This window comes from Pogona vitticeps, chromosome 12 (assembly GCF_051106095.1).
Source record: "Pogona vitticeps strain Pit_001003342236 chromosome 12, PviZW2.1, whole genome shotgun sequence".
Classification (NCBI taxonomy): Eukaryota; Metazoa; Chordata; class Lepidosauria; order Squamata; family Agamidae; genus Pogona; species Pogona vitticeps.
Genome location: NC_135794.1, coordinates 25,964,716 through 26,205,824, shown reverse-complemented (window position 1 = coordinate 26,205,824; position 241,109 = coordinate 25,964,716). Strand labels below are relative to the sequence as shown.

The 241,109-nt window shown below is 56.9% G+C and overlaps 13 protein-coding genes across 29 annotated transcripts; 8 read left to right on the top strand and 5 right to left on the bottom strand.

Annotated features, from left to right (window-relative positions):
- Window positions 1–2,470: 2,470 nt before the first annotated feature.
- Window positions 2,471–28,087, top strand: MAP1A (microtubule associated protein 1A). Of its 2 annotated transcripts, XM_072981560.2 has the most exons (7): window positions 2,471–2,701; window positions 6,048–6,149; window positions 16,334–16,416; window positions 16,652–16,792; window positions 17,366–25,760; window positions 26,391–26,629; window positions 27,491–28,087. In XM_072981560.2, exons 1-7 carry the CDS (start codon window positions 2,524–2,526, stop codon window positions 27,644–27,646), a joined length of 9,294 nt encoding a protein of 3,097 aa, XP_072837661.2. In that variant the 5' UTR covers window positions 2,471–2,523; the 3' UTR covers window positions 27,647–28,087. The 2 variants fall into 2 exon arrangements, with proteins under 2 accessions (XP_072837661.2, XP_020645848.3); XM_020790189.3 differs by lacking the exons at window positions 2,471–2,701; window positions 6,048–6,149 and adding an exon at window positions 11,913–12,222.
- Window positions 28,088–32,186: 4,099 nt separating this feature from the next.
- Window positions 32,187–57,829, bottom strand: PPIP5K1 (diphosphoinositol pentakisphosphate kinase 1). The gene is given in 31 exon segments (XM_078381039.1): window positions 32,187–33,467; window positions 33,854–33,964; window positions 34,498–34,635; window positions 38,983–39,045; window positions 40,448–40,570; window positions 43,635–43,695; window positions 43,981–44,160; window positions 44,667–44,783; window positions 44,892–44,999; window positions 45,355–45,469; window positions 46,298–46,425; window positions 46,598–46,821; window positions 47,098–47,239; window positions 48,231–48,413; window positions 48,597–48,632; window positions 48,634–48,719; window positions 49,175–49,303; window positions 50,105–50,190; window positions 50,454–50,566; window positions 50,929–51,004; window positions 51,237–51,323; window positions 51,812–51,913; window positions 52,066–52,187; window positions 52,531–52,692; window positions 52,828–52,929; window positions 53,474–53,628; window positions 54,175–54,260; window positions 56,086–56,176; window positions 56,277–56,472; window positions 56,873–57,050; window positions 57,734–57,829. Coding segments are annotated over 30 exon segments (3,993 nt in total). The 5' UTR covers window positions 57,023–57,050; window positions 57,734–57,829; the 3' UTR covers window positions 32,187–32,946.
- A 2,606-nt stretch (window positions 57,830–60,435) lies between these two features.
- Window positions 60,436–66,263, top strand: CKMT1A (creatine kinase, mitochondrial 1A). The gene is made up of 9 exons (XM_072982278.2): window positions 60,436–60,998; window positions 63,002–63,200; window positions 63,287–63,382; window positions 64,049–64,270; window positions 64,603–64,688; window positions 65,033–65,156; window positions 65,419–65,553; window positions 65,738–65,863; window positions 66,036–66,263. The coding sequence occupies exons 1-9, from the start codon at window positions 60,847–60,849 to the stop codon at window positions 66,150–66,152; spliced, it is 1,257 nt and encodes a 418-aa protein (XP_072838379.1). The 5' UTR covers window positions 60,436–60,846; the 3' UTR covers window positions 66,153–66,263.
- Window positions 66,264–71,015: 4,752 nt separating this feature from the next.
- On the top strand, window positions 71,016–73,156 carry LOC110077302 (zinc transporter ZIP1). Its single transcript, XM_072981544.2, has 3 exons — window positions 71,016–71,246; window positions 71,353–71,483; window positions 72,345–73,156. Exons 1-3 carry the CDS (start codon window positions 71,132–71,134, stop codon window positions 72,969–72,971), a joined length of 873 nt encoding a protein of 290 aa, XP_072837645.2. The 5' UTR covers window positions 71,016–71,131; the 3' UTR covers window positions 72,972–73,156.
- A 933-nt stretch (window positions 73,157–74,089) lies between these two features.
- Window positions 74,090–81,631, top strand: PDIA3 (protein disulfide isomerase family A member 3). Its single transcript, XM_020790109.3, has 13 exons — window positions 74,090–75,073; window positions 76,023–76,101; window positions 76,376–76,493; window positions 77,158–77,262; window positions 77,580–77,709; window positions 78,348–78,464; window positions 78,567–78,692; window positions 79,413–79,595; window positions 79,910–80,018; window positions 80,340–80,468; window positions 80,678–80,757; window positions 81,002–81,059; window positions 81,226–81,631. Exons 1-13 carry the CDS (start codon window positions 74,307–74,309, stop codon window positions 81,346–81,348), a joined length of 2,124 nt encoding a protein of 707 aa, XP_020645768.3. The 5' UTR covers window positions 74,090–74,306; the 3' UTR covers window positions 81,349–81,631.
- A 2,512-nt stretch (window positions 81,632–84,143) lies between these two features.
- On the top strand, window positions 84,144–89,591 carry LOC110077300 (peptidyl-prolyl cis-trans isomerase FKBP8). The gene is made up of 8 exons (XM_072981545.2): window positions 84,144–85,044; window positions 85,932–86,101; window positions 86,617–86,705; window positions 86,856–87,073; window positions 87,174–87,349; window positions 87,567–87,644; window positions 87,922–88,041; window positions 88,253–89,591. Exons 1-8 carry the CDS (start codon window positions 84,729–84,731, stop codon window positions 88,280–88,282), a joined length of 1,197 nt encoding a protein of 398 aa, XP_072837646.1. The 5' UTR covers window positions 84,144–84,728; the 3' UTR covers window positions 88,283–89,591.
- A 1,471-nt stretch (window positions 89,592–91,062) lies between these two features.
- Window positions 91,063–100,069, bottom strand: SERINC4 (serine incorporator 4). The gene is made up of 12 exons (XM_020790164.3): window positions 98,986–100,069; window positions 96,693–96,860; window positions 95,466–95,644; window positions 95,194–95,273; window positions 94,226–94,319; window positions 93,889–94,100; window positions 93,650–93,745; window positions 93,415–93,541; window positions 92,841–92,913; window positions 92,393–92,444; window positions 91,991–92,141; window positions 91,063–91,764 (listed from the first exon to the last, which is right to left on the bottom strand). The coding sequence occupies exons 1-12, from the start codon at window positions 99,085–99,087 to the stop codon at window positions 91,548–91,550; spliced, it is 1,551 nt and encodes a 516-aa protein (XP_020645823.2). The 5' UTR covers window positions 99,088–100,069; the 3' UTR covers window positions 91,063–91,547.
- A 275-nt stretch (window positions 100,070–100,344) lies between these two features.
- On the top strand, window positions 100,345–102,399 carry HYPK (huntingtin interacting protein K). The gene is made up of 4 exons (XM_020790115.3): window positions 100,345–100,579; window positions 101,297–101,352; window positions 102,024–102,075; window positions 102,178–102,399. The coding sequence occupies exons 1-4, from the start codon at window positions 100,394–100,396 to the stop codon at window positions 102,271–102,273; spliced, it is 390 nt and encodes a 129-aa protein (XP_020645774.1). The 5' UTR covers window positions 100,345–100,393; the 3' UTR covers window positions 102,274–102,399.
- A 750-nt stretch (window positions 102,400–103,149) lies between these two features.
- MFAP1 (microfibril associated protein 1) lies at window positions 103,150–106,553 on the bottom strand. Its single transcript, XM_072981852.2, has 9 exons — window positions 106,395–106,553; window positions 105,979–106,198; window positions 105,673–105,802; window positions 105,103–105,294; window positions 104,729–104,833; window positions 104,480–104,640; window positions 104,069–104,228; window positions 103,780–103,869; window positions 103,150–103,599 (listed from the first exon to the last, which is right to left on the bottom strand). The coding sequence occupies exons 1-9, from the start codon at window positions 106,474–106,476 to the stop codon at window positions 103,417–103,419; spliced, it is 1,323 nt and encodes a 440-aa protein (XP_072837953.1). The 5' UTR covers window positions 106,477–106,553; the 3' UTR covers window positions 103,150–103,416.
- Window positions 106,554–116,335: 9,782 nt separating this feature from the next.
- On the top strand, window positions 116,336–124,111 carry NR2E3 (nuclear receptor subfamily 2 group E member 3). Of its 2 annotated transcripts, XM_072981993.2 has the most exons (8): window positions 116,336–116,588; window positions 118,215–118,365; window positions 118,633–118,736; window positions 119,409–119,678; window positions 120,758–120,939; window positions 121,121–121,361; window positions 122,034–122,139; window positions 122,549–124,111. In XM_072981993.2, the coding sequence occupies exons 1-8, from the start codon at window positions 116,558–116,560 to the stop codon at window positions 122,679–122,681; spliced, it is 1,218 nt and encodes a 405-aa protein (XP_072838094.2). In that variant the 5' UTR covers window positions 116,336–116,557; the 3' UTR covers window positions 122,682–124,111. The 2 variants fall into 2 exon arrangements, with proteins under 2 accessions (XP_072838094.2, XP_078237164.1); XM_078381038.1 differs by lacking the exon at window positions 116,336–116,588 and having other exon boundaries at window positions 117,564–118,365.
- Window positions 123,712–208,792, bottom strand: MYO9A (myosin IXA). Of its 10 annotated transcripts, none has more exons than XM_072981843.2 (44): window positions 208,364–208,791; window positions 182,894–183,807; window positions 178,196–178,290; window positions 177,198–177,260; window positions 176,622–176,721; window positions 175,261–175,317; window positions 172,478–172,575; window positions 171,530–171,656; window positions 170,638–170,727; window positions 168,278–168,394; window positions 165,679–165,813; window positions 165,007–165,128; window positions 163,713–163,854; window positions 162,344–162,539; window positions 157,372–157,479; window positions 153,397–153,475; window positions 153,104–153,247; window positions 152,127–152,166; window positions 151,652–151,774; window positions 151,069–151,149; window positions 150,151–150,261; window positions 148,897–149,019; window positions 148,067–148,216; window positions 147,283–147,587; window positions 145,199–146,821; window positions 144,822–144,903; window positions 144,129–144,344; window positions 141,210–141,322; window positions 139,737–139,894; window positions 138,993–139,201; window positions 137,955–138,071; window positions 136,670–136,858; window positions 136,067–136,114; window positions 135,215–135,326; window positions 134,386–134,447; window positions 133,616–133,808; window positions 133,179–133,307; window positions 132,339–132,444; window positions 131,460–131,591; window positions 130,861–130,984; window positions 129,866–129,919; window positions 128,288–128,490; window positions 127,817–127,959; window positions 123,712–127,212 (listed from the first exon to the last, which is right to left on the bottom strand). In XM_072981843.2, exons 2-44 carry the CDS (start codon window positions 183,734–183,736, stop codon window positions 126,716–126,718), a joined length of 7,959 nt encoding a protein of 2,652 aa, XP_072837944.2. In that variant the 5' UTR covers window positions 183,737–183,807; window positions 208,364–208,791; the 3' UTR covers window positions 123,712–126,715. The 10 variants fall into 10 exon arrangements, with proteins under 10 accessions (XP_072837944.2, XP_072837946.2, XP_072837945.2 ...); XM_072981845.2 differs by having other exon boundaries at window positions 139,737–139,891; XM_072981844.2 differs by having other exon boundaries at window positions 144,129–144,341.
- Window positions 208,793–208,932: 140 nt separating this feature from the next.
- Window positions 208,933–215,068, top strand: SENP8 (SUMO peptidase family member, NEDD8 specific). Of its 5 annotated transcripts, none has more exons than XM_020790175.3 (2): window positions 208,933–209,123; window positions 213,390–215,068. In XM_020790175.3, exon 2 carries the CDS (start codon window positions 213,417–213,419, stop codon window positions 214,053–214,055), a length of 639 nt encoding a protein of 212 aa, XP_020645834.2. In that variant the 5' UTR covers window positions 208,933–209,123; window positions 213,390–213,416; the 3' UTR covers window positions 214,056–215,068. The 5 variants fall into 5 exon arrangements, with proteins under 5 accessions (XP_020645834.2, XP_020645835.2, XP_072837955.2 ...); XM_020790176.3 differs by lacking the exon at window positions 208,933–209,123 and adding an exon at window positions 209,144–209,348; XM_072981854.2 differs by lacking the exon at window positions 208,933–209,123 and adding an exon at window positions 209,405–209,427.
- A 6,116-nt stretch (window positions 215,069–221,184) lies between these two features.
- Window positions 221,185–232,988, bottom strand: GRAMD2A (GRAM domain containing 2A). Of its 2 annotated transcripts, none has more exons than XM_078381034.1 (11): window positions 232,830–232,988; window positions 227,288–227,383; window positions 226,769–226,829; window positions 226,109–226,181; window positions 225,570–225,673; window positions 224,524–224,622; window positions 222,940–223,011; window positions 222,547–222,609; window positions 221,841–222,003; window positions 221,488–221,620; window positions 221,185–221,319 (listed from the first exon to the last, which is right to left on the bottom strand). In XM_078381034.1, the coding sequence occupies exons 1-11, from the start codon at window positions 232,859–232,861 to the stop codon at window positions 221,208–221,210; spliced, it is 1,008 nt and encodes a 335-aa protein (XP_078237160.1). In that variant the 5' UTR covers window positions 232,862–232,988; the 3' UTR covers window positions 221,185–221,207. The 2 variants fall into 2 exon arrangements, with proteins under 2 accessions (XP_078237160.1, XP_078237161.1); XM_078381035.1 differs by lacking the exon at window positions 232,830–232,988 and adding an exon at window positions 227,715–227,804 and having other exon boundaries at window positions 221,186–221,319.
- Between the last annotated feature and the right edge of the window lie 8,121 nt (window positions 232,989–241,109).

The following is a 241,109-nucleotide window of genomic DNA, read 5'->3' as shown; positions in this document are numbered from 1 at the left end:
GACGCACGCGGGTCGCCGGGGGCGGGGCTTCGCCTGGCCCAGGGACCCCCCCCTTTCACCCTTCCCGGCGCTGTCCTCCTCCCGGGGGCGCCGCCTCTCGGCCGAGCGCAAGGCTGCCCGCCGCCCCTGAGGGCCTGGAGGGCCAGGGCTCGGCCCGTGGAGGCCGGAGGGCGGGGACTGTGGAGGGACACCGTGGCCCGCGGTCCCCCCCCCCCCGCGTAGATACTGTTACCGAAGAAGAGCCTCAGTCCTGGTGGGCCTCACGCCCGGGGTCGCTGCCAGGGTCGACTGCGCCCACTCGTTGCCCCCCCCCCCGAGGAGTGACCCCTGGCGCCGCAAGATGCGCCCCTCCCGCAGCCTCCGATTCCCCCCCCCTTCTCCGTGTCTAGGATTTCTGTTCCTCATACTTCTATCTATCTATCTCTCTATCTCTCTCTCTATCTATCTATCTATCTGTCTGTCTGTCTGTCTGTCTGTCTATCTATCTATCTATCTATCTATCTATCTATCTATCTATCTATCGTACTGTCATTTGAGTATGTTGTGCGTCAAATTATGGCAACGATTGGATAACCACAAACAATCCATATTGGGCGGTATACAATAAAACCTCTTCTCATTATATTACGGATTCGCTTTGCTCAAAGTATAAACTGGTGAAAGATTTCTGATGTTCCATTATTGGGGGGTTGTGGTGTCTTTTCTATGCATGCTGGTGTTTATTGTTCACGTTAGTCTGAAAACATTGCCTGCAAAGTCAATGATACCTTAAATAAAGAATGAATGGAGACATACACGAACATGTACAAAAGTAAACTTCATCCAGAGTTCCTCTGGTTTTTCATTCACAAAAGAGCAATTTCTGTTAATTCAATTAGAGAAGAGGGTATGTAGGTCATGGCATTTTAAAAAAATACATCAGGCACAAGCTGCCTCCAGTCCATGTGACCGTTAGGCACCCTGCATTCCTCCCGGGCTTTTCCGCATCCAGCTTGGGGAGGAAAATGGATACCTCGTACCCATTGGGAGAGAGACAGCTGACTTGCGACCACCAAGGATGGCTGAACTGATCAGCAGCGCTCCCTTCCCTCTCCAAAGATCTCTGAAGAACCTTTTCTCTCCTGCCAGATTGGTGGTGGGGGGGGGGGGGGAGAGAGCAGTTTATGCCTCCGGTGGGCCGCCCTGTGGCCAAGCACTTGCCTCAGAAACCTGGGCCAGAGGCCCTTGCCATGTCTCCAGCTTCCTGGAAGCGTCAGTCTAGCACAGAGTCAAAAGAAAGGATGATGGGGAGGGTTCTCTGTGCTTCTGCCTACAGAGGAATGTGTGTCAGCCACCATGGGTCCTTTCTAAGGAGAAAGGTGAGGTGAAATGTTTTAAATAAATACTAAATAATCTTTGATTGTCGGTGGGGTGGGTGTTACAGGCTGCCCGGGCTTGCTATCTTGTGGCCCACCTCGCCCAGAACCCTGACATCGGACCGGTTGGGAAAGTGCTGAATAACTCAGGAAGCTCCGGGAGTGGAGAAAGAGCTTCCCTAGACAAACGGGGGGGGGGGGGGGGGGGCGGGGCGGGTCGGGGGAAGAGGACATCTGGAAAGTGGCTGGTGGCCAAGAGAGCCGTGGGGTGCCAGGGCAGCTGTTCAGGGTCCTTGCAGGTCCTCCGGCAGCTGCTCCCTTTCTGCTCTTCCTTCAAAGACCAAGTGGGGGGGGGGGGACGACGGCGACTTTAGCCTGGAGTCCACACCCTTCCACCAGTGCCAATGCCCCTTGTCTCCTTTTGCACCCAGACCCACGTGCCCCACGTGGTCCCCATATTTCTCCCTCTCCCAAAGTGCGGTGGAGCTAATGGCGGGGGGGGGGGGGTTAAGAGTACAGAGAAAGCCACCTGGACCTCACTGAGTGGGACCTTGGGCCTGCCTCCGTCTCTCATCCTGACCAAATGCAAATATAAGCCATGCTTTGCAAGCAGCGAAAGCCTTTATTCCTGTTTTTATTTAAAACCTTTAGACTGGTGTTTATAAATGATCAAAGGAGGTTGCATAAAAGTCTTTCAGTCAAACTAGAACATGGTGTCCGGCTGGAAGCAGAGCCCGGCTACCTCTCCTCCGGGTGTGTGTGGAGGGTGCGGGGGGGGGTGCGGGTGGCGCCAGGTACAGCAGCAGCAGCAGCGACACACACACACACACACACGCACGCACGCACGCACGCCCTTCCCGGCCCGAGATCCTCGGGGCCTTCCTGACTCGTTGCACAGCGGCGGATGCTCTTCCCCCCCTTCGCGTCCGCCCCCCCCCGCCAAAGGCACGACCAGCCCCTGCCGCCGGCAGCCTGTCGGAAGGCGGGGGGGGGGCAAGCAAGGAGAGCTGCGCTAGGCGGGTGGGGGCGTGGCCGCTGGAGCTTGCGCGGGGCCCTCCCGAGGTCACGTGGGCCGCCCGGAGCCAATGCGCGCCGGCCCACCATCCCCTTAAGAGGCGCGCGCTCGTGGGCTTCCGCAGCAGGCTCCGCAGAGCGGCCCCCGGTTGCCATGGAGACGCCGGCCGGGACCGTCACCGTGGAGACGCCGGCGGCGCGGGTGCGGCGGCAGCAGCAGCAGGAGGAGGAGCGGGAGCGGCGGCTGCGTCGAGGCCACGCGTTGCTGGCGGTGATCGGCGAGGTCGGGACGGAACCGGAGCGGGAGGCGCTGCGCCGGAGCCTCGAGCGCGGTAGGAAGGCAGCCCCCCCCGCCCGCCCGCCTGCCCGCCCCGGCCGGCCCTTCTCAGGGGTCCCCGCCAGCCAGCCAGCCAGCGAGGGAGGGACGGAGGGAGGCCCCGTTGCCGCCGCCGCCCGCGCGGTCCCTTCAGCACCTTGGACAGCGGCGCCGGCCTCGCTGGGCCTCCGCAGCCGGAAGCCGCCGGAGCGGCAGGGAGGGCCCCGCAGGCGGCGGCGGCGGCGGCAGCAGCGGCTGGTCCTTCCTTCCTTCCTGCCCGCCGGCCCGCCCGCCCGCTCGCTTCATCCGTTCCCGGTGGGCCCGGCGAGGGCCGGTGCTGAGGGGCGCCCCTGCCGGCGGCCCCCGGGGCGTTGGGGGAGGCCCTCCTGCGGGCACTGCGGAGGCGGGAGGCGGGCGGCGGGGCTCGAGCGGGCGGAGGGCGGCGGGGAGGAGCCCGCAAAAAGAGGCCCCGCGGCTGGCTCAGCCTCCGGCCGGCCTCCCCGGCCCCTCGGGGACTGGGCTGGCTGGCGGAACCTGCCGCTGCGGCTGCTTCTCTTCCCCCCCCGCCCGGAGAGGAGAGGCCTGGGATCGGGGGCTCTCCCGCCTTCCTCCTAGAGGCGGCCTTCTTCTTCCACCCTCCCTGCAAATACCTTCCCCCCTCCCCCACGAGGCCGGTGCACGGAGAGCCTTGTGTTCCGGATGCCTGCACACGCCCTGTTTTTCAGCTAAATTTCTGAAACAAGACTGACCAGAACAAGCAACGTTGAACTGATGAATCCCTGATGCAGCGCGCGGGGGGGGGGGGGGGGACGACGACACATTCTGGCCGGTCAGCACTTCATTGCGATGCAGGGAATGTACAACATTGCAGGCACTCTTTGTCTGTGTTGCAGTAAACAATATGCACATGTTTCTTTTATGAACAGAAAACAATCAGGACTAAAATAATGAATTGCTTTTTCAATCATAGCCAAGCTAATGTGGGTGCACAAAAAATGTCCCATGACATTTTTGGTAAACCAGTGAGGCAGTGAAACAGGAGCGGAATATTCTGGTTGACATGGGTTGAGAGCCATGAAGTTCTTACTGGGATCATGAAATACATTGTGTTTATTGAATGCTAATACTAACTACTGTACATTCCTAAATTAAAACTGCCTATATAAGACTTCATAGCAGATAAAGCTGAAATTGCTGCTCATGAACAGCCTGAAATGACCCGAAACTCTAGCAAAGCTAGCACCACACAGAGGTCTCTGGGGAGGCCATCCGCTGGATGGGTTGCCATCTCCAAACATAGCCCTGCTCTGTCTGCTACCTGTCTCATCTGGGAACACAGGCATGCCAGAACATGGCTTCTGATAATGCCCTGTGCCTGGGCCACTGCATGGAAAAACAGCTGCTCCTTCAGATAGGTGACCCCAAGGCATTATGGCCTGGAAGGATAAAATCATTGTCCCAAATCATAGGAGTAAACAATTGGCAAGTAATTAGTGCAGTGTAAATGGTCATGTATTCCCTATAGCTAGAGCCAGCTAATAAGCTAGCTGTTGTATTTTGCTGTAATAGTACCTTCTGTGTAATATTTCTGAGACAGACCCATATATAGGACATTGCAGTGGGGTGTTTGAGATATTTCCAGGGCCCGGAGAAGAACAGGCAGTCTCCCACTTTCTAGGAGAAAACACAGCTGGTGCATCAAGCTCGGCTGGTGCCACTGGCACCCTGAGGCACCCAAGGAATAGAGTGGTCTCACATCACTCCCAAAGTAGGGGGCTTTGTCCTGGAGGAGAAGCGCTCTCCCCTCCAGGACTGAAATCCCCTAAATGTCGCTCGGCTCATTGTACAGGACCTCACCAGATCCATGAGCATCAGGGCTTGTTCCAGCCTGCCTTATGGCCTCCTGGTTCATTGGCCTACCTGCAATTGCTGTGCAAAAAACAGAGGGGATTGCTTTACTTTAGCAATATATTCTGATGGAGCCTGAGCACCTCCCTCGGCAGAGAGAGACAGCAGTATCAAGCTCTCTCCAGCCCAACCAGGTTATCACACAGGAAAAATCATTCAAGTCAGGATTTTCTCTAGTATATAATCCGGACTAGCTGAAAGTTTTCACCCGGAGTGCCCAGCCCAGTTCTCTTATTCATGTCTACCTATTTTGGCTACCAATGGCATGAACCGAAGCACTTGATGCTTCCCTGCTGTCTTGGGTGTATGATTCCCAATGACCTGAAATTTGTTGATCATGTGAGCTAGAAAGAAAATTGGGGTGGGTGGGTTTGAGGCTTGTCTGTAACAGAATAATAAATCAAAACAGCCATTTTAGGATAGGTGAAATCTAACCTCACAGCTGCTAGTGAACCATGTCAGGAAGCCACAAGAGTGACAAACTTCTCAGTGGCAGGCCCCCGGGTGTGGGGCTCCTTTCCCACAGAAGTTCTTTTTTCCCTCTAGAAACAAGGAGAAGGCAACTTCGTTGCAGACTTTTCACCTGTATTTGGCCTTGTGCAATATTTGTCTTATGTCGTTTTCAGCCTCGGCTTTGGTGTGCACAGCTTTCTTAGGTAGCATGGCCTTGTAACCTGCTCTGGAAAAACTGCTGTAGAGGAAAGTGAAATGGATGTAAACAAGGGGTGTGGGCCCATCCACCTGATTTCTAGCTTGCAGGTGGCAAAGGCAGAGGGAGCCAGTTAGGAAGGGCTGCTCCCCCATGGCCTGTGCTGCCGACTCTCTTGGACGAGAAGCAAATGGCTTCCATGGTGCCATTGGGACAGGCAGCTGGATGAGCTGAAGAGCCGATGCATTTTGCTTGGAAGAGAGCTTTCCCCCCTGCAGGGAGAGGAAGGTGATTAGATTATCTGGATTAGAGCACAAACTCCAAAGCTTTGAGGAAGCCAGGAGCTTTGGGATAGGATTAAGGGATGAACCGGCTGAAGAGGGACAGAGGCAAGGAGCAAAGGAAGAAAGGGACAGATCAGAGTTGGGGCACAATTTGGTGGTAAAACCCACACCCTGCTGGTGGCACACTAATGGCACACTGCCTGAGAGCTACTTTTTTGGACTGTCCCCCACTGGCTGTGAGAACTGTAGCCAAAATATTACTGGTTGCAAGCTGTGCCCACCCCAAGAGAAGAGTGCATCCGAGGTGTCTCCGAAGCACAAGGAAGGCATGTGGTTTTGGTGTCTCTGTTGTCCATTGTGTGAAAAAAAACCCCACAACATCACCTCTATTTATTTATTTATTTATTTATTTTATTTCTATCCCGCCTATCTGATCATATTAGACCACTCTAGGCGGCTTACAATAAAAACAACAATGTAATTTTAAGACCTCTCTTTGTTCTCCCCTCTCCATCACACAGGCCTTCGTTCCTGGGACATCGATCTGCAGTCCTGTGATCTGAATCAGCAGCTGAAACTCTTTGTCACACGCCATCTTGCACACTTCTCGTCAGAGGTCAAAGGTCAGTCTCCACCTTCCCCTCCTCCATTTGCAGATTTAAGAAACCAGCTGGAAGTTTGGGAAAGCAATAGTGCAGGGATGCGCACAGCCTCTCACCCTCTGTAGTGTCACAGGGAGGCCGAGATTCAGACCCTTTTCTTGAGGATGGGTGAGAAGAGCGGCCCTTCCGCTGGACACCCCCCCCCGCATGTCCCTCTCTGTCTGCCGTCAACCAGACCCTGCGCTGTGTATGTCAGACCTTCCTCTTCTCCCCACCTCTTGTCTGTCACCTTCCTAGTTATGAGCATTTTTTCCTGCCCTCTAGTTTCAGTGCAACATTCAGTGTGGAAAGGAAGGCTCATGTGGATTTGATGGGCTATTTAATTTGCTAACATGTTTACAGAAGTAGAGCCTTTAGTTGGGGCATTGTTAAGCTGCTTTAATACTCTCCAGGCCTTTTGACTGTTTCCTGACATGTTTTATCCAATTACCTCTTTTTGTTTCTGGGAGTGAAGAAATGAATCACAGCCCAGGCAAAATGATATCTTTGCTCAGGGGATCTTGTTTAAATAGTGAAAAATATTTATTTATTTATTTATTTATTTATTTATTTATTTATTTATTTATTTATTTATTTATTTATTTATTTATTTATTCTATTTATATCCCGCCTATCTAGTCAATTAAGACCACTCTAGGCGGCTTACAACAAGGGGTACAACAATGAATAAAAGCAGTTTTACATAAAAGAAAACTTTCAACAATTGGGTTAGGAAAGAAAAGAAAAGGGGAATCAGGAATTAACTAGGGGGGAAGGCCTGCCAAAACATTTATCCATTTGGTTGACTATCTCCAACATGAGGCCTTAGAGATAGTTGGTTCATGATCTACTAAAGACAAACCCCCCCCCCACACACACACAGTCTTCTTGGATTTGCATCTTCCCCATGGATTCATGTGGCCACACTTCCTGAAAGAGCAGGTCGGTATCACTTTAACTTCTGTCCTTCTGCGACCTTGGCTTGAATCAGTCTCCTGGAGCTTGTCCCAACCTTGAGAGCTTTTTCTGTGAAAAATTTTGGCAATTGCTATAAATAGAACTTTGTAACTTTTTTGTTTTTAAGAGTACATGTCTGCAATTGTGCTAAAGCACATTGTTTGTCTTGTGGGATTTGTGCAGTATGACTTCTGCCATGATTTTCAGTGGACACATTTTCTTCACACCTTGTAGAATGTTCTTCACAGGGCAGGGAAGTCCACAGCTAAAAAGTCGTTATGCCTTGCTTAGGTCTCTTGATTGCAAACCACCTCTCACCCTCCTCTCACTTCGACCAGGCCCTTACTTTGGGGGCTAGTAGTCAGGGTTTCTGGGACACAGGGCAGTGCTGGGGGGGGAGGGGGAGGACAGGAGGTTTCACCTGTGGGACGCCAGCACTGTATGATTGGGTTGGCTGCAATGCACTCAGTTTTTAGAAGAGGTGTCACGACACGTATTTTCAACTGGCCCTTTAGGGCTTTAGGGTTTATTTTCTGGTGGTTTTTTTTTTAAACTGCAGTTTTCATGTTTTAAAATGTTTCTCCTGGTGTTTTTTAAGGTTTTTTGATTGTTTTGATTTGTTGGACACAACAAAGAAGCAGAGCATAAATAAGAGGGAAATGGCAATGTGATTGTCTGGCACTTTGCAGTGAGAGAGTGGATGGGCAGAGGGGGCAAAGCCTGTGGGATCAGACCTTGAAGTGCTTGCGGCAGGGAAGCGACTTATTGCTCCCTTCAACACCAGCTCTACATTGCTATTGCTCTATGGATAGGATTGGGAGGAACTAAGGATGCCAATTTCCCCTCTGGAATGCTTTCTGCACTTGGCTCTTACACACGAGTCCAGGAGGACTTTCCACATGAGAGCTCCAGTGTGCATCTATCGCTCCAGTATCTCAGAGCTAGCGGGGGGCTCCTCTGTGGGACATGAGAATTAGCACAGTTGCCTCCAGTGCTCTCTTCCTTGGAGTCTGTCCCCAAAGGAAATGGGGAATGAACCTAGAGGATTTGTTTGCTCCAACAGCTTCTGGAGCTGAGCTGTTCTCACATGCACCAGCACTGTAAGCACCAGGAAGGGGCTTTTCAAGAGGAAGACGGTAATCCCACTCCTCTGGGTACTGGCCAGGCTTGGATCCAGACATGGATAGGCCATTACCTTAGGCAGATAAGCATCCACTGGACCTTGAATCCACTGAATGAAACCCTGTCCCCAGGGGCTGGAGCCAGCCAAATTGGACAAGAGGCAAGAGGGTGAAGCGCCTCCCCCACAGGTAGTTATAAGAACCTTGTCCCTCTCTCCGATCTCTAAATGCTGCACCCTTGGTCAGATCAACAGTGGCATGGGCATCAAAGCCACTGTGGGGACAAGCAGCATCACCCGCAACGTATTCCACAAACTGGCCATAGCAGGATCCTGAGGAGTCAGTGTCCCCTCCACCAGGGTAAACATTTGAGTAAGCTTTGCCCCACAGAGAACCACAGGTGAGTTCTCAGATTGTTGGCTGGCTGTTCTGAGATGTCCTTGAGGCAGCAAAGTCAAGCCCCCCTTTATTCCTTTTCCTTCACTTCTGCATCTCTGTTGCTTTTGTTCTAGGCCACGTTTGCCCCCCCCCCTCTCCAGCTTCAGCTTCATGAAATGTCTGTCAAGCATTAAGAGCTCCTCCTGTTCCATACCTTTCTGTGGTCGACTATTTTAGTAGGCCTTCCACTCTTCCAAGGGGAAACCACCACAGTGAGGCAAAACCTTGCCAAGGAACTGTGTTTATGACAATAAAGTGACAGGAACTTCTATTACACTTGCTTCCTCTGGCATACAACTCATATCCATCGGAGATCACTCGTGACATTACTAAAAAAGTAGACTACAGCAAAAAGCTGTATTTTCAGAACAACCAGGCTTTGGTCTAAATGAGTGAATTGTACAAGAAGAGGTGTCTGGGAGGAACAAAGGGAGCACATTGTCTCATCTTGTCACAGTAGCAACAGAACGTGTCAATTCCATGGCTGGCAGGGGTCTGGCCCGTATGCTAGATAGGACTTGGGGAAGGCAGTCAGGCAGTCAGGCAGGCTTTCCAGCTCTTTTGAGTAGAGTGAGCAGGCAGGTGAGGGCCACCAGGTGAGGGGCCAAGTGGCTACCAGGCCAGGCCAGTGTAAAGCGACTTCCTGCTGCCGCCTCATGACGTGGGTGCTCTTGCTCCCCAGCTTCCTTTCTGGGTCATTCTTCCAGTTCAGCATTCAGACACCATGGTGGAGGCCATTCCCTGGATTCACTCTCAGCCATAGGTCAGGATTGGCTCCCTTCCCTCTCCAAAGTGCCACCATCTATCCCTTTGTGATCATCAGCCTGGCAAAGGCTGGCACTCTGTTGGATCTGTCCAGGTAGCAGCAACAGTTCCTAGAAGACCCTTTCATCCATTTCAGATTTTTTAATTGTTGTTTTCTGGCTTACACCTGGACCCAAGATCACCACCAAGTGCCCTCTGTTTGATGGGAGCAGAACACATAGCAGGGTATTCACAGTAGCTCTCTAGCTCACAGTCGGACTAAAAGCTGTGATTTTAATTTCAGCACAATCACTTTTGAATTTGACCTATATATGTGATCAGACTATGTTTGATCTACGGTTGAGTGAGCAGCTTGGAACACCCCAAATATTTTTGGATTGCAACTCCCATCATCCCTAACTATTGGAGAGACTGGCTGGCACCAACTGGAATGGCACTCCAAAACATCCAGTGTTCATGGTTGTCTTCTTAGGATCTCTATTAAAACACATAAGGTGAAGGGGCTTAATGTAAGACATATTCTGCAGAACCACCACCACCCCCACACACAGCTCATTCTAATCCCTTTAAAAAGCAGGATTGGGTGAAAGGTGGGGCATTTTCTGACCTCTCGGGGGGGGGGAATTCCAATAGAGCTGAGGCTACCGAAATGAAAGGACTGCTTGTGTACCTGCAACGGAGTGTTTGCCACTCAAATACCCAGAGCCAGAAAACAAGGTGGAATATAATTCAGATAAAATGAAACAAAACTCCCAGCTCTTGTCATGTGGGGGATATTCTGACTCTCCATTCCTTCCACAGTCTCTCTGGAGAAAAGTCTGATTTCCCCCATGTAGGACTAACCTACTGATAAACAAAATATGTCATTTCTACTTTACTGCCTTGTGGCTTTGCCTAAAAGCAATGTGAGGCATTTTTCTGTCAACTGGTGGCAGGGCTGGGAAGGGCCACCTGTCATATTGGACAGGACAAAAGGGGGGGGGGAGAGGGAGACCAGCAGGCCTTTTTCACTGCTTATTCCCCTAGATATTTTTGCTAGTAGGAAAAAAAAAAGAGAGAGAGATTGTATTGGGAGGGCACCTGAAATTTGTGGTGGCAGGGAGCCTTTGCAACACTTTCACCGACCAAGTCACCTCTCCTGTAGATATAATGGAGTTGAACCTCAATGAAGGTGCAGGAGTGTTTTCCACGATCTGTAGGGAGCCTCCCTTCTTTGGATGTGATCCTGCTGGGTTCTGGTCTTAGGGAAGGCCATGAGCTGGAGTGTGAGGAGGTCTGTGGGAGGCAACTGCCTCAGGCAGCATCTTTGGGCTGTCATGATAGAGGAGTGGGTCATTCATTACATAATTCATTATTACCGCATGTTCATAACCAGGCAGGAGAAGCAGCCATTGTTAATTGTTCCCCCCACCCCCCCCAATGCCAAAATAACCTGGTTGCTTGACAGATGTAGCTTCACCTAGACTATTGAGTGAGGGCATCCTTTGACCATCTTCTTTCAGCCGTAAAATGTCTTGCTTCTGACCTGCACCTTTTCCACACCGCAGATAACCTACCACACACGGAAGCTGTCACGCAGGTGTGCCTACCCATCCATCTCTCCCATAGCCCAGCTTCAGGAGGCGTCTGCCTCTGAAACCTGGCTTCAATGCCATCATAGGGACACTGGGGGGGAGGGAGGGGGGATATTATTTCGTTTCTAGAACTGGCTGATAAAAAACAGAGAAGGGAAAGCTGGGGGGGGGGGCTCAGAGGCCTCCCTCGACTACACCAAGAGCCTCCAGAACGGGTGGCTGGCAGGGCAGGGCTGGGCCTTTCTCTACACAGGACCTCTAGGTGTGTTATTTGCTTCTGCAAAGCTCCAACTCGTCAAACAGCACAAAATACGGGGGACAGGGAGAGAGAGAGAGAGAGAGAGAGAGAGAGAGAGAGAGAATTCCTGCTGCCTGGTGGATAGAGGCAGGAGACTGAGGGCAGGGAAAGGGAGAAAGAATGAAGGGGAACCACAGACCTCAGAGAGGGAAAGAGATGTATTTTAAATGCAGGCGTAGCTGATAACGTCTGGGCCTCCCATGTTCCCCTCCCTCCACCCCCTCGGATAAAGAAGGCCAACCACAGGAGTTCCTCCGACAGGTCTGGGATCCTTTCCAGATCTCCACTAATAACGCTCTTTTCCGGTCAAAGCGCAGAACTGCAGAGCCCTGCGGAAGGAGCTGGGGGGGAGAGGGTGTGTGGAGGGGGCGGAGGGCCCCCCCCACAAGCGATTGTGGGTGTAGCGGCTGGTTTTCGGTTACAGGTGCTTCTCTGATCCTCCTCAGCCGGGCCTTTGCCTTTTTTTTCCCCCTCCCGCTGGGGCCGAGGGTGGGTGTGGCAGCTCAGCCCGAGAGTCCCGGGCGGCAGGGGCAGCCGAGGGTTCCAGCTCCGGGACGCCCTCCTTCCAGAGCCGGCCTGCCACCTTCCCCGCTGATACACGGCGGGGATGGGGCTCCTCTTCTTCCGACCCGCTGGCGTGCTAAGCAGGAAGCAGGCGCCCCCCCCTCCCCGCCGCCCGGTTCTCTTTCTCGGGGCGGGGGCAAAGGAGGGCCTTCCAGGCGCCGGCTGCCGGCTCCTGACTCCGGAAGGGTTAAGCCGCCTGGCGGGAGGGGGGAGCAGCTCCTCCCCTCCCCTCCCCTCCCCTCCCCTCCGCGGCGTTGCACTGACAGCAGCTGTCGCCGGTGCAGCCCAGGCCCGGCCAGCATCATCCGAGCAGTGCGGACGGACCGCCAACCCGCCTGGTACGTAGTCCCGGGCCCGGGGGCGCAGGTGGGTGCGAGTGGGTTGGGGCGCCGGGATTGGGGGGGGGGGGGCGTCTCTCCAAAGGGACCCGGGCGGCGGCGGCGGCGGCGACCCTCGTACAGGGGGAAGCGCGCCCACGCCGGGACCCGCCGTCCCCTCCGGCCAGCCGTTCCCCTTGGGCCTCGCTCTAGAGTCCGGCCGGCCAACGGGAGCCCTCCCTCCGCATCTCGCGCCGCCGCCGCGGCCGCCGCTGTCCCTTTTCTGCCCGGGGCCGGCCGGAGGGCCGCCGGGCAGTGCTGGGAGGGAGGCGGCGGCGGCTAGCTGCGCATCCACCGGGTCCTCCGGACCTTCCCTGCGGTGGGGCGGCGCAGGGCGGAGGCGACGGCTTGTGCCCGCCTGGAAGGAGGGGGGAGCTGGCCCTGAGCCCCCCCTCCCACTGGGTCGAGGTGGTTCCCCACCCCCCACCCCCGCGGGCCGAGAAGGGGCTCGGCCAACGCCCCGTCCTTCTGCGTTGGGAGGGGGGAGGGGAAAGCGGGCGATGCGCGCGCACGCTCTCTGCAAGCGCGCACACTGCGGCAAATTTTGCAGCGGGCGCCTCTTCACCCCCGGTGGGCGCCCGGCCGGGGGGGGGGAGCGAGCCACTGCGCCAGCCCCGCTGCTGCCCGCCCCCTCCCGGCCGGAGTGGCGGGCCCGTGTGTCCGTCGGCCCCCCAGCAGAGGGGGGAGGGCTGGGTGGGGAGGAAAGCGTTGCCGCCCGAGGCGGGGGGGGGGGAAGGGAGGGAGGGAGGGAAGGCCCTGCTCCGGGGCTCCGCAGCCCGGTCGCGCACCCAGCCCTGCCGGGCTCCTCTCCCCCCGTCCCGCCCCCTCGGAGTCCTGGCCGCCAGCAGGCGCCGGTCGTCTGCGGCCAAAAGGCCCGAGCATCCCTCCTGCCCGGGGCGGCGGGCCTCGCCTAGCCCGAGCCCAGCGGGGCTGAGCGGCCAGCCGCCTCTTCCTCCTGCTGGCCCGGGGAAGGCGCCTCCTCTCGCTCGCCGCCCGGCCGCCTTTCGACCGGGACGCAGCTCAGGGACCAAGCCGGGCGACGTGAGCTCTGGGCTGCTCGTCGGAAGATGGCAGGGGGGGGGAGGACCCGGCGGTGGGCGGGCAGCCCGGGCTATGGGCGCCCTCGGGCCCCGACCCCTGGGCACCTCGGGCGGGGGGGCAAGAACTGCTTGGAAGCCGTCCGGGGTGGCGTCCGCCCGGCCTCCCGTCTCTCCGGCCGCCCAGCAGGCGTTGGCCTCTGGCGGGCGGCGGGTTCCCCGACAGCGCGCGGGGGGGGGGGGGGGCGTCAACAAGGGCCGTCTGTGGAGCCACGGGGAGGGGCGCTTTGAAAGGGGTGTGTGTGTGGCCACCCTGAACATTTTTGTGAATAAAAAGGGGGCAGGCAGATCGGCTTCACCTAAACAGGGAAGAGATGGATCGAGTGGTTCTCCTACAAATCAATGACGTCCTTCCCAGGCAGGCCTCCTCTGCTTTGGCCTTTGGTTTCTTGCTGCCTCATGGCGCGGGGGTGGGTGGGGGTGCCTGCCCTGCCCGGCCGGCCCTGCCCGACTTTTCTGCTCCCATTAAAAGTCTGCTAGATGGCCTTGTTGCCTGTTGCTGTTGATAGGGAATACCTGCTGTGAATGATTTGCTTTCCCTCCCTAAAGAGGCTTAAGATGACGCTGAGAACCTAAGCAGGGCTGTGCTGGAGGAGACCAAACACCCGCCTAGCCCACATCCCACAATGGTCAGCCCGATCAGGGTCCATTTTGCTTTGGGTGCATGCAACACACCCTCTCCCAAAGTGGGACCCTGGGGCACTCCCCGCCTTGTTTCCCAAGAGTGGGTTTGCAGGAACATCTACCGGTGACGTGACCCTGGACAGCCACCTGTGGGTTTCCTGCTTTGCAATGGGTTTGAACTCCAGGGCTTTTGAGGGTCTGCAGGTCAGTGGTTCCTTGGGAGACCACCACATCCAAACATGGCCCTCCCTGGGAACCAGGAGCCCAAAGATCCTTCGCACAATTTGTCTGGATCTTCACAGCCCAGAAGAAGAAGAGGAGGAGGAGGAGGAGAAAACCATTGCACTGGATCAGTGCCCTGTTACCTGCCCTTTACTTCTCTTTGCTCTGTAGGCCTCACAGTCGTCTAAGCAAGGCACAAGGGAACAGGCCCCAGGCAGGGGTACAGAAGCTTCTTCCTTGCACTAATACACAGGGAAAAGAAATGAATGAATGATGTTTACTACTTCCAAGAATAGTTTTCATTCTATGAGTATATATATAGCAGGATTCAGTGAAAGTGCAGCTGTGGGTTCAAAAAAGAAGTGACCAGACCTTTGGAGAAAGAGGGAGGGAGTCAGCTGCCTAGACAGGGAGGGTCCCCAAACCTCTCGGCCCGCGGGGGTGGTGATGGAGGAATAAACAGTGGGGTGAGATGGGTGGCATGCCCGCGCCAGTCCTGGCCTTGGTTTCTTGGACAGGGAGAAGCTGGCAGCTGTCACCGAAAGCAGCATCCGGGCAGCTCCCAAAACAGACTTTAGCGAGCCTGGTGCCAAGAACAGGGTGCTCCTTTGTGCTTTGTCTGGCCCTCTGGATCCCTTGCACTGGCCTGTGCTGCGCTGGAGGCCAGGAGCATCCATTGAGGCTGAGAGAGAGAGAGCGCGCGCGCGGGGCTCCTTTTGCCCTCAAGGCAGGAAGCCGGTCTCAATGGGCTCCTTCCAAAGGCTGAGGGCCTCTAGCCTGGAACGCTGGGCTTGTTCTGTTTGGCAAGGGCTGTTTTACACCATGCAGCACTTCACCAGCCCTTCATTCTTTCCCTGTATTCGTGCAAGGAGATAAAGGGGTGGGGTGGGGGGTGCGTTCATGGGAGAGGACAAGAGGTGGCACGGCGGAGTGGGTGGTGGGTGGGGAGGCTGTTTGGTGTTTGGGGAACAGCTTGAGCTGTTGGCTACTTTCCATTCCCCTTTTGCCCTGACTGGCTCCGTGTGGGCTTCTGTGGCTGCTTTGTGAGGAGAAGCTCGAGGCTCGTCCAAGGCAGGCAGGCCAGTCGCCAAGTGGCTCTGTCAGGCCTGCTCTTGTTGTGCCTCATCCCAGTACATAAAGTAGCTTTTGAAGAGCAACAAACACAATAAGCAAAAGCAGCCATGAGAGGAGAAAATAAAATAAAATGCAGCCTTTTCTCCATCACACACGTAGTATGGCCGCAAGCACACGACTGGCAGTTTGCAGCCCCAGGGCGAGCCCTTGAATAGGAGCCCACAGCCCGCAATGTCATTTTCCTAAAAGGTTACCTCCAAAGAGACCCAAAGGAATGCGCTCGGCCCTCCTGCAAGCCCCCCCCCCCATGTGATGCCCTCTGGAATCCACAGCACCTGAAGGAGAGTGGCAAAGGGTTAGGGTTGGAAAGAGGGCAGACCATGGCCATCAGCCGCATCTGGAGGAACTCCTGTGCCAGGAAAGGTGGCGCCGAGCGGTGTGTGTGGGGGACATGGGACACGTGCCCTTTCAGATGTTCTTGGGTGGCCGCTCCCAGCGGCCTTAACCAGCACCACTGCCGCGATGGCTGGAGTCCAGGAATGGTAGTCCGTTCTGGTCTGTAATAAAAACCAAAATGCTCCATGTTTGGGGTGTCAGCGTTAAATTGGCAGCATCTGCAATGGTGTATTGGCACTGAGGTAAACAAAGGTCATTATCCCCCAAGGAAATCCAGAGTCAGCCTTAAGGAAACCCCTTTTGCAAAGGGTGCAGATCAGGGCAGTCTGTGTGTGAAATCCACCTCTTGCTATTTGAGGTGGTCTAATTAAGAAAACAAACAAAAGGAGTCAGCCTCAGGCAGTTACCCTGGGGTGCCCCGGGGGAAGGGGTTTGTAGGGGTTCCAGATACGAGGAGGAAGCCATTCTGAGCCACCGCCTTCAAAGCTGCCCTTCAGTAGGAATGGGGTCCCAGCGTGGTTACCTCTTCCTCTGAGTAGTCTCACGAGGCTGGCATGAGAGTCATCCACTTGCCTGGCTGTTCTGCAACATGGAGGCTGAGGAGGAGGAGGCGCAACTGGGCGTGGTGTTGGACAAAACTGTTTCCACTCTCTTTGCAGGTCTGCGGACTCTCCATCATCAAAGCAATGAGCTGGATACCGTCATCCTAGTAAACCCAGATGAGGCGAGCGCTGTGGCAGAGGTAACGCTCATGGGCAAGATTTCCCATGCGGGGCTCTTTTGCCTGCACATGGCCGTGCTGCCCTGCTCGCAGGGCAAGGGGTGGGTTCGGATGGGAAGCATGGCTGGCATTCCATGCTAGCATTGCTCTAGACTCAGGTTCAAGGTCTGGCACGGCAGGGAGGTTTCGGCCGTGACACTTGTGTAAGATGGTAACATTTAGACCAGCAACTTAAGGTGGTCTCTTTTGTGAACAGGTCCGTTCCTTGATATGTGACCCTTCTGTTCACAAACTGCTCCTTCTGTGTGGGCAGAGCTCTGACCAGGAAGGAGACTTGATCCTGCAGTCTGGGACCTTCACCTACCAGAAGTTTGCCGAGATATTTGCACACCCGGAGGTAAAGGGAGCGGGCAGGTGATCTTGGACTTGAGCAGATGGTAATTGGGTGCATTCATGCTGTGTTAGAGGCCTTCTGCAGGGAGTTCCAGGGCCTGTGCTTGGTTTATGACTTTTGCTGTGAAATCTTTGTTTGTGCTTTCTCCAGCATTTGCCAAGTTTGGGGTCATCTTTGGTGGGGATTGTGGCCAGCACATTTTCACAAATTTTCACGGACACTCAGACTATCACCAGGGCTTTGTAAGACAAGTGCTTTTCAGAGCTCCAGGGTGCCTTTAGGGGTCCTGCAGTTTGAGGCAGGGCACACCCTATTTCCTTGAGGGGCTCATGTCAGACTACCCAGCCTTACTACATACAGAGCATGGCTGCCTCTGTATGGAACAAACATTTTGGCTCACAAAATCAGGTTTTGGCCAGCCAGGTAGAACAGTGGCATGCATTTCTGACAGGCATGTTTAAAGTTCAAGATAGTAGTTGGACTGTTGCAGATAATATTTTGTTTGCTTTATTTTGCCAGTGACATTTTGCAAAAAAATTGTGTCAAGTAAATACAGCCTGTTTTTTACCCTTTTAGGTCGCTCAGCTTCTCAGCAATACAGACCCAGCTTCCAAGACTTCCCTCACAGTGTCGTGTGTAGGAGAAGGAGAGTGGAGTAATCTTGGACACCCTCGCTTCCAAGATCTTCTCAATCTGAGATTGAACCCTGACCCTGTCCTGCCAGAGATGGACGGGGTCTCTGAATTTGCAGAGTATGTCTCTGAGACCGTGGATGTTCCCTCACCCTTTGACCTTCTGGAGCCCCCAACCTCAGGGGGCTTCCTCAAGCTCTCCAAGCCTTGTTGCTACATATTCCCAGGAGGGAGGGGAGATTCCGCTCTCTTTGCTGTCAACGGCTTCAACATCCTGGTAGATGGTGGCTCAGAGAGGAAGTCCTGCTTCTGGAAACTGGTCCGACATCTGGACCGGATTGACTCCATCCTCCTGACCCACATTGGAGCAGACAACCTTCCAGGGATCAACGGGCTTCTGCAACGGAAGGTGGCAGAGCAGGACGAAGAGCAGTCCCAGGGCTCCACCAATTACAGTGACTGGATGAAGAACCTCATTTCCCCTGAACTGGGTGTTGTGTTCTTCAATGTTCCCGAGAAGCTCCGCATGCCGGAGTCCTCCATGAAGGTCAAGAGGAGCATTGAGGAGGCTAGCCTGGCACTGCAGTACCTCAACAAGCTGGGCATCAAGCCAGAGCCCCTCTATCGAGTGGTCAGCAACACCACTGACCCAATCACCCTCTTCCACAAAATGGGGGTCGGGAAGTTGGACATGTATATTTTGAACCCAGTCAAGGAAAGCAAGGAAATGCAGTTTCTCATGCAGAAATGGGCCGGGAACAGCAAAGCAAAGACGGGCATTATCTTGGCCAATGGAAAAGAAGGAGAGATTTCTGTCCCCTACCTAACATCCATCACAGCCTTGGTGGTCTGGCTCCCTGCAAGTCCCACAGAAAAGATAGTAAGGGTTTTGTTTCCAGGAAATGCACCACAGAACAAAATCCTAGAAGGTCTTGAGAAGCTCAAGCACTTGGATTTCTTGAAGTACCCTGTAGCCACCCAGAGAGAAATGGTTTCTGGCCTGCCCTCACCTGCCCTGAAGCAAACCAAGATCAAGCAAAGAACAGACAGTAAGGAGAGCCTCAAGTCTTCCCCAAAGCCGTTGGCCGCCAAGGTGGCGGCCTCCGAGGAAACCAAAGCAGAGGCAGCCAAAGAGTCAAAAGGCGAGAAGAGGGTGAAGGAGCATTCCGAAAAGCCACCCGAGAAGCCTGTGAAAGCTGAAAAGATAAAAACGGACTCTAGCGATGCCCTGAGAGCGGAGAAAAGGAAACTCGCTAAAGACAAGGCTGGCAAGAAACACCTCAAGGAGAAAGTGTCTAAGCTGGAGGAGAAGAGGGACAAGGAGAAGAAAGAGCTCAAAAAGGAGAGGAAGGAGATTAAAAAAGACATCGAGGGGAAGAAAGAAGAGAGGAAGGATTCCAAAAAGGAAGAAAAAAAGAAGGAAGCCAAGCCAGAGCTGAAAAAAATACCCAAAACAGACTTGAAACCTTTCACTCCTGAAGTGAGGAAGACCTTGTACAAGGCCAAGGTTCCGGGCAGGATCAAAACGGAGAAAGTCCGCAGCAAGGCTGACAAGGAGAACAGCCTCGCAGATCAGAAGGTGTCGCCCATGCCGAAGAAGGCTGGCCAGGCCCAGGGGTCCCAGGAGGCCGCCGGGGAGCAGAGAGTCGTCCTCTCCTCCCCTGAGGACCTCACCAAGGATTTTGAGGAGCTCAAGCGGGCAGGAGCCAGGCCTCCGGAAGTGCCTGCTTTGGAGAAGGCTGGAGAAGAAAAGGGCCCGAGGCACCCGGCTGCCCAGGAGACCGGGCCCATGTTGACATCCTCTGGGGGAACGGCCAGCCCAGCAGCTGCCCTGGAGGAGGAACCCACTCCCTCCAGAACTGGAGCAGCAGGAACAGGAGAGGCACCGGGTGGCTCCGATGAGGGAGCAGTCAGGGTGGGACCTCCTGAGGGGGAAGAATTTGGGGAACACCCCGGAAGAAAGAGGGGAGAGTTTCCTGGACTGGAAATGGGAGAAAAGGAAGGCGGGCGGCGGCTGCCAGCCAGGGTCTCCCTCGATCTGGGGAGGGACCAAGAGACGAAGTGGACCGACTCCCACCAGGACAGGCAGGCTGAAAAGAGAGAAGGTGTGCTGGAGAAGGCAGAGCAGGAAGGGGCAGAAGAGCCCTCTGGGAAGGCAAAGGGCCGGGAGGGCGAGAGGGGAGCCTCGGCTCTCCCCGCCGAAGAGAACAGGAAGGAGCTGAAGGAAGAAAGGGCCGCCCGAAGCAAAGCACCTGGGAAAGGGGGGCCCCCCTTGAAGGAGGAAGAGGAATCCTGCCTGGGAGGCAGCGCCCCCGCCCCCCCAGGAGAACACGTCTCCTACATCCAAGACGAAACCATACCCGGCTACTCAGAGACAGAGCAGACGCTCTCAGATGAGGAGATCCATGACGAGCAGGAGGAGCGGCTGCCCCCGCTTAAGCCAGACGCTGCACCAGGTGACCTCGCCCTGCCTGACCCAGCCAGGTCCATGGCCACCCTCCACGGGATCCAGGCCGCAATGGTGGCCGAGGCCGGTCAAGGCGATGCGGGCCATGAGCCAGAGACCCTGGCCTACCCCACCCACCTGGTGGCGGCCCCGCTGGCAGAGGAGGAGCACGTCTCCTCGGCCACCTCCATCACCGAGTGCGACAAGCTGTCCTCCTTCGCCACCTCTGTGGCGGAAGACCAGTCGGTGGCCTCCATGACGGCTCCACAGACAGAGGAGACCGGGAAAAGCTCCTTGGTGCTGGACACCGTGAACAGTATCCCCTCCTCGCGAACTGAGGCCACCCAAGGCTTGGACTACGTGCCGTCCGCTGGGACAATTTCTCCCACATCCTCCCTGGAGGAAGACAAAGGCTTTAAGTCTCCACCTCCAGAAGACTTCCAGGCCCAAATAGAAGCTGAGAGGAAACTGGAGGCCTGCAGGAAAGGCATGCAGCAGCAGCAGGAGGAGGAGGAGGAAGACGAGGAGGAGGAGGAGGAGGAGGAGGAGGAAGAGACCCCAAACCTTGAGAGACCTTGGAGAGGCCAAGGCCATTATGAGGCCCCGGTGTTTTCTCAGCAGGGCCCCCCTCTTGGGGACAGCTCCCCCGGAGACGCGAGGGTGGCCATGGGAGCAGCCCAAGAAGCCCTGCTGCTGCTGGAGGAGGGAGCAGCCCAGCGGTCGCAGGGGGAACCCATCTCCGGTGGCGAGGCGGAGGAGCGGTGCCTGAGTCCTGACGACAGCACGGTCAAGATGGCCTCCCCGACTCCCTCGGGTCCCACCAGTGCTGGGCACACCCCTTTCCACCAGTCCCCTGTAGAGGAGACGTCAGACCCTGTGGAGGCAGACCTGTTTGAAAAGGCCGCCGAGGCTCCAGCAGGAGGGAATGGAAAAGAAAGCCCCAGCCTAGCAGAGAGGGCGGTGGCGGTGGCGGCGGAGGAGGAGGAGGAAGAAGCATTCATTCCCAGGGAGGAGAAAGAGCTTTCTGTTCTCCTTCCGGATCAGCCCAGCCCAGGTAGCACGGCTGAGTCTGTGCCTCCCCAGGAGGAAAGCTGGAGCCAGCCTCTGATAGAAGAAGAGCGAGGAAGAAGCGTCTACCACACCCAAGAAACACTGGACATCTCTGACCTGTCCCCTCCCTCCCCCACCGAGACCCCGCAAGAGCCCCGTGGGGGCTTCCTGTCTGAGATCTCCCAAGAGTGTGCCAAGAAGGGTGCCGGGTACGAACTGTTTTCTGTTTCCGAAATCCCTCCTCCGAAAGGGTGGGAGGCATTCCCAGACAGCCCCGAAGAGGAGAAACCATCGCAAATACCCACAGAAAGCATTTCATCAAGGGATGAAAAAGTATCTCCTTTTACAGAGGAAATTTCTGGGACGGCAAAATCGTCATATGATCACGCGAAAGAACGGTTCTCAGAAGATGCCCAGACTCTGCCTTTCGTGGAACATGACCGAGGCCACGAGAGGACACCTTCGGTCGCCGACAGAGATCTCTCTCCAGAAGACAGCAAGACACCTCCGAGCGTCAGGAAAGAACCCTCTTCACCCTTGTTCACAGAAGAGATCTCACAGAGAGATGCCAGGGGTGAATTTACAACAGAGAGTCCTGCTGTGAAACTTTCACCAGATGTGTCCACAGACGTCTCTCCTGATGTGATGCCAGGCAGAGAGAACAAACCGGCCACTTTTCTGGCAGAGGATTTGCCTGCTTCCCCTTTGGCCCCCGAACAGGGTCCCTTTCAAGACTGCCACACACCTTGGGTGGCGTCAGCGTCAGAGGCCGACACCTTGCCAGAAAATGGCAGGTCTGTTCCCTTAATGGGAAAAGGCCCTGTCAAGGAATTATCTCCGGGACCGTCTTGCAAAGAAAGCTGCACCAGCAAGGAGCCCGCCAGCTCCCCTGAACTGAGCCCAGTTTTGGATGGGGAGTCCTTCCATGCCTCCTCTGCTGGAGAGACAGAGCTGAGTGCATTTCTGGAAGAGGAACGAAAGAAAGAAGAAAAAGAGGAGGAGGAGGAGGAGGAGGAGGAGGAAGAATCCCCTGAAATGGAAGACATTTATCTCAAAGCCACGGACGATGATAAGAAAGTTTGGTTTTCGGAGGAGATGAAGAAAATACCACAAGAGGAACAGCGACAGAAGTATGACAAGGAAAGGGGAGAATGTACGTTTTTGGATGACGAGATGGAGGAATATGAAAAGAAGTCACTGCTTTCCGTGGCTCAAGAAGAGGACGTTTCCCACTCTGTGGCATCTCGAGATCACAGTTCAGGACTGTCAGAGAAGGAGATTTGGGAGACTGAGTCTAGGCTCCAGCCGGTGGCTGCGGCGGCGGCGGCTGCTCCTCAGAAGCAGGAGGCACCTCCTGAGCATAGCTCTCCCCTTCTGGTGGGGGACAGACCACAGCAGGTGCCCTCTGTCCAAACCCGGACATTTTCCCAAACAGATGCAGAGCAAACGGTGTGGGAGGCAAAGGAATTCCAAGCCTCCGGGGCTTTAAGGCCCCTCTCTCCAGAGCCTGAATGGGAGCTGCGGCCTGGCCTGGGGCAGGCTGCTTTATCCGCCCCCCACCAAGGGAGAGAAGAGCCTTTGCCGCTCCCTGCAGACATCAAGGAGCTGCTCTCTGGCTCTGGCAGCGAGGAGGCGGCAGCCACTTCTTCCATGGCCCCCTCTTTGGAGGAGGAAAGAGAAGCATCCTTCCAAGACCAGGGAGAGGCTCCAGGCTCAGCCCCAGGTGCACCCAAACTCCTACCAGGAGCCACACGGAGGAGCTCAGACGCTGATGGTGCTCGTGAAGGAAAGCTGGACCTCAAAGAGACACTTGGCAGGGAGCAGGATGGTGAAGGGACCCTTCACAGCCTGTCTCTCAGTTGCTGCTCAGAGAGGAGTCAGAAGAAGGAAGGGGTGAGTCCATCTGCCGAATCCGATGGCAGAAGCCCTGCTCACCCGGGGCAAGAACTCAGAGGAAGCGGAGACCGTGGGAGCCCTCCGCTGGATGCCAGCTCTTTCAGCCGCACCGAGAACATCTTGTGGCCCAGCTCCATGTTCTCCTCTGGTTATCCTGAGTTCTGTGAACCAACCAAAGATGAGGAGGAGAGAGGGCAAGAGAGAGAAGAGAGAGAGCCAACCCCCTACCCTCATGACAAGTCCTTCCAGTATGCAGATGTCTATGGAGATGTTCTAACGTCTGGAAGGAGTGCATCGCTCAAGACAGGGAGGGCGCCGAGGCTCCAGGTGGAGTCTCTGTACCCGATCTCCTCAAAGGAAGAGGAATCGTGCCTCTACACGCCAACCGAGAAGGAGCATTCCTCTCCATCTTCTCCCAAAGACCAGGCGGAGGCCTCTTTTCAGTACACGGACATTCATAAACAATGCCCTCTCCAGCCAGAAAAGCACAGCGGGCGACAGGATGAGACGCCCAAGGGTGCAGAGCGTGAGGGGATGGTCTTGAGCCCTTCACCTCTCTTGCAAGACGAGCTGGGGAGCCCTTTGCCAGCCTCCTCTCAGGGAGACAAGGGCCTCGGCTATCTCACAGGCCTCACCGATCCATTCCGCCAGGCGGAAGCAGTTGGCTATATTGAGCACACACCCCCTTCTGAAGCCAACGTCACCTTTGAGCGGAGGAGTCCTTCTCCAAAGCACTCCTGGGCCAAGGAGATTTATTATGAGAAAGGGGAAGGGGTGGAAGAGGGTGCCAGTGACTCAGAGCTGGAGAAAGGAGCCAAGGAGACGTCGGAGAAAGAAGTCAAGCCTTCAGAGCTTTCGGCAGCCAGGAAGTTGGACAACAAGAAAGAAACTGACCGCTATACAGACCTTTCACCACCGGAGACGGACCACGAGCGAGCGAGCCAACGGTCCCAAGGCTACGGTGCTTGGCAAGGAGAGGTCTGCCCGGCAGAGAAAACAGCCCTGAAGGCAGCAGACGTCACAGCCTATGGCAGCCTGGCTGAGTCAGGCCAACTGGGCTGGGCCCTGGGCCTGGCCCCCCACATCTCTGGGGGTGCCGAGGGGCCCTGTTCCAAAGAGGAAAGTTCCCTTGGAAAAGATGCAGGAGGCACGGGCTCCCGAGGGCTTGGCTCCCCAGCAGCTGTTAAAGAGAAGGACTACCTGAAGGGCTCCCCGCTTCTAGCCAAAGGGTTGGATTGTTCCTCTTCAGGCTTTGAACTGTCTTCACTGGAAAAGCACGAACCCTCCATTCTGTTCCGGCACGAAGCCCGTTTCTCTTCCCAGCTGCAGCAGCAGCAGCAGGAGAAATCTCTTCCTCCAGCCCTGGCAGAGACAGTTTCACTGCAAAGGGATGAAGGCCAGGGCTACCTAGAGGTGTCCACTGGGGCCTCGAGCCAGGCCTCCTCTCTTGCAGGGTTCTCCCTCCCAGATCCATATGAAGAAGGGGACGCACCCTCTGGGGCGCCCTGGGAACACTCTCGCCCCTCTGAGGAGGCTTTGGCAAAGACCTCCATCTTGGGTGAGAGCATCTGCCCGAGCCTTTTCTCCACCTCCTTGAGAGGAGCAGCTCCTGCAGGGCCTGAGACCCAGAGCAGTTCCTCCGCCAAGAGGCTTTCGGAAGAATCCAGGGAGTCCACTGCCAGCAGTGTCGGGGACAGCAGCCTGCGGCTCCTGCCTTCCCCACCCGCAGCTCGGCACCCGGCACCCAGCTGCACCGTTAGCTGCAAGCCCCAGCCATTGAGTCCTGAAGAGTGGCTGGGAAGCCCTCCTCCGCCTGACGTCCTGGCTGCTTCTCCCCATCGCCCCCAGGAAGCACCTGCTACCGCTAATGGGCCCACAGAGGTGAGCACCAGCCCGGGGGCTTTTCACAGTGTGCCACAAATCACAGAGAAAGCTACTAGGAGACAGGAGGAGGAAGAGGAGGAGGAGGAGGAGGAGGAGGAGGAGGAGGAGGAGGAAGAACAGGAAGAAAAAGAAGAGGAGGAGGAGGAGGACGCCCATGGCAGACAAGGTCGCCCCTCTTCCCTCCTGACGGCTGAGCCCACCTTCCAGCCCTTCTTCCCCAATGCTGGTCAAGGCAGCCGAGCCGAGGATCATGGCGATGCTTCCCATGAGCTGGAATCTAGTGGGGGAGCTCCCTCCGACTATGGGCAGAAGTTCTTGTGTGACCGTCAGCAGCGAAAGGGCGAATTGTCTCCCTCCTTCATCAACCCAAGTCCTCACGATTCCTCCGAAGACAGTGAGCTCTCACAGGCCGAAGGGCGCTCTTCCGTGAAAGGAAGGCCACCTCCCCTTCTGGGCAGCCACAGGCCAGCGACAGCAGGGGGAGAAGAGTCTCCTCCCACCTCGGCCAGTGACTCCGGAACCTCCCAGTCAGACTCCGACGTTCCCCCAGAAACCGAGGAATGCCCTTCCATCACTGCAGATGCAGCCATGGACTCGGATGAAGATGCGGATTTCCTTCCCGTGGACAAAGCGGTGGGTGGCTCCCACCACAGTGGCAGCAACAGCGGTGGCAGCACAAGGTCCAGCCATGACCCACAGCCCCTCTCCCAGGTAGACCCTCATCCCCACCCTCCCCACCCAGACGTCTGCATGATGGACCCTGAGGTGATGCTCAACGAACAGGACTTGAACAGGCTGGATAAGGTGCCCAGGAAGGAGCCAAGGGAGAAGAGCAAAGGGGCCAGGAAGCCACTGGGCAAGCCCAAGACCTCTTCCCCTGCCCAGAAGCTGGACAAAAGTTTGCCCGGCCCAATGAAGCAGCCGTCGGAGAAGTCTCCAAAACCAGCCCCAGCCAAGAGAGAGAAACTCCTCAAGCCCCATGTGGAGGAGAAAGAGGAAGGCTTCCGGAGCGTCCATGCTTACCCTGGCAAGCTCCTGGTCAATGGCACAAAAGCCAGTCTGGGTAAGTTCAGGTGGATGTCTGGTCTGGTCTGGCTGGGGTGGGGGTGGGGGTGGGGGTGAGGGTGAGGGTGGGGTGTTGCGAGCTGCTGCTGGGGCTTTGGTCTCAGAACAGCGAGGAATTGGCCGGAGGAAGCCACGTGAGCAGAACCACCCATGTCTCCCGTGCCATCAAGGATGACTCTGAGGATCGGGCTCCTTACGAAGTCCTCTCTTCCATGTTGACTCAGCAAGGGCTTCAGGCTGCCAAGGTGGGCAGGCTCTCCACCCGACACTGGAGGCTCGTAGTCTCCACTGGGCAATTGGCCGGCATCTCTTGGAGCCAAACTCCTCCCAGCCTGTGGAGGGAGGGAGAGGCGGGCCAGCACTTCTGTCCTCAGGGGGAACGCAAACTTATCGGGCATCTTGTCCTTGTCCCTTTGCTACGACCCAACACCAGCCATCAAGTCGAGAGTGAGCCTTAATCACACCTGGCAGCCTCCCTCACCTGAGCCTTAGCCCTAATCCCTCCCACTTTGGGCACCCAAAGTCCTTTCATAGGTAACAGTGGAGAGGGGCCTTTCCACCTCTGTTGAGGGAGGACTCCAGACAAGCCAAAAGCTTCAGGGTCAACCGCCTCCTCCTCTCTCCCCAGGTCCCGCCAACCTCAACCCCAAAAGTTCCTCCACGGTGCCTCCCGGACCCCCTGTCTACGTGGACCTGGCTTACATCCCCAACCACTGCAGCGGCAAGAACACGGACCAAGAGTTCTTCAAGAGGGTCCGGGCTGCCTACTATGTCGTGAGCGGGAACGATCCTGGCAGCGGGGAGCCCAGCCGGGCTGTCCTGGATGCCCTGTTGGAAGGGAAAGCCCAGTGGGGAGAGAACCTCCAGGTGAGTGCCCGCCAAGCAACCCTTGGGTGCCCCACTGCCTGCTGCCTGCCTGCGGTCAGGGAAGGAGGGAGCGAGGGAGGGCAGCCTGCGAGAGGTAGCCTGGTTCTGACCCCTTCCTTTGGAGAGGGCAGCTTCCCTGAGAAGAAAATAGAGGGAGCCCCACTGTGTTCCCTTGGCCCCTTGGGAGAGCCCTGGGGTGTGCACAGGGCACACGTGTACATGCGTGCGTTGGGTCCCTTCTCTCACTTGGCCCGTGTGAGTCAAAACTGGCCCTGCCACATGGAGGACATCTCAGGAAATGGATGACACTGTGGCAGCCTTTGCCTCCTTCATGCGCTCCCCCCCTCCACGATTTACTTTCCAGCAGAGTCCCGAAGGGAAGCCCCCTTCTGCCTTTCCGGAGTCAGGCTGCATGCTGAACTTTGCAAGGAGAAAGGGTCTGCTCCTGCCTGATTTCCAGCTGCTGTTAGGACCTGAAACCTGCAATACCAGCACCCCCGCCTGCCCTACGCTTCCAGTTTGACTCCCTTTGTGCCACCTGCCAGCCAGATGAACTAGAAGGCCCGGGGAGGTGTACGCGCATGTGAAAATAGAGAAAAAAGAATCAAATATTAACTGGAGGGGAAGGCCTGCCTAAACATCCATGTTTTTAATTGGTTTTTAAAAATACCCAGCGAAGGGGCCGCGCGAATCTCTGGTAGCAGATTATTCCAGAGGCGAGGAGCCACTGCCGAGAAGGCCCGGTCTCTTTTTTTCCTTCTGGGCCTCCCTCGGTGTCAAGCTCCTCAGCTTCACCTCCTGACTCTCTCAAGTGATATGGCTAGAATGTATCCTGCGTCCTTCCCCATCCTGTCTTTCTAGGTGACTTTGATCCCCACCCATGACACCGAGGTGACTCGGGAATGGTACCAACAGACACATGAGAAGCAGCAGGAGCTGAGCATCATGGTCTTGGCCAGCAGCAGCACCGTGGTGATGCAGGATGAGTCCTTCCCGGCCTGCAAGATTGAATTTTGAGCCCCAGCTTCTCACCAGCGCGCTTCTCCATCCACTTCCTCTGACTGTCATGCCACCCTTGAGGTGCCTCCCGCTCACTGCTCCCTTCTTCTGTTCTGCTGAAGGCGATCCAGACTTTCCGATGCCACTCCATCTGCCTACAGTTCTTGCTTTCTGGGATGCCCAGCGCCCGACCAGGATGTCTGCACGGGTGCAGAGTGTGTGTGTGGGGGAACCTCCTGGGGCTGGTATGCTTCCCAAGGCTTCTTCTGCTGCCGCCTCTGTTCTTGCTGTTGGGTCATTTGGCTGCCTTGATGTTGCTTGCGTGGCTCCCTCCCTCTCCTCCCTGCCACCCGGATGGCTGCTGTGCCGGATCAAGGCCACAGAACTTTGTCTGACCTCAGGTGGAAACAAGGCTCAAGACAAAATTAGAAAGCGGGCCGAGAAGGCGAGGCGAGAGCAGCCCCACGGCCATTTCTCACCGCATGTAGTACGTAGGGGTTGGGCCAGGAGGGCCGTGCTGGCTACTTGCACAGCAGCAGCATGGCTACCAGGCAGCTTGGTCCAGGCCCTGTGCAGGAACAGCCCCCGGGGTGGAAGAGGGAAGGGGCAGCCTGTGAGCCAAAGAGCGAATGACTGGGCATCCCTGGAAGGGCACAACGCTGAGCCCTGGGACAGACAGGCTGACACCCTCCCCAAGAACCGTTTCCTAGGAGCCCTTTGAAGGCCAGCCCAGGTGGTGGGCAGGGGAACCTCCTTCCCATTGGGGATGGGGGGGGGGCTCCCATGCCTGCCAGGGAATCTGCTCCTTGGGCATCTGGGGGTCCCAAGAATTACAAGCAGGGAACGGCCCCCCCAGGCCCCCCCGCCTGCCGCGCTCGGTGTGCTTACTTCTAAGCCCGGGGCTGGGGAGTGTTTTGCTGCTTGGCCAGCAGCCCACTCTCCCGTGTGGTCAGATTTAAGCAGGCTTTGAAAAAGTTCACCCCATCCCATGGGGTCACGTGGCCGCTCTCTGCCCCCCTAGCTGGCCATGATTCGCAACTGCCTAATACATGCAGGGCTGGGGGGGGGGGCAAGAGGGGTGGGAGAAATGCTACGGAACCTCCACGATTCTTCTCAGCGTTGTCTCTAATTTATATCCTTATTTATTTTAGGTCTATTTTTATTTGGTGTAACTGATATTTCTGTGTTTATTGTTATTGTTGGTATTAAGTGTGCATGTTTTTAAAACATGTGGTCTGTGTGTGCCCTAAGAGCAGCTGGCAGATGCCCTCTGGGGGGGGTCTCCATCCTGCAAAGGGTCAAAGCAAAGAATCCCCTTCCTGATCTCCACCCAGCATTTGGGCGTGGTTGGGGGGGGTGGAACAGGGGCTCAATTTTCTGCCTCTCGATCACACAGAAAGAGGCCAGAAACCCCCCACCCCACCCCCACCCCGTTCCCTCTTGGTGGATCAGCTGCCCTGTCTCCAGACCTGCACAAGGGGCAGAGAGTGCCCCAGTCTGGGCAAGCCGGCAAACCAGTGCACTAAACCCACCTATGAATGTGTCTGTCTTAAAACTTGAAGCTCGGAGCAGACTAGATGGAGCCCCATTGCTCGCTCCTGGCCGACTCTGGCGGAGAGTCTGCTCCCTTCCATGCAACCCCCTTTCTGAACCACGGGGTTTCCCCGGCTGCACACTAGCCAGAGTTTTCCCCAAGTCAGCCTGATGGTCACGCCAATCTTTTTTGTAGTTTCAAGGCTGGCTTTAGCATCCCTTTTACATTTTCTGGCAAACCCTGTCATGATGACCCTTTCGAATGTCAGCCCATGCGGGGCAGGGCAGGGCAGGGCAGGGGGGATACCGCTGGTGCCCGACTGTTTGCTGGGATGAACAGACAGACATTTAAACACTACTTTCGCTTATTCCTGCATGAGACCACGGACGTGTGATTAGGCCTGTATATAGGAGCCCTTTGGAGCAACAGCAAAGATGCCCCCCTCACCCCCCTTGTCCCAAAACAGCTTTCTCCTCTGCTGAATCTTGTATAAACAGAGCCCCGTTCTCTCCCCTTTTCCCCATCATGTATAATTCAGCCCTGGATGCCCCCGTCCTGCCCTCCTTTCTGTGTGCAACGCTCTGTAATTCTAATGACTGTAAAGAGAGGGACCTGCACTAACCGCCAATAAAGCCGTCGCTGCCACCCTGACTGTGCCAGACTGAGCCACCCACCGAGACAGCTGCTAGGGAGGGTGCTGGGGGGGGGCTCTTGCACCCTGGGGAGGGTCAGGGAGGGTTGGGCTAGTGGGCGGGTCCGGAGGGCAGGGGTCCTGCCCGCCCCACATTCCTGCCCCTAGACTTCGCGGGCTAGGCACCCTTGCCCTGGCAGGAAAAGGACTCCAATGGCTGAGGGTTCGAGACCTTTGCCAGAGAACCGCTGAGATGGGAAGTAAAAGAGATGCCACGGTTGGGCCAACCTGGGAGCGCGGGTGGAGGCAGCCGGGGAGCAAGCGCAGCGCAGCTTCACCTTCCCTTTAGCTCCGAGGGGGCACCTCTTCCTCAGGCTTCACTTTGCCCTAAAGGGGAAGGGGCTTGGAGGGGAGGGGAACTCCTGCGGACCAAGAGCCACACAGCATCCGTCTGTCCCTCCCTCCGTCTGTGGCACTTGGCAGCCGGCGGCACCATCCGTTTTGCCAAGGTAGCCATGCAACAGACAGGGCCAGCCCCAGAGGGAAAGGGAAGAAAGGTGCCTTTGCCACCCCTGCCTCCTGCAACTGGTGCCGCTGGGCGGGGGGTGGAGGGCGCACACACATCCATGTCCGATTCTAAGCTTCTCCCAACAACGTCTCTTGCTCTGGATCAGCTGCTCTCGCTGGGTGGCCTTGACCTTCGGCAGAATGTCCACTAGCGTCCCCTTCAGCCCACGCACCCACGAAGTGGCTCGTCCACCTGTTAGTAAAACCTGCGACCGCAGGACAGAGCGTTGGAGGGGGGGAAGCGGCTGCACGAGGGGCCGAGCCCTCCCGCAAAGACCTGCCAGGCCAGCAGCCCTGCTGGGCAATAAAGAAGCGGTGATGGGGCACAGAGCGCACCCTCACACATCAACAACAAGAAGCGGCTTCCTGCTCCTCCCTTTAAACACGGGCATTCCCAAAGAACATTTTGAAAGAAACAGACCATAGTGCAGACTTTTAAAGGGCAGCACTTATGGCCGCTGGATTAACCAAATGAAGAAAACCTTTAGTCTTAGAAATTGCAGTTATCCAGGGGAGGCTAAGATCCAAGAACTGCCCTCGCCAGGCAATAACGATGCTGAGGTGTCAGTCCTTGGAAACAACTGCTGGTTACCGCTGGCAGGTCACCAAGTCTGCTAAGAAGTGCTGTGAAGACATGGCTCTCATGCTGAGGACGCAAGGCGTGACGGGCTTGGTGCTGGGGGCCCGTCCTGTAGCATCACTCGGAGCCACCGTGTAGGAGAGGCCCTGTCTCGGGATCCCTCCAGGACGAAGAAAGAGCCCCTTCTCTGCCCCCTCCTCCACCCCAGGGTGGCCCCCCACCTCCCACCCGTCTAGGCAGAGGTCCCTTCCCAAAGGAGCTTCAGATCATCTTGGTTCCTCCACCTTCCCCTTCCGTTCCCTGTGAGAGACCCACTGGGCTCCGTGCCCGAGGCAGCGGCTGCCCAGCCTTCACCTGCACGCACAGGGCCGTCGCTCCACTCCTCACCCTGACCCCACCGCAGCCCACCTGTCTTTTTCATGACTCGCGTCCCGCAGGCAGCTTTGCAATCCCCCTGCTGCCAACGAGGCGTTTTTGGGGAAGGGACCTGGGGCTCCCTGAACCCTTCTTCCACCGAGGAAAGGAAGGCCTAGGAACTGCCCCCTGACTTCTCTGACCAGCAGTGCCCGGAGGAGGCCTCTGGGAGGCGCCTGTGCAGAGCCGAAGAATGCCAGCACCGGGATGCGAAGGGCCCTTCACTTCTACAGCCTTGCCAATTCTGCTGAAATGATGGGCCTCTGCCAGTTTAGTCAAAACTCATTGGCCAGTAGTGCCCCCCTCCATTAGGCCCTTTTGAAAAAAATCAGCGCCTACTAAGCCTCACTGAGAGACCGGGGTGGGTGTGGGTGGGGGATTACATGACCCTGAGGCTTTGGCCTTCCACCCTTTGGAAAGCAGGCCAAGCAACAGGGCCCCCTCCCACCTGCCCTCTGCCCCAAGGAGCTTCTCTCCCTCCCTCCCTCCCACAGCCCTCCAGGGCTCCTCCTTGCTTGTCTCCCAAGTGCTGCCAGAAAGAGTTCCCATCTCCAAAGGCGCAAACCACACCCCACACTCTTGGCAAGGGATTTTCATGCGGGTGACGGTGGTCCAGGAGCTAATTCTTGCCGATGTGAGAAGGATGCCTGACAGGGATCTGCTCTGCCACCCAAATATTCAGGGAAAAGGTGGTCTTCTCAGCACCCGCCTCAGGCAACACCCCAAAGAGAAAGGCGCTCTCCCTCCCTCCCTCCCTCCCTCCCTCCCTCCCCGACCATCCCACGCACAGCTGGACTGAATGCTGGACCCAGAGAAAAACGGTCAGCCTGGCTCCCTGTGTGGCAGCTTTTACTACACCAAGAATACGCAGCACAAGAAAATCGCCTGCACGCACACATGCAGAGGGAATAGTTTCACAGGTCATGATCGACAAAGCTTCAGACACACCCCTGCCATGAAGGGAGGGGCGAAGAGGTACACCTGGACACACAGCCCCCCCTCTGCTGGTGATATATATTAACAATATATATATAATAAATATATTATATATATTTGCTCTGTACTGTACACCATTTGGCATCTCTTCCATGTGTTCCTAAGAAAACCTGATTTCTCTAAGCAGCATTTCCATCTTGACCACTGCTAGCAGAGCGAAGATTGAGAAGGAGCCTCTAGCCAGGAAGCTCTTCTCTCTTTCTCTCTCTCTCTCTCTTCCTCTCACTCTTTCTGACACACGCACGCATGCACGCATGCACGCACGCACGCACATGGGGGAGGAGTGCTTTCCCACCACAACCTGAGCCTGTGACTGGAGAGTCACTTTGCGCACCCATAGCTCCGCAGCCACAGCTGCAGGAAGAAGCTTTGGAGAACACGGACCGACCAGGCGGCCACTGGGCGTTTGGCAGATCCCGGGGGGGTGGGGGGGTGGGGGGGTAGGTGCTTCCTCCGGCCGCCTTGGGCCATGCTGCTGGGACAGGCCACATCTCTGTGGCAGAAAGAGCCCTTGGCCTCCAAGTGGGCCCCCACAGGTGCCTCCTCCTCCACCGCAAGGCGACCCCTGGCAGCCCTCCCTCCCATTGCACCGCTTGCTAGACAGGGGCCTCCAACCCCACGCGCTCTCCTTCAGCAGTCAAGAGGGGCTGGGCGGCCCCTTGTCCCTGGAGGGGATCCCCCCAGCCCGAGGGCTTCTCTAGCTCTTGCTCAGGCAGCCCTGCCATCGCCAGCTCTCCCGCCTCTCCCTCCCTGCTGATGGTCAGCAACGACAGCGTCCCGGGCAGTCCCACATCCCCCTCTTCCTCCTCCTCCTCCTCCTCCTCCTCCTGCTCTTTCCGCTCTTGTTCCAGCAGCAAAGGGGGCACCCCATCCCCACGGGCCGTGAGCAAAGGCGGCCACGGTGGGGTCCCTCGGGGCTCTGCCTCCAGCCGGTCTGGGGGGGGCGGGCTCTCGTGGTCGCCGTCCACGCCGAGGGGCACCTGAGGGCCGGGCTTCTCCTTGCTGGTTTGGGGGCTGAGGGGAGGCCTCTCGGGGAAGCTGAAGCGAGGGCAGCTCTCCGCGGACGTTGGGGAGGAGGGGCCCGCACTGGAGACTGTGCTGGAGGGGCCACTGCTGTCTGCAAGGGAAGGGCGCAAGGGTCATCAAGGGTCACTCTCTCGCCACCAACGACAAAAAACCCAAGGGCACCCCCTCCCCTGCCCCCTCCCCCCCTTCGGCTCAGGAGGCTCCTCAGAGCCTGAGCACCCTCCTCCTCTACAGGCCTCCCTCCCAACCACCCACAAAGAACACCAGACTGGATCCGGCCCCCTCCCCACCTTGTCTCTCACGCCCTCACGCCAGGAATGGCGATGCCTCGATCTGGCCCAGTTTCCATCCCCAGAGCCTGAGGCAACTCCCATGCCCACCCTAACCCTCCCCCCAGCCCCCCAAAGCAGCCCATCAGGGTTTCTTCTGCCTCCCAAATCCACCCCGAATCCTCTGGACACCAGGTCGGCCACTTACACCAGGGGGGCTTGTCCGACCGAGGCCGCAGGGGCAGAGAGGACAGAACTTGCTGTGGCCCCAAGGCGCCGTCTCCTGACCCCCGGCTGTCCATCAGGGGGCCAAAGAGTTCTGCAGAACCGAAGCGGAGAAACAACCTCAGGCAGGCGCGTAAGGGAGACCACCGCTGTTTCCCCCAGACCTTGTTGCTGCTTTGATGAAGGGTCTGGAGGGACACGAGACCCAGAAGGTCGCAGGTCCCTGAACAAGAAACAGGCCGGGCCGGACCGGGCCGGGGGGGCGGGAGCACCACTGCTAGCTGTTGAGACCATGGCTCCTGCCCTCACTCCCCCATGGGCTCACAGCCCCACAGAAGCTGGACCACATCGAGAGAGAAACGCTCCTCTGAAGAAAGAGGTGTGTTCTGCCACCCCGATTCAAACAGCCACCCAGGCTGCTGGCGGCAGGCAGGGGGCTGGCCTGTAGCGTGCGCCCCTCTGCGGGGATCAGGACCCTCTCATGGCAACAACTCTGGACACAAGGGTTTTATCAACCAGGGAGGGAGGGAGGGAGGGAGGGAGGGAGGAGCCCTGTCGGTCCCGGTCCGGGAAAGGCCATCCTGGCCATGGGGTGACCCAGGACCCTAACCCACACCCCCTGGCTACCTGTGGGAGCTCCTGGGTGTGCGTGGGTGCAGCTCCCGGCCACCGCCGTCAGGAAGTCGTTCACCTGGCGCAAGGAGAGCGAGTTGTGCAGGGTCTCCAGTGGGTAGATGCTGGGCACCATGGAGCAGCCTTCGAAACCTGCAAGCAAAAGGCAGACATGCCCCCCCCCCGCTCTCAGTGTTCAGTCCATCCACGGCAGCCTCCCCTGGGGGGGCCCTCCAGAGAAGCCACCCCACTTAATCCACACCGTGCATTACAGACACGGAGGTGCCCCTGCTGCCTGCCCCCCCCAAAACACACACATCAGCCTTCCCAAAAAAGCCAGCCCCAGCCCAGGATCTTCGGAGCAGGTGTACTGGGGGCACAGGTCTTTCGAGGCCCCCACCCTTTTGGAACCCACGTCGTCCCCTGGGGCTCCTCGGTGCCACTACTGAAGGCTGACGCCTTCCTTTTCTGGAAAGACCGGCTCAAAGGGATCTGTCGGTTGACAGTGGACCCAGGCTGTGTTTCCATGGGAATCTGGGTCAAAGGAGGACCCATGGCCTCAGGTGGCTCCCCCACCCCAGCCTCCAGGCACCGGACTTGCTCCTGAGTAGGGAGGGGGAGGTGAAGTAGTCCTGCTGGGGCAGCCGATGGAGGAGCCGTCTGGAAAGGAGATGCGCCCCTCTGCCCCCCCCCCCCGTTCACTGTTCCGTTCAAGAAAGCAGCAAGCAGCCCAGCCTCGCAGCAGAAACCGGGCCAACCCCAGACCCAGCAGGCCACAGAAAGGGGGGCCCCTCCCTGCGCCACCTGCCATGTCCGATGCCAATGGGGGGGGGGGGGGAAGAGGCACCTCAGCCAGCCATTGCTCAGGGCCTCCCTCATCTCTGTCCCACCTCCACCCCTGGGGTGGAGGGAAACCCCTGAAGAACAGCCCTCTTCCTGGGGCATCCAGCAACTCCCCCTCCTCACGAGAAGACACCAGGCCTGGGGGGCAGCAGCAGGGAAACACCCCCAAGGCAGCCTTGCCCCTTCTGGCCTCTAGCCCTCTTTGGACTGCCGTGCCCCCCCCCAGCAGGCAGAGAGGGGCCGCCTCGCTCTTAGGCCAGGGAAGGGGAGCAGAGGCTCCGTCCTGGTCTTTCCGAAAACCCTCGGCTGTGGTCTTTGACTGTCTGGATAAAAACTCAGCCCCCCCCCTACACACACTGCAACACACACACAAGAAGGTGCAGGGTGGACAAGGACCCTCTCCCACCCTCCCACGAGGTGCTTCTCCCACAGAAGGCGGGAAAATCATCTGCAGGGACGGCACCACAGCCGAAAAGTGGAACGCCGTGCCAAGCCAGGCAGGGGAACCACATTGAGTGGGCGGGTGAGGGAGGGAGGGAGCGCCGTGGCTGCTTTTGGTGCCCCCCCCGGGCCCTGGGTCCAGCCCCCGCGGTGTTTCTCGAGAGCAAGGGCCCAAGCAGAGCACAGGCGGGAAAGCTCTCTCTCTCTCTCTCTCTCTCTCTCTCGGCTTCCCGGGGATGCAGAAAGCAAGCAGCGGCAGCTGCACCAGCTGGAGAGAAACAAAAGCCGGGCAGGCCAGCCTGGGGCCCCCAAGGCCTCCGGGACCGGCCCCTGTCCAGGCAGAGGAAAGAGGCCGACGAGCCCTTTGGCCAGTGGGGAGCGGGAGAGGAAGCCAGGCCTGATCGGGCGGCAGCATTCCTGCGGGGCCTCAGGGGACAGAAGGGAAGGGAAGGCCGTGGCACTCAAGACAGGGCCCCCAAGTAAGGTGAGGACGGCGGTTTCTGCCTGAAGCAGCCCAGCCCACGGCCGGGAGGGCCAGGCCCCCCAGCGCCCTGAGCAGCCCAGGCAAGTCCATGGTTTAACCACAGGTGGCATCGAATCCCTCGGGCCCCCTGTCCACGCCTCTCTTTGGCGGCCCTCGTGTCTCTCTCTCCCTGAAGTTCCTGTACGGGCAAGCGCCCCCCCCGGCCACGATAGCACAGGCTGCCAAAAAAAAAAAAAGACTGCCCAGGCGCCATGCTGGTACAGCTGTGCCCGCCATGCCGTGCCGTGCCGTGCCGTGCCGTGCCGTGCCATACCGTCGAGGCTCTGCAGCTCAGCTCCCCCCAGCCAGAGACCAGCCAGTTCCGGAGGAGGTGCAGAGGTGGGAGGAGCCCTGGGCGAGGCCAGAGGGAGGCCCCTTCTCGCAGGGGGGGGGGTCAGAGGGCAGGCGGCACAGGTCACCTGAGAGGGAGGGGCCACAACGGAGAGGTGAGGGGGCTGGGTGGGTGGGTGGGTGTCTGCCACTGGGGTTCCCAAGCAGTGAGCCCACCTTCTCCTGGGAGCCGTCTCCGATGCCCTCCAAACAAGCCAACCCCCACCCCCACCCCCCCGGAGAAAACTCAGGCCCAAGGAGGGAAGGCTCAGAAAGGGGAGACCCCTCCCTCCCCCTGCCCCCCCCCCCTCAGTCTACCTGAGCCTGGCTCTTCTCAGGGGCTTCCCTCCCACACCAGCCCCCCTCAAGGGCATCCCCAGCAGGATCCAACCGAGGGAGCCCGGACTCCAGCCGCTGCCCAGTGTGCCCTGAAGGGAGAAATGTGTGGGGCACAGGCTCCCCAGAAGAACCGCCCCCCTCAAAAGGGGAGACAAACTTAATGGTGGAAACCTGACTAATGGGATAAAAATGAACTTGAAGGAATACCCTTTTCCTTTTATGATGGGGACCCAGCACAAAATCTCAGGGCAGGCTGGCCACCCCTTGAACAGGGTGCTCCTTCAAGTTCATTTTTATTCCGTTTCTCAGGTTTCCACCATTAAGTTTGTCTCACCTTTTTGTGAGTGTGTAACTGACTTTGTTTCTAAAAAGTCAGGAAAACGGTATTTTTAATGCTTCTCTCTTTTGACACATACATTTTTGTGCACCATTTTTCCAAAACACCCTCCCACCTTGCACTCCCAAATTCCCCCAACATTACGTGTCTTTGCCTGCATTTCCTCAAAACGGAACCTGACTGCAAAGGGCAGAGGGGAAGCACTGCTATGTTCTCCCCCAGGACTTCCATGTGCAAAGCAAAGCAAAGCAAAGCAAAGCAAAGCAAAGCAAAGCAAAGCAAAGCAAAGCAAAGCAAAGCAGGCTCTCCCCTCTTCCTTCCTTCCTTCCATGGAGGTCACCGGTCAATTTCAGAAGGCAAATCAGCAGAGAGCCCTCTCACCCCACGCCCACCCAAGAACTCCTCCCCGTCCCCCTCCCTTTATCCTGAGCCTGGCTCGAACTACCCCCCCCAAGACACCCAGGAACTGCGCCTGGAAATCAGAAGGTGCCACCCTTCCAAGATGCAGGAGGAGGCTGGCGTTTGGGCCGAGGGGGGGGGGAGACTCCCAGCAGGTCCCACTGCTCGCTCCCTGGTTGTGTTCCTGAAGCCAAGAGACCCGTCAGACCTCAGAGCCTGCCAGATTCCCTGGGGGGTCCCAAGAGGGGCACCTGACCCCCTGGGAACAAAAAGGAGGGCCCCCCGATCCTTGGAGGCATCCTCTGAGCAGCACTTGAGCAGCCGCAGAGGCACAGCTCAAGGGGCTGGGAAAGAGCCCTCCGAGGGCAGGGGTGGGGGGGCGGGGACATCCCCTTTTTTGCCAGGCAGCCCCCCTTCCACACGTTCCCCCTTCCTCTGAGCCAAAGGCAACACCCAGGCCGCGTTGGGCACATCATGTGGCTGAGACAGACCTTCGAAAGTCGACCCAGCATGAAGTGGGCAGGCAAGGAGGGGCAGGAACCCAGCGCCAGAGGCCACCCCACAAGCCAGCAGCCTCCACATGGGCACAGAAGACACAGGCAAAGAAAGAAGGGTTGTGGGAAGCAGCCAAAGGCAGCACGTAGGAAGAGGAGACCCACCCAGGGATTCTCCTCCAGGTAAAGGAGGCTCAGAAACACTGGACACGGAACGCTTGGGGAGAGGAAGCCTCTCATCCGAAGAGGACACCCTCGGTCCTCCTCACAACCCTCATTCGGCCTTGCTTGGAAAAGGGGGGGACGCGCCTCGCCCGGCCCCTTGCCCACTTCTGCAGGGATGGCCTAGGCCACCAGCAGACCAGAACAGGCTGCAAGCACAGCGGGCCGGAAGCTGGCCCTCCTGGCCCAGCGGGCGCAGAAGCAAAGGCCTTCCCGCCCTGGCAACAGCCCCTTCCCACAGCCAGCCAGCCAGCCAGCCAGTCGGGCAGGCAGGCAACCCTCTCGCAGCCTCAAGAGGCAGCCCGCCAGAGGGTGCCCCCCCCGGCACCACACCCTCCTCAGCCTCACAGGCAGGGCACCTCTCTAACCCTGAAGGTGGGCCCGGAAGCAGGCCGGCTCCCTCTTCCAGGGCAAAGACCGAAGGGAAGAGGACCACCCCCCCCCGCCAGGGTCAGTGGCAAGCACGCTTGTGCCTGGGAAGGGAGGAGGCAACAACACAGAAAGGGACGGGTGGGGGGGGGGGAAGGACGACAACAACGACAGGAGAGCGTCCAATTAAGAAGCGAACGTACCGTTAGTTGGGTGTTTTGCAAATGACACAGAAAATCGCTTTATGGCTGGCTTGGAGAAGAGCTCTGAGGATACAAGAAGACAGCAGGGCTTCCGTTAGGCCCCCCCGCCCCCCTGCTGTCGCTGCGGCTGTGCCGGCCCCCACCCGCCCAACACAGACTCCCCAAGTGCTGCCAAGAGGGTGGGGGGGGGGGCAACCAGGACCTGCCAGATGGCCAAGAGAGGAGGCAGAGGCCCACTTCCCTCCCTGCACAAGGATTTCTGAGCTCCCCTTTCTCGACTTTCTCCTCCCAAGCCGGAATCACCGAGCAAGCCCCTAAAAGTGCTGAATGGCCACAAATCCACTCACCACCCCCACCCCCCATCATGGAAAGAGGAGAGAAAAGGCAGGAAAGAGAGGCCTGCAAGCTCGCCCCTCCTGCATGGCTCACCCGCGGCTCTGCCTGGCCACCGAGCCCCCAGAGATACCAGGCGGCCCCCATGTGACGGGAAGGACCGTGGACTCTGTTCAGAGCCCCCCCCCCCCGTCCCATGAGCAGCAGCTCCTCAGGAACCAGATACACTAGAGGAAGCAAGAGGGCCCCCCTTAGCCTCGGCAGCCCCCGAAAGCGTCAGCTGAGGAAGAAGGCAGGCCACTGGGCCTCTTGCAGGCCCCCCCTCCAGCCCCAGAGCTGTCTTCAGCACCCCTCCTCTCCTCCCCACAAGGGAAAGGAAGGGAAAGGCCCTGACTGGAGGGGGAGGGAGGATCTTGGTGGGTTTCAGGTAACGGGGGCTCCCCCTCCCTCCTGCCTGAGGTCTGGCCCCAAGTGCAGTCTGCAAAGGAGCTGGGGGGGGCGGGGGGCACACGGGGTGTGATCAACAAGAGGTCTGAACACACACGCACTCTTTGGCCTGGTCTTAGTGAAACTCTGCCTTGGTCACAACCTTCTCTATGCCTGTCACGTGAAGGACGAGGAGAGGGAGCCGAGCCCTCAAGTCCAAACTCCCAAGCCCCCCCCCCCCGAGGCCCCAAATCACCCAGGACAGCAGGCCAGGACGCGCTGCCACAGCCCTCCTGAGCTCAGCCCCCCCCCCAGAAACCCCTCACAGGTGGCGGCTTTGGAAGCTCCTTCTTCGCCCGCCCCCCCCAAGTCACCCTTGAGGGTGGGCAAAGGGGAGGAGGCCCGGCGTCCCTCGCTCGGTCTCCTCCCGCACGGCCCAGGCAGACACGCAGAGCCTTTCCCGGCCTGACCGATCTCCTTCGGCCGCCACGGACCCCGAGGGCAGAGAGGCGGCCCCGGCCATTGTGGGGCGAGAGAGCCCGAGATGTTTGGGGGGGGGAAGAGCAGCAGCAGCATCCCTGCCCAAAACCATGTCAAGCCCTCCCCCCCTCGGAGAGGACAAGAGCCCCTTCTGGGGCTGCCCTGCCAAGGGCCCCTCTGGCCACCCTCAGCCCCGCCATGGCCGCAGGGAGCAGCAGCCACCTACCCTCTTTGTAGAGGACGCTCGAGGCGAACTTCTTCCCGTGGCTGCGGGCATAGTCCTGGAGGTTGGGGGCGCTGGAGGAGCCCCCCAGGACTGTGGTGCTGAAGAGGCCTGAGCACTGGGACCCTGGAAAAGGCAGGCGGGCCATGAGGATCCCCCACAGAAGACAGAGCGGCTGCTCCTCAGGCCGCCAGGGGAGAGAGGAAGCAACCAAGGCAGGGAGATCCAGGGAGCAAAAAGCCCCACGATCGCCCCACACAAACACGCACACACCCCATGCCGCTCTACCCTCTCTTCCCCACACCCCGCCCCGACCCCGTCTCTGACAACTGGAGCAATGGAAGAATCAGAAGGGCTCCTTTGCTTGCATCCCCTAGAACTGCTTGGAAGGGAGGGAGAGGAGGAGGAGATCAGCAGCAGCAGCAGCAGCAGAGGGAGGAAAGGAGGAAGGGGAGGAAAGCATGAAGGGAGGGAGGGAGGGAGGGAGGGAGGAAGGAAGGAAGGAAGGAAGGAAGGAAGGAAGGAAGGGAGGAAGGGAGGAAGGGAGGGAGGGAGGGAGGGAGGGAGGGAGGGAGGGAGGAAGGAAGGAAGGGAGGGAGGGAGGGAGGAAGGAAGGAAGGAAGGAAGGAAGGAAGGAAGGAAGGAAGGAAGGAGGGAGGGAGGGAGGGAGGGAGGGAGGGAGGGAGGAAGGAAGGAAGGAAGGAAGGAAGGAAGGAAGGAAGGAAGGAAGGAAGGAAGGAAGGAGGGAGGGAGGGAGGGAGGGAGGGAGGGAGGGAGGGAGGGAGGGAGGGAGGGAGGAAGGAAGGAAGGAAGGAAGGAAGGAAGGAAGGAAGGAAGGAAGGAAGGAAGGAAGGAAGGAGGGAGGGAGGGAGGGAGGGAGGGAGGAAGGAAGGAAGGAAGAAGGAAGGAAGGAAGGGGGGAGGGAGGGAGGGAGGGAGGGAGGGAGGGAGGAAGGGAGGGAGGGAGGAAGGAAGGAAGGAAGGAAGGAAGGAAGGAAGGAAGGAAGGAGGGAGGGAGGGAGGGAGGGAGGGAGGGAGGGAGGAAGGAAGGAAGGAAGGAAGGAAGGAAGGAAGGAAGGAAGGAAGGAAGGAAGGAAGGAAGGAAGGAAGGAAGGACGGGAGGGAGGGAGGGAGGAGGGAGGAAGGAAGGAAGGAAGGAAGGAAGGAAGGAAGAAGGAGGGAGGGAGGGAGGGAGGAAGGAAGGAAGGGACGGGAGGAGGGAGGGAGGAAGGAAGGAAGGAAGAAGGAAGGAGGAAGGAGGGAGGGAGGAGGGAGGGAGGGAGGGAGGGAGGAGGGAGGGAGGAAGGAAGGAAGGAAGGAAGGAAGGAAGGAAGGAAGGAAGGAAGGAAGGAGGGAGGGAGGGAGGGAGGGAGGGAGGGAGGGAGGGGAGGGAGGAAGGAAGGAAGGAAGGAAGGAAGGAAGGAAGGAAGGAAGGAGGGAGGGAGGGAGGGAGGGAGGGAGGGAGGGAGGGAGGGAGGAAGGAAGGAAGGAAGGAAGGGAAGGAAGGAAGGAGGGAGGGGAGGGAGGAGGAGGGAGGGAGGGAGGGAGGAAGGAGGAAGGAAGGAAGGAAGGAAGGAAGGAGGGAGGGAGGGAGGGAGGGAGGGAGGGAGGGAGGGAGGGAGGAAGGAAGGAAGGAAGGAAGGAAGGAAGGAAGGAGGGAGGGAGGGAGGGTGGGAGGGAGGGAGGGAGGAAGGGGAGGGAGGGAGGAAGGAAGGAAGGAAGGAAGGAAGGAAGGAAGGAAGGAAGGAGGGAGGGAGGGAGGGAGGGAGGGAGGGAGGGTGGAAGGAAGGGAAGGAAGGAAGGAGGAAGGAAGGAAGGAAGGAAGGAAGGAAGGAAGGAAGGACGGGAGGGTGGGAGGGAGGGAGGGTGGAAGGAAGGAAGGAAGGAAGGAAGGAAGGAAGGAAGGAGGGAGGGAGGGAGGGATGGAAGGAAGGAGGGAGGGAGGGAGGGAGGGAGGAAGGAAGGAAGGAAGGTAGGAAGGAAGGAGGGAGGGAGGGAGGGAGGGAGGGAGGGAGGGAGGGAGGAAGGAAGAAGGAAGGAAGGAAGGAAGGAAGGAAGGAAGGAAGGAAGGAAGGAGGGAGGGAGGGAGGGAGGGAGGGAGGGAGGAAGGAAGGAAGGAAGGAAGGAAGGAAGGAAGGAAGGAAGGAGGGAGGGAGGGGAGGAGGGAGGAGGGTGGGAGGGATGGAAGGAAGGAAGGAAGGAAGGAAGGAAGGAAGGAGGGAGGGAGGGAGGGAGGGAGGGAGGGAGGAAGGAAGGAAGGAAGGAAGGAAGGAAGGAAGGAAGGAAGGAAGGAGGGAGGGAGGGAGGGAGGGAGGGAGGGAGGGAGGGAGGGAGGAAGGAAGGAAGGAAGGAAGGAAGGAAGGAAGGAGGGAGGGAGGGAGGGAGGAAGGAAGGACGGGAGGGTGGGAGGGTGGAAGGAAGGAAGGAAGGAAGGAAGGAGGGAGGAGGGAGGGAGGGAGGGAGGGAGGGTGGAAGGAAGGAAGGAAGGAAGGAAGGAAGGAAGGAGGAGGGAGGGAGGGAGGGAGGGAGGGAGGGAGGGAGGAAGGAAGGAAGGAAGGAAGGAAGGACGGAAGGAAGGAGGGAGGGAGGGAGGGAGGGAGGGAGGGAGGGAGGAAGGAAGGAAGGAAGGAAGGAAGGAAGGAAGGAAGGAAGGGAGGGAGGGTGGGAGGGAGGGAGGGAGGGAGGGAGGGAGGGAGGGAGGGAGGAAGGAAGGAAGGAAGGAAGGAAGGAAGGAGGGAGGGAGGGAGGGAGGGAGGGAGGGAGGAAGGAAGGAAGGAAGGAAGGAAGGAAGGAAGGAGGGAGGGAGGGAGGGAGGGAGGGAGGGAGGAAGGAAGGAAGGAAGGAAGGAAGGAAGGAAGGAAGGAAGGAAGGAAGGAAGGAGGGAGGGAGTGGAGGGAGGGAGGGAGGGAGGGAGGAAGGAAGGACGGACCGGAAGGAAGGAAGGAGGAAGGAGGAGGAGGGAGGGAGGGAGGGAGGGAGGGAGGGAGGAAGGAAGGAAGGAAGGAAGGAAGGAGGAAGGAAGGAAGGAAGGAAGGAAGGAAGGAAGGAAGGAAGGAAGGAGGGAGGGAGGGAGGGAGGGAGGGAGGAAGGGAGGGAGGGAGGGAGGAAGGAAGGAAGGAAGGAAGGAAGGAAGGAAGGAGGGAGGGAGGGAGGGAGGACTTGTAACAGCAACAAGGAGAGGAGGCTCCTACCTAAACCGCTCTGCTTCACCTCGGAGGAATGCCTGGAGTAAGAGAAGAGACGATACCCGCCCTGACTTAGGGGAGGACTCAGACAGCACCTGCCAGGAACAAACACTGCAGTTTGCCAGCCACACGTGGCAATTATGGGGGGTGGGGTGGGGGGAGGGAGAAGGCAAGGGAGAGGGAGGGAGGGAGGGGACACACAGGCAGGAGGCCAGCCGGAGTGGGGGCCCAAGTTCCCCCCAGCTTCCACCCTGGGGGAAGGGCCTCCCAACATCTGGAAGACAAATCTCTGGTTGGGGACACCCCAGGGGAGAGAAGCCCAGAGGCTCTGGCGACCCCCCCCCCCCCCTGCATCCTCACCCCCCCCCACGGCACTACCCTCCATGGAGCCAGTCTTGCGATTCCGGATCAAGGGTGAGCGTCGCTGAAGGAGGACCGGCTCCACCCCAGGAGAGGAGAGGGGCCGGGCTTGGTCGGTCTCATCCTGGCCGGCCTCTTCCGGGCCGCCCGGCTCGGGCTTCTTGGCTTCCTTCTGCCAAGGAAGGAGAAACGAGAAAAGCCTTCAGAGGGGCCTCCAGGAGGAGGTCCAGGGACAGATACGGGGGTGGGGGGGTGGGGGGGTGGGAATTAGGAGGCGGGTGAGGAGAGGAGGGGAAGGGAGGGAGGGGAAATGGGAAAGAGGTGCCCACTTCGCGGCCGCCTCTTTCCCAACCTCCCCCACAACCTCCAATCCACAGTTTGAGGCGAAACGGTGACTCGGGTGTTTTGGGGCAGGATGGGGGGGGGTTCAGCCTGGCCCCCTTCTCTGTCTGCTGCCCCCCACCTCTGCCCCCAGGCACCTCCTCCACCCCCACGCCACCCCACCCAGGGGGAAGCCGGCCAGGCTCACTTCTGCCCCGGCCAGCCTGAAGAGAGCGGGAGAGAAAGGCAGCGCAGCAAGTGGTTGCACCAAGAGAGGAGAAGCCCCCGGCCCGGGGGGGGGGAGCTGCCGGTGGGTCAGGCGGGGGATGTGGGTCCCTCCCCAGGGAAGAGACTCACCTCTGCCGAGGCGGGACGAAAGCCGCCGCCCGCCGGAGCGTTGCCGTCCTCCTCGCAGCCCTTGACGCCCGGGCTGAAGTGAAGCTCCACGTGGAACCTCTCCTCGGAGGACGCCTCCTGCCGAGAGAGAAAGAGAGAGAGAGCATCAGAGCTGGGCTAGAGGAAAGGTGGGGGGCACAGGGGGGTGTCTCTCCACACTGGCCCTTCTCCCCCCCCTCCACTCACCTTGTTGTTGTCTTCGTACAGCATGATGACAATCTGGGTCATGTAGTTCAGCTCGGAAATGGCGCCGAGGTAGTCCATGGCCCTCTTCCATTGGGGGTCCTTCGACTCCTGGCAGGCCGAACCGCAGGTGAGCCCGTCAACAGAGCCCAGGGAAGGGGGAGTGGGGGGGGGAGAGCCTTTTAAAGCAGGGGGGAAGAATGGAAGAGGCAGGGGGGAGGCCGCCCTCCCTCCCCCCCCATGGAGGGAACCCACCGCCGTGCAGCCAGGCCAGGCAGGAGAGAGCCCGGCCGCCTCTCTCCCAGTCCAAGCCCGGCTCTTTCTCCAGCCTCCACAGCGCCAAGAAGAAGCAGGAAGAGCTGCCGGCCCCGGCCTCTCCTTCCCCCCAGGGGAGCTGCCGGGCGCCCAGCACGCCACCGCAGGGCCCCGCCACCCTCAGCTAGACCCCCACCCCCACCCCACATACATCCAGGAGGCCTCCGTAGCGGAAGATGCTCAGCAAGGAGTGGACGTGGCTCTCGCTGGTGAAGTACAAGCGTGTCCGGACGTGGCGCCCGGGAGACAGGACCCCTCTGGAATACCTGCAGTCGGAGCAGGAAACAAGGGCTGAGCGTGCCAGATCCTCTGGGGTGGGAGGGCACCCCACGGGTGCAGGCAGGGGAGGGGAGAGGAAGAGGGGAAGAAGCCGGCGGGGGGGGGCACAGCAGCCGCCTCTCTGCCGCCTGGCCCTTTCTGGGCAGGGCGACACCCCTTAGGCTCTGCCGCTTATGAGCATCCACCGCTTGGGGCCTCGGGGGGGGGGGGGGTTGGAGGCTGCCCCGAACCTGAGCGCGAACCTGTGATCCCTGGCAGAGAAACAGGTGGCCTGATCGAAAGGCAAGGGAGCCAGGACTGGCCCACAAGGGGCACCCAGGGTCCCTTCGGCACAAGCCGGCAGGGGCAGCCCATGAGCCACAGGGGCCGGAAAGGGAGTCCTCTCACCACAGAAGCCGAGAAAAAGGCCGCCTCGCTCTGGGAAGCCGGCTGTGGCTGCCGTCCAGGGCGGGCCGTGAACCCCAGCGGGTGGAGGGGTAGAGGGAGCCTCCAGGAGCGAGCAGGCCTTGAGGGAGAAAGGGCCGGGCCAGGCCGGGCCAGGTGGGGGGAAGCCTGGGCGAGGGAGGTGGCAGGGGGTGGAGAGGGAGCCCAGCTCAGCCCCTGAAAAGCAACGCTGGCAGGTAGAGCGAGCCACAGGGCCGCCAAACCCCCTTCTGCCTTGGGAGGGAGAAGTGCCCCACGGCTGCCCTCCCCCTCCGCACATGCAGGGGGGGGGATCGATCCAAGTGGGGGTGGCGGGGATGGACCAAAAGGAAGGCAAAAGCTTTGTCGACGACGCGCCCCCCCACCCGCCACCCTCCTGCGGCCGTTCTTACAGGGGGTGCAGCTTGTTGACCGCTTCGTCCTCGTGGGTCCTCTGCAGGTCCAGCTGGATCTTGCGCACGAGAGGCAGGCAGAAGCCGACGGCAATCTCCAGCTTCTCCGGCTTGCTGATGCCGTACTCCTGCAAGCAGGGAGGAGGAGGAGGAGGAGGAGGAGGAGGAGGAAGAGGAGGAGCACGCTGGAATGCTTGCCTGGGAAGGCCTCTCGCCAAGACCACGGCCTGCCACCACTCCAGGCAGGGGCCTGTGGGGGGGGCTGCCACTGCCACCTCCGTTACCCCGCTCTGGACACACCTGTGGGATGATGACGTCCGCCAGGGCCTTGGAGAGGCGGAAGAGCTCAGAGGTGCCCTGCAGCTGCAGGGACGGGTTGTGCTGCACGTCGTACTTGACACAGTCATAGATGTCGGGGATCTTGCTGATGTCGTAGCGCCGGTTCTTCAGGCGGAAGTCCTTCTCCAGCTTCCTCCAACGCTGCAGCATTAGCTCCAGGGTCTCGCTGTGGTACAGCTGCAGGTCTGCAGAGGCAGTGCCCAGGGTGAAACATCTCCCGTAAAGGGGGGTGGGGGTGGCACCAGAGAGCCTCCCCAGGCAGCTCTGGCCGGAGCGGAGAGCGGGCACTGCCCGGGGATGGTCTGGGCGATTTGCCGTGGAGGGACTAGCGGGGGGAGCTCTGGCTCTATGGGACTCTTTGAGAAGCCTGACCCGGGGGGCGGGGTGGGGGTGGGGCGCCCTCCAGGGTCTGTAGGAACAGCAGGAACCCCACATCCAATGGCTGACCCCGTGACCCCTACCTGCAGACTTTGGGTCTTCCAGGCGCTTCTGGATTTGGGAAGTGAGGCTCTCAATCAGCTCAAAGACCCGGTCACAGATCTCCACAGGATTCTGGATGATGCCCATGGACTTGATGAGGGAGATGCTGCCTGTCGGAGCCAGCTGGAAGCAAATCAAGGTGAGGGTGAGGTGAGGAATGAGTGTCTGACTGCAAGTAATTCCACTTTTACGGGGTGTATGTGTGAGGGCTTGCCGCTTTCCCCCCTTCAAAAGCTTCCACCCGTCTCCTAACTGCCAACCGTCACCACCTGCCCTGCAAAAGGTCTCCGGGTGTGAAGAGCCGAGAGTCGAGGGGCTCTGCCAGGCTGCTCTAGTCAAGGGCTCAATCCACCCCCCTTCCTGCTCACAGGACCCCCAGACCATTCTGGGTTCGTGGAACACTTGCTTCTGAAGTATGGCTCCTCCAACCGCTGGAACAGAACGCAGCCCCCCCGGCCAGCTCCCCTCCCCTCCAACAAAACAGGAGGTTCTAGCTGTGCCTCCCTCGGGGGGGAAGGAGGAGACACACACACACACATACACACAACCCCCACGGAAGGGAGAGGGGAGGCGGCGCTCCTGCTGCCAGGTCACCCCTTCCCCCGAAGCACCTTCTCTCTCACCAGGCAGGAGCCGGGAGGGAGGGCCGGATTTGACCACAGGCTGGCTCTGCTCAGGGCAGGCTCTTGCAACACAGCCCGGCCAGGCAGGAACACAGCACAGAGGCCTTGTACCTTGCCCCCCACCCCTGGCGCCAGGCTCTGGGGCTTTCCCCTCTTGCCCAGGGCTAGCCTATTCCTGCTGTTCCAGCTGGTGGGAGGTTTCTGGGCCCCAGGTAAAATCCCAGCAGTGATCCTCAAAAGGCACAAGGCCTGCGGTGGGCGGGGGTTGGCCATTCTGCCCGAAGGGATGGCCGGGTCGGGTCGCTCTAAGCCTGCCTGCGCCTCCCTTCTCAGCCGCAGAGGCCCTGCAGACCTGGGGGCCTCACTCAAGTCTTCCACCAACATGGATGCTGAGCCGGCTCCAGTCACCACCTGGAGACGGCATTGGCCCCACAGGGCCAGAGAGGGGAGCCCTTCCACCCGAGGGGAGGGGGGGAGTACTGGCGCCTTGCCTTCTCGTAGTCCCCCTCCTCAAAGGCAGCATCCTTCTGCAGGATCTCCCGCAGGCGGGCCTTCACCCGGTGCTGGCAGGTGCTGAGGGAGTCCCTGTCGCTATCCAGGAGGCCGTTCATGTTGGCGCTCTTCACCATTTGCACCAGGATGGGCGTCAGCTCCCCCTCCAGAGCAAGGAGGCCCTGCGGAAAAAGGCTGGGCATAAGACCCGGTCCTCCAGCCGCCCCCCTCTCAAAACCCAAGGCCTCCCAAGCCACCCAAGACCACAGCCACCCTGGTCGGGCGCCTCTAGCATGCGCCTGTTCCCCCCCCCCCCCCAACACACACACACAGAAGGATGACCCTGGACAAAGAGAGAGAAGCACCTTGGCAAAGGCCGCCGCTGTCATCTGGACCCGGCCCCTCATCGGAGGCGTAGATCTTCAGGTCGTGGCGGTAGGTGCTGTGGAGGCGGAGCAGGCCGCAGCCAGGGAAGCCCGCGTAGTCCCCTGGGCAGAGGAGAGCCGCTCACTGCCAGCCAACGGGCAGCCAGAACAGAGGGCCCCTGCCGGCTGGCCCTCCCCTCTGGGGATGCTTGGGACGCTGGAGAAGCCAGGGGGGTGTAGGGGGTCGGGAGGAAGGGAAGGAGGGCCAAACTCTGCTGCTGAGCAGCTCTTGGGGGGGGGGGGGGAGTAGAGCAGCAAGTGGCCACCCTCCAGGTCTAGAGGCTTCTCCTCCTCCTCCTCTTTTACCACCTTGCAAAGCTTACATCCTCCCTTTCTGGAGCACAGCAAAGTACCCATGAGTCTTGGCGAGCTAGGCTTGCATGCGAGTGTGTTGCCGGGGGGGGGGGGGAGACAGGACACTTCAGGTTTCTCCCCACTCTGGCCAAGGGGTCTCCAGCCTCAACCCCTCCACCTCCCACTACCAGCCCCCCACCCCTGTCCATTGCTCAGGCTCTCACCTTGACCCCCAGGGTACATGCAGCGAAAAGCCCGGCCCAGCTCTTCTGCCTGGACTCGACCAGCGGGCGTCAGCTCCCCACCCCACTTCAGCACCAGCAGCAGAGATGGCGAGGCCTCCTTCCGGACATCTGAGTTCAGCACAGAAGCAGAGCTATCACCACACAAACACAGGCTGGGGCAGGGGGTGCTGGGGACCCTTGCACACAAGTATATATGATCTGCTAGACTGAGAGAAGAGATCCCAGGCCTTCCAATGGCTGAAGAAACCAGGCCTTCTGGCGCTTCCCCTGCACCATCTCCATCACCCTTGGGTCAGTTTCCTCTCCAAGGCAGAGAAGGGCAGAGTGAGTGGGGCAGAGGAAAAGAGGCTACCTACGGCTTCCCAGGAAATTCTCTGGAAGCTAGGAACAGCAAGAAGAGGCAGTAGGCCAAGCAAGGCAGAGAGGGACGACCTTTGCACAGGAGAGACCCTTTACAGTTGCTCCCCAAAGCCAAATAAAGGCTTCCGTTAGTAAACACATTCCACAGTCAGACATGTCGTTGTACAGTGACCTTGCTCAGCTGGGGAGTTGGCTGGTTGTTTTGCAGTCACTTTCAGTAAACTGCAGTTCAAGCCTCGTTTTTTTAAAGCACAGTGTACATTTTCAGGCTTCCTTCTTCTATACCTCCCCTTTTTTTCACGATTTTAACACTCAACATTTTACATCTTGACACTGGGGGTGAGAGAGGAAGGCCTTCTCCCTTGGGAAAAGGGGAGCCACAGAGGACAGAAGAACCGCTCTTCAGCTGGGATGTTGGGGTGGCAGGGGCCAGCTGGGCCAAACTATCCTGCTGCCCATTCCCATCACGGCCAGGCCAGGCATCTGGCTTCTTGTCCAGCAATGGCCTCGCGCCCACCAGCCCAGCCTTTCCAGGCACCAGATACCTGCCTTCCTCTTCGCTGGAGGCTTTGGGGCGCCCGTGTGGCAAATAGGTCAGCTGCACTTTGCGGTTGATACCCGAGAAATGTCCATACCTGCCAGGGAAGGGGGAAGAGACGGAGAGGGGCTATCTCTGCATGGATGCTCCCCAAAGAGAGGGAAAGAGTAGGGACGGATTGGGAGGGCTTGGCAAGGGCTGGGGGGGGGGCCTGAGTGAGAACCAGTGCCTCAGGGCCAATAGAACCCCCCCCCCCCCGGGCTGGTGCCACAACACATCAGGATGCTGGTCAGTCTGTGGCACGGCTTTCACAAGGAAAGGACTGTTCAGCCCTCGGGCCTCCCGCCAACCCTTCCTCACATCTCTAGAACAGTCTTCAGCTGGTCCAGCTTGGACTTCTGCTCCTCCGTCTCAGAGTCGCTGGGAGAGGCTCCTTGCTCCAGCAATAGCAGACGGGCGATGTCAAGCACCTCCTGTCGGGGACAAGGGGGTGCTGCTCTGGGCTGGGTGCATTGGTGAGCGTTTGCCAGGCACTGGGTGAACGTCCTTCAGACATGGAAGGGTTGCCCAGCTGCTGGGTAAGCCCCCCTCCCTGTTTATGCCTTGTGACAGCAGGAGGGAGCCCCACGCCTCCCCCTCATACACACAACACACACCTCCCTCAAAACGCCCTCATTCCTCACTCACTCTAGAGCAGCGCTGAGCCCCACCTCACCCCCTCAGGCATGCCCGTCAGGCAGCCCACGCTCCTGGGCCCAGCCCTGTCCAGCCCAGGCCAAGGAGGCAGGAACAGGCCTTGGCCAGCCCGGCCCTCCTTCAGCAGAGCCCTCCTCACCTGGAGCTGCTCCGGCTTCTTCAGCTTCAGCTTCCCGGTCTTGTAGCCGTCATATTTTTCAAACAACTCAAAAAACCTGAAGGCAGCAGCCAAAGCAGAGTGAGTGGTGAGGAGCCATCCCACGGCAGAACTCGGCAGAGACTGCAGCCCTGAGGCCCCAGGAGGGAAGGGTCCTGCTCCTGGAACCACGAGGGAGCGGCCTCCGTCCGAGGGGTGGAAGAGGCTGTGAGGAAGGAGCAGGAAGGCAAGCCGACAACGAAGACCACCCCGCCATACCCCGCCTCCGGCCCCCAGCCACCCAGAGGTACCTTGGATGCTTCACTTCCATCTTCATCTTTTGCTTGGGGGTGCGATCCCCGTGGCGTATGACGGCAATCACGCAACGCAACTCCATCCTGTGAGAAATAACTCTGGCTCAGAAGGAAGCACCGGGACCCTGGCCGCGTGCTCACAAAGCCCTCGGCGGCCTGACCCCACCCTCTCCAAAGGCCACCTCACTCCCCCAAATAAACCACCCGCTATTCTCTGGTTTTGTAAGCTAAGCAGAGCAGGCGGGGTCGGCAGCAGTGGGGTCTCCAGCGAGAGCAGGAGAGACTACCAGCCGGCTACCACAGCCACTGCCAACAGGCCTGGGTGGACGGTCGTGGCGTATGTAGGAGCTGGTCTCACTCAGCTGAGGGTGGCTTTGGGGCCTCCTCCAGAGACAGAAAAGAGCTTCCATACAGGAACACACAAACACAGACCCCCGTGCACTGCCTTCTCCACACACACCCAACCCCACCCCAGACAAGGCTGGGCTCTGCCCCCCCCAGCCCTTCTCTCCTCCTGCCCCAAAGCAGCGGACGCCCCCCAGCACCCTGCCCCTCTTGCGGGGGTCACTCACATGGTCCCGGAGGTGGTGGGGACGATGGGGATGTCTTCGGCCTCTGTGGGGATGGACCACGGGATCTGTAACTGGGGGGCCAGTTCACGCATGATGATATTCCTGCGGACAGAGGGGGCAGCCACATCAGATGCCTTGGCCCCTGCCCCCACTTCCTGCAAGGATCAGCCACGGCGTGGACCCTGCCGCTGTGTTTGTGGCTGCTGCCGTGGACCGCAAGCTGGCCGGCCATGACCAACGCCGATGCCACCCACCCCAAGATCTTCGCACAGTCGTCGTAATATTTCATAGAATTCTTCACAAAACTGAAGCCGTTGACGTCACAAACAAAGGAGTGCCCGTTGGCCCGCAGGAGGTCAAAGCCGCACACGGTCTGCTGCAGGGGGCACAGAAGGCCACAAGGGGGTCAAGGGGACATCCTACTCCCAGGAAAGCCCCCACCCACAGCCTCCTCCCCAGGCCCCATGGCGGCTCCCTCAGCATCAGCCCAGTCAACAAGAGTGGACCCAAATGGCCACAACAACTGGGGACTTACCCTGGGGGAGAGGGGAACCCCATGCTGTGGCTGAGGATTCCACGTTAGGGGAGAGAAGCCCCCCCTGTTCCATCAGGCCCCCGAAGGCCTTTGGGCAAAACTCTGCTCCAGGAGGCCCAGGCCACAAGGTGTAGGAGAGAGGGGGGCACCCCGGGGGAAGAAGGCGCTGCCCAGCGCTGCCCACCTTGAAGGCCACGCAGACCTTCCGGGCCACTAGCTTCTCGATGGCCGTCAGCATCACCGGGTAGCGGATCTCCTTCCCTTCGCTGTCTCGCTCCACCTTCCCATCCAGAGCCGGGGACTTGCGGGCCTCGGCGTGTGCATAGTCAGGGCCCACGGTGTACACCTGTGCCAGAGAAACCAAGGGCTCGGTTCTCTCTGCAGGGCCCTCGCTCGAGGGAGCTCCAACTCATGGCCTCTCTGGGCAGAGAGGAGCCCTCTGGCCTTCTTCCCCCCCCCCAACGCTCACCCCCCCACCCACCTTGACATCGGTGCCATCTGTTGGCATGAATTCCTCATAGATGTAGGACCCGGTTTTCCGGACGCTGCTCTCTGGGGAGTAAACGCTGCTCCGGCTGCCAATCTGAAAGAGGCCAGGAAGGGTCTCTGTGAGGGAGGGGGCCAGTGGCCGCAGCATCCGCCCTCTGGAAGGCTGCCTTCCTGGACCAAAAAGGGCCGCCACGTCCACTCCACCCAGGCAGCCCAATCGGGCAAGTCTGATTGTCTGTTTGTTCGTTAGGGCAGCTCTTTGTCTCCTGCCTCTGGAGCCCCACCCTGGGAACCGCCTGGAAGGGACCTGCCAGGAAGACGCCGGCCAACGCGCAAGACCCATTTCCATGGGTTACTGTGAGCTGCTTGGGCAGTCGTGTGGGAGAAAGCAGCACCTGGCCAAGCCCCCGAGGGGATCTGCCGCCACGAGGCCAGGCTCAGCAGTGGCCTTACTAAGGGTCAGCCAGAGCCGAGCGGGGGCCCCAGAGGGAGTCTCCAGCTCCTGCCACCCGCTCCCTCCGCCTCCCTCCTAGAATGAGAGCTGCTCCGGAGTCCCCTCTGAGGCCCCTGGGCCCTTTGCAGACCAGCGCCGCGCCTGCCCATCACCAGGGGGAAGCCAACACTGACTCCCTCCTGACCTTGCGGAAAAGGCGCTGGCTGCCCCCTCCTGCTGAGGTGGGGTAGTAGATGTAGACGTTGTGGTCTTCGGCGCTGACGGGCTTCTCCACAAAGGGCTTGGGAAAGACCGCCCCGTTCACCTCCACGTGGTCCTCTCCCTCCACAAGGTTGCACTCTGTGGCAAAGGCACAGCGGTCTCAGGGATGTGGCCCCCCCCCAGGAACCCCCCTCAACCCTCTCCTTCCCTTCCCCACAGATCCAACCACCCCCTCTGTTCTCCCCAAGTATGTCAAACCTGGGCTCAAGACCCCACTCAGGCAGGAAACTCACAAGCTGACCTAAAGGGCTGGATGAGGGGCAATCCTGCTAGAGGGCCCTTGAGGAATAAGCAGGCTAAAGCCCAAATAGGATTTGGTTGGCTGGCTGGCTGGCTGGTTGGCCAAAAGGAGCGGGCCTGGGGGGAAGAGTCCCGTGTGTGGCACAGACACTCGTAGCCCCACTAACCAGGGAATTGCGCCCCCTCCCCAAATCCCTGTGGGCCATGATCCAGCAGTCCCAAAGCAGGGGCAACAGGCGCTGGGTGGTCCCATCACAAAGTTGAGCCCTGAAATTGTTTGTTTTGTTTTGTTTTGCTGTGATCAGAGATGTCCAGGAAGGCCTCGGGATGCGCCTTACCCAGGGATTCAGGAAGCAGCTCCCTCCCTGCTCCCAGGTGACTCACCGTCCGGCTTGTCAGGGTCTCGGTTAAGCACAGCATAACGGGGCAGGTCTATCCCCTCCTCCTGCAGAATGCGGTACACTTCGCGCCTGGAACAGGGAGGGAGCAAAGTCAGGGCTTGAGCACAAGGGCCCCGCCTTGCGTGTGTCGCTGCCTGGCGCCCTCTTCCTCCTGGAACTTACACAGCCATGGGGTCAGGCTTGCCACACAGCACAAGAGTGGTGTCCCCCTACCCTCAGCTGCAGGATGGCACAAAAAGACCACCAGGAAGACACATACCTTCCCCTTTGACACACCAGGCTAATGAGATAAACGTTCTGGAAATTTTGAAGCCACAGGAAAAAGCAATGTTTTTCCTGGGAAGCTTCCCAAGGAAAATAGAAGTCTAAAGTTGGAATAGTTACTTTTTCATCTCACTTTACTTTACTATGTTACTTAAATAACAGACAATGCTTTACCCATTTTTGGTTCACATGGAAAACCATAAAAGCCTAGCTTACTAAGAATATTAAGGCTATTAAAACTTCAGTTATCTCCAAATCAAGTTACATACACTCTCTGTACAGCAAACGAGAACCAAATTCCCCGAAAGAAGACAGTCCGTGAGCAGTGAACCCCCGCCTCCACTTCCCATCCACAAAGTGTTTTTCCACAAAAAGCAGCAGGACTTGTGAAGCACAAAAAGACTCCTCAGCCTTTGCTGCTACGTAGAACAGGGCAGGAGCTGGCACTTCCTAATTCTGTGCACTGTCACACATGCGCGTCTCCCCACTGCACAGCTTCTATACTCAACATAAACAGAACTTTCTCTCGAAAAGCATCTCGCTCATCCCAAAATATGTAGTATTGTGCAGAATTATTTATCCTACTGTATACTTCCCAAAGTCTTGAGTTAATCCCCTGGGGGAAAAAATCCTTCACAAAAAAATCTTCTTTTTTCTAGTTTTTATCACTTCTTTTTCTGCTTAATATTTTCCTCTAAATCTTGAATTCTTTTCTTTTCTTGTGACCTAATTGTGTATACCGCTTTTTTAGCATATCCTCTGGCCACAGACTTCAAGGCATCCCAGATTATTTTAGCCTTTCCCCCTCCTTTTGTATTTAATTCCCAGGTGTCTTCTAATTTTTTTTTGAAACTCTTCTGCAATATTTTGTGTCTGTAAATGTCTGTATCAATCTTTCATCTGTTTGCTTCTTTATAATCACTACTTGCTTAGCTTCATATTTTCCCTGACATGATCTGAGATTTGATTAACATCTATACTGGCATTATTTACTTTTGACAACATATCTTTCACTATTGTTATATAATCTATTCCTGTGTACGGTAAGTTTTCTGCACTGATGAGCAATAGGAGTATCTTCTTTCTTTCTCTCTTAATTCTCTCCACACATCTTTAAAATCTGTATTTCTAATTAATTTATATAGTATAGTACTTTTGTTTATCCATGTTTCTATTTTTGATTTATCTTTTAAAATATTCGTAGTCATACTGGCACCAGAACAGGCTCGCGGAGCAACGCACACCATACCCCTGCCGTTGTCAGCATGAGCAACTCAGTCTCTGAACTATGCCTCTCCCCCCCCACCCCCGCCCCAGATATGTCATCTTCAGCTACCTGCTGGCTTCCAACAAGTTACCAGGCATTAACCAAAGGCTAGCTCCCTTGGGAGCCCGCTAGCTTTGCAGTCCTTTGCTTTATCATCACTCAAGGCCTATCAAACTTACTTGGTGGTGTTTTTTAAAACATGCTAACTCTTGGGTTCCTGAATCGTGCACCTGGCTATTTCCAGCATACACCCCAGCCTGGCGAAGGGCCTGCTCCCCTTCCCTTCTACATAGACCGTACCACTCAGCAAAAGGCCCACCAACCTCCCACCCCCCACCCCTCCAGTGCCTGCTCTTCTCCTACCTGTCCTGGATGTAATACTGCATGTCCAGGTCATTGATCAAGAAAGGGCTGCGCAGCTTGGCGTAGGCCACAGCCTTGTCCAGGGGAAAGCCTGCAAGATAGCCAGGGGGGAGCGGCGCTCAGCGCAGGCCTCCTGCCACAGCCACCACCGTCTCCCCATGTTAGGAGCCTGCAGGGGGGGCCCTCTGTACCTTTGGAGTGGAAAGAGATGAGGCAGTCGCAGGGGGGCCAGTTCTCCACCGGCTCATTCAGGATGACATCCTCCCCCATGATCACCACGGTGATGTATTCAAACCTACAGAGGCGCTCCAGGATTTGCGTCATGGGCTTCGATTTCGATTTTTTGGTCATGGCACAAATGCCTACCACGATCTGCCGCTCTGGCGACTGAGGAAAATAACCGGGGGGGGGGGGGTTAGCAGCACACAGCCAGGAAGCCTCTGCCATGGGGGAGAGGGACCACTCACATGAAAGCCCCCCCAAGTCCCCTGTGGCACGCTGGCCACAAAACCTGGGTGGCAGGAAGGGGCAGCCGGGGCAAACAGCTCCAGTCGGAGTGGGCCTCCCCACCAGCTGCACAGAAACAGCCATTACCCCCCCCCCTTTGGAGAACCCCGCCCGGCAGAAGGAGGCCTTTCCTCCCAGAGCCCCCGCCAGCCCCGGGGCCCCCTCAGGAGGCTCTCCTGCCCTCTTCACGGGGGTGGGGGGGCTGCCACCAGCTTGCCCACGTCTGTGTCACGCCCCCCCCAAGTCCCAGCCCCAGGAGGAGACTTCCTGCCTTCCCTACCAGCTCTTCCTCCTCTTCATCATCCTCAAAGAAGTCGATCTCCTCCATCTTCATGTCTGATCCCAGGAAATCCGCCTCATCCTCTTGAGAGCCCACAAAGAACTTCGGGGTGTCTTCGTCGCCTTCAAGGGTGGTCGTCCAGGACGACATGCCAGACCGGGCGGCCAACCATCCCGCTCTGCAAAGGGGAGCCCAGGCTCAGGAGGGGGAAGGCCGGGGTGGGGGGGTGGGGGGGCAGGGGGGGGCCGAGAGGAGCCTCCGGGCCATGCGGGGGGGGGCAGCGGGGGAGAAGGAGCCCCGGGGGGGCCCCCCGACACGGCCGGCTCAGTGGAGGAGCAGAGTTTGGGGGGGGGTGGGGCGGGCAGAGGGGGGGAGGAAAAGGGAGGGAGGGGGAGGGGCGGTTGGAGGAGTCCCGGGGACACCGCCCCCCCGGGAGGAGAGCAGCACCCCCAGGGGCCGGCCGAGCCCTGCCTGCCTGGCGCCAAGGAAGGGACCCCCCCCTTCCCCTCCCCTTCCCCTCCCCCCCCAGGCGCCCATCCCGAGAAACGCCTCCGCCCGGAAGGCGGGACGAGGGAAGAAGGGGCTGCCTCGGAAGGGAGGGAGGGCGGCAGGTGGGGGGGCTCCTCCGCGGGAGGAAATGGGACTCAGCGGTGCCTCCAACTGGGGGGGGGCAGGAGCTCCCTGGGGGAGGGGGGGTCTTCCCGGCAGGTCCTTCCGGCACCCCAGGCGCCGAGCCCTCCCCCCTCCCCCCTCCCCCCTCCCCCCTCCCCGCCGGTGCGGCCTTGCCTGGGAGGGAAGGAGGGGGCGGGCAAGAGGGCCCCCCCGGCTCCTGACGGCCACGCGCACCTGCCCGCGCCTCACCCCCTTCCGGCTTCTTCCCTCCTGCTCTTGCCGCCGCCGCCGCCGCTCTCCCCGCTCGCTCTCCTTCCCTCCCTCCCTCCCTCCCGCCTTCCTGCGGGCGCAGCCTAACCAGCGCCGCGGCGGCAAAGGAGCCGAGCAATCGCCGGCTGTTTACTGCCAGGGTTGCCCAATCAGAACGCGGCAGGGGCGGGACAAACCGAGGTCAGGCCGGCTGCTGCACTAGGGCGGGCCCTGGTGGCCGAGGCGGGAAATGCGCCCGGCGATGCGTCCAAGCCCCGCCCCCCGGGCCAGAAGGGGCGGGGCCAGGAGCCCGGGAGAGGCGGAGAGGCTGGCTTCGCTCCCGGTCGGTCCCGGGGAGTCCCTGTTCCCCCCCCTCCGTCGGGCCCGCTCGCCCTCCTCTCGCGGCGGGACCCTGGCGGGGCTGCGCGGGGCCGCCGGATCCCCCTGCCTGCCCGCCTGCCCGCTGGGACGGGCGGGGGGGGGTCTGGCCTCCGGCTTCTCTGCCGACCCTCCTGCTGCCGCCTCGCCCGATGAGACCTCCCGGGGAAGTGGAAGCCTCGCCCACTTCGGGGGTGCTGAGTCCCCCCTTCTTGCCCCGGCCCGGTGCGGGTGGGTGCGTGGTGGTGGGGGGACACGTGCGGGTCCCTTTGCGGGCGCTTCCGTGGCGCAAAGGAGGGCGCGCTCCCGTCTCTTTGCCGTCCGGGCTGTCTGAGCGAGGGGGAGCCCCGGCCCGGCCTGGCCCGAGGCGGCAACCCGGAGGCACGCCTGCCCAGCGGGTGGCCAGGAGCCCCGAGGGCGCCTCCAGGCGGCGGGCAACTCCGGGGGCCTGGCCGAGCGGGACTCGCCGGATGAGGCCCTCGGTGGCCGTGGATCACCCGCAGGGGAGAGCTTCCCGGTGCCTTCTGGGCCTGCAACCCGGGAGAGACGGGAGGGCGGAAGCGCCCCGTTGGAGCGGCCGGCGGAGGAGGCGCTAAACGCCGGGCCTGAGCCGCCTTCTGCTCGAGGGCTTTTCAAAACCGGGCGGGCGGGCGGGCGGGCGGGCGGGCGGAGCAGCCTCTTTCCCGGCCCCCGCCATCCAGCTCTTCTTCAGCCCGGATGCCGCCGCTGATCCCGGGAAAGAAGGAGGGGGGCGGCCCCGTTTCAGGGAGGCCGCCTCGCCGCGCGGCTCCTCCGCCCCGGCCTTGGCCTGCTTCCAGCCTTTCCCTGGCCCGAGCCGTCGCGGGTCCAGGCCCCACTAGCGCCCAGCCGAGCCGGGGGCGCGGCCCCTCCCACTGCGGCAGAACCCGCTCGCTCTCCCCGCTGGCCAGCCAGGGCGCCAGGCCTGCGGATCCGCCTCGGACCCCCCTCCCCTCCCTCCCTCCCTCCCTCCCTCCCCTACCCCTGAGCTGCAGGCTGGCCAACTATTCCGAGGCGCAGCTTCCTTGGAGAGCAACGGGGGAGACATTGGGAGGCATCTTGCAAGGGAAGGGAGGGGAGAGAGAAGGACCCCCCTCCATCGGCCAGGAGAGAACTCAAATCGGGGAGGGAAACCCCCCCCCCGAACCCCTCCCCGTCCCTACACTTCCCTGGTGCTTAGGAGGCCACCGAGGTGTCTCGGAGGCCACAGGCCTCGGGCTCTCTTCCCGCAGGGCCGCCTGTTGCCCCGGTGGGAAGCCTGCCGGCAGGCAGGCGGAGATGCCACGGGGGCCCGTCTAGAGGGGCCTCTCTAAAAGGAATGGTACATAGAATTATGTGATATGACAATTAATAATAAACTGACATGTGATATGAAAATAAGAGGCTAATCAAAATATGATTTCATGAAAACATGGAGTATATTCTTGGAAAGTGTATTTCGGAGAGGGGAGGGATATAAACCGAGGGAAGAAACAATGAATTTTTTGAGAGAAAATTGATTGAATGAAGTTTAATGCTAGCCCTGAAGGTGATGGTGACACTATGTGATATGTATTTGTATTTTATTGAGGGTTTCTTTTTTGTGTGTGGTAGTAGGTTTATGTTGTGTAATTTAATTTAGAAAATAAGGCTAGAAGGGCCTCTCCCTGGCCGTCCGGGCTTGGCGGCCTCTCGCCCACCACGAACCTGCCCAGGTCGCCCGCCGGCGGCCCCCACCCGCCCCCTTCAGCCTTTCGCGAGTGCGGCCGGCAGGCAGGACGTTTCTTTGCGAAAGTGACCTGCCCTTTCCTCCTTCCCGCAAAGGGGCTGCCGGTCCTTTGGCTGTTTGGCTCCAGTTCGGGACCAAGCGGGGCTTCTCCTCTGAACCGCCCATTGACGCTTGGTCTGCTGTTGTGAAGGCTAAAGGAGGAGGAATGGGGTCCTGAGCTAGGAGTTCACACGCCCGTCGCCTGCCTGCCTGCCTGCCTGCCTGCCTGCCTGCCTGCCTGCCTGCCTGCCTGCCTGCCTGCCTGCCTGCCTTCCTTCCTTCCTTCCTTCCTTCCTTCCTTCCTTCCTTCCCAAGGCAGCTGCAGGGAAGGGCCCAGCTTCCACATTCTTGTGGAGCCCGAACAGGCGGGGACGCGTGGGGAAAGGCGCGGGTGGTGGGGCCAGCCTGGAGCTGAGCGTCCTCGGAGGAGCACCTGGCTGGGCGAGGCTTCCCAGGGAAGCCGGGGTGTGCCCCGCCGCCGGAGGAGGACTTTGCCCTTCGGCGCCCAGCCCTGCTACCGCCTGCCTCCAGGAGGGAAGGGTTCCGCCTGGCCTTGGTCTCCCGCCAGGCCGGCCCGTGGGCAAGGGCGAAAGGGGGGAGCCAGCCCCTGAGAATGTGCAGAGACCTCCCCTTGCCATCACTCCCGACTGCAGTCCGGGCGCCCCTCCTGTTTCTTTTGCGAGCGCTGTCCGCGGTGCTGGTGCTGAAACTCGTCGGGAGCCTCGCAGCCGCCGGGCCCGACAGGCACCCACCTGGCCAGGGGCCAAACTAAGCTGGGCTGGGCTGAGCTGGGCGGGCGGGCAGCGTAATCTGCGCGCTCCCCTCCCCCGCCAGCCCTCGCCTTTGTCGCGCCTCCCCGCCCGCCTCGCTGTGCCGACTCGCTGCGTGCCAGGCTCGTTCATCGCTGCAGCGCCCGATCTCTCCCCTGCTCGCTCGGCTTCTCCGCAGCCCGTTCAGCCGCAATAGCACCATGGCCAGCAGTTTCACCCGCGCCCTCTCTGCCCGGAGATCCGCCGGCCTTCTGGCACTGGCCGGGGCCGCCGGCTCGCTGGCAACTGGATTCCTCCTCTCCCGGGATGCGGTGGGCGCCGCCGAGGCCAAACGCCGCCTCTACCCACCCAGGTAGGACGGGAGCCGCAGCGGCCGGGCGGGGAATGCCCTTGGCAGGGTAGCCCCGGGCTCCGAGAGACCGGCCGCAGCCACGGGCAGCGAGGCAAGCCGAGCCGAGGCGGGGGAAGTGAAGGAGGGGGACGCCTTGCATTCCGCAGAGCCGGCGCTTGCGAGGAGGCGAGGGCTCCTTGGCTCAAAGGCGGAGGACCGTCTCCCCCGCTCCCCCTCCCCCGGCCACTGGGATGCTCCTGGAGTGGCCGCTGCCGCAGCCCGCACCCCTCCCGCCCCTCCCCCAGCCGTTCCCTCCCTTCCGCCTTGCAGGGCGAACAGGGGAGGCAGGCCACGGCTTCAAAGACCGACTCTGGGGCCCGGAGGAGCGGAGGCCTTCGGCAGTGTCCTCCTGGGCCAAGAGCCACTCTGCGCCTGAGGGTGAGGCTCAGGTGTGGCTCGAAGGGAGAGGGGGAGTAATCCACTCCTCAGTTCGCGCACCCGAGCTGAGGCAAAGCTGAGCCCTGGGAGGTCCTCCGCTTGCGCCCGGGGCCAGAGGGGCACCGTGGCGATGCCAAAGGCCGGATCCGGACACTGCGGCACCGAGAGGGTCAGGGGATGGCTAAGCACGGCCTTGATGGAACTGCAAGCTGCTCGTTCTCTGAGGCTCTTTTCCCTTCCACTTCGGCCAATCTCGAGAAGCCCTAAGGTCCGAGAAAAGAAATCCGTCTTTTCTTTTTTCTTCTTTTTGAATCGTCTCCAGCGCCCCCACTCCCTGACCCGACAGCACTAGGCCAGCCATCACTTGGGGAACCTGCCTCCTTTGAGGGCATGGTCCTTCCCAGGGAGCCACTTAAGGCAAGAATCCTGCAACATCCCCGTCAATGGTCGGGAAACAGCCCTCTCTACTAAAGAAATCAGGCAGAAAAGCCACCGGGGCAAAGGCGGCCCTGCCCTTCAGCCGGCAAAGCTCTGTCTCTGGGGCTGGCGAAGAGTGACGCTCGGGGGCCACACGAGATCCACCGTGGCTGGTCCCTCGGAGGGTCAGGGACTCCGATAGCCGCGGCCGGGAGAGGCGGGCGCTGGTTCTCCTTCCGGCCTCGAGGGCCCTTGTCCCTTCGCTGGCGCGCGCGCGCGCACACACACAGCCGCCCAGCTCCAAGCAGAGGAGGTCTGAGGGCCTGGTTCCACCCAAAGGCATCCTTTCCCCCCCCCCCCGCGCGCGCCATGCAATCTCTCCCGAAGGTCAGGCAAAGCTCAAAGCCCTCTAAACTGGGAACGAGGTCAGGAGACAGCGGCTTCTTAAGCCGATTAAGGAAAGCGCCTCCTTAATGCCCTCGACTCTTGGAGAGCCGCGCAGGTCCTTCCGTTCCTCTTCCGCGTGGCTGTTGCTCAAGTGACGGGGGGGGGGGAGGGAGAAAAACTTCCTTGACCCATAAGCAGTCCCGGAAAGGGACCAGGGGTGGGCTGATGGGCCCTCTCCGGCCATCGAGGGTCCAAGCACCTCGAGGTCAACCAACCCAGACGGTGCTCCGCACAGCCTCAGTGCTGTGAAATGTGCAAAGTTAAGGCAGGCCCTTGCCAGAAGTGAAGATCGATAACGAACGGGAGGCCGCCTTGCACTCTGAGACCTCGGGAGATGCCCGCCCGCCAGCCCAGAAACTCCCCAGCAGAGAAAGCTGCTCCTCTCCTTTGTCGGTTGTCCTTACCAAGGGCGGGGGGGGGCGTTGGGGGGAGAGGCTGAAGGAAAGAGCGAGCCCGGCAGGGCCTGAAGGCTTCCCCGCGCGGAGCCGGGCCGGGGCCGGGCTGAAGGCGGAGGCCCCTTCCCGAGGAGGCTCTCGGGCGCCTGCGGGGGGGGGGGGAAGGGAGAGGTCTCTAAAGAAAGGGGCCGGAGGAAAGGGGATCTCCTGCCGGCGAGGCCTGGGTGCTCAGGAGACTGAAAGGCCTGTCTCCTAGCAGGCTCGGGTTGTGTTTGCAATGCCAGAGGGAACTCGCCCCCCCTCTCCCTTCACTCGCCCTCCCCGCAGCGCCGAGTACCCGGACCTGCGCAAGCACAACAACTGCATGGCCAGCCACCTGACGCCCAGCCTCTACGCCCAGCTGTGCGACAAGGCCACGCCCAACGGCTGGACCCTGGACCAGTGCATCCAGACGGGAGTGGACAACCCCGGCCACCCCTTCATCAAGACCGTCGGCATGGTCGCGGGGGACGAGGAATCCTACGAGGTGAGCGCACCCCCCGTCCCGCGGCTCCCCCCCCCTCACCTCACCCGGCCCGGCCCTGGCTGAGCGGCCCTCTTTTGCGGCTCCAGGTGTTCGCAGGCCTGTTTGACCCGGTGATCGAAGAGCGGCACAACGGCTACAACCCCCGCACCATGAAGCACCCCACGGACCTGGACGCCAGCAAGGTGGGCGCGCGCGACCCATATATTCCAGGTCATCAAGGGAGGGAGGGAGGGAGGGAATAGGCCAGGTCCAGACAAGAGAGTGCCTACTACGTCCATAGGAGGTGGCTTCAAGACGCTGTTGAGAAGGAAACCATTAGCTAAGCAGGGACGTTCCTGAATATGAAATGCACAGACAGGCCAGCCGGGCTGAGTTGGGGGGCAGGTATTATGTATTAGTTATTTATTTACAATATTTTTAGCCGCACCATTACCAGTGGCTTCTGGTCTTCCCTCCCATAGGTGAGAGGATGCTGTGGGGCCCTTAAATCGGCGCCCAGAAAAGGGGCATTCTCCCCCTCCCTTTTCGGGAATCGCCCTGTGTGTGGGGGGGGGGGAGGCGCCTGTCCTGCTCCATGGCTCCTCGCAGGCAAGAAGGGCCAGACCCCAGAGAGAAGAGGGCTGGGGCCAGAGAATCCCGCTTGGGTTGGCGCAGGGGCCAGGCTCTTGCACCACCAGCCCCTCCCCCTCCTCCCCTCGCCTGTTCCAAAGGGAGCCCGTCCTGCCGACAGAACGAGGCCCTTCCACGCTAGACCAGAGCATTCCCCCACGGCGACGGCGACGCCCTCCCAGTGGCCTCGCGGTTAACACGGCGGCGCTCACCCGCTCGCCCGCCTTCTTCGCCCGCAGATCAAGGCGGGCCACTTCGACGAGCGCTACGTGCTCTCCTCGCGGGTCCGGACCGGGCGCAGCATCCGAGGCCTCAGCCTGCCCCCCGCTTGCTCTCGGGCCGAGCGTCGGGAGGTGGAGAAGGTCACCGCAGAAGCCCTGAGCGGCCTGACCGGGGACCTGGCCGGCAAGTACTACCGCCTCAGCGAAATGACCGAGAAGGAGCAGCAGCAGCTCATCGACGTGAGTGTCCCGGCGGGCAGGGAGAAGGGCCGAGCCGCGCCGACTTGCCCGGCAGAAGCGCGGAGGATCCAGCACCTGTGCCAGGCTGGAGGGGCGGCCAGATGGACGGCGGGCGGAGGAAGGCGGCGGGGGAGCAGCCCATCTCGGGAGCAGGACGGCGCGCCCGCTCCGCCTCGCTGGGGGTTGGCGCTGGGCTGGCCCGTGGCTGCCCTCCTGGCCTCGCTCCGCTCACTAGCGGTCTTCTGCAAGACCCTCGCCCAGCGCAGGGTCAAGGTTACGGTCATCCCTCCCTGACGCTCCCTCCCTCCCTCCCTCCCTCCTCTCGGTTTCAGGACCACTTTCTCTTCGACAAGCCGGTCTCCCCGCTGCTGACGGCCGCAGGCATGGCCCGGGACTGGCCCGACGCCCGAGGGATCTGGTAGGGCGTTGAGGGAGGAACGGGAGGGCGCAGGCGGCTCTCGCCCAGGCGGGGAGCCCGGGACACTCCGCAAGCGGGCAGCCGCATCCCGATCGCAGGACAGGCGCGGAGAGGCTGGACTCCCCGACCCGCCGCCACATAGGCAGGCAGGCAGGCAGGCAGGCAGGCTCCCCCGGGGGGGGGGCAGGAGAGGGCAGGTTGTGGGGAGCTCCCTCTCAAGGGGGCAGCGGAGGAAGGGAGGGAGCGGGCGGGGGGGGCTTTGGGACAGTCCTGGAGCCGGGCAAATGCCCCCAGCCGGTCAGGGCCTTAATCGCTCGCTCCTCCCCGCCCCCCCCCCCCCGCAGGCACAACCACGAGAAGACCTTCCTCCTCTGGATCAACGAGGAGGACCATACCCGCGTCATCTCCATGGAGAAGGGGGGCAACATGAAGCGAGTCTTCGAGCGGTTCTGCCGCGGCCTGAAGGAGGCGAGTGCAGCACCACCAGCCGCCCCCCCCCGCTGCTGCCGCCCCCCCTGCCCGCCCCCCCTCTCTCCCGGTCTGGGAGGTCACCGGCCCGCTTCCCTCCAGGAGCGGTCTGTGGCCGAGGGACCAGGCGAACAGGGCGCCGGGGAGAGGGAGGCTCTGCGCGGGGGGGGGGCGAGCGCGCGGGGGCGGGGGCGGTGGGAGGACTGGCCGGGCGAAGGAGCCCTGGTCCTCAGCGCCGCGCTCTCCTCACCTCGTTCTGCAGGTGGAGCGCCTGATCCAGGAGCGGGGCTGGGAGTTCATGTGGAACGAGCGCCTGGGTTACATCCTGACCTGCCCCTCCAACCTGGGGACCGGGCTTCGCGCCGGGGTGCACATCAAGCTCCCGCTCCTGAGCAAAGTGAGGGCGGGCGAAGGGAGGGGAGCTGCACCGCAGCCCTTCCCGGATACGGGTGGCGGCGGCGGGGGAGGGCACGGGCGCGCAGACGGGTTTTCCGCGGCAGAAGAGCGCCCAGCCCGGCGCCTCTCCACTCGGGCCCTTCACGGAACCGACCTCGGTCTCCCTCCCGCTTGGGCCTCTGCAGGACAGCCGCTTCGCTAAGATCCTGGAGAACCTGAGGCTGCAGAAACGGGGCACGGGCGGCGTGGACACGGCGGCCACCGGCGGCATCTTCGACATTTCCAACCTGGACCGCCTGGGCAAATCGGAGGTAAAGGCGGGCCTGGCGGGGGGGGGCGACCCGCGGGCGGGGAGGGAGAGGGGGAGGAAGGGGCCTGCCCGCTCACACACACACAAACACAAACACACACACACACACACACACACTCACACACACACACTCTCACACTCACACCCCGCCGCCTCTGCTCTCCGCCCCGCAGGTGGAGCTGGTGCAGCTGGTGATCGACGGCGTCAACTACCTGATCGACTGCGAGCGGCGCCTGGAGCGGGGCCAGGACATCCGCATCCCCTCGCCGGTGGCCCAGTTCCGGAACTGAGGGCCGAGCCGCGTCCTGCCCGGGCCTTTGCCCCCCCTCCCTCCCTCCCCGCGGAGCCCTGCGCTGCGCCGCGCCGGCGGCCCCCATAAACGACCAGCTGCGGTGACCTCCTCGTTGCCTCTGCCTCGTTTTGTCCCCGGCGGGCGGGCGGGAGGGCGGGGGGGGCGGCGGGGAGGAGGAGGAGGGGGGGAATGGCCGGGGCGAAGGAGACGCGCAGGAAGGGCCGGTGCAGGGCCCTCCTCTGCCCCGCTCCTCTCCGCGGCGGGGGTGGGGCGGCGGATCTTGACACAGGATCCTTCAGGCAAAGCCGGGTGGGGGTGAGGGGTGGGGATGGGCAGCAACCGCTTTATCGCAGGCGAGTCAAGGCCACGCCCAGCCTAGCAGGAGGCAGGAGGGAAGCCAGAGGGTTGCGCGGTCTGGCTCCGGCCGGTGAAGGGAGAGATGCCCGGTGCAGCTGCCCCAGGCCTTCCTCCGACCTGCTGCCCTCTTGGCCAGACCTGCCAAGGCGGCAGCGGCGGGGGTGTGTGTGTGTCTCGGGCAGAAACTGACCCCCCCCAGACGCCTCAAGGGGCCTCAAGGTCCCTCCCCCTCTTCGCCAGGACCTTTCTGGATCTGCTGCCTCCCTGGTGGTGGCCTCCTCCTCCTCCTCCTCCTCCTCCTCCTCCTCCTCCTCCTCCTCCTCTTCCTGCTGGTCCCCAAGGAGGTGGGAAACCCACAGCTGCCCAAACTCCCTCTCCTCCTGGGTCCTCTGGCTCTGCAGGAGCTGCTCCACAACATCCTTGCTCAGCACCCCCGGGGGGGGGGGGAGGAGGAGGCCAGAGCAACAGGAACTTGGTGGGGCAGGAAGAGAGCAGCATCCTCCCATCCTTTCCAGCCCCTCCTGTGCCCTGGGCCCATCATGGCCCCTAAGCAACTTTCTCTCTATAGAATTCCTGACGGGCCCCCACCATGGGCAGGAAAAAAAAAGATGGGTGGGGGTGAGAAGCCTCTGCCTTTACTAGGGAGAAAAACAACAACTTGTCGACCCCACCCCAAACACACCTTTCCTTATCTCTAGGGCAGGGGATTTGCTGGACATACAACAGAGGAGGCGGTGGACCTTGGGCCCAACGTGGCACCCTCCCCTACTAACATAACCTGAGCGCGAACCAGGGAGGGGAGGGGAGACACATGCCTACAGGTACAGATGCAGACACGCACACCCTCCGCCTCCTCCCTCTCAGCCTTAAGACGGCCCTTCCCCAGGATTTTGTCACCCCGGGGATCCACCGAGCCCTCCCTAGTGCTCCAGCAGGCAGGGTTACTGCATCAGCAAGAGGGTTTGGGTGGGAGAACACCAGAGCCAGGCCCCTTGTTGAGAAGAGGCCGGTGCCATGGCCTGGCCTTCTTGTCCACCACAAGGACCCTCCGGACCTCCAGGGAGAAATTCTTCCTTGGGTCCCCCTTTGCTGTGACCTAAGAACATGAGCATTCCAGAGACATGATTCAGGACGGCCTTTGTGAAATGGCCAATTTTGCTTCTCAAGACAGCTTGACAGATTGGCCCCCAAAGGCCAATCAAAGAACAAACGACACTGATATGCAGATGAGGCAAGGAGGGGAAAACTCCCAGGGTGGCAAGCAGTTACCCCTTCTTCAGTCCTGGAGCATTCCCTCCTCTGGGCCAGACAGTTCTTACGTATGCCTCTTCCCCCCACCCCCAATCACTTGCCCCAGCACACTGTCTGCTATCAGCTGCTGGCCAAGCACATCTCCCCCCCTCCTCCTCCTCCTGCAGGCAGGCTTCACGCGGGCCACCCATGTGCTGCAGCAGACTTGTGGGGTGGAGGCCAGCCCCCCCCTCAGGCTCCAAGAAGCCCACCAAGGGGCCCAGCCAGTGCAGGACTTCCACAGAGATGGCTGCCTCCCCTCAGGCTCTCGGCTGAAATGGAGGAAGATGGGAGGCTGTGGGTGGCAGGGCTGGGATTCCTCCCCCTTTGGAACCGAAAGGGAAAAGGACCACCCCACTTCCACATGTGCAGCATGTGCGCGGTGGCCATTGGCACGAGAAGCTACCTAGGAGAGACAAGAGCTTGCCAGGAACGACCCTTGAGAACCGGGCACAGGGCCCCCCACATCTACCTCCTCGGTCCTCTTGGAGACATCATTGCAGGAGGGCAACGTCATAGCCTCAGGCGATCTTGCACCAATGCCTGCCTTCACAGCCTGGCACTCAGACCAAGCCAATGCCAGCACACGGGTTGTGGGCATGCCTGTGATCTGCCCGTTCCCTCGCTGTCCATTCCATGTCATGCTGGGCACCACTGTGGGTACTCCACCATCCCATCTGATGGCTCATCTGATGCCCTCTGACTCCAGAAGCTAAGCAGGATGAGGGCTGGTGGGTCTTCAGGCAGGAGGCCACCAGGGAGCCCCTGAGATGTCCAGGAGGGGCTGGGAAAAAGAGCTGCCAGAAGCCCTGGAGAACCACGGCTCTCGTACAAGTTCTGCCTCTGCAGGGGAGGCCCTCCTCCAAAATGCTCCACCTCGACCCACCCTGAACCCCCGTGCCCCAAATGGCACACTCCTTCATTACTCGGTCTGCTCCTCACAGGGACCAAAACAGGTGAGCCCATCCAATGGAAGCAACCCCTGCCAGCTGGAGACAGGGGTGTGTGTGTGTGTGTGTGTGTGTGTGTGTGTGTGTGTGTGTGTGTGTGTGTGTGTGTTGGGGGGGAAGAAGGGCTGTGTGCACGAGCTCCACAAAAGCCGCTGGTTCTTCTCTTTGCTCTCGGCACATCATGCCCGTGGGGAAGGTGCACCGGGAAAGCACCTTTCGAACAAGTTCACACCTTAAGTCAAGAATGGCAGGCAAAAGGGGGGGGGGTGTCCAGAAGGTGCCTGGCAGAGCTCCCCCCAGAGGGGGCCTTCCTTGCAGAGCAATGGAAGGCTGATGTCCCCACCCTGGGCCACAACAGGCAGCTACTTGATGAAATGCCAGCAGGACTTACAGTGAGATGGACAGGGCTGGGAGGATGGAGGGAACCGGCTGGTCTCTCCACAGAGAGTGATGGCGGGGTGGGGGGCGGCACAGCTGAGAGCAGGAGGGGGGCTTCCAGGGGGCCTGGGCAGGATTACAGAGAAGGTCAGGGGGACAATATCCTGGCTCCATTGAAACCACAAGGCCACCCAGGGAAGAAAGGCAATGCCTGAGCAAAGGGCAACCTTATCTCAGGCCAGGGCGAGGCACCCTCGGAAGGCAGGGATGACGCAAGGAGCCGCCAGGATGGCGAAGAACTGAAGCAGCAGCGGGGACTTTTATGGAGCCTCGGGGCTATTTGACTCAAGGCCACTGCAGTGCAGACAAGCTCCACGCAGGGTGGGCTGCTCTATTGACAGACACGGAAAGAAGCCTTTGAGGAACTTTGGTGCCCTTGGGTGGGCAGCGGGCTGGCTGAGGCCCTGTAAAAAAAACAAAAAAAACAAAAACAGAGTAAACGTGGGCAGAAGAAACAGAGAGCCCCTTCCCGGAGCTGGTCTTTTCTCAACCACCATTTATAAGCCAAAGAAATCTCAAACAACATTGCAGGATTTACAGCATCTAAACTGGGGTAAATTGTTAGCAAATTAGCCTCAGTGCGCTTTGCAGGATTCTAGCTTTTGAACACCTGAACCATAATTTGGATTAGCAATGTTTCTGGGCTTTATGCAAAAAGGAACATTTCCAAGCTTTCAGCTGAATGGCACAGAGCGGGTGCAAACCAACACAGCTTTACCACGATGTGTTTGTGTGTATTTGTGTGTGTGTGCGTGCGTGCGCAGAATACGGATCCTACAGGGAGCATTGGTCATATCCTTGTTCCTAGCCGGGTTGACTGGCTACCTCAGTCATTTCTAGTACTGTTCTGTATAAGGTCCTCATTAAAGAGCTGATGGTATGCCCTGAGGAAATCTCATTTTAGAAAACAATTAATTAAGGCTAAAGGGCAGCCGATAAGGGGGAAAGACTTCAAATGCACCCCACGGACTTGCTCTGCTCTCTCTCCTTCCTCCTCAGACTTTCTGTGATAAAAGAAAGGCCAAGAAACGGGGAGGCTGAGACCGGGCCACGGACGATGCCTGTGCTTTCCTGAGAACGGTGTGCCACCTTCTTCTCCTCATACCCCATATCATGCACCACATGGGATATACAGTAGGTCATTTTTATCACCCAGAGAACCGCGAAACAGACCAGGGCTCGCATGCTCCGGGAGGGGGAAGCCAAGCCTTCTACCCCTTCCTCCGGGAGGACTGTCGGTCCACCTCTTCCAGAGAGCCCTCCCCCTTCCCCAACACATCTGGCAGCCCCCCCCCCCGGTGTGCCTCCTTTCTGCCGGATCCCTGGCGGCGACAAGCGCTCAGCTGTGCTGCCTCCGGAAAAAGAGGAAGGAAAAGGTCGCACCGGGCCTCATCCCCACCGGCCACCCCCCCACGCGCGCCCCCCCCCGCCCCCGCGCGCACACACACACACATACAGGGCTGATTCTGATTCAGAGTCACCTCATCCCCAGCACCTCACTTTTCCCCTGGGGAATCCCCCTCCCAAGGCGACTTGGAAAGTCCCGGCCTCCCGTGAGCCGCCGCCGGCTGGTCTTGCACCGCCCAGGGGGCCCCGATCCCCCTTCGCCTTCCTTCACAGGCAGGCCTGCAGGAAAGCTGCGTCCACGGGCTTGAACCCCAGCCGGGGCGCTCGCCCTCGCCCTCGCCCTCGCCCTCGCCCTGCGCCGCCGCCCTCGCCGCTGCCGAGCGGGAGGAGCCTCCGGGGGCACCGCCTCCTCTCCGCCGCCCGGGAGCCCCTCCCCCCCCGCAGCCGCCCAATCGGAGACTGGCAGGGGCGGGGCCCGTCACGTGGAGCGAAGGTTTAAATACCCGGCGCGGGTGGGGCGGGGGCGGCGGACGACGACGAGGAAGACTGGACCCCCCCCCGCCTGCCCCGACCCCTCCCCGCCTCCGCCTCCGCCATGGGGTCGCTGCTGGGGGTGAAGCTGGGCTGCCTGGTGGCGCTGGCGCTGCTGCCCCTCCTGGGCGGCCTCCTCCCGGCCACGATCCTCCGCCTCCGCGGCTCCCTCCGGACAGGTGGGTGGGTGAGAGGGAGCGGGCGGGCCAGGGGGGCCGGAGCCGCGGGGCTGTCGGGCCGAACCCTGACCCCTTCCTCCTTCCCTCCCCTCCCCTCCCCCGGCAGGCCTCTCCGAGAGCGGCCAGAGCATCGTGACCTGCGCGGCCGGCGGGGTCTTCCTGGGCGCCTGCCTGCTGGACGTGATACCCGACTCGCTGGCCGACCTGCGCGACGAGATGAGCCGGCGGAGCCTTTTGGTACCGAGCGGACGGGCGGTTGGCCCCGGAGGGAGGGAGGGAGGGAGGGAGGGAAAGAAAGGAGGAAGGAAGGACGTTCCAGGGGGCAACGGCCCCGGGTCGGTGGGCGGGCGGGCGGGCGGCCCCGGGAGACAGGCGGAGGCAGGCCGGACCACCGACCTGCCCAGGCGGGGCGGGGGCGGGGGGGGAAAGCTCACCGTTTCCCCAGTGGGGCAGACCCGAGTCTCGGGGCCGGCTTCCCGCGGGACGTAACGCGGGGCAGGCCGGCGAAGGTTGCGGCTGGCTGAGCTGTTGGGAAGGGGAGAAGCCTGAGCCGGAGCGCCCGGGCTGCGCGGGGGCGGGGGCGGGTTGGGACCCCTCTGACCCTAGAGGAGGGGGCAGGGGCGGCGGCGGCGGCGGCCGAGGTCGGCCAGCCTGGGCCCTCCTCCTCCTAAGGGAACAAGCTGGGCTGGGCTTTTGCCGCTGCTCCCTGCCGGGATCCTGTGTGCAAACGAAGGAAAGGAAGGGGGGGCCCTGAACGAAGACCTGCCCCCCCCCAGCTGCTATCCCTGCTTCCCCATTTTAGCTAAACCATCTCTCCCTTGCAACCTAAATGGGGTCAGGAGGAGCTTCCTGAAAGGCGATCAGGGTGAGGCCATATGGAAGCCCCTACAGTTTCCCTCCGGAAGCCTTCACCCCTTTTGCCCAGGAAACAAGGGGCAGAGGGAACCGGGGCCTGTGGGTGGGTCCTGCTGCCTCCCACAACTCAGTTGGGTTTTCTCCTGGAACACAGTAGCTGCAACTGCTGGGGCTCGGCCAAAGGAGGGGAGTGGGGCGGGGGAGCAGCTGCCACTCTCTTCCCCTTCTCTGCCTTCCTTCCAGTCCGACTTCCCCATGCCTGAACTCATCCTGGCCCTTGGCTTCCTCCTGGTTCTGGTCATGGAGCACGTGATCTTGGACTGCACCGAGCAACACGGGGACGAGGCCTCCTTCCCACTCTTGCCCCGTGCGAGCCACCCAGAAGCCAACACCTCTCAGTGCGATCTGGACACGGAAGCTCCTTCGCCCTTCCGCTCCCTGGTGTTGACCGTCTCCCTCTCGTTGCATTCCGTGTTTGAGGGCCTGGCCATCGGCCTGCAGGACACGGAGGCCAAGGTGCTGCAGCTGGCGGTGGCCATCCTGCTTCACAAGACCGTGATAGCCCTCAGCCTGGCCCTGCTGCTGCTTCAGAGCCGCCTCCTCTTCCGGTGGGTGGCCGCCTGCCTCGTCACCTTTGCGCTCATGTGCCCGCTGGGCATGAGTGTGGGCATGGTGATGACACACAGCCCCGAGGCGGGCAGCAGCGCGGCCCGGAGTGTGCTGGAAGGAATAGCCGCTGGGACCTTCATGTACATCACCTTCCTGGAAATCCTGCCCCAGGAGCTGCACACTCCTGCCAGCCGCTTGCCCAAGGTCTTGGCTGTGCTTTTGGGCTTCTCGGGGATGGCTGCGCTGCGCTTCCTGGGCTAAGGCGGCCGAGGACTTGGAATAACCTGCTGGGGCGGGGTTTCCACCTGGACAGTTTCCCAGGTTGCAGCATCTTGAGACTGAAGGGACAGAGCCATCCTCCTCCACTCTGGGAAGTGGGTCCTGATGACTATGCCTTTCTTTGTTTTTATTAAAAATCTCATTTCTATAGGATTGTTTGGAACAAAGTTGTTTCTGGCTCTTGCTTTCCCGCTCCATCACCTTAGACGGGCAAATGGAAGCGCTGTGCATTTTTGTACTTTAGCCAGGTGATAAGAAACTTGAATCTTCCCTCTCCCCCAGGTTCCCAACCCTGCAGTCAGCTGAGTGTGCAGGGGTGGGAACTGGAGGGGTATGTGAAGATGGCTGTTGGAAGAGACACCCAGCGCTGGTTGGGACTCCAGTGTCCTCTGCTGGTAGGAACTGCTGATTGGCGGCTAGGCTGACACTGGAAGCCCCACCTCTTGTTCCCTGACCTTGTAAATGGGAGCAGATCTAGGAAGCTCTCCTTGCCTTCTTTTGTCACACAGAGCAGCTGCTCAGATATCCTGAGATGTATGTTTTGTCCCTGCTGCTTCTTACACAAGTTGCTTTGCTACCAAGAGAAAGTTGCAGGTCTCTTGACTAGCGCAGTGCAGCGAGCTGGGTCTTTGCCTCAGGGCACCAAACCTGAGAAGGAAATTTCCTGGTTAGGAAAACAAACAACAGTACCCTCCCCATCCTGTCCACTGACCCCCTCCCCTCTTTTGGAAGGGATTGCATTTGCCTCTCTCCTTTTGGGTGGGGGCTCACCACTTTAAGCAGGGTGTGTGTGTGGGATGGTGCCATTTGTGCCCCCCCCCCAGTCAGTTGTAATACAAGGTACACAGATGCTCTAAAAGGTACAATTTCTTGTCTGAGAGCACCTGAAGCCACAAAGCCTCATCCTGTAATGACTGTCCACGAATGGGAAACATTTCTTTCAGGGTGGCTTGGCTCCTTCCCAGGAGGACTGCCAACAAGGCCGAGTCCCGACCAACACCAAATTAGTAAGTGCAAATGGAAGTGGCAGAACCAGGCACCTCTGGGTGCTTCTTTTAAATGCTGAATCTATAGGCAGAAAACAGGCACGACAAGGGGAAAAGGCCTGGAAGGGACGGTGAAGAGAGAGGGTGAGCCAGAAAGAAACGAGTCACAGCATGGAGCATTCCTCTTCTCCCCCTGAAAGGAAAGGTACAAATGAGCTCAGTTTTCCAGGGATTGTGTAGGACTTCCTTCCTTCCCAAGTGAGATTTGCACGCATTTCATACAGACAGAAAATGAACGCAGAGTTTCTAATCTCCTTTATTTGCTTAAAAGATGTTTGCCCTGCCTTTCTCCTTAAAAGAGGGCCCAAGGCAGGAGGAGGCACCGCGGAAAGGCAGCCTGCAGCTGGCTCGGCTCTCCGGCGGCGTCGGCGTCGGCAGCGTCGGGGACCCGCTTCGGGGCCGGGCTGAGCCCTTCCCCGGCCAGGCCGTCGGGTTCGCCGCCGCTTATGGGCCCAGGGAGGCCGCCGGGTTGGCCGGAGAGACCGAGGCCGCCCTGTCCCGCGGGAAGCGGAGCCCCTCAGGAGGCGACACGTCGTCTCGCCGCCCCACGGCCGGCCTCCGGTCGGGGGAGCGGCCCGCGGGCGAAGAGGGGCCTCCCCGAGAGGGGTCGCCATGGCGACGACACGGCAGCCGTTCACCCTCGCTCGCTGACCGACGGCGGCGCCCCATTGGTCCGTGTCCTCTGGGCGCCGGCCAATGGCCGGCTGCCACACTGCAGATCCGGCCTGTCTCCCGGCGGGGGCGGGACTTCCGGCTCCTCTTTAGCTTCCCGCTGCGGCGAGTGCCCAAGAAAGCGAAAGGAGCCGCCGCCGCCGCCGCCGCCTCGTCCTCCTCCTCGTCCTCCTCCGTTGCCTTCGCCGCCCCGCTGGTTTCGCTCTCCTCGCCCATGGGGCCCATGGAGGCGCTGCTGCTCGCCCTGCTCCTCGCTCTCGTGCCCCGGCCGGGCCGCGCCTCCGACGTGATCGAGCTCGGCGACGACGACTTCGACAGCGGCCTGGCCGACCGCGGCCTCGCCCTGGTCGAGTTCTACGCGCCCTGGTGGGTCTCCGGGAGGGGAAGAGGGGAAGGGGAGGGGACGCGGCGGCGGCGGCGGCGGAGAGAAGCCGAGGGAGGGAGGGAAGGAAGGAACCGGGCCCCGGGCGGGGGAGGGGAGGGGAGGAAAGAAAAGAGGCCCTTCCGTTCCTCCGGCCTAAGCGGGCCGCCTCCGCCTCCGGGCCAAGAGGAGGCCTGCCGGGCGGGGAGAGCCGGGCTCGGGGCAGCAAGCCCCGGGGGGGGGGCGAGGGCGGCAGGGGGCTCCGCCCCGCGAGGAACCGCCCACCGCTGCCGCCTGGGAGTGGCGGGGTCCACGGCGGCGGCGGCGGCCTCGAAGAAGCCCCGGGGTTTTCCCAGCGAAAGGGTCTCCGCCCCGCTCGGCCGCCGCGGCCCCGTCCCTTCTCGCTCTCAAAGGGGGCTGGAAAGCCCGCAGCCGAGGAGGGAGAGGCGCCTGCTCGTCCTCTTAAAGGCGGCTCCCGGGATCCTCAGTCCGGGCCCGTCCGGCGGGCTTTCCGGCCAGGCCTGCGAGGCAGCGACCCCCGGCTCGGTCTCCAGCCTCGCCGAAAGGCCGCCTGTGCTGTGCGGCTGCGCTCCTTTTCTCAACCTGCCGCTGGGCGGAAACAGATCGCCCCCCCGTCGCCGCCCCCCCCCCGTCTTTCCCAGTTGGCCTGCGTGCCGCCAAGGCAGGGGCTGCCCGGAGGGAAGCTTCCTTTTTGCCCTGGGCCTGTCTAGAGCAGGGGGCAACCCCAGCGTAGCACCTGGTCAGATCCCCCTTCCAGGGATACCTCCCTCCCTCCAGATCTGTGGTTCCCAACCTTGGGTAACCCGGGTGATGTTGGAACCCTGAGAAGCACAGCCGGTGGTGACCCTGGGAGATGCTGAGGTCGGGGCCTGGCCCGGGCGGGCGGGCGGGAGGGAGGCCTGTGACCACCCTGGAAAATGATTTGCCTTGCAGGTGTGGGCACTGCAAGCGCCTTGCGCCAGAGTACGAGTCCGCGGCTACACGGCTGAAGGGAATCGTTCCCCTGGTGAAGGTCAGTCACTTATTGTGCCCCTGTGCAGATGCTGTTCTCCTTTAAAACACTGCTATGTCTTAGCGGTTGGTAGACTATTCATGTTGTACTTAGGCATAGATGCTGCTGTAGATGGAGGGCTCTTCCTGTTTGGGGGAGGAAGGGCAGGAAAGGCCAAAGTTGCCTGCAGATATTCCCAGTTCCCATTGGTTGAAGTGGGGCTATATGGAACAATGAGATTTTTAGGTATTCATTTACCAAAAAAAAAAGGTCTGTTGTGTGTGTGTTTTTTTAGGTGGATTGTACAGCAAACTCAAATACTTGCAACAAATATGGAGTTAGTGGTTATCCAACCCTTAAGATCTTCAGGAATGGGGAAGAATCCGGCACCTATGATGGACCCAGAACAGCCGGTAAGGGTCTGTGATTGACTGCTGGGCTGCCCCGTTGGTCGTGGTGTGTTGGCTTGGTGGGTGAGCTTGGGAAGCAGAGAAAACATTGGTGACGGCAAGCTCTCAAGTCTTGGGAGGAGCATGGCCTGACGTTCTGTTGGGTGTAATGTTAGGTGCTGTCAGGTTGTTCTCAACTTAAGAGGGCCCTGGAAGTTAATGGTTTTTCAGAGATTTGTATTTGTGAAGGCTTTCATGGCTGGGATCTAATGGTTGTTGTGGGTTTTTCGGGATGTTTGGCCGTGTTCTGAAGGTTGTTCTTCCTAACGTTTCCCCAGTCTCTGTGGCTGGCATCTTCAGAAGACAGCACCAGAGCACAGAGTGCTGTCCTCTGAAGATGCCGGCCACAGAGACTGGCAAAACATTGGGAAGAACAATCTTCAGAACACTGCCAAAGAGCCCGAAAAACCCACAACAACCTTTTCAGAGATTGTTTTGCTAATAGTCCTCCACGAGTTTTACAATCTAAAGCCACTGACTGGTTCTTTGAGTCAGTCCATCTGGTGCTTGTTTTTTGTGTTGTAAAAAGCACTTCACAAGGAGAGGCTGTGTCTGTTTGATGTGAGGAAAGCGGCATTGGAGCCTGGAAAAGGCCTGCCCCTCAGTTGTGTGTGATTTGTCTCCCTAGATGGAATTGTGAGCCATCTCAAGAAACAAGCTGGCCCAGCCTCAGTTGCTCTCCGTTCTGAAAGTTTTGAGAAATTCATCAGCGAAAAGGATGCTGCTGTGGTGGGTAAGTAGTTGCGGGAGGCGGTCTCTTTGGGCTTCGGCCAGGGAGCCTCTTGGGACTTCTTCCAGTTAGGCCCTACAGCCACCAGTGGGTGGAGTCCCCCCCCCCCGACAGCTCTGAGGAGGTCAGCGCCCTCTTCTTTTCACCTGAGAAGCTGCAGCCTGTGAGCCTGGCGTGGGTTGCTGTGACCTTCAGATGAAGACCACGGCCGCCGGCTGTGTTGACAAGGAGGTGCTCTGACTAGAGCAGAACTGGGGAAAAGCCGAGCTCGGTCAGCTGATCCTCTCATAGAGCCATTTGCCGCTTATGATGTTCTGCAGGCTTTTTCAAGGAGTTGTTTGGCGATGCCCACTCAGAGTACATGAAAGCAGCCAGCAATTTGCGGGACCATTATCGCTTCGGGCATACCAACGACGAAGAGCTCGTGAAGAAATACGAGCCCGATGGCGAGTAAGTGTTCCAAGCATTGTTCTTTTTCTCCTGATTCCTTCCTTAAAACGACGTTAATAGGAATGTATGGAAGTCAATACTCTTACTTCAAAGCTTGCTCTCAAGTGATTTTGCAGTATGTTACTTCTGAGCATTCTCGGAAAGAGAGCTATCCGTTCAAGGCAAAAAGACTGTGCTTGGGCTGTTACGGTGATGTTGGGCTGAGCTTAAAGAGCACCGGGTCTGTTGCATGACGTGGCTCTCGGTGTAGCCAGGCTTTGCATTGGGCAACTCGCCTTGCAGGCCAGCAGGCCCTACTACCTCCCGCTCAGTCATGGCAAAACCCTCGGCAGACTCCCAGCCCCTTTGGAACTGATTCCTGCTTGTTTATCTTGCTGCTTGTAGGGAACAGGCATGTCAGAGCTTGAGGTGGTTGCTGACTGTCAATTAGTTTTCCCTTTGGGGGTTTGCCTAACTGGCTCAGGCACTTGCTGGCTTTATGAGCAGAAAGCCTGCTTTGGGAGAGCCTGCAGCCAAAGTTGGGGGCCTCTTGGGAAAGGTAGGCTTTATTCCCCTGCCCGCTGGTACTCAGTTTCTATTTATTGGACTTATATTCCTGAGAATGGGAGCAGGAGTTCACCGTGACTAACTTTTCACAGGGGCTTCATCCTGTTCCGACCGCAGCACTTATCGAACAAGTTTGAGGATGACCTTGTGCGATATCCAGAGGACAAAATTACTACCGGCAAGATCAAGAAGTTTCTTCAGGAGAACATGTGAGTGCTGCAGCCCCTCCACAGATGTGGTGCCTCTCTGGCTGCCTTGGGAGCTGCCTGCTAACCAGACCGGGATGTGCATGGATGTTCTTTACCTTCTAGCTTTGGCATCTGCCCGCACATGACAGAAGACAACAAAGAGTTGATCCAAGGGAAGGACCTGCTGGTGGCTTATTATGACGTGGATTATGAGAAGAATCCTAAGGGCTCCAACTACTGGCGGAACAGGTAAGCCCCTTTCCTTACCCATCCCTGGGGAACAGAAGCACTTTAGGGTTGAAGTTGAGTTACTTCCCCCCACCCCAGATGCCCCAAAACAAAAAACCAGCAGCAACAAAACCAATAAATTGGAAGTTGTTGAGTTTTCTGGAAAACAGTTTAATCAGATAGCCTTCCAGCGCAAATGTTAGAACTCAATTTTGTTTGTAGTTTTAAAGAGAAGTTCATGGTAAACCTACTGTTTGGGCCACAACAGTGATGTAGGTTCTTCAGAGGAATTCCATGAATATTTAAAAGCGAAACTGCTGGTTAAAAAAAATAAACTATGCCTAAGTGTTGCATTCATACAAGTTAAAAAGTGTTTAGTGACTATGTTTATTTCAGAACTCTTTTTTAAATTTTTGTAATGATGTGGCGGTCCTTTATGTGATTTACTTAGCCCTGAAATCTGGTTGACATGTTAAAGTTAGTACACCAAGCAAACTACATGGAATACCTCATGTTCTGTCCAATTTAACTTTTGTTGGGGTATGTTTTCATTGTACACATTGTGTGTGATCAGTTGCACTGTTTAGTTCAGCTTCAAATCTTACGTGGCACTATTTTAATCACAGGAAATTACTGAAGAAAATATTTTGCTTGGCTGCAGTGCTTTTGTGACTGTTTTGCAGTGGAAATCATTTGAAAACCCTCTCACTTAAGTGGAATACTGTCTCTGTGTTACTGTAGAGTGATGAAGGTAGCCAAGGGCTTCCTGGATGCAGGACACAAGCTCAATTTTGCTGTCGCCAGTCGAAAGACCTTTGGCCACGAACTTTCCGAGTTTGGACTTGACAGCTCCACTGGTGATGTTCCGGTCGTTGCTATCAGGACAGCCAAAGGAGAGAAATACGTCATGCAAGAGGAGTTCTCGTAAGTGGAGCCCTTCGCCCCGCGTTTCTCTTAGCAGCGGCTTCTTTCCTTAGTGTGGTCTTGCCCCTCACATCCCCCATGTCCTTGCAGGGTGGGAAGAAAAGTACCTCGTTGGGGAGACATAATGATCAAACCTTTTGTGGTGTGATCTGATGGAAGGGTGATGCCTCATCACACTGAATCGTTTCAGTTTGCCAAGAAGGGGGAAAGACCCAGTGCAGCTGGTGGGAAGGGACTTGTATTGCCCCCCCACCTCCATGGCTTTGGGGAAGCACAAACACAAGCTTGAAAGAGTTCTCTGGTTTTGTTTGCAGCCGTGATGGGAAAGCCTTGGAAAGGTTTCTTCAAGACTATTTTGATGGGAACCTGAAAAGATACTTAAAGTCAGAGCCCATCCCGGAAAGCAACGATGGGCCGGTGAAGGTGAGAGGGGCGGACACGTTCTGCACGTGGATTACGTCGGGGCTGGGACTGGCATGTTTGCCATCTTAAAAAGTCCACAAAATTCCTTTCCAGCCTTTCATGTCTCCCAAAGGCTCTTGGGCAACATCAAGTTTAAATGTGCTTAGTTTGTGAATGAGCAGTTTTTAAGAATCACTTTGAAATGGGGAATAGCATGCCGTTAGGGAAGGGGGGATGTGAGAGTCGACACTGTGTGTCGTCAAGCTAGTAATGAGGCTGGGTCTCGTTCCTGCCGCAGCCAGTCTTCTGGCTTTCTGAGCCTGTGTGTTCCTTCTCCTTCAGGTGGTTGTGGCTGAGAATTTTGATGAGATTGTAAACGCTGAAGGCAAGGATGTCCTTGTGGAGTTCTATGCCCCGTGGTGTGGCCACTGCAAGAACCTAGAGCCCAAATACAAAGAACTCGGGGAGAAGGTAGGCCTCCAGGGCTGGAGAGTGCCGTTGGCATGCTCTGGGGAAGACTGAGTGGCTCTTGCTGCTTGATGTGTCCTGGCCGGCCAGGCCACTGATGCCTCCCGGAGCATGGAGCAGCGTCAGGAAGCCTGGAAGACTCCTTTGTGGCTGTGGTGGCGGCGGCGGCTGCTGCTGCTTTCAGAGCTGATGACTGGCTTTCCCTTCCACAGCTCAGCCAAGACCCAAACATCATTATAGCCAAGATGGATGCCACAGCCAACGATGTGCCTTCACCTTATGAAGTCCGTGGGTAAGAGCCAGCTCTGGCCGGGGGGGGGGGCTGCACCCTGTCAGCCTGTTACTTCTGTGTGTGTGGCGATAGGGAGGCATCTGCCTTCAGATGTGCTTGTGGGACTGGCGTCGTCATCGGCTGGAGTGCCTGTGTGATCGGCTGCTAGTTTCAGGCCTCTTTGAGCCTCACCCCACCTGGCAGGGATTTGGGATGCCCATGGAAAGGGTCTGCCTAAGCAGTCTTTTGCTGCTCTTCTTCACAGGTTCCCCACAATATATTTTTCTCCTGCTGGCAGCAAAGATAGTCCAAAGAAATACGAGGTAAGTTGTCTCGCTCACTTGCATTGGGTTTTCTAGAGCAACATGACAAGCATCTTTTCTGCTCAAATTGGGGGTGGGAAATGGTTTCCCAGGCCAGTATCATGGAACGGCAACGTTCCCAAAGGACATTGCTCTCCCTCAAGGGGTTTTGGATTTATTTTGGCAGGGGGGTCGCGAGGTCAGCGATTTCATCAGCTACCTGAAGCGGGAGGCCACGTATCCGCCCATCCTGCAGGAGGACGAGAAACCCAAGAAGAAGAAGAAGGCTGCTCCCAAAGAAGATCTGTGAGGGGGCTTGGAACGGCCTTGTCTGCAAAGGAGCCCAGCAGCTGCGGAGGGCGGGCCGCCAGGGCCAACTGTGGGGGCCGCGTCCGCTGTTGAAAAGCGAAGCCACTGTGGGGCAGAAGGGGGTCCCACTGCACCCGCCGCTTTAATTCCCCGGCCCCTCGTCTCTTAGCTGCACTTGCCTCGGAGGCCCTGGACTGGTTAATGTTTGTGGGTGGGGGAGGGCTTATTTTCTAATTTTTTGTACATTTTGAGGAGTGAATCAATAAATGACCCTAGGCCCCAAACTGCATTTGTGTCACGCACGGACGCACAGACACGTGGCCTTTCAGTGGGCAGCTGCTTCCTTCCTGCCCTGCCCCCAGGAAGTGGGGGAGGTTCCACCCTCCTGAGGCTGTTGTGGCCTGGCTGCACTCTCTACCACAGCTGCCCACCTGTCGCGTTCCCTGCCTGGGGGAGGAAAGGGGTGTTTTTCAGGCCCAAGTCATGGGAAGGGAATATTTCCCACTAGATGGAAGCAGGCATTGTCGGGGGCTAACCAGGAAACACCAGAGTGGGAGAAGAGGTGGGTGTATTTCTTCAGCGGTTGGTCCAACCGCATTGCTCTAGTCTTCTGCTTGTACGAGATGAAAGCTGTCCATTACTGGTCTTGCAGGACATGTGTGCCAACTGAAGCTGTACATAGAACCGTATGACTCGGGCATCATCATCGGGCACTAGCTGTAGGAAGGAAGGGCCCTGTGAGGGCACCTGCAGCCCACATTGCAGTTAGTTGGGTGGGAGAGGTTCTTGCCTCTCCCACTTGGTCTGCTCGCCAAGGGCACAGATGGGTGCTCCTTGCCCTCGATTCTGTCCTTGAACACCTCCAAGGTGAGCTCTCTTTTTGTGCTTTGGCTGCGGCTAAGATGAAGAAGCGAAAGGATTCTGGTCTTGCAGCCCCAGTGCCTGCCTCCCAGTCAGGTTTTCTGAGAGCTCACGAGGCTTATGAAGTTGGAGGTCCGCTGAACAAGCAAGCAGGCCGCCTCTCCAGCAAGCCCGTCCACCTGCGTCCGGGCTGGAAGGTGGCAGACTTGGCCACCTTCGGGGCCACCCCGTAGCCCCCGGGAGCAGCACCTTATGCAGAGATAGCTTCATGGGGGCGATGGACGGAAACTCTGTTTTGGGCAGGTGATGCCTTTCCTGCCATCTGGCCTGAAAAGAGAAGTAGGCCTGCAGACTTTGGCTTCAGTCCTTTGAAGGATTCACAGATTTTTTTTTCCATAGAAGGATGATGACCAAGTTCCTCCTGGAAGGAAGAGGGGGAGGAGTGGTGGCTGCAGAAGGTGCCTGGGCCCTTCTGCTCTTCCTGCCGATGAGGAAGAGAGATCTTTTGGAGGGGGTGGGCCTTGCCCTCAAAGCCTTCCTCCCCTCCTCCCTTCCCCTTAAAAAAGGGGTTTGCCTCCCTAGGTGGGGGAGAGCACCCCAAGAAAGGCCAACAGGTTTATCTCCTTGGCCAGTTTCCAGAAGGAGAAGAGCCCAGGTGGGCCAAGTGCTTGGGGTCAAGAGGCACCAAAGCCTGAAGGGGCAGCCAAGAGCGGGAGGGAGGGAGGGAGGGAGGCTCATCCCTAGCAGCCCTTCTTGCTGGGCTCTCTGTGGCCCGGTATTTGAGCAAAGGGGCGGAGGAAGAGGAAGCAAGAGTGGAGGAGTCCAGGGCTGTGAGGTGCCCTTCCATAAAAAGCAAGGAAGAGTGGCCCCTTTTGTTCCCCCTCCCCTGGAGGCGAGGTTTCTCTGCGCCAAAGTCAATAGAAGAAGGAGCCAGCAGGGAAGAGTAAATGGAGGCCCCGTGTGCTTGCTGTTCCCCCTGATGCTTGTACTGCCGTTCTGCCCTTGAGGTTGCTGCTCGCATCGAGCCGTGTTTGTGGCAGGCAGAGGAGAGCTGCTTGGTTGGGTCACCTGGGTCCCTGGGCAGGGGAGTTGCTGGATTGTCCCCCCCCCCCCCCCGCTCGAGGTCCAGAGGCTGCCCTTACCTCAGACGCCCTGGGCTGCTTCGGCAGGTCAAGCAAGCAGCCCGACCAGCTTGAGGACTTCTCGAGCTTCCTTGCCTGTGCGTCTCGACCGTCCCTGAAGACCAAAGGGCCGCCCTTGAAAGCTCGCCCGAAATGCGATCTGGCCGTTGTCCCAAGACCAGTCTCTCCCACTTAGGGCTACCTGGAGGGCAAACCCTCCCCCCCCAAACGAGCAACTGCTGCAGGGCTGAGTCGGTCAGTTTCAAGCAAAAGAAGTGGAACCTGCTCACGAACAGGCCAATGGGAGGGGCCTGCTCTCCTCCCCCCCCCCCCGTCGCCACCACCCCAGGAGCTGTCCAGGGTAGGGGGTCCCTCTCCCTGCTGAGACGGGTCAGCAACGCCTCTGCAGACCTGCACGGGCTGCTTGCTCGGAGGCCATCCACGGCCAGGCGGCTCTCCCTCTGGCAGCCCCTCTGCGGGCGAGGGCCAGGTGCCCGTCTGGTTCCCTTTCTCGAGGAGGCGCTTGCTGGAACTGCCCCGGAGAGACCTTCCACCCGCTTGCTTCCCAGAACCTCTCCCGGCGAGGAGACCGTCGGGCTTGGCCCCTCTGCTCCAACCCTGTTCCGGGCCTGGCCCCTCACTCACGGAAGGAGAGGAGATCAGCCCCCCACCCGCACGCTGGGGCTGGCTGCTCCCAAGTGTGGACGATGGACGCGCAGGGCTGCGGGGGCCGGACGTCCCGGTTGCGTGAGCGGGGCTCTTGATCTGGGTGCTTCCTCCAGCAGCCACCCAGGGCAACCCAGGACAACGGGGCACTAAGCCTATTACCTCCGAGGATCTATATGAGGCTGTAATCCACCCAAGGAGGCGTCTGAAAGGGCTAAGATGGCCGGCCCTTCCTGCTGGGCCTCCAGGCGGGTGGCTCCCTTGGGAAAACCTGTTCCCACCAAGCGCCTCTGCAGGCAGAAGCACTGGCCAGGATGGGCTCCCCTGAGCTACAGCCCCCACGGGGGGGTCAGGACATCGCATTGCACCCATGAGAGCATGCAGGCGCCCCCCCCCCAACAGAGCCAGCCGGAGGCCCAGAGTTGAGTCCTCAATCGATTTGACAAAGGGGGGAAAAGAAGGCAAGGGCAGAAGGAGATCGGCCGCTCAGAGGATGCAAGATGAAACAAGGGCAACGGGGCTCTCTTGCCCCTACACCTGGAAGAAAGCATGCGTTGCAGCCAGAGCGTACAGAGGGCTTACTCTAATCCCCCTGTAAATGCAGTATAATTGAATTAGCACCCACTCTGGGTAGCTGGCCAGCCAGTTGGCCGCTGGCTCGCTGACATCCTTTGCTGCTAGCCTGGCCGGGCCGCCCCAGGCAGAGACCAGCGCGGCGCCCCGAGTGGGCCCGATGACCGGGGCCCGCTTGGCAGCCACCTTGGCCTTTCTGGAGATGCTGCAGGGGACGGAGAAAAGGGAAGAGCCGAGGGGTGCCCTCCAGCCAGAGGGGCGGGAAGGAGAGAGCGGCCAGGAGGAGGGCGGGGGCAGCCCCTCCTCGCGGCACCGGCGGCGAGTTCAGTTCCTGCTGCCCCACACAGTCATAGAGGTGCCCCCGCCCCAGGAGGAGGAGAGGGCCTTCTACCAGCGCCTGGAGCGCCTGCTGGGGCCGGCCGGGACAGGCGGCTTTCAGGAACTCTTTGCTGCAGATGGCTGGGAAGACCTCGCAGGTGAGAGAGCTGGGAAAAGGGGGGGCAGAGGAGGGGAGGGGGCCACAGCCGCCACGGTGGGCTCTCCTGCAATGTTCTAGCAAGCCAGGCCACAGCAACGTGGAGGCAGCTTTTCCTGTGCCCAGCAGTTTCTGCTTGGCATGGAGACGTGCTGGGACTTGGGAGCCCAGCTGAGCCCTTCCTTGGTGGGCCCCCATCCAAAAGGCACAGCAAAAGGAGGGTACGGGACCCATTCACTCCGCACCGTCCAAGTGGAAGGGAGGCTGCCCCCCCCGCAGCACCCTTAAATAGTTGCCACGGGGCCTTTCTGGAGCTCCTTGCAGGGCGTAAGAGACTTATTCCAGGTTGCCCCCAAAGTCTGGACCACGTGCGCCTTTTTTCCCTCCGTTCCTTTTTGGCTCAGCCCGTCTACTGCGAGAGGAAGGGCATGGATGGATGATGGGCTTTGCTTGGGCACCGTAGAGCTGTGGCTGACCTCTCTGGTATCCTGAGGGCCAGAGAAGGGAGGAGGGGGCTCCCTGTGGGAACCCCGGGTCCCCGAAGAAGGAACAGGATCTCTTGGGGTGATCCGCAATCCCTGTCAGGATAGGAACAGAACGGTCTGCAAGCCAAATGGAGGGAAGCCACACTCTAAAGCGCTTCCGCCTCGGACAACGTTTTCGGCCAGGCAGGTCGGGCTCCGAAAAAGAAGGGGTGGAGGAGCAGGCGGAGCCCCACCCCCCACCCCACCCCTGGGCAGCATCCATGGCAGGGGCCGGAGGGCAGGGCCGCCCTCAGAAAGGCCAGGGGAGCAGCTGGCCTTCCTGGCCTCTGCCGGAAAAGGCCGCCCCCCCCCGACCTCGCAAGACGTGGCTGAGATGCCCCCCCTTCCCATTTTTGTCCCCCAGAGGGCAAGTGCCTGAGGAAGCGGCTGGTGAGGGGGGCCCCGGGCGAGAGCCGCCGACCCCAGCCGGGCCAGGAAGTGACGGTGAAGCTGCTGGGAGCGCTGGAGGACCTGAGCCTGGTGGAGCGGGACCCCTCGCGGACCTTCGTCCTGGGCCAAGGAGAGGTGGTCCAGGTCGGTCGAGGCCCCCGGCTGGCCATGCTCCCCTGGGCTCTTGGCCAGAGAGGGTGGGGCGGCAGGGGCCTTTGGAATGGAGAGCCGAGGGCCCCCCCTGCTTGCCTTTATCCTCCCGGGTCCCCTGGGTCCATGTCAATCCTCCCCCCAAAGGCCTTCACCAGAGGCAGCCCCTTCTGGGCTCCTTCTTCCTGGGGGGCCCATAAGCATCGCCTGCGCCAGGCTGTCAGCTCCAGGAGAGACCCAGGTGGCCGGGGGGGGGCAGTGTGTGTGTGTGGAGGGGGGGCAGTTTGTTGCTCCTGCTCCCGGTTAGAGGAGTGGCAACTGCCCACCTGCTGTGGGGTCCTTCCTCCCTGCGCGGGGCTTGGTGGTCTCTCCCCTTCTGCTCTCATGCCCCCTCTTGAGGGGGAAGGGCCGGCAGGGGTCGGGTGGGGGGCTTTCCCTGTGCCTTGAGACGGCTTGGGGGTCAAGCCCTGGCCCCCACGCTCTCTGTTCCGCCCCCCCCCTCCCCGCAGGCCCTGGACCTCGGCGTGCTCTCCATGCAGCTGGGTGAGGTGGCCCTCTTCCTCGCTTGCCCGGCTTCTGCCTACGGCCACCAAGGCAGGTAAGGCTGGCTGAGGCTCCCTTGGGGGGTGTGGGGGGGCCTGGGGCGCAATCTTGGGGCGGGGGGGGGAACACACACAGACCCACTTGGCTTTGATCCTGTGGTCGCAGGCAGGCCCTCATGGGTTTCTGCCTCCTGTTCCCTCCCCAGAGAGCCAGATGTTCCCAAGGAGGCGGCGCTGCTGTACGAGGTGACCCTCCTGCAGGTGCGGGACAGTCCTGACCCGGGGCTCCTGCCGGCTGCGGAGCGCCTCCACCGGGGCCACCAGAAGCGGGCGCTGGGCAACTTCCACTTTGAGCGAGAGGAGTACCGGTGGGCCCTGCGTTCCTACCAGCAGGCGCTGGAGGTGCTGCCCTCGCCGGGGCCAGGTAAGGCCCTGCCGGAGACCGCCGGGTCCCGAGGCTGGGGGCCACCGCTGGGTCCGTTGCCCCCCCTGGCCCCGGGGGTTCTGAATGGGCTCTCCTTCAGGGGGCCGGCTGAGTCCCGAGGAGGAAGAGGAAGGGCGGGAGCTGCGGATCAAGTGTCTCAACAACTGCGCGGCGGCCCAGCTGAAGCTCCAGCGGCTGGAGGAGGCTCTGGCCTCCTGCAATGAGGTGACCCGGTTGGATCCGGACAACGTCAAGGCGCTCTACAGGAAGGGCAAGGTAGGGCCCTTTCCCCGCAGCCTGGACTCGCACCCCACTCCTGTGGGAAGGAGAAGAGGTGCGATGCTGAGCCCCAGAGGGCGTGGGAGGGGGGAAGACCCCCCCCCGAAAGCGAGGGCAGGCGGCTGTGGCAGCCACCCAGTGGGGCAGAGAGGGAGGGGAGGGCCCCCTCCCCACAGAGGCCGCCTGCCTCAGAACCGTTCCCTTTGCCCCCCAGTTGCTGTCTGAGCGTGGGGAGGCTGAGGCCGCCATGGCCGTCCTGAAGAGAGCCCTCCAGCTGGAGCCCACCACAAAGGTAAGGCCTTCCTACAACCATGGGGGGGGGGGGAAATGAGCATCCTGGGCCACCCTGGAAAGGGTGGGTTTGGCCTGGGGTGGGGCCCTTGCAGGGCTCCCCTCCCCAACCCTCAGCTTCTGGTGGGGCCCCTGGACAGGAGTGGGGTGCGGAGGCCATGCCGCCTCCCTTGGCTCGGTGGGAGAGAGGCTTCCTCGTCCCTTTGGCCCACGCCTCCTGCTTTGCTCGGAGGATTAATTAAGGGTGATTAACCCAGCTCTTGGTGGGCTGCTTCTAGGCCATCCACCTGGAGCTCTCCAAACTGGCAAGACGGCAGAGGGAGCAGCCGGGATCCCCCGGGCCCGGAGGGATCCCCCAAGAGGACTCGGCAGCCCCAACGGCTGCTGACGGGCACCAGGTATGCCGCCAGGGGAAAAGGGTGGCTTCTCCCGGCCAGTCGGTCTCCCTGGCGCGCTTAACTGCACCCTGTCTCTTGCTCCTGGCCTGCTTTGGACGGTTGGAGATCCTCCTAGAGCTGGTTCCAAAGCCAGGCAGCCGGTGAGACCTGCGAGGCCAGATAGCCTTTGAGGGGCCGCCCCGCTCACTTGCTTTCTGTTTCCCTTCTGCAGACCAGGGGTTCTGCCCCACAGCGCAGCTGAGCCAAGCGGAGGAGGACCGAGAGGAGAGCTGCCACCGTTGGCCAAGGCAAGGGGAGGGTCTCTCTCTGGGCGCTCCTTCCCAGGCAGGACCACAAAGGAAGCGTCGCTGCACAAGCCAAGAGGCTGAGCCATATTCCTTCAGAGAACAGCGAGAAACAGCAGAGGCGCACGTGGGCGGGGGGGGGGGCTTGATCCAAGCCAACCAAGCCAGCCCTGGCAGTGCCCTCATCCCTACACGGGGCTGGCTGCTCTCTCTCCTGGCCTTAGGAGGCATTTCCTGAAGGCCGCTTCCACCTGCTCTAAACGGACCATGGCCGTCAGGATGTTTCTTAAAGACAGACAAAGGCACTCCGTTCGCAAGATCTGGCGCACCTCCTCCGGTCCTGATGCTGGTCCTGATGCTCTGCAGCCCAAGCTTCCTCGGCCATGGTGTCTCTCTGATGCTGGCCAGAGACCGTCTCCCATCACAGCCAAAGCCCTTGGGTGGCAGCCACAGCCTCGCCACCTCCATTGGCTCTGCTGGAGAATCTCCTCGCTGCGCTAAGCTGACCCCAAGGACCGTCCCGTCCCGCTTCGATTCAGCTCAGAGCGGCGGCGCCAATCCCCCAGCGCCCGCTCTGCCTCCACGGGCCTTTGCTACTGTGAGGAGGGATGACCCTGGCTGTGGGGCTATCCCCGGCAGATTTCCTGGACTTTTCTGGTAGGTTTAGCTAGTGAAATGTTTCACTTTTGGGGGCAAAACCACTCCCTGTATCAAACTCCCACGTCTCCTGTCCAGAGCAGCAGAGGGAGGATGGGGCTTTTTCTTTTGTTGCCGGCCCTTGCGGTGACCAGAGTCTCTCGGGGCGCAGTGGCTAAACTGTGGTCCTGCAGCCCAAACTGTGCTCACGACCCACGTGCAACCCCAGGCAGCCAGCTTGAGGTTCACTCAGCCTTCCATCCTCCTGAAGTCAGTCAATGGAGGTACCCAGCTGGCTGGGGGTGGGGTGGGGGGTGGCAAGGTGCAGCCAGCATAACTGAATTGTAAACCACCCAGAGAGTCTTTAAGGATTACGGGCTGGTAGATAAGCAGCATGCTTTGCTTTACTTTGCGTTTCTGCAGGAAGCTGGCCGCATCAGTGTTCCCAAGTGCAATGGTCAGTCAGGCCAGACCAAGGAGGTTGCAGAACCCCAGGGAATAGGCCAGCCACTCCTCGGCATAGGGCACCTCTCCCTGCCGGTGTCTGTGTGACAACGGTTTTGTTGAGGGAGCTGCGGCTGGGCTGTTTTCCTTTGAGCCTTTCTCAATAAACGGTATTTGCAGCTGAAACCCGTTCTTTGCTTGTGTTTTGTGCAAGGACCCTCCTCTTCCCCCCCCCCCCCCAGCCTCACCCTCTTACAGGCCTTATTTGTGGGCTCTCTTTGGGTTGGCAGAGATGCAACACATCCACGATTCCCTTGAGTGAGAGGACGGGCAGGAAGGGGTAGAAGGTCCTCTCTGGCTTCATGGACAGTTAGCGGAGCCTCGCTTCTGGCCGTAGTTAGAGGGGTCCTAAAGGAACGGACTTGTTGAAGTTCAAAGAAGAAGTTCAAGGGAGGAGGAGGAGGTTGCTTGGATTCAGAGCAGCCGCCAGGCAAAGAGAGGGGGAAGCTCAGCCGAGTCAGCCAGCCTTAAGGCAAACCCCAGCCATGGAACCTTCTGCAGCAGGTCGGCGGCTGAACAAAGGGGTTCTCCGGGGAATGCCAGGGGCAGCACTCGGTTAACCTGCGTGGGGTCTGGGAGCCATGCTCAGCCAGCTGGATCAGTTGGATAAACCTTGAGCCTTCTAGCCCTGGGGAAAGCTCAGACCCTGGCAGAGACGAGAGTCAGACCCTCGGGCTCAAAATCGTTTCCGGAGGACGATGGGGAAGACCGGTGGCGTTCCCAGAGAGGAGGCAGTCTTGCTGGACATGGGGAGAGAAGCTGCCCAACAGCCAACAGTTCCCGATGAGGAGAGAGGCGAGAGGGAGGGTCCGGGAAAGGAGCTACTGTAGAGAAGAGGCAAAGCCAGCAACCTCCGTGATTTGCCCCGACTTGTCTGAACTGCCAAGATGGATGCCATTCCCCCCCCCCCCCGGGCCCCACTGGTTGACAGGAAGGTTGGTCTCCCACCAGAGTGAAGATTCAGAAGGTGGGTGGTCCCAGCCACTGCTTTCTCCTGGAGCCAGCAAGAACCCCCCCCCCGCCAACATTGACATTCCAAGGCTTTCCAGCAAAACTGAGGAAGCAGCACCTCCTACTGACAAGAAGTGCTTGCTGGCCTTCCTGCTTAGCTGGCCTGGAAACGTTTGTGCACCCGTTAATTCCCCCCCTCCCCCGACCGTCCATGGAGAGAACATCGTTTCGGAGTCCCAATCTTCACCCAGGAGGGTGCCAGGGGGCCTCTTCTCCAGGCGTGGTCCCCACGTGTTTAACCTGCCACCCAGTCCACAGACCTTGCGTGGCCTGCGAAGGTCCGGAAAACAATGCACACACCCCTGGATGTCCTGGACGCTCAGGCCTCGGAACGGCAGGATTCCCTGGCAGACAAACGGGAGGAGTTACCTCACAGCCTGTTTGCTGAAGCGGCTTGGGCTTTCTCGGTCTTCTTTTTACAGCCATGGCAAGAGGCTATTGTTTCTGTGTGCTTATACAGCTCTTATATAAGAAAAAAAAAGTCTGATTGCTGGACGTGTATTCTAACGCCACCCCACGCAGTGGGCTTTCCTCTGCAGAAGGAGAGAGATACGTGCCCTCCAACATATCAGTCCCAGTCCAAAGAGACATTTGAGAGTTTACTCCAGAGAAGACCTTCTGAACAGAGTGGGGGGGGGAGGGAAAACAGTCTTTTTCTGTCTCATCCTGAGATGGAGACTTCAGCCCCACCTCCTCTCCAAGCCACGCCCACCTCTCTCCCCACGCCTCTGCTCATACACACAAAGGCACAGAAGTCTGGGCGCAACCCCAAGCCCGCCCCCTAAGTTCTGTGGCCCCACGCCACAGAGCGGGGTTCCCCCAGAGCACCCTTCAGCTCTGCCCCTGTCAGCAGGGCCTTGGCAGTCACCCGCGGTGGGGGTGGGAGCACCCCAGCCTTCCTCGTCTGCCTGCTCGGGGCTGGCCTCAGGCCCTCGGTGGGCTCCAGGCAGGCCCCCTGGGCGCAGGAGGGTCAGCCGCCCTTGGCCCACACAGGCCTCTCCTCGGGAGGCGCCCCGAGCGGGATCTGAGCCAAGCCGCAGTGACAGCAGTGGAGTCTGCAGCCCAGGACTACTACGTAGCCACGCTGACACGGTGCAGAGCGCGCCTTCGCCGCCGTATAACGCGCAGGACGGACGGGCCGTTGCGCCGCCGTGAGTCCGGTAGGCACAGGGGGCCGAGGAGGAGCCCGAAGTACAAGAGGACGCAGGCCCAGGCGGAGGCCACCTTGACCCAGAAGGTGGACCAGCTGCCGTGGGTGAAGGTGGTCTCCAGCTCAGAGTTCTCGTAGCTGCCGAGAAACAAGAGGCGACATTGCGGCGCCCTGCGAATCAGGCTCAGGGGCCTCGATGCCCAGGTCTTCCCTCTGCCCGGCTGAGAAACAAGGCAGGAAGAGGAGGACCGGCAGAGAGGCTGCCAGGGCAGCCCCTGGCATAGGGCAGCCGCAGGAGGAGGGTGGGGAGGCCTGGCTGGGCCTGGGGGAGGTCTGACCCTTGGAGGGAGGAGCTGTTCCTTACCTGAACCAGTTGGTGAGGGTCATCATAATGTACAAGGAGGCCAGGAAGAAGACAAAGTGGAAAGCGGAGTAGCTGTAGACAACGTGCTCGTGCTCGTTGGGGACAATCTGCTGCCCTGCCCGGGCCCCCTCTGGGTGGCATCTCTGCCCTCCTGTGTCAAGGGCAAAAAGAAGCTCCTCTGAGAAGGGCTCCAGAGGCGCACACCTGGCCCAGTGTGGGTGAGCAAAAGCTTCTCTTCTCTTCTCCCCCACCCCACCCCATGGCTCCTTGAATATGGGGAGGAAGGAGACTGAAAGGGTCCCCATTTCCCCCCAGAGACAATGTCTGAGGGGCCCCATGGGGGGGAGCACCCAACACAGCACCACCACCACCACCACTGCCCCCAATCCCTGTGACACTCACCCGCCAGCTCCTCTTCCAACTTCTCTGGGCAACAGAAGAAGCAGGAGGGTTTCTGGAAGAAAGGCACACATGGCCCCCATAAAGCATCCTCACTCTCAGCTTGCAGCCAAGGGCCAGCAAGATCCCTGCCATCCAGCAGGATGAGGTCCTTGAGTCACAGCCCAGCTGTCTGGGAGGAGGGCCCCATGTGCCTCCTACAAGCGGGGACGGGTTATATTTCCCACCCACCTTTCATCTAGCAGGGGACGGAATGAGGCCACTCGACGTGAGAAAATCTGAAGGGGGAATCCATGCATCTCCATGGGAACACGCCCTTTGTACTTAGAGTAAAACACGGGCTTGTGGAACCGGGTGAAAGTAGAGGCACATTCACACAAACACACACCCAAGTCATGAAGCTGCTTCAGGAGAGGCTTCTCTCCAACCAGCTCTCCCTGATCGGACCCACCTTGAACTCAAAGCTGTAGATCTTGATCATCCACAGAGGCCCGAACAACTCTGCCAGCAGAGACGCTTCGTTGCTGCCCCGGGAGAGAACAAAGGTTAACACGGCCACAGTGGGTTCTGTGTTGTCCTTTACTACTTGACTGCCGGGGACAGGCGGCTCACCATGCCAGTGGAGGCAGGGTGATGACACCAGTGCAGGGGCCTTTCCAGTAGGCCAGCACCCCAAAGATCTCAGCTTTGTGACCTCCAGATCCCCCTCAGGCTGTCAGCATGAACGGGCGCCCCACTCCTGCTCTCGCAGGGGAACTGGTGGGCTACTCAGGACCAGATGCCCCAGGCCAGAAGAGTCTGGAGCCGAGAGCAAAAGGCAGACTGCATATGCAGGGGGTGGGGTGGGGGGCACAAAAAGGAGGTACTTGACAGGGTGATCCTCACAGCCGGAGGGAGAGAAGGAGGGCCGGGGGGGGGGACTTCCAAGGCAAGCCCACCAAAGGCCTTTACAAGCACTTGGAAGTGACGAGGGTGCCCGGCTCACAACGATCAAACCCACGCCCCCAGCGGGGACCGACACCCACCAGGCAAAGAGGACGCAGGCATACATGACAGCAGCCCCCAGGACGGCCACCGTGGTGTCTTCTGTCTGCATCCCGTCTCTGCTGATGCTGGGGAAGCAAATGGTGAGATTTTGCCCCTTGTATTGCACTGCGGGAGAAAACCAGAGCACAGTCAGGGCGGGGGGCCTCGCACGGCTCCCGAAGAGGCAGGCAGGCAGGCAGGCAGAGGCAGAGGCAGAGGGAGAGGGAGACGGACCTTTCTCTGGCGGTCGACTGGACAGGGCTGAGAAGGTCAGGTACATGACGTAGCAGCAGATGATGGAGGCTTGCAGGGGGCTGGAGCTGGGCTGTCCTGGGTGCGGAAGGGAGAGAGTTAGCCCACCCAGATCCTCAGGGCCATCCTCTCCTAAAGAGCGGCAGCGCTGCTCTGCTGGGCTCAGCCAGCCACCCCCCCCACCCCCCCTGCAAGGCCTCCACGCTCCCCCAGGCACTCACGGAAGCGGACGCAGGGCACGACGGAGGTGAAGGACATCAGCAGGCAGAGCCCCCCGTTGAAGGCCAGCAGCCCCTTGTTGAGGAAGCAGCCGCCCGGGTGGGTGTAGAATTTGAACAGGAAAGTGTAAGCCGTAGAAGCCACGGTGTAAAAGCCCAGTGTAGCCAGGATGATGGCCAAATACCAGCGCTTGTCTTGGGAGACGCCTGTGAGCCTAGGAAGGAAGAGCCTGTTGCTGGGCGCAGCTCCTTCCCCCTGCCTGACCTTCCTCCTCCTCCTCCTCCTCCTCCTCCTCCTCCTCCTCCTCCTCCTCCTCCCCTGCTCCCAAAGCAGGCTCACCAGTTCTTGTTCCAGGTGTGGGCAAAGGCGGTGATCAGCACCAACTGGACCAGGATGAAGGTGAAGCCTCCGCAGACGCCCACCGAGTGCCAAACTGCAAGGGCAAAGCCCGAAGGGTCTCAGGCAAACAGCCAGCCACCAACGCCCACACACTCGCTCACAGTCCAGCTAGGTTCCCCTCCTGGCTTGCTCGTTTGGCTGTGCCTCCTCATGCCAGAGTGACTGACCCGTCACGCCCTATACGGATTGGGTCCAGGCTAGTTGAAAGACCGTATTACGCTATATGAGCCTACTCCGCTTTTCAGATCTTCTGGAGAGGCCCTTCTCTGGTTCCACCACCTTCCCAAGCTCGTTTAGTGAGGACAAGAGAGAGGGTCTTCGCGGTGGTGGCTCCCAGGCTTTGGGAATGTGCTCCACCCCTACCCCCGCTTAGCCAGGTTGGTCCCCTCCCTCTCCTCCTCCTGTCATCAGGTCGAGACCTTCCTCTTCAGGCAGGCGTCTCAGTGATAAGTATCTAAGGAATGCTCTGTTTCTGAAATTTAAATGTTTTTTAATGCTTTCAAAATTGATGTTAATGTCGACCAATGTTTACTTCCTTTTTAATACTGTATATAGTTCCATATGGTACTTTTTAATTTGTTATATTATTGTATGATTTTACTTGGGATTCACCTTGGGTCCCCAATAGGAAGAAAGGAAGATAAGAGAAACCAGCCAGCCAGCCAGCCATGGAGTCAGAGGCCTCCGTGAAGTCGCGGTGGAGCCATGGCTCTGACTGCCGGGGTGAGGTGGGGTGGGGTGGGGGCATTCCTTCCAGGCCCACCTCTCCAGTTGCCCTGAGCCCACTCCTGACCTGTGGACCTTCCCTCTGTGCGCATGTGCGTGTGCCTGTGCGTGTGCTGGGCTCTGCTGGACTGCTCACAGTGGCCGGGCCTCAGCCCTTGGCCCGATGGTGGGAAGGGGGTTACCTGGGATAAAGCGCTGGTCCGGGAAGAAGAAGGCGATGGCGCAGAGGCCCACCAGGACCAGGAATTTCAGGAACCAGAAGCTGAAAAGGATCCGGATTTCAGGCGAGACCAGGCTGGCCCAGCACCCGTATCCCTGCACCTTCCCCAGCCCTGGCGTACACGCAGGAGGGGCGAGGGCGGGGGGGGGGGGTGAGATCTTTTGCAGAAGCGTCCTGGGCAGAGGTCAGGAGGCGAGGATGGGACGGCGCGGGGTTCCCCCTTCCTCCTCTCACCCGTTGTGCAGGTGGGCCCGGGCATTGTTGCTGGACTTGACGTTGATGAGGAAGATGGCCTGAGCGAGGTAGAAGCAGGCCATGCCGAAGCAGACGCGGTAGACGGCCGAGTAGCCCACCAGGAAGTCACAGCTGTCACTGCCGGGAAGACGTTCACACAGCACTGCGTAAAAAGGCACCTGAGAGAGAAAGAGAGAGAGGAAATGGGGTGGAGGGCAGGAGGAGCGTCCTTCCCTCACCCTGAGCCCTGAAGAGCCACTGAGACCAAACCCTGCCACAATGGACCCCCCCCTCTCTGTGCGTGTACCAGAGATGCCTCTTTTGCTCCTGCCTTCTTCAGCTGCACCCAGGTGCTGTTTTATCGGCCCTTTTTACCAATGAGAAGCGTCTGAGAGGAAGCTGGCTACTGGAGCCTTCCCACCAACTCCCTGGATTTCCCAACAAGCAGAAAGCAAGGCTGAGCCTCTGAAGAGGGACCACTTAGCATCACAGGACAACAAGTTCAGAGAGCCAGGAGAGAGCAGGGCCCCCACCTCTTCACAGGCAGCCTGGCTCTGCAATCTGCCTCTTAAACCCCTCCCTGCTTTGTCAGAACCCAGAAGGGTCTCGGAGAAGACAAGAGCCTGCCAAGGGATGCTGACCATGGCCGGCTGTTGCCCCTGATCGTTTTACAGATGCCACCCACAAGAATCATCTGGAGCCCGTGTGTAAAAACCAAATGGGCTCAGTTCTGTAGAACAAGCCAGGATCTGCAAGCCCTCAGACAGAGGGAGGGGGGAGGGAGAGGCTGGACCCAGCCAAGGCCACCCTTGGGACCCTGTGGGAGCCGCTTGCGGCTATCAAGGCAAGGGGCTAGAGAGGACATTGCTTGGGGGCTGCTTCCGAGGGCCGGTTCTTGATAGAAACTTTTCCCAGAGAGACCACAGAGGGGCCTGGCTGGCACCCTGAGATGCCAAGCGGGCAGGGATCTTCTCAGGGGGCCCACCCGGAAGAATCGTTGTTGCTGAAATAAGACAGTAATCCCTGGCCAGGAGCACAACATGCCGCTCGCCAAATGGCTTCCGGGGCAAACAGGGCAGCCCTTTGGCCAGGCAGCCTCCCCACGTCCGAGAGGGGCGGTCCACGTGAAGCACAGGACCTTCCCTCCACCTCCCCCAGCGCACGGGCCATGGCAGGGGCCCTGAAGACCCCCCACCCCACCCTCTCCCCTGCTGCCCTTTTACTCACATTCTCCTTGATGAACCGGGCCACGGTGTGGGAGAGCATGAGGCAGCAGCTGGCACAGGCCAGGACGTGGAAGAGCATGTACAGGAGCCGGGTGCCGGTGGAGACCCTGATGCTGGGGCAGCCGGGGCAGCACAAGCCGCAGGGCGCCGGGCCGCAGCAGCAGCAGACCTGGGCGGCAGGAAGGAGCAGGGAGCGGATCATGGCCCCTGCGCAGGATGACCCTTCACAGCTCAGGGGAAGGACAGCTGCCATGGCTCATTGCCTAAGGAGAGACCCTCTCAGCCCGAGGGGGCTCTTGGGGGGGCCGAGCGGCATACTCCCACCCCTCGGACGGCTCAGAGGATCCCACTTCATCTCCAATCCTCCTGCGTTGTCGACTAAACACCCAAGTAACTCCGAGGGGGACATGCAGGACAAGGGATTCCTGTCTCATGCATCGCGCCAAACACGCCTCCCTCGCGGGGGGGGCCTCCCCGTGGGGAGCAAGGGGTTCCCCCGAGAGGCAGCCACCAGCCCCTCCTGCTCCCTGGCCTCTCCTGCCCTCGTGAGGGAGGAGTGAACCCACTCCCCAGTTGCAGAGAAGCTATGGCGGGCCGGGACAGGCCGGGGGCCCAGAGAGGCTGCCTGCCTTCCTTCTCCCGACGCCTTGACCACCCTGGAACCTTCTGCTGACGGGTTTTCTCAGCGGCTTCACTGCTTCCTCACGGAGCGCCTCCCAACCGCTGCCCAGGAACTTCCTCTGCTCCCCTCGACCAGCAGGGGGGGTTTCCTGGCTTCGATCCGTGTGTGTCCCCCCCACCCCACCCCCGCCCCTTTCTCAGGACCCAGCAGGCTCACCCCCAGGAAAGGTCTGCCGAGAGCACCTGGCCAGGCCTCCTCCCGCTGGGTCGGCTGCCTTGGCCAGGGTTCGGGACTACACCCTGCCAGGTGCTCAGTCCATCTGGCCACCGAGATTGCAGAGGAAGATTAGCTTCCCTGCTAATGGACTTAGAGCTCTCTCTCGCTCTCTCGCTCTCGCTCTTGCTCTCCATCACACGCACACACAAACACACACACACAGTGGGAGCGGCAAGTGTCCTAACCCAAGCAGGGAGGGACAGTTCAAGGGCTAGAATGCCGGGTCGGGGCCAGGGAGACCTGGGTTCAAACTCCTCCTCCCTGTGTAGCTGGGTCCTTGCGAGACCCCTGCTTAGCCTACCTCACAGCCCCGTTGTAAGGATAAAAAGGAGGTGGCCACGGCCGCGGCCTCGGAGGAAAGGCAGCCGATGAACTCTGGCCTGCCAAGTCTGGCACAGCCTTTCCCAAACCTGGGTCCCAGACGCTGCTAGACTCCAACTCCCACCACCGGCCGGCCGGTCAGTCAAGGTGTTTTGGGGTTGCAGCCTAGTGATGCGTGGGAGCCCCGTCCTGACAAGACAGCAAGAGAACACCCCAGTTCCCTCTCCAACGATCTTCCAGTTAAAAAGCCCAAAATCACAACATAGGCCCTCTCCCCCACCCCCGCAAATAAAAATTCCTGCCTTTCCTTTCCTCCCTCCCCCTCCCCTCTCCTGCAAGGATCTTTAGGGTCATTTGGGGTCTCCCTCCTTCCCTGCAGCCTGGCTTTGGGTGGCCTCGCTTTGCCCCCCCGCCCCCACCCCCCCCAAGACGCATGGAGGTGGTCCCAGGTGGCCCCTCCTTTCTCAAGGAAAGCCCACAGGGTGGGCTGGCCTCTGCCAACAGGAGTCGGCCGAGAAGGAGGGACAGCCAGAAGCTGGAGGCCGGCTCTTACTCTTGCCGGCTCTCTCTCTCTCTCTCTCTCTCTCCCCTGCCCTGCCCGGCCGCTCTCCAAGGTGCTAGAGTCTGAGGTCCCACGGCTCAACCCAGGAAAGCAGTTCTCACGCAGTAGAAGATGGTCAGGCATCATGGTGGCAGCGGGGTGTGTGTGTTTGTGTGTGTGAGGGGTGGGGAGCTCTGCCCTCCCACAGCAGCTGCCCTTTCTCCACCCGGGAGATCTGAGGCAGGCAAGGGAATTCAAAGGAGCGCCAGGGGCCACGAGCACTCAGACTCCCCAGAAGAGTAGAGTTGCGGAAGGTGTGCTTTCCCCACCTTGTGTCAACTGGGATACCAATCTCTCCCCCTGAACACAGCACACCAGACCTTCCACCAACCAGCCAACCAGGGCGTGCTGGGGGCTCTGCCTCAGAGGTGACCCGACACTCCCTCCCAGGCCTCTCGGGTCAGAGCTGGGCCGGGATGCCACCCAGGGGTGGGCCTGCGCAAGGGGCCCCGGCTGCCCTCTTGGGCCGCTTACCTGGGCCTTGCAAGAGGCTGGCACCATCCCTCTTCTGCCCTGGGGGCCCCAGGTTCCCCAAGAGAGAGCCTGGAGGTGCTGCTCGGACCCCCCTCCGGTCATCTGCTCTGGGTGCCGTGGGCCTTGCTCCTCGCGCAGCAGCACAGCCCAGGGAGCAGCGGGTGCCGGTCAGAGGCTCAGCCCACCTCGCCCCTTGCTCCCTGCAAGGCTGGAGTGGAGAAAGCCAATTAGCCGTGATGACGAGATTGGCCCGGGGAAGGAGTCCTTCCTCGGCCTGTGAAGCGTGGGGCCTGTGATTGGTCGCTGGTGTGTGTGTGTGTGTGTGTGTGTGGGTCAGCCTTCCCACCCCATATCTAGGTGAAACTTGTGGCGCTGCCTGATTATGTCAGGAGCCAAATCTGCCTCGGTAACCCTCTTAGCCAGCAGAAATAGCCAGCTTAGCTGTCCCTTCAGCCGGGATGACTCTTGGGCTGGGCCAGGTGGAGCGGAAGAGGCCCTTGCTTGCCCGGGAACAAGTCCAGGACGAGGCAGGGCGCAAAAGGCAGGCCCTGCCCTGGCAGAAAAGGCCTTGCGACCTTCTCGGAGGGCAGGGAAGGAGCCCTCTCCCCACCTCCTGCGGTCAGCTCTCCTGGCCTCCAGGCTTGGAAACCTTCCCGGCGCTCCCCTGGCTCGGGCGCAAGGGCCCTTCCTTCTCCTTCCCCGAGGTTTGCTGCCAGAGACGCACCTGGGCTGCTCGGTGGCAATGGGGGAGCCCGCTAGCGCTCCTCGGTGGAACTGAAGAAAGGGTGGAAAGAAACGTGTGTGTGTGTGTGTGTGTGTTGTGTCTGTGTGTGTGTGAGAGAGAGACCAAGATGGGGAGAACTTAGGGTTACGAGAGGGTGACCTTCCTTGCTTGCTTCCCCAGTTTATTCATTTGTGGTATTTACTTGTCCCTTTTCCAAACCTTCCCTGCCCCCCCCCCCCCCCCGTGATGTGCAACTGAATATATTGGCACTGACAAATGGGAGTATCCAGGGCAGACCCACAGCAGGAGAGGCTTCCACAGAGCCAAGCTATGGTTCACTTGGAGAGGTCACTGAAAAAGAGCAGGACCCCGGCCCGCGCCCTCCCTCCCTCCCTGCCTCCCTCCCTCCGGGCAAGGGGTTGGTGGGGGGGGCAAGAGAGGCGAGACAGACCAGGGGAAGGCTGGGCCAGACCGGGGAGGGGGGGGACCCTTGTGCCGAGCCCAGCCCCCCCACCACCGGCATTGCCCCGCAGCAGGACAGCGAGGCGGGCGGCGTGCCCCATTCTTCCCTTTCCTAGCTCTACGGCGCCGAGGGCGGCCTGGTGCCGCTCTGGCCTCTCACTCGCTGGTTCCTCCGGAAGGACGCGCGCCAGGCGCCGGAAGCGGGGGTGAGCCGGGGCGGCGATGGCGGCCGAGGGAGATGTGGAGCTGGAGCTGGAAGCGGAGCCCAATGGGTCGGCGGGCGGCGGGGACGGCGCCGGGGGACGGCCGGCCGAGAAGCCGCGCAAGCACGACAGCGGCGCCGCCGACCTGGAGCGGGTCACGGACTACGCGGAGGAGAAGGAGATCCAGAGCTCCAACCTGGAGACGGTGAGGAGGAGGAAGAGGAGGAGGAGGAGGAAGGAGGGCCCGAGCGGGGAGGGGGAGCGGGCTCCGGGGGAGGGGGCGGCCTTTCATTCCCTCCCCCCACGGGTGGGGGTCTGCCCCACGGACCCCCGGAGCGCCCTGGAGGTGGCAGGAGGCACCGTGAAAGGCTGGCGGCCCAGGCGGAGCCCGAGGACGAAGAGCGGGGGAAACCGTCTTTGCCACAGCCCTGAATTCATTTATGTGTTTCTCCTTCCTTAAAAGGGGCCCAAGGCGGCTCACCCCATTAAAAGGCAAGATGAAGGGGGCGGGAAGGTTCTTTATGGACTTCCTAAATAAGAGTGCTGGTTTATTCTCCCAGTTTCATGGCCATTTCTGCCAGACATCTGCAGGAGCGTATGGTATCCTTCTGTTATGACAGTGTGGCTTGTTCTTATACACTGTTTCCATTTTGACCATTGACTGTAGTAGATATGTTGGCTCACTGCAGGTCATGTTGTGGCCTCTTAAAATGGTAGGCTGGAGTCTTCTTTAGCAGCAGCAAGAAGCCTTATCCTTAGCTTAGACTGCCCTACAGGACCTTAGGAGATTTTAATGAGCAACTGGCTTACGCTTTCTGAATGTAATGCCCATCGATGGCATGCCTGTCACATCACCCCATCCATACATGTGTCTAAATTGTTCAGAGAATTGTAATGCCTCCTTTTATTTTTCCTCTCTTAGGCCATGTCTGTAATAGGAGACCGAAGATCCAGAGAGCAGAAAGCAAAGCAGGAGCGGTGAGCCTTTGCTTGTTTTATCCTTTTTCCTCAGCCTTGTTCGCAACCGTTTCTTTGTGATCAGCTGCTGCCTAACTTGTGTTGAAGAGTTTTTCTTATGGGAGAGCTGCACGTTTGCGGTTTTGCAGGAGTCTGCCTGGGTGTCTTCAGCACCTCTTTTGTTGTTGGCTCAGCTTTCTTGTTTGGAGATTTGCTTTGCCACATTTAAGGCTAGTTCATTGTTTGACAGTTTCAGGCCAAAAACAAAACAAAACAAAAAAAGGCTCCTTGCATTGCAGAAGACCAGACAGCGCAGAGACTGGTGGCTCCAACTGTTTTTAGCAGGCACAAAACTGGAGCAAGGACTTGCAGGGATGGGCAGCAGTGGCCCTCGGTACCCACCATGCTCTGTGGCTTCATTCAAGTTCATCCTTACCATTGAAGTTGTATTCCTCTTGTTTGCATCCACTTTCACACAATGTAGGAGAACTACTACACTGGCAGCTGACATTTGGTAGCATTTCCTCTGCAACACCCCCCCCCCCCCAAATTTGCAGAGGATCCAGTGTGACACTGGGAAGCTGTCTTCTCCACCTGGTGTGCTTTGAAAGGGGAGGAGTGCCACCAAAGATTGTATTACTCCACTGGAGCCAGAGAAAATCCTGAACCTTTTTTCTTTTTCTCTGTTTTAGGGAAAAAGAACTGGCTAAAGTCACCATCAAAAAGGAAGATTTGGAATTGATTGTGAGTTCAATACCCAGCGATGCTATCACAGTCTGTGGCTCGAAGGGGCAGAAACCCCTTTGGTATCCAAGTTCACTTCCCCATTTTTCCTTTTCCCTACAGATGAACGAGATGGAAATATCAAGAGCAGCAGCAGAACGCAGCTTGCGAGAACACATGGGGAATGTGGTGGAGGCCTTGATCACTCTCACCAACTGAGGGCAAGTTACTGGATAAGCATCCATGGTGGATGGGAAAGAAGCAACCCCCTAGCTGGTTTTCCGTATGTAGAGTGCAGTATGCTGCATCTCAAAAGGTATTTGTAATAAATATGCCATGCTGGAACCTGTTGTTGGTGTGGTGTATAGGACTGGCTGAGTTGCACCTATCCTGTGACTGTTTTTCCTCAACTCACCAAGAGACTGGTAGTCTAAAAGCGACATCCGTTTTCTGTAGAAGTGTCTCCTAAGTGCTGTCCCTTTTGCACCATGGGGAAGGCTGTCTCTGTTCTGTATTAGCATTTACACACTCTGATCCAAACCATGTTGTGTGTTGCCTTCACAGGGAGGAAAAATCAATCTCATTCCAGCAGTCAGATTTTTCTCAAACTTTGAGTCACTGCTAATTCTGTTTTCTGCTAGTATAGAATAGTGAATTCTGCTGCTAAACTTTTATGACCAAGTTATGTCAAATTATTCTACAGCACAAAGCCTAAGGCACTTTAAGACTCTGCTTGCAGGGAGTCCATTATAACCTACAAAATGTGAGCAAATTTCCTGGGCCCAGTCTGATCTCTTTTCTTCCCAGGACTTCTCTATGACACACCTTTGGTCACTGGAACTCCTTGCTCCTTTCAAGAGGCAAAATTTATGCCAATGAAATCTATATGTGTTTTCTTGTGTGGCCAGATGGGGAAGCCCAGTCTAACCCTCTGGACTCTTGGAAAGCCTTTCCAAGCAACAGAGGCATTCCAAATGATGGGTTCCTCAGGGGACAAACATCCTGCTCTGATACAGTTAGAACAACAGTTCTGCCACAGCTGAGTGTTAGAAGCCCTAGCAGATTCTCCCATTTCAAGGACCATAGCAGCAGCAGTTCATTAAGAAATACGTTTAATAAGTTTTCTTCCGTCCCATCCCTTAACTGCAGCTCTATAAAAAGACAGAAGATGTGAAGGTGAACTTGGGGGATTTACCAAGAAAGCCTGCTAAATCAAGTGCCAGCTCCTCAGCAGTGAGCAAGCTGAAAAGGCAGGCTAGGGCTCCACAAGAGGGAGTGATCTGAGTCCAAGTCTATGGGAATATTCTGTAGTCCCAAAGCACAATAGCAGGGAACAGCTATTGGCCTCTGTCACGTTCCCACTCAGGTAACCTTCCGCTTCTTGGCAGAGGGTCTCTCAAAGACATCCCGCACTCCTGCTGCCTTCTGCTTGAAGAACTTGGTGTTCTGAGCACTCTCTTGGCCCCAAGCAGAATCAAAAGAAGTTGTATCCTGGTCCACCAAGTGTGTGTACTTGGTTCGTCCAGAGCGCCCAAAGTTCTTTACCTGGAGATGGAAAGAGCATTCAGTGTAGACAAGACTTTGAGCAGGGGCCTCTGAATCACTACTGGACCACCCCAACCCCCAGCACCCCTCCAGCTTGGGAGGGCCTCTATATGCCCATGGTTGTGGCTCCCAACCTGAGCGCTGAGGCGCCACCTCCGTAGAGGACCCTCCCTGCCATACCTGCATGACTTTGGGCAAGATTGTCTTGTTGAAATGATCTTCCAGAGTTGGAGCACTGAAATCCCTCTTGTACACCTCTTCATCTTCATCCTGGGAAGGGAAGAGCAAAGGTGGGGGTAGGTTGGCTTGATCACAGCAACTTCAGTGACATGTGGCAGAGTCACACTGAATGCGGCCCACAAGCATCCACAGAACCAACAGCAGACAGCCCCCCCCCCCCAGCACAACTCCTGTTTGTTTCTTCTACTCCCAGTTCCAGTTCCAGGCCACATTCAGAGCCACCGCTCACCATGAAGAAAGCTCCCCGGTGGTAGTACTTCTGCAGGAATTTGTATTTGCCCTTCACAGCCTTGTTGGTGATGACTTTGCCATTGGCCCGCAGCTCAGCACGGCGTTCTTCCTCAGTCAGGTTTCGCATCCGCTCAATTTCTGCTTTCTCCTTCTCCATTCTGTGGGAAACAGAAAGCCCGTTCAGCCCCCCCAAACAGATCTGCTCTGCCCAGGAGATCTCGTTCCGGAAATCCCTTTCAGTGGGGCCGATCTGCTGCAACACCGATTGGTGGCAGACTGAACTTGAGATGCCAGCTGCGTATCTGTTTTCTCTAGCCGCTTGCCACTGTCGTTTACAGGACAGCTTCAAAGGAAAAGAATTGAGTATCAAGCAGGGGTCTTACTCTGCATCAGGTGCAGCTACACTTACGCTTCGCGCTCCTCGCGATCCCGCTTGATGCGCTTCAGCTCCCGCACTTTCCAAGCTTCGTACTCTTCTTCATCGTTCTCATCGTCTGTATCCAGGGCATCGAGAGCTGCCAATGAACGGCGGTTCTCTTCCAGCTCCTTTTTCGCTTCTTCTTCTACAATCTACGGTACATCAACAGATATTGAGTCCCCTGCGACCCAGCTGCCTTCCTGACCTCTCACATGCATTTGTTCCCCTTTTCCCCCATACCTTAAGGGTGTACTTCCGCCTCTCCTCAGCCAGCCGCTTGGCTTCCTGCTCCAGTTCCTTCTGCTTCACTGCCTCTGCCTCTCTTTCCTGAACTGTGATCCGATCCTTCCTGTAACAGAGTTTTGCAGTAAGTACTGAACAATCTCTTGGGTCCAATCTTTTCCTGAAAGATACCTGCTTTATTTTCTAAAGCTGGTACCCACACCCTACAAACCCCAGAAGAAAACCCAGAAGTAGAATAGCTTGCTTGTGATACCAAACCAAGCCAGAAATAACTGCTAGGACAGAATCTTGGCTGCCTGCAATCACAAAACCATCTGGTCTTTCGGAGACTGGCTTCCTCAGTTTCTGGCTGCCCCCAGCACTGGTAATACTTGCTTGCGAATAAAGACAGGTTTGAGGCGGGGCTCCGTCTCATCCTCGCTATCTGTGTATTCCTCATATTCAGACTCTGATTCAGACTCCTCTCCAGAGCGGCCCTCATCTTCCAGCTCCATCACTTCCAGCTCTTCATTCTTACGTTCTTGAGCACGCTGGCGCATCATGTTCCGGCGACGCTCAATTTCCTGCCAAGAAAATGGAAACAAAGACAATCCCAGTGTGGACTTTGTTTTATATCTCCAACAAAACCAGAAACAAACACCATTCACTGGCAGGCTGATCCTATAATGTAGCAGGGCTTCTTTCTGAGTGAGGCATTACAGGAGGCCCAGACTGAATCCTGGGCATCTACAAACAGGCATGGTACGATGCCTTGAAACCCTGGAGAGTTGGTGACTGAGAAAAACCCACATTGCACCGGCAGACTAGGGAAATGCTCAGCTTCTGAAGCTACTAGAATTACTCTTAAGCCTCAGCATCTGCAGACACGTCCAAAGATTCAATCTGAGCATGGACTGGGTAGCTGCTTGTGAGTCAGTAGGGCTCTCCAGTCTTGCCCGTACCTCGTCATCAACCTCCTCCTCCTCTTCTTCACTGGTGTCCTCTCGCTCCACATGCCAGGCTTCTCCCTCGACTTCAGAGTCGCTCTCCCCCATCACTTCTGGTTCCACGATCTTGCGGTGCCTTGCCAGCCTAGAACGCAAACACCCACTTCTCAAGTAGAGAAAGAGACGCACCTGGCTGGCCAGGTGGCACCCTATATCCCAGGCTCTCCGAGCACCACATTCTCCCGCCAAGCAGGATCGCTGCGCACTCCCAGCCGCAGCTACCAGGTAGGAGCCTCTAGCAGGCCCTTGACCGAATCCCACCTCTCCTCCACATCCTCCGAGATGCGGTTCTGGAGGCGCCGCAGGCGGGGGTCGCTGGCCAGCTCCTCCTCCTGCTCCTCGGGCTCCAGCTCCTGCTCCTTGGCCTTCTTGATGAACTGGAACTCTTCGTCCTCCTCGTCCGAGGACTCCATGGGCGCGTAGTCCGGCCGCTTGCCCGAGACATAGCGCTTCACCTTCACCTTCTCCATCGAGATCTCCCCTGCGGGGGCACAGAAGGGCCGGTCAGGGAGGCGCCGGCCGGGAGGGGGGCCCCCTGCCCCGGAGAAGAGGCGCCTCCGCCGCGACCCCCGGCCCCAGGGCCGGGGAGCGCGGGCCGGCCTCGGGGTGGGGATGAGACGGGCTGCCCCGACAGCCCCCCCGCCCCGCCCCGCCTCCCCGGAGCCCCCCCGCCTCACCCTTCTCATTGCGGACGGGCACGGCCCCCGCCGTGGACTGGATGGGCGGCTGCTTCATGAGGGCGCTGCTGGACCCCGACATCGCGGCAAGCGGGAGAGGCGGCGCGACGACACCAACCCGCGGCTCCGGAGCGGAAGTTTTTTTTTTGCGAGCGCGACCCGGAAGTGGAAACGGCGGGCGTCAATAAATGGCCGCGCCACTTCCTGCGTGGGGGCCTTTGTTGGCGGAAGTGACGAGAGGACACGGCGTTCCCGCAGCGCCTCCTGCCGGCGCGGAGGTCCGAAGATCAGGGAGCGACGGGCGGCGGCGGCGGCGGCGGCGGCGGAGGAGCCCCTGGGCCACGTGGTCGGTAGGGGCGCTTCGTTTTCTCTCCCTCTTTCTTCCCGCCGTCGTGTCTTCCTCGGGGCCGGGCCTTCTTGCGGTCCAGTCCGGCCCCCAGGCCCGGCGCGGGGCTCCGGCTCGACCCTCCCTCCCTCCCTGCTTGCCTTCACGAGGCCAGGCGGCGGCCAGGCTGGGCAGAAGCTGAGGGGCCGCCCGGTGTGTGTGTGTGCGTGTGCGTGTGCGTGTGCGTGTGTGTGTGTGTGTGGCGGGGGGAGGGGTGGGTGAGAGGGGGGGTCCCTCTGCCCGGCCAGCCCCACAGGGGTGTCCCCGGGCGGTAGGGCGCCCTCCGCTGGCCGTCTGTGGGGGTGTGGGGTGAGTGGCCGGCCCCGGGGGTCCCTTTGCGCGAGCCCACTCCCCACCCCCCCACACAGATAGACTCCTGAGTTCAGGTTGTTTGTGAGGGGCGTTCAGAGTGTGCGCGTGTGCGGGGGGGGCGCACATTGATTTGTCTCGGGTTGAGGGGAGGTGGGAACGACCACCGGACAGTAACGTCGAAGAGGAACGCGTTTCTGCCCGCGTGTCGTGCTGTGCGTGAGGAAGGGAACTGCCCCCCCGCCCCAGGGGAAGAAGGGCGCTCGCCTCCCAAGGCGCCCCCCCCGCGGCCGGGCTCTTCCCCTGCCCCCCCCCCGGGTGCCCGCCAGGACCAGGATCGGGCCCAGGCCACTTGAGCTGAGAGCGGGGGGGGGGAGGAGGAGGAGGAGGAGGAAGGACGCTCTTGACCCTCGGCCACCCAGGGGCCGGGCTTGCGGGCAACCGGGTCGTGCCCGAGGGCGGCATGAAAGTTTAATTCTCCGCGGCATCATCGCCAGAGCCCTTTGTTACTCCTGGCAGCAGCCGATGATCCCAGAGGGCCGGGAGCAAAGCTGACAGCACCCATCCTCGCCCATCTGTCACTCCCCAGCCCTGGAGGGCAGGAGGCACCATCCATCATGCCAGGGAGCACGCCCGCCCGCCCGCCCGCTCCCCTTGCACAGCAAGCACGCGCACAAAGGAAAAAGGATACTGGCAATCAGGGAGACCTAATTATCTGTGCAACAGGAGCCTGGCCGAGGGCATGGGAAGGGAGCAGGAGGCTGGCTCTTAGACTTCTGAACTCCATCCTTGAATACTAGGGGAAAAAAAGAGGGGGAATGATGATGATGACGGTGACGTTTGTATCCCATGAGCAGTGGAATATTTCTTGCACCCGGTTGACCATTCCAGTGCACTGGTTTTTTAAGCTCAAGGTTGCAGTGTAATGCGCGTTTCTTATAGTGGGAAGTATAGCCTGACTCCCAATGGGAAATTTGCCCCCAGATAACTTCCAGCTTCTTCCAAAGGAGATGGATGTGTTGACAGCTGAGAGGTTTCATTGTGTCCAGCGGCTTTTGCTGGAACAGGATATGGGGCTTTTGGTTGGTTGGTTTGTTTTGTCTTCCTAACCTTCCAACAGCAAAACACAATAATTTGTTGCTCTCTCTGTATGTATTTGTGTAGGTTGCATTTTGTTAAGGAAACAGACATACTCCCTCCTGGTAACTGTTTCTATATCTGCCTCGAAGTGTATCAGCCAGTGGAAACCTGCACCTCCTCCTGTCCCCTCACTGTATCCTGGAGAGGGGTTTCCTCTTTTTGAGCCACCAACAGCGACCACCTCCTTGCGGCAGGCAGTCTCTCGGTGTGCTGAAGGAGGGAGGGCTGGCCCATCAGAGGGAAGCCTCTCAGACTCCCAGGTTGCCAACAGTGTACCGGGGAGGGGAGCAGTAGGCACAGAGCCGACAGGCACCAAGCACCGTCTGGCTCAGCAGGATTATTTGCTGCCTCCCTGACCAGAAAAAAGAGGGTCGCTGGCTCTATGGCAGCCCCTGCTTTGCCTGCTGAATCTCCAGCAGAGTCTCCGGAAAAGGCCAGCCTGCCGTCCAGGAGGCCTCTTTGTTGCTGCCAGTCAGTGTCGACGGTATTGGGCCACGTGAATCAAAGGCCATTCCTTGTGTTCCTAAGAAGGAAGGGTTTCTCAGGGCTCCCCCGCCCCACTTTCTGAACATCCAGCAGGGATGGCCCCGGGGCCAAGCTGTGATTTCTGAAAAGGCCGACAGCAGCGTGTGCTGGTAATTAGTAAATTAGTAATTAAATATCTTCTGCGTGCTGGAGGAGCCAATTCGGAAGTTTTAGGTTCCATAATCCTGCAGCATCTGCCACCAGGGTCTGTCACAAATCTTGGCTCTTCCACCCACCCACCCACCCATTTAATGTTTGCTTCTTTGCCTTGGGTTGGATTATGGAGGTCTGCATCTCTCAGACACTGCCCCCCCCCCCGTCGCCACCAGGAGACGTGACCCCTGCACAAGGGTTCCCAGGACTCGGCAGCCACGATTAATGTCCCTTTTCCTCTTTGGGGGGGGGGCAGCGATCAGTGTTGTTTGGTCCCTTGTCTGGAACCGTAACATCCATTTTTGTCTTCATCACCAAGACGGCAGCAAGGGTGGGAAGGAACCAAGCCTCACCACGGCAAAACACCAACACTTTTTGACGAGGAAGGGCCATGGCATCCCCCCCACACACACGCATATCCAACCTTGTCTGTTCCTTCTAAGTTTAACAGCAGGTCTCATGGTGGTTGGAGCCGACGGAATGGAATTCCCCAACGATGTCTGGGTCGTCAACGCTGGGGCTGTTTTCTTGGCAGGGATGGGGCAACTGCCTGCCTGTCTTTGGGGGTTCTCCTTGGGGTGCTGCTGAGGGGCTGCAGAGAGGAACCCCCCCCCCCCAAAGTCTAGCACCAGGCTGTGGCCAGGAACGATCCTTTCCCACTTCCTCGCCTTGGTGGCTCTGCTTTGCTGGGTGCAGCCGCTAAAGTCCCTGCTTAGTGGTGTTAACAAACTGATTTTGGAGGGGTGAGGGATGATCTCATTTATTTATTTATTTATTTCAGTAATGATTGGATTTGCCTCTAGTGACAGATGGTGGTCAAGCTAATCCAACCCCCCCCATATCTCCCCCCCCCGGGAGCTGGCTTTTTACTGAGTATGAGGAGGGAAGTGCCGGCAGGGCATCCATCAGCCACATCAGCTGTGAGACAGGGGGCCCAAGCAGGCAGCCTGTGGAGCCCCAAGGGCTGCTAGGAGAGGGCTCGTCGGTGGCCCTTTGGCATTTGCCTTTGGAGGGGCTGGGAAACATCGCTCCTTGGCTACCGGGGGTCCCTGAATTCACGGCTGGCCGAGGGCTTTGGGGAGTCTCTGCCCAAAGCACCCGTATCTTCCCCAAGTTGGGCTTGTTTTAAGAAAGGGTTGCTCCTGTTTCCTTTCTCCCTGGCAGCACCTTCGGCATTTCCTGGCTGGGCAGAGCTTGACCTCTGTGAAGCGGGCCTTCACTTTTGAAGGGGATTTGTGCCTGGGGGGGGGCAGCAGCCCCAAGGGGCCAAAGCCACAATGGCCGTGCCAGAAACACTTCCAAGCGTTGGTCCTTGTGGCCACGGAGCCCCTGCTTGCAGAATGTTCCAGAGACGATCTCGGAATGGCTCGGCCCCAACAAAGGGACTGGAGGCCAGGAAGCGGGCGGTTTCCCCTTCTCTGGGCTGGCGCAGAAAGCTGTCTGCGGTTCCTGCCTGTGGCTGGAGGGGGGGGGGTCTCCGTCAGGGGCAGGGGGCCTGGGTCTCACCTGTAGAGTTGTTGGGGGAGAGGAGAGAAGGAAGCAAAGGCACCACTGAGAGGGGGGAGGCACAGGTATCAGGAGGTGCAGCAGTTATAAGAGTCTGGAAACACTGCTTTTGGGAAGCTGGCTGAGGGATCTCGGGATCTGTCATCCTGAAAAGTAACTTTTCCAAACTTTGGGCCCCTTGGATCTGGGCGAGGGGCTCCCACCCCTGCCCTGTACAAAGTAGGGTATGGCACTTGGTTCGACCCTTTGCCCTCCCCGATCCGCATTTTTGCCTGCAAATGTGGGGTTTAGTTGCAAAACGTGGCAGTGACTGACACTGAGACTAGAAAGCAGGATCTCACCCGCTTCCCCCTTCTGTGCAGAAAAGCAGGCTGGGCAAGCCACTGTCCTAGCAAGGGGACCCTGGAAGGAGGCAGGCAGGCCAGTAGCCAGCTAGCTCAAGGGCAGCAGGCTGCTTGCATGACACACAGCTTTCCCTTCTGTCACCTCCATACCTCCCACCTGTCAGGCGGTTCCCCCCCCCCCCCCATCTCTGTTCAATGATAGGGCTGGCCTGGATAAACACACTGCTCTGACTTAACCAGAATGAGGAAGGATGCCTGCTTCAAACACTTGCCGCTCGTTGTCCAGTCCAGAGCCGCAACTCTTGGGAAATTAAGTGACTGTGTTTGAAGTGGGGGGCGGGGAGCGCGGGGGAGCCACCTTGTTCCTTCCCCAAGTGCTGACACCAGCGCTGTGCTCAGTCTTGATCCTTCTCCTCCTCCACGATCCCTCCCCCCTCCCCCCTGCACCAACCCATCAGACGAGCACACCTGAGTGTCGATTATGTAACTGGTTATGACAGTAACACTCCAGATGACAGCCTAGCACATTTCGAGATTTGTGGGCTTGGGCGGCTTGGGAACAAGTCCCGCTGCTGCTTGTTTGAGGGCGGGGGGGGGCTGGCACAGGGTGGGGCAGGAGGAGGCCTCCTGGCTCTGGATCGCCTTTGCTGTCGTGCCCTTGAGAGCTGGCATGTCTCTCCAGGGGACCGACGGGAGGCTGAAATTCTGTCATCTGAAAAAGGAGCCCTTCTGAGCCGCAGAAGAGTTAAGACGGCATTTGACAAAATAAGTCAACGATGAACCTCAGCAGACAATGCTTTACAAAGAATTCCCGCCAGGACCCGGCCAGACCCATTTCCTAAGTTGCTTACATCCTAAGAGCAGATCTTAACTGGACATCTATCATAAATTAAGTGGTTGCAGGATGTGAACTGTTGTTCAATCCATTTGTTGTGTCTCTCGGCGAAAAGTGAGGCTAATTCAGTGGCCGATCCTCTCATCTGTGCAGTCAGACGAGTTGGACGGGGTGGGTGGGGTGATCGTTGAGTGCCTTTCCGCTGTCGGTAGCACCCAAGGGCACAAATGCATGCAGGGCAAGGGACAGCTGGGAAGAGCGCTGGAGTGGGACTCGGGAGACCTGAGCTCCAATTCCCTCTCAGCCATGGAGACCCTCTGGGAGTAGAAACCACCCTTAAATATCTCACGTATTTTCCCTTTCCACATTATTGACTTTTCTGGAACCCGGGGGTAGACTGGGTGCCCTTTGGCCTGGTGGGCCTGCTGCTTGGGCTTCTCTGTCTCCCCCCCCCCCCGCTCTATGTGGACCTCCATTCCTATGGATGGGGACTCCCACAAATCAGCAGTGATGATGGGGGAGGGGCTCCCCGGTCAAGCGCCAAGATGCAAATAAGCCCCAGGCTTAAGGGGGTTTAGGAAGCATACTGCAAAGGGGTAATTAAAGAGGAGGCTGCCCCCGCCCCCCCCCAATCCTAAGCAATTAATTGCCAGCCCCTCCAGGAGGGAGGTGGAAATTAATGACTTCTCAGCATCAGAAAAGATCATTCCGCCCCCGCCCGCCCCCCAGGTTAGCCGTCTGTCTGTGCTGTGCTGTGCTGTCTCCTGCTGCTGCTTGGTCCAGGCCAGAGGTCACTCAAGGGCCCTCAGCCAGCCTCCAGGGCCTGCGGGGGTCCTTGTCCATGTCATGGATGATCCCTGGGCCATGGGAGCAGAGAAGGACCCCCTGGTGATCTCTGTGAGCCCCTGGAAGAAAAAACACACCAGGCGCCAGGACTCCGCTGTCAGCAGGGGATGGAGGGGAACCAGAATGGAATTGGGTTTAGAAGACCAGGCAAAGACTCTGGAGAGCAGGGTTCAAATCTCCACAAAGCCAAGAAACCTGGTGGGCGACTGGCCTGCCTCTCAGGGTTGTTTGGAAGACAAAGAAGCGGGGAAGGAGAATACCAGGTAGAAAAGACGGAAAAGAGAGAACAAGGGTGTTGTCATCCGACCGTCTTGGTGGGTGGTGTCTGGGTGTGTCTGACGGTGTCCTGCTCCCTGCCCCATAACACAAGCCCATGAGGCTTTTGTTCGGTGGGGGGGAGCTCAGCATCCCAGCCCTCCACCCCCCCTCGTGCTTGCTCCATCCTGGGCAGGCCCAGCGTGACCTTTGACTCCCGACAGGCGGCCGTCCTCGAGGGCCCTGGGAGAGGCTTGTTTTTCCCCCCCCCCGCTCTCTCAAGCCTTCTCAGGTGCCTGGAACCGATTCGGGCTCCCCCTACGCAAAGGCCAGGCTCCCCAGCAGCTCCTTAGAGCTCTGTTTTAGAGGAGCTGCTTCATTGCTGGCCTCCGGATGCCCTTGAGCCACCAAGGAGGAGAGTCATGCTTTCCTTTGGCAGCAGGTCCATCAAAAGGGGAAAGACTGAAAATAAGGAAAAGGCTGTTGGGTAGCCAGGAGATGTCCTTCTGGAAGGTTCTGCCACTTCCGCTGGCTGTGAATTGTACGGATCGGATTGGAAGGATTTCTCTTCTCCCCTCCCCCCTTTGTGGTGCCCTCTTGCACCCACAGCCAACCTGACCATTTATGGATGGCGCTTGTAATGTGCTCTGTCTGGGAGACATGGAGAAAGGCTGCGCCAGAAAGTCACCGAGGAAGGACGGCCAGGAGAGAGGGAGGACGGTGCCTTCTTTTCCCTTTTCGGTGACAAAGCCCTTGTGATCTTTGAACCTTCCAAGCGAGCAGGCCAGACACACCTGGGGTCGGAGGGGAAGAGCTTCCAGGGATTTGAACCCTGGGATGCAAAGCCGTGGTTTTGCGTGAGATGGAGCAAAGGATGGCAGTAAAACCCCTGCGCCCCCTCCCTCTTCCCGGGGGGGGGAGAGGTCGGTGGCGCAGGGGTAGGTGGGTGGGTGGAGGAGAAAGAGAGAGAGAGAGATCAGGGCTGCAGACTAATTATGACCTTGTCACTAATGGCTGATGAAGCATCCGTCACCATCTGGCCTCTGACTGCCGGCAGGGATTGCCTGACGCAGAGCTGCTCTCTCTCAATCCAGGGGCTAATTGTTTTTGTTAAATGCACAGACTCCCTCTGGCTTCCCTGTTGTCTTTGCCGCCCCCCTTCCTTACACCAAGTAAAAGGATTAGTGGGGAGATTGTGGAGAGGAGGTCTTTGGAAGGGTGGTGGGCAGAGAGCGGGAGAGGCGCGTCTGGCCACCCTTCTTCGCCTTCCGTTCCCTTGCCTCTTCTCTGCCTTTCACAGGGCTGGACCCCCCCCCCCCCCGAACAAGGAGCAGCACTGGAGAGGTGCCCCCACCAGCCTGGCCAGGCTCCTTGCCTGGTGGCCCCGACAGAGCTGTTCATGAACAAGGAGTCATGAGCACCTAAGAAGCGCCCCGCTGGATTAGGCCCCGGGCTCCCTGAGTCCAGCTCCCTGTATCCCCCAGTGGTCCCATCAGATGCCACTGGGAGCCCACAAGACCACTAGAGATCTGTCACCTGATTCCCCCCCCCCTTCCCCTGCCTCTGGCCTTTGGAGGGACCTTCCTTCAAAGCCTGGCGATGATGCGTCCAATTGTGGCTTGTCACCTGCGATGGACTTTTCCTCCAGGAATCTGTCCCATCCCCTTTTCGAGGCATCTGGGCCTCCTTATACATGGGGTGGGGTGTGCTTTGTCAGGTAACAGGACAGAACACCCCTTTCACCTGCTCCGGCCCACGAGCCACCTGGCCTCTTACGGAGGCCAAGAGCCGATGGAGAGAGCAGAGCTGCCTGGCACACAGCCACACACACCCTTTGCCCCTTGTTGTGTGTTTCCCCTCCCCCCCCCCGGTCCCTTTCCTTCTCTTTGCTGTTTTGCCTTTGCAGACAACTGGAGCCCAAAGGGATGAATTGCAGGTGGGCTTTCAAGGCCTGTAACCCAAAGGGAGGGGTGTGCCAAAGCGGGAGCAGGTGGACGGCACCCCAAGTGGGCAGCTGAGTGACCCCTCCCTCTCCTCACCCGAGGCTTGGCCCTCCAGAAGTTGGCATCCCCTTAAGCTTTCTGTGAAACCCATCATGCCTCCAGCAGGGTCTGATCCCGTCTCCCTGAGACCATCCTGAGAAAGCTGCAAAGCCAGGCTTGGAAGCTCCCACATTGTGCCTCCCTCCCTCTTGCTCTTGCTCTTGCTCTTGCCACGCCTCACCGGGTGATCCCTGGAGCGCTCAGACCCCTGCTTGCTGCTTTGGTGTCATTTGTGTTGCTCCCGACGAGGCCTTCCCTGACCTGGAGATTTTTACAAAGCAGCCTGAGAACCGCATTAACTGTTAGCAAGGGGGGGTGTCTTGGGAAGAGTGTCCGATGGGGAGCTAACCCCATTGTGTGGCTCCTGCTCCTGCGCTGCTGCCAGGGATGCGGAGAGGGGTGCCGGTGCCGGCTCTGGCTGAGGTGCCCAGACGCCTCGGGGTCCGGGCATCTTGACTTGGGCCACGGGGTGATGCTTCCCCCGCTGCATCTCTGGTGGCAAAATAGCCTTCGCCCTCAGCTCCAGCGCTCCCCCCTGCACGAGGGCAGATAATTCGGAGGCAGCTGCCCGGTGGAGCTGTTGGCACTGAAGCGGGATTAAACCCCGGTCACCATGCCGTGTTGATGCTCGGGGCACCTTTGCTCCTGCGTGTGCAGAGGCAGCCACCCAAGGGGTGTAAGTGCTCCACGCTCCACGTGGGGGGGGGGAGAGTTCCTGGGGTACCGACCATGTCAGCCTTGCAGCTCATCCAACTCCGGACATCTCTGCAAGATCCCCACAGAAGGGCGAGGTCTCCCCAGAGCCCCTGATGTGATTTCCTGGGCAAGGTTTCTTCTACCTCACCTTTCCCCTCATGAATGATGCAGGGCCCGTTGGCAGAGCGGACGCCCTCACCTGCCTGAAAAAGGGGCCCATGAAATATTCAGTGCCCATCAGCCTCTGCCCATGTCGGTCAGGCCCCCTCCCTGCCCAAAAGGCATCAAACATTGACAAGGAGGGTGCCAGGGCAGAGCTGGCTGGGCGGGGGTGGGGGCGAGGGGGGGGAGAAGAGAGATCAAATGGCAGGAGAGGACGGGCAGCAGCGCCCTTGGCTGGCCTGCCGGCTGATGGCTGGACAAATGAGCAGCCATTGTCTCGCCCCCGAAGGCACAGGGGCCCGTTTTGTTCAGCAGGGCCGGGAAGAAACAGTGTGGAGAGATTCAGTGTCAAAGGAGGCGTCTGGTTACCACATTCTGCCACCCTCTTGGTCTCCTGGACGGGTCCTCCTCACCTTTTCTGTCCTTCCAGGCGTGGCTGATGGTTCCACCTTTGGAGGCAGGCTAAAGATTAAGAGGATGACTGGGAGGCATCTGCTTAGGCAGCGCCTGAAGGACTAATCTTGCCCCCCTCGAGGCCGCAGGAGCAACTCCGGCGAGGAGAGTCCTGCAGGCGGGCGACGGCCGCACAAACTCCTCTGAGGCTCCAGAAGGGCAGGGCTCCCCTGGGGTCCGGGGAGGCTGCGGGGCTGGGGGCCCCCGGAAGAGCCCAGCCAGGGCAGGAGGGACCCCCTCCTCTGGGAACCTGCCCCAAGTGGCCCTCCTGGGAGGGAGGGAGGGAGGGAGGAGGGGCTGGACGGCCAGCCAGCCCAGGGGCAACGTGGCTGCCTTGGGTGGGTTCCGGCTGCTGGATCTGACCCCAAGGGGGCAAAAGGCCGAGACGGAAGAGAAGGGGGGCTGTGGAGGACGCTGAGTCCTGAAGGCCTCTGTGTCCCCACGGCGCCCCCACGGCCCCCAGCATCCGCCTCAGCCTCCTGACGACCACCTCCTCCTCGGCAGAGTCTGGGATGGACAAAGGCTTGGAGGGCAGCCCGCCAGGTAAGCTGCCCCCGGGTTGCTGGGACCCCCTCCTTCCGGCCTCCTTTCCTCCGACCCTGCCCTGCCCTGCCCTGCCCTGCCTGAGGGTTTTCCGGCTTAGGAGCCACAGTAGAACTGGGCTTCTCTGGCCGGCTGAGGGAATGGTCTGGCACCCAAGAGCACTTTGTACCCCCCTCCCCCCTTGTTCCTCAGGACCAGCATCGCTGGAAGGAGCTGATGATGAATAGAAAGAAGGAAGGAGGGAAGGAGCGGATGGATGGATGAATCGATGGATTGATGGGATGGGGAGATGGGGAAGGGGAAGGAAGGAAGGGGATCCTTTGTCTTGCTTAGAGTTAGGAGTGTTTGAGACAGGCAGTTGGAGCGAGGCTGAAAGGTATGAGGGGGAAGACGACTCACACACACACCCCGGTCTCCTCAAAAGCCAAACAGGAGTGTTAAATATTGGGGTGGTGTGCTCTCCATTCAACTGAAAAGTTGATGCTGACAGCTAGATGGGTAACAGATGTCGGGGGGGGGGGGAGAGCTATAACTTCAAAGGGTTGTTGTGAGATTGAGATGGGAGGATGGGGAAGCTGCTTCCTCCAACCCTCCACCTGCACCTTCTGTATGATCAAACAAACACATGGACGCTGATAGACAAGCCCCAGAAGACTTGGGGGGGGGGGAAGAGAAAGGGGGAAAGGGATAACCTCTTATTATCTGGCTGCTTTCAGCTCCCCCTGTAGAAGATGCGAAGAGACCTTGGCAGTTGGGAGGTCCCGTTTAAGTTTCCCCCTCTGCTCTTCCCTGTTGTCTGGGGGGGGGGGGAGAGATTCATTCCTGGGAGGGGGGGTGTTTCCTCCTTCGCTTCAGCCTGTGGGCACGGATGCCTCCTTGCTCAGCTGGTGTGTCGTCCCCTTGGCTTCTCCCTCCGAGCCTGATCCCACCATCACCAGTGAGGGGGGTGGGGGTGGGGGGGTGAGCACCAGTGGGGCCGGCCCTGGAAATGTGGTGGGAAGCCCACCCGGGAGAGGCGGTGTCCTCCCTGCCCTACAGCTGGCGGTGGGAGACGGGGGGGGCCCTAAGGGGAGCAGTGACTCCTGCTTGCCTCGGCCGCCGCCTAGATGGAAGTCCTTTCCTTTACACAAGCCCAAGGATCGGGCCCCCAGGGAGGGAGGCACTTCTCTGCTGAGCAGGCAAGCTTCCTTGCTCGAAGCAGCCCATTAATGCTGCTCGCTGGAGAAAGAGGTTCTTGCTGCTGCTTTTTGCGCTCTTGAAAAGTCATGGGTCCTCTTGCTCATGACTTTTCGACTAAACACGAATTCAGGACTCCTGCCTCTAAGGGAATGGCAGAAAAAGCATGCCATAGAAATCGCTTTGGAAAGTGAAATGAAAAAAATGGCCAGGGCTCCGGCTGACCTTCGGTTCCCACCTGCAGTGGAGTTGCTTCTGGGATCAACGGTTCCTGGCAGGAGCCTGGCCTGGGGCGCCTGCCTGCCGGCTGAGCCCAGCTCCTCCTCGGTGGGAGGCACCACTGCCCATCCTCACGTTGCCTGGGCTAGAAACCCACGGAGCGCCCCCCCCACCCCGCCCCTGCCCCTGCCATGGGTGCCCCTGACCCCCGGCCTGCTCTCTTGCTGACAGGGCTCGGCCCGGCTCCGGGCAAAGCCGGGAGCCCGTTGCTCCTGTGCAAGGTGTGCGGCGACACCAGCAGCGGGAAGCACTACGGCATCTACGCCTGCAACGGCTGCAGCGGCTTCTTCAAGCGCAGCGTCCGCCGGAAGCTGATCTACAGGTGAGGAGGGCCAGCCCTGAGCCGGGCAAAGGCCCCCCCCCCCGGTCCTGCTCAGCCCGCGTCTCCTTGCATGCGGGGGCGGTGGCGGTGGGGGGGCAGTTCTTGTTTCTGCTTGGGGGCAGAAGGTTTGATGTGCTTCGTAAGGCCGAAAGGCCAGCCCCTGCCTCCCTCCCGCCCGAAGCCCTCCCTGGCCCCTGAGCAGCCTCCTGGGCCGCAGCGACCCTGCCACGGCCTCCCGCCTCCCCTTGCTCTTCCCCCCCCCGACAGATGCCAGGCTGGCACCGGGATGTGTCCAGTGGACAAAGCGCACAGGAACCAGTGCCAAGCTTGCCGCCTGAAGAGGTGCCTGCAGGCTGGAATGAACAAGGACGGTGAGCAGCCCAGATCTGCCCCTCTGGTGGGTCCCGGGGCCCCTAGACCCAAAGGCTTCCACCCCAGCCCTGCAGAGCAGCCAACAGGGTTCGGGGACAGCGAGGAGGACCCGGCGAGCTTGCTCTCTTCGCCAGCCGCCGGGTGCCCGCTCGCCAAGGGAGGGCCGGGCTGGAGCCACGGTCCGGTCAGCTGACCCAGTGCCGGCTCTGCTGCCCATTTGGGAAGAACTGCTTTGGACGCCTAGGACGCCTAGGCCACTGTCCCCTGTTTCCCACCACGTGCCAGCTGGGGAACCGTCCTTGGGAAAAAGGTCTATAAAGGCAGCGATAATTCACCCCAAGTCCCTTTAACAAAAAGCCGATCCTGTTATGCTCGCTGCCTCTCATGCCTACAAGAGCTGAATCGATCAATGGCCCCCAAAGGGGAGGGGAGGGACGTGTGGGGTTTAGGCCTGGCTTGGAGGTGGGAAGGTCGGCAGAGTGCCGTGGGCGAATTCAGCCAGGGAGGTCGCGGGGCCCTCGGCCACCCTCTTGGGGGGTTTGCGTTCTGCGCCTGGGCCAGAGGGTTTGCTGGAGGAAGGGCGGGGCGGCTGCGATCGCCCCCCTCGGCTCCCCAGACAGGCGGGCGAGCGAGCGAGTGAATGACCCACGGCCTCACTTGTCTACCACCAGCCGTGCAGAACGAGCGTCAGCCCCGGAGCACCGCCCAGGTTCACTTGGAAGCCATAGACCTGGAGACAGAGCGGGCACCGGAGCACTTGGCCACCGTGCGGGAGGGGCCCCTGCCGTCCTGCCCCCCGACTGTGCCGAGCCACAGGGTCCCCGCGGCTTGTTCTGTGAGTGGGGCGTCCAGGGCCCGGCCCCCCACCCCGCCCAGCAACCATCGCTTCATGGCCAGCCTGATGACCGCCGAGACCTGCGCGAAGTTGGAGCCTGAAGACGGTAAGGGGGGGCGCCTCCTGGGGGAGGGAGGGGGAGGAAAGGGGAGGAAAGGGGAGGGCAGGAGCCGAGCCGAGGGCCTCCTTGTCTTCTAGGTGGGTGGAAAGGCAGGGCCCCGGCGACTGGGAGGCGAACCAAGGGAGCTCTTTTGTAAGGAGGAGAGTCGACGCAGTGCCATTTTAGGGGTCTGGGCGGAGGCCTGAGGGGGCCCAGAATCTCTGCCGTCCCGCCAGCTGGACGTCTTTGAGACCACCTTTTGTGGCTTCTGGGAGATCTCGGGGTTCTGCAACCAACGAGCGGCAAGCCAACCAAGCCTGAAGGCTGCCCTCGGTCCCGCGGTCTCCGAGCCAGCTTGCTCGGGACCATCCCTGAGCAGAGCTTACAGGAGGGCGCCCAGATGAATGAAGGGCCGCTAAAAAGTCTGAAGAAGAAGACACTGAACCATGGCTTGGTCACAGGCTGACAAGAAGAGCCATGGCTGAATTGGGCTTTGTGTAAATAAAATCGATTTTAAGAACCCCAACTACACAACGCACGGGGAAGGGGGATTTTTTTTGTCCCAGAATTGTGGGGTTTGTTTTGCTTCTTCTGCTGTAGGCTTGTTTTTAATTTTCTTTTTTCAAGGGGGATAGCAATAATCTGACATGACAGTAAACATCTAGGAGCCTGCTGAGAGAAAAAGGAGGGGAAGGGTTCCCTTCTCCGTCCCAAAGTGAAATTGACCAAAGAAATGTACAATATTAAGGACTTCTTCATTTTGCAAAAGAGAGGGAAGATGTTTAAAACATCTCTGTCCTCTCCAGCATTTGATGGGAGGGGCCAGATTTTAAAACAAGAGCCACTAATTGCTTGTGGCAGGGTGACTTTGCAGTATATCATGTTTTTTAACCTTTGCCTATATGATCTGTAAGGCGCCTGGTTGTATTATTTTGCTCTCTGACCAAGATAGCCAAGAAAAGAAAGCAGCTACCAGCACCAAAATGGAAGAGCTTTTCCTGATACTCTTGGGCTGTAGCCATGCTCCTTTGACCAGGCTCATTTAGGGCCTCATGCCTTCACTGAGGGATGATTGCCTTTTGCAGTTGATGAGAACATTGATGTCACCACCAATGAGCCTGAACGGCCAGCTGGTGGGGCTCGGGTGTCTCCGTCCTCCGCCGCCAGCCCTGAGAGCGTCTACGAAACCTCTGCCCGACTCCTCTTCATGGCTGTGAAATGGGCAAAGAACTTACCGGTCTTCTCCAACCTGCCCTTCAGAGACCAGGTGAGTCCCAAACTGTCAGGAAGGGCTCAGGGAAACCAGCATAGTAGCAGTGGAAATAAGAGCGGTCCCGAGGGGCTTTCTGTAACCCTGAGCCTTATTTCAGCAATCGGGCCTGTCGTGACCAGCTGCTCCCGAGTCACTGAGCAGGGGCCGGGTTCCCCCCTCCCCTTCTCATCCACAGGTGATCCTCCTGGAGGAAGCCTGGAGCGAGCTGTTCTTGCTTTGTGCCATCCAGTGGTCTTTGCCGCTAGAAAGCTGCCCTCTCCTTTCTGTGTCAGAGCTGGCCCCCACCCTCCCTGGGAAGCCAGCGTCCGGCGGAGTGGACCTGCGGGCCCTGCAGGAAATCATAGTGCGCTTCAAGGCCCTGCTTGTCGACCCCACTGAGTTTGCCTGCATGAAAGCCATCGTGCTCTTCAAACCAGGTGAGCTGAACGCTGGAGGATGGGCCGGTGGCGTTTTCTGAGCGTCAACGCCAAGTTCAGCACCAAGGCAAGGGAAGCCGGGCTCCCACTGTCCAGGGCATGCAGATGGGGCAAAGGCCCTCGCTGCAGTTTTAACTGCTTTAGAGGAGTGTCCAAAGCAGCAAAACAAGGCAAAAGACAAAAAAAATGTGGCCCCCTTTAAGGTGCCACATGGTTTTGTCTTGTTTTTTTGTTTCTTTGGATTTTGCCTGATCTGCTTGCACTGACTCACATGGTGGCCTCCTCTAAAACTGCTTTAGCGTGGATTTGCTCACTTGTTCTTTATATAACCCCACCTTACTTATCAAATAAAAATATATAAACCCGGTTATAAATTTAGAACCTCTTGAAACCTTCTTCCCGATGACGTTCCAAGGCTACTTATTTCTGAAATTTTGAGACCTTTTAAAAATAACATATATTAAATCAAGCAGTCTTAGTCCAAAATCTTGAATCCTTGTTTATATTATGAATCAACCAAATAGACTTAAGAAGGAAAACACAGTCCCATATAGTTCCAGATTTCATCTCCTTTCACTCATGACCTCCTGGGCACTTCTAAAGTCCAGCCGCTTCTCCCTCTGGGACACCCGACTCTCAGTGCGGAATTCATTCTGGTGGTTTGATTTGCAGAAACACGAGGCCTGAAAGACCCAGATCAAGTGGAGAATTTGCAGGATCAGTCCCAAGTGATGCTGGGACAACATAACCAGATACATTATCCGAACCAGCCTGTCAGGTATATGCAGTCCCGTGTCTGGTGGTGGTGGTGGTTTTGTTCCCCAGGTGGGTAGAAGGTAGCTTTGCCAGCTGTGCTTCCTTAATTTTCTGCTTCCGCTCCACACTTGGTTTGAGCTGTTTCCAAGAGTTGTTCTGCACCTCCTGCCTTCTGTCTTCCTAATGTTTGTGCTCCTTGTTTATAATGATATCTACCTGTATACTCTTTTTAAAAACATTTATTTTCATTGGACATTTTCAAAGTTGAAAAGGGATCCTTAAAACTTTCCAATGGGGCACCCGGTCTGTGTGCATCCATGGGCTGAAAGACACCCCCCCCGGGGGCAGGCGGGGGGGGGAGGAATGCGCGTTCTCATTTTGCTCCAAAGAGAGTCATCCAAACCAATTTATGCGCCGTCTCCTCCCTCCAGGTTCGGAAAACTCTTGCTGCTCCTTCCTTCGCTGAAGTTTATCTCTTCCGAACGCATCGAGCTGCTTTTTTTCCGCAGGACCATCGGAAACACTCCCATGGAGAAGCTGCTCTGTGACATGTTCAAAAACTGACGCGTTCTTTGGAGTCCCTCTGAGGCTCTGGGGTGGCCTCTCCCTTTGGGAACCTTGGCCTGAAAGGCCGCTTGGGAGCAGAGGCAGGATCGGCAGCCCTTTCCCTCCCCCTTCGGGGGGGGGCCTGCTCCCAGGATTTGGCTCAGCTAGAGATAAGGTGAAGGGGGCAGGGCTTGGTTGTCAAAGACTCGGGCCCTCCAGCTCTCTGCAGGCGGGTCCCCCTGTGCTTTCTTGCTGCTGCGTTCCCGGATGGGATTTCTTTGAGCAGATGAGAACTGCTGCCCACTGGAGAATGAGCTTGGGATTCCAGCAGCTGCAGAGGAGAGCCAGATGCTGGTGGCATTTTGTAGGGGCACCAGCCGAGAGATGCTTATCAGCTATTCTCCAGCTTGGTAGTTTGCTGGGGGTGGGTGGGAGAGGAGCAGCTTCTTTCTGAGGCACTCATTCCCATAAACTGGGAAGTAACTAGTTACTTTTAAAATACTTCTGCTGTAGCAGCAGCTGAGTACCTAGGGGGCTTAGAAGTTCGCCAGTAAATAGCTACTTTTAAAAAGTGACTTTGCAAGCTCTATGGACCAGATCCCATGGCTGTGCCGTTTCTTCTTCTGGAGCTATCCGGCCAACAAAAGGGACAGAGCCCTCCAGTTCCAGCCTCACTGATCATCACACATTCTGCAAAACCCACCCACAGATGCTGGGAAAGGTCATGTGCCCTGTCCCATGGGGATGGGAGGGCGGGCGAGTGAGAGGGCCATTAACAAGTATCATCGTTTCCCCCCTTTCTGGCCAGATGTTCTGAAGCAGCCCCAGAGGCAACGGCTTTGCACTGATTTGCTGAAGGTTCAATCCCCACTCACTTCCCCCCCCCATGCCTGGGGTGGTGGACAAGCCTTGGGCCCATGGCCTTGGGCTTTGTGTGTGTGTGTGTTGTCTCCTCTGTCCCTCTGCCCCCCCCCAACATGAGCGGCCCTCCCCCAAAGGGAGAGGCAGCCAAGCCACCAAGGACAGAAGGAAGCGGCCACCATCACTCTTGTTTTTCCATGGCTTTGTTCTTTAATGAGCTGGGGGTTATTTGTTCATAACATTCTTTTTGTACAGCCATATAATATCATATTTACGAAATATTACACAAATTGCACTTTAAATATGACGGCCTTGTTCCAGAAAAGTGAAACAAAAATAACATTAATTTTAAAAAAAATTAAAGAAACTTCCAGACACGGAGAACTGGCCAGGGTCCGGCTGCCTGCAAGTCCCCCCGTTTGGTGAGCAGAATAAAGCATTTTCCTTTACAGTCTTTTTTAAACAGGTAACATTTTTAGAGTAAGACGTTGGACAATATATCCTTTTACAATAGTCTGCTTTTAAAATTTACACTCAGTATGCTTATAAATTATTTTTAAAAATTCCATTAAAAATAACTATATGTAGCCGCCGGTCCTTCTTCCTAGTGGTGAGTACATTCACTTAAATACCACAAAGTGGGGAAAGATGGGTGTGTGGGGGGGGGGGGAACAGTCATTCTGGAAGACAGGCCTTGGGGACAAACTTGGCTAGGAAATATTTTCCCCCCCTAAAAAGACTTCCAGAAGCCGTCTGAGAACTATTTGGGTTCATGTGAAACCTCCCTCCCTCCCAGAGGCCAAGGCTGACAGAAGGGCTTTGCACTTGAAGAAAAGGGAGTGGCTGCTGTATGGGGATTGGAGTGTGTGTGAAAGAGAGACAGGTGCCGCCAAGGGTGCAACAAAGCACAAAGGGAGAAGGGGACCTGGCCACGATCCATCCCCATGCAGGAAGCCCCTGCCTCTTTTGCCAGAGCTTCTGAGAGTAACAACCCCCCTCCCGGCTCTGAACCCAGAAGGGAGCCGACTGCGGGCGGGGGAGGCCAGGCGCACTGCCCCAAGGAGAAGGGGCCTGCCATCCTTGCTTTGGACTCTCACGCCCGGGATCCACACCGGCTGGGGCGCCCTCGGCGCAGGAGTCCAAAGCAGGGCTTCTCCCTGGCCGTTGCCGGGAGCAAAGAGGCGCTTCTCTAGAGAAGCATCAAATCCTTGTGAGGTCTGAAAACTGCCTGGGGCGCCAAAGCTGGGCAAAGCGACCGTGCATGGAAAAAGACAAATGGAAAGACATGCACCCCCTACCCCCACCCCGTCCTTGCAAAGGCAAGGGTGCCAAGACTGTGCTCCCCAAGGGAAGGGCCCGGGTGGAGAGCCGGAGAAGCAGCACGGCCAGAGGCACCTCGGACAGGCGCCCGGGGGTGGTGGTGTTTCTGGCTGATGGGTCCCCCTGCCCACCATGGCCGGCCACTGAAAGCTTTGCCTTCTCTAAGGAGGCCTCTTTAATGCCATGCCTCCAATTATAAAGCTGAAGGTTTGGAAAAAACAAGGCTTTTAAAAAAAATGTGCCCCCCCCAACTGCAACTCAGCCACGCCTCCCCCCCCCCCCGCCAAGGCCTCCTGGAGATGGTGGCTCCGTGGGGGACTCTGTGCTCTCCAGAGGGTGCACGCTCTAGCTGCCTGGCTCGGCTGAGAAGGGCTGTCCCCACCCCACCCCGCTCACCTGTTAAGTCTTCCGCTACTTCTCCATCAGCCAAACGGCAGGCGGGGGGGGCAGCAAATCTCCCTGGGGGAGCTTGGTGTCTGATGGCCTCAGCAGCCAGTGACTGGCCCACAGCCCCCGCCTGGTCACGGGGCAGAGGTCATGACCGAGAGCCATCTGGCAGCCCAAGCGAGCCCCTCTTCCGGTCCTGCAGCCACACCAGAGCGATGGTGGTGCCGCCAGGTGGGAGCTTCCAGAAGAGCCGCTTTTAAAAAAAAAAGGAAATCAACCTGATGGCTTAAGTGATGAAGGAGGGGCTTCTCCCACACCTTTGCAGCCACGGAAATGGCAAGACGGATTCCTGAATGGTCCAGATCCAGGAAAGGGGCAGGATAAGCGGGCCCTCACAGTCTCCCCTCCCTTTACCTTCCTGGCTTCAATGTGCCACATTAAAAAAAAAGTCCAACATGGTGGAAAAGAAAAGTTTAAGAAATCCAGAAGACATTTTATTTACATTTAACCAGCAACCCTAATACTAAATCTCTTCATTTTCTTGCGCCTTTGTTTAATACTGCTGTCAGCCAAGAAAGGGATGTTCTTTCCAGAGCGATTAGGACCCTGACCCCTTCCTTATGACCTCCGCCCCCTCCCTTTGACTCTCCCCACAAAGCTCCCTGCTGGGCTCAAGGAGGTGTGTGTCGGGGGGGGGGGCTCAGCCAGAAGGGCGACAGCCCCTCCCACCTGACTCTCCTTTCGCTCGAGGCCGCGGGCCGGGTGGCAGCCACGACTCCTGGAATTTCGGCACGTGCCTTGGGCTCTGACCTACCTGGAATCCAACCGGCATCGGTTGATTGAAACAACCCCTAAACCAAAAATACGAAAACAAAAACCCCTGGGAACCGAGCGCCCAAAATTGGTCATTTTTTTCCCCACCGGCAGGCACCCGGGGGCCGGTCTAGGAAGGGGTTGAGTGGAGAGCAGCGTTTTGACACCACCGGACGAGACGACGGAGGAGGGTGTCGCCCCTCTTTCCAAACCAAGAGCTTGGCTTCCTTCCTCCCACGAAGACCCAGGCGTCGCCATCGGAAGGCAGACGCCCCCAACCTCTCCAACAGCGGCTCCGACCCCCAGGTTGACAGCCTGCCTCCCGAACTCCTCCGCCTGCCACCCTGTCCGTTCTCTCATGAAAGACACAGTCGGGGGCGGATGGAGCGCTTCCACCCGAGTCACTGGCCCCCGTCCCCTCCATGGGTTTCCCGCGTCCCTTCCGGTTCCCAGCCCGACAGGCCGAGTCCCAAGAGTTAAGGACATCTGAGGTCCAAGGAAACCTCCTACCCCTGGTTTCAGTTCCACCGCCTGCCTCCCCTTTTCCGCACCAGCAACACAAGGTTGGGACGCCAAGCGACGAGGGAGAGGGAGAAGCTGGACGGGATGGCGGTGGAGGTCCGGCAATGGTGAGGAGGCGATGATGCTTCCCTTTGCGGCGACGGCGCGGCTCACACCATGAACTCCTGATTGCCCAGAAGCACCAGCGGCTGAGCGGCTGGGCCGTCGGCAGCCTCCGAGGGCCTCTTCCAGCCCGGCCCGGCCGCCCCCTCTGGGAGCCCCCCGGCTTTGGCTTTGGGGGAAGAGTTTTTCACATTCTTTAGCTTCTGCTTCCCTTTCTCGGGATTGAAGGTCCCCCGGGTGGTGAACTGGGGCCAGTCGTCCAAGCCTTTCGTGGGCCCCGGTGGCCGTTCTGGCGCCATCTCGGCCCCGGAGGGACTGGCTCGGTAGAAGGGGGACTTGGAGTAGATCTGGAAGCGTTTCCTAGTGACGTGAGGCAGGCAGGAGGAGGAAGAGGAGGAGGAGGAAGGGGACAGGGCGGGAGAGGAGACAGAAGAGTCCACCGAGTCCACTGAGTCTGGCTGCTTCCTCAGCTGCCGACGCGATCTGGCGGTGATGGGAGCCTCCACCCTGATGGCCCTGGCCAGGCCGAGGGCTAAACTTCGGTCTGATGGAAGAAGAGGAGGGGAGAGGAGGGACACAGCTTGAGGTATAACCCCACGAGTCAAGAGTAGCATTCCCTGAAAGTGTGAGCAGCAGAGCAGCCAGAATGCGTTCCCAAAGTGCACGTTATCCTGCACTTCGCTCTGTTTAAACAAGCCGTTTCCTATGAAGGAAAAACCCTTTCGGCCCTGAGGGGGAGGCCACCTTCCCCGCACAGACCTCTCCCGGCGCTGTGGTGGGGCCTCTGCCCTCTGCCACTCAACTTCAGCCGGTGGGAGAGAGAAGACAACAGAAGGCATGTTTCTCCCACAAGACCGTCAGCATTTCTGGCACTATCGACGCGGAAGCTGCAACCTGGGCAGGAGCGGCTCCTCTCCCTGGGCCGCCTTTGCGCAATGAACATTAGAAGCGTGACACGCAGGCGTCCGAGTGGCTCCCCTCTGGGAGACGAGGAACGCAACCTCCTCGCCTTGGGCGTTTCCCATTCACCAGGGGACGCCACTCAGGGACCCACTCTTAGAGAAGCAGTGGTCACTGCTCAAAGTGACGGCTGGATCAATCCCACTATTGAAATCGCGACCAAGGCAGGAAACGCGGCGTTGACTTGCCTGATCGGTCTGAGACGGTGCCTTCCGAGTCAAAGTTGAGGTTCTCAGAGCTGTCGGCCGTGCCGATTGAAGCCTCCGACTCCAGAGTCTCGTCGTCCGAGGCCCGTGGCTCCAGTGCCAGCATCTCAAAAGTTAACTCTTCCCTGAAGGACAAAAGCAAAAAACAAACACGTATGAACAGCAGGAGAGAAACCAGCAGAATGGTGTACTTGGGCCACCCAGGAGGGAGGGAGGAGGAATCCGGGCACAACGCAATGGTCAGGAACTAACGGGCACGTTGGAAAAACGGACCCAAAGACCCGCAGCCGAGGAGGTGCAGTCGGGAGGGACTCCAGGGAGGTTTCACGCCCAGGCCCACCCCAGGGCAGAGCATCCGGCTCTGAGGCTTGTCTGAGGCTGGCTGGGGATGAGAAGACGAGGCTCCGCCGTGCTGAAGCCCCCCCCCCCTCGCCCTTCCCTGCCCCGACTCACTTCTCCTTCTGCAGGCTCTCAATCTGCTCGGTCAACACCCTCTCCTCCTGTTGCATGGCGGCCTGCTGCTGCTCAGTCACCTCCGCCTCCGGGGCTCCCTCGCCGCTCGGGGCCTCTTCGGGGGCGTCGGACAAGGACGGCAGCCGAGTGGCAGCCGGCGACGTGGGGCCCGGGTGGGTTCCTCGGCGGACACGCCCTTTGCCCTGTGGGAACCGCAGTGCCAAGAAAGGGCATGAGGACGGGTCAGCAGCTGGAGAAGTGGAACGCACCGCCTGGGCGCAAGGGCACAAGACTGGCAGGGCAGGGCAAGACCCATGGAGTCTCCGAGCGGCTCTCACAGCCCTGGGGCCACGGAAACACCACTTTCAATGACGTCAGACGCGGAGGACGTGCCTCGACAGATTCCCCACTTGAGCCAGTGAGGGCTCCAAGCGCAAGGGGGCGAAGCGGGCACACCCGTCCTGCCGCCTCAGCCCCCCAACCTTCTGGGCCTCACAGGAGGAGGCAAAAGACCCCCCTTCCCACCCATGCTGTCCAGCCCCTGCAGTTCCCACCAGGCCCCCGTAAGCCCCTCCCGACTCTCTCCCCCAGTGCAGCTGGGGTCTTGGACCCCCCCCACCAGTCGGAGCAGACCGTCTGTGAGGAGGGAAGGAGGCTTCTCCTCCTCTGACAGAGGCAGCGGAGGGGCCAGGGGCAAGCGAGGAGCGCAGCCGCCTCTGGGTTCATCTGCTGCCACCCCAGCTTCAAACCCTGGAGTGCGGCTGCTCGGTCAGTGTCAAACAGACTGAGGGAGAGGAAAGAGTCAGGGGGATCCCTGGGAGACCAGAAGGGGGTCAAGAGAGGAAAGAGCTCGGCAGAAGTGCATTTTTGGTCTGTCCCAAGTAACCATGAGCTAAAAAGAGAGGGTGGTATAACAGAGGAAGAAGAGGTAATAAGGGGCAAGAAGACAGAGCAGTAGGAAAAGAGGAAGAGCAGACAGGAGATGGACTGACTCAATAAAGGAAACCACAGCCCTGAGTCTGCAAGACCTCAGCAGAGCTTTTAAGCACAGGACCTTTTGGGGGCCACAAACAAGTATGGTTGGTTGCCTGCAGGTGGAAGCACGTTGACCACAGCACCTCAGGGCCGCAGGCAAAGGGCCGGGAGGGGGGGGAAAGCAGAAGGAGACCCACCCCAGGGAGCCGCAGGCCGGCCTCCAGAGCTCCGGGGGGGGGGGTGCGCCCTCTCTCTGCAGGCTTCTCTGGGCCTCTGGAGCCGCCGGGGGGGGGGGCCTGCTGTCAGCAGCAGCCCAGCCCCTCCCGCGAGGACAGAGGAGTGCCAGGAGCCGCCACGGCCACCAGGCTCAGCCCACTCCCAGGCCCCTTCTTGCTCTTCCTCCCCCGCCCAACCCCCCACCCTTGGGGGAAATGGCCTTGGGCGACTCCCCGCGGGTGGCTCTTCTCCTGCGGAGTAAGGGAGGAATGCGCGCGCACGCACACACACGCACGCACACATGAGTGATGGCTTGTGGCATGGAGCATGCAGAAGCACTGGAATGGCTGGCAGAGGGTCATGGCGCAAAGCCCTCCAGATACATACCGGGATTGAGCTGCGGGTTATGCTCATAAATCTAACGGCAATTAGTACAGGCTTCTGGATTAGAGAGGACAGCAAAAGGAAAGGCGCAGGTTAGAGTAGGTGTTGCCGAGGCTCTTCCCAAACGGCTGCGGGGGGGGGGCGGCCGGGGAAGCCAGCCGCGCGGGGCTGAGGCGGGGAGGGAGCACCCATGAGCAACAAGCGGCAGGGGCTGCACGGGAGAAGCCAAGGCACGCCAGAGCCCCCCCCCCCCCCCGCTGGCTGCACGGCCTGGAGGCACAGCCTGGGGCCGCCAGGAGGGACCCCAAGCGGTTCGCATGCTGCCCAAGCCCCGAGTGACCCACAGCGGCTTCACCCAGGTGGGTGGGCGGGCGTAGAGGGCGGGTGGGTGTAAGCCTAGCGGCGTTAAATGAGGGCCTGAGGGCCTGGGGGCATTCGGTGTGTGTGGGGGGGGACTGGTTACAAGAGGGCTGGCTCAAGGAGGAAGGAAGGCCAGTCGCACATACAGAAGCTAAAGCGTCTTCGGTTCTCTACAGCTGATGCCCCAAGAAGCTGGAATGGAAAGAAAGCGTCCCTCCTTCCCCTCCCCTCCTTGTAAAGATGACACACAGACTCCCTCCTCGGCCAGCCTTTGGCTTCTGTGCTGGCCCTGTTGAGGCGACCGGGATTTGAGAGGGGAAAAGGGCCGGGAGGAAAGGGAGGAGCAGAAGCCGAGAGGGGGAAGGAGAGCGGTCCCGAATCGATCAGCTGACGTGCAAGTCGGGTGCAAGCGGGGTCCCCCTGAACAACTTGGATCCTGGAAGAGCCCCTCGCAAGTGAAGGGCACTCGCCCGTCTCTCTCAGGAGGAGCCCCAAGGCGGCCGCAGCAGCTGCAGCCGCTCACAGGGGCTGCTGAGCCGTGGCGGTGTGTGTGTGTGTGTGTTGCGGCAGGGCTGGATCCTGCACACCTGCCCTTGTGTCGTGGTGGTGGCGGGGCCCCGGGCGGCCCTGACCCTTACCATGGACCTGCGAATCAGCGACAGGCGGCTCTTGGCTTTGTTCTCTGCAAACTCCAGGCTGCTGATGTCCTTGAGGCGAGCCCGGTATTTGTTCATCTGCTCGGCCACAACCAGCTCCACGCAGCTGGGGAGAGAAAACGGTCCAGGAGAAGACGTGTGATGGAGGCCAGGCAGGTTGGGATGATGGAGGGGGGCCCTGCGTGTTCTGAGAAATGGGAGCCCTCAGCCCTGCCAGATGGCGGGCATTTTAGGGCGGGGCGGGGGGGGCCCTCTGCGCTGCCAGATTGCACCTGCCTCATGAATTCGCCATCCCCACCCCACCCTTTCGGCTCCTCCCAGAGGAAAAAAAACACCTGCGCTTCCCCTTTCCTGCCTTGTCCAGACTCCGTGCCTTTTATGGAGACACCAAGGCTGATGGAAAGATGGCAACATCAGAATTTGGGCCCACATTTCAGGATGACTTGAAGCGTTTCAGGGACAGCCTGTGCAAGGGCTTCGGTGCTGGTGCTGGTGCTGGGGAGACGAGACGCCGGGGGGGGGGCTCAACGCCGACGGGGCCTGGGAGGGGGCGGCTGGGAGGCGCCGCTGGCGGCTCTCACCTGATGGTTTTGCTGACGTCCTGGGCGCTCTGCAGAGGGTCGGTGGTGTCTGGGCAGCGGAGGATGCAGGGGGCAAAGACGATGGCCAGCGCATTCGCCGACATCCGGTTGGTCTCCTCTTGCAAGGCAATCCTAAGCAGGGCCCCAAAAAGAACAGCTGTGGCATCTGGAGGGTTTTATGGAGGAGGGGGGGCGTCGAGGGTGCCTGAAGTCCCAGACAGGAACCAAGGCATGGGGATGTCGGCTAGAGAAGGGAAACCTCAGCGTGTCGGGGCTGACGGAGATGGGAAAGTCTGCAAGGACAGCTTGCCTCCTTGGCCGGGAGAGAAGCATTTTCTCTGCAGGGGAAGCGAGACCCATTTGCCCTCCGGGTTTCACCCCACCTCTTCCACCTCCGAGGACAGAAGGGACGCAGACAAGGAAGGGCGAGTTTCACTGGTCTCCCAGGCACATCATCCGAGGAACTCAGCCACTGCAGCCCTGCTGGGACAGGTATGCTCACCTGGGCCAGACTGCGTCCCTGTGGCCATCTGCAGGCCCTGGGAACTTTACACTATGGGCCGTGCCTGTCCCTTGGAAGGACTGGCTCCTCGGGGGTGCCTCTGAGCCGGAGCGTCCCTCAGGAGACGATGACGCTCAGGACGTGCTTTCTAAAGCAATCAGCACAAGGAGGCGTCTGCCTGCCATATCATCTGTCTGCTGCACAAACCCACCAGCTTCTGGTGGGGGCATTGGGGGTGTGTGTCACAAGGTGGCCTCAGAGAGAAGCTGCATGGATATTAAGAAAGAGGCCGACAGCAGGAGCAGCTTTCATTAAGGAAAAGTAGATGGTGGTGATGGAGGGAGGGAATGAAACCCCTATGGCTTGACTGCAGGTACCTGACAAGGTGGAAGATCAGGCGCTCCAAGGTATGGAGGTGGGTGCGGGAAAGCTGGTCGATGACCGAGTAGACCCCATGGATGGCCTCCTTCCTCTCTTGCAAGCCTGCAGAAGAGTGCACTTCACTGAATTAAAAAAGAAAGGAATCTTCCTGTACCTGATGTCGGCCTGGATTTTTTAATGAAGCAAAGTTCTCTTCAAATTCACAGTCAAGAGCCCAATAAGGCCATTTAAAAATACCCTGACATCCTCCTCCAGCTTCGCCTGTAAAGGGTGGCTGATGAAGCAGCCCCTAAAAGTCAGCCTCAGGTGTGCCTTCCGGAGAGAGGAAGGTTCAGCGTGACGAGAGGCCCCGGAGCTCCCCGTGTGTGTGTGGGGGGTCCAGGGCCTTTCCCTTCCCCAGGGTTCTCCTGGCGATCACGCGGACACTCGAGGAAAGACAGGGTTTCTTTTTAAGGCCCTCTATTAAACGCCAGCCATTTGGCTGGTGTCTGAAGTCGGCACTAACATGAGGGTGCCCGTACCTCCTCGCCCTCGCTGGGAGGATGCTTCCTGCGCCAACCCAAAACCCTGGACGGCCGCCAACAAAGTGAAAAGAGTCACTGCGGGAACCTAGTCTCAGACTGACAACCGTCTGCCAGACCCTCTCCCAGGTCGTCTGAAGACAGGCACAGGAGGGCAAACTGCAGATGGGGCCAACTCCCCCCACTTTGTTCCCTGCATGAAGGGAGGTACCCTCTTTCACCAGGCTGGCTGGCCCTCCCTCCTTCCTTTGGTGCAAAACGCCACGAGCGAGTCCTCCCGGCGTGCCTATCGTCAGGCGCCAGGCCCTTCCTTACCCATCGCTCGCAGAAACTCTTCATAAAGCTCAAAGGTCATCAGAGGGTTGGGGAGATCCCTCAGCCACTGTTTGAAGACACTGGCAATGACATGGATGTTGTAGTCGTCAAGATTCACACTCTCAATATCTGAGGAACAGAGAGAATGGAGGCGAAGACTTAGCGCTGGAAGAATGAATTAGGAAATACGGTGTTTCAGGTCTTAGTGGGCAAAGGCTGGCTGATCCAAAGGGGAATTTCCATCCTGAAATTAGATGACCAAACGCCAGAAAGACATGGCACAGGGAGGGTAAATGGCTCGTCTTGCCATTTGCCCAGCCACCCATCTCTCCAGCTCCACCGTGATTTCTGGCCAAGGCTGGGGCTGAGCAAATCTGGATCTGTGCGGCCTGAACATCCGAAGGGAAGTGTGCCTTTCCTCTGGGCCGGCTTCTCACCTGTGTCGAGCCCCTGACGCAGCTCTTTGATCTTATTCGTCGACCCGGATTTCCGGTAAATGCCTTCTGTGTACAAGGCGTGCATTTCGATATAGCTGGTCAGCTTCTCAAACACTAACGGGACCGTTCGCTCTTCGTTGGTCAGTCGGGAGAGCTCAACCCCAAACTGCCGGGAGGAGAGCTCAGGATCATACTGGAGGAAGAGAAAGAGAAGCTTCTCAGCGTCTCGAGAGGCAGCGGAGCTCTGCAGCAGGCGAGCGTCGCCCTGTGTTACGAGGGAGGCTGCCAACAGACTCAAGGGAAGTGACTGGCTTCAGGCCATCCCGGCCCCCAGGGCCTTGCCCCCCCCCCCCGAGAGCGCTCCTGCCTTCTCTTCCTCCCTCCTCTTTGCCAGACAGAACGACAGCAAGGTCAGAGTCTCGGGAGGACTTTCATTTAGGGATACTCATGACCATCGGTCAGTAAAAAGCTAGAAAACCAAAGGCCGGCTCCTCTTTCACTGCACCGGAGCAAAGGAAGGAAGCCGTTTCAAAGTGGGCGTGACAGGAATCATTTTCTGAACTAGAATAATATTGCTGATGAAGAGATGGAATTAACTACGCAGTGGCTTCCGAATGAAACCTCTGGGTTTTGGCTGCCAACTAGTGGCCTTCCAGACAACGAGAGAAGCCTCCCTGGCTGCAGACGTCTGGGGACCGGATTCCGTCAGGGAGGGAGGGAGGGAGGGAAGGAGGGCACGCGCGGGGGGGGGAGGGAGGAAGAGCACCTACCTTTTTAGAGCACTTGGTGGTGATCTTCAGACAGCACTTCCGGTGGCAGGCGTACTTGCAGACTGGAAGGAGAGAGGAAGGAGCACTCTGCACACTCGGATGGGGGGAGGCTGAGGTAGCTTTCCAGAGGGCAGCCTGGCCCTTGGGAAGCGCCGCTTCCCACGCTTTCGGCCGGGTCCCCGCTCTGCCCCAAGGAGGCAGATTCACACGGCCAAAAGGCAGGGGATGGCCTTGATCAATGGGGTCCCAAACCTGCCCTGGCTGACGGGAGGCAGAGGCTGCGGAGGAGGCAGGCTCTCCTCAAGGGGTGGCTGGTGGGAAGGGAAAGGAGACAGCGTCCCCATCCCGCCTTGCCTGTTCTGTAATGTCTTTCAACATTACGAAGCCAGGCCACCGTGAAGGACTTCAAATCCCCACCACCGCCACCGCTACCAATTGGCCCGCTGCCCCGTGGACTTCCCCGATGGCAGCCAAGTCCACAGCAGCCAGCCCTAAACTCCTCCTTCCCAGGGATCAGGCGGGTGGGGTTGGTGCAGGTCGGCAGAAAGAGGCACCCAGCCCGAATGGAGGACTGGGGAAAAGAAGCCCCCCTGCAAGGAGGGCGTGCTGGCGCGCTCGCTGCCTGGTCCACACCTGCCATTTCAAAGACTCTCAAAGGGGCAGGGCCGGACATGGCCCCTTTTGCCCTCGCCGTGCATCCGGGAGCGCCAGAAGGGAAGAGAAGGGAGCGAGGGAAGGCGAGTTTTCAAAGGACGAAAGGGAGATGAGCAGGAAGGACGGAGGGGAAGCGACCGCCAAGCCCTCGGGCGGGCGAACGGTCCACACTTACGCTTGCACACAGAGGCTCTGTCCATGATCCAGATCAGGGAGGAGCAGAACTCGCAGTAGGTGGGGATGCTGTACTGGGTGGCCTTGAAAATGTGGCCGTTGCGCTCTTCGACCTGCCGAGGAGCCCAAGGGGAGACAAAAGCAGTGGAGACGTTGGGGGGACTGGAGCGTGTCCTCTTCTGCTCCAAAGCAACATGGGGGGGGATTCGAGAGCCCTTCTCGACAGCCGCCCAAGCCCCGTGCGGGGGGGGGGGGAGGCCCTGAGGGGCTTTCTGGGCCACTCTGGCTCCCTGGAGCTCAACAAACCCAAGCACTGCATTGGGAGGTGCCAAGTTCTTTTTACCACCCAGGGTGTGTGGGGGGGGAAACACCTCCTCCTCCTCCTCCTCCTCCAGCAGCCAGACTCGTCAGGAGCCAGCAAAAACTCAGGCCCAGGGAGTCAGCCACGGGCCAGAACCCAGGCAGAGTCTTCTTGCCGAGACTGTCAGGACAAGGGGCTGCCACCAGGAGCAGGAAGAGCTGAGCTGCTGCCACCGGGACAGAGAGCGCGAGAGCGCAGCGGGGGGGGGGGCAAGGGGTTGTCAGCCAGCCCTCAGGCAATCCTAGGGCTGGGCTGGTATTCCAAAGAGCCCGAGGGGTCGGCTGCCAACACGAACAGTCCACGGGCAGCAAAAGGCACATATGCCAAGATAAATCTCCATTTTTAGTGGCAGGTGTTTCTCCTGGGACTCAGAAGGCCAGGAGCACCAACCCTCCTAAAGAGGAGACCTTTCAAGCTTGCACACAATTCTCACAGTAAGGCACGAGGGTTCATTCAAGCTTAACAATGGAAAGAGGAACTATTTTCGCTTACGACATCTGCTTCCTTCTTTCTTCTCTTCTTTCTTTCTGGTTTGGTCACCTAAAAAGTACAAGGAACCCAAATGAAGAGGTCAGCCGTCCGGAATCTCTCTCTCTCCTCCTCCCTCCTTTGCCTTTCCTTCTGCGACTTCTCCTCCTCCTCCATGCCACACCAGAGGCATCTTGGCTGTCTCACGCAGCACCCCCTTCTATCCCCAACCCCTGCCCCCACGTCCTCTCCCTCTGGTCCTTCGCCACACCAATAATATCATCTCTCTAATGCTGCTCCCTCAGTGGGAGGGCTGCGGGTGCCGCCCCGGCTAAATGCTTGGGGCTGTCGCCGAGACCACCACTGAGGTTGTTCAGCAGACGCCAAGGACTCTGACGGAGGGACCGGTGCCTGAAAGAGCAAACTAGCTCCTGACAGGTCCTTGTTAGTGTAGACTCTACGAGAGCATAACAGAGAACTCCAGGGAGAGCCAGGAACACGGCACGTGCCCCCAGCGATGCAGCAAGAGGGCCTTCCTCCAAAGAAAGCTTTCAGAGGCAGGAAGACAAAAACAAGAGGGCCGTTCTTCCAGCAGCCTCCTTCCGGCCGAGAGTCAGACGGGCTCACCTTGGAGGCCATATAATCCAGAGGCATGTGTTCCGTCATGTATTCGTCCAGGAACACTTTGAAGGTGTTGACCCAGACCCGCACAGGGGATTCGCTCCAGTCCCTCTGCTCCAGCTTCATCGTCTTCTCCAGGATCTGCTCAAACAGGGCGTGCAGGTCTTTGTAGCGAATGCTCTTCCCATCTCCCATCTACAAAACCAGAGAGAAAGGGAAAGGAACGCCGGCTTCCATTTCAACTGCCCATTTCATGCCGCTTTTCAAAGAGAGGCTCGCAAAGCTGTCGACAAGGCCGTAGGAGAAAGAACTATTTATTTATTTATTTATTTATTTATTTATTTATTTATTTATTTATTTATTTATTTATTTATTTATTTATTTATTTGATTTATATCCTGCCCATCTAGTAGATTCTACCACTCTGGAGAACTAGTCAGAATAGACATGAAAGCCGAAGCGCCAGGTAAGAGAAGCAGCAGTCAATTTCCGGAAGGACCCACGGGCCAAAGAGCTCCGTGGCCTCTTCTGCGTGGAGGTTTAATGGGTGGCGGTGGGGGATTTGGGGGCAAAGAGGAGGTTCTGAGAAACAAAGAGGAGAAAACACTGGGCTCAGAATGACAACACGGGTCAAGGGGGGGGAGTATTTCACAGCTGGATCTGAAGATCAGTGTGGGATTGCTTCCCTGTAAAAATGGACTGCAGGAGCCCTGCCTTCCTCCCCCCCCCCACCAGACACTGTGACCCAGTTTACAAGACCAGCATAGTTGGACTGCAATGAAGCATCTTGTCCTGTATTTCTGGGAGAGTCAAACCCCTGCAGGGCTATATTCTTTTCTCGTTTTAAAAGGACCAGCATTTCTAGGCTATTATAGAATGGAAGGAAAATGATCATAACAACTGTGTGCTGCCAAGTTGGTTCTGGCCTCTGGTGACCCTTTTCAGGGCTTCGCAGGCCCAAAGTCCTCAGACGTGGTCTCCCCTTGCCTTCCCCAGGGGTGTGTGTGTGCGTGTGTGTACCCTGGGCCTGTGTAGCTTGCACAGGAATCGGCTCCCGGCCACATACCCAACTCACTGAGCTCACGGGAAGGAACACAACAGATTCCCAGTGATGGGGAAGCCGCCAGAAAGAAGCCCCCAGCTCTTTTCTATCAAAGCCAGCGGACCACCAAGGGCAGGCCGTCCCATGGCGGTGGTGGTGGTGGTGGGGACAGGACCCGAAGCTGCTGCTGCTGCCAGGGGTCCCCTCGGCAGTTCTGAAGTTCAAAACAAGAGTCGCGCTGCAACGTACGGCCAAAGCAGAAGAGTAGAAGCTGAAGATATTCTGCCGGAATTCTTTCAAGGCTTTTTTAAAGACGACGTCCACCACGGTGTCCTTCTTGCAATCCTCGCTGTCCAGATCGTTCATCTGTGAATGGCAAGGTGAGGTCTGTGATCTTTCCGCTGTAAATCTTTCACAACCATTCTGGCCCCCGGAGGAGATGATCCGCTCTGTTCCACCGCCAGTCACAACACAAGGCAAGGCTGCCCGTGAGGCATCAGGGAGGGAGGCAGGCGGGCTTCCCTTCTCTAGGGGCAGCGAGCAGGTTCTGAGGCTACCATGGGGTGGGGGTGGGGGTGGGAGGCTAAGCATGGCAACGTGAATCCCCCTCTAAGGGAGGACCAGCCTGCAGCCGCCACCCTTGGGGGAGACCCCCTGGCCCCTACCCCAGTCTTGAGCCCCGGCTGCATGTGGCATGTCCCCCCACCCCCCAAAGCAGCAGCAGGGGACAGGCCGTGTGGGCCCCCCTTGGTGTGTTCTTAGACTCAAAGCAGGCTGTCCCCATATCCTCCTGCTTGGGTGGGTTGATCATATCCCAGCAACGAAGGTCACCATTTATTGAGGCAAGGAAGGAAAGGCAAAGCACCCTCACCCTGAGCCACTCGTGGGAGCCCCTTCAGCCCAACCCTTTCAGGCCCCCCAAGGACCGGCCCGAGTCCTTCGCCATCACGTGCTTGAGGAACCTGTGGCCCGACAGGGCTTGGGCTGCTGACCGGGAGATCCCATGTGGCTCTCTGGTGTGCTGACCTCTCTCTGTGCGGGGGGGGGGGGGGGGGGGGCTGGATCGGGACTTGAAGAGTTTTGAGGGCTCAAATCCCCGCTTGGCCCGGAAACTCACGGGGTCAGTTCACGTGGGCCCGTCCCCCTCTCTCGGGAGGATCCCCCACTCCGCAGCTGCGTCCATAGAGCAGAGGGGAAGGCGGGGGGGGGGGGAGGCCTGCGCACGGTCTTGACCTGCCCGCAGGAAAGCCAAGAAAGGTAGCAAGAGAACGGCCAAGCTCGCCTTGCCTTTCTCAAGAGGAACTCGTCCATGCTCTTCAAGTCGCTGGCGCTGGTGATGATCTGCAGGGCGTCGTTCTGCCACCGAGCCGGTTCCATCGCGACGCTGCTGATTTTGAGGCTGCGCTTCCGCTTCACCTTGGGAGAAGGCTCCTGGTTTTCCTTACATTCCCTCCGGTGGAGGCCGGACAGCTCGGGGCTCCCGGGAGGAGTGAGTTCTGGAGGGGCAAGGAGACCGCCGGGGCTCAGGGGAGAACTTGGCCCGGTGGGAGCGGCCCCGGCCTGCCCTGTGCTGGCCACCCCTTGCCCCACTCCCTGCCCTGCCTCGCCCCGCCCCGCCCCGCCCAGGGGCTTTGGGTGCCCATCCTGCCGCCCTCTCGTTTCCTCCGAGTCCCGTTCCGCTTCCCTTTGCCACTTGGTAGGACTACAGAAACACGCTCTTCTCTGGCAAGACGTCTGATGGAACTTTGTCAGTGCTGTCCCGTATTTGTTCTGCTTCAGCCCCCCCCCCCCCGCCCAACACACACACACCGTGACTCCTCTCTGAAAAGACGATGCCACAGAAAGGGTTTCATGTGGCACTCCCATCCCGGAAGGCCTGGACTGACCCCTGAGTTTTCTCTCTCTGCTTCATGCAAGAGCACCACCGTTTCTTAGGATGTTCAAACCCCCCACACCTCCCCCCGGAAATCTGCAGATCCTTTAACCCTGCCAGGTTCCCAGGCCACCTCCCCCCTTCCCGACACACTTTACCTTCTTCAAGCTGCAGACTGGAGACGTCTCTTCCGGGAGCTGCCTGGTTGGGAGGCAACTCCAGCAGTTCCAACGGGGTGGAAAGCTTCTCCCGGCTTGCTTTCTTCTCCCACTGCCTCCCCTTCCCCCAAAATTTCATCCTGGCTCTTTGAGACCTGCTGAAGGACAAGCAGGAAGAGAAGAGGCCCCCTGAGAATGCATCCCCTTTCATCCCAAGCCTCCCGGCTGCTCTGCACCCTTTCTCTTCTGGATCTAGACCAGCTAGTTCTCCCCGTCGTGACCAGGAATGAAGAGGGCAACCTGTGGGGCAAATGGGGGGGGGGAATCCAGCCCTACTCCAGATCCAGGCAGCCCCGTGCTGTTTTTAGGAACGAGAAGGGGGTCTGAGGCAGTCCTCCAAAACTGGGAGCATGGGGCACTCACACCATCTCAACTTTCAACGGGAGATTTAAGGTGTTATTGTGAATTTGGTATTCTTTGCATAGTGCTGAGACGGTTTCAATGTTAGAGTCACAAACTATTAATTTGTTAGACTGCACTGCCACATCCAATAAACCGCTCCTCTTCAATGCATGAATTCTAGCTGGCCGAAGCGCCTTTTCTGGGAAGGAAGGTGTTTCGCTCTACAAGCCTGCCGGGGACGGGGGTTGTGGGGAGAGAAAAGGAGGTGAGGCAACACTGAGCGTTACCCAGGTGGAATAAAAAAAATTAAATGGGAACAAACTGGACGCCCTCCTTTTTCGCTGCTTGCATGTCACTCGCCCCCCCCCTTCCTCACCCTGACATATTTTGAGAAACCCTGGAGTTAATGAAGTGCTTCCTTTCGTTATTCACATGTCCTACGGCTGCGCCATCTCTGCCAGGTGATCAATAGCTGCTCCTGGCAATCACAACGGCTTTCTGAAGCTACTAAGCAAAAAAGAACAGAAAGCCACAAAACCTACCATCTCCCTGTGAACGCTCACTCCCGCTGGTAAAACAACTCATGATGCGGAGAAAAATTAGATGAGTGATAAAAACAACTCGTTATAAAGTTTACTGAAGACAAACACATGCTTCTGGTCATATGAATTCAGCTTACGTGAGGGCAACAGTTCTCACAGAGTTGTCCCTGGCCGAAAACCGCCAGGAAAACAACAACCGGCCAAGTCCTGTGTGCCACAGGGTCTCCCGCAGAGCGAACGGCTCCTCCCCCTGCCCGGCATCTGGAAAGAATCCTCTCTGCCAAGGGAGCCCCCGGGCATTCAACCATCTCCCCCACCAAAGAATCTCCCGTCTGCAACGAGGTCATTCCCAAAGCCTGCCGGATACATTTCTCCACCAGGCGAGAGGGGGAGCGAAGGACCCCAAATGCTTATTACGTTATGTCCATGCGTGGACCGATCGTGTAACTTTCTTAGGAGAAAGACGGGCATCGTAAAACTTAAGCTGCCTCCCTGTCCCCATTTCCTTCTTGCTGAGAACTTTTTATACCTTCCTCCTGTAGCTACTGTCTTCTGAGCCAACGGCAGCTTTCCAATCTCTCCTTGAGACATTGCTTTCTGAAGCCTCGCTTGGCCTTCGCTGGACGAGAACCGCTGCAGCATCTACAAGAATTAAAAGCACAATCAATATCTCCAGCCCCCTCCTTCTGTGTCATTTGCAGGCCGGCTGGTCTTTAGCTATTAAAGCTACTGCAGAGCAAACACTTGCGAGAAACAGCTTCCAAGTGAGAATGGCTTGCCTTGAGTTCTGCTTGGCAGCCAAAGCGCTGGCCGTGGAGAGAGAGAGAGAGAGAGAGAGAGAATAGAATGAGGACTCTTCTCCCGCCGGCTCAGGGTCCTCTCATGCGACAGAAGGAAGGGGGGAGCAGCGCACCCCCATCTGCCCAGAGGACTGGTGGCCGAGAGAAGAGCAAGGTGTTCCCGGCATGCCTGCTCGGTGGCTTCTTGGAAGCTGCCACGAGGTGCCTGAAGACCCCTCTCTGAAGACACCTGTGGCACTGCTGCCTCCCCAGGCCCTCTCTCACCCCTCCCTCGGACTTGTTACGACACTTCTGAGCAAGTGGAGGTGGGTGGGGGGCAGGCGGGAAATGGAAGGGATGTTAGCCGTTTAGCAGGTATTAGAAATAAACACAAAGTGGGTTACTGGAAGCAACGTGCCTTGCTGGCACTGGCCGAAGGGAATCAATCGGAGGGGAGGCGCGGGGCCTGTCTGCCCCCCCCCACAACCACCCGTAAAGTGGAGAGCCCATGGGTTCCCGGTTCCAGTCTCCACCCTGGGCCCTTTCTCTCTAAGAGAGAAAGAACAATCCCTTCCGTTGCTTGTCATTTAGGGCTGGGCTCAATACAGGGAGGAGCCAGAGTGGGTGTGCAGGTATGCCTTTGAAACAGGTGTGTGCATGGGTACCTTCCGGGCATCATCCTCACTGGCCTGGCTCCCGCTGTGAAGATCCCTGGTGTGCCTGGGCAGTGCCCCTCTTGCTGCTACCCCCCCCCCCGGTTAAAAGTCTGAAAAAGTCCTGCTGAAGCAAAGCCCCCTCCATGTTCCATTGCCCCCCAATGAAAACCGTCTCAAGAAGGCAATGAAAGGCCCTCCAGCGGCGCAATGGAGGAGCTTCACAAAATATGGCACTTGCCCCTCAAAAGAAAGGAAGGGAGGAAGGAAGGAAGAAGACTCCTTCAATATTTCAGTCTGATAAACGGCTTTAATATATTCTTGAAGGAAGCCCTTCATCTCCTGCATGTTCAAGATACCGCGACCCTTTCTTCATCCAGTTTCCTTTTACCTCCTTACTCAAACTCTGAGGGGCCCGGAGCTTCGGCTACAAACCCTCCCGTGCTCTCTGAATGCCCAGGAAGAACGGCTTCCTTGGCGCATTTTGCCTTCTGCTGACTCTCTGCTCGACCAAAGAGCTTTAGTGAAATCAGCCCAAGTTCAAGTTCAGTGATGCAACCTCAGCCTGTTTCCCAAAACTGTTATCTGGCCGACCTCTTCGTAGAGATGGCTTTTTTAACCTCCAGGCTTCTCTGTCCAGCGAAGGTAATTTGGAAAGTCTAGGGCGAGGCAGACGGTGATGGAACCTGCAGCCAGCCCTCTTTTTCCGCATCTCTCCCCAAAGCCTTCTGCCACCATCAACATGCAGAAATATGTTAATCTAGACTGAGGCAAGGGGTCCTGTTAATGCTGTCAGTTTTATTTTCAGAAATTCTGTTTCTATTTATAACCACAATCTGCAAAGTTTGCAAGTGCTTGGGAAAAGAATTTCCATTCTTCTGCGTAGCACAGAGTAGGGACAGGACAGGACTGGACCAGCCAGCACCAGAGAGGCTGCCACGCCATCAGAGCGTATTTTAAAGTAATGCTATGCCAAAGACCATTTCCATGAACTCAGAAGCCAAAAGATAATGTGCAATCTTGGGGAAGTGGAATCCTAAGGCTTTTGTTCCCCACCAACTCGTGTAAAGGTGGTAATGACCTATTTTGATTCTCTTCTGATCCTCTTCACCTCTATATTCCCAAGGAGCGATGCACACGGTGCGCAGGAATACGGGACTGGAACAGGGCGAACCCCTGGGGCCCCAGCCTCTTTCCTGCCTGTGCCACCTGGTTCCTGGACCTGTCGCTTCACACTCAAAGAGCTGGGTGTCTCGTGAGAAGAATCTGTCCAACCACCACGTCAGTGCCTGCTACGAAACCCCCGCACGAGCCACTCACCCCCTCGGCTTCCTTAGGTGAGCAGCCAAAGGAAGGCAGCCCTACTCACAGGGCTGAGCCCAGCCTACGCATTGGGTGGCCAAGGGACGGAACTGCTGGCCTTTCCGCTCGGGGACCCGGAGCTTTCAAGCTTGACCCAAAGGGCCACATGGAAGGGACGAGGGAGGCACACAACCTGCCAAGCCAACTCTGGAGAAGAACACAGATGTGGCACAGCTGGCTTCTGTCCTGTCAACTCATGGGTGGGGTAAAGCTGATGCTCCCCCCCCTGAGCGACAGGGTGATCTCACAGATCCCCGCCAAAGGCCCCACTGCCTGCTGGGGAGCGAACCCTTCCGTTGGCACTTGGCTCCCCTCTGGTAGTCCCACTGCCCCACGCCTGCCAGGGCACTTTAGTCTCTCCCTGAGAGAGCAGTTCTCCTCCTGTGCAAAAGCAGAGGGAAGCGCTGGAGAGGAATGAAGAGAAGAGCGGAGAGAGAGAGAGAGAGAGAGAGAGAGAGAGAGAGGAGGCCCAACACAGAGGGCTGGGCTTTACAAGTCCCTGCTCAGAGGCTGCCAGGAGGGTTTGGGGCCCCGGCAGCTGCCCTCCTCCTCGGGGGCTCCCCTCTGCCAAGGCCATCAGAAAGTGGGAGAAGGACAGCAGCAGAAGGTGCCAGGAGAGCCCGAGGAGAGCCAGGGAATGGTGGGAGGAATTACCATTTCCGAGTCACTGTGCCAGGGCTGCCCGAGCCGGGCGGCACAGCTGGGCTCAGGGTGAGGAGGTGGGTCGAGGGAGAGAAGGAGCTCAAAACTGTCCTCGCCATCCTCTTCCTCCGAGTCCCCCTCCCAGTCCGCAAAAGCACCTCTAGTCAAGAAATTGGAGCGGGTCCGGGCCATGCGGGCTTTCTTTTTATGGGCTGGTCGGGAAACCTGCTTGATACCAAATGATAAAACAATAACATGACAATGTTTGAAACAAACAAACAAACAAACCAAGGGGGGGGGAGAGAAACACACACACACACACACAGGTGGCTCTGCTGGCATTGGGTGCACAGCAAGAACAAAGAAGCAATGTGGAGGGTGAGGAATGCGCTCTTTCCCAAACGCAGCAGTGCCAAAAGGAAAACAAAAAGGTTGTGATGAGCCCACGATAAAGTGGCCGGGCAGGGGTTCTGCCTGCTTCTTTGGCAACGCATTGGTTCATGTCAAGCCCCAGCTGTTCTCTGTTCCCGCACAACCCAGAAACTCTCAGGGAAAGTGTGGCCAGTGCTTTCGTTTTGTCCTGGGGTGCAGAAGCCATAAACCCTGTGCCTGCTCTCCTGGTAGTACGTGAATGTCTCTAACCCCCACCCCCACCCCCACCCCCCCCAACCCCAGACTGTGGCTGGCAGACGGGCAACTGCTTACCTCCCCGCTGGCTGGCACAGAAGTCTTCAGAGGCCTTCGGGGCTCTTCTTTGGCGAGGAACGGCTGGGCTGCGGATTCTTTCCTGAAACCAGCAAGCAAAGTTCTCGTTACGAGTCATCAGGAGCTTCCTCTTGGTCCCACCCGGTGGGGACACGGGAGAGTTGCTGCTCCCAGGCTGTGGAACTCCCTCCCACTGGAGGCCAGGCTGACCCCATCTTGGCTGCCCTTTTGCTATTAACTCTGCCTGCAGGCATCCTTATTATGTCCTCCCTTGAGGGACACCTCTTCCTTCCACCCTTCTCCCAGCCATCATTTTCAGGAGAACTTAAAATCAGCCTCACAAAATGGAAAAGGAATCCTTTCAACACTGTACTCACTTAGTGCCCGTGAAGTGACTGTCCTTTGGAGTAAAAAAAATGGAGCTGACTCGGGTTTCGCTGGAAGAGCTGTCGGTGCTCTGGCTGGGGATCCGGGGCAGCCTGAAGCGTTTTTCCCTCGCGGGCGGGTGGCTCGGGCCCTCCCAAGATCCAGCTGCTCTCGGCGCCTGTGGGGGGGGCTCTCTCCTGGCCGACTCCGCGGTGGCCGCCTGGCCTTCCTTCCGCTCCAGGATCAAAAGGATGGTGCTCTCCTTGTGGGTCGGCCGGATGGCAGGTGGGCTTCCCTTTTTGGTGACGGGAAGGGACGGGCTGCTCAAGGCAGGGACGGGCTTTGGGTCCGGGCTCCTTGCCAGGATGCGCTCCCCTTGCTCCTGGAGATCCGCCCAGCAGAGGGAGGGTCGTGGGCCCTCTCCCCGCTTTGGTGAGGGGACAGAGGGTCCTTGCGAGGGCTCCCGGATCCTGTGCTGCTCACTCTCCTGCCTCTCAAGCTCCTCAAAAACTTTACGCTGCTTCCCCAAAATTTCCTTCTGTTGACGGATCTGGTCCATCATTTCTTTCTCGTTCTGCAGCTGCTTCCGCTTTCGGCGCTCCTCCTTCTCCACATTGAGCTTCTCCAGCTTCTGAATCACTGACTCTGAAGGCGGCACACCTGAGGCGGGAAACGCCGCCCCCTCCAGAGCTTCCCCATGAAAGGCAGGCCTCGGCCCTGGCTGTTCCAAGGCCGAGCTCTTCCCGGCTTCTGGAAAGGAAAGTTTGCTCCCCGTTTCCACTGGCTGGGTCCTCCCGTTCGTCTCTGGCACAGACGGAGCCGTCTCCAGAAGGTCCTGGGGAGGCAGGTAGAAAGTAGGGAGGCTGCTGGAACTCAGCAACGGCCTTGGGTGCCCCAAAGAGACGGCAATGCCTTGGGCATCTCCTGCCGGGCGCTCCCGAACGGCAAGGCACTCTGGAGACTCAGCGCCAGAGACGGATACCGCTCCATTTCCATCAGCCGCCGGACGGGGGGCACCGTGAACCGCCCCCTGGGGGGGACTCTGGGGCCTCGAGTTCCCCGGAAGAGGCTGCGGAGGGTGCCCTTGGGGGGGCGGGGGCTCCTCGTGGCTCGGCAGCTCCAGGCTGCCCTGGGAGCTCTCGCTCTCCGGCGTCCCCCGCGGGGAGGGCACCTCTTCGGAGAGGGGCTCCGGGGACCCCTCCTGCTGCTGCTGCTCCTCGGCCGCAGAGGCCCCTCCCGTGGAGCGAACCTTCAGCAGCTCCAGGCTAAAGATGGCTTGCTCCAGCTCACGCATCCGCCGGCTCTCCCGCTTGGCGCGCACCCCTTTCCTCTGGGGCAGGTCTTCCAGGGACTTGGGCCTGCCTCTCACCGCGGCCAGCTCTTCGGGGCTGGCTCCGCTCTGGCTACTGGCCTTCCTGGGGTGGGTGTAGAAAGAAGCCCCGGGATCTTCCGTCTCCAATTTGTGCTCTTCCACAGCTCTCACACGCTCTTCAAAGGAATGATCTTCCCACTCAGAAGGGTCGGAACCTTTCGCACCCAAACGCTCCTCCAGCTCCATCCCACCTTCTTCTGGAAGATCAAGACCTTTCTTCATCGGTGCCTCTTTCGAATTCTGCTCCTCCAAAGTCCTTAACCTATTGTATCCAAAAAGAGGGATGCTCACAGCCACTCGGTTCATGGCAGTGAGCCTCCCCTTTTCCTTCCTTCCTTCCCTCTTTACCCCTTTTCCCACCCACCCGGCCCCCTGGTTTCCCCAAAGCTAATTCCTCAGGCCGCCTGGCCGCCCCACAGGCACAGGGGGACAGAGGGCCCCCCGTTTCCTCTGCCTCGACAGAGCTAAGCAGATCACAGAGTTTCTCAAGCCAGCCCCTTCGGTGTGTGTGTGTGTGTGGGGGGGGGGAACCTGATCTTCCTCCATCCCCATCACAATGACGCTGCGCCCTGGCACCCCCTGCATCTCCGAGAGGTAGAGGAAGGCCACCTGCTGCCAGGGCGGACCATCGGCTCCTTTAGCAGATGACTGACAGGACCTGGGGGGCCGCCCTTCCCCTGCCCCGAGGGAGACCTCTCAGGAAAGGTGGCCCGGACAACCCACCTCTGCTGTGCTCCGTGTCCTCCTAAGGCCGCTTCGTCCCTCTGGGCCCGAGAGTGGCTCCTGGCGTGGGAGCCCCGCCATTGTGCCTGGAGCAACGTGGCCGCCGCGTGTCGGCGCCGCAGGCACTCCCGCCAATGGCTCTGGATCACCAGGCTGGCCACCCGCATCTGCTGGAACCTCCGCCTGGCCACCCAGCCTCGCCAGGAGGCCTGAAGGGTGGTGGCTGCCTCATGCACCGAAAGAGCGTGGCTCAAGGACTCTTCCGCCTCCGCTCGCCTCCGTCTCTCACACAGACGCCAGTGTTGCTAGAGGGGGGAGTGAAAGAAAGAAAAAAAGGGGGGGGGACACCAGGCCTTTTCCAGGACTCCTTCTGAAAAGGCCCGGGAGCCTCGCCACCACTCCACCTACGAGGCGAGAGCCGAAGCCACCCTCCGCCCACACTGGCAGCCCCACAGCTCTCCTCTGCTTCCCCCGGGAGGGAAGGAGCCTTCCCTCTGACACCCACTGGCCCACCTCTGCACCAAGGCTTTGCCATGGAGGCAAAGAGCCTTTTTCACCTAGAAGCAGCAGACACACTTTTTAATCCTCCAGAACATGAAGGAAAATTGTATATATATATATATATATATATATATATATATATATATATATATATATATATATATATATATATATACATATGTGTGTGTGTGTGTGTGTGTGAGAGAGAGAGAGAGAGAGAGAGAGAGAGAGAGAGAGGCTATCTGGCAGGTGAAAGGAATGACGATCGCCAGGCGGAGCTCACCTGTATGACTCGGGCTGCCTGCCTCTGGTTGAGGAAATGCCTTCTGTCGAGCATCGCCCGGAACCAGCTCTGCAAGAGGGTGATCCTTCGCAAGACCTCCTTGTGCAGCAGGCCCTGCAGAGACTGCCTCCCCTGCTCCTTCAGGAACACCTGGCGCGCCGCAAGAGAGAAGGGAGAGATGGGTGCCTGGCCCGGCCCGGCCGACAGAGGCCACTTGCTAAGCATCCTTGTCCAGTCCGTCTTAACAGCCAGGCACCCCTCTAATGCAGGGACAGACCACTCTCTTTGCAAATACATTTAGGAAAACTGGTTCTGCCCACCTCTCGTTCCATTCCCATCTCCAAGGTACCCCAAGGTGATCCCTCGGGCACATCCCAGCCTTCAGCTGGGGAAGCTTTCAAGAAACCCGACAGAGGCTGTACAGGAGAGGCGGCGCCAAGGAGCCGTGTGACCTCTGCATGCTAACGGCGCCCCTTTCAAGAAATAGGGCCTTCTCGGCGGTGGCTCCTCGCCTGTGGAATAATTTACCTCCTGGTATTCGTGGAGCTCCCTCGCTGGGCACCTTTAAGAATCTACTAAAGACCTGGATGTTTCGGCAGGCCTTCTCACCAGATTACTTTTGATTTTCTTTTCTCTTATTGTCTTTTTACCTCTAATTGTTTTGTAATTTGTTGTTTTATTTTTATAGTATTTTATCTCTGTTGTAAGCCGCCTAGAGTAGTCCTCCGCGACTAGATAGGCGGGATATAAATAAAATAAATAAATAAATAATAAATAAATAAATTTCAGGTGGCACCCCCGGGAACCGCAGGCTGAGATGCGGCACTCACCATCGTTCTCCCCACTTGGTAACTGTCTGGGGTGATCTTCGTTTTCCTCAAGAAATCTTGGATATTTTGCTTCGACGGGACAGTCCCCGGTGGGAGAAGAACATGGAAATGGCCCACAAAGTCCTGGAAAACCAGATGAGCACCGACACGGTTACGATACGGGCACCTGCTTTGTCACTCTATTATGAAAGCTCACACAAGCCCCTTGCACCGCCGCTGGAGTAAACACCTCCAGGGTGGGTCACCAGAGGCAGCAACGTCTCTGCCTGTGGATCTCAGGCTTGCTCAAGGGAGCGGATCAGGAATGGAGGCGACCTTCCTTCCTTCCTTCCTTCCTTCCTTCCTTCCTTCCTTCCTTCCTTCCTTCCTTCCTTCCTTCCTCCCTCCCTCCCTCCCTCCCTTCTTTTAAAGTCTTCCCCTCTTCCCAGAGGTAGTGTGATTTCACATGTCCTGTCTTAATGCACACCTCCCTCCATGCAAGAAGAGAAAGAGGACCTTGTTTCTGAAGCAGCCTCTCTGTTCTTGAGGGATCGGACAATCCTGCAAGTTAACTCTTCCTACAAGTCCGACAGGCTCCACAGGGGTGTCTACGCCTCAATTCAGGAAGCGCGATGGGAGAGGGTCAGCAAGGACATGAATTCGGTCCGTGGAGGAGCTCCAGCCCTGGGCCCCAATGGACCCCAGGCCAGCCAGCATCCGCACCGCCTCCTGCTCAGGGGAGATGAGCGAGCGAGCAGAAGACACCGGTTCCATCAGCACCTCGGAGGCACACCCACTGCTCCTTCGCTCTCCATGCTCTGCTGCCCTCCTGCCTTCTCCCTCTCTTCCATGAGGCACTCCAGAGACTTGAAGTGGGCGGCTCTGGGGGCTCCGCAAGGCCTCCAAGGACGGCTGGGGCCAACCTGGCCAGCTGTTCTGCACCCTCCACCTCCGAGGGACCTCCCGCTGCCTTGGCTGCCGTCCCCCCTGCCTTTTGGGGCTTCCTCCGCTCTGTCTTAACCATGCCAGACAGGCAGAGGTGGCTCCCAAGACATGGGACAGGACACAGCTCTTACAGGGTTGCAAACCCCTGCTCACAAAGCTGGTTTACTCTCCAGATCGGACACGTCAACACCCCTCCCTGGGCAATAATGCCTTTTGTGCACTTCTGTACGTTGCCCCTCCCTGTAAAGGGGTGTATATGGGGGGACAGAAAAGCTTTGCCCCAGATTTGGCCCTCCGTCCTGGAAAGGCTTGCAGAAAAGCTTGTCTGACCTGGAAAGAATATTTGCAGCTGTATCCTGACTGCCGAATGCGCACCGTCTCCAGCATCCCTGTGTATCGCAACTGCCGAAGGACCAGGCTGTCGTTGAACCTCAGTGGGAGCTACAAATGCAGAACACACAAGGGTCAGGCCGGGCACGGCATCCCAGCGTGATCTCCACACCAGCCTCACAGCAACAGAGCAGGAGAGGGCCTTCCTGTCTGCTTTAGTAGGCTAGTTTTCAACTAAAATGCTTGAGTCTACAACCCTGAAAACCAAATTCCTGCCACTAAAACAGAAAACCCTTAAAACGATGTCAACAATTGGTCGCATTTTCATCAGCCAATAACAGAAGGCGTTTCGGAATGACCAACAATATCCAATCCAAAGCATTTACATGTTTTTCTTTAAAAATAATCAGCATTTTGAAACTTGGTTTTACCAAGGACAGCAACTTTTTTGTGCAAAAGTTATGACTGGATGGGTGGGGAGGGAGAGGAAGTCTTTCAATAGCAGGAGGTTAAAGCCACAGAATAAATAAAGAAACCTCCACATTCACTGAACAAGGGAAAGAAGCGGAATGGCTTCTGAGGCCACATTGCCTGTATTTCAACTGCTGGACGGACGATTAAGGTGAAGTCAAGTGACGGGCAGTTCTCCTGTCAACAAGCGCCTTCAACGGTTTGTGCAATCAGATGGGATTTTGCTTTTCCTTCTCAAACGGGAAGTGAGGAAACCGACCGAATTCACCCTGACCTAAAGCAGGATCAGGGCAGAGAGCTCCTGCTGTTACCCAAAGGGCAAGAAAACACACCAGAAAAGGAAGCCTGGCCTGCATTCTCCTCTCCAAAGCTGAGAGTTGGAGGAATCACAAATCACTCCGGCTCGGGTTCCGGCTGCAGGCGGCCCGGAATCGGGGAGGTGCTCACCTTCTCCGCGTTGGATCGAAGGCACTTCACAAAATAGGGCTCCGACTGGCCAAGGGTCTCCATCAGTTTGGTGAGCGATGTCTGAAGTAGAGAATGCCATGCAAAGGAGACTCAACGAGAAAACCATGTTTGGGAGGCAACATTTCCCCAACCGTCCCCTGTCCTGCTTTGAACCTGCCTTTTCCACCAGAAATGAAACTGGGAACAGAGTAACATTAACCACTTTTACGACAGACTGGTCAAGGACACCGCTGAGGAGACTGGATGCCAGACCCGTTCCGAGCTCACAAAGGAGGAACCCGGAAGGTGAGGCGAAGGGGCCCGGGTGCTGCTGACCTTCCTGCCTCCCAGCTGAAAAGGAGCCCAGCCTTACCTCGGGGCTAAGCAGCATGATTCTTCCCCCAACAACCAGGAACTCTTAAGGCTCAGGAACAACGTTGCTCTAAATACAGGGTTCCTATCGAGCTACAGAAACAATGTGATGCCTGTGGTGTTCCCCCCCCCCCCGTTCTTCTGCTGACCGAACACCAACGTCACATTCTTCCTGTAGCCCAGTCTCTCGGTATCAAAAACTGCAGCCAACCTGAAACTGTGCACTGATGCTCGGAGGCTTCTTCTTCTTGTGAAGATGGAGGAGCGACTTGGTGATGCGGTCGTGCAACGTCAGGTTTGCCAGGTGCTTGAGGGACGTCACCTCCAGCAAATGCTGAGAAAACACACATCCAAGAGCTAAACTGGGTTGTGAGTGCAGCCGGGCACCGACATCTGTGCACAAAGCCCACCGGCTGGTAGCGTGGGAGCAGCCACGTGGCCTTCGTGGAGATAATCTCTCTCTCTCTCTCTCTCTCTCTCTCTCTCTCCATAAATAAAGCAGCACAGCTGCACAGTTCAGAATACACCAATTGCACAAACAACGCAAGGCACACTGTATTCGTAGAGGCCAGGGGACATTTTTCTATACGCTTTTCTTACAAGGAGGAAATGGGAAAAGAGCATCGCCCGTGAAGCAGCTTCATGCGTCCGCAGCGCTTTGATGCAGAGTACTTGAACTCTCTCACCTTTGGAAGGCTAGGCTTGGCCTTGACGTTCCTGTTTCGCCTAAGGAAAAAAAAAAGTGAGGATCCACATGAGGGTTGAAGGGAGAGGCTGGTGGCTCAAACTCACACCTGCCATGGGACAAAGATTCCCCTCCTATAGTCACACTTTAAAAACCTTGTTTTGGCACAACATTAAAAAAAAATGGAATCGGCCTGGAGTTCATGGATTTTGTTCTCTGGTTTCTCTTCATACGAATGTTAATGCTCAAGATTAAGTGCATAGAAACTATTTTTGAGAAGACACTGTACTCTCTCTCTCTCTCTCTCTCAAAAAAAAGATTTCACATCTCTTTCTATAGACCCACCCACCATCACGGGACACCATTCTTTATGGACTGAAAGGCGATGTGACATTCTCTGATCCACAATTCATTAAGTGGACGCCATACTGTTCAGCTGTATCTCTTAAGTGGCAAGGGGATATCAGATGGAAGAAACGGGTTGATGGAATTTATTACAATAACGGAACATTTATGAAGAGAAGTATGCCATCCAAGGCCTCCTTTTAATTTAAATCTTCAGAGGTCTCATGACAAGACATGCTCTGGGGGAATGATAGGTCCTAAGGGTGGGGCAGGGGGGTACTGGGGGCCCCCAAATGGCACACAGGCCAGCGGGCTGTCCCTCCACGCACTCCAGTCGCGCATGGTGGGTGATGTGTTGCTGCCTGAAGCATGAGAGCAAAGGGCGATGCCTGTCCGTCCCAACGAAGGCGCCGGATGCTAAAAGCGAGACAGAAAACCCGGGAAGTATTTTTCCCCATTCTTGGGAGTCAACAGGCACAAGTGAACCGGGATAATTTCTGGCTGAACAGGACCCCCTTGGCCTGGAAATCTTCTTTCTTTGTTCCTCAGGGGGACAGAAACTGAGAAGCGACAGGAAGCTCTTCTGTCTACTCATCCATCCAGATTTGGGATAAAAAAGAAAGACACACTAACATGAGGATGCCATGGGCTCTCTCCAGCAGCTTGCTATTCGTCGAATTCACAAAAATCCCGTCTTTGTCAAGGGCGCTGTGATGGCCGGAGAGCCGGCTCGGCCGGACTCCCATCCTGTTGTTCCACCCGACTCCATAGACATCACTGCAACATGGGAAACAAGCACAGGGTCACCTCGGAGCTTCCACAACAAGGGGAGAAAAAAAAAGGCAGGTATTTTAGAAGAGAAGCTCATCTGAAGAAGGTCGCCACTCTTTCGTAGGCGGCGCTTTTTCTTTGGCGGTTTCACTCACCGCTGGCTTTTCTCATTGATCGTGTTAACGCCTCCCTGGAGATCCGAAAGAGGTGTTCTTGGGCATTTCCGGGCAATACCTGTAGCAGCACATCCACAGCAGCAAAGTTAATGTTCAATAAGGGGGTGGGGGGAAATCACAATACCAAACTAAAAAACAAATATGGATTAAACTTGCAACGTATGCTGGAAATGATACATGCTGGGAATGGGGAGGAGAGGGCTGCAGAGAGAGAGACAGGGCTAGTCATAGGATGCAAGAGAGCTGACGCCTGTTCTGCAAACAAGGGAGAGCATGATTTAGTTGGTTTGCCACAGAATCTACTTCCCATCCTAATACCTTTTAAGACAGACAAGCACCTCTGCGTCCAGGAAACAAAACAGAGAGGACAAGGCCGCCTAGAGTAGTCCACCACGACTAGATAGGCGGGATATAAATTAAATAAATAAATAAATAAATAAATAAGGGAGAGTCCAGCTTCCCTAGCACTGAAAGCCAACGGCCTCACCAGTCAAACCATGTTGAAGAGTTTTACAAAGCACAGACGTAACTACTGAAAGACAGCCTCGGAGCAGATTATTATTGGCAAATAGTTTGTTTCTGTGTGTCGGCTGCTTCCTTCCTTCCAACTGTTCAGCTACTGACAAACGCAGAACCCACGAAATGCCACACACGGGCACCCTGTTCAATCTGCTGCCGCCCTGCTCTATGGCGAATGTGTTTTATTTGCAACAGATGTCGCAACAGATTCATGTCTCGGATACAAAAACCAAGCTGAGCGGAGGACGTATAAATACTGTGCTCCTTACTCAAGGGTGTATGTAGACTGAAGCTTGGATTACCTCAGCATACAAGGCTCTGAGGTCCAGCCCACACTTCCAGCCTCCACCGGCCCTCCCTCTTCCCAGAAAACTGCAGAACAAGAGAGTCCTGTGATGGGGAAGAAAGGAGCAGGGCTCTTCGGGAGAGAACCCACAACTGGGGGAGGCTACGAGGCAAAGCTAGGGACCGAAAGAGGAATCATCACAACAAGGGTGCAAATCACAGTCCCATCACGCCAAGGCTCCCCTTCCGCTACAGCAGCTGACTTTAAGGGCAGGGCTGGATTAAAAATCGCGGGGCAGGGAACAGGAAGAAGCTCTCTGAAGGCTCCGAAACACCCTGGACTTTCTCGTTTATGCCAATTTACTCTACATCCTAAAGCTAGAGTCTGTTAACAATAAACTAAGAGTGGATCAGCATAACAGAGAAACAGGTCTGCTGCTGAAAATCAGCAGTCCCATGCTAAAGGGAATGCATAATGCAAGAACAAACGGGGTGGGATGGGGGGGGGGTGTCACGGAAATTAAATCCTTGAAGTCACCTGGTAAAAAAAAGATAAGATTTCCTGTATTGCAGGAATCAGATTTGCAAAATAAGTTTGATTCCTTCCAGGATTCAGTTCCCTCTAAGGGAAACCTAGAGCCAGGCCTCGGTTTCTAAGGGAAGCAAACCCTAATTCTCTTTTTACATGTAGTACTTGCATCAACTGCAGCTCTGTAAATGACTGATTTGGTTTCAGTTTTAAAAATCACTGAAAGGTAAATTAGGTGACCCAACAAACTAAAACTCTCATCGTTTTACGGGAGATCTTGGTCTGACCCCAGATCAATTTGGTCACTTGATTCTGCAAAAGCAGCAGCAAAACTGAAAGCGTGATCAAGAAGCCAGGGGTGGGCAAGCGGGCAGCCAAGTTGGCAGAGGACGGCACGTGACCCAGAGGGGTAAATGCCCAAGTGCCCTGTAGATGAGCGACGGGTGGGGTGGGGGGCATTTGCCAAGTCGTAACTTAACACACCCTGAGCATCCCTCACCACCTGGTCAGCAAGACCGCTGCCCTTCCCTGCCAAGAATGGAGAAGAATCCATACTAAAAAAGCAGGAAGTCAAGACGGGGGAAAGTGGCTCTTCACCCCTTGACGGAATAAAGAGAAGACCGGTAACATTTCAGCTTGGCAGCCGTTCTCCTTAGGAGTGACTCATAACTGGACGATGGAGGAACAAAACGGCAGGCAGGATTGAGCGTAGGTGCAAAGAAACAAAAGCAGTCAGCAGCAGAAGAATTCTGCACCAAACTGATGGTGCAACTTCATCTGAAAATACTGCACACAGTTCTAGCTGCTCCGTCCTTTAGGAAAAAGAAGGATTTCAGAATTATGTACTGGGTGAAAAATGGATAGAGAAATGTGTCTCCCTCTCTCCACGCTGGAACTCTTTAATATTGCCTTTTAATGATGTAAGCTGCCTGGGTCCCTTTTGAGGAGAAAGGTGGGGTAAATGCTTTAAATAAATAAACAAACAAATAGACTCAGGAGCAGATTCAGAACAGAGAAAAAAACACACACACACACAAAGCCTCCACCTAAACCAAAAAACGATTCATGGCTTTCCATCCCTGCTCAACCGAGCCAAGGCCTCCCGGGCTGTTGCCTCTTCTCGTCTCGGATGACACGCGTTCATGGAGAAGACGGCTTCAACCAGAGGGACTGGATGTTGTCTCCAGATTCGGAGGAAAGGGCCTGCGGCTGAGCAGATGCCAAGAAGAAAGAGCAGGAGGCTCTTCCCAAAGGCAGCTGCGGGAGGGGGGGGGGGCTGCGGAAGACGCTGCTCTGAGCTTGCTGGATCTCTGCGGCACTCCTGCCAGGCAACTCCTAGGCAGGTCCCTGCAGAACGGTCTCAGCAGCAGCAGCAGATTGCCAAGTTGTGTAGTTGACAATCTCCTGTTCACACACAGCATGAAACAAAGGGGGGCAATTTGTCTTACGCGAAATCTGAGCAACTCACCCCATCTGTTCCGCTTGTGAAAACAGAAGGGCCCTTCCTTCTACGTCCCCACTTACCCTCCATCTCCAGCCTCAGGGGGGAACCTCAGCCTCTGTGGGAGGAGACAACGCTCTACCCAACAGGCTCAGCGTACAGAGAGGCACTTTCTTTGGCCCCAATGAGCTGCAAATCTGGCCTTTCTATACACATCAGATCTCAAACCTTCCCCGGAACCCCACACATGCAGCGTTACGAAAAGGTGACTCATTTCCTCTATAGGCAGGTAGGCAAACTTCAGAAATAAGCTCTCTGTCTCTCCTATCTGGAAAATCTGTAACGGAGATGCACCTTAGATGATCCTTAAGGGGAGATGGCATAGGCAAAACTGCTTAACGAGCAAGCTGGCATCATGGTGTCGTGCAGGACTCTCTCCATGGATCGGTACCTCTGAAACACCATGTGCTAGTCTTTAGGGCAGAGGATATTATATTTCATGCTGCTGGACCCCTTCTCTTGCCACAACGGGAATCCAGCCATCATTAGTAATGGAGGCAAACAGGCCTGGTTTTCATGCAGGACTAGTTTATTATGTAACAAACAGAAGTGAGGACAAGGAAATGGAGACCACGTGCGTAACCACACTGCTAACCCCTCTTCTGCCAAACGGCACAGGGTTTCTGGCAGGCGGCACTACAGTCTTTGTGGAAAGGTCTTTTTCAAATTCCTATCTAGATGCTACGATAAAACAAAAAGGGAAATCGCAATGGGACCAGCCTCTGGCTTGACCTGCCAGATTAATGCCCAAGAATATATCCCTTCAAGTGTTTGAAGGCCGTAAGTGCTGAAAAGCTTCAGTCCACTGTCTTTATCCCGAGGGTATCCATCTGCAGTTACTTTGGGGAAACGCCTCTGTGCCTTTAGGAGGCCCACGGACTACAGAGACAAGCCCAGGGCATCTCTTCCAAATTCTAGGCCCCACTTTGCCTCGAATTTCCGACCCGTAAGGGTCCCCAAAGGCCTGCTGGGTTCTCAGATATGGCCTTGCCTCAGATATGGCCCGAGAAGGCTCTAGGCAGGGCTGCTGGGCCTGACAGCTCCCGTACGCTCCTGGTGTCCATTTCCTGCAGCGTGTGAGTGTCATGTCAGAGAGATGGTGGGGGGGGTGGCGCCTTACTGTACTTCTCCTCCTTGCATCTCTGCAGGATCTCTAAGCTCCTCTGGTGAACTGGGTGGTGGAGAAAGCTAAAACTATCCACACTTTTCAAAACCGCATCCTCATGGCCTTGGGAAGCAAAACAAAGACACGGAGAGAAGAGAAAGATTACGTAAGCAGAAACCATGGAAGAAGAATCAAGAACAGTGAGGACAACCGCCTGAGCGACAGACACAGAATTCCTCCAAGGGCCTCCTTGCTCTCTGGGTGAGCGGGCAAGAGCTTCCCTCTCTCTGGCGACGGTGGTGGGCGCGACACCTCTGGCGTTTGGGAACCCGCTCTTCAAACAGGGGAAGCAAGAGCTGCCGCCAAGACGGTCACCCCTGCCTCTGGGGCCGTGGCTTCTCACAGGCGGGAGGAGAGACCCAAGCGGCCCCGGGACCCAGAACGCACGGCTGCCAGAGGGGCTCCTATTTACACGCACCGGGGGCCGCTTGCCTCTGACATGACGGCCCTTCCGTTTCAGTGCTTAGTCGTCAAGACGAAAGGAAGCCCGATCCCACTTACACAGAGACTACTTTATACCCATCCAAATTAAAATAATACATTTCTAATGCACTATTAGACAATGCCCTGAAGAAACGGTGATCCTGTTATCACTAAAGTAACGCATGGGAAGGTAATACCGACAGACTAGTGATGTTGTCTGGAAATTACAAACCAATATGTATTAATAGGTACTATTATATTGTCATAGTTTATTGCTCTTAGCAAAAGCAGGGATTTAATCCTCTGATTAAACTATCCGTTATATATCACTTTCCTGACACTTCCTAGACATGCCAAATTCTCAGCCTGGGGTTCAGATTTTAACACAGAGATGCTCCTTTGGGTGCCGGCTTGGCAGCAGCTCCACCACCTCTGAGGGCCATCGGCTTATTCTCTTGAGACAGAATCCAAGCGGCTAATGGCACAGGGGCACCTGGCAGAGAAGGGCTAAAATGGCAGCAATATTGTACTCAGGCAGCAAAATATCTGGTGTAACCAGAACAGCTAGGAATGGGGTTTCGCTTCAGAGGAGCAGCTCCTGTCTGAGACCCAGCCTCCAATGGAGGACGTGGCCCCTCAGAGGCTCCCAGAGGTCCTGAGGGCCTTGGTGACAGTCAGTCCCAAGCCTCGCAAATCAAGGTTTCTTAGGGTTCACCCTTTCCCTGAGTCTGTCCCACTAACGGGAGAAAAATCTAATCACATTTTAGTTTGGATAACAAAAGGTTCTTCTCCAAAATCTGAAACAAGAAGGAAAAAAAGGAAAGAAAAGAAAAGAAAACAAACACACACAATTTTATCTTGCCGATATTTAGACAGTACGAAAGGCCGAGAGTGCCCACTTAGGGAGTCAGCAAAAGGCACAAGAGAACGCTGACCACGGCAGATAGATCTGACTCTGCAAAGCGCTCCAATCTATATTTAAATGTACAAGAACACAAATATGAAAACGCTTAGGAAGACAACACTGCAAATAAATATTAGCGCCAGACAAAGCTATTTAAACAGAGCCAAGAGATATATTTGCGCACCGGGTACATCCCCACAGTCAGAGGAACCATGAAAAATAATGCAGCTGAACCCCCCCCCCCCCGCCAGGCCAGACTAGCGACAGGCATGAGAAGCCACCTCCCAGCTGGACCCTGAGCGTGGAAAACGGCTTGCTAGAGGAAAACTCTCCACGCTCCTGGCTGGCTGGCTGGCTGGCTAGCTGAGAGAGGACCTTCCACAAACCTAGAGGTGAAAGCGGCCAGGTTCAGCCCAGAGCAGCCCAGGGCGAGGGGCAGAGGGAGGGGTTTAGAGCACACAAAACGAAACCCCCCAAAAGCCCCCGATCCCCATGCTTCCCCCTCGGCTCCTCTGCTCCTGCCGGTGGGAGGGCTCTCTCTACAGCAGCGACCGCCTGCGTTGGCGTGGAGGGCTGGGCAGCAGATCAGAGTCTGTTCCTCTGAACAAGGCGCTGTCTTTAGAGGTGAAGTCCACAGATTTATACACAAGAAACCAAGCAGCGAGGCTCAGGGCCCTGGCTATGGTTCCCCCGCCCTCACTTGCCTGCCACAGCTTTGCAAACCTGCTTTCCTTCCTCCACCCACCTCCAGGGATCCAGGCCCATTCAGCCCCACAGCCCTGGGTCAGAGGCCCGCAGGGGAAGGAAGCTGCAGAGGGCAAAGAGTGGCCAGAGGGGGAGGAATCACAGGCATCCCTCCCCGGTCAGGCATGCCTCACAATCTGCGTCCCAGTGTTGTGGCATTTGTTCCTCAAGACACGGCGCCTCAGTCTTTGCACCCGCAGAGACTCCCAGTCACGAGACGGTCATCACCCGCCCTCCCTGCCCGCTTCACCTTCCCTTTTCTTTAGGAAAAAAATGATGATGCGTGATCAGCATCACTGAGCACGGCACATTCTTAAATCTGAAATGGCTGCTTTTTTCTACCACAGGAAAGCCCAAATCAGAATGCATGGTGGGTGGGGTGGGGAGGCAATCAAGAAAACAATTGGCAAATAGAAATAAGGTTTTGAGAAGGCCCCACTTGTCCAAAAACATTATTTAAGCCCACAAAAGCCCTGCATCTGCAACACCAGTTTCCTTGCCTTCTCACCATATTGGCAAAAATCTGTTTGTTAAGAGTAAACCAGGTTTTGCGTCTCACACAACCTCTTCCCCCCTCCACCCCCAGATTAAAAACTCTAGGTAAGACACACATGCAAAGCATGAGCCGACGTGCGCCCTTGGGGCCACGATGTGCCAAGAAAGTGGACCTTCCCAGACAAGACAAGCGAACCTGGGCCTCTTGGTGCCTCTCGCAGGACAGAAGCGAGAACCGGGGCCCTGGCCTTTGACCTGAGAGCTGCAAAACTGAGGAACGGGTGGATTCCCGGTGCCCCAAGCGTTCCATTTCTGCCAACGGCCTTTTCCGAAAGAATACAATCAGTGCGTCAAAATGGGCCAGCAAGAACTGTGCCCACCAAACAAGACAGCAGAACTGACTAGGATTTCACGTTAAATGAATCCATTTCACCACTAAAGGCTTGATAGACTTTTGAAGTGTGCTTGTGAAACCCATGCCTGGAATGACCCGAGATCCAACGGGAGAGAGATTTCTTAAGAACCGCCTCTTCGGGATAAGTGTGTTGTCACTGAGCTGGACCAGGAGATGGCGTCTGCCAGGGTCTGGCACGAATGTCTGCACAGAGAACGCAGGGCAGTCGGTTCAATTCACCGCCTTTCACTGTGAGAGGCAAAGGAATTCGGAGGCCTGAACCGAGGAGGAGAAACAAGAACAAGCCTCGCCACATATGGCCTGCCCCAGACGGAAAACCTCCGCCATGAGAGAGGAGGGCAGAGACAGCCATGGGACCCTGCCCTCACCTGGAGAAACTCAGATGGATAGCTTGCTGCCTTGCGGGTACGGGGGAGGGAGAGGACTCTGGAACACCTGGGAGAGGAGAGACACCCCGCCCCCCCAAAAAAAACACCAGTTCTCACTGGAGGGGATCTCGGGCCAAGACCCTGGAAACCAGCCCGGCTGCTCCCAACTTCACAGCGAGGAAACAGCCCAATAAAATACGCGCTTAGTACACCAAAGAAAATGTTCAAGACTGCTCTGCATCTTTAACTCATGGCCTGGGGGAATCTCTTCCTCTCATCCAGGGGCTTCAACAGCCCTCCCTCTTGCTACTTGTGCAGGCGTGATGGCAGCCTTGCACACCCCTGGGCGGCTGCAGGCCGGGGCGAGCCGGTCCTGCCCTGGTCTGTGAGACAACCGTCGTGCCGGGAAAGGAGGAACCAAGCCAGGAGGAGTCCCTCAAGGCACCCTTTCCACGAGGCCGTCCCTTCTGAGCGTCTCAGTAGCCGGCAACGGCGGTCGATCAGTTGCCATGTATAAGCGACCCCTCCGTTCTCACACCTCACTGCCAGAAGGGAACAAGAGGACCAGCACAAGGGGACGCAGAATCCTCCTCTTTCCCGTTTTGATCCAAGTAGGGATTCCTGGGTGACCAGGAGTGACTGAGACTCACAGCGGGACCCTCCAGCTCTCAAGGGCCTCCGCCCGTCCCTCCCTCCCTCCCTCCAAGACCAGAAGGAGCCTGGCACTGGGTGCAAGAAGGCTCAGCAAACCAAGCAAAGCTGGCATGTCTTGAGGGACAGGGACTCTCTTTTAATCTACCCTCTCCTGTTCAAGGCAGCTGCCCCTCAGGTGAAGGATTGGCCACACTGGCACTGCTCCCTATGAGTTAAGACACCTTCTGCATAAATGGAAGGCTTTGCCCACAAAGAAAGAAAAGAAGGGAGGGAGGGAGGGAGGGAGGGAGAGACAGAGAGAGAGAGAGAGAGAGAGAGAGAGAGACAGAGACAGAGACAGAGACAGAGAGAGAGAGAGAGAGAGAGAGAGAGAGAGAGAAAGAAAGAAAGAAAGAAAGAAAGAAAGAAAGAAAGAAAGAAAGAAAAAGAAAGAGAGGGAGGGAGGGAGGGAGGGAGGGAGGGAGAGAGAGAGAGAGAGAGAGAGAGAAAGAAAGAAAGAAAGAAAGAAAGAAAGAAAGAAAGAAAGAAAGAAAGAGAGGGAGGGAGGGAGGGAGGGAGGGAGGGAGGAAGGCTCCACTTTCAAAAAGGCAGATGAATTTGTATCATGCAGGCATAATCGGTTTTCAAAATCTATACAGTTGCCAAGCTCTCTGAAGAATTAATCCTCCAAAAGAAGGTGACCCGATTCACTCATCCTGAAATATTAAGATCTGCTTTAACTTCTGCTCACAGTATCATCCTTCTCACCTTCAATATTTTACAGCTTATTTTGAGGACGTACATATAAAGCACATAAAAACCTTCAGTGGAAGTTCAGAATTCATAAACTACCCATAAAATATAAAGCACTGATATCCATCCAAGAATCAAGAGGAAAAGGAATTACATATATGAAGGGGTATAGATATAATCCTGAACACTTACCTGTTTTCTTTGCAGTGAGTCTTCTTCCAGCCTCCCTAAACGCCACCATGGCTCTGAAGAAAGCTCTGAGGACCGCCCAGCGAAACACTGAGACAGGATCAATCCCTATCAGTCCACAGATGAAGGCACTCTTGCTGCTTCTGAGGAGAGCAACAATGTCTGGTCTCATATGGTCAGTATTTTTCTCCCGGAAATCCTAAAGACAGGAAAGGAAGGAGGAGTTCAGCCAGCCTCAGCGTCTTCATCTGACCCGGGTGGTTTCAACGCTTGTTCTGCGATGGCAGAGCCTCTCTCTGAAGGCCTTTAATTCAAGGCTCAAAGGGGCTGAGAGGAGATGGAACGGGGTTACGTATTCCAAGTCACAGGCAACCGATGTAGAAGGGCACCTCCCTGGGCCACCGGCGGTTTCCAAGTCCGGCCCAGGGCAAGGGGCTCTTTTTATAAAACCCAGCGGTCCCTCGGAGGGAGCCACTTCCTCCGTGCGCGGGGCAGAAGCCGTGAGTGGAGGGAAGGGAAGCCTACAGGAATGGGTGCCTTGGGGGGGGGAGAGGGGAGGTGCCAAAAGCGAACGCGCGCTTTGCGTTTCCAGCTTCGGTCATTCACCTCCCTCGGTTTGACACGTTCACTGGGTGAGGGAAGGAAGCCTCCTGAGGAGAGCGGTTCCCCACCCTAAAGCCAGACCCACTTAAGGCCCCACGGGCCAAAATATCTGGACTCTGGAACCAATCTGTTTCAGGATGGGCTTTTGTGGATCCAAATCCATTTCTTCAGGTGCAAGATACCTGTCTTCTACATTTAGGCATCTCCCCAGCTCTCGAGAGGCCCACCCCGATGCTGGGAGAACCAGACCTGTATTCTGAAATGAAACCACACCATTTAACTGGACTGAAATCCCACAGGAAACCACGGGGCAGCCAATCATGATTAGCTACACCGAGAGTAATAAAGAAAAGGTATATATATCTTGGATATATCCTGCACGTGTCCCAGCCGAAGAAAAGAGACTTAGACACTTAAAGCTGCAGGTTCAAGATGTACAACACACTGAATGAAATGTCCATGTCGTGGGGGATCCAGAGAATCATAGAAGAGCGAATCCAGAAGGGGCCGACCAGGCCATCAAGTCCGACCCCAGGCTCATGGCAGGGATACAAGTCAAAGGTTATTTGTCAGGTGGCTGTCCAAATTTCTCTCGAAGGCCTCCAGAGTTGGCACACTCACCCCCTCTCGAGTCCGTTTGTTCCACTCCTGAGATAATAGTTCCTACTTGAAGAACCACCTCGTCTGCTGCCGTAATCGTCGTGACTCTCAGGGGAGGAGGAAGACATACCGTTAAAGAGAAATAGGTAGCAACAGACACGGTACAGACCTTCACGCCATATTTCACTTTTCCAGCATAGTGTTTGATGATGAAAGCAGGTTCCATGACAGTTGGAAATTCGATGTAGAGGTTCCCTTCATGCTGACGCTTGAACTTGTCCAGCAATGTTTGATTTGTAGCTTGTGGGAAACTAAATCAATAGGGGAAAAATACGAGAGCTTTCTTTTCGGATGTAAACATGACTTTGATCAAGCACTAATCACACAAGGAGAAGCTGATTCCAGGGAAACGTCCCAGCTCAGATCTCTCTCTCTCTCTCTCTCTCTCTCGTTTCTGAAGATGTTAACACTAAGAGTCAAAATGTGATTTGTGACCACTCAGCCAGTGGTATCTGCATCAACAGAAACACAGAGGCACTGAGGACTAGATCTCAGGGTTCTGATGCCGATTTCTAAGCCTTCACACCCTCTTCACCCCCATGTCAAATGCGATGCATGTCCTCCTGCTGACCTGAGCTGACCTGCCATGGAAAGGGCCATCGACAACCTTGTGTGGGCCAAAGGGGAGACCAGACACCCCCTCTTTCTCCGAGTCCCCAAACAATTATAGTAACAGAAGGCCTGCCAAGGTGTGCATGAAAATGTGGGCCTTCCTATCTTATCATGGACTCGGGTGCTTTGGGAGCATAATTCATGGGGCAGAAGGCAGGAGAGCCGAGCAGCGCTGATTCCCGACAGCACCCTAAGCACCGTCTTCTTCTTTCCAGGCAGGGACTTTCCCTCTGGGACTAAGAGAGCTTCCGGCGACACGCTCTCTTCCTGCTTACGACCACTGCACCCCCTCAGGGTTGCAAACCAGGGATAGCTGAAGTTTCCCAAGCCCTCTGCCTCCTGGGGGGGGGTGGGGGCGCAGGGAGAGGGCCCCCAGCCCTGCACCCACCGGGCCTGGTTTCTGACAAAGCCTTCCTCCCTGGGCCCTGCCCAGAATATCCCTTCACCTACGGCTCCGCTTTGTGCTGCCTTGACCCTGGAACGGCTGCAGCCAAAGGAAAGGCTGGTGTCTTTTGCAAGACCAGCCCCGCCATTAGGCAGAGGATGATGGCTACCCTGGGCAGCCGATCATGGGTGCAGCAACCTTTTCACACCAGCCCCACCTGCCCCATTAAAAAAATGGGCCTGAGGGAGGCTTGGCGCCAGGGGCATCATCCTGCCTGACAGAAGCGAGAGTTTTAAAGGGCACGGCAAGGGGGCTGTGAGAGAACACCTTTCGCTCCTGGTAAAGGAGGCACCCCGATTCAGTGCAGGCCCGCATATCCCAAGGGCGGAAGGCTCTCCTCACTCACTTGCTCTCCTCGTCCAGCAGGTGGAGGAGCCCCGTTGGTTTCTTACTGATCAGGTTTATGCAGCCAGAGTTGTCGATGTAGTCTATGTTATGCCAGGTGATGCCTTCGAGTCGGTATTCCTCCTGGGTGTCACAGGGAGACAAAAGCCATGCCACACATTAGCGGTCACACACACACACCCGGTGAACCTTATGCGGGCCTTTCCGACAACAAGCCCCCCCCCCCCGTGGGAAGTCCAATCACATCTCACTAGGCTGAGCGCCCCGGGGCCTCTGAGCACACCCCCCATTCCAAACGCAAACGGGCCCCGGAGCCTGCGTGGAAAGCCCCGCCTTGGCCGAGAAAGGGCTCCCACTGAGTGTCTTGGGCCAGGCCTTTCCTGAGATCACCGCAACGTGGAACCTGTCAACGGCCCCACAAAGGCAGCCCCGGAAATAGCCTGAAGTGAGCTGAGAGGGAGAAGTTAAGCCTCTCAGCTGGCAGGCCTGGTCCCCCGAACTGGCATGCGGTTTTCCTGGAACCTCCAACCAGACACTTCACTGTCCACAGAGCCCCCCACGACCTCCCGAAAACAGAGCCATCTGCCCGAAGGCAAGGGGCAGAAGGACCACTCGGGCAACATTGGTACCAGCAGCCCGTACAAAAATAGGAACTGCCGTTTTACAGACTTACTTGCTCCAGCTTAAAGATGTGTTGGTTAAAATAGTGCTGTAAACGTTCGTTTGCAAAGTTAATGCAGAATTGTTCAAAGCTATTACTTTCATAATCTTCAAAGCCAAAAATATCAAGGACTCCAATGGACAAAGTCTGCAAGACAAGGAAAAGCAAAAATATGGTGGTATCTGGCAGACTGGCCTTCTCAGGCTTGACAAAGCTGTGCAGCTGAGATCCCATGTGTGTGTGTGTGGCAGGGTGGCAGAACAAAAACCAGGAGTCCCTTCTCAAAGTCGCCCTATCCTGCTGCTCAGAGGCTTCGTTTTATACTGCTGTGGCCTACAGACAGCGTGGGCGACGAAGGAGGGCTCTCTCAGGAGGCTGGGGGGGGCACGTGAGCTGTGGCATTGGAAAGGAAGTAGAGGGGGGGCAGGCTGGGCTTCTCCTCCTGCCCCATCCCCGTCCCCCTTCTAGCCCCACATCTAAAACTGCCTGCCGCCACCTGCCTCAAAGAGTTTGCCTGGTGGCGGTAGCTGTGGCTCCAGGAGCGGCTTCCACCCTACGAGGCGGCCAGTGGCCAACAACCCCCGCTGGCTGTCGTTTCAGCTCTCCACAAAGAGCAGAAGGTGAGGGCAAACCCGAGAGGGAGCAGCAGGATCCAGCGGTGCCAGAGCCCAAGGCACCCGAGTGTCTTCCTGAGCAAAAGCTTGCAAATCTTGCACTGAAAACAATGCAAGGCACACAGACGGGTCTCCTGTGAGGTTGGAATGCTTTCAACACCCTCTTCATTTGCACCAGTGAGAATCACACCCACAAATTCTGAAGCCAAACTTTTAGCTATTTTTATCAATGTACTGGAAAGAGTGTTTTAATGCCAAGCCAGGCTCTTTGGATTTATTTAATGAGTGATTTATTTAGGGACTATCCAGTTAATCTCTTAATAGTTAATGAGGAATTTTTACTTTTATGGTTTCCTCTATGCAAGCAGAGAGCCAAACTTACCCATTTACGTCTCCAAAAACTAATAAATACAGCCTTCCAAGACCAGAGTGTAGCCTAGACAAGCTTCACACAGAACGAAATATATTTGTTCACATGTGAAGGCATTCAACTACATTTAAGGATCTCCTTCTTCTTGATATATCATGACATGTTTTACACACAGTGGCATGTGCTGTTTTCCCCCCACAATATATGTTTTTTACATTATGCTACATATATACTCTCTGTGTGTGTGAGTGTGTGTGTGTGTATGAGAGAGAGAGAGAGAGAGAGAGAGAGAGAGAAATGTGTATGTATTAGACTTGCCAGGGGATTTAATAAACGGAGCTTGCCAGTATGCAGATCTTAATTCTGCATACAAGTATTTAAAGTTCCAGATGATGGCAACTTACTAGGAGAGAGTCACCCAGCACACTGATGGCTTTGCATCAGAGACTTACCCTGCAGATTAAAGCTTTTAAAAAGAGAAAATCAGGGTGTGCGCATGTGTGCGCTGAATGCTTCGTGATGTTATAAAAACAGATGATCTTACAACACCAGCGCTGCATACAAATACACACGGGCACAAGCAATTTCTCCTCCATGAACAGCAGGTTCCTTTGGCAGATAACGTCACCAGCTTTCCATACGTGAGTCCCATACCAAGTGTGGAACAATGGCCCACACGGAGCCTGAACGACTGGGATTTATTTGCAATCTGCTAAGTGCTGACCACTCTAGCTGCCTTCCTGCTTAGGGTCCATTAAGCCCATAACCCTGCTTGGCTGGAGGGCTGTGTCGTGAGGAAGGCTCTGCACTAAACATTCAGCGGCAGCAAAAACCACAGCAAGCATACAGTCTTATGACATCTGAAAGCAATGACTATAATCTTCACATGAATCTAGGGACAACCGAGATATGAACCCAGAAGTCAGGAATAAACGGCACTAATCCAAACCATGCTCAGAAAACAGTAATCACTGGGGCTGACACTGACCGACATCATTCCACCCCTCCGCTCTGCAAAAGGAAGGCAATGAGGCAGGCTGGAAGATGCTTTGGCCAGGACAGGCCTCGGCCCAGCCAGGGAACCAAGTCCTTTCCCCTTCCCCACCCTCGTCCCAGCAGGGGGTCCAAGGCTCCCGAGTCCAACAGGCAGGGCCCCGAAACCTAGGCTGGCCAGTGAGGCGCTCACAGCGCCAGAGGCAAGACGGTGCACGCACCCCCACCCAGCCACCGACTACGGCCCAGTCCGGATTGACACGGACGCTATTTGCTCAGCGCCTGCGCTTGAAGGCTGGCCTTCGGCTCAGAAATGGCTTTCCTTCAGATGAAGCCAGTCTTCAAGGCAGGAGTGGGGAGAGGCGGGGGGGGGGAGCTTTGCCCCACAGGGCGTCACGGCTCAAAAGCTCCCTGAACCACTCCAAAAGCCAGGTTTTCTGAACAGCTCTGACAGGAAGCAACAGGGTCGGCCCTTTGTTTGTTTGTTTCCCCGGAGACAAAAGCTTGGAGGGACCCAAAAACCATGTCCCTTTTCTTCCGCCATTCTCCTAAAGCCCAAACGGGCAACATTTCTCTCCGTCTCCCAAGCTCTCCACACAAAGCCCGTCCTTTGGCCGGGGGGGGGGTGGGTTACCTTGGTGCTTTCCTCCAAGTCCTTGGTGTTCAAAAGTGCGTGGTTAATTCTAAAAACAATCCAGTCGAACAGGGCGCTGTACAAGGATTTAGCCATGGAATCCCGCACCGTGACAGCCTGGAACATCAAGCACGATCATTAGAAATCAACCCAGAAATCCACTGCATTTAGTTTGTCTTTCTGACAAGAGGAGGTGGTCACTATTTGGAGGAGACACTTCCACGCCTGGCCTCCTCTTCTTCCACCAACGCAGCGTAAGTGCTGCTCTCCTAGCGCCAGTCACAAAAGCCCAGGGAGGGTGGACTCTGTGAGTCTGGAGGGTTCAAAGAGTCCCGTCAGCATCGAGGCTGAGCGTGCATCTGAACCCAAGGCTCTCACTCCTGGCCCAATGTTGTCGATTAGACCACACTGGCTTTTCCAGCAAAATTATTAGTTACATGCCCTACGTCTTAATCTGCAGGAAGAACGGAAGTTCTTTTACTGGCAACATCCTGGTTTCTTTTGTCACCTAATACATTAACTACGTTTTGAATGCTAAAGCAAATAATACTTTGAAACCTGCTGAGAGGTGTGTGCGTCTGTATGTAAATCCTCCCTTAGCGTAACATTCTTTTAAGCAGCTTGAATAGAGAAAGTACATAATGATAAATCAAATTCTTCAACATGGGCTCCTGAGCAGGCAAAACCACCACAGGGACGAGCCACCTGTGTGGTCCCTCGGGCCAGTTCCTGCCACCCGCGGCCGGTGGGGAAGGGCATTTTGGTGCTGCCAGATTTGCTACTGAATTTGGACACCACAGGATGAAAAGGCAGCCTTTTCCCCCTCCTGGAAGCCCCCTTGAGGACCAAGGGTGGACCATCTATGTACCTTCCCCCCACCCAAATATGCCTTTACACACACATCCATGCTTCTAGGATGATTCTCTACACACGAAGCACTGCTGTGCAAGGAGTACGCGCGGCATGCTAGAGGCCAAAAATACTCTTTTAAAGAAAAACCTTGCAGAGCTCCTTGGCAGTCCTTCCAAAGAGGGAGTGGCAGCCAACGACTCTTGGTGGGGGGGCTTTAGGGAGGCGGAGAAGTGAGTGGCTCCCACACATGTGGGCCACCTGCTTCTCGCCCCATCAAACAGCAAGACTGCACCCCTATTAAAACCCCCAGGTTAGGCTCGCACGGAGGGGTACCTGCTGCCACTCTTTCCTCCGCACGGACCTCACTGGGCTAATGAAAAGGCTGGCCCCCCTTTGTGGCAGGAACTGGGTCCCAAGAGAGGCCCTGAAAACTAGGACAGGCGGCATCTGCCAGAAGTGACTCAGCTACTTCTCTAGTTATTTATTGCCGGCCCTTTCCCTGGGGGAGCAAGTCCCACATTTGGAATCCCTGGATTTAGAACAAATTGCTCTCCCTCAGGTAATACTTCCAAGCCCACAAAACCGCACAAAGAGATCACGCGATACTTAAAACTAAACTAAACTAGACTGGAAGAGAATGCAATGTCCAAAGAATGATTACCGGGGCTAAGGGAAGAAATTCCTAATGTTGCTTTGCCAGCCCTCATAAGAGGTTTAGGGTTTTTCATATCTCTGTACTGCAGCTCTCAGAAATAAAACCTGTCCCTGACTTTTTTATTTTTTAAGAATCAATAAAGTAATGAGAATCAGCTTCAATCCGACATCGGGGCCTTAGAGCGTTAAATTGTGAGCATTTGAACCTATAGCACAGAGAAAGTATATCTGCTCAGAAGGGAGCAACAGCAGATGGTTGCCCTACTGCTTTTTCCTCTTCTCCCCCATCCCCCCCGCCCGGCGCTCCTTCATGTCTCCTCCTTTCCTGATGTCGTGTCTTGCATGTGCTGGTCAAGCTCTGAGCAAAGGAAACAGAAATCAAACCGTCTGCCTCCTCCTGGAGAACGGGTTCAAAATCACTTTCTCGGCCTCAAGTCTCTCTTCCTGGAGGCTTGCTCCCTGCAAACGGTCTCTCGCAAAACCTTCTTCTTTAGTGTGCACAAGAGATTCCCTGTGTGCGTGTAAACAACCCGGCAAAGGCGGAGCAGGCCCCTTGGGCACAGAACACAAACTAACCCGGGGAGGTGAGACAGGTAAACGAGAGAGAGCCAGGGAAGCAGAGGGGGCTCTCCTGGTGGAGGAACCTCCCGCGGGCCTCCCGAATGCTGCGCCGCACCGCCTCTGCCAAAGAACAGGCCCGGCTGCTCTTCGGAACAGAAGATCAGGCGGGAGAATCAAAACCGTGGACTCCCCAAAGGACTGGGCCCTGGCCGAGGGGGCCAGAGAGGGGACTCCCCGGCCCGGTCCTACCGTTCGGGAACCTCACCGAGGCGAGAGGCTTTTGTCACACCTACCTCGGCTAGTTTGTAAGGCAAGACCAGCCTCTCCCCGACAGTCACCGTCTTCCTGGTCACTAGGGCTTCAAACAGCATTTCTTCTTTCACCTAACAAAGGAGGCCCAACCATCCCACCGTTAGCCACAATTTAAGAAGAAAATACACGGTCATGACTTGGGGCATTCAAGCACCAACCAACAATATCCCCCCCACACACACACACACACAAATGGGGATGGCGGCCATCTTCCATCCTCTTACGGCAGCTTGGCTTTGGCAGGAGCCCCTCGGGGCCAAAAGATACCAGCAGGGCCTCGAGACCATTGTGTAAAAGCACACAAATGTCGGACCCTGAGGCCTTGGACCCCACTTCGCAGGAACGGTCGTGCCACAGACGGCACGCTTCACAAGGGCCCGCCCATTTCCCATTCTAGTGGCTACTCGGGCCTTCCCTCAGCAGTGGCCACGCAAAGCAGCCCACAGGTTTTCTGGTGGCCAGAGTGACAGCCACTAAAGTTGACGAGTCAGCACTTGGGCCTCTCCTTATATGTCGGTTGGCATGTGATACAGGGTAGAAGTGCCAGTTTCTTAACTGGCAGCTAACAAAACTCGAACTCTTCCCTTGGCTACATCTGTTCCTGTCCAATGTTGCTGCTTGGAAGTGAACTGAAGGAGCTCCTCGGCCCTCGGTTGGTTGCAGGGACTCGAAGGGACACGGGCTGCGGGTGGCCTGGCCCCCAGTCGCCCTGAACCCCATCGGGGGTCCACGACCAGCAGGGAGAACCTGCTCAATAAAGGAGCAGATGGAGAGCCAACCCGAGGGCCTCTCTCTCACGAGTGACGCCTCGAAGACGTTTGCGCTCCCAAAGAAGAAGAGGCGGGCAGGCTCTGCCCGGGCCCCACGGCTCACCTCCAGGAGTTCGGAGACCACGGGCAGGACGTCCGGGTTGCAGATATCTATGGAGTCGTCCCGATAGGTCTTCTTTTTGTAGCAGATGTTGCCCAAGTGAAGGATGGCCGACAGAAGAGAAAAAATCCTGGGGACATCAAACAACACCGGGTTGACTGTCATCGTTTGCTTAGGAAGGAAACGGAAAAACCACCACAGAGGAGGATCCATGATGCTTTCACACTTCTGGGCCAACCCCCTCCTGTTACTTGATGTCAGCCGAGCACAAAGGGCACAACTTTGTGGGGGGGGAGGCGGGAGGGCAAACGGCTGAAAGTCACCAAGTTGGCAAAGACCTTATTCGTGGTGTGCATTATTTGTCACCCTCAGATTAAAGAAATATCATGTGTTTGTGCCCCGGCTTTTCCAGTCAGTTTTGATATTAAGATTCCTACATCTTTAATGTAAGCTCTTTATCAAATAGCTTCTAAAAGGCAACAATGACATGAAAAACAACTGCGAATATTACACACACCTGCCCCAAATATTTTTTGTGACATATGCAATTAATATTTTAGTAAGCCACCTAATTAAGTCTAAATAATGTCTGAATTGCAGAGAACCTGTCATTAAACAAGGCCAGAAAACACTGAACAGATGTTGCTCTGGTTAGAAGCACTTGGACAGTGCCAGGAAATCCATTCTAATATACTTCCCTAATTTTAGTACAACAAAAGCAGTCCGTAATTTCTCCCATGGAATTTTGTTGCTGAGACATTCTTGTGAACAGCCTGTGTCTTGACAGCAACTCTTAACTGCAAGAGAATGCAAAACTTTTTTTTATAGAGTCTGCTGGAAAGCTACATCATGGGCCACAACCAAATAGCCATGCAGGAGCGTTTGCAAGATGAGTTCAGAACACGATACTATCCGGCAACCCCTGATCATAACAAAAGCATGCCAACTTACTGTCTGCGTGTTTTGGGGAGAAAGCCGACCATTTCCATAGCTAACTGTAAGCGCTCAAAGTCATGCTTCAAGTCTTCCCCTTCAACTGAGAAGCAGTCCTATGGAGGTGAAAAAGCAGGAGCAATTAGCGAAGGGGCAGCCCTCTGCCATACAGTGCCGTTTTCAGACTGAGCAATTCAAGCCCTCCTCACAGAGGCTTGAGCAGAAGGTCTTCCCCTTTCCACTGCCTGTTACCAGCTTGGAGGTCATGCAGACACTCTGCAGGCTTTTGCTCGTCTCTCTGTTAACACAGGGAGGCTGAATATATCTCAGCCCTTTCTATGTTGGCCAATGTAATTTGGAATGTAATCTTAATAAAATCAACTTTTTTCCTGCATTAAATCACTAGAACTTTTTCTTTCTTGAAATTCTGAAAGAGTGCACCGAATAAAGAGCGAAATAAGTTCTTTTTTTTTTTTAAATCATCTGCCAGATTGCATTTCTCCTGAAGATGAAGAAACTGATTTTAGTGGATTTTAGCAGTGATGGAAAATTACTTCAAGACTTTTTCTGTCCTCTCTTTGGCAAAACACAATGTGAATATTTTGTTCTCATAGCTGAAGAAGTTGGTCAACATTACCTTGTCCTCTGTAATGTTTATAAATATCACATTTAAGTACATTTTCTCAGCATAAGTAAACCCAAACAAACATCCTCATTCTCATAATAGGGATTAAGATAACATTTTAAAATTGTCACATTTAGTATTCATAAATCCTACAAAAAGAACATTGATAGATAGATTGTGATTCTTCAGATTTAAAAAGGGTGTGAGTGTTTGATGTGCCAATGCACTTAAGTCCAGATGTATAATGTCATTTTTTCTCCCCACCCAAAATACAGTGTGAGGTCTCAAAAGCTCCCCAGAGCTCCAACATCGGGTTGCCTCCTCTTTACACAGCAAGAAAAGGGATCAGAGGGAAAGGCTCAGAGATAGAAGAAAAGAAGGCCGCCATGCCTCGGAGACGGAACGAAACTGCTCTCCAGCACCAGAGGGTGATGAGAGAGAAAGACCCTGTGAAAGGTGGAAGGCCCACTCCGGACCCACCATGCCTGGGGGCGAAGCAAGGCAGAGAGGCGCGGCATGGGTCAGCAGAGAAAGCGGGCTGGCTGGTGGGAGGAAGAGCAGGCCGGCCCTGAAATGGCCCTTCATGGAGCCACCATGTAGAGGGGGGGGCGGCGGGCAGAGGCATTAACACCCAGGGGCACCGCGCAGCCGTCCCAATCTCAGAGGGTTCTAAAAATGACATCCAGTTTGCAAGGACAAAAAAAGAGAAGTGACACAAGGTCTCCACGGCCCAAGGACAAAACCTCCCGCGCAGCACGTGGGGGGACCAGAGCGCAGCCTTCAGGACGGCCTCCGCCAAGCGAAGACAACAAATATAGGGGGTGCTGCCTCCACAATCTCCTGCAGCAAAGTCTGAGTCAATCTCACAGACAAGCTGACTAAAACTTCGTGTTCAACATGTTTACTGCAATACTAAATTATTGGGCACTCAAAGTTTTAAAAAAAGGCAACGAGACTCATAATCAAAATCAAGTAAAGCTTTAAAACTGAACGTCTGCATCTAATTTGTGGACATTTTCTTTGGAACCAAATAACTTCTGAGGCATTATATTAAGGGGCAATAATAAATCCAAGTTAGAATTGTTAACATGCAGTTAGAGCGGTCATGCTTTCTGAAATAAAATAAAAATGGCACGATGAGAAGATATTTAAAAAGACAAAGCTTAGATCTAACCACAAGCCTTCACACAAGAAAAATTGCATCAGTTTCTTTTTTAAACAATTTTAAAAGGAGTTGGCAAATTGTTTCCCTTTGGATGGCATTGTTACCGAGCCTGAGTTCAAATCTACCCCCTTCCCTAGAGCAAAAAGGTCTTCAGAAGCTCTCCTTGACTATCCTGGTGCTGTGCTTTATTTAAAAAAAAAAAAACGATGACTCTACAGGCCTTCCGAGCAACCCTTTCAACAGAACAGGCTGCATTAAGTCCCTGGGAACCCAGTCTTGCCTTGGGAAAGCAGCTTGCTTGTGTCGGAGTCCACCCACCGACAGCAGCAGCAGCAGCAGCAGCTAAACAAAGGGTGGACCTTCCGTGGTTTGTTCATTGTGATGTGTGAACCTGGCGGGGAATTGCCCCCCACCCCCACCCCACCTTGCTTTCCTCCTGACAAACAAGAACATTAAGACCCTAAAAGCAACGTTGGCTTGATTCTCTGGTTTGCCCGGCGGGAAATCACCCAGCCAGCCGGCCGGCTCCTGCCAGATTCACAGGCCAGGCACCGAGGGACCAACGGACCAGGGGCCTGAGGCTTGTGCTTCCTCGCTCCACTCCTGCCACAGGAGGATGCCCCAGCCTGCTCTTGGGTCCCCCCACCCCTGGCCAGCCACAATATAAGAAACCTCTGGCGTCCTGATGAGAAGCCAGCGAGAGCCTGCTCTCGTGCCTGTAGGCCTCCTCCCTTTGGCCTGTCTCTGCCTTGAATTCCAGCTCCTCACGTTGCCTGAACTCGGCCAGTCTCTTTGGGCAAAGTTTAAGTCCTTCAGGTCCTATCACTGCCTCAAGTGGAAAATGCTGACTAGAAAAGAAAGCTCGCCCATGGAGGATAGAGCACCACCGCCTCTGCACCCCGTGGCTTTCCCCGGGGGGCTTGGCGTTTCCGAGCCACCCGCTGCCTGCCGAAAAGTGGAATGCCCGCCTCTCACCGGCAACCCAAGACGGATGGAGGTGCTTGTACTGACCGGCTCAGAGTCATTGTAAGAGTCCTCCCAGCTCTGTTGGGGGGGTTTCTTTGTCATCTGAAAGCAAGGCAGATTGGGTAAGTCACGCTTCATACCCCACGCCACTCTCTCCTCCCACCGGCTTCCTAAAAGCCGGTCTTCCTTTCTGCAAACGGGAGGCAGGGCATCGCCCGGGTCTGGACTCCTCTCCTCCTCCATCGTTCCTCCTCTTGGCCTTGTGAGAAGGCACACGCAGCACCTGGCGACTCGGGCGTGTTACAAGGGGAGCCTGTCTACCTGGCGGCTCAACAGAGGAGCAGGTGGCGTCCCATCAGTGGATTCAGGCTCCACACATTCGGGTCCAACAATGGGCCAGGAGGCACAAGGGTGGACCATCGGTCGGCAGTGCCCCACCCACTCTGTTCGCTCTTCACGAGAAGCTAGAGAAAGAAACCAAGAAGACTCTCGGCTTCTTTCTTGAGTACCTGGACAAGCTGCCCCCTGCCAGGGGATTCAGCCCGGTTCCCTGCAAGTACACTGGCTGCCTTGAGCTGCCCCTTTGCTACAAGCCATGGTGGCCGGCCAGCTGGCTGGTTGCTTGGAGCCAATTCACCCCAGCAGTCCCTCATGCAAACTGCAGAATTAAATGCCAGTTCTGGGGAGGAGGGAGCATATGTCACAATGTGCTGCTCTCAAATGGAGGAGGAGGAGGAGGTGTGTGTGTGTGTGTGCCTTTATTGCTGGCACCAAACTCCCCCCCCCCACTGCAGGTCCTCTTGCATCAGGTACCAACCCTACAACCCCTCCCCAAGAGAATGCATGACATATTGGAGTTATGCAAAAACTATGAAGTATTAGTATGGCATGCCGTATTTCCAATGCCAAATAGATTTAATTACACAGACACAACCAGAGCTGATTTAGTTATTTGTTAAAGGAGAAAACCATTATGCTACCAGGCAGAATTGCAAAGCCATGCAACTTTTCTGATCAGACCCCTCTGATCTTGGGTGAAAATATCAAGCAGGATTTCCCAGCAGACAGGTATTAGTGATTAATACTTAATTTGACTGTAAAACAATTTGTGTTCTTTAGGAAAACAGCAAACCCCTCAAACACATTTCCATTCTTCCAACTCATTTAAAGCAGGGAGGGAGGGAGGGAGGGAGGAAGGAAAGGAAAGGAAAGGAAAGGAAAGGAATGCTTTGAAAACATTGTCTCTTCCTTAGTCGTATTATCTGTAACAATGAATTTATGGTCTCATGAAATCCTTGAGGAGATGACAGTATGATTGGTTTTAAACAGCCCCCTTAGGAAAGGAGAGCCCGTTGCTCCAAAGACAAGCATATACGCCCATTACAAAGCTGCCAGTACATTCCCACCTGGTTAAGATAATGATATTCATCAGGCTGTTTAAGGTGAAATGCTGCTTTTTCTTCCTCAGTTGCTCCTGCCAGCAGGTAATAAAACACGTGGTAGTTCCTGAGAACAAATAAAAATGGTGTTTAAAAAAGCCAGTGGCATCACCAAGACTCCTAAAAACCTGAGCTTCCTTACGAGATCCCGCTTGGCTCCCTGGCACGCCCTGCAGGGTTGTGGGTGAGCAGGAGACGCCACAGATGGGGTGAGCAAGCTGCCTTCCCTAACTGGAATCCCTTGCTGGGGGACCCTGGAGCTCTGCCTTCAGCCATCCCACCTCAAAAGTACTCGCTGCTGCTGCTGCTGCTCGTAGGAGGAAACTATTCGGGTGCGCTGGGATCTGCCAAAAGAGACAGGCTTCCAGCCAGGCGGACCTCCGCTGAGCAGGGCAGGAAAAGCTGCCCATGCTAACCGTGGCTATTGAACCTCATCTCCTTCAAAGCCCAGGAACACCCCCCTCCAGCAAAACCACTGTATTGTAACACTCCGTTATTCTCCCAACTCATTTATACATGTTATTTCATTCATTCATTACTCACCTCTCATTATGTTCTTGATAAACTAGTCTGGACTTTTCAAGAAGATATTTTTCTACATATGCTCTAGAGGAAAAGAGAAGGTTAGCTTCACACCTCATGGTTGTTGGGAGAACTATTATATTATATTATATATTTCAGGCCTAACAAGGGGCAAGAGATACCAGCACACACAAAGCAGGAGATATGGAGAGGGTGTGAATCTTCTCCTTACCCCTTTCCCCCCCCCAACAAGTCTGTCTTAGTGTCATGTTATTTAAGGCCTACATACGCTCAAAAGCCTGAAGATGGAGATAAAAGAAAGTGAGAGAGAGAGAGGGGCCATCAAAAGGCACACTATCTAAATGTGTGACCAGACCACAATGCCCATCATCCCTGACCTTTCCCCCCTGCTGGCAAGAACCGAAGGGAGTTTTACAGTCCTAAAACTGTTGCTCGGCCACAGGACCTGCACACAAGCAGCGTCTGCTGGGATAAAGAGCAGAGGTACGTGCTGCGTTGTGTGGCTCTGCACAAGGGCGCTGGCCTTCTTGCCCTCATTTAAAACTGCTGGCATGGCTTAATCTCTCAAATCCCTTCTGCTGCCCCCGTATCTTTCCTTAAAGGAAGGTAAGCTTTAACCTGCACTTGAAGTATTGTCCAAAGTAAACTGGTGCGAGCGCCACTGTGATTGCAATGGACTTTGCTGAACAATATCTTATGCCACCAATTATAAAGGGCGCTCATTCCAGAGTTTTGTCTTTCCTATCTCTTTGTGAATAAGCAAAAAGCTGTTGTGGCGAGAAGCACCTGGGAAGTCCATATGCCCCCCCTCGCGGAGGGTCCCGACAGCTGGCCCACCCTTTGCCCTCCCTGGCGGGCCCACCACCTCTTTCTGAGCAAGAAAGCCCCCCCCCCGAGCTGCAGGGGACGCTCAGCATTCCCATCGTTCATGGAGACATCCAAACAGGTGCGGGCAGCCCAGGCTCAGAGCCCGACCGCAAGGTCTCCCGGCCACTTACCCACGGACGGTGCCCGTCTCCTGATAGTTCACTTGGATAAACTTGCCAAAGCGGCTGGAATTGTTATTGTGTGCTGTCTTTGCATTCCCAAAGGCCTGTCAAAAGAAGGCAGAAAGAATCGGTGAGAAACAGAGAGAGGGCCACCCCACGGGGAAGAACCACGGGCAGGAAGGACCTTGCCTCTTCCCTCAGCCCAGCTGGCTTGCGTGGTCAGGGTGGGAGAGGGAAGAGGGACACACATGCCGTCCTTGTCACCGGATGGCACACAACTCCCCGCAACACTGCTAATGTCCTCATTCTGTCTTACATGTCTGTTCCTTAGGCGCTAAGCTTTGCTCCTCCTTGGCGGGGGGGTGGGGGGTGGAAGAGGCTTTTGAATCCAGTGATCCTACTGACTCTCTCATGCCCCCTCCTTCGTGAAAGGAACATCTGGAAAGAAAGCAACTGACCTCACATCAGCTGCACTCTGCTCTGTTACTGCTCAGCTCTAGGAAGGTGCCAGGCAATGCCAGGTACAGAAGAGGAAAAGAAAACCTGTTTAGCACCCTGGTCATCTCCATGGCAGAAAACGGAACAAAAAGAGAAAAAAGGAAGAGGGTCCTGCCAAGGGTAAGTGGGGGGGGGCAGTGCTGGACTAGCAGGGGCAGGGGGTCTGGCTGGCCCTCCTGCAAGCTAGTCCTCACAACACTGCAAGGGGTGACGGTTTGGCGCCAACAAGTCAGGGGGCGGAGCTTCCTTGAGTACTAAACAGCTGGGATTCAGGCGGGAGCAGACTTTGTTTGTCTCCCCCCCCCCCGCCGCCGCTTTCTGTTAAAAGGAGGAAATCCCATCTGAATTCACCCTCAGTTCCTCCTTTGGGCTAAAGCCAGGACACATCTGTTTGCCCGGCCAGGCTTGAAACCGCCATGAATTGGCACTCTGTCTGGCAACTAAACCAGGCATGGGTTAAATCCAGTCCAGCACCAACGGGCCGTCTAACAAACCAGTGTGAACCCTCCTGCACTGGCTGGTTCAAAGTTCTGGCACTCGACCCTTTGCAACGTCTACGCCAACGGCGTCCAGCATATCTACCGAGACGACATCTTTCCTCTCTCTTTCCTTCTTCGAGCTCCTTGGAAAGGGTGATAACAAGCTTGGCTCTCTGTTCTACCTTTTGCCCCAAACGAAACACCTACCGCCCAGCCAGGGGCTTTCAGTGCCAGCTAAGCTTCAAAGACAAGGCCCTGCTGCTGCCAGAGGCTTTTCAGACAGCAGAGGATTTGGGGGGGGGGGGGGCTCTGCGTCGCCAAAGAACAACCCTTGGCAATGCTGGCAAAGGCTTATGGAAAGTGCACCCAATTGACCCTAAAGGGTTGCCCCTCTCCATAATCATGGTTTGTCAGACTACAGAGGACATTAACTCACTTGGCTCCCCTCTCTTAGCGCCCAACATCCATTTCTGCGGCCGTTATGCTAAGTTCCACGTGAAGCCTTCTCCTGGGTCTTCAGGGTTTTCCAGTCAATTTTCACCTTCCCGTATTAGAATGTATTAGAAGAGCCCTTGCTTTTGGCTCTTTGGCTTGTTGTTTCTGTTAGTGGATTATGCTATCGGTTCCATCAGCCGCTATGGCCCCTCAAATGAGTGCTGTGTAGGACACAATGTTAAATTTAAAGCATATTTTCTGACCTGAAAGAACAGCATCTGAAGATGCCTTTAAAGCCCCACTCTTGAGGCTACAGCTGTGGCCCCTTGGCCGGAACGAAGAGTTCAAGCCTCCCTTGAAATTCTAAGAATTCTGGATGAGTGGGATGAGTGTTTTGCTCTGTCACCAAATGTGTGCAGCTCAGGGAATTTCCTATGCTACTTCCAGTGATTCAGGCGGAGAAAGAGCGCGCCTCCGCAAAAGGGGCTTATTGTCTTCCGCAGACTGCAAATGGCAGTTGTCACAGTGACTGCTTACTGGAGGCACATTGTTTTGCCCAAGAATGAATGAGGGTTTTCTTCCTCTTTTTGACACTTGGTTTAATCAATCTAAATATACAAGAGTATTGGAGGAAGTCCATTGCTTCTCCATTAATAGCTGGAACTGACAGAAACAGATGTTCCCCACCAGACCCGCCACTTTCGCCTTCATTTCAACGGCCTAAGGGATTCCCTGAATCCCTAAGGCAAACAGAAAAGGCTCCAGTGCTGCCAAGCAAGCCGGCCCAGAAGCAGAACAGCTGGATTCGGGGTGACAGCAAGGGGAAGCCCCACCAAGAGTGAGCTCATTGTCAGGCTGGAGAGAGGAGGAGGAGGAGGGCGGCAAGGCAAGGCAAGTCTTCACAAGAAAGCCAGCAGCTGGCTGGGGATGGGGATGGCGAAGGGACCCCGGCGGAAGGGAAGGCTGGAAGGGAGGGGCGGTCGGTCAGCAGCAAGAGGCTCGGCAAGGGAAAGATGATGGAGCAACTGGGGTTGGGCAGGAAAACAGCTGACACAAACAGGAACCTGTTGGTGGGAGGGGGAAGAGCCGGGGCGATGATGGAAAGGGCGAAATAGGAAGTTCTCCCTCAGTTGTGACAGAAGGAGAAGGAAACACAGAGGCCAGAGGAATCATTCTGCTTCCAAATCCTCATTTTAAAAAATCTCTTACAAAAAACCCAGGCCACTAGATCATTTCCAAGATTTAAATCAGGTCTTGGAAATTTCTCCAATGAATACTGTACTCCTGTGGCAGCACAATGTTCCTTATGGGTTTATAAGCAGCAATCAATGAAAATATATTCCCAGCCCTGGGGGGTGGAGTGGGGTGGACAAGGGGAGCTGGAAAGTGCCTGCCTATTTAAAAATCTATTCGAAATTAGCTTTGGAAATCACCAACTGTGTATCTGTATTGATCCAAAATTTATCTGAAAAAGAAACAGTGCCAGGGCATACCACAATTGTCACATGGGCGAGTCTTCTGACTCCTTAGACATCCGAAGGAGCTCTTCAAGGAAAGGGAGCAAAACTAAATTACAGTATAACTTGCCTTCCCTTTGTTGCCAAATCTAAAAGGCATTTATTTCTCTAGAGCAACGCTGAGGTTGAGGGGAGAGGCATGGAATCATGTCAAAACAGACTCAACACTGATACTCAGAACACGTTCAAAATCAAGGAAACCATCTCCAGTCTTGCCTGAGCTTGAACCTGGCAAGACGGGTAAAGCAGGCAACCAGGACCCACTTCCACCTGAGACAAAAGAAAGCATTTTGTGATAAAACCTGCACCTCTATCTGGTTAAGCAAGGTTATCCCCTTAGATCACAGAGTTAGGATTTATAATGAACCGGACACACTGCATACCCAGGAACACTCTGCATAAAACCCACATAGCAGGATTATGCAATCTTTGCAATGCATTAATGCTTCCTCTCTGATTAGCCAGTCAAGTCTACAGCAACATCCTCTCCACACCCCAAATGTATCTACATCACAAGGGACTGCACGGATTTTATAGAAGAACTATGAAATGGTCTACAAGCCAGCACTGCACTGGAATTAGAACAGGCTGTTTTAAACCAAACACCAGGGTTTAAGGCTATCACTAACAAGCAGCAATTCCTGGGTTTCCTCCTGCTCAAAAATCAGATCAGGAGGATTATTGGGGAGGAGACCTTTTGACAGCCACTGCTAGAACCACCGAAAAAACATCCCATTTAAAAAACTCTAGTGGAAGGAGCTGCCAGGACAGTTAAGCGCAATCAACAGGGCATTTTGGGGGATAACGTAACATTTTGCTGCTTGGTTAACCTGGGCTTCGAAGAGACCCCAGAAACTTTGTAACATTCATAAAATGCAACAGTTTCACTAAGAATCCCCTAGAATAGATGGTGGTTCCCATGGCTTTCAGCTCTCCAAGAACATTCAATTCAGTTCCTTCAAACCTGGGGGAAGGAAGCCCCTCAAAAGTCAACTCTGAGCTGAAGGAGGAAAGTATTCCTTACCCCTCTCCTCCACCACCTGGCAAAGTTTTCCTTCAAATGAAACTTCAACAAAGTGAACCACAACCCTGATTACAGTAATAAAAGCGCCTACAGACTGTGGCACATCAAGCTTCACTTGATGACCTCTAAGAACGTTTATTGTTGCTTACAGTAATGAGGCAACAGCAACATTTGGAAATAAATACAACGTTTAAATACAAATTCAGATCTAATATTCTTACTTTGAAAGAGGCCTGCAACTCACAACAATTCAGGGCCAATTCGCACACTAAATTCTCCACGGCAGCAGCAGCAGAACGGAGCTGCTACTTGTGTTCTCCAGCTGTTGCCGGACCAGTGCTTGAATCTGCCCTGGCCAGCACAGCCGGTGGAGAGAGGGACGCTGGGAACGGCAAGCCCGTCCACCTCGGGCGATGTGCCCAGCCTGCCACTACGGCAATGCCATGGCTGTCATCAAGAGCCACATATGGAAAATGTTACATGGCTGCAAGATCCGCCGCAAGGACCCAAAAAACCACACAAAAGCTCACAAACACACCAGATTTGCAAACAGGATCATGCAGGACTGCCAATTCCTGCTCAAACCCCAACGGGAGCGGCTCCCACGCGCCATTCCTTTACCCCCAGTGAACAGCCTGCACAGCAGCACCACTGGCCGCCAGCCAAAGGGTAATCACAGGATGCCACGGCCTGATTGCTTGCAGAGGAAGAAAAACTGCATCGCCAAACAACCAGAGCGTGACTTTCCACTTACCTCCAGCACTGGTCCCGCTCCAAGAATGATTTGTTCTACTCCGCTTGCAAATCCTTTCTGGCTGAGGGCAGTGAGGTGATGGATCAAGAAATTTGTACTCTGTGTTTTCCCAGACCCGCTTTCTCCAGAGATGACAATGCACTGATTCTTCCGACGCAGAAGCATGGCATGATACGCGACATCGGCCACAGCATAAATGTGGGGCTCCAGCTTCCCCAGCTGGTGATTGTCATACATTTTGACGTACTTGGGGTTGTAAATGGGAAGGAATTTGAACGGGTTAATGACGATGAGGATGCTCCCAACGTACGTATAAATCTTTTCCTGCTTGAAGCGGTTCCGAAGGTTCTCCAAGAGGGTCCTCTCGTTCAAGTCGGGCAGGGCACACAGGTCGTCGTAGTCCTTGCACTGGGGTTGGGGCAGGAAGCCCCGTTCCATCATCCTGCGTCGCTCCTCGGTCACTCGCAGCCAGGACTGGAGGCTGGCGTAATGGATGGACCCATCGAGGTTCTTCTCCCTTAGAAGGAAGCGGTAGTCCTCCCCGCTCAGGCGGTTCTCGAGGGCCATGCGGGGCCAGAGCATCATGCGCTGGACGGGGCAGTCGGTGGGGTTGAGAATCCACTCCTCCCCTCCAAACTCCTTCACTTCGGCCAAGACGTAGCATTTTGCTTTGTCCAGCTGGAGTCTGTCGATCAGGGACTCAATCACCTCGGCCGCCGTGGAGGTCTTTCGCGCCACCACCGGGCAGTAGATGGTCCCTTCCGCAACGCTCCCGGGGTAGATGTGGAGGGTGTGCTCGCTGTCCTCAAAGCGTCTTCTTCCCCCAACGTCATATCCACTCATATTGGACTCCTTCCCATCAGTGACAGCAATCCATCTCCTGAACGGTGTGACAGGTGATCACGGCATCAGCGCTACGAGAAATACAAACATTGTTTACACACGGTTTCCCCAGAAATTTCACCCATGCTCAGAGACAGATCAACCCTAACAGTTACTGGTTGCTGGGACGGATGGGCCTCCGTGTGTTCCCAGACTCCGTCTTCCCAACGTTCTCTCAAAGGCAGGGACCCGATTTTGTCTGCACTCTGTGTAAAAGCAACATAAAAGCCAGAATAATCAGCTCATTTTGTTTGAAAGGCCACATGTCGCCCTGCTTCTCAGAATGCTCAGGGATCAAGGGACTAACACACCACCCCATATTTTCTGAATGTTGGCCTCCAGTGCAAGCCACTTCATGGACACAAAGAGGTCGCCATGACTAAAAGAAAAGCTATAAAACAGGTTGGAAGAGGAAGGTACTGCCCAAAATCCAGAAAATGAGGTGTGTGTCCCTAACTCCAGCAGGCAAGACAATCCTCCCCTGCACTCTTAATTGAAGCGGGATTAATTATATGCCAGCATCATTTGGTGCCATATGCATTTATTTATTTATTTATTTAAAATGGTAAGGCAACCAAACCTGAAGGCAGTAAGAAAATGTTTTCAAGTATCCAATCTGCTCTCACCTCTGAGGCTAAATAGGTATGGGGGCTGGCTAGGACCTAAATGCCCCTCTGAGCTATTTAACACAAATGCACCTTAGCAAGAAAAAGAAGTATGCCTTCAGAATCTCCTATGCAATCTCCTTGCCATTTAACATTGCTTCCTCAATGCATGATTACCAGGCAAACACTCAATTCCATTCCAAAAAGGCCAAACCATTTCTAGCTGCGGTTGTAGAGACATAGAACGCAGTTCTCCATCCAAAAGACTGCTGTGGTGACCCAAGAAAGCTAGTTTCAATCTCACAATGTACAGTATGCATCAGTTTTGAGTGAATGATTTCCTTACAGCTCACTGTGAACTACCTATTAATATGCATGTGACTCATCCTCTTGCATGAAGCTGATGTTCTGGGAAGCAACCATTGCCTTATTTGCAAACCCCACCTTCTCTCAACTCCCCACCCAACAGCCGTCAGAGAAGAAACGTCAGAAGCGCACCTTGGGCTCCCCAGGCATCCAACAGACATGCCTGCTCTCAGGGCTGCTGCTCTTCATTTTTAGCACATTAAGAACAAGCAGAACCTTTTCCTGAAAGCCATCTCCCATGAACACTGACAAAGATACCCACACTTGCCAACCGACTGTCAGGAAACCACATGTTTAACCTTCATAATGCATCCGAGGGAGGACTGTGAACCTTAGAACAGCACTCCCTGGTCTCCCTTCTACGAAATGATTGAGATGTAAAGGAACATTAAAAGAAAAGGGGAAAAAAATCAATATTTGGAGAAATTATTTCCTGCAGTTTCCCCTTCTCAAAACAGCTCAGCCACTTGCTCTTTGTGCAGAGGGAGTGGGGAAACAAGCCTTTTATGAGGCCGGCAATTTCTAGAAGGAATGCCACTTATTCATTATTCCCTTTCTCAAGAGAACAGAGGCAGCTCATATCAGAAGAGGGAAGAAAATCACAATGTGGGAGTTATGACTAAGACACCAAGGTGCGAGGAGTGGCCTATGTTTGGTATAGATGTGTTCTGAAATGCTGCTGAGAATCAAAGCATATTCTGGCTTGCAGAATGCAGTGCAAGGTGTCTTTCAAGGTGCTTCATGCTGCTCCACTGTGCATGTTTCAACTTTTACTGGACACATCCACCTGCCAACCAGCCACGTGTGTTGACTGCCTGCCTGCCAGGGATCCAGGGGCTCTGAACGTGGCCTTCCCCATGGCAGGTGGGGGCAGGATCGCTACCACCCTCTAAGAGCAACACTGCCACACTGTGAGCGCCCTGGAGTCGTGGCATTTGCTGCTCCCAGGGCTGGGAGTCCAAAGCAGAGGTCTTGGGCCTTGCTACGCTGACTTGACCGGTGCCCTGGAGGCTGCCTCCCTCTCACCTTAGGCCATTTCCTGCTCCCCCCCCCCAATGCTACTTGCCCTTCTGGAAAGAGCCAACTCACCGCCTGCGAAATGATCCATGCCATACCAACTGAAACTTGGCTCAAGAAAATACTTATTGCTCACAGCACAAATTACTGCTACTGCCTTCTTCTGACTACACGAAGAGGCAACACTGAAGAATGACTAAATATTAACCCACCCGCCCCCCAAATTAGTGGCTCAATCTTTCCCTAAGGAAGTCTGAAGCAGCATCTTTTTTCCTCGAGGCAAAGCAAGCGTATTAGCGCAAAGTGGCTGTGTTAAGGACGACATGCTGGGAAATTAAGCCTCCTGATTGTCAAGATCACATTCACTCCATTTCATTGTCAGAATCAGAGGCATCAGGCGAGCAGCCCTTGATACGGCAGGCAGGCAATTGCTGGAGGGTAAAGGACAGAGTGAGCTGAGCCATCCATCCAGTGGGCAGCTTATTTCGTCACAGTCCGTTGGTCACGGGGTCAGGCACAGGACAGATGTTCCATCTCCATCTTCGATGCTTGACTGGCCGGCCATTTGTCAGATTCACAAGAAAGAAGGATTTTCTGCTAGACTGGCATTTATAAGGACAAACACAATCTAAGGTCTCAGGGTTCCCCCACTTCACTCCATTCTGTCCACAGATCAGATTACCATCCATATGAAATACTCAACAAATCTATTTCTAGAAACAGCTCTGGTGTGTTCCTGATTTCATAAATGACAAAAGCCCTACAGAGTTTGGGACACACCACCCTGCACCCACATCCACCCGCCGCTGCAATAAGTTCATTGGCCTCCATCGTATGCGAGGGGATGGGTGGCAAGAAGGAAAAAGGTGTTCTTGGCTATCCTCACCCCCCCCCCCATGGGCAGAACTCTGCCCGCTTCCCACCCAAAAGATGTACCTGCCTGACACTGATTCAAAAAGCCGGTTCTAGCCTTTCAACCTGTTTTACTTGATTTTAATGCTACATCATTGCAGCTGAATTGTATTTCAGGCTATGTTGGGTAGTTTTATCATTGGATAATGCCTCAAAAATTTGTATGAAGGGCAATACAATAACATTTTTTAAAAAGACATGAATAGTAATTGATAAAAAGGTCTACATTAAGAGAAAGTTTTACTATCAAATCATTTGAGTCTGTTAATTATAACATGAGTTCATTCCAGTTATATTTGTTAAAAGGAGAAGGTATTTATACTCATTGTTTTTGGCTTTAAACATCATCTTTCAATTATATAAGCAGCCTTGGATCCTTTTTAAGGAGAAAGGTGGGGTAAAAATAATTAAAATAAAATAAATAACTACTTTCAACGTAATCCGACGAAACTGTCATCATGCAGACCAACATTGTGCCAGCAGCTTCTCCCCTCTACTGCAAGTGGAAGACATAACGCAGGTTAATCAGCCAAGGCCTTGTGATAGGAAAGGCAGGCGGCAGGGCGAGGGGGGGGGGAGAGGCCAGGGCTCCCACCTCTAAAAGTCCCCCCCCCCTGCCTTGTGTTTATTTATTATTCTGAAGAAGGAACACAAGGGAGGGAGATTCTTCCTGGTTCTTCCTTTCTCCAAGCTTCAGCCCAGATCCCTTACGAAGGCCGGGTAGACACCCGCAGCGCTGCAGGTGACCGGCCAGTGTCCAGATTCAATGGCCTGGCAGCAGCCGACCGTGTAATAGATCTGGTCTCTTGTCGTCCTATTTGATTACTGTCAAGTTCCAGCCAGACCGACCTTTCTTATTCTCCCAATAGTTAAGCTTCCAGGGCAAATAATGAAACAAGCAAGCAAACCAACGAATCCATCCATCTTTGGGGACCTTGAGGGTTGCCCACTCGCTGCCCTGGCCACAGAGCTTCCTTTCCTCTTTCTATCCAGGACCCCCCCCTTCCCCGTGGACAATGCCCCTCCTGCTTTCTCCCTCTCCTTTTCCTGCCAAAACGACTCCTCACCCTCAATGTTTACTTTCAGGATTTCTGACTCTTTCACATTGAAAATCAACCCTTTCTGCCATTCTGTCCCTTATTTTTTTCATTTCAGTTGTGGTGGTTGTGTCAGTCATTTCCTCTGGAGGGGATGGTGCACCCTGACTGTTTCTTTCTTCCTTTTACAATTACCCCAAGCAACACTGGATTAGTTTTCCACAGGACAACAGAATAAGGTATATTCCATGGATTGCCTGCTTTATCTGCTATAACTGCAGGCGGTTCCCATGTACCCTCGTGGCTGGCCCCTCACAATTTCCCATTCATGAAAAGCGATGCTCCTTCTGGCCCATGGGCTCAAATCAACTGCTCCTTCTCCATCTGCTAAAGAGCTTTCCTCTCCAAATTGTGCTCTGGCGCTTGCACTGTTCACGGTCCATAAGAGTGCATCGCCCACGCAGCAAAGAATAATCTTGTGTGTGTTGCACAAATGAGTTAGGACTCGCACACCCGGACTTACAATCATGTAACATTAAGCTTACAACTCCACAGTTCCAAAATCAGAATTAGCTTTCAGCACTTTCCATTTCTTGTATTTTGGCATTTCTTTCACTTTCAATGCTTTCCTTGTTAGAATTTTTTCAGCAGTTTTAAAGTAAAATACCATACAAAGTTTAGTCTCTTTGCATTTTATGTGAAATCAAAACTTTGTGTTTCAGAATTATATGGGAAATTTAACCACAGGTTGAGTGCCGTAAGATGCACATTGATAGCATCTTTCCTGTGGCAAACAGCAGTTTCGACTTGGGAGGGAGATTTTCATGGGAGCCCCGTGTAGAGGAAAGCCTTGGGTGTCCTCCCCATAATCCTGCTCATTCCTCCATCACCACCACCTCCATAACTCTCCGGAATGAATAAAGAGTCGGCGGGTGCTCTTGGACCCTCTGCACGGCCACCCGCAGGGCCAGGTAGGTTTCTGCTCATCTCTAGCTGGCGCACCAGCGGCATCCCTTCCTAGGACAATGAGAAGCAATGAGAAGAGATTTAAACTTTAAACGCCCTGGTCCTTGATGCCTCAGAGTGGAGATGGCAGAAAGGTTTCGCCCACCCCCCACTCCCATTCCCAGCAGCAGACCAAGGAGGCCAGGAGAATGGGAACAGCAGAGGGAGCACCACGGCTGCCTGCATCTCATGGGGTACCTGAGACAAGGGGTTGATTTTCCTACCTGCAATTTTGCCTCCTCGTTTGGAAGATAAGAGAGGTGCCTAGGTGGGGTTTGGAGAGCAGCATCAACCAGCCTTCTCTTGGGCCAAATGCAGACCCTTCACAGGCTGAAGGAAGGCCAGAGGTGCCTCCTCTCTGCAGCACAAAATGATCAACCTTCCATGACGCCCATTTCATCGGCACGAGGCACTGCCCCACGAGAAGATAAGGGAGAAGCAAGAGGTGAAGGCAGCTCTACTGCCCCCAGAAAGACAAAAGAACTCTGGTGAACGTAAAACTCTTTGAGGAAGAAACACAATACAACATCCTCTCTTTTCTTTTTCTTTTCTGGTTGTGTTTTTTTGTTTCGTTTATTTTTTGAATTTCGAACGTTCAGTGAACCATGCTTAGACTTCTTAAAATAGAATGAAGGATGTTTGGAATTGGCAAAATTCAATATAATTTTACTGTCCACAGAAAGAACGGGAAAGATAAAACAGAGTTAAAAATAAGTCAACCAGAATGCCAAGTTTACATGAAAAGCCCTCGAGTGGAAAACTGCAACAGACCGCATGATGCCAAGTGAGAAGGGTAGTAAAGATAATAATCAACTCCTCTTTCTTTGCAAGATGGAAGCCTCTGTAATTGTTCCCACACTCAAGCTATGACTAAGTCAAAAATTGGATAACTTCCTTTTAGCCCCCGGCCAACATAAAATACTAGCTTGCAAGACAACAAACTGCTTTACTGAATGATATTCAGTAAATGGTTCTTGAGATCAGAATTGGTTCACCAAAGCATACTTCTCAAGTTAAACAGGATGTTTCTGGCCATTAAAAGAAAGCTCTGCAAATGCTCTGTGTTGTAGTTTTACAGGCCATAGGACAGAATGAGAGAAGCTTAAATCTTGTCTGAATATTCCCAACCTCCAAAAAATATGTCTAGAAAACAAACAATCTGTTCAGGATTGTCAGAAATAACTTAACAGAAGTCTAAATCCTGTTTGCACTTTTGTCCATCTCTTATTTTCTGATCAACGTAAAGTTCTTCCAAGGTCCAGGTACAAAGAGAAAAGAGCAAGTTAAAGCTTGTTTTAAATGGCATAAACTCATAATCTGCAGAAGGTATTGGCTGAAATTCCATTGGCATAACTATGCTGGGTAAAGCTTGATGGCTGTAGAGGCTGATTTTCAGAAATCAAACACTTCCTACTGTCCTGCAGATCCCACTCAATATCTTTCTTTGTGCAGCACTTGTGGGACCTGTGTGACGGAGGAGGACATCTTTAATCACCAAAAATCTCTCTTACGGGAGGGAGGGAGGGAGGGAAGGAAAAGAAAGAACAATTGATGGATGGACGGACAGATGGAAGGAAGGAAGGAGGTTCTACCTATTATGAGTTTTAGCATGTTTATTTTGTGTAAGACTACACCACTGCATCCTTACATCTGCTTTGTTTCTCCAAATATCTTGGGTGATCCACTTTTTCTTATGGGCTCCTGGAAGGCAGGAGTAAAGAGGTCACATGGATACTCAGACACACTGTGTACACATGTTTATTCTTATGAGATTTTCCAATAGGGAGTCACAGAAGAAACCTTGTGAATTCAGTAATCCTCAATGAGTGTTATGCTGATAGTCCTATAATTCCACACACCCTTTCAAAATTGTAATAACTCGACTTTCCTGTCTCTTAGTAAATTAATCAGCTGTCATTATCCTTTCTAGATTTTACGGCATTCTTATTCCAGTTTGAAGATCAGGCTATGACTATTTACAGGTGACTTAGAAATCATGCAAACCCTTTTTATTCTTCAAGTCACCAAACATCTAGTAGACCAACCCTATACCAAAAGGGCCAGGAGTCTGTTCTCCCTACAAGACCAATTAAAATCAGGACACTCCTTTCTGCTCCTCCAATTTCCTCTAAAACTGGGATTAAAATTTTTAGAAATCCTTTCCTTCAGGAGGATCACAGCTTACCTAAGTAACTTTAATAATGGGCCTTTCATGGACCAACCTCCCCATCTTGTCTGCAAAAGAGAATTACCTGTAATTGAGACTGGCAGATGGGGAAGAGGACTCAATGAATTAAGCAGGGATACTGCTCTTCAGGACTGATCTTAGCAGCAGCTTAGGGGGAAAACCACAGATCCACCGCAAACAGCTATCCACTCTAACCACTCAGGGGGAAAAGCCTATATGGTTCATAAAGGACGAAGGACAATGGGAACACACAAGATGGCAGGACAAAAAAAACCACCAATCCAAGCAGAGGAAGCATGGAGCAGCTGGAATTCCATTCAAGTTGTTAAAACTCTGGATCAGGTTAATAGTACAATTGGGGCTGGCCTTCTCTTGTCCCCTTTGTACATCTGAACAAGGCAGGTGGAGCAAGAAGAAAAAGCATGGGGAGCCATCTTCTAGCCAAGGGCTAGTAGGGGCCCCGCTAAACCCTAGCCATTTGAAAAAAAAAAAGAACACTTCCATCTTCAGACAAAGATTAGTGAAGACAATTTCAAATTAATAGGTTGCTAACAACTATCTGAGAGTCTCAAAATCTGAATGTTAGAAGGAGAAGGTAGAGAGACAGCACAGAGAAAAGAATAAATGGCCAACTAACAAGAAAAGGCACAGACAAAAAAGAGAGAGAGAGGCAAGGATAACAACCCAGAATGCTCCCCTGCAACCACCCATCAAAGAATTGTGCAAAAGATCTCGAAGAGGAGTGAGAGGAAGAGAGGGCGAGGCTGTTCCAGGACAGGCAATGTTAGGGTAAGAAGAAATGGTGCCTGCCATTTGCTGGAAACAAGATGGCAAGCTTAGCAGAAATGTTTTATTCCGAAATCCTTAATGGCAGCAAACAATAAATTTCCCTTCAGTGTTCCGCACTGACGGTAAACTGGAATATTTGCCAGTGCCGTGTTATATTTCTCTCTTCCTTTCAACTAGCAATTTAAAGGAAGCACTCTCGGACTGACCCTGTCCTTTCTCCGTCTGTGTCTATAATTAGACCTAACTCAGCCCAATACAGGCCACCAAGAAGCAGGGCCTTTCACAGCCACACCCAACCCACTGCCACCACTTCCAGAACTGTGTTCCAACACAACAGACTCAAAATGCAATTACTTCCAGAGGGAAAAATCTAAGCAAATCCACTTAGCATAGGATTTCTTCAAAGACTGTCACAAACACAATAGTTAGTGACAAAGCCAGAATTCAATTTTAGAAGCTGCGTCAGTTTGCATTACACTTGTATCCATTCCTTCACTATTCCACTGTGAGACTACCCGAACAGCAATTGAAAATACCCGGGTCAACCCAAATGTCTGCATCAAATCAAAGCTATGTTATTAAAAGGGGACAAAAGTCGTACTAAATTACAGTGGAATCAAGATAATTTTTGGTCAAGTCAAACTAGAATATCTGTGCACAAATGAAGCTACGGAGCTCACCTAAGGCAAAAGAGCAGATTGTAAAGAGCAGATTGTAAAAATAACTCAACCCCTAAACAGCTCCATCCCTACTCTAGAGCCAATGGATTTTCACAAAGCAGTGAACAACTTGCTGGGAGTTTTAAGGGAAAAACAGCAATGACACGTCCAAACTGAAAGAAGATTTCTCAAATGTGTGGATGAAAAAGAACTGGGAGGGGGGAATGATAGCTCAAATGACATTCTGAATTACTTTCAAAATGGCTTTGACTTGATGGGATGAAACTAACAGAATGAAGTTCAGTTGAGACAAAGGTGACCTCCCCAAAACCCTCAAACGCCACCAGCTGGGACGGTAGAGACCTTGCTTGTCAACAACACCTCTTAGCACTGCAGCCATTCACAAGAAAAAGACCCGCTGGCAGTTTATGGGATGTACCTGCACACAAAAACATTAGGCTACATTAATCAAACCATAGTTGAGAAACCATGACTTTGGGCTGCATTACATCTCATCTCGAGTCTCCCTTAGGGGGATATCACCCCCTAAGAAGGAACACAGAAAAAATGGCAGCCGAGATGGCAAGGGATGTGGAAGACAAGGTTTCACCAAGGCGAAGAAACTCGGTAGATTTAGCCTGGAGAACGGCTGACTGAGGGAAGGCACACGGAGACTCTCCAAGTCTATGAAGACCTCCTGCCACATTAAAAAAGGGATGGAAAAGACTTGTTTTCTGCTGCCCTAGAGAGCAGGATTAGATCTAATAGGATTACATTGGAAGCGGACGAGTGTCAGGTATCATCAGAAGAAACATCTTGAGGGTAAGGGAAATTTGGCAAAGGAACCAACCATCAAGAGAAGGGGTGAACTCTCTCCCTCCCTCCCTCCCTCCCTCCCTCCCACGGGAGGTGTTCAACTGCAGGGGATGGATGCTCCGGATCTGGATTTTCTGGATCAAGTTCAAGTTTGGATTAGACCACCTTCAAAACTATCCTCCTCTCCCTGTAATTCTAGAGTGGCTGTCCCCTTTGCCCTTTTGAGAGTCAAAGGCACCATGTCAGCTGTCCTGGAGAAATGGTCCAGGGAAGATGCTCACACGGCACCCGTGCGGATGCCATGCCATGGCAAGAGGGGCTTTTCCCCTCCCCCATCCCGGCCAAAACGAGTGAACAAGAAGAACACGCGTCCTTCTCTCGCCCCACGCTAGCAACCTAAAGATAAGCAGGCTCACTGGGAAACTGGTGGCCTACGGATGATACTAACTAACTAAATATATAACAATAAAATAGTGAGCTAAACAGAATAGCATGGCAGATAAAAAGAGTACCACAGCAGTACAAGAGATAAGAGCGCCAGACCCATTACTGTACGCTGCTGGTGCTCCCCACCCACTTCACCTTCATGGTTTCTCTGGATCATATAGGCAGGATCTGCTCATCAGACAAGGCATTTGTTTTGCTGCACTTCTTCCAAAATAAATGGCAATCTTTACCAGCCTCTGACATCATGTGGAAGAGTTTCAACACTGAATAACTTTCTAAAGGCAGAATGAGTGAGATCACAGCCAGGACCCTTGTCTTGGCCTACATCCTAAGCCATTACTACACAAACAGCCTCACTCGAACCAGGCACGTCACCCAGTCAGCCTCACAGACAGCATTCAAATATGTATTGTTTCTGTGTGATCAATTTACAAATTAATTTGGGAAGAATACTGGAATCACTGAAGGATCCACCCTTGGGAATTGATATGCCACATTCATATATGGTGATCCCATCAGGCTTAACCATGACTTGGGATGGAAATTGCAGAATTCTGTCTTTTAAAAATAATAATATGCTGTTGTTATGTGCTGTCGAGTTGGAATTGACCTATAGTAACCCTAACAGCTTGCAAGGTAAGCGAGATAATTAAGGAGTGACTTTACCAGTTCCACACCCCCTGTGAGTTTCTGTGGCTGAGCCAGGATTCAAACCCACAGCCTCCTTTTCCCTAGTCTGTCCATCTGTCCACTACACCACTCTGGGTATCTCTACAGCAAACAGCACATCCCATGGGTTCAGAAAAGGGGACTGGATACGGTGTCACACACAAAAGGCCTTGCACAACTCCTAGGCGCTGACACCTCTGCCAACAGACACTAAGAGGGGCCCCATCCTGCTGTCATCCTCGCCCTGCAACAGGCACCCCACCAAGGCCAGGGTTTTAGCTTGAGTGCTGGGTTTTTAAGACTTACTTTATCTCTTTTAGTTCAGTTGTCTACACATTGTATTTTTAACACCGTGTTGAGACTGATTATAGTTTAATATTTGGGACTAGCTCTTTTTATGTGCTACTTTTTGACTGTACTGCAGGCCATTTTGGTTTCCACTCCTGGGAGAAAAGGCAGCATATATAAAGGGAAGCAGAATCAATATTCAAACTGCTGCTGAGCGAAAGCCTACGAGGAAGTTGAATGCTGCTGTTCCGAGGATGCTGCAGGATATTGCAGCCCTTTTCTAGCAGAAATGGGGCTGCATTCTTTACTGATGATGCAATCTTGACTTCTCCCTCCCTCTTTCTCTCTCTCTCTCTCTCTCTCTCACACACACACACACACACACAGTTCCATGGCCCACATCTAAGAAATGCAAGCCACTGTGATATTGAAAGCAGCAATTCCAAATGATAATGCTGGCGGAGAGAAGCACCTTTAAAACTGGACCCCAGGCTATAAGCCAGCCCATTATCCAGGAACCACCGCTCAGAGCTATCTTGCAGCTCTAAGTCTTGAGTAGTTAATAAACCACTCAACCCAACACCTTCAGCTCCAGGAATCCCTCTGACAAGGAACTCCACCAAGCCACATCCGTACAAACTAGCTCTTCCCCTTACATTCACCTAATATTTGAACAGTTTTGATAAGCAAATATCATCACTTTTTCTGCTATAAGGTGGCTGTAGGATTGCTCCCAAGTATGCATTTGAAACAGATTGAAATACTGTCCTGGCAAATTGGGGTAACCCATGTGGATTACCCAAGACGTGTCCACGACAGATTGCTGGCAGGAATCTGCTTGGGGGCACTTCCTAAAAAGCCCCCTTGGATGGCCAATTCAACCTTAAGCCCCTCACTCCCCCATCAAGTCAGCTGGCATAAGAACCAGGCCAAGAACATTCTCTTGTTTGATAGACAAGAAGCCCCACCCCACAGGAGAGTGTGAAACGGAAAGGGAGAACTCCTGAGGAACGCAAGCGAACCAGACACGGGCTGCGGTGTCTGCAAAGCACAACGGCAGAGCTGCAGAGGAAGCCACAGACCACGGAAAGGCTCCTGCATCACTTGCAGGGGCCGCTAGTCGTAGGCCCCAGGAGAGCAGGACTGTGGAGACCAAAAAAGGGGGTTCCCACGGAAAGAACATCTTGGAAGGAGAACAGAGCAGCTGGGTGAGGCACACAGCGGAGAGGCAAACAAGCTGGATGCGGTGGCAAGGGCAGAAACGCAAACAGGCGGAGGCCCCCAGTCACCTCCAGGCCCGGCCCGGCCCATCCCTCGGGAGGAGGGGAAAAGCCCTCTTCCTCCCTCCCAACCTGCGGGCAAGGCCACCACCAGCAGGAAGGCTAGGGCCGCGGCCAGGGCTGCAGCAGGAGTGGACCTTTCTTGCTCCCGCTCAGTCAGGCTGCAGAGCCTTCTCCCCGCACTGACTGAGCAGGGCCCTTCCAGGAGAAAGCTCTCCAAAGGCTCATGCTAGCAATGGACCAGGCCAGAGACTGTGAGCCAGGGGGCAGGTCAGACCTCTTCCTTTCAACAAGAAATACAAAGCAAATGAAAGGGGGGGAAAAAACCCGTCATTGTGGCACCTTAACAAACACTACGTGCTATATTCCAAAACAGACTTTCGTGGAACCTGGCCCGCTCTGTTAGACATAAGAGCCAGAACATGGAGAGGTTCTCCATGCCCCTGTCTTTATCCAGCTCTCTGTGGTTCCACCTGGTCCCTCAGCATCCCTACCCACTAAACAGCCAGGAGAAGAGAAACAAAGAGGGCGCTTATCAGAGGAGGCAAAATACGGGCAGGCGGTCTGAAATCAGACCAAGGATTCGGGGCCACCTTCAGCTGGCAGACCGTCCATCCATCTTCTCAGCTCCAGCCCCTTCTCACCACTGCTCACCAGGAAAGCATGGCCAATAAACAGCCAGGGGCCCGTGAATGAGTGCGAAGCGCTGGGAAAACGGCACAAGCCAAGCTTACTGGAGATTACCAAGGACACAGCAGGGGTTGTCCAAGGTGCCTTCGGTGGCATGAGCTCCTTACGGGCTCTGCAGCAGGAAACACACTCAACGTCCCGCTTTATTTATGAGTGTCCAACTACCATCTTGGGGCATAAGTGGGAGGGAGGGCGCCACTTTACTCCTGCTTGGCTTGCAGGCACCTGGCTGCCCCCCTGCAGACCGAAGGCTGGGCAGAAACGCCTCGGTTCTCATCCATCAAACAGGCTCTGGTGACGACCGTTCCGACTGACAGGCAAGAAGGAAGCAAACCGCTTCTCTGAAGCAAATCACCCATGAAGGAATTAAAGGGGCACAACAAGAGTGGGATTTGAACTCAGGGCTTCCAGTTCCTCTTTCCAGGCCCCTGGCCTAAGTACCTCACATGGCGGGGAAGTTTCCTGTCCCCCATACTGGCTATCCCAACCTTGAGGACACGTGTTAGGTATTGGCAGGCAGCAGAGGAAAGGTGCTGCTTTTCTCAAGGCATCTCTCCAGGCAGAGGGCAAGGGCTGAGGCACAGCAGCTCCAAACTTCGGTTTGAATGGTTTAAGGGGGTTAAGTGTGTCGCAGTAGGGTGAGCAGGGGACAGCAGAAAGCTTGGCCTCCCTGAAAGAGTTGAGTGACAGGAATAGGTTCGCAGCCATGGGCTGACTAATTTAACAGCAGAAAGACTTGGGATCACAATCTCTGTGGAGAGTTTCCCAGAACACTTCCTTCTGAGAGTAAATCCCTGCCATCTTCCTGAAGATCCTGTATCTGTTGCAACAGCCAGCCAGCTGGCTGCCCAACACGCCAAAACTGCAAATCCAGATTTCCCATTGTTTTTAACTACATTTTAACTAAACAACCTCTCCCCAAGCAGTGGGAGCAGAGGGTTCTGTTCAGAGGAGGTACTATAATGTTTAAAGAAACATTAGAACTCCCAATCCTGAACTAAGAAAGCCCCAGACAATGAAGTCTTTGAAGAAAGCAACTTTATGCAGGGCTGGTGGGACAGCATCTTCATCTACCTTCTCCAAAGGCCACCGTACAATGCTTCCATAGAAGCCAGCTGGCGACGGAACATCCTCTTTCTTTCCAAGCCAAAAAGATCCTACCATCTTCCCCCCCGTTGAAAACAACAACAACAACAACAACAACAAACAGAAATGTCACCTATTACTGGATTTGCCAGTTCTACGAAACAGAATAGCTGTTTCAAAAGTTTTAGCCAAGGAAGGCCGCTAATTAAGAAATGTGGGCAGTAGTTTCACCACTGTAAGGTGTACTGCCATGCCTCCATCATGGATGAATGCCAGAGGTTTAGTTAAATAGACAGAATCACAGAGCCGGACGGGGTATCAAAGGCCATTGAGTCCAACCCCCTGCTCAAGGCAAGAATCTAAATGCAAGCAGATCTGACAGAGGATGGTCCACGTTTCTCTTGAATGCCTCCAGCTTTGGAGGGCTCACCACCTCCCGAGGCCACTGGTTCCGTTGTCGTACTGCTCTAAGAGTTAGGACATTTTTCCTGATATTCAGCCAAAATCTGGCTTCTTGTAGCTTGAGACCACTATTATGTGTCCTGCACTCTGGGATGATTGAGAACAGAACCTGCCTTTCCTCTGTATGACTACCTTTCAAGTATCTGAAAAGTGCAGCTATTCTGTTTGGTAGAATTTGCATATCAATTAATAGGTGAAATTTCTGTTGTTTTTTCCTAGAAAGATGGTAGGACACAGGACTTAGATGAGGCCTAACCAGTGCAAAATGAAGGGGGACTAGGACTTCACAGGACTTGGAGGCCATGCCTCTGCTAATACATCCTAAACTTGTGTCTGCCTTTTTTGCAAGACCCTCTGCACTTTTGGCTCATATTCAACTTGTGATCTAGAACAATTTCAAGATCCTTCTTGCTCATTGTATTGCTGAGCCAATTATAGGCCACTTCTCTTTTCAGAAACGGCCTATCTTTTGACTAGCCAGGAAAATAATTTTAGATAACTGCCAGCAATATGGACTGATTGGACATGGCCAGCCACAGTAAGAGAGGCTTTTGTTCTAAGACTCGGCATAAATCATAATCCATTATTTTCTCAGCATATAACAGAGTCATAGTACCTTTTCCACAAAGCAACAGGATCTCATAAGCATTTTTATGAAGTGAAAAGTTTTATAAATGCATCTGAGCATCTCATTTGGCACCAAAAGTCTTGATGTGGCCTTGCCTCATGTGAAGAAGGAAAACTGCTTACAGGGAAAGAATGCAGGATACTGACCTTTATTTCCTGTCTCTTCATAGACACTGCATAGCTTCTTTTATTTATTTACATGCATTCTTAAATAGGAAGTCATTTCCAAGATGATGTCCCACATAAAATTACTAATATTTTTCCCCATACCCCACTGAAAATATACCAAGAATTAAGCACACTTTGGGCAAAATGTATACATATTATGTGTTATTTTTCGATGTCAAAAAGGAGGACTAACAGAAAAACTAGAAGGAAACAGGAAAAGCAAGCAATCAAAGTTAATGAATTAGGTGAGATGTTGTGATTGTGAGACTGCAGATGGAATGCACAACATCTGGCTGAGGAGGTCGTGGGCTACATCTGGTGATGTATAATGTGAGGAAAGTAACACTCAGTCCCTCTAATTGAGGTAAAAAAGAGGTGTGTGTGAAAGCCACAGAACCTAATGCTACTATACATCTTATTACCTTTAAGGTGCCACAATAGGACTCTGTGGTTTCCATACAAAGTAGCACAAGAGCCCTCTTTTTAGAAAATACTTTGCCACACGTTATCATCCCCATGGCCTAGGCTCTTGGTTTCCCTACGGTAACTTGTGGCTCCTCTTCCATGGACTCCACCATGGCCAGCAGTCCTTTACAAATCTACAAACCAAGAGCTGAAATCCTGTTGCTTAACACAGTACGTCATAACCAGAGAAAGCCATTTGAATCAGCGGAACATATGGAGGAATTGGCTCACCACCATCCCCTCTGATTCCATGAGTCTACTCTCGTCCGTCTTGCTACACTACGCAACAGGATTTCAGCCACAGTGCCCTGGTTTGCTCCATCCCCACTGCACATTCATTCAGTTTGGGAAATAGTCTATCATCGTCCTGAGCTTCGGACCTTATACAGTAGGTTTCTGGCCATTATCATTTTAGGACAAAAGATCTATTTGTTTGTTATGGATAAATATCTTTGCATGTGCAGCTGTTAAGTTAAAACTGTATATTCCTTGTATTTATTTTCAAATTGCTGTTATATATAAAGAAGTATAACAATGCCTCATAAACAACAACCATCGGTTCATTACTTCCTAGAATTATATTACAGAAAACTCCCATTCTAAATTAGACCCAGAATGTGAGTAGAGGCTTGAACCCGCTTGGATAGAGCTGGCAGGTTCTAGCAGGAGGGATTTTGTATCTTAGCAGGAAGAGGAGCCCCGAGCCAGGCTATTGTTTCACCTACAACATCCAGTGGCTTAAGAGTCTTACCAGTCTCCTCCTTCCCCAATTCATTCTTGAGAGGGAGGTATAAAATCCCTGTCATACAAAATCTGGTGTGTGTAAGTCACCCTCCAAAGACAAAACCAAACCAAAACAAACAAAACCTGAATGAAATGTAAAATGTCATTTCAAGAGGAGTCAAGTCTAGTTAATGTTAGCAAACAACCACCTAGTGAGCAACTTACATTTCATTCGCAAAAAATAGAGAAGAAAGGAAGCACTCAGGTTCCTTCAAGGTAAATATTTCACTAAAGCTGCTGACAGTGTCATAACATGGCAAACCTTAGCAACAGTTCAAAAATAACTGAACAGTCAGTGGCATTTTGTAATCAAGTACCTCTAAAATATTTCACTGCAACACTTTAATCTAAGAGGCTCAAAAATGACCATAACATATGATCTCTTTTTTGCTTCACAAAGAAATTGGATCCCATGAAACCTGACTTGCAAACACTTATAAAAGCTTAGAGAATTAGATTAAAGCAAAAACTGTAACAGACCATAATCAAGAATTGTTATTCAGATTTTTGTTAAATAGTGAAAAATATAGCAGTGGACTATATGGCGCATAAATAAACTTTTTAAAAAGACATCAAGAGAAAGGCTGAAAGTCAGCCAAAGTTAAATGCTGCAAAATCCTTCTGAATTCAATAGAAGTATTAAGCACACATAAAATTTTCAGCTATGAAAACCAATAAAACATAAGAGTGACTAACTTTGGCTAGATGATCATCACTTTTATGCACAGGCAGGTCAGGGTGAAATGCAAAATTCAGAAGCCTCCATGATGCCACAAAAGCAAGGCCCGCTAAAATACTAGGAAATTTATCCTCCATTATGAAGAACGAAGGCTGCAGCAATGCTTAATATCTGTTACCTGGCCAGTGTGTTACCTGTTTGTTTATTTCATTTTTACTTTTGTCTGCTAGAACTTGCCATGCAAAATACTTTGGCCAGTCCCTTGAAGAAAGTCACTTGAGCCCTGCTGTTAAATGGTCTGCTAGTAATATGGTGGGCTATGTATTCCTGGTACTTAGTGGTTTAAATTTCAAATAATGTTCATGTGACACCCTATCAATAGCAATGCCACTGGAGTTAAAGCTTTATCTATCACATCCTGTAGGTGCAGCCAGCCAGGACTGCCTTCTGCCAGTGTAGGTTTATATGTTGACTACAGTAAACAGTACTACAGTAAAACTAAAGTAGCTATGGGTGCTCGATCACGAATTACCTCCACACTCAACTACTGCAATGCACTTTACATCAGGCTGCGCCTGAAGATGGATCAGAACTTCAGCTGGTGCAAAACATGACTTTCCAGATGCTCATGGGGGCAAGAAACTGTGGATATCAAACAATATGGGTTCTGTGCCAGCTCCACAGAATACTCATGTGCTTCTGGGCCTGATTCCTAAAAAGATGCAGATCTTTCATTTCCCCCCCCCCCCCGCTTTCACGTGATCCCTTCAGCAAAGCCCCAGAGGGAGAAGGGCTCAGAGCTTATCTTGAAGAGGACGGAGGGGGGTGGTGTCTCCTACAGCTACTGGCATTCCTTTTCTCTGCCTACTGGCAGTGTCCACTGCACACTTGGCCCTAAAGAGTGTTTTTTTTTTAGGGACTTGAAAAATAAATCTGGAGACACGCCCCAACTGACAGCCCTGAAAGTCAACACAAGGGCTGCAGTTCTCACAACGGCTTTTCTTTTTAAAACAGGGTTGAAAACGTTATGCACAAAGAGACATCCAACCTGCTCACTTCAGATGGGCCTGATCATATTTGACAGCAGGTGATCCATCATTTGTGATGGACAGTGAGGACCATTTCCTTCGTGCAGGAAACCTGTCAGTTCCTCAGAGCACTCCATTCCTCCTCCACAGAATGGGAGAAAACAGGAGGACGGTTCTCCTGTGCAGCCTTCTAAATTCCCCTGCTCTGAAGGGAACTTTCTCAATGGCATTCACATTAAGACAAGCAAGCTCAGAAAGTGAGAATGACATGGTGTTACATAACAGCACTGATGTTACCTGTCTGTCATGGGTTGGGAGGGAAAGTTCCATCCTATGGGGAGTGGAAGGCGGGACATCAGGAGGAGGGGCTGTACTGTATAAATATGTGATGCCTGTGTGGTGAAGGGAGATGCTGAGACAGACTGTGAGACACTGGGTTGTGACGAAGCAGCAGCTGGGAAGAAGAAGCTGTTGTGGGAGTCTGTGTGTCTGACAGGGTACTACTGTGTGTCAGAGTACCAACCTGAAAGGTTCAGGGGTCTGTTGGTTAGCCAGAACTGATGGGTTCAGGGTCTGTGCTTTAAGTTCAAGGTTCTAGGTGAACCAAACTGTATGCTGGTGTGTGTGAAAATAAGCCACGTTACTTTATTTTATTCACCTGATTGCTTATTTTTCCCTGTGTGTATTTAAAATAAACTTTATTCTTTTTGTTGTTTAAAAATCCATCCCTGGTCTGTGTGACTTATTATAGGGAATGGTTGGTGGCAGCTTAGTAACTGTGTGATAGATCCCAGTAGGTCTGGGTTTGTCACATTGATTGGTGTCCAGCGTGTGGGATACGACTGGTCCAGTTGTCCAGTGGTCCAGCAAAGCCTTGGCAAGTGTGCCCAGAGCAAGGGGGATCTAGTCAGGGACAGTCTGAGGCGCGTAGGTAATCTTCTAGGTGTACCTCACGGGGAGGTGCGCTAGTAGAAGAACGTGCCAACTGGGGAGACTTAGATTAAGGTGCTCTGAGGCAGCCTAGTTTTGGCGGGAAAACGCTGAGGCAAAACTGCGTAGCAACAGCGAGCTAGCTTGCCAGCTGAGAGGCCCAGCAGAGGGGGGTAGGCTCTGACTCGATACTGTTGCAAATTTAGTGCTGAAGAACAGCAGCAATCTCTAGGGAGAGCTGGGTCTGAGGCAAAAAGGAAAAAAGTGGTCGTTTTATTTTGAGGCTTGACTTTTTAAAGCAGCCTGTTCTGGGGGGGGGATTATGCCCTTGACTCGAAGCCAAGTGGCAGACATGAGTGAAGTGAAAGACCCCCAGATTGACCAAGGTTCTGAGGATGAATTTGGCTCAGTGCAAGGTGACAGCACAGGAGAGCAGGACCCAGAACTCAGAAAATTGATCCTAGCCCAACAGCATGAACTGAGGGTGAGGGAAATGGAGGAAAGGTTAGAGAGAGCGAGAATGGAGAGGGAAGAAAGAATGGAGAGAGAGAGAATGGCGTTTGAATTAAGAAAACTGGAACTGATGAACCAGAACAATAATAATAATAGGGATTCTGAGGGAGGCCAACTGTCTAAGGCTGACCTGAAGAAATTCCCTGTGTACCACAAGGGAGATTGTCCTGAGGTGTTCTTTTCCTTAGTGGAAAGAGCGTTTGTGGACTTCTCAGTGAGGGAAACTGAGAAGATGACCATCATGCGATCTTTAATCAGTGGTAGCCTGGCTGAGGTTTATGCCGAGATGCCTGAGGAATTGATGAAAGATTTTGCAGAGTTTAAAAAACTGGTGTTTGCAAGACATGGGATAAATGCAGAGCAGCTGAGACAAAGGTTCAGGTCCCTCACTAAAAAACCAGAACAAACTTTTACCCAAGTGGGGGCCCAATTGGTGAGGCTGCTTGAGAAATGGCTATCGCAGGAGGGAATAGAGACCTATGAGCAGCTTAAAGATTTGATAGCGCTGGAGCAGTTCTATTCAGTCCTGCAGGGGGAATTGAAATTCCAGGTGAGGGAAAGGAAACCGAAATCTGTGGCAGCAGCCGCAGAGATCGCAGATTTTATCTCCCAAATAAGAAAGCCCTTGGGAGAGGGGAAATCTGTAGGTAAACCCAAAGAAACCTACAGCAAGTACTCTCAGGGACCAGGGAAAAGCCAGCAAGGGGGAGGGGCCCATGGTGAAGGGAAGCCCTCAGACATGAAACCAAGACCTCAGATTTTGGAGGGAAAACCAAAACAAGATGAGAGAGAATCAAAATATACCAGAAAATGCTATTTCTGTCAGGGAAAGGGTCATCTAATCTCAGAGTGTGAGAAATTAAAGCAGCTAAAAGGAATGGTGCCTCAGAATTCTAGTGGGACCAAGCCAAAAGCTGTGTTCTGTGTCCAGAAAGAGCAAAGCTCATTGTCACAGAGGGAGCCTGTTGCCATGACTACTCAGTCTGGAACAGCTACCTATGCTGATCAGGCTGAGGAAAATGGTCCTCTTCTGGAGGTAAAGCGCTGCTTGCTGATAAAAACAGATTCTCAGTTGTTTGAGACAGCAGGGGTGGACGTAGGAATACTTGACCGTCAGTATAGGGGGCTGCGGGACACTTGTTCCCAGGTAACCCTGTGCCATCCAGATATTATTCCTAGGGAGTTTATAATCCCAAATGAGAGCATGAAGGTGGCAGGGATTGAGGGGCAGATAATCTCTCTGCCAGTAGCAGAGGTACCTGTCAACTTTCAAGGCTGGAGGGGAGATTGGCGGATAGCGATTTCATCGACTCTGCCAGCAGCCGTGCTCGTGGGAAATGACCTGGCTGAACATGTGAAACGGGTGCTAGTGATTACACGCTCACAAGCCACCACAGGGACAGTTCAGGGGGGTAATGATGAGCCAGAGACGGAAGCAGGTGGGGGAAGTTCAGAAGCTGTGGTGGAAACCTTAACCACAGACAGCAGATTTGGACAGGAGCAAAAGGCAGACGCCACTCTCCAAAAGTGTTTTGAACAGGTGACTGACGCGCAACTAACACCTGAAACCCCAGTGAGATTTCTGGAGAAAAGGGGGATTTTATATAGAGAAACCCTGAGAAATATCTCAAAAGGGGGAGATGGGATCAGAAGTCAGCTGGTGGTACCTGAAAAGTATCGCCCCATGATCTTACAGAGAGGTCACTCTGACATGTTTGCTGCACACTTAGGAGTGAACAAAACACAGCAGAGAATCACACAGAATTTCTACTGGCCTGACATAGGGAAGCAGATCAGGGAGTTCTGTAAACAATGTGATGTGTGTCAAAGGCAGGGGAATAACCGCGACAGGACCAAAGCAAAGTTGTGCCCTTTGCCTGTGGTTGACACTCCGTTCAAATGCATAGGGGTGGATATTGTGGGACCTTTGCCCAAGGCCACAAAGAGGGGGAATAGGTTCATTCTAACAATTGTGGACCATGCCACAAGGTATCCTGAAGCCATACCCTTGACAAACATCGAAACTAACACAGTGGCCGATGCTTTGGTGGGGTACATGTCCAGGATGGGATTTGCCTCAGAGATAATCACAGATTTGGGCACATCGTTCACGTCAAAGCTCATGAAACGCTTATGGCAAATCTGTGGAATTAAGCTCAGGGAAGCCACTGCCTATCATCCTGAAAGTGATGGGGTAACTGAGAAGTTCAATGGGACTCTAATGCGCATGATTAGGGCTTTCTTGGCAGAGAATCCAAACAATTGGGACCAGAAGCTGCAATCCCTTTTGGTTGCTTATCGATCAGTGCCACAAGCCAGTACCGGGTTCAGTCCATTTGAACTTTTATTTGGGAAAGGGGTGAAGGGGCCCCTTGATTTGATCGAGCAGGGTTGGGGGCAGATCGCCCAGGGTGACCCACAAGACGTTGTGACTTACATAGACACCTTGATGAATGACCTAAGGAGAAACCTAGAGCTAGCAGCAGAGACCCTGCCAGCTCAAAAGGTCAGAAAGAAAGCTTGGGATGACCAGGAAGGCAGGGAGAGGCGCTTTAACCCAGGGGAGGAAGTGCTTTGGCCTAGGCTCTGCAGAGAGAGCAAACTGCAGCTGGGTATCCCAGAAAGAAAATACTTGGGTCACATGGTAGGGGGAGGAATGATAAAACCCCTGGAGGCCAAAATAGAAGCTGTTCGTGATTGGCCCAGACCCAACACCAAGAAAAAGGTCAAATCATTTCTTGGGTTGGTGGGCTACTACAGAAAGTTCATCCCGAGGTTTAGCGAGATTGCGGCTCCGCTGACCGATCTGACGAGGAAGAAGGCTGATGACCGCATCCCGTGGACCAGCGACTGTGAGGAGGCGTTCCAGAGGTTGAAGCAGGCGCTAATCAACTATCCAGTGCTGCGTGCTCCAGACTTCGACCGGGAGTTCATCATCTACACCGATGCGTCTAACAGCGGGGTAGGAGCGGTTCTTTGCCAGGAGGATGAGAATGGTGACCAACATCCAGTGTCCTACCTGAGTAGGAAACTTCAAAAAGGTGAGAGACATTTGGCAACCGTGGAGAAGGAGTGTTTGGCCATAGTCTACGCGATCCAGAAGGCCAAGCCTTACATCTGGGGAAGACATTTTATTCTGTGTACTGACCATTCACCATTGCAATGGTTAAAGACAATGAAAACCCACAATAGCAAACTTATGAGGTGGGCTTTAAACCTACAGGACTATGACTTTGAAGTGAAGGTGGTCAGAGGGTCAGTGAACTGTGTTGCTGACGCCTTATCAAGAAGACCTGAAGACTGAAGACGGCGAAAGAACATGGACTATATGTATATAATGAAAACAAAAAGTTAAAATGTACCTGGTTTTAAATTGGTTTGTATTAATAAAGGTAAATTGATGTAATATATATGGTAAATGTTTAAATGCCTATTTGAAATGTTTAACTTAGAATGTAAGTAAGTATAATATGGTAGGTATAATTGGTGTTGTGTGTTTTATACAGGTTGTTTTTTGGGAAAAAGCACCTTAGCTTTCCCCCTACAAAACAACTTTTAAAGAGGGGAGGTGTTACATAACAGCACTGATGTTACCTGTCTGTCATGGGTTGGGAGGGAAAGTTCCATCCTATGGGGAGTGGAAGGCGGGACATCAGGAGGAGGGGCTGTACTGTATAAATATGTGATGCCTGTGTGGTGAAGGGAGATGCTGAGACAGACTGTGAGACACTGGGTTGTGACGAAGCAGCAGCTGGGAAGAAGAAGCTGTTGTGGGAGTCTGTGTGTCTGACAGGGTACTACTGTGTGTCAGAGTACCAACCTGAAAGGTTCAGGGGTCTGTTGGTTAGCCAGAACTGATGGGTTCAGGGTCTGTGCTTTAAGTTCAAGGTTCTAGGTGAACCAAACTGTATGCTGGTGTGTGTGAAAATAAGCCACGTTACTTTATTTTATTCACCTGATTGCTTATTTTTCCCTGTGTGTATTTAAAATAAACTTTATTCTTTTTGTTGTTTAAAAATCCATCCCTGGTCTGTGTGACTTATTATAGGGAATGGTTGGTGGCAGCTTAGTAACTGTGTGATAGATCCCAGTAGGTCTGGGTTTGTCACACATGGCTCTTCTAAAAAGCAAAAAAATGAAAACTATCTGGGCAAATAATTCTCTCACTGCAAGAAACATGGAGCCTCTGTAAGAAAAAGGGGGAAGAGGGAAAGGTGCCTTGAAAGGGTCCCGGGCAGAAAAAGCGCTAATCAGGTTCTGTTGCTGTTAAGTTGCTATAGATATAAAAGCACACTACCACACTCCTGTGGCTTTGCTTGAAGGAAAGCCCTGAGTCCCCCCCCCCCCCGGCAACAAATATTTGTTTACAGCACCCTGAAAGAAGCGCAAGCCAAGAAGGCGCAAGCCAATGCGATGTGACCGGGAAGGCAAACAGCCGCACCTGAACCCATGCCGCGGCTGCGAGGGAGCCCTGGGCGGAGGAGGAGCCCTGTGTGATGCCCGAGGGAGGCTTTCCCCTCTCCGCCCCCCCCCCCCCGGCAGGGCAGGCAAGACTGAAGGCAGGGGCTCCCCTTTGGGGCCTCACCGGCAAGACACGGGGAGCCCGACCGGGGGGGGGGGCGGCCCAGAAAGCCCTCCCGCACTTGGCAGGCAGACCCCCCCCGGTTTGTGTATGTGGGGGTGTCTTTTTTGCGGGGGGGGCGGCTCCAGGGGGACTCCCATCCGGGGGGCGGGGGTCACTCGGCCATGGGCTGCCGCCACCCAGGCCGGCCTGTCAGGACGGGGGGGGGAGGGGAGAGGAGGGGGCGCCTCCGGGCCAAGGAGCGGCTCGGGCTCCAGGCGGCCTCTCCGCGCCCGGGCGGGAAGCGGAGCCAGCCAGCGAGAGAGAGGGAGAGAGGTCGCGGCGGCCCGGAATGAATGGAGCCCCGCAGGAGGCGGACCCACCGCCCCGCCCGGCCCCCCCCCGAAGAACCATCCGGGCGTGGAGGCGGCAGGAGGGCGGCCCTCTCGGGCCCGGTGGGGGGGGGGAGCCGAGCCGGGAAGGGGCCTCGGAGGGAGGGGCGCGCAAGGAAGGCTCACCTGGGGGGGGGACGCCCGGCCGCTCCGTCCGTCCGTCCGTCCGTCAGTCGGGCGGGGCCGGGGCTGCCGTTGCCGCTGCCGCCACGGCCGTCATCATCACCACCACCACCATCATCATCATTCTGATCGACGCCGCCGCCTCTCCTCCTCCTCCTGCTGCTGCATCTCCTGGCGGCACCCTCACAGGCGGAGAAGGAAGGAAGGAAGGAGGGAGGGCCGGGGGGGACGGGGGGGCGCCTCCGCCGCCGCTGAGGGGAGAGGGGGGTCTCCTTCTCCGCCGCCGCCTCGCCTCGCCTGGGCTTCGCTTCCCTTTCCTCCTCCTCCTCCTCCTCCTCTTGCTGAGGAAACGCGGCGTCGGTGGTGGCGGCGCCTCTTTTCCCCCCTCCCTCCTCTCGTGCACGCGCACCGCCCTCTCTCCCCCCCCCGCGCGCCTCCCCTCAGCAGCCGCAAGAGCGCCCGCCCCGCCCCCTCCGCCCACGTGACGCCCGCGTCCCAAACGGCCCTCCGAGCCCCGCCCACAGCCCCGCCACGAGCGCGCCCGCTCGGCCCCTCGGCACCCCGCCCAGACACGTTGGACCCGTATGTAAATGAGCGGCCGGCCCGCCTCGCCTCTCTTACCTGCGGGAGGGAGGGAGGGAGGGGGCGGGGCTGTTCCTGCTCCGGCGGCGGCTGCTTTACGGCAGTGGGAGCGCGTGGCGGCTGGCCGTAGCGACCGCGCCACTTCGGAGGAGAATGGGGCCGGCGGTGGCGGCAGGAGGAGGTGAGGCGGTGGAAGTGGGCCCCCCGGGGGGGGGTGGACTTCGGCGGCGCCCTTCCCCTCCCCTCCCCGGAGGGCGGAGCAGGCCGAGCGGGGGCGCTCCTTCCCGGGGACCGGCCGGAGAGAGAGCCCCAGATCGATCGATGGATCGATTTTCTGGGTTTCGAAGCGGGAGGCGCGCGCGCGTGTCCCCGGCGTCAGAGAAGGAAGGATGATGGCCCTGCTGTGGTGGGAGTTCCTTTTATCCCCCCCCCCTCGGCAGCGCCTCAGTTCCTGACGTTTTCCTCTGGAGGCGGGGGTGGGGGAGGTGAGCAAACCCGACCCCCCCCCGGGCCCAGGGCTGGAGGCCCGGCTGCGAAGTGGGCCTGATCCCTTTTCCGAGGGCCCTTCGTGGGTGGCCGCCCGTGCCCTCTTCCCCCCCCCCCCCGCCTCGCTGGGATGCTCGAGCCGCGGGTGGCGGAGTTTGGGGTGTAAGAGGGACATGCCCCCCCCAGCGGGCCGCCTTTGCTGGATCCCCTGCTTGGATCTGGTGACTTCCTCCTCCTCCTCGGGTCCCCAGAGCCGCTTCCCCCCCCCCCTCCGGGCATAAATGCTGAAAAGGAAGCAGAGCCTTTTTTTTTTTTTTTTTTTTTTTTGGAGGGAAAGAGTAATGCAGAGTAGACAGGAGTTTGGAAATCCCAAAAGAAGCCCTACTGAGTTCAGTGGGGCATAAAACCCAAACTGAGCTTGCAGGAAAGAGGAGCCTGAGGCCTCCATCCCAGGCAGAATTTGAAGAAGAGGTCGCCGCAGCCCCCCCCCCCGTTCCCCCCACGGTCTTATGGGCAGATTGTAATCTTGGGGAGGGGGGAACTGGAACTCCAACTGCCCTTGGAAACAGCCTGGAAGCCCAGGCGGCTGTTCCGAAACGGATGTGATCTGCTCTGGTTGGCTGATCCCTTCGGGTGATCTTCTAGCAGCTGGTGGCGGCTGCTTTGCTTGGGCAGCCTTCAAAGGCAGATCCCTTACCGTCTTTCAGAGGAGGTGCTGCCGAGGGAGGGGGGGGGAGAGGGGAGGCCTGGCCTTGCTGTGCCTTCAGGGGAAAAGAAGGGCTGCCCATGACAGACCACCTGTCAGAGAAGAAGCCAGGGAATGATCCTGATGATGCCCCAGCGTTGCTGGAGGAAGATTTCCGTTCCCATTCTGGGCCTTTGTAATAACAGATCCAGAAGCAGGAAGCCCCTTCCCCCCCCCACACACACACACCCTAATTGTAGGCGCTCTTGTCTCCTTCGGGTGGTACTTGGCCCAGCTCCCAGGGAGAGGGACGGAGCAGGTGGTGTCGAACAAGGATTTTCTTTGGATGCTGGATTCAGGGGCAAGTCGCCATCCAAAGGTTTTTGACTAGCAGCTAAGAGAAGGGCCAGGGGGGGCCTCTTTGGCTGATGGGAAGAAATTGTGCCGGCAGGAGACTTGCCGTTGTTTGCCCTGTGAAGACCCCGAAAGGCCACTTCTGTGAGTCCCCGAAGGCCCGATCCTCGTCCTCATGGGAGCAGGGCATCCGTTTTGGGAAGGAAGGAAGGAAGGAAAGAAGCCTTTCTGCCTCTCCTCTGCGCTTCCTTGACAATAATCATTAGCCAGGCTGGCATCAGAAGGGAGTTTTGTGGAATGCCAGGACTCTGCTCACGGTGAAGAAGTTGGTTGCCCTCGACCTCTAGAAAGAAAAGCAAGATGCTCCCTTTTTGAGAGCTGCAAGAGGCAACAGATGTTGTTCTGGAAACAAGCGGATTCTTTGAGCCAAATTCAATAGATCATTCGCTATTCAGTAGCTTTATCGCATACTTCTGGATGTCTGGGCGCTCTTCAATGTTTCAGCATCAGTTTTAACACAGGAAAGGTTTTCAAGGAAGCTTCCCTTCCCCAGAGCATAGCTCCCACCCTATGTATCTGGAATTAGCATCTACAGCGTCTCCTTTTAAGCACTCGGCTGTCAACCTCCCAAGTGCTTGCGGTGCAGCATTAAGGAAAGTGGAGTGTGGGAGAACTAAGTGATCTTGGAAACCTGGTACGGTGAGGAGGCTGAAGATGGGATAGCCTGGCTGTTCATGTTTCCCAGCTGCCTCAGACTCCAGCTGTTGCTCGCAAGTCATGCCTCTGAGCTTCCTTCCGAGGGGCCTCCTTCCTCAGAGGCATGGGGTGCCCACTCTGCTCGCTGGCAAGTATTTATACCCATGGGGTAGGAACGGAAGCCGTGACCCCTTTCCTTGCCTCCCCCCCTCCCCGGAACATGCTGCCAATAGAGGTTGCCCTCCGAGATGCTTCGGAGGGGTATGCCTTCCACCTCCCTCTCAGTGTCGCGGCATCGGATGCCTGCAGGTAGAGGGATGCCTGAAATTTTGATTTGCTGGACCAAATCGCCAATTCAGCTGAATGATTGACCTTCTAAAGCTGGGCAATGCCAGCTGTTCCCCCTCCCCCCCGTCGCCACCACGCATCACCACCACCACCGAGCAGCAGCCGCTCTGAGGGCCTCCTGAATGGCAGACTGGCTCTTCCGGGAGGCAACGCTTCCTGCTCCCTCCCTCCCTCCTGGTGAGTAAACAAACCAGGCCCTGTGAGTTCCTTCTGACTGATGGCAAGGGATGGGTGTTCCCTTGTTTGCAGTTAGTCACACCAAGGGGACCATGTTTACTCTCCCTGGCGCACTTTCAGGAGGGTGGACCAGATCCCGTGTGATCTACATTGATATTTACAGAACATGCTGTCTCAGCTCCAGTAATTTCAGGGCTGCCATCTGTTTTGTGCTGCTTTGAGGGGAAAGCCCCATGGGCCCCTCAGTGGCACTGACCTCCGAGGATCAGACGGTCACTGGGCTTTCAGAGCACTGCTTCCCAGAGCTTGGAAGCCTGGCATTTTGCATTACGACTCCCAGAAAGTAAAATTAACTTAAAAAGGAGGTGTAGAGCTAAGGTAACATTTCTAAGGCTATTAGAAAGAAAAAGGTGCTGTTAAATCTGGTTGATCTGAGATCAGTGGTCAGGCGCATGCTTCCCTTGCTCTTCTCTTAACTGAACACTAGCTGGTTTCCTACGGCCTCCCAGATTTTTCTGGAAGCACCGCCAGTGGTTTGAGAAAGTAGGCGGGCAGCTGGGGTGCTGGAGGTCAGCCTGAACTCGAGGGTGTTGCAGAACACAGAGCGACCTCTGAAAAGCGCAGCCCTGAGTGATGTACAGAAGTTCCCCCGGCTGCCCATGCTTCGGTGCGCTGGGCCATGGGGTGCTTTTTGAAACCCTCTCCTCACCCCTCCCTCAGAGCCTGGGCTTATTTGGGCCGGGCTGAATGAGGGTGGAGGAATCTGCGCTGCTGCTCCTGTGTGTGTGAGCAGCAGGCCTCTTTTCTCTCCCCCACCCCCCACCCCCGGCCGCAGGGCCATGCCTCCTTCCCGCCAGCAGACCAACCCTGAGAAGGCCTATTGAGTTCAAGAGGGCGGCCGTGGAATGTCCCCCTCCTGCAGCCGAGTGGGTTTGTTGGAAGAAAGGCTGCCCCTGTTCTCTGGGTGCGTTCAGAAAAGAATGCTCCTCGGTCGCTCGGGGGGGGGGGCTTCTGTAGGGCCGTTGTTTCCTGCCACCCGGGTTTTAAAACCAACATTCCCTGTGACGGAGACTGGCTTCTGACGGGCGAGTCAGTCTCTTTCTCCCTTTTCGGCAGATGGGTGCTAAGCCAAACAAGCCTTGGGCTCCAAGGCGGTTGTGAAGTCTGTCCCGCTTTCCTGCTTCTGGGGGAGGCAGAGGAGGGCACTAGAACGACTCACTTGGGAGGGAGGGAGGGGGTACCTGTCGCCCTCCCCTCCCCCCCAGCCCTGGGGCCGGAGTTCTGCCTTTCTGCCCAGCTAGAAGGAGCATTCCTGGCAGGAGAGAAACATAGCTTTGCTGATCCTGGCGGCAAGAGCTTCAGCCGGCCAGGACCCCGTTTCCCACGCTCTTCTCCAGCCTGTCCCTGGAGTGCACGTGTGTGTGTGTGTGTGTGTGTTTCAGGGTCTTATCTCACATGGATTTTTCTTGCTGGCCAAGATAAGAAACAGCCGGGTTCTTCTCCCATTGTTTCCTATCTTCCGGACACACACAAACAGGGGAGAAATTCCTGCCTCTTCCTTTGAGGAGGCCCAGGGGGAGCCCAGCCGGAGAATGGCTAGCGAGGCGAGACCGTCAGGGGCCTCTGGTGGCAAGCACCACGCCACCCCCTCCCTCCCTTTCACCTGCTCTTTCCTAACCCCCCCCCCCTTGGTCTTTCCAGGTCTTGGCGTCGCTCTGCCTGCTTAGGATGGACCCAGTGGTTCTCAGTTACATGGACAGTTTGCTGAGAGAGTCGGACGTCCTCTTGCTCGACCCCCCTTGCTGGCTGAACGACCACGTCATTGGCTTTGCCTTCGAGTACTTTGCGGGCGACCAGTTCCGGGACTTTGCCGACCAGGTGTGCTTTGTGGGGCCCGAGGTGGCTCAGTTCATCAAGTGCACCTCCAGCCCAGAGGAGCTGGCCCTGTTCCTGGAGCCGCTGGGCCTCCCCCGCAAGAGGGTGGTCTTCCTGCCCATCAACGACCACGCCAGCCAGGGGGCCGGGGGCAGCCACTGGAGCCTGCTTGTTTACCTCCGAGACCAGGGCCGCTTTGCGCACTACGACTCCCACCCCGAGAGCAACTCGGCCCACGCCAGGAGGGTGGCGGGCAAGCTGGAGCCCTTCCTGGGCCAAAGGGGCCGGGCAGCCTTCGTAGAGGAGGCGGCCCCCTCCCAGCAGAACAGCTACGACTGCGGGATGTACGTCATCTGCAACGCGGAGGCCTTGTGCCGGGAATTCTTCCAGGGCCAGGAGGAAGAGCCAGGCCTGCCACTCCTCACGCCCGCCTACATCACACACAAGAGGGAAGAGTGGAAGGGACTCATTGCCAGGCTTTCTCGGAAGTGAGGGGCTACCCTCAGCTTGCGGGGACGGGGGGGGAGGCAGGCAGGGGGGGGAGCCTTCTGCTTTTGCCTCCTCCTCCTCTGCTGTGAACTGGAACAGAGCCTGCGCCTGAGAAAAGGGCCAGGTGGCTTCCCAAAGGTCTTGGCAGGTGGGCCTCTTGCCCCCCCCCTTTCCCAACCACACCGGCAGCATTTTCCACCACGTGCAGAGCTCGGCATCCATCTGTCTGTCACGAGGCTTTAGCCATGTCGGCCGTGCGGGACCTTTTGCTGATGGTCTCTTGAGGCTTCTGCGGCGGCTTCCAAAGCCACGTCCTGCCCTCGGGAAGGGAGGCCAGGGGACCTTTCTGCTGCAGGAGGAGTGTGAGGGTCTCCTCACGCTTGAGGGGGAAAGGGAAGCCTTTGCCTTCTTCTCTGAAAGAAGGGGTGGTCGGAACAGGGCGGCCTGTCCCGTTAAGCTTCCCTAGGGCGGGCCCACCTTTTTGCCCCAGAAGGCAAGAGCAAGTGGGAGGGGGGGAATCCTCCACATCCTCCCCTCTCCGGAAGCTCCCCTGAGAGGCTCCTGCACCGTTCCCTTTTCCAAAAAAGAGGGAGCACCTCCTGCTTTTCGCTCTGTGGTCTTATCGCCTGGCCACCTCCTCCTCCTCCTCCTGCCAAGCAAGCTCCAGGTTCTGGAGGAACACCCCCCCCCAGTGGGTGGCCTTGCTGTGAGAGGGGCGTGGCCCACAAGGCCGAATCCAGCTTCTTTTTCCCGTTGGCTCCCCACCTCGGTCCTTGTTCCTTCACCTCCGGAAGGCTCTCCTCCTGCCTTTGGCGCCCCTGTTGCCAGAAGCTGTGCCAGGAAGGCAGCCGTCTGCCTTGAAGTCACAAGTTCTTCTGGCCTGTGATGACATTATTGGGCCAGGAGAGCTTGAATCATCTTCTCGGGTGCCCCGAGAAGAGAGCGTGGTCTGTTTGCTCTTTGTTCTGTTTGGAGAACCTTCAACCCAACAAATAAAAGGAAATTTCAATTCAAAAGGGGTGGCTTGCTGCTTCCTTGCAGGCCGGAAGAGGGAAGGGCAAGGTGCTGTTGCTGGGAGAGGCTCGCTCTGCAGGCCCTCTGAGCTTGCACAGAGTCCTGAGCGGTCCCAGCCACACTGGGGTAGGCGGCAAGTGGCCCCCAACAGGGGCAGTTCTCCGTGGCCTGCCTTCACCTCCCCACCAAAGGCAAGAGGGGGCACCCTATGTTGCCCCTCTCTCCGAACCCTTGCGATGCTGTAGCACAAAGTTCAAATGATGTCCCGGGGAAAGCAATGAGCAGAGAGTCTGGGAATTCATGTTATAAGACAGAACAAGGCAGGGAAGCCTTCAGAAAGGTTTGCAGGGACACCCAAGCCTGCAGGGTTCTGCACATCTGCTTCTCCCTTGGGTCTCCTCCTACATATTTTAGCAAGCTGCCGAAAACCCTTCTGGCACTGATCTTCCCTCCTTCTCCCGAGAGGGTTCGACCCACACAGACTGAGAGAGAGGCTTGCGCCACCCCTCCTCCTGAGGGTTTCCAAGGTTCCCAGCAGGTTGCTTTCCTTGTCTGGCCTGGAGGTTGACTGTCAGCCCCACCCCACCCCAAATTCCCACTTAGATCCCTTCATTCCAGGCAGCCCGGTGCTCCTCTCCAGGTAGAGGCCTGGAGGCCCCAAGCCCCACTGGGAGGATTAAAGACCAGCCCTGGGTTTGCTCCCCAGGCGCCTTAAGGACATGTTTTGCATCCAGCCTGGGTGAAAGCCAAAATCCAGCAAGACTTCAGGTGACAGGCTAGCAAATGTGCTCCTGTAGGTTTTCCAGACTCCCCACAGCCCCCATCTGCCCTGTGGGGGCCGTCAGGCAAACAGGCTTGGAAGGACTTCTGTCCAGGAAGTGAGAGAGGGAGAGAGAATTGCTTTCTTAGCCCATGGCCTAATCTAGGTTTTTAGATGGAGTGTTGAAGCCCAGTAAGCAAATACTCGTAATCCTTGCATTGTGGTTGTGACCGCCTCAAACACTTCCCACACACTTGCACTGCAAGAAAAACCTGCTGGATTCTAGCATGGGGTGGGGGGATGGTGGTTGTAGGCGAGTCTCCGGCCGGCCACTTCCTGGGTGCAGCTGGACGAAGCCCCAAGGAGAAGACGCTGGCCAGGCTCCGAGGACCACCTTTCGCGCAGCAGCAACAGCAGCAGCTGAGGGTGAGATTTGTTTACCTTGTTCTGACTTGAAGGGGCTTCCCTGGGCCAGGGTTTCTGGGAGGCTGCTGTTAGATCAAGGGCACCTGATGAGCAGGGAGTTACACTGGCAGGAAGAAGAGGGTGAAGAGGCAGCAGGTGGACCTTGAAGGCAGTGAAAAGGCCAGCAAGGCGGCCAAGCGGGAGCGGCGCGAAACGTGGGTCCCTGCTGACCCTTTAGTACCCCAGAAGGAGTGCCACCGAGTGGGGCTGGGAGGCCCACCACAAAGGGCGAGAGCCACGGGGAGGCGTGCTCGGGAACCACGGAGGGACGACCACCTTTGGGCCTGAACTCTCTGAACACAGCTTGTGGGCTCAGAGCCCTCGGCAGGCTGGCGCTGCCCTCCCTTCTAATCCTCGCCAGGAGGGTCGCCTCTGAAGGGTCCAGCTCGCCCCTTCGAAGGTGTCGGCTACTCCCACTCGGCCAGAACAGTCCCTGGGAAGGGGGGGGGCCCCTCTTCCGCTGCTTCCCCAGGTCTGTGGGCGGTTGCTTCTCCTCTGCTGACAGACACGTTTCAGACCAGTTCAGATCAACCAAGTGCAGGAGAAGCAAAGAGAAGGAGCAACGGCTGGGGCGGCCGCCGCTTGGGAAAGATGCCGAGGCTGCCCTGAGGCCCCACCAGGCATGCCCGCGCTCGGGGAGGACTCGGCTGCCCTCCGGCGGGCATCAGAGGCACCGGGGGGTGGGTGTGTGCCTTCAGGTGCTCAGCTCCTGCCCAAGCAGCTCTTGGGGCACCGGAAAGCCCGCTTCTGGGCTGCCATCCCCTTCTTCGGACGCCTCCAAGGGCTGAGCGCCTGCAGAAGAGACGGTGACTGGCCTGCTGGCAGCCTTACTAATGGTGTGTGTGTGTGTGTGTGTGTGTGTGTGTGTGTGTGTGTGTGTGTGTGTGTGTGTGTGTGTGTGTGTGTGTGTGTGTGTGTGTGTGTGTGTGTGTGTGTGTGTGTGTGTGTGTGTGTGTGTGTGTGTGTGTGTGTGTGTGTGTGTGTGTGTGTGTGTGTGTGTGTGTGTGTGTGTGTGTGTGTGTGAGAGAGAGAGATCTCTCCCCCCCCGCCTTACTAATGGTGTGTGTGTGTGTGTGTGTGTGTGTGATCTCTCCCCCCCCCCCGCCAGTCCTGACACACAACAGGGGGATGCCCCTCCAGAGTTGCGCTGGGGAGGGCAAGGAGAAGGGGGGCAAACACAGCGGGGGGCCTCCAAAGCTTCCCCCCCTCACCCAGGCAGCCCCCCCTCCTCCGAGAACAGATGCCATCAGCGTAGAAATGCAGGAGCTGGGGTGACGGGGGGGGGGGGAGGATGAGAAGGCAAAGGAAGCCTCAGAGAGGCTTCCAACTTGGTGGGAAAAACCGGAAAGCCTTTTCCTGGCTCCTTCGATGCCCAAACCCCAGGGGCCGGGATTGGGGCCACTCACAGCAACCCCCCCCCCCCATCACTCACTCGTGAGAGAACTACCACAGGTCAGGGGGCTGGGGCTGGGGCTGGGGTAGAGCAAGCAAGCGAGCGTGGCTTGGGGGAAGCGCCACCGCCACCTGCGGGCCCCACCACCCCCGGCCACACCGGCTGTGCGCGCCCCTGCCTGGCAGCTGCTTGGCCTCGGGCTCGCGGGCCGGACTCCACAGGGCCCGGCCGTCCTCTGTCCCCACCCAGGGGGGAAGCCCAAGTCAGAGGGAAGGGGTGGCCGCAAGAGGGCCCCCCCCAGGAGGACACCTGGCTCCGAGGTTCACTCGTTCCCCCCCCCCCCAGGGGCTTCTCTGCCGTGGAAGTGCCAAGCCCTGGGGTCCCTCCAACCGCTGGCTATCCAGGCAGCCCCAACCGTTGTGCACAAACAATCACACGCCAGCAGCACAGCCTTGTGTGTGCTCACGTGCAATATTGATGGGTGACTGTGGGGGGGGGGGGAGGAGGAACACCCAGCGAGGACAGGGTTCCTTCTTGAGAAGAGCCTCCCAGGGTGGCTGTCCCAGAAGGCCCAGCCCCCCCTTGCCTCCGCTGACCCCCCCTGCGCGCGCACACACACAGCTGTCTTCGGGATGGATGCTGGGGGGGGGGAGGCTGGGCTTCAGAACTTCTTAGCAGGCCCAACCCTCTTCTGGCCAGGGGCCGAGTCAGGAACCCTTTGCACACACGAAGCAGCCCCATTTAACGTCGCAAGCCCTGGCACTGAGCGCACCCCAAGAGACCCCGAGGGCGTCTCTGCCCTGCCCTTGGCCAACGAGCGCGGGGTCTCTGGAGGGAGGGAGCCAGGAAACGGGACACACTTGTCTCGACAAACCAAAAACGTACGTGAAGCCACCACGGATGATAATACTTTGTATTTATAAAGCGCTTCTCCAGGCTTTCTCAAAGCACCTCACATGGGTTCTCCGAGTCCCCCCCCCGGGAGGTCAGCACGGCTCCCGCCTGCTCGGAGCAGGAAGAGCCCCATCCATCGGCCAGAGGGCAGCCCCTGAATCCACAGCTCAGCTGTGTTTTGGGCCGGGAGGTTCCAGCCCACCGGCAGGGCCTCCAGCTCGCTCGCTGCCCAGGAGCGCAAACTGGCCGGCTTTGAAATGCAATTTTTTTGATCAGTCGTGCTGAAAGTAAACACAGCAAAGCGCCCACTTGGCTTTATTACTACTCAGTTTGGCCTTGGCACATCCGAGCTCCACCTGTCCCCCCCCCCGCACTTCATCCTGTTGGCACGCCCCCCCCGCCACTGGGCACTGTCTGCCGAAGGGCCCCCCCCACCCGGCAGCCAAGACGATGGGCCCCACGTCAGCAGAAGGACTTTTCTCTCCTACCGCAACCAAACAACATCCACACAAAGGTTGCATGACAACCCTCCTGCAACACCTGGTGGCGAGCAGTCCGTGGAACACCTGAGACATTATTGCTAAGAAAGAGGGCCCACCAGCTGTCCAGCAGCCAAGGGCACCGGAGGCTCAGGGTGTGCGTGCGTGCGTGCGCTCCTCCCAGTGGGATGGCCGTTTTTTCTGAGCTCAGCCAGACTGGCCAAGAGCCCCAGCTGGTCCGAGGGGGCCCTACTTTGGCCCCACTTGTCCAGAGGAGAGTGGTGAACAGGGGCAACAGCCTCTGCTCATGCTCCTTGACTACAATTCCCATCAGCACTCACTGGGGGCTGCCCTGGCAAAGTGGCCGGACGGGGGGTGGCAAACCAGCAACCTTGAGAAACTATCCGCCCTGCCACTGGCCAGGCTGAGCTGCCATCAGAAGAAAAGATCTTCCCCAAACTCTGCTCTCTCCCTCCGAGGCCCTTCACTCCCTCGCCAGCAAGACGGTGAGGTACACTTGCACAGCCCGCCCGTGGCATTTTAGGGGCAAGGCCAGGGGGGAAATGGGGCACCCCTGCCTGCCATCCTCCTTTTGTCGAAAACCCTCACCCACTCTCTCTCTCTCTCGTCTCTCTCTCTCTCTCTCTCTCTCTCTCTCTCTCTCTCTCTCACACACACACACACACACACACACACACACACACACACACACACACCACACACACACACACACACACACACACACACACACACACACACACACACACACACACACACACACACACACACACACACACACACACACACACACACACACACCCCTCTCCATCTTTTAGAATGAGAAAAAAAGAGAGAAGAACTTGTGGGCCCTGCAGGGTCAGGGGTACGGCTGGCTGGGGGCTCTGGAAGGGGGGGGGGCGCAGGTTCCACCCCCAAAGGGCCATGGCTACAGGACCACTGCCCCGTGCGGGTAGAAGACGCCCCCCCCCGCTCAAGCGCAGCCCTCCTCCCCCTCTCCCCAGTGGCAGCCGACACTCTGGCCCTGCAGGTCCGGCTCCCCCTCTGGCTGGACTGGAGGGTCCTGGTCCAGCCGCCCCCCCTCCCTGTCCGTGTCTCCCCTTCTTTCACCCAAGAGGGCTGGTGCCTCCCCAGAGCAGAAGGGACCCTACCCTAAAGGCTGTCATGGCCCTCGCCGGCCTCACCCGGGATCGGCCCGTCTGGCGGGCCCTTCCGGGTCGTCTGGGGAGACCCCCATAAAGTGCTTCAAGGAGCAGCCCCCCCCCCTCAAGTCCAGCCCCTTCAATTTTGTAAGAAGACATCCAGCCGCCCACGCGGCCATTCCACCCTGCCCGGCTTCAGGGCGCTTTCCTGCTCCTCGTCCACGGACAAGCAGGCCCAGAGGAGGGAAGGCCAGAGGCCAGCCACCGTCCGGTCCGTCTGTAGTAACAGTCGCCGCCCTCTTTGGATGGAGGGCCCCAGGAAGACACGGAGGGGGGCCACCCCGGGCAGAAGAAGCCTGCTCCCACGTTCTGCCGCATTCCAGGGGGGACAACGGGCACCACCGCGCCCTCGGAGGCTGAGGAGAAGGACATAGGAGCCACCAGCAGCAGGACAGCGTGGCGGGGGCCCGAGCCTCCTCGTGGTGGGCTGCGCGTGCCCCGGCCGCCTGGGGGAACTGCTCCAAGAGCCACCAGGAAGCCCTCTGTGGCGTCTGCCTCGGAAGCAAAGAGCGTTTGGTCCCGGAAGGTGTCCGGGTCCGCGGGAGGGGATCCGTGGTCCTGTCTTGAGGAGAACGTGGAAACTGGAAGGGGCGCCCTCTTTGCCCTGAACTCTTTTGGGGGTGGGGTGGGGCCCCAACGGTCACCTGTGGACAAAGAGAAAGAGGCTGAGTTGATTGGGGGGGCAGGCAGTGTGATGAGGAGAGGAGAGGAAAGCCCGGGGGGGGGGGGGCATTGCGCCCCCAGGCCCTGAGGAAACCCGACTGGCAGAGTGTTAATCCTGGAAAGAGTGGCGGGTGGCCGCTTCCAGGGGTCCACGTGGACCTAAAACACCAGCCTCACCACCAATCTGTGGGCGTTAAAATAAAGTGGGAGGGGTCTAAAATGCCATCCTGCCCCCAACCGCCCTCCGCGGCTCCTGCAGGGGGCGCCTCACCTCTGGGGGACGCGGGAGAGATAGTCCCGGTTCAGAGAGCAGAGCTGCTGCTCCAGGCGGAAGATCCGGAAGGCCAGGTAGGAGGAGGAGAGCACCAGGAGGCAGATCCTGAGAGGAGGAGGAGGAGGAAGAGGAGGAGGAGGAGGAGGGGGGCAGAGAGAGAGAGAGAAACAGGCCTCGCGTGAGGGCCCAGCCAGCGGCCGCAGCACGGGCGTCAGCAACCAAGGGGCCCCGAGAGCCCAGGCCGCACCAATGACGGCCGGCTTCCAGACTTACAGCACGATGAAGACTTTGAGCAGCTGGTAGTCGGAGGGCCGCAGCTGGGCCTTGGGGCCGGGCTCCTCCTCTTCTTCCTCTTCCTCCTCCTCCTCTTCCTCCTCCTCTTCTTCTTCTGTGTTTATTGCACTTTCTGGAACAGGCGAGAGGGACCCGCCTGGATACAGGGAGCCGCGGAGAACCCAGGCCGGCCGCAACAGCCACCAGAGGGAGCCAGGAGCCCTTCCCGAGCCCCTCATGGCCAGGCTGGTGGCGGGGGGGGGGGGGTATGTGCCCCAGGCATCCACAGCTCCTCCCCCCGCCTCTGCCTAAGAGGACCCCTCCCCCCCTGCCCCCCCTCGCACCCCCCCCACCTGAGACCAGGGGCTCCTCCGAGTTGCAGGAGCTCTCCTTGGTGCTGAGGCTGCTGATTGAGGCTCGGTGGAGGCACTGGAAGCCGGCCTCCGGCAGGCTCAGCGAGAGGGCCGAGGCCGAAGAGCAGGCCTTCCGCCACTTCACCTCCGGGACAAGGACCTCCTGCCGCAGTGGGAGGGGGGGGGTTGGTGGGGTCGGGGGGGGGAGGACCAGAAAGAGAGAGAGAGAGTTAGAGCTTGTCCGCCGGCTGCAGAAAAAGCCTCCCCCCCCCGTCCTTTTCTGGAGCATCTTCTCAAGCCAAGAGCCCCCCCCCCTTGCGGGCTTCCAAGGTGGGCAGTCCTGAGGCAAGAGGACAAAACAGAGGCAGGGAGGAGGGCAGGGAGGGAGGCCGCTTTCTAGCATGGCTCCGGGAACAGCCTGGCTCTCTGTGGCCTTTCAACCCACCACGGCCCCTCCCCAACCGGGGCTCTTCCTCTGGACCCCAAAATCGGTCTCCGGCCCTCCCCGGAGGACACCGTCCCGGGTGCCTCTGACCCGTCATGAGCCGTGGTGCTGATGGAGCGTGGCTTTGGCAGCAAGAGGCCTGCCCCAGTGCTTGGGGGGGGGGGGCTCGGGGGCGCCTCGCCAACACCCCCCACCCACAGGCAAAGGGGAGCCACCGACGGTCCGGGGCAGGGCAGCTTCTGTGCAGAAGCCCGGCCTTACCAGCGACACGGCACCCGGCTCCTCGGTCAGCTCCCTCAAGCTCAGGCTCTTTTTGCTGGAAACCTGCGAAACGGGGCAGGAGGTCAGAGGGGTCCCCGCTGTGGCCTGGGCTCGGGACACGCCCACGGGAAGGGGGAGCCCCAGTCGCACAGGCTGGCAACCGGAGGGAGGCTGGGCGCGTGCAGGGAGAGTCCCAAGGGGCCTCCGAGCAAGCGCTTCCCTCTGGCAGCCCGAGAGAGGTTTTCCTCCCCTGCCCAGAGGGGGAATACATCCCCTCCCCACCCTGGGCCAAACCTGAAGCCACATAACGCCCCGGGGGGAACCCGGGGCCAGTGACTCCCCGGGGCTCCGAGGGCCCCTAGTGGCAGCTGGGGGGAGGGGCTGGGGGGATACCTGCAGGTGGGTGCAGACCCGGCGCAGGACGTCATAGACGCTGTCTCTGGAGATCAGGGAGACGAAGATGTACTGGAAGCCAAGCACAGGAGGAGGGTCTCACCAAGGGCCCCCCCCCCCGAAACAGGCAGGCAGGCCAAAGGACCCGGGTCGCCCCCCACCCCCCACCCTGGCCAGCATTGCCAGGCCAACAAGCACCCTGGCCAAAGGTACCCACAGTCCGCCTGAGCCGAGCCGAGCCCCTTCCTGCTTTGGACTGGACCCCCCCCCCGAGGCGTGGGTCTCCTCCAGGGGGTGGGAAGGTCGCCTTCTGGGGGAAACCCACAGCTGCCCTTCCTCTGCACCCTTCAGCGCCCCTCCCCCAAGTGGCTTCCCATTTCCCCGTTTTGTCCTCAGGACCTCCCAGCGAGGTAGGGCAAACAGTGTGACGGCACCTGGCCCAACCAGCTCCCTCGCCGAGGAAGGATGCGGCCCTGGGGCTCCACAGGTCCAATCCAACCCTCTGACCCAACCACTGCACCGCACAGCCTCTGAGCAGCTGGAGTCCCCCGTTGGGCTTTTGCACAGGAGGGTTCCTGCTTTTCCTCCCGGGGGTGGGGGGTGGGGGGGAAGGTCTCATCTTCCTAGAATACTTTACTCCTGGTCAGCTTTCCTAATCCAGCCTATTCCAGATAGGCTAGACCACTGGTTCTTAACCTTGGGTTACTCAGGAGTTTTGGACTGCAACTCCCAGAAGCCTTCACCATCAGCTGTCCTGACTGGGGTTTCTGGGAGTTGCAGTTCAAAAGCATCCGAGTAACAAAGGTTAAGAACCACTGGGCTAGACCACAACCCCCATCTTCCCCCAGCTTCCAGCCGTCCCTGGCCACTGAAGCTGGGGATTATGGGAGAGGACCAGCTTGGGGGAAGCTGCCACGTAGTCAGAGGGAAGCAACCTGAACAAATATACCTTGAAGCGAACCTCAAGAAGAGGCCACGTGGGTGAAAGAGAGCATGGCCGTCGCCCTCCTGCTGCCTCAGCACAAGACGGGCCTGAAGCCGAGGAGGAGGAGGAGGAGGAGGAGGAGGAGGAAGGGGCTGGGGCTGCCTTGGTCCTCTGCCCTCCGCCCTTTCCAGGCTAGCTTTGGCCGGAGTCCCTGCCCTCCCCTCCTCCCCCAGACGGGCAGCCTGGGGGAACGGTTTCCCCTTATGGGTGCTGAAAGCCAAGTGGCCTGGAAATTCTTCTGAAACACGCAAGGCAGGGCCAAACTGTTTAAACCAATACCTCTTGGGAGTGTCCCTGGATTCGAATCTCTCACAACAGCGGGGGCGGGGGCAGGGGGGGGGAGATTAGGACTCCGACTCCCATCAGCCCCTGTCTGGAAGGCCAAGGCTGAGGCATGCTGGGAGTTGCAGTCCAAGCCCAACCTCTCAAGAGGGAGACGACAATGGGGTCTCTTCCACCCATGGGGGGTCATGCCTGCCTCCCCTTCCCGTGGCCTTGTAAGGAGAACCGGGGGGGGGGCTTAACCACCCCAGGCCCAGCGCAAAACCAAAGGGGCCGGGTCAGGCGTTGGCAAGGGAAGCCTGGCAGCAGCTGCTGACCTTCCGGCTGGCGTTGGTGGTGATGGCCAGCCCGTTGGGCAACAGCCTGGCAGTTTTGTGCTTCTTTATCAGCTGGACAGAGACGACCGGAATGACCACCTGGAACGGAGAAAGGGAAAGCGGTCCGGATGGGGTGGGGTGGGGTGGGGAGGACTCTACGCGGCAGTGATGCATTTTCTAGAGCTCAAATCCTAGTCATGTTTACAGGCGCTGATGTCCAAGACACCTGCCTACTTAGAAGCCGTTGCGCTCAGGACCACTGCCCAGAGAGAAGCACTTCTGAACACCATCGCCCACACCCAGCCCCCACGGATGGGGGCCCTGCCCTGCCAGCAACACCGCACACAGACCATGCAGTGCAGGGATGGGGGGGCGGGGAGAGGGACGTCTGGCCCTTCTGATCCCGTCTCCTCTCTCTCTCTCTCCGCCGTAGCTGGCAGAGCCAACAGACGGGAATGACGGAAGCTGGAGTCCACAGACATCTAGAGGGCCGTGTCTCTGGGCCCGAGTCGAGAGACTTGGCAGAGAAGCGTTGAGAGGGGCAGTGGCCGGGAGGAGATGCTGGCGGGCTCGTGCATCCCGTCAGGGGCTCCGAGGCAACCGTCCTGCAAGGGTCCCTACGGAGCTCCGGGGGCCAAGGAAGCTGCTCGGGGGCCGGCCAGGCAGGCAGGCGGGATGTGGGGAGCGGGAAGGCGCCTCCTCTGCTCCTGTGACGTTTATTTCAATACGGAGGTAGTTCTGCCTCTATAAATACTGTAATTCAGGCCTTTGGCACTCTTTGGAGGACGCCTGCTCTAAATATGGGAGAACGCTCGCCAGCAGCCGCCCTGCGTTTGCTTGCTTAACCTCAAAAACTGTAGATCAGGCCGGTGGCGTGGAGTTGCAGGGAAAGCCTCGCCCTCTCTGACCATCTTCTGACGGCCATCAAGAGAGACGGGGGGGGGGGGGCTGAAATGGTTTGCTCCCAAGGTTTCCCCCCTTTCCACCGCAGCTGTTGGGGTTCGGGAAGAGCCAAGCAGCTGAAAGGCTGCCCAAGACGGACGTACCTTGATATCCTTCCCGAAAAGGTTTGCGTAGAAACAGAGCCAGTTGGGGGAAATGTACAGGCGGCCTTGGATCAGGATGTCCCTCTGAAGGGCGCAGGAGCAGACTGGGGAAGGAAAAGCCCAAAGCAGAGGAGGCCCCGTTGAGAGAGAGAGAAGGAAGGAAGGAAGGAAGGAAGGAAGGAAGGAAGGAAGGAAGGAAGGAAGGAAGGAGGGCGGGCGGGTCGGTCGGGTCGGTCTCCCTTCCCACCCACAACGGTCCCCCCCCCCCAGCCCTTCATAGGGGCTGCCACCAGGCAGGAGCTGAGAGGAGAGGAAAGGCTTCGATCGGCCTCAGTCCAGAGTCCTCCAACCTGCCGAGCCTCCGCCCTGGGCTGCAGCAAGTGGGGAGGGGTAGGATCCGGGGGTTGCTGGGTATATCTGAGTGCCCCCTACGTCTCCCTGCAGGAGGGACATCGTGGGGCGTGGGTGTGGAGGGAGAGCCCCCCGCAGGCCCCCTTCAGGGGCATTTCCTGCCCAAAGGCCGCTGCCTGCCCCCTTACCTTTCAGCACGCTCTCCTCTGTGGGAATGTCCTTGAACAACTTGTGATATTGCAAATTATATTTATTGGGAGCCTGGAAATAGAAGATCAATAAGAGGTGATTCGGGCATCAGGGAGGCGTCCCACAGACACCGGCAGTGGCCACTGGTCAGGGCGCAGCCCGGGCATGAGTCCACCTCACCGGTTGACAGGCCACACGGTGCTTTCCTGCCTAAATGGAAGACCCGCTTGGCTGTCCCCCCCCCCCCCATTTCACTAGTGCTTCCTTTTCACTTCCAGGGGGTGTGGGGGGGGGCAGGGGAAAACGCTCAGGCAGGCCTCTCGAATGACCTTTCTCCCCCTCCCTCGTCCCCTCCCTCCAAGGAAAGTGCCGGCTGAGGGTGGAAAGCAGTCATAAAAGAGACGAGGCAGGACGGGGGGGGGGGGCCCTCCAGGTGACTCTCACGTGAAGATGACCCCCTCTGAGAGTAGGCGGCGCAGCGGCACTGGCAGGGCGGGGGGGGTGGAGGTGGTCCAGGGGACGGATCCTGGGGACTGGAGTGTCGACGGCGCCAGCCGGTGGTCTCAGAGCATGGTGCTTTCACGATTGGAAGTGCACCCGCAGCCAGCCGCCCCCCCCCCCCCCGCCAGCATCCATCTGCATCTCCCTCCCTCGCTCACCGTAACCTCCTGGGGGCACTTCTTCAGAGGCTTGTTCTTGGTGGCTTCACTCAGGCGCAGGCTGCAAGAGAAAGGGTCCAGACATCAGCACCAGGGGCTGCCTTCCGCCCGCCCCCCCCCCCCACACACACACACGCATGCGGGCTGGCTTGCTTGCTTGCACCCACACACTCAATGGGGGAGATCCCTGCCCTTCTCCGGGCCAGGAAAGGCTCCAGGAACAGCTCCCAAGAACTCGGTCATGGTCAGATGGTGGGAGACGAAGCCAGCCCCCGTCCCCCCCCCCCAATGGCTCCCCATCCGAAAAGTCCCAGCAGGCAAGGAAAAGGGGGCAGGAAAGGAGAGGGAAAACCCACCCACGCCAGGCTGGAAGGCAGGACCTCGGCTGAAGAGGGCTACTTCCCAGCGGAGCCGCTTCGACCCCCTTCCGCGGGCTGGGTTCCCAGTCAGAGGGTGGGTTCCAGCAGGCAAGATCAGCCGAGCCCCCCCCCATCTCCCCGCCCTCCCCAACCCGCTCACCTGCCGTTGGGGGCCTCGGCGCTCTTCTCCTTGGGCAGGGCCTCCAGCTTGTCCAGGGCGGGCATGGGGCAGGCCTTCTCCAGCATGGGCTTCACGCTGCAGGCGGCCAGAAAGGCCGGGGGGTGGGTGGGGGGTGGGGGGGGTGGGGTTGGGGGGAAGCAAAAAGCACATTACGGATTCGTTCATTTCGGAGGCGGCTTGAGTCGCCCCGTGGCCAGCAGGCCTCAGGGCAACGTCCACCGAAGACACAGGCGAGGGCTGCTCCCTGATTTATGGGCAGAAATCATCTCCTGCTTTCCCTTCAGGGGACGCGAAGCAGCATCACGGACGGACGGGGCTGTTTCTCCTCTCCTTTTATTTCCTCACAACAGCTCCGTGGGGTAGATCTGGGCAAGGGAGAAAAAAAAAAGGGGGGGGGAGGGCTTGCCTTTGGTCCCCTGATGAGTTTCATAAGTCACTGGGGACCTTGAACCCAGGTTTGCGCTTAAACCACAGTCTGGAGCCACAAATCCTGGTGAATCTAATAATAAGACATAATATAACGGCCGATCTTAAAGCAGCAACCGGTTTTTTTAAAAAACGAAGACAAGGATGTCTAAGAAGCCAGAGAGCTAACAGCCCCTGACCGTAGCCCCAGGCGGCAGAAGTGCTCCTTTGGGGTCCAGGAAGGATGTGTGTCTGCGTGCGCGTGCGCGTGCTCGCAAGAGGCCGCTTCTCCTCCGCTCCCCCCCCCCCTCCAGGTCACAGAAGTATGCCCAGCCACCTCAGGCCGAAGAGAATCCAGGGCGGCATCACTGGCTTTGCAGAATGACCCTCTCCTCTGCTTTCTTCCAGACTCTGCTTTGGACTACACTCCTCAAAGGGCACAACCTGCACGAGCGATGGGAAGGGATTCTGGGGTTTGTAGTCCAAAACACCCATCGACACTCCAGGTTTCAGAGGCGGGGGGGGGTCCTTCCTGGGAGGCATCCAGGAGTCTCACTGGGCGGCCGACGTTTCCAGGTTGCCCCCAGTGGAAGACACACACGGCGTGTCTACTCCCCCCCCGACACACACACACACACACACACACACACACACACACACACACACATACGGACACCATAAAACGGAGGCAGAGAAGAGCCCAAGAAAGGAATGCATGAGGCGGCCGAACCACCTGCCGGTCCCAGAGCCAGGAAGGAGGCTGGGATTCTGGCCGCGGCGTCTGCAAGGGCCGCTAACGGGACGAAATCAGGAAGCCCAAGGAGACCCCAAGAGCTCCTCCATCGCCGGCATCTGTGCCACCAGCCGCCTCCCCAGTTGGCTATTTCCTCTTTCTATTTGTATGCCGCCTTTCTCGCGATTTAGGGACTGACGGCGGCTCCCCGTTATTACATTTTAAAAAGGTTGTTCTCCCCCCCTCCCTCCAACCTTGAATGTTGCCCCCCCCCCCCCGTAAGTCTACAATGCACAGCCCATGCGGACGGTTCCGGCTGGCCGAGCCTCCCGCAGGCCGTGCCCTTTATTTATTTTAATTCAGTTTATTCATTGGATTTCTATCCCGCCCATCTAGACAAAAGGTCTACTCTGGGCCAGCTCTCTGCCAAACCAGTGCCCTCCAGGTGGCCTGGAAGACAACAACTCCCATCATCCCCAACATTTATGTAGTGCAGAGGGGGGCCTAGTGTTATCTGTCTGCCCATCAAAGGGGGTACATCCAGGCAGCGGGGCCAGATCGTGCCCGAGAAAAAGAGGAATAAAGGGCAGGAAAGAAACCCCAAGCCCACCGGGCGGGCAGGTGGGCAGGCAGGCATGGAGGGGCCTCTTGGCCGCTCCATCTGGGGAGTAGAGGAGCCCCCTGTCGTCCCCCCCCCCGCAGGCGACTGGCAGGAAACCGGACCTCCCGAAGGGCCCTCGGCCATGGCTGATGCTGCTCCGCATCGTGACTCAGGCGTCGTTGGCATTTGGCTTTGTCTTAAAAACGGAAGCGTTTTCCGAAGCCCTGGGACATTTAAGGAAAACAACCCCATCGGCCAGAGACCAAAAATAGGAACGCCAACGGGCGATCCTCTGAACAGAGCGGGGAGCCAGAGGCGGGAGCTCTTTCCTTGGAAAGACGGACAGAAGTCCTGGAGGGGCTTGAGTCCGGCTGGGGGGGGGGAAGAGACAGAGAGTTGAGGCCTCCATGCGTGCCCAGAAACGGGGGGGGGGGGTGTTTCTTGCTTCAGGACAGGCAGAGACAGGAACGAGGGAGCACCTCAGCTCCACAAAGGGCAAACCGCCCCCCCATCCGACACAGGTCCGGCACTGACTGTTCCCCCCCCCCCGAGGACTGCTTGCCACCCTTCGGCCACAGAGGGACGGAGGCCGCAGGCACATCTGTCTGCCCTCTGCTGTTCTTCCGGCGAGCCCAAGGCAACCGGCCTGTCCCTCTGCCTCCCTGCCTTTTTCCTCGCACAACAACGCTCCTGCGAGGTAGGCCAGGCTGAGAGGGAAGGGCTGCTCCGGGGCCACCCAGGGAGGTTTGTGGCTCAGCAGAGGTGTGTGGCTTTTTTAAACGTCTTGCATGACTTTCCCTGGAGGGGAAAGCGTTCAAGCACCTCGCCCTTGCCAGCAAGCAGGAAAGGGCCTTGGCAGGAAATCTTGAACCCGGGCCCTGGCCAGTGGGGCCGTCGTCCAAGGCACGCAGAGGGCTGGCCTGAGCGCCCCCAACCCCACCGCCTCTTTGGACGCAGGCAGGCACCGCTCTCAGCTGGGCGCAGGAGCACTGCAGGCCCTGCTCTCCTCCCCCTCCAGCTTTCCGCCCCCTTCTTGGGGGGCCGAGGGGGGCTTTTGGGCCGAGAGCAGCTGGGATTTCCTCCCCTTCTCCACGGCTGGCACGGGCGAGGAGAAAAGGCTGGGAGAGCCCTTCCCTTTCCCTTTCGTTTTCCCCCCAAGCTGGCTGGCTGCAGGGTGCCTTGCCCTCTGCCTCCAGCAGGTCCCCCTTGCATCCAACACCCCCCCCCTTCTCCATCTCTCCCCCCCCCCACCCACCCCCACACACCCCTTTACATCAAGCCAAGACCGCTGGTCCCTGGGCTCCCTGAGTGAGCACCACTCCCCTTTCCCCCCCCCAAGAAAAAAACTTTCCCAGCCCCCCCCCGTGGTTTCTCCCCCCCCCCAATCGATCTCTACTCTTTCTCTCTTACTTTGCAGTGTGGAGGCTTATCTGATTAGCATCGCCCAAGGCAAACAACCGGGCAGCTTTCAGGCCTTAATTGTGTAACAATTAAACCAAAGTAGAGATAAAAAAGGCAAGATAAAACACTAGGAAAAGGAAGGGCTGAGATAACCGTCAGTCAGGTCTGGGGTCGAGCCAAAGCCGGGCTGAACAAACAAAAAGCACAGGTTGCTGTCCTCTGAAGGTGCCCACGGCCACCACGGGGAGAGAGAGAGACGGGAGACGGGCAACGGGCGACACCTGAGGAAGAACCACCTTCAGAACAAAGAGCCAAAGAGCCCGGAAAACCCACAACAACCACTAGAAGCACAAAAAACCTTCTTTCACCTGTGGAGGGAAGAGAGAAAAGCGCCGCCTCCTGAGGCAGGAGGTTCCAAAGGCCGGGCAGCCCAATTAAGGAAAGCACCCCCCCCACCTCTTTCCTATTCCTGTCCTGATTTGTAAAAAACAGCTGTCCATTGGTTCGGAGTGGGGCAAGGTTTCTCGGGGGGGGGAGTGCTCAGAAGGGGCTGCCCCTCCTGGGACCCTCTCAGGCGCTTGCTCCAGGTGGGCAGGCAGGCTCTTCTCTCTTCCTCCCCCCCCCCGGAGACCCACCCCCACTGGGGAATCCAACCTCCGCCCCAGAGCTCTGCTCTCACCTGCCGATGGATGATCAAACAAATAAATACCAGAGCAGATGATGGAGGAGAGGGGGGCCCTATTCCTCCTCCTCTCCCCCCCCCCCCCGTTGCCCCATCATCCCAATACTTCTATTTTCCCTCTGTTCCTCCTCTGCTTTGCTCATATTTCAATCTAGGTCAGGGCAGAAAGAGATTGGGGGGGGGGGAGAGAGAAGAGGCCCCTCCTCTTCCCCCACAGGTTATTAAATTCATTTTCCAGAATAAAACGGAGCTTTGTTTTCAGAAGGCAGCGGATGTCCCTCAGGATCACAAATTCACTTTTGGCCCATGACTTTAAACTGGCCCAGTAGATCTCTCAGGAAGAATCAAACTTAAACCCAAAGAAAAGCAACACAGAAGGACACAGGAGAAGAAAGGCTTGGGGGGGGGGACTATATAATCCTCGATACGACGATGCGGTGGGGGGGGGAGGATATATGTGCCTCAATCTCATGCTAGCCAAGCCACAGCACACCCTTGTTGGAACAGAAGACCAACACTTCACGAAGCCCATGGGGCGCATCAGCATATACGGGATGGAGGTGGGGCTGGCAGATAAATAACACACGTTTCTCCCACTGTCTTCTCTTGCTCTACGTGCAGTTTGCTACTCTTAGGCTTCCTTCCTCCCTCTCCTAGTTCAAGTAATAGCTGCCAGGCAGGCTTGGCACTTGTAGGCCCCAGCTCTGAAAGTTTCCGTCATCACCCCTGCAGGTAAGTGGTTTTCCTTGTTGCCCTTTTAACAGTCTTCAGGTGGGTGCGTCCCTCCAACAGTCACAAGCTTAGCACCCGGCCACTGCCCGCTGTCCCTATAAACACCCCCTCCTGCTTCCCCCCCCCCCGGTTAAACAACAGAGCCCAAGGGAACAGAGCCCAGGCAAGGCAAGGCAGGGCCCTTCACGGGGGGGGGGGGGGTCTGAAAAGACTTCCATGGGAAAGGAGAGGAGGGCACAGTCATTTTCTTGGAGACCTCCAGGCTATTTCTGGCCCCGCTGGCTGGCTCCTAGCAGGCCCTGCCTGGCCCGCAGGGCAGGCTGGGGTGGGGTGGGGTGGGGGGCTCAGCACATCCTGGGGAGAGACAGGAAAGCATCCATGGGCGGGACGCCTTTGCCAAGGATGTGGCCCCCACCAGAGGAAGGGGGCTTCTTAGTCCTCTCCTGCCTTCGGCTCCGAGATGCACCAGGCAGGGAAGAGGAGGAAGGAAGGGTGCCAAGGAAAGGACAGAGAAGAACAGCACAGGATCAGACCTCCTGGGGGCATGATGAGCGGAGTGGGGGAAGTGGCCTCTGAGGGCATGAAAAGCCAGCCTTTCCATACCAATTTCCAGATTCCCAGGTTGGCCTTGGCATTTATTTTCGAAACTTAGGCTTGGCGCTTCGGCAACCACAAAGGAAGAGATTTCCAGGCCATGAAAGAAAGAGGGGAGCCTGCACAGTGCAAGGGGGGGGCGGGGATGGGGGGGAGGAGAGCCAGCCCACCCAGCCCAGCTTGCCAGTTCCCCTCCCATCAGGAGGATCCCTCCCCCCCCTTTCTCTCTTTCAAATGTTCCTCTAAATAGATGGTGTCATTTGTAGAAAGAGACTGACCCCTGCTTATAAACAAAGATGGGGCGGGGGGGGAGGACACAGGGGCACGGATGATGGAATCAGGGAAAGGAAGAGGGGCAGAAAGCACACTCTACCAGCAGGCCACGCTGTCGAAAGTGTTTGCCATCCCCCGGCTAGGGCCACCCGGCCAGCCTCTGCGAACTCCAGGGTCAGGGGCTCAGTCCAGAAGGTCATCCCACAAGGTCACTGGCTGGATCGGGAGCCATCCCAGCCGCCTCCGGCCGCTAGCCTGGACTCTGAAAGGCAACCGGACGTCTCTAAGGGCCACCAGCCAACACAGTGAGGCCATGCTGTGCTCCCCCCGCCCTCGCCCCCCCCTCCAGGAGGGAGCCATGTCCCTTCACGGGTCCCTTTGGACCCTTCAAAGGGCAGCCTGCCCGGCTCGGTGGGGAGAACGTCTGCCTCCGCAACGCGTCTGCCCGGATTGGGGATGCTGCCTCCTCAAGGCCGGGGGGGGGGGGAATCCTTTTGCTCTCCCTACAGCAACACAGCCGAAAGCCCCACACACACACACACACACACACGGGGGTGGTTGTGGCCGGGTGACGCAGTGAGAGTGCTGGACTGGGGCGGGGCGGGGGTCAAGGGCCACGTCCTCCGGTGTCCTGGGACCGGCCGTCCCCAAAAAAGGAGCTTCTCCCTGCGAGGCTTCTGCCCAGCCCAGCCTCGGTGCCGGCTGTCAACACCCACAGCCCACACGCTGCCGGTGGTGCCCGTGCCAGCCCTGCCCACAGATCCGCCCAAACAAGGAACCCCCCCCTTGGCCCCCCGTCCCAGGTGCACCTCCTGTGCTCTCCACACATGCCCTGCTGTCTGCTTCATTATTTGGTGGTCCAGAGAGGAAGGAGACTTGGCCCCCTCCTCCCTGGGTGAGCCTTCCTGTGGAGACCAGGAGGCGACCGCGGCCAGCCCATCTCAGCCACCCGCAGCCCCTCTCCCAGCGAGGCAGCCCTGCGAGGCGGTCTCGGGGCTTGGAGGAGCCACCCGTCCTCCCCCCCCCGCACCTGCTCGTCGCGGCACGAAGGAAGCCTTCACTCGCACACCCTGGTCGTTGTCCTCGGGACGCACCCGGCCCTTCCGACCGGCGTCCCAGCGGGCAGAGCTCAGAGACGCCCCTGCCCTGGAAGCAGCCCCCACGGGCCCACAGCAGCCCCCAACCAACGCCTGCCTACTCAGGGGCCAAAGGACGTGTCCCTCCAAGGCTTTCTGAAGGCAGGCAGGCACGCCAGGAGCGTGTCCCAACCCACCTCCTGAGACCTTCTCCCACAGGCCCTCTGGAGGGAAGGGCCAAACGGATTTTGGAGCGACAGCGGGACACAGCCCACAAAGCCGGCCTCCCGGGGATCCTCCTCCTCTGGCAAAACCACCACCGCCACCACCACCCCTCGGCCCGGCCCTGCCTCCTTCCTGCCATGGCCAGCAGGCAGCTGGTGGGGGCCAACGGGGGGGGGAATGAGAAGGAAGAAAGAGATGGGAGGCCTTAAGTGGATTTTCCATCTCAGTCAGACAAAGGGAAAAATCTGTCCAGGCACAGGTTAAGCCAGGATTTCTCCAGAGCGGATAAAAGGAAAGGTCTGCCTGTCCGGGCAAAGGCTGGGTTCCCCCCCCCCTACACGCACACACACACACACAGCCCATGCTGATTTTTCTAACCACCAGGGGCAGGACAAATCAGCACCCTCCCATTGCCTCCAGTTTGCAGAGCCCCGGGGGATCAGAAAGCCTTCCGCCTGCTTGTTCCCGTCCCGTCCCCCCTCCACCCCGCAGCAAACTTTCTGACACGCCCGCCCAGAGGAGAGATGCCCGGCCTCACCCGCCGGCCCAGGCTGGGACTTGCTCCGCCGCCATCCCTGCCTCCTCCTCGGTGGCCACCGTAGCTCCGCTCTGGCCTGCCAACTCCCTGGGTTATACAAGCTCTGAATCAGGAAGTTGGCTACTGGGAAAATTAAGCATTCCTAGCAGGCCGGGCATTCAAACCCGCAGTCGGTGAGGGAGGGCGGGGGGGGGAGACCTCTCTCCTTAAGCTGCTCCCCCACCAGCGGCCGGGCCAAGAGAAACACAGGCTGACAGGCAGCAGAGCCCCAGGCAAGGCTGGGCTGTACACGCACACAAACCGCCACCGCCACCGTGGCATCAGAAAAGCGCCTGGTTTCCCTGGGTGACCCGGCTCCGGGCAGGCAGGCGGAAACTAACTGAGCCCCTTTCCAGCAGCTAGTACGTCAATCTGGGGGTATGCGTGCGGGTGTGTGTGTTAATTTACAGGAAAGTCCATAAAGCGCAAGAGAAGCATGGGAGCATGTGTGCACGCGCGTGTGTGTGTGTCTCACAAGAACGCAAAGGTCTGGCAGCACCTCAGAGCCAAACGGATTTGTTTCAGGGGGAGCCTTCTTGGACCGGCAGTGTCTTCCGAGACACAAGGACAGCAGCCTATGAAAGACAGCACCCTTGTAACTCTGTCAGCCCTAAAGGGTTGTGTTTTTTTTTAATGGGGCTGGGCAAAAATGGCATGCTTCACATTTACACGCTAGCAGAGCTTGCACACACGTAGACTGCGACTCGTTGAATCCTGGCTTCTTGGGGCTGAACCTCCTTCCCCCAAAGCAGCCACGGTTTGTTTGCCAGCTGCAGGCCACAGTTAGGATCCTTGGTTTGTTCGTGGCTCACAAGCTCTGCCTTCTTTGAAGGACGTGGAAGGACAGACCTCGGTTCAGGATTCGCAGCAGGAAGCAGCCTCTCGATTGGCATTACTATGGGGGAAAGGGCTTTTTAAAAAGTGACAGTGTGGTCATGATATCCCAAGGCAAGGCTCCTTCTCATGGGAAAACGAGCCCACAGTCCCTTGGGATGGGATCCGAGGCGCTTGCGTGGAAGGCGCGAGAAAGCCCAGCAGCCGCGAGGGTCTTTCACTCTCGGGTGGCCCCGGGTTCAGGCGTGAGCACCTCCAGTTCCAAAGACTCGGGCCGGGAGAAGGGAGGGGCCTTCCCTGCCCGAAGCCTTGGGAACCACGGCCCGATACAGCCGGCCAGGCTGGCCTGACCCGATGATTGGGAGGGGAGCCCTGTGGGGTGCGATGCCCCCTCCTCACACACCCAGCCCCCAAGCACCGAATCGGTCCCTCCTGAGCAAAAGGAAGCCGCTGTTCCTCTGCTGGGCAGCCGGACACTCTGGGAGGCCCACAGTCCTCCTCCTCCTCCCTTGCTTAGCACCCCGGGACCCCTCCCTGGAGTGCCATGACGGCAGGAGGGTGGGCACTAAACGCCGTCAGGCAAAGCCTGCACGAGTGCCCTTCCAACAAGGAGGCTGAACCCGCAACGCCCCACGGCCGATGCCTTTTCATCCTGTGCATGCTCCAGTTTCCAAAATCCTCCTGCTCCCCCTGCTCCCGGCAGCTGCAGGCAAGGATCGAGGCTGGCACTGAGTTCTTCTCCCACCGGGCATATTTTTAGCCTCCCGCCTAACACCTTTCCTGCCGACTGCATCCTCTGGGCCCTCCAGGCTTTTATGACCAGGATCCACCTCTTCTCAGAGGCCCCCACCCCGCCCAAAGGCATCCCCCCCCCGTTGTTTCTTAAGGCCTCACAATCTTCCACCCCATCCACCCGTCCAGACCCTCAGAGGTGGGGAAATGGCAGGGGCTGATGGAGCCACCAAACGGGGCTTTCAAGAAACCTCTCCCGCCTCTCGTGGGCGAAGGGCAGGGGCGGAAGAGTCAGAACCACCACCTCCAAACAGGCCTGTCTGGGGATTTGGGCTTCAGAGCAAACCATAGTTTCCAAAAACTGGGGAGGGGGGGGGAGGAGGAGGAGAAATCGTTGGTGGGCTCATGCAAGAATTCTCTCCCCCCCCCCCCATCTACAGGGAGCAGAGATGTTTTGTCAGTCTCAGAGAACTGGTCTTCCCGTTGTTCCCAAATTCCCTTTAGGTCCCTGCCCCGTTCAGGCGATAATGTTGCGGATTAGGAGAGGAGGCTTTTCCTCCTCGGCCCCCAGCAGAGCCGGAGGGATATACAGTATCCCCACCCCCCCACCCACCCCCCAGGACCTGCTCTTCTCACAAGCCCTTCAGATGGCTGCCTGAAGGCCACCTCCCGCAAAACGAAAGGTTTCCGGTCTTTATGTAAATTCTCAGGTTCTCCTCAATCTTATCAGGGTTTGACAGCAGCCCATTTATGCCTGCATCCACATTTCCAGGTCAATTTCCTCGTCCACCGAGCAAAACAAAACAGACAGAAACATTTTGCATTTTTTAAAAAAAGGGCACACTCTCTCAAAAACAGTAACGTAACTGCCATCTGAGGCCATCCTCTCTGAAATCCAGCCTAATCCAGGCATGACATGATTACACAACAGAGCAGAGGGACACCGAGGCTTAAACTCGGGCAGAGCTAGTCCACACGCGCACACGCACACACTTTTTCAGAAGGCAAGATCATCCTGATTAGGAGGAGACCTGCAGCTGTTGGCCTCATTCTGTTTCATCCGGAGGAGGAGGAGGAGGAGGAGGCTGCAGGCTCCAGAAATACCCATCCTCATTGTTCCTTCTCACCTGGCAGGATTTCAGGGCTGCTCCGCACATGACACCTTCCCCACAGGGAGATGCCACGGCTCACCTGGCTTCCCAAATTAGAAGAGCCATCTGCTCCCCAGTGAATGATCAGATCTTCTCTAGGCACCCCCCCCCAAAGACAAAACCCCTTTAACTGTAGAGGCAAGAAGGGTGGCAACTAGGAAAGTGGCCTGGTGAGGGTGAGCGCACACTCGTTTAGGAATGTCAGCACCCTCCCCATACCGAGCGAAACCTCTAAAACCTTCAGGTCACTGTTACTAGTATTACTGATAATGGATTTGATCTGGGACTGTAGATGAGATGGGGAGGAGCGGGGGGGGGAAGCTCTCCAGAACCTTTGAAAGAGGGGCTATGCACATCCAAGGCCATTCCCGCCCCCCCTCCTTCTCCCCCCCCAAAATTCAGGCTGTTCTGGTACCCAGTTACAGAGACTCTGGAATAAAAGGGGGCTGGGCCCTTTAAGACTTTTATCCATATTGTGGACAGTTCCTCCTTTGGAGCACCAGGCCACGAACCACGAATCCCCCGGCCCTCAAGCACTGGGTTTTTAGAGGATGCCTTGCCCGCCATGCGCCTTGAATAAGGAAGAGGGAAAGAGCCCTCTTCCTGACACTAGCCAGCAGTCGATACCGCTGGTGGAACTGAACATGTGGGGTGTGGGGGTGTGCGTGCGGGAGGGGGGGGGTTTTCAAAAGCAGGGAATGGGTCCTGCTGAGAGAAAAGCAACAGAGCCCAGCCAATCAGGGCCCGATCCACTGGGGAAAGGAGGCCAGAGAGAGGGCGGGCATCACCCATCGCAGCGGTCAAGCCCACCCCAGAGTTGTCACCGTCGTCCCCCCCCCTTGCCAGCTTCTTAACGCAGGCCCAGCAGCAAAGTTACAAAATGCCTTGGACGCTTAGGAAACATCCCAAACAATGCAAAAGCCAAAACCGTCTTGGCAAAGATCGCCACCCCCCCCCCTTCAAGGTCATGTGACATCTTATTCCCTACAACCCTCCGCAGGGCAGGCCACGGCCGAGCCTTCCCAGTCACAAGGAAGCGCTCCACCAGAGGGAAACAAACAGCTCCGACGTCATTCCCAGGCCCGAGTGTAGCCAAAAGGAAGAGAGAGATGGGTGGGGGCTCAGACCTCCCCTCCCCACTGGCCGAGAGAGAGAGAGAGAGAGAGAGAGAGAGAGAGAGAGAGAGAGAGAGAGAGAGAGAGAGATGGGCAACAGGCAGAAAGAAGGCAGCACACAATGCCAGGCCTGTTCGGCGCAGGCCTCCCAAGCAGCCTCAGCCAAGACCGAGGGCACAGAGAGAGCCTCCAGGAATCGTGCGATCGGGAGACTGGCAAGGGCCCCGGCCCTGGCGCCTCCGTCCTGGCAAACCGGCCCACGGAAAGACTCACGGAGGAAGGGCCTTAAGGTGGCGGTGGTGGCACAGCATCGCCCTGCGCCAGCACGGCAGAGGGGGCATCGGGAGGCGTTCTAAAAGTTGCTTAGCTTGCCAGATGCCAGGTTTGTTAAAATAAAATAAAACTCTGGGCTCGGGAATCATTAACATATATAAAGCAAGTGTGCCTTTCTCTCTGCAGCAGAACAGGACGGGCTGGTCTTGGGTGTCCTTCCCAGGTTGCTCCTAGGAAGCCAAAAGGGAACCCACTTCTGCAAGGGAAGCTCCCCCCTGCAAAACCCCCCCCCCAGTTCGCTTCTAGGGCTCAGGGCCGCAGGCAAGAAAGCCGGAACCCTCGACAGAGAAACAGCCCGAAACCTCAGATGTTTCTGAGCGCGCCAGTCCCGGGCCAGGTCAGGAGCGGAGCCGCCTGCGATGGAAGGGCACCGTCTGGGCTCCTCTCGGGTGAGGAGAGACACCCACACCCCAAGCACAGCTTCTGGGGTGCAACCTCCGGCAACCAGCCAGGCATCCAGAATGACCCCCTCAGGATTAGACCCCTGTGGTTATTTTCACCCTCGGGCCAAGCAAAGCACCTCGGAAAAGCCTGTGGAACGGCCCGGCATTTTTCTCCAGAGCAGGCAAAGCCCCGGGGCCTTCGCTCAGAAGAGGTGAGGGGGGGGCAGGACCGGGCACCGGCCTTCAGGGCCTCCGGGCACAGAGAAAGAACCGGGGGGGGGGCGGAGGTGGGGGGGGGAGAGAAGCCAGGGCAAGGCAGGGCAGGGGCGGAGGGCGCCGGAGCCAGCAGCCCCTGGAAAGCGGCAGCAGCAGCGGCGGCAGCCCTCTCTCCCCGTCCCCCCCCCCCGGTCTCCCCGGCTCCGAGGGAGAACCTGGGAGGCGATGCCCGAGGGGAGCCGGCCCGGCCAGGAGGCGATCCACGGACACGGACACCCACCCACCCACCCCCGAGGCTCCGCTCCCGCGCCCTCTCGGCGGGCTGAAGGCTGCTGGGCCGGCTCGAGGGAGGGGGGGAGGGGGGGGATAGACAGATGGCGAGGGGGGGGCATGAAAGCGGCTCCTCATCCCTGCAGGTCGGCGGGAGTCGCGCCCTGCCAACGGCGTCTGCTCTTCCCCCCCCCCCGCCATCCCCCGCCCGCCTTCTCCTTACCGGCGCCTCGGACCGACGGGCGGAGGGGGAGGCCCGGGGGGGGGGGACCCCCGAAGGAGACGTGCCTGCCCGGAGGCCTTGCCCGCCGCCGCCCCCCCGTTCCCTCCACCGCCCCCCCCCAAGGAAGGAAGGAAGGCCCCCGACTCGCCTTCTCTGCTCCGCTCGCGCCCAGCCGCCGGCCCTTCCCGGCACAACGGCCCGGCCAGGTAGGCCGAAGCCAGGAAGCGGCGTCCCCGGCCTTCCTCCCTCCTCCTCCTCCTCCTCCTCCGCCCCGGCCGGCCTGGCGACGCTTCCGGGTCCCGCCGAGGCCCAGGGAAGGCGGCCCTTGATTTCTCCCCCCCCCACCGGGCCAGCCACGGTACCTCCGGCGGAGAGGCCGCCCTCGCCGGCCCCAGAAGAGCCTCCGGACCCTCCGGCCCTCCGTCCGGGGCCTCGCCCGCGCCCCGCAGTCACCTGCCCGACTCCCGAGGCCCGGGCGCGCATGCCGACCCGTTCCCACGTGCAGGCCGACACAGGGATGACGCAACCCGCTCACCTGCCCGGCGGACCCTGCGCTGCCGCCGCCGCCGCCGCCGCCTCCCCCTCCTCCTCCTCCTCCTCCTGGCCCGGCGGCCCCGCCCCCTCCGTCATTCCCGGCGGCTGCCGATCACCCGGCAGAGGCCCCGCCCACCCGCCGGCCTATGGGGGCCCGCGGAAGCTCCCCCACCCCCGCGCTCTCTCATTGGCTGGTTCGAACACCATCCGAAGCCCCGCCCCCTACGGCTCGTTAAAGGGGAGGCCCGCCTCTTAAAGGAGCCGCTCGGCCTTTCCAGCCCGACAGGGGAGCCCCGGCCTCCGATCCGCCTCCGCGCGTTGAGGAAGGAGCCCCTCTGAAGGCCCCGGCGGGGTTTAGGGGAGGGCGGCGGTTGTCCCTCCCAGGGAATCCCAGGTGCTCTCCCCCAACTACAAAGCCCAGCATCCCGTGGAAGTACAGCGATTCTCCCCACCGCACCCACCCTGTCGTTTCTGGCCGGAGACTCCGGGCCCCCGAGACTTTTGCAGGTGAGCCTCGGAGAGAAGGCGTCCCTTTGGACTACAACTCCCAGCGGTCGTCTGCCTGGGCTGCTCCCACGACCACAAAGCCCATGTTGCCGGAGCGCCAGGGTGCCGGACTGTGCCCGGGCGGGGGGGAGGGAGGGAAGGGAAGGGAGGAGGAGTCCCGGCGGCAGGGAAGGCTTCGGGAAGGGCTGAGCGCTGCCGGGCTCG

Coding starts and splice junctions, on each gene's coding strand:
- MAP1A (XM_020790189.3), top strand. CDS start 11,928: ATGGGGCTCCTCTTCTTCCGACCCGCTGGCGTGCTAAGCAGGAAGCAG. Junction 12,223..16,333: donor ACGGACCGCCAACCCGCCTG/GTACGTAGTCCC, acceptor CTCTCTTTGCAG/GTCTGCGGACTCTCCATCAT. Junction 26,630..27,490: donor AGTGGGGAGAGAACCTCCAG/GTGAGTGCCCGC, acceptor CTGTCTTTCTAG/GTGACTTTGATCCCCACCCA.
- CKMT1A (XM_072982278.2), top strand. CDS start 60,847: ATGGCCAGCAGTTTCACCCGCGCCCTCTCTGCCCGGAGATCCGCCGGC. Junction 64,271..64,602: donor AGCAGCAGCAGCTCATCGAC/GTGAGTGTCCCG, acceptor TCTCGGTTTCAG/GACCACTTTCTCTTCGACAA. Junction 65,157..65,418: donor TCTGCCGCGGCCTGAAGGAG/GCGAGTGCAGCA, acceptor CTCGTTCTGCAG/GTGGAGCGCCTGATCCAGGA.
- LOC110077302 (XM_072981544.2), top strand. CDS start 71,132: ATGGGGTCGCTGCTGGGGGTGAAGCTGGGCTGCCTGGTGGCGCTGGCG. Junction 71,247..71,352: donor CCGCGGCTCCCTCCGGACAG/GTGGGTGGGTGA, acceptor CTCCCCCGGCAG/GCCTCTCCGAGAGCGGCCAG. Junction 71,484..72,344: donor TGAGCCGGCGGAGCCTTTTG/GTACCGAGCGGA, acceptor CCTTCCTTCCAG/TCCGACTTCCCCATGCCTGA.
- PDIA3 (XM_020790109.3), top strand. CDS start 74,307: ATGTTTGCCCTGCCTTTCTCCTTAAAAGAGGGCCCAAGGCAGGAGGAG. Junction 75,074..76,022: donor GTCGAGTTCTACGCGCCCTG/GTGGGTCTCCGG, acceptor TTTGCCTTGCAG/GTGTGGGCACTGCAAGCGCC. Junction 79,596..79,909: donor GTCATGCAAGAGGAGTTCTC/GTAAGTGGAGCC, acceptor TTTTGTTTGCAG/CCGTGATGGGAAAGCCTTGG.
- LOC110077300 (XM_072981545.2), top strand. CDS start 84,729: ATGACCGGGGCCCGCTTGGCAGCCACCTTGGCCTTTCTGGAGATGCTG. Junction 86,706..86,855: donor GCCTACGGCCACCAAGGCAG/GTAAGGCTGGCT, acceptor TTCCCTCCCCAG/AGAGCCAGATGTTCCCAAGG. Junction 88,042..88,252: donor CGGCTGCTGACGGGCACCAG/GTATGCCGCCAG, acceptor TCCCTTCTGCAG/ACCAGGGGTTCTGCCCCACA.
- SERINC4 (XM_020790164.3), bottom strand. CDS start 99,087: ATGACCGGAGGGGGGTCCGAGCAGCACCTCCAGGCTCTCTCTTGGGGA. Junction 93,746..93,888: donor CGTGCCCTGCGTCCGCTTCC/GTGAGTGCCTGG, acceptor TTCCGCACCCAG/GACAGCCCAGCTCCAGCCCC. Junction 92,445..92,840: donor TCTACAGCTTTGAGTTCAAG/GTGGGTCCGATC, acceptor CCTTTCTTCCAG/AAACCCTCCTGCTTCTTCTG.
- HYPK (XM_020790115.3), top strand. CDS start 100,394: ATGGCGGCCGAGGGAGATGTGGAGCTGGAGCTGGAAGCGGAGCCCAAT. Junction 100,580..101,296: donor AGAGCTCCAACCTGGAGACG/GTGAGGAGGAGG, acceptor TTCCTCTCTTAG/GCCATGTCTGTAATAGGAGA. Junction 101,353..102,023: donor CAGAAAGCAAAGCAGGAGCG/GTGAGCCTTTGC, acceptor TCTCTGTTTTAG/GGAAAAAGAACTGGCTAAAG.
- MFAP1 (XM_072981852.2), bottom strand. CDS start 106,476: ATGTCGGGGTCCAGCAGCGCCCTCATGAAGCAGCCGCCCATCCAGTCC. Junction 105,803..105,978: donor TCGGAGGATGTGGAGGAGAG/GTGGGATTCGGT, acceptor TTTGCGTTCTAG/GCTGGCAAGGCACCGCAAGA. Junction 103,870..104,068: donor ACCGGGGAGCTTTCTTCATG/GTGAGCGGTGGC, acceptor TTCCCTTCCCAG/GATGAAGATGAAGAGGTGTA.
- NR2E3 (XM_078381038.1), top strand. CDS start 118,175: ATGGGTGCCCCTGACCCCCGGCCTGCTCTCTTGCTGACAGGGCTCGGC. Junction 120,940..121,120: donor ACCTGCCCTTCAGAGACCAG/GTGAGTCCCAAA, acceptor TCTCATCCACAG/GTGATCCTCCTGGAGGAAGC. Junction 121,362..122,033: donor CATCGTGCTCTTCAAACCAG/GTGAGCTGAACG, acceptor TTTGATTTGCAG/AAACACGAGGCCTGAAAGAC.
- MYO9A (XM_072981843.2), bottom strand. CDS start 183,736: ATGAGTGGATATGACGTTGGGGGAAGAAGACGCTTTGAGGACAGCGAG. Junction 153,476..157,371: donor ATGCAAGGAGGAGAAGTACA/GTAAGGCGCCAC, acceptor GTGCTGCTACAG/GTATTGCCCGGAAATGCCCA. Junction 139,895..141,209: donor ACAGTAGCTACAGGAGGAAG/GTATAAAAAGTT, acceptor CTTGTCCTTCAG/CAGGTCTCAAAGAGCCAGGA.
- SENP8 (XM_020790175.3), top strand. CDS start 213,417: ATGGACCCAGTGGTTCTCAGTTACATGGACAGTTTGCTGAGAGAGTCG.
- GRAMD2A (XM_078381034.1), bottom strand. CDS start 232,861: ATGGCAAACACTTTCGACAGCGTGGCCTGCTG. Junction 222,004..222,546: donor AGCCGGGTGCCGTGTCGCTG/GTAAGGCCGGGC, acceptor CCACTGCGGCAG/GAGGTCCTTGTCCCGGAGGT. Junction 221,621..221,840: donor GGAGGAGCCCCTGGTCTCAG/GTGGGGGGGGTG, acceptor CGCCTGTTCCAG/AAAGTGCAATAAACACAGAA.